We start from the raw sequence: 288358 nt of genomic DNA, 5'->3' as shown, positions 1-288358 counted from the left end.
ACAACCAGCCCAAACATATGCTTCCATTTGGAAACAATTGGAGGTAAAACAGAGTTCCTTAAAAAAAAAAAAAAAAAAAAAAAAGGAGGAAGGTGGAAACAACACAGGACTTTGAGTCCAAAGACAGACCTCCATTCCAACCACTGATCTGCCACTTGCTCAAGACAGCTGTGCAACTTTATTTAGCTCCCTTAATCTCTCTGCAATTTTAGTTTCTCAACTGTCAGACCATGACTGAATTCCTCTCTCGTGGAGTTACTGAGGAGTAAATAACACAGTGCATCCTGAGGGCCTGCTGCAGTGCCTGGCATAGGGTCCTTACTTTCCCCAGGCAAACGCTGACCCGTGGTTTACTCATTGGGTATATAAACGACCGTCTCATCTACCTCACCTGGTGCTGCCATAACTGCCCGGATAACGTATGTCTGAGTGTTTGGCAACTTTAAAGTGCTTTGCAGATACAAGGGATTATAGCTGGGACCATTATGACCCAAACCAAACAACGCTTTAATTCCTAAGACCAACCCAGGGGAAACTGGGGATGCAAAGCTCCTAGACCACCCCTGGCCATTATGTGGCCATGTTGCTGACTCACACAGCCTCAGCATTAGACCATCCAAACCAGGACGTTAGCTGGTTCTCCATCCCTTCCTAGAAACTGCCTTCCACATAATCCCTGTGGCTTCTGCTGTCCTGAATGCAAATGAGAAGCAGCCGTCCTGTTGGAGGCTCATTAGAAATACCTGCTAAAATACAAAGTCTGTGCTTGTCCAAGGCACAGTGAGAACTGCTTCTACCCTGACACCTGTGTTTCCATCCATTCCCTGACTGTTTTCGAGCCTAGCTAAAGAACACCTGAGCCTCCTTTACTTTGGCCAATTGGTGGAGCCCGGCGTGTGATGCCCCAAAGCTTGGCATCACTTCCAGAACATTTCTAAGCCATCAAGCCTCACTCCTCTAATCTCTAAGACTAAAAATCTCTAAACCCTTAAGAACAGGGGCTATTTACATAGTATTTTACAACAGATAAGGCACTTTCACTCTCGTTCTATCCTCACAATCAGCCTACAATTGTGTGTAATAGTGCAAATGAAGAAACAGTCTTACCCTAGTGGCGTCACAGGGCTTGTGGCTCAGAATCCTTGGCTTCACATCACAGCTTTCCACCGAGCCGGCCGGCACTGCATCCCTGTGTGAGAGGTGGGTGTAGGGCATCCCAGGACAGGAAAACCACCAAGAGGAGCCCTAGGAAACAAAGTATTCAGTGAAGACCTTCAATCACACAGTCCCAAGGATTTGGACCAGGTAACATTATTCCCCACTCCAACCCCTACTGAACCTTGTGCCTGAAACAAAATATCAGCCCTTAAAATTGTGGAGGAAGAAGCAAACCTGCAGTGGAAATATCTGGCCTCCAGACCTGACTGCAACACCTTCCATCCTCCCCAGACCTCTCCACATTTCTGGCTCTGCCTCAGGGTTTGAGCCCCTGGGACCTCAGCTTGACCAGGACATTGAGCAGACCTGCTGTCTGACCACCTGCCTCCGAGCCCAGCTCATGCCCCAGCGAGACATTTCCTAGGTCTCCCACCAGCTAGCCAACCAAGGCTAGCGGGTAGGACTTTTAGTGTTACTAAAGTGATACTACAAGGACTTTTAGTATGACTAAAATGTCAGAGTCCTTCCTCTGACCTTCAGCTCAGAGGAAAAAGCAAAATAAGGAAGTACTTCTTTACCTTCATCTAATTTAGATGCTGGCCCCTCTGGGAAGCCTTCTTTGAAGGCTCTTTCTCCCCTCTAATCTATCGCCGCCCAGCTAAGTGACTCCTATGTACCTCCAAGGCGCCTTCCACTCTCCTGTAAGAGCACTTGGTCCACTGTTACCAGAGCGCCAAAAGGCTGAGACACCGAGGTCTGCAGCAGAGGGTTTATTTGCCACACAGCCAAACCAGGAAAGAGGAGAACAAATCTCAAATTCACCTCCTGAGGGCAAGGGGCTCAGGTATTTACGAGATAAGAAAGCAGCAGGGCGGTCTGAGCGGTCAGAAGAGTAGTGGCACGAGGAAAGGTACTGGAGAAAGGTGCGGAGCCGAGGTGCTGGGGGAAAGGTGCGGTGATTGTTGTTCTGCGCAGATGTAACTAAGCTACAGGCCTCCGCACGTTCTGGGGGTGTAGTTTTCGGGCCTCTGATGCAAAAGTACGCTCGCTGCGCATGCCCAGTTGGAGGGGCCATGGTCCTATCTGGTCTGAACTGGTTCAGCTCCAACTGGATGCAGCTGACGTCAATCTCCTAAAAAACAACTCAAGGAAACATCTTATTGTTGAGGCTGCGTGCTGCTGCTTTTACCTGCAAGTCTTAGAACAACGCCATTTAGTGAAGGCAGGTGAGATGGATCTGACTAATCCTTGAGGTTTCTCCACTGTATTGTAAATGCGTGCATGTTTTTCTGTCATTGCCTCTGCCTTGTGGGGTACGGAATCTATCTGGACCGCTAAGTCCATGGCCCCTATTATAGTGTCTTTGATATGGTAAGCATTCGGTAAATGGTTGACGAATGAATGAATGAATTATGTAAAAAAAAAAAAAGCCTCCGTGAAGACAAGTCTATAATAGGATGTAAAAAAATGAAAATTGCCTTGTATAATGATATTAAGTGATATTTGTTCTTTTTTAATTAAAAAAATTGTTTATACCGCTGCAGCCCGAAGAAAAAATAAGACGCTTCCAAAAATTTTTATAAGGTAAGAATAGCAGTGACACCTGGCGACAGACATAAAACAAAGCTCAAGAGGCTTTAATTTCAGACTCCCTCCCTGACCAGCAACGGCTCCTTCCAAAGCCCTGGCCCAAAATTTACTTTCATCATTTTCTGTTCTTTTTCTTAGAGTGCCTCCCAAACTGTATACGTTCCAGGTCTTTTAAAACTTAGGTCCACTCCTACAGAAACCAAAACCTAATAAAAATAGCACAAAAATAAGACCACGGTATGATTTCACTTATGAGTACCAATACAAATAACCCTAAATAAAATTTTATCAAACAGAACTCAGCTGCATACAAAACTATGACCAAGTGGGTTGTATTTCAGGAATGCAAGGACAGGTTAGTATTAGGAATCTACTGATATAGTTTATCATTATATCTCTAAGGAGAAAAATCATACATTTTTCATAGTTGCTAGAAAGCCATTAGTTAACATAGAATCTTTATTTTTGCTTTTAAAAACTCATTAGAAACAGATGCATTCTTCCTTAATATAATAATGGTATAGGTAACTTTACTGAAAAGCCAGTGTCCAGTTATCTATTGCTGTGTAATAAACCATTCAAAATCAGTGGCTTTAAAACAACAAAGTTATTTATTTTGCTCACAAACCTGGGGGTTTGTGAGGGCAGCCCTTAGACATGTCTGGGGCTGGGCCTTCCCCAGGGAGTCTCCACTCCAGTGTCTGGAGTGCAAAGAATCAAACAGCGAGGGTCCCCCAGGCATCTCTCTGTGTGTGAGACCTCCAGGTAGAGACCTTAGGGGAGCTGGATTTCTTAAATGGCAGCTGAAAGTGCCCCAAGTAAGTGTCCCAGGAGAGAAACAGGCATGGCTTTTTGTAACCTCGTTGGGAAAACCAACACAGTCGATTTTGCTGAATTATATTCTCTGTGGCAGCCATAAAGGCCTATCCAAGTTCAAAGAGGGGAGACAAGACTCCACCTCTGTGGGAGACTGTCAGAAAGTGTGCAGGGGCTTCCTAGGTGGCGCAGTGGTTGAGAATTCGCCTGCCAATGCAGGGGACACGGGTTCGATCCCTGCTCCAGGAAGATCCCACATGCCACAGAGTAACTAAGCCCATGCGCCACAACTACTGAGCCCATGTACTGCAACTACTGAAGCCCACATGCCTAGAGCCTGTTCTCTGCAACAAGAGAAGCCATGGCAATGAGGAGCCCGCACACCACAACAAAGAGTAGCTCCTGCTCACCACAACTAAAAAGAAAGCCTGTGCACAGCAAAAAAGACCCAACACAGCCAATAAAATTAATTAATTAATTAAAAAAAAGAAAATGTGCAAATATGTTTTGAAAACCACCATGGCATCATACTTCAATGAGAAGACACCAGAAGCATTCCCATTGAAGTCAGAAACAAAACAAGGATGCCCACTATTAACTATAATTTAGTATTTGACATTGTTCTAGCGTAAAGATGGGTCGATTTTTTCTGTAAAGGGCTGGATAGTAGATAGGTAAGCCTTCTCAGGCCATCTTGTCATTGTCAAAAGTACTCAGCTGTAGTGAAAAAGCCTGAGATAATATGTAAATGAACGCATGTGGTTGTGATCTTACAGAACTTTACTTGCAAAAACAGGTGGCAGGCTGGATTCAGCCAGTAGGCTGTCATTTGCTGACCCGTTTCTGGCAACACTAATTTAGAGAGAAAGTAAGAAGTATAAATATTGGAAAGGAGGAGATAAAATTAGTAAATTTCTTTGCAGATAGTATGATATATGTCTGCAAAGCCCAAAAGAATCAGCTGAAAACCTGTAACAAACAGCAAGAAAATTCAGAAAGATGGATGTATACATCACTGGAATACAGAAATCAATAGCTGTAATATTGTAATATAATAAGAAATACTTATTTGGTCTTCACCTGGGTTCCTAACACAAGAGCTTCTAAAACCCTTGGCGTTTCCTGAGTAATAGTGATGGGGGGAGCATCTTTTGTTATTCATAATAAGCCCCTTTTAATCGTACCCTAGTGTATGCTAATGAGGTGACTCTTGTTGGCCCCCTAGATATGTTTTCAAAGGAATCAGCCGTGTGATTAGAGGGTTGGAACTTTCATCTCCACCCCACCCCCAACCTCAGGCAATGGGACAGAGAATAAAGATTGTTAATGACCAAGGGCCAGTGACTTAATTACTCATGCCTGTGTAATGGGACCTCCAGAAAAATCCCTGAATGTTGGGGTTTGGAGATCTTCCAGATGGGTGAATGCATAAATGCTGGGAAGGTGTCCCTGCCATGGAAATTCAGCACCCCCCACCCCATACCTTGCCCTGTGTACCTCTTCACCTTTGTCTTGCCCTGTGTTTCTATCCTGTATCACACCCTCTGTGATAAACTGGTAATAGTAAACTCTTTTCCCCGAGTTCTGTGAGCCATTCCAGCAAATTATTGAACCCAAGGAGGGAGTCATGGGGAGCCTCCAGTTTATAGCCAGTGGATCAGAACACTGAGAGACCTGGGACTTGCTACTGGCCTCTAAAGTGGGAGCAGTCTTGTGGAACTGAGCCCTTAACTTGTGGGGTCTGCATTAACTCTGTGCAGTTAGTATCAGAATTGATTTGAATCACTGGACATTCAGTTGTCTGAGAGTTAGAGAACTGGTTGCTGGTGTGGGGGGAAAACACATATTTTGTGCAGGTGAGTAGAAATACATCAGAATAGCACTTAAAAATACAAACATTAGAAGTTATACTGAAAGAGTACCGATAGAAAACTAAAATACTTAAGAGCATACTCTGATACCCAAGAAGCAAGAATTGTGTGTAATTGATGATGGAAACTTAAAAACACTCCTGGAGAACACAGCTTACTCTTTTATATACTTACTTCTGAACATGCAAAGTGATGAAAATGCAAGATTATATGTTACTTTAGGGTTTGAAATAGCAATATATTTCAAACAACCAATCCAACAGTAGAGAACTGGTTTAAGTATTGTATTCAGGTCCAAAGAATACAAAGTGTCCATCAGAGAAGAATGAGAAAGTCCTTTGTGTATTTTTTTTTTTTTTTAGTCCTTTGTGTATTGATCTGGAGAGTGGGAGATTAGGTTTGACATAAATGTACTACCATGTGTAAAATAGATAGCTGGTGTGAACCTGTGGTGCAGCACAGGGAGCTCCGTTCGGTGCTCTGTGATGACCTAGATGGGTGGAATGGCGAGGAGAAAGGTCCAAGAGAGAGGGGATACATGTCTACATATAGCTGACTCACTTCGTTGTATAGCAGAAACAAGCACAACATGGTAAAGCAATTATACTCCAATTGAAGGAAAAAGGGAAAAAAAGGATATATTTTTAAACAGACATTCACCGTGCAAAATGTATTTATGGTCTCTACCATTTGTCCAAAACAGATAGGAAGAGGAAATATATATAAGCACAGGCATGTAGGCATTTACTAAAATGTTTGTGGAGTGATACATGAGAGACTAATAACATTGCTTCCAGAAAGGGGAATTGGATGGCTGGGAGGAGGTAGAGAAAGACTTTGCATCAAATTGCTCCTTTCTGTGTTTTGATCCTTGAACTATGTGAGTGTATTAACTAGTCAAAAATTAAATACCATTTTAAAAATATTGTTTATACACTAAATAAAAATCAAGTGCCTTTAAATCTTTTACATTTTTTGTTATTATTTACTTTTCTTCACTACTTACCACATGCCCCAAGTTTCGAAGTCAGATCTGAATGGGCACATAGAATAGTGGTTAAGACCATAGACTCTGCAGTTCCAGACTGCCTACATTTGAATCCCAGCCCTGCCAGTTAAGATCTGTGGGATCTTGGGACTTCCCTGGTTGCATAGTGGTTAAGAATTTGCTTGCCAATGCAGGGGACACAGGTTTGAGCCCTGGTCTGGGAAGATCCCACGTGCCACGGAGCAACTAAGTCCGTGAGCCAGAACTATTGAGCCCATGTGCCACAACTACTGAAGCCCACATGCCTAGAGCCTGTGTTCCACAGCAAGAGAAGCCACCACAATGAGAAGCCCACATACCGCAACAAAGAGTAGCCCTACTTGTCGCAACTAGAGAAAGCCCACACACAGCAATGAAGACCCAGCACAGTAAATTAATTAATTAATTTATTTATTTATTTATTTATTAAAAACAAAAAGATCTGTGGGATCTTGAGTCAGTTAACATCTCTGTGCCTCAGTTTACGTACCTGTAAAACAGAAGTATTGATTACTCCTTTGTAAGCTAAATGGGATCCTCTCTGTTCATTGTTTTATCCAATGCCTTATGTAATAAATTATGCTGTAGTGTCTCTCAGGACAAATAAAAAATGAAGGAGGAATTAGAAAGGTGGCCATGTTTCTGAGGGTTTTTATCCTGTAAGTCAAAGAACCACAGTCTTAGACCTGAAGTGACCTTAAATTTGAGCAACACTACTCCTACCACTCCTTCCTATCAGAGCTTTGCATTGCAGGATAGGATACCTGTTTGACCTTGTTTAAAGCTACATGTTAAATGCAGTGTTCTCAAGCTTGTTTGACAATGGTACCCTCGACCTACAGGAAACTGCTCTTTTTGTGTGTGTCTTCTTTTTGGCCTTGCCACTCAGCAATGAGGGATCTTAATTCCCTGACAAGGGGTCAAACCCGCGCCCCCTGCAGGGGAAGCTCAGAATCTTAACCACTGGACTGCCAGGGATGTACCAAAGGAAAGTACTCTTTAGAGCAGAGCTTGTCAAACTTTAATATACCTATGACTCACCTGGATTTATTCTTAAAATGTAGATTCTGATTGAGTAGGTCTGGGGGTGGGGCCTGAGATTTTTCATTTCTAACTTTTTCCCAGTTGATTCCAATGCAGGTGGTCCACAGACCACACTTTCAGTAGCAAAGCTTCATAGAAATGGCTTGGGAAATGCTATTATGTGCAGTACGTCTGTAGATATATTCAAGTACAAGCTTCCATTCATCTCTCCATTATTCAAGTGCATTGACTTGTCAATTTGTTTAATTGTATTTGCACCTTTCACAGGACAGGTTTTGTTAATTAAATGTGCCAGCCAGTTTATTATGCAGTCAAGGGAAAAAACCCTCAACCAACCCCGATAATAGTGACAGACTTCAAAATGTGTAACAGTGCATACATTTTGCCTAAAATGAAAACAGCAACAACAAACATGCTATTTTTAAATGACATTAGCATGACATTTGTTAGATGAACATATTTTGTATTTTATAAATCTTAGGATAGTGGACAGAGCTCTGGATTTGGAATTGCTCACTTTTCTGAATTTCATCTTATGAAATGAAGACAGTACTTCACATGTCGAAAAACTAAATTGAAAGTGTCTAATAGAAAGTGCTTGGCATTTAGTAGTTAATCAATACATTAATTTTTAATTGAAATCATTGAAGATTGTATTTGTTTAGAGTCCATTTTATTGCATTAATATAGGATTTCTCTAGAACAGTTATTCTCAAACTTCAGTGTACAGTAGAATTACCAAGAGGATTTATTAAAACATAGAAATTCCCAAATTCTCTAAAATGGTTAGGCTGGGTCCTCACTTTAAGAACTACCATTCTAGAAGAAAACAAAAACATGTGAGAAACTGTATATATTTATAAAAAAAGGCTGTTATGATATACAGCGCTTTCCTCCTCCCCTTTGCACTATATGTGTGTATGTGTTTATATATATATATATATATATATATATATATATATATGGTAAAAATGCTTCTGTTTTAGAAAGTGGGAGAATTACCAGAACTTAGAGACAGGGGATTCTGAAAATGGTCAGGCTGTCTTGATGTTACACCTGAGCAAGATTGCAGAGTGGATGTTTACAGGGCTGTTTGGAAATACTGATGGGGGAAATGACCCTGAAGAAATAGAACTGGTTCACCAAGAGCGCATCGCATCCGATTAACCTTGTTCCTTTCACTGACAGTGTTACTGCATGAGGGACAATGACTTTCAATGATATCCTATACAGAGGATAAAAAACTAGGAAATTGTATCTATGAAAATATAACTAAGAGGATTAGCAAATAGTGGGACAAATAAAGAATTAGTTTAATGAAAACGTGTCCATTAAGGGGTTCCTGCTGGTGGATCCTGAGCCAGGAAGTGAAGACCGGTCTTCATGTCGCAGGAACTCAGCATTTAAGTTGCCTTAAATGTTAGGTGGAATCTTATAAAGACGCTATTTTTGTAGGTCAGAGTGTTCAAATATTTAACCCAATAGGTGGAGTTATCCTATAATGGCATCCCTCTCTTCTGAATCTCTTGATGATGCTCAGTTCTCACCAATATATCTACAAAGTTCTCACTCCAATAATTCAAAGCTCTCTAAAATTGAGCCCAGTTTTCTGGACGCATGTTCCATTATTGCCCCATATGTACTCAATATTTCAGCCCAATTGGATTGCACACTGCTATCCAAACATACCCCAAACTTTCTTGTCTCTGTCGTTATTTGTGCTACAGCTGTTAAAATTCCAGCCCTGTATCCCATATCCTTCCTCCACAAGAGGGTGGAAATCTACTCACAGTACGCTCAGATGTGAAAGTCAGCTTCTTTATTTTGTGTCTTACCAATCCAGTGTTCCTCATAAGCCCCCAGCCAGTGGTTAAGTGGGAAGGAGACTCTGCCTGAATTGGGTTGAATCCAGTACAGTAATAAAAATTGTCCCTTTAGGGAATACTTAGTCTCTGTGTGGAAAAGTGAATACCCGTGCCCTCAGATTGCTCCATCTCCTGCCTGTCTCCCAAGCTCTTTTCTGCTGTGGCATAAGTGTGTGGCAGGGAGGCAGAGAGTGATTTGCTGGACCACATGGTGGAAGCAAAGGCTCTAGGATTATTGAGTGTATCAGCCTCACAAGCAGGGAAAAAAAGAAAATGTAGAGTCTGCCTTTCTCCTCTTCCTCTCCCACTCCCTTCTGCTCCACATTCCTTTTCTTAATCCTAATCTACCTCTAAGTAGATGGAGGCATAAGACCCATAAGAAGAAGATCATATACTCAGGGAGCCTTAAAAAAAGAGAACATATGCTTACCCACCTTCCTAACTCCTTCATAACACTCTTTACTATTGGAAAATGTATTGTTTACATGGTGTAGGTATTTATTGTATCTCTGTAGGAAAGACTTCAGCAAGATGCAGTGTAAGAAAAAGGCAGTGGGCCAGACCACTCTAGAGGGACCAAAGCTTGTGTGACAGGATGGGGAGGAGAAAAGTAAAAAAATATTTAACTAGAAAGTTCAAGAGAAGAAGGGAGAAGGGGCTTCCTAGGTGGCGCAGTGGTTGAGAATCCTCCTGCCAGTGCAGGGGACACGGGTTCGATCCCTGCTCCAGGAATATCCCACATGCCGCGGAGTAACTAAGCCCCTGCACCACAACTATTGAGCCCATGTGCTGCAACTACTGAAGCCCATGCCACCTAGAGCCTGTGCTCCACAACAAGAGAAGCCACGGCAATGAAGAGCCCGCACACCACAACGAAGAGTAGCCCCCACTCACTGCAACTAAAAAAAAAAGAAAGCCTGCACACAGCAAAAAAGACCCAACACAGCCAATAAAATAAATAAATAAATAAATTTATTTTTTAAAAAGAGAAAAAAGAAGGGAGAATAACAAATGAAGCAGAATGCTTTGGCAGAAAGAGCACTTCTTCCAAGAAGCCTTTGAGTCTCCAGCACTGTATCAGATGCTTCTTGTAACATGCTTCCACTATGGTATACCTAAGCAAGCAGTGAGGTCTAAAGTTTTGGAAATTTTTCCTGTGTTCTGCATGTAGCATGGAGACAGCTGGGCAATGGTCCTAAAGGGACAAACTCAGCGACTTGGGCTACTCAGCAAACAGTAACTGGCAACCCTTGAGTGTCCCCAGTGCTTTAGCACCGGGTGACCTTTGGACCTTTGTATGTTCTTGGGGAGGGGAACTCCAATAATGACTGAGGCCTAATTTCCTGCCAGCAAGTTGATTAGAGATTTTAAGTCAGAAGCAATTTGATTTAAAGGAAATTAAGAAATTTGATACACTTTGCACCCCTGGGTTTGTAGACTGAGGTTCATTCCCACTATAATAGCTTAGCTTATCCTGAGGGAATTTGAACCTGGGGGTGAATCTGTGTTTGCAGAATTTTCTTTTTTTTTTAATTTTTATTTTATATTGGAGCATAGTTGACTAACAATGTTAGTTGCAGATATAGAGCAAAGTGATTGTTATACATATACATGTATCTATTCTTTTCCAAATTCTTTTCCCATTTAGGTTATTACAGAATATTCAGCAGTGTTCCTGGTACTATATAGTGGGTCCTTGTTGGTTATCTATTTTAAATATAGCAGTCAGTATATGTCAATCCCAAACTCCCAATCTATCCCTTCCCCCACCCTTTCCCCCCTGGAAACTGTAAGTTTGTTCTCTAAGTCTGAGTCTGTTTCTATTTTGCAGTATTTAATATAAGTCCTTACACTCTCTTCCCAGTGGCCAGCCAGCTTGAGTGTGTGCCCAGGCCACTCTCCTTATCTCCTTATCTGATGATCTCATTATAGAGAATATGAACACAGCAGAGTGATAAATAACAGAAGACTTTCTTGACTCTTCCCTTTTAAGGCTTACAACCCACACTAGGCACCCCATAGGAATCAGAGTACCATACAATATCTTGCCTGTTTCCAACAGCGCTTGGGAATTAATTGACCTTACCTTTGAGTCTTAAGCATCTTCACCAAGTGATTCCTCTCTCTTCTCCATCAGCCCAGTCAGCAGGTTCCACACACATATAAATGAGATTAAACAAATATGTTCAAAATCAAAACCCCCAGAAGTTCCTAAGACCTTTGGCATCCTAAAGCCCTTCACATTCTTACTTCAAACTACTTTTCCAGTTTTATCTCCTACCACATGTGCATGCATGCACACACACTCATTCAGCCACACCCAGTTGCTTCCTTTCCTTAGTGTGCCATACCATTTACTCCTGTGTGCCTCTCACACACTGCTCCCTCTGCTGCCTGTTGCCTTCCCCTTTCACTTAATAACACCAACTAAAACATCAAGATCCAGGGCAGGGGGTTGGGGGAGGGATGGAATGGAAGGTTTGGAGTTAGCATATGTAAGCTATTATATATAGAATGGATAAACAACAAGGTCCTGCTGTATAGCACAGGGAACTATATTCCATATCCTATGATAAACCATAATGGAAAAGAATATTTTTTAGAAAGTATATATTTGTATAGCTGAATCAATTTGCTGTACAGCAGAAATTAACACAACATTGTAAACCAACTCTACTTCAATTAAAAAATAATAAAAATAAAACATCAAGATCCATCTCAAGTGTCACCACTTCCCCTGATTCAGGACATAGAACTTCCTACTCTGCAGGTTCAGAGCACTTAGTGAACACTGGTCTAGAACACATATATTTTAGAGCAATTGGTTTATCTGCCCCAGTCATTAACACATCAACTCTCAAACAAGGAAGGACTGTATCCTGTTTATATTCCCAGCGCACTGCAGTGTCAAGCACATTGTAAGATGCAAAGATGAATTGCTGAAGAAAGCAATTACCTAGTCAGGGAGCATAAGTGATTACAATACCAGATATGGAAATCCAATGAATGTGGGCAAGATGCTCAGATACAAGCCTATCTCAATATATAGCCAAATCCATTTTTTTTTTTTTTGTCCATGCAGCACAGCTTGTGGGATCCTAGTTCCCCAACCAGGGATCGAACCTATGCCCTTGGCAGTGAAAGTACAAAGTCCCAACCACTGGACCACCAGGGAATTCCCAGCCAAATCCATTTTTAAATCCATATTTTCCATCTGGAAATGCCATTCCTGGGTTTTGTCCTACAGAAAAAAAAATTCAGATGCATTTACACATAGCACAGATTAATTTCATAGATCCCTCTTGAGCACAGGAAAAAAAAACAAGAAAATAACTGCAAAATACATCAAGATGTTTCGTAAACTTATTCAGGCTGCAACTCTTCAAAATGCCTTAGAGATGTTGGTATCATTATTTTTCCACATACTTCTGCATCATGTACCATCAAGAGCACATAAAATGTTTCTTAAAGAGGGAAATCTCTGGCAGTTCAATGGTTGACTCTACCCTCTCACTGCCAAGGGTGTGGGTTCAATCCCTGGTTGGGGAAATAAGATCCCACAAGCCGTGGAGTGCGGCCAAAAAAATAATTATAATAAATGAAGAAATAACTTTAAAATGTATGTGTACAAACACTCTATTTCCAATAATGATGGTATGAGGGAATTGGGGGAGTCCCTTCAGGAAAAAAGTATAAAACTAGACAAAATCAGTCACTTCAGAATACTGGAAAACACCACAAAGCAGGCAACAACTTGAGAAGAATTTACTTATGAAAAATTGCTAATGCATTTAGTGAGAATGGCACATTCATGGCTTATTGCCAAGGAACACTGCCATTGTCCCCAGATCAGGTGGTATAAAGCCTCAGCTTTACTAACTAGAAGAGGAAGACTTAGTGATGTGTATCAGAGCTGATAAATACACAGCAGAGAGATTTTGGAAGCCAGAGAGTCATTGGAGTGCTGAAATAACAAACTCTTCATATAGCCCTGGCTGACTGCTAAACTACATGTGTGCTGGGAACATCAGAGAATTTAACCAAAAAGGAAAGCAAGACTTATAAATATACTGTGCTCTTGAATACTCTCCTCAGACCACAAACAGCTTGGGCAGCAAAGAACAGAAGCCTTACTGTCTGCCCATGTATCACTGACCAACCCCTAAACTATGTAAAAGTACAGTAGAAGCACCTAGAAGTCACACAGGAGAAAAAAAAAAAAAAAAGGCAGAGACATTAGCAGCTGCACACCACAGAGGAGAAAGATTTAGCAGTTTGAGCCTAAGCAAATTAGATGATTGCTAATTATTTAACAAAAATTTTTTAAAAAAGCCTCAGAGGAACAGAACAGAATTCAAAGTCACTGCAGCCTATTATGTACAATGTTCAGTTTTCAACAACAACAATAGGCCTTTGCAGGTTGGGCAAGTATAACCCATACTCAGGAGATAATATATGATCAATAGAAACTGACTCCATGGAGGACCATGTGGCAGATTTAGAGAACAGAGACTTTAAATAGCTACTGTAAATATGTTTAAAGAATACTAAAAAAAAGTGCAAAGAATTAAAGAAAATTATACTAAGACCTGAATGAACAAATAGGAATATGAAAAGGAAAATTTAAACTATTTTTTTTTAAAAAATGCAATTTCTAGAGCTGAAAAGTGAAAAGAATGGAATAAAAAATTCCAAGGGTAGATCTAAGGCTCAAGGGTAGATCTACGATGGTAGAAGAAAGAGTTGGTAACTTGATAGAAAATATCTGATCCAAAGAATAGAAAATGATTGAAGAAAATGAACAGTCTTGAGATCTGTGAAACAATAGAAGAATTCCTATATATGTATAATTGGATTCCCAGAAGGAACAGAGCAAGAAAGGGAAATATAGTTAAAGCAGAAAATGTATTTAAAGAAATAATGGTCTAAAAATTCCCAAATTTAATAAAAAAAAAATAACTAAGAATTCCAAGAAACTTGACAAAACCCAAATAGGATAAATACAAAACCATACCTGAACAAAGCATATTAGAGCTGTGAAAACTAAACACAAAGACAAAACCTTGAAAGCAGAAAAAGAAAAGATACAACTTGTGCAAGGAGACAATAGTGTGATTAATACCCGATTTCTCATCAGATGAAAAATGGAGGTTTGAAGACATTGGATGAATACATTCAGAATGCTAGAGATAAAAACAAGCAGACTATCAACCAAGAATCGGCATCCAGTGAAAATGTCCTTTAAAAATAAATGTAAAGAGAACTTCCAGGTCGGCAAACACGTGGAGATTTGGGCAGAGTTTTGGGACTAGAGAGGGCACGGATTCTCTGTGCCCCTCCCCCATACCTTGCCCTGTGCATCTCTTCCACAAGATGTTCATCTGTATCCTTTATCATAACCTTTAACAAACTGCTCAATCTTCTTGCATGTTACCCTTGATATACTAGGTCTTGAAAAAGGGATGATGGGGATGAGGAAGATGATGATGGTTTCTATCTAGTAAAAAATCAAGGCAACTATTGAGGAGGAGAAAAAGGTGGTGGCAAAGTAGAAGGATGTGGAAGGCATCTCTCTTCACAGATGCATCAGGAATACATCAAAAGATGCAATAATTCCCATAGAAAACTGGCTGAACACTAGCAGAAGACCTTGGACACCAGAAAGGACTGCAAAGATCCCAATATAACTGGGATGAGCAACCTCTGGAGTCTGGAGTCCTCGATCAGAAGTCAAGTCACAGGCTCTGCAGAGGGAGCACCAAGCACAGGATGCTAGGCCACTAGAGAGTCCTCAGCCACAGGGAAGATTAACCACAGAAAATTCTCACAGAGGCCTCCATCAGAGTCTAAGACCCGGCTTTGCCTGACTGCCTGCAACTGCCAGTGCTGGATACCTCACACCAAACTACAAACAAGACAGGAACACAAACCCACCCATCAGCACACAGACCACCTAAAGCCATATTAAGCTCACAGATACCCTAAAACACACCACCTGACACGGCCCTGGCACAGCCCTGCTCATCAGAGGGAAAAGACTCAGATCCACACACCAGAAAGCAGGCACCAGACCCTCCCACCAGGAAGCCTATTCAAGATACTGGACCAACCCAACCACAGGGGGCAGAGAGCAAAAACAAGAGGAATTACTACTAGGCAGCATAGGGAAAGGAGACAGCAAATACTATACATTAGACAAAATGAGAAAACAAAGAAACACCTTGCAGGCAAAGGAGCAAGATAAAACCCACAAGTTCAAGTAAATGAAGAGGAAATAGGCAAATTGCCTGAAGAAGAATTCAGAGTAATGATAGTAAAGATGATCCAAAATCTTGAAAACAAAATAGTGAAAATACAAGAAACATTTAATAAGGACCTAGAAGAATTAAAGAGCAAGCAAACAGTAATGAACAACACAATAATTGTAATTAAAAATACTCTAGCTGGTATAAACAGCAGAATAACTGAGGCAGAAGAACAAGTAAGTGAGTTGGAAGATAGAATGGGGGAAATAACTGCCACAGAGCAGGAAAAAGAAAAAAGAATTAAAAGAATGGAAGACAATCTGAGAGAGCACAACAATGTTCAAATCATAGGCATCCCAGAAGAAGAAGAAAAAAAGAAAGGGTCAGAAAATATTTGAAGAGGTTATAGTGGAAAACTTCCCCAACATGGGAAAGGAAATAGTTAATCAAGTCCAGGAAGCACAGAGAGTCCCATACAGAATAAACCCAAGGAGAAACGCACCAAGGCACATATTAATCAAACTAAAGAAAATTAAACACAAAGAAAAAATATTAAAAGCAGCAAAAGAAAAGCAACCAATAACATATAAGGGAAAAAACATAAAGATAACAGCTGATCTCTCTGCAGAAACTCTGCAGGCCAGAAGGGAGTGGCAGGATATACTTAAAGTCTTGAAAGAGAAAAACCTACAGCCAAGAATACTCTAGCCAGTAAGAATCTCATTCAGATTCGATGGAGAAATCAAAAGCTTTACAGACAAGCAAAAGTTAAGAGAGTTCAGCACCACCAAACCAGCCTTACAACAAGTGCTAAAGGAACTTTTCTAAGTAGCAAACACAAGAGAAGGAAAAGACCTACAGAAAAACCCCAAAACAATTAAGAAAATGGTAATAGGAGCACACATGTCAACAATCACCTTAAATGTAAATGGATTAAATGCTCCAACCAAAAGACACAGACTGGCTGAATGGGTACAAAAACAAGACCCTTCTATATGCTGCCTACAAGAAACCCACTTCAGACCAAGTGATACATATAGACTGAAAGTGAGGGGATGGAAAAAGATATTCCATGCAAATGGAAGTCAAAAGAAAGCTGGAGTAGCAATACACATATCAGACAAATTAGACTTTAAAGTAAAGACTATTACAAGGGACAATGAAGGACAATACATAAGGATCAAGGGATCAATCCAAGAAGAACATATAACAATTGTAAATATCTATGCACCCAACATAGGAGCACTTCAATACATAAGGCAAATGCTAACAGCCATAAAATGGGAACTTGACAGTAACACAATAATAGTAGGAGACTTTAACAACCCACTTACATCAATGGACAGGTCATCCAAACAGAAAATAAATCAGGACACACAAGCTTTAAATGACACATTAGACCATCTCGACTTAATTGATATTTATAGGACATTCCATCCAAAAACTACAGAATACACTTTCTTCTCAAGTGCACATGGAACATTCTCCAAGATAGATACATCTTGGGTCACAAATCAAGCCTCAGTAAATTCAAGAAAATTGAAATCATATCAAGCATCTTCTCTGACCATAATACCATGAGACTAGATATCAATTACAGGGAAAAAAACTATAAAAAATACAAACACATGGAGGCTAAACAATATGTTATTAAACAACCAAGAAATCACTGAAGAAATCAAAGAGATTTCTAGAAACAAATGACAATGAAAACACAACAACCCCAAACCTATGGGATGCAGCAAAAGCAGTTCTAAGAGGGAAGTTTATAGCAATACAATCCTACCTCAAGAAACAAGAAAAATCTTGAAAAAGCAACCTAAACTTGCACCTAAAACAATTAGAGAAAGAAGACCCAAAAAACCCCAAAGTGAGCAGAAGGAAAGAAATCATAAAGCTCAGATCAGAAATAAACAAAAAAGAAATGGAAACAATAGCAAAGATCGATAAAACTAAAAGCTGTTTATTTGAGAAGATAAACAAAATTGATAAACCATTATCCAGACTCATCAGGAAAAAAAGGGAGAAGACGCAAGTCAACAGAATTAGAAGTGAAAAGGGAGCAACAACCAACACTGCAGAAATACAAAAGATCATGAGAGACTACTACAAGCAACTATATGCCAATAAATTTGATAACCTGGAAGAAATGGATGAATTCTTAGGAAAGTACAGTTTTCTAAGACTGAACCAGGAAAAAATAGAAAATGTGAACAGACCAATCACAGGTACTGAAATTGAGACCGTGATTAAAAATCTCCCAACAAACAAAAGCCCAGGGCCAGATGGATTCACAGGCGAATTCTATCAAACATTTAGAGAAGAGCTAACACCCATCTTCTCAAACTCTTACAAAATATGGCAGAAGGAGGAACACTCCCAAACTCATTCTGTGAGGCCACCATCACTCTGAGACCAAACCCAGGCAAAGATGTCACAAAAAAAGAAAATTACAGGCCAACATCACTGATGAATAGAGATGCAAAAAATCTTCAACAAAATACTAGCAAAGAGAATCCAACAGCACATTAAAAAGATCATACCACATGATCAAGTGGAGTTTATCCCTGGAATGCAAGGATTCTTCAATATACGCAGATCAATCAATGTGATACATCATATTAACGAACTGAAGGATAAAAACCATATGATCATCTCAATAGATGCAGAAAAAGCTTTTGACAACATTCAACATCCATTCATGATAAAACCACTCCAGAAAATGGGCATAGAAGGAAATTACCTCAACATAATAAAAGCCATATATGACAAACCTACAGCCAACATCATTCCAAATGGTGAAAAACTGAAAGTATTCCCTCTAAGAACAGGAACAAGACAAGGGTGCCCACTCTCACCACTGTTATTCAACATAGTTCTGAAAGTGTTAGCTACAGCAATCAAAGGAGAAAATGAAATAAAAGGAATCCAAATTGGAAAAGAAGAAGTAAAATTGTCACTCTTTGCAGATGACATGATATTATACATAGAAAACCCGAAAGATTCTACCAGAAAACTGCTAGAACTAATGGATGAATTTAGTAAAGTAGCAAGATACAAAATTAATGCACAGAAATCTCTTGCATTCCTATACACTATCAACGAAAGAAGAGAAATAAAAATTAAGGAAACACTCCCATTTACCACTGCAACAAGAAGAATAAAATACCTAGGAATAAACCTGCCTAAAGAGGAAAAAGACCTGTACGCAGAAAACCATGAGACACTGACAAAAGAAATCAAAGACAATACAAACAGATGGAAAGACATACCATGTTCCTGGATTGGAAGAATCAACATTGTGAAAATGATTATATTACCCAAAGAAATTTACTGATTCAAAGCAATCCCTATCAAACTACCAATGGCATTTTTCACAGAACTAGAACAAGAAATTTTATGATTTGTATGGAAACTCAAAAGACCCCGAATAGCCAAAGCAATCTTGAGAAGGAAAGACAGAGTTGGTGAAATCAGGCTTCCTGACTTCAAACTATACTACAAGGCTACAGTGATCAAGACAGTATGGTACTGGCACAAAAACAGAAATATAGATGAATGGAACAGAATAGAGAGCCCAGAGATAAACCCACGCACATATGGGCACCTTATCTTTGACAAAGGAGGCGAGAATATACAATGGAAAAAAGACAGCGTTCAATAAGTGGTGCTAGGAAAACTGGACAGCTACATGGAAAAGAATGAAATTAGAACACTTCCTAACACCATACACAAAAACAAACTCCAAATGGATTAAAAACCTAAATGTAAGGCCAGACGCTATAAAACTCCTAGAGGAAAGCATAGGCAGAACACTCTATGACATCCATCAAAGCAAGATCCTTTTTGACCCACCTCCTAGAATAACGGAAATAAAATCAAGAATAAACAAATGGGACCTCATGAAACTTAAACGCTTTTGCACAGCGAAAGAAACCATAAACAAGACAAGACGGCCCCCAGAATGGGAGAAAATATTTGCCAACGAAGCAACTGACAAAGGATTAATCTCCAAAATATACAAGCAGCTCATGCAGCTTAGTACCAAAAAAGCAGATAACCCAATCCACAAATGGGCAGAAGACCTAAATAGACATTTCTCCAAAGAAGACATGCAGATGGCTAACAAACACATGAAAAGATGCTCAACACCACTAATCATTAGGGAAATGCAAGTCAAAGCCACAATGAGGTATCACCTCACGCCAGTCAGATTGGCCATCATCAAAAAATCTAGAAACAATAAATGCTGGAGAGGGTGTGGAGAAAAGGGAACCCTCCTGCACTGCTAGTGGGCATGTAAATTGGTACAGCCACTATGGAAAACAGTAAGGAGGTGCCTCAAAAAACTAAAAATGGAACTACCATATGACATAGCAATCCCACTACTGGGCACATACCCAGAGAACACCATAATCCAAAAAGAAAGATGTACCACAATGTCCATTGCAGCACTATTTACAATAGCCAGGACATGGAAGCCACCTATATGCCCATCAACAAATGAATGGATAAAGGAAATGTGGCACATATATATGATGGAATATTCCTCAGCCATAAGAAGGAATGAAATTGAGTTATTTGTAGTGAGGTGGATGGACCTAGAGTCTGTCATACAGAGTGAAGTGAGCCAGAAAGAGAAAAACAAATACCGTGTGCTAACTCATATATATGGAATCTAAAAAAATGGTACAGATGAACCCACTGACAGGCAAGAACGGAGATGCAGATGTAGAGAAAGGACTTGAGGACAAGGGGCGGGGCGGGGGGGGTACACAGGGGATGCTGGGATGAAGTGAGAGAGTAGCATTGACATATATACACTACCAAATGTAAAATAGATGGCTTAGTGGGGGGCTGCTGCATAACACAGGGAGATCAACTCGGTGATGGGTGATGACTTAGAGGGGTGGGATAGGGAAGGTGGAGGGATTCACGGGAGGGAGGGGATATGGGGATATATGTATAAATACAGCGGATTCAAAAGGAAATCCTTGGAGCTGAAGGAAATGTTACTGGAGGCTATCTCAGATTCTAGAAAAAGAATAAAGAACACTGGGAATAGTACATAAATTGGGAAACAAAATTTTGTGTAATTTTTCTTTCTTTTCCTCTTTATTTAAAAGATATGTTAATTTTAAAGTAAAAATTATAAAACTGGACTGTAGGGTTTATTACATATAAATATGGATATAAGATAACAATAGCTCTAAAGAGGAGAATAATTGAAGCTTTACTAGTGCAAAGTTTCTAGGTTTTATAGGAAGTTGGTATAAATATATGTATATTGTGAAGCTTAAAGATACATACTGCAACCCCTAAAGCAACTCCTCCCCAAAATGCAAAGAAGTATAGCTAAAAAGTCAATAGATGAATTATGATTGCATAACTAAAAATATTTAACAAAAAGGAATTCAGTTTAATAAGAAAAGATTTAGTAAACACAAACAGAAACAAACAGTAAAGGAAGGAGACAAAAAGGAAACAAATAGCAAAAGAGCAGAATTAAATCTAATCATAATAATTACATTAACTGTGAATAGACTAAAGCTTTTCCTCACAGTGCAGAGATTTTTCCTCAGGATAAAAAATATCCAGCTGTTTTCTGTCTACAAGAGATGCACGTTAAATTCCATAACACAAGTAGTTTGAGTAAAAAATACAGAAAAAGATACATCGTGTAAGTTTAAAAAAGATGGAGTGGCTATATTAGTATCAGGCAAAATAGACTTCAAGATAAGGAATATTACTAGGAACAAAGAGGGTCATTTCATAGTGACTGCTAGACCAAGACGTTTTACAAGGTACAACTGCCTAACAAAAGAATCTGAAATGCGTGATGCAAAACTTGTAAGAATTGAAATGAGAAATAGAAAATAATAAACAATTATAGTTGGAAAATTTAATACTCTTCTCACAGTCATTCATAGAACAAGTACAGAGAAATATCTGTAAGGAAACAGAAGACTTTACTATCCAGCAAAACCCAAGTCCCCACAACAAAAGGGTATGAGAGTGTGAATTGCGAGCCTCTGACTCTGGGTCTCAGAACACTAGGTGGTGTGGGATATCTTGAAAAGGCTGTTGTGAGAATGATTGTAGGGTCCTAGGGCTCCTGTCAGGCTGCTTAACAACCCAAGTGGGTCTGTGGCACCAGCACTAGTGCTTCAGGATGGGAGACAGGTGGGTAGGGTGCTGGCCAGGACAGAGGGGAGTCCTTCAGCGGGCCTGGCTCTACTTAAGTTAGTGTGTCTGGGAGCACTGTGTCAATCAAGGCTTTTTCTGTATCCAACATGTGGAAGGAAACCAAACCATCATGCCGTCTCTCCTGGACCCCAAAGTAACATTTTAGAGCAAGAAAAACTCTTTTAATTAACAGATTGAAAAACCACCAAAATGTTAGTTTCTGCTGGGTAACATAATAGTTACCAAACATCACCCACCCACCCCCACCTCCCATCAAACTGTGGGCAGCACAGCTGGGCGCCACAGCCCACGGGAGCTGGACAGTCCCTTGTCCCAACACAGCCTTCTCCAGGCTCTCCTTTTATTCGACTCTTTGGTAACCATATTAGTAGCCAGCACCTCTGAGTACAGGGCAGTGTGAAAAAACAAAACAAAACTTTATCAAATGATCTCTTATGAGTCTCATAGTATTCCTGTGAGATTTAATCCCTGTAAAGTTCCTGAAGTCTGTGATGACTCGAGTCAGGACCGACACTGTGACCTCCATCAGCAGTCGTTCCTCTTCCTTTTCTTGCTTCCAGTATTGGGCATGGTAAAAGCTCTCCACTCTTCCTGACATCCCTGAGATGTCTCCCAAATCCATCCTCCAGGTTTGCTCCGGCTCTCTCTTCGATTCTATCCACCTGAGTATTTTTTTGGTACCTCAGATTATGGCTAAAATGAGTTCTTCATCTGTTCTCAGCACTGCCCCCATCTCTCTTGTTTCTGTTCGTGGGGCAGGCACCTTTCCCGTTACACAAGTTGGGATCTCTCTGTCCATCCTCATTCTGAACCTTCTTTAACAGCCCATTCCATCTTCACACCATCTCTGGCATCCATCCCCCCTCTCCTGCGCTGGAGCATCACAACATGATCCTAACAGACCCCACTCCTTCCATCCTGCCTGGTGATATGAGACCCACAAAACATTGAGGGCTCCACATTCTCCACCGAATATCCCTCTGCTCTTTGACCCCACGTCCCAACAGATTTATTTTCTGACAAGCCCTAGTCATGTGCCTAATGAAACATCCCCAAGAACATGAAAGTTCCCTGAAGCTCCTTTCACCACCTGTGTCTTCACCAGAGGTCAGCAAGCTATGGCCTGTGGGTCAGATCTGGCCTTAGCCACCAGAGCTAAGAAGAGTTTTCACATTTTTTAATAGTTGAAAAAATCAAAAAAGAAAAACATTTTGTGACACATGAAAATTTTATGAAATTCAAATTTCAGTGTGCATAAAAAAAGTGTTATCACGACATAGCCATGCCCATCTGTATACCAGCGTTTCATCCCCACGAGGACTAACACTGACTATCCGGCCCTTTACAGAAAAAGGTTGCCAATCCCTGCCTACATTATAACCTTGCCAATCTCGATTATTATAACTGATTTAAATTTTTTTCTGATACATGTTGTAAATGTTTCTTAGTTTGTCACTTCTGATTTTAACTGTTTAACATCTGTAGGTTTTTAATCTTGTGAGATTAACTCTATCGGTGTACCTTTATGGTTCCTTTGCTTTTATGCTTGAAAAGGTCTTACCTTTTGTTAGTATCAGAAAAATATTCACTTGCATTTTCTTCTACCACTTTAAGGATTTATTTTCAATCTTTTAACTTTCTAACGAATGTGGAATTTATGTCAACAATGGTTGCAAGTTAAAGAAAATTAACTATTGCCCAAACCATTATTCATTAATATGATAATTAAGCATTCTAGTCTAACTTTAAAGTTAAAGCAATGCTCAGAGCCCTTTTTACGAATGTATTGAATATTTTACACATGAGGAATATGGTTCATTTATTTATTTATTTGTCTGTGTCAGGTCTTAGTTGTGGCACGTGGGATCTTCGTTGAAGCATGCAGGATCTTTCTTTGCCGCGTGCAGGCTTCTCTTTAGTAGTAGTGTGCGGGTTTTCTCTCTCTAGCTGTGGTGCACAGGCTCCAGGGTGCATGGGCTCTGTAGTTGCAGCAAGCAGCCTCTCTAGTTGAGGTGAACGAGCTCAGTAGTTGTGGTGCTCAGGCTTAGTTGCCCCCTCAGTTGCCATGTGGGATCTTAGTTCCCCGACCAGGGATCGAACCCCTGTCTCCTGCATTGGAAGGTGGATTCTTTACCACTGGACCACCAGGGAAGTCCCAGGAATATGTTTTTAAATGTGTAAATATGATGTTAAAATTGAGAATGTAAAACTCTATATTTACAGCTTTTTTATATATTTTATCAACTTGGTTATGAAACCATAAAACTTTGGGGATGCACAATGAACTTTGCTGTGCTCATCTCACTACAAAACCCAGTCGTAGGGTCTTTCCTGCCTCCAGATTCTCTCCACTGTGTTATTACTCTGTTTTGATAGTAGCACCTCACTGTTTTCAGTAAAATAGCATCAGGTGCTTTACTACCTGAGAGGGAATTTTCTTTATCGCTCCACTTTTCAAATTGCCCTTCATATTTTCTCCTGCTTCTTCTCCTAGGTAAAATTCAGAAGTGCAAAGTGATTGCTGTGTGATTTTGACTTTATGTTGATTTTTGAAGAATTACCCTCCAAACAGTAGTTTCCCTAATGTGAGGCATGTACTAATACACGTGTTATCCTGTGCTGGTAAGTGTATTAGCTAAATACTATTATTATGATACTATTATTATGTCCCATTTTACAAATGAGGACATGAAGGTACTGCAGTCCCACAATTTGATTCTAACACTGACTACCCTAACTTATCACAGACACCACAGGGTAAGGGTCACAGTCCCCAACAAGACGGCCCTCACTTTACATGCCAACCACAGGTATGCTTTATAACACACAATACATGATAGTACATTATGAACTTCATAAAATAAGTACACATAAAACAAGGGGTGAACACTCAAACATGATTTTTACAATCGAAATTTAGAAACAACTGAACCAGAGAAACATAACATGCTATCACCAGTAAAATTACCTTGATAATACTAGGATGAGGCAATTTGTTCTTTTTTCTTTCTTTCTTTCTTTCTTTCTTTCTTTCTTTCTTTCTTTTTTTTTTTTTTTGCCCTCACCGCAGCTGTGGGATCTTAATTCCCCGACCACGGATCAGACCTGAGCCCTCAGCAGTGAAAGCATGGAGTCCTAACCACTGGACCACCAGGGAATTCCCGAGGCAATTTATTCTTAAACCAGGAAAAGATGGAACTAATGTGAAAAACCCACAGGAATCTTTACAACTCAGAAACTGTGAGATAGTGACAACTTTTTTAAATGTTTGGTTACAAATAACCACTAAAGACAGTTTTGAATATGGTGCTTTAACCCCAAGTCCCTATGCTAAAATATTTCAGAGGCTCCAGATATTTATACATGATTTTAAATAATTGTATGAAGTGTTTTTTACCAGTGGCTCTCAAATGCCAATCCTTAGACCAGTGCCAAATCTTGATAAATTTTACACCCTTTTGTGACAAAACCATAAAAATAAGAAAAATATGATTATACTTTCATTAACCTAGATATTCAATTGAAAGGGTTGCCCTTTTATTCTGAGAAAACACTTTGTGAATTATTGTCCTTGAAGAGTAAGATGATGGTAACGACAGATGCTGAATTTTTTTAAAAAATACCTGGCAAACTAAAAAGATGCAACCATGAGCTGGCTTTATTTATTTACTCGGGCTTTTTGTGGGGCTTTTTGTTTGCGTGCTTGTTTTTCTTATTTTGTAATCCATAAACATCTAAGTTAAGGAACCGTGTAGATTTTACAACATGCAGATGCCACTTTGTCCACCAGATGGCAGAGCAATCCTATTGATACACTTGATGCCGGGAAGCTCCACCTTCTACTACCTCTGCCCATTTGCCCTTGGCAAACAGCACCAGTTCCTTTTTCGAAAAATATCTTATTTCCTCTTTTTAGGATTTTCCCCTAAGGAATATTTTGAACAGAAGTATGTTTACATTTCAGCCTAGAAATGAATTTCCCCCACGGTGTTGTGTTTAGATTTGCCATCTATTTTTTTTGTTCATTATAAATCTCTATTAATAAAACAAAGACCTAACCGAGCAGCTTCAGAGGTACAGAAGGAGGGAAGGAGGGGACAGAATCGATCCTAAACGTTTATCCTTCTCCCTCCTAACCTCAACTCCCACCTGCCTCCCCCCCCCCTCCCCCGCCCCACACACACACACACTGAAGCTCAGAATATGTAGGAAAGGGACGCTCCGGGAGGGAGGAAGGAAAGGGTAGCTGCTTTGATCCAAAGGAATATGATTCCTTAGGTGGGGAAAACAGAGCCACTTATTAGAAACAAAGAGCAGCACCACACTGCCACCCAGTGGTGTGTGTGATCTGTTTCTTTCTAGGCTCCTGCAAACAAGACCTTTCTGTTAATGCTTCACGTGGTGGCTGAGGCCATGGTCTCGAGGACTTTATATGACACCTATCATACCACTCTTCTGTCCCCACCAGTACCTGAGGGTGTCAGGTCCGAACCAGTATATTCATAGCCCTTTGAGTCACTGGCTTCTCCGAGTGCCAGGCCTGTGACGATTTGGTCTCTGCCACCTTGCAGTTCCAGTGAATATCACAGCAGACCATTCGTGCACCCCAAGAACCAAAGCATTACCCTAGCACCCCACCATTATTTGAGCAAGAGACTCATAATCATTGCACGTGGTCAACTTTCTCTAAAAGCCCCCATTTCAGAAAACTGAATAAATCGTCCATTCTCCCCCAAATGCTTTGTCTTAGCAGGAACTGACTGGGTGCATAAAAATCCCAGGTCTGCCTGAGAGCATCTTGCTGAAGCCATCACTTCCTTGTTCTAGGCCAGGAGCACAGAGCCTAGGAAAGGACCCAGGGGCATCTCTGGGTGCAGAAGAAGGAAAAAACAAGGCACCATGTTTTTTCCTACTTCCGTTTGGCCTGAGGAAATGTTCAGAGTATGTGAGCTTAGCCCTGAATCCTTCTTCCTTCCTTCCTCCTGCATTTTTCTCCCACTTCCCAGACCACCCCTCTTGTACACTTTGGAATGTGACATACCTGGGTTCAAATTCAGATTACCTCCGTTGCTGGCTCAGTGACATTGTAACGTTTCTTGACCTTGTTTCTCATCTGTAAAATGACGATACCTGAACCTCACCAGCGCCCTCTTGTGGGGCTTCATCCTCTCAGTCTAACCTTTCCTTAAAAACACCCCCCATGCGTCCAAATTACATGCTTTGTTCCTGCATTCTCATCAAAACTCATTTTTCTTCGGTGTCAGGCTATGTCAGTTTCTGAGAAAGCAAGCTCATTGAATTAACGTACAATCATGTGAAAATGACTAATAACAGCCTCTCCCTCTTGGATCCTAGACTTACATAATCCTCTGTCAGAATTGTAGAACTGCCAATTGTTAGAAGTGAGAGAGAGCTCAGAGGTCATCTGATTCAAATCCTGTATTCTCCAAGTGATGCAGCTGAATCCTGAAGACATTAAGTGGATGTTCTGAGTCCCAGAGTATTTCCTAGAAGAGCCCAGAATGGGACACAGGAGATACAGGTTACTTCCAATATTCCACGCTGCCTCTGGGGTTCTAGTCCTGCCTGTCTTCCTTGGCTTCCTCCCATTGCCTGCTGCTGAATCCGTTGGTACGATTCTCCTCCCCTCCCCCATCTTCCTCATTATCACCATCTCACGCATGTCTTGCAAAGACCTCACATTACCTGGACCTCAATAGTTGGAATTCCTCAGAGAATGGCCCTTGGCTCCACATTCAAGATAATTTAGAATGGAGTTATTTTGTAGGAACAAGAAGAAGAAATTTCTGGAAGAGAGAAAACTACATGCGCACAGGCATGCAGGTGTGGAGCGTTTACACCAATGACTATAAGACAGTGCAAATGACATAAATACAAACTGAAAGGAAAGAGATCAGACCTAAGTTTCAAGTGCGAGAATGAAAACGGCTGAAAACGGAGATGACCAGGAGAAAATAATGTGGTTAAGGATTCAGCTGCCATATCTAGGAAGTCTATTATGGGAGAAAAATCCGAAAGGTGGGTTACAGGAGGGAAGAAAGAATCCACGCAGAGGAGTAAGTGGTTGCACAACATAGCTTTATAAGGCTTTGTCCTCACCACTGGTCCTACCTTTCCTATCCCCATTGCCCCAGGGAACTTTATAAAACATGAATTCTCAGGCCTTCTTGCCAAATTAAATCAGAATTTCTGAGAGTGAGGCTACTATAATGTTTATGTTCCTCCCCCTCCTCCAAGAGTCATATGTTGAAATCCTGATCCTGAATGTGATATTAGGAGGTGGAGCCTTTGGGAGGTGATTAGGTCACAATGGTGGAGCACTTATGAATGGAATTAGTGCCCTTATAAGAGAGCTCCCTCACCCTTTCCACCATGTGAGGACACAGAGGGAAGACGGCTGCCTATGAACCAGGAAGTGGGTTTGCACCAAATCGCAAATCTGCCAGCATCTTGATCTTGGACTTACCAGCCTCCAGAACTATTAGAAATTAATTTCTATTGTGTGAGCCACTCAGTCTATGGTATTCTGTTATAGCAGTCTGAACAGACAGGGGTCTAGGCATTGGTAATTTTTCCCCTAACATATTATGAAAAATGTCAAACCTGCAGTGTAGTTGAAAGAATTCTATAGTGGATATGAGTAGATCCACCATCTAGATTCTACCACTAATATTGTTAATTTTATATGAACTTATTTTGGTATATAGGTCTTTGAATTTGAACACATACATATATTCATGTAACCGCCCCCTAGGATACAGAGCAATTCCATCACCCAAAAGCTCCTCATGTTCTCCTTTTGTAGTCACACCCTCTCTGCCCTTCTAACCCCTGGCAACCTCTGATCTGTTCTCTATAACTACAGTTTTGTTTTTTTGAGAATGACATGTAAATGGAAACACACATCATGTAAGCTTTTTGAGATAGTTCTTTCACTCAGTGTCATATCTTTGAGACTCATCCAAGCTGTTACAAATATCACGTTTCTTCTTCTTTATTGCTGAGTAATCTTCTAATTTATGCATGTAATATAGCTTCTCTCTTAACCTGCTGAAGATATTTGGGTTGTATATATAAAGCTGCTATAAATATGTGTACAGGGTTTTGTGTATACTTAATTTTTCATTTCTCTAAGGTACATATCCAGGAGCAAGATGTTGAGTCATTGAAAGCACGTGTTCAACTTCACAAGAAACGTCCAAGCTTCTTTCCAGAATGGTTGCTCCATTTTTCGTTACTACCAGCTATGTTCGGATGTTCCTGTAGTTCTGCATCCTTGTCAGCACTTAACGTGGTCAGTGTTTTAATTTTAGCAATTCCAACATGTGTACAGAGGTATCTCGTGGTTTTAATCTGCATTTTCTTAATGCATCATGATGTTGAATATCTTTTCATTATCATATTTGTTGCCCATGTATTCTCCATGGTGAAGTGTCTGTTCAAGTTTTGCTCATTTTAAAATTTGGTCATTTGTGGGACTTTCCTGGTGGCACAGTGGTTAAGAATCCACCTGCCAATGCAGGGGACGTGGGTTCAATCCCTGGTCTGGGAAGATCCCGCACACCATAGAGCAACTAAGCCTATGTGCCACAACTACTGAGCTTGTGCACCACAACTACTGAAGCCTAAGCACCTAGAGCCAGTGCTCTACAACAAGAGAAGCCACCCCACTGAGAAGCCCAAGCACCACAATGAAGAGTAGCCCCCACTCACCACGACTAGAGAAAGCCCGCGTGCACTCACAGCAACACAGCCAAAAGAAAGAAAGAAAAAAAAAAATGAAGTCATTTGTTGTCTTACTGATGAGTTTTGAAGGTTCTTTATATATTCTGGATACAGGTGTGTTTTTTGTCAGATATATGATTTAAAAATATTTTACTTTAGAACTTTTGTTATTCTCTTAACAGGGTCCTTCCAACTTTAAGCAGGATATAGCATACTTACCTGGATATTTACCATTTCTAGTCCTCTTCCTTCATTTCTGATGTTCCAAGTATCCTTCTGGTATTATTTTCCTTTTGTCTAAAGACCTTTCTTGAACAACTGCTTTAGAGTGAGTCTGCTGACAATTAACTTTCTTGTTATTCTTTTGTCTGAGAATGCCTTTATTTCATCTTCATCCGTAAAAGACATTTTTGCTGGATTTGGAGCTCTGGGTTCACAGTTCTCCCAGCAGTTAAGCTATGTTGTGCTATCTCCATCTGACCTCCACAGTGTCTGATGAGAAATCTACAGCCCTTTCAATCCTTGTTTCTCTGTGTCACTTTTCTCTGGCTGCTTTCCAGATTTTTATTTTGTCATTTTTAGTTTTCAAGCGTTTGATTATGATACATTTGGATGTGGACCTCCATGTGAGTATCCACTTTTGGGTGTTCACTGAATTTCTTGGATCTATAGATCTATATTTCTTACCAAATTTGGAAAGTTTTCAGCCATTTCTTTAAACATTTTTTCAATGCTACACTCTTTTTTTCTCTCTGAGACACCACTGACAGACACACATATTAGACTGCTTGTTTTTATTGAGTGTGGATTTGATGTATTGATCGACACCTAATGAATGAAATACGGCAAATGGGCTGTCATTTCCAAGATTGGGTTATACAAACACTGTCTTAAAAAAAGAACAATGTCAGGGACTCACACTTCTTGATTTCAAAAGTTGCTGTAAAGCCACAGCAATCAAAATAATGTGGTACTGCCATACAGACAGACAGACATACCCATGGACTGGAATAGAGAGCCAAGAAATAAACCTACATGTTATCACATACACATATCATCAACATGATGTTTGACAAAGGTGCCAAGACAGTTCAATGAGGAAAGTATAGTCTCTTCAACAAGTGGTGCTGGAAAAACTGGATAGCCATATGCAAAAAAATGAAGTTGAACCCTTACCTTACACCACATAAAAACTGAACTCAAAATGGATCAAAGATCTAAATGTGAAAGATAAAACGATAAGACTCTTAGAAGAAAACATAAAGAAAAACTTCATGACATTGGATTTGACAGTGATTTCTTGGATATAACACTAAAAGTAGAGGGAACAAAAGAAAAATAGATAAACTAGACTTTATCAAAATTAAAAATTTGTGCATTAAAGGACACTATGAAGAGAATGAAAAAGCAATCCACAGAGTGGGGAACTATATGTACAAATCACGTATCTGTTAAGAGATTAATACCTAGAATATAAAGAACTTTTATAACTCAACAACAGAAAGCGATCAAAAATAGGCAAAGGGCTTAAATAGACATTTCTCCAAAGAAGATAAACAAATGTCTAATAAGCATGTGGAAAGATGCTCAGTACCGCTAATCATTAGGGAAATGCAAATCAAAACCACAATGAGATACCACTTCACAGCCATCAGGATGGCTATTATGAAACAAAGAAACAAACAAAACCCCCAGAAAATAACCTTGTAGTGAGGGTGTGGAGAAACTGGAACCTTTCCCGCTGTTGGTGGGAACGTAAAATGGTTCGGCCAGTATAGCAGACAGTGTGATGGTCCTCAAAAAATTAAAGAGATTTATCACACAATCCAACAGTTCCACTTCTGGGTATATACCCGAAAGAATTGAAAGCAGGGACTCAAACAGATATTTGTACACCCATGTTCACACATAGCAGAATAATCCACAGTAGCTAAAAGGTGGAAGTGAGCCAAGTGTCCACTGGCAGATGAATGAACCAATGAAATATGTACACACACAATGGAGTATTATTCATCCTTAAAAAGGAAGGAAATCGTGACACATGCTAGAAAACAGATGAAACTTAAAGACATGCTAAGCAAAATAAGCCAGGCACAAAAAGAAAAATACTGTATGATTCCACTTACATGAGGCACCTAGAGTAGTTCAATAGAGAGACAGAAAGTAGAACGATGGTTGTCAAGGGCTGGGGGGAGGGAGGGTTGGGGGGTTATTGTTTAATAGGGACAGAGTTTCAGTTTTGAAGAATGAAAAAATATCCTGGAGTTGGTTCCACAACAACGTGAATGTACTTAAAGCCAGTAAACTGTACACTTAAAGTGGTTAAAATGTTAAATTTTATGTTATGCATATTTTACTGTAATAAAAATAATTGAAGAACAAACTTTTCTTCCATCTTACTTTTCTCTCTCTCTTGTTCTCATCACTCACACAGAGGGAAGCCAGCTGCCCTGTGGAGGGACAGCTCTGTGGAGAGGCCCGCGTGGTGGAAACCAGGGCCTGCGGACAACCACTTGGGTGGGGAGTGAGAGGGAGGTGGATGGTGGAAGGCCTGTGCACAGGAAGCCTGGCGTGGACCCTCCCACGCAGAGCCTGGAGAGGACTGCAGCCCGTGAGAGACCCTGGGGACCACCTGATGGAGCCACCTCAGACTCCTGGCCCTCGGATGGTGTGAGAGCGTGAATGTCTGTGGTTTCCAGCTAAGTTTTTGGGTGTTTGCTACACAGCAGTAGATAAGCAGTGCAGACCCCACAGTCAAATACATCTGGGGAATGTTCCAAACCACATACCTCCTTTGTGGATTCAAAAAGAACATCAACAGGACTTCCCAGCTGGCAAAGTGGTTGGAAAGTTGCCTGCCAATGCAGGGGACACAGGTTGGAGCTCTGGTACGGGAAGATCCCACATGCCGCGGAGCAACTAAGCCCATGTGCCACAACTACTGAGCCTGTGCTCTAGAGCCCATGAGCCACAGCTACTGAGCCTGAGTGCTGCGATGACTGAAGCCCTCGCCTACAGCCCACGTTCCACAACAAGAGAAGCCACCACAATGAGAGGCCCATGCACCACAACGAAGAGTAGCTCCTGCTCACAACAGCTAGAGAAAGCCCATGGGCATCAACGAAGACCCAATCTAGCCAAAAAATTAACTAACTTAAAAAAAAACGAAAGAAAAAAATTAATTAAATTTTTTTTAAAAAGGAACATCAACATGTGGGAAGGAAGGGAGGGAGGGAGGTAGAAGGGAGAGAGGGAGGAAGGATGAATGGATGGAAGTTCTGTAAAGAAAACAAAATCCATTAACCTTTTGTCTCAGTGACAGACAAATTTATTTGACTATCAAACCCTTTCATTATGGAATAGCTATTAACATTTCACAATATAATGCTATTCTAAGAAACATAAGTGAGCAAATATATATATTTTTTAATTTGCATACAACTTACAAATTCTTTATAACTAGTAAATCGTTTTGAGGACCGGAAGCATTCACCTCCCAACAGAAAACTCAACTTTCAATAGTTAAATAAATATAGATTGATCTTTGTGACAAGAAATTTGGAAGTAGGTAGCTGGTAGCCCTGGTTCAGGAGCTCAGTGGTGTCAGGGTCAAAGTCTTGGTGATCCTTCTCTTTCTCTCACAGTGCTGCCTCTGGGTGGCAAGATGCACACACCAGCTTCAAGCCTAATAGCAATTTTCAAGAAGATGAACAAGAGTGATGCCAGTCTTGTCTGTGCTTTTTTATCATAAGAAGCACACTCCTCCTAAGGACGATTTCTGCTTGTGTTTTATTGCCCAGAACTGTGTTTCTCGGCCACTAATATCTGCAGGAGAGGTTGAGTATGTCATCTGGGCTGCACACATTTCTGCCTCTCACAGAACTGGGATGTATTGGATTGGCCAAAAAGTTCGTTCAGGTTTTTCATAGGATGGTACAGAAAAATCCGAACGAACTTTTTGGCCAACCCAATATTAGCAGAGAAGAAGAGGTAAGTGGATATTGAGTAGGCAAATCCTAGGGTCTGCAGCAGAAGGTAAAAAAGGAGCAGGAGGAATCCACCCTCCCTCCTGGAAAGACAATTCAAAGTTCATGTGAACTCTAGCTGTATGTATTCAAGAAATAGTTAAACTACAAACAGCAATGAGGCAGAAAATGCATTTTTTTAAGCCCAGCTGCTTCAGAGGGACAGATATTTGAGAGGGGGACAGAGGAAACAATTGTGGGTTAAGGAGTTTATATTCGTATGATGAAAGTCTCTCGGGAATAACTCAGCTGGGAAGTTATTCTCTCCCTGCCAAAATGCATTCTAAAATCCCCTCACTTAACAGCCTCAGAAGGTATTATCGCAAAACTGGAGCAAGTCTGTGAGCATCTAAGCAGAGCTCAGATGCAATCAGAACAGAAACTGCCAGACAAGTGCAAATCCAGGTGGTGAACTTGAAGCAGTTCCAGGATGAGTGACCAAGGACCTTTGGCAACTGGTGTATCCAGAGGTGATGATAAAAGTGAGATGAAGAAAGAACTTGAAAAAGAATAGATACATGTATATGTATAACTGAATCACTTTGCTGTACACCTGAAACCAATACAACATTGTTAACCGACTATACTCCAATATAAAATAAAAAGGTTTTATTTTTTTAAAGTAAGATGAGTACTATTGGGGCTCACAGAAAATAATCAGAAAATGACCACAAAGAGGGATGGGAGAACATTAACCAAAATCAAAACAGACATTTACCAGACGTTCCTGGCCAAGAGTTTCTCAAATATCCTGGCAAGGGGGTATTGGCCAGAATCAATTCAGAATTGCTATCACTGAAATTGCTATGTCCAATGTTGAGCATGTTTCATGGCCAGAAAGAGAATTACATGTTATATCTATTGTGGATGAAGAATGTCACCTGCTATATCAGTAAACAAAGGATGTTGCAGCCGTCAAGCCAGCAGCCGCTGCAGCCACCCCAGCTGTGCACCCGGAGGGGACTGAGGATGGAGAAAAACAGGATACTGGCCCTAGATAGTTAAGATGGATATCGAAGAAATTATTTCACTAAGCCCAGAGAATGACATCTTCCCATGCATAGAAAACCACTAAATTCATTAACTTGAGGTGTCTAGGTTTTCTTTAATTAACAGTAATCTTTTGATGTTCCAACTACCTGAGTTTTTTTTCCCCCAAACTCCTATAAATCCTGGCTCTTCCCTGACCTCTTTGGAACAGTCCCTCAGAGCTATCCCAGAGGCGGTCCCCTGGGCTTCCGTTCTCAGAGTGCCTGCCAAATTAAACATAATTCTCAACTTTTAGGTTGGGCATTTTTTTCAGTCCACACTATATTATCTTTATCCTCACAGGGCCTTTGCACATAAATCCTGATTTCCCCCAATACACAAATGAAAAGAATAACATTCAGAAAGGTTTATAAACTTGCCTGCAAACTACATTGGCATTAAGTGGAAGATGCAGGGTTCTAATGAACAGCTCCACGTCACTAAGCCCAGGGATTTTCACTCTATCCCAGGGTCCCCTCTGGTCATTACAACACAGGCAAACTCTATCAATAGCATTTTCTTTTCTATAGTTTGCTGAATCGGTTCTAACGGCCCAGTAAATTCAGTTCGGTCTAGTCTTTAACACTTTACTATATGATCATTTTACTTTTTCTTTTTTAAGAGGTGCTGTTTTTATTTTTATTTTTTAGTTTATTTATTGGCCACACCATGCAGCACGTGGGATCTTAGTTCCCCAACCAGGGATTGAACCCATGCCTCCTGCAGTGGAAGTGTGAAATCTTAACCACTGGACAGCCAGGGAAGTCCCCTTTTACTTTTATAATTTAAAAAATTTAATGGTATAAGGGTGTGTTAAAGACTATATTCATTTGCTGTGGATGCCATAACAAAATAACAGCTATGGTTGTTATTTATGGGTGGCTTAAATAACAGAAATTAATTTTCTTGGAGTTCTCTTCTGGAGGCCATAAGTTCAAGATCAAGGTGTCAGCAGGGTTGATTTCTTTGGAAGCCTCTCCCTTGGCTTGCAACTGGCCACCCTCTTGCTGTGTCCTCACATGGTCTTTTCTCTGTGCTCACACATGTCTGTGTCCAAGTTTTCTCTTCCTTAAAGACATCAGACATATTAGATTATGGCCCACCCTAATGGCCTCCTTTTAACTTAATTATCTATTTAAAGAACTTATCTCCAAAAACAGTTATATTCATAGGGCTTCAACCTATGAATTCGGTGGGGACACAATTCACCCATAACAGAGACTCTAAGTCAGATCCTAAAAAACCTTATGGATAGTGTTTTGATTGAATGATTGACAAATATACCCAGCATCTTGGCTACCAGGGGCCCATCCCCAAATTTCCCATCACTGTGACTCTAAAGGGATCCTGGAATGAATTAAAAGACCAAGACTATTTGGTCAGAGGATTCATGAGATTGTGCTGATGCAACACATCATGAAAATTAGGTAATGTTTCAGTTTCAGTCTGAATCACATAGAGCGGTTTTCAAAAGATTTTTCATTAACTCCCCAGTGCTCTCCCGAATCATGCCCCCAATCACATGGAAGGCCAGTTGCAGGAAGCCTTGAGGATGTACTGATAACATCATCATGACTGTTCTTCATTCTCTTGGGAATCAGGCAAGGTTTATAGACTCTGGCGATCGTCTATTATTCCTAAGTACTGAGAGTATCTGTGTTTGCCTTCCCAAAAGAGAAGCTATAGATTTACAGCCAAGAAAAGAACATATTTTGTTTGTGAATTTCCTGTGAAAAGTCTATCTTTGCCCAGAAATTATATGTATTTGTTTTATGAAGGTTTTGTTAAGGAATTGGGAAGGAGGACTTCCCTGGTGGCACAGTGGTTAAGAATCCGCCTGCCAATGCAGGGGACATGAGTTCGATCCCTGGCCCAGGAAGGTTCCACATGCCACGGAGCAACTAAGCCCATGTGCCACAACTAGTGAGCCCATGTGCCACAACTACTGAAGCCCACACACCTAGAGCCTATGCTCCACAACAAGAGGAGCCACCACAATGAGAAGCCCACGCACTGCAAAAAAGAGTAGCCCCCACTCACTGCAACTAGAGAAAGCCTGGTGCAGCAACAAAGACCCAACGCAGCCAATAAATTAATACATTTTTCAAAAATTTTTTAAAATAAATAAATTTTTAAAAAAGAATAGGGAAGGAAAGTCTCTGTCCAAATAAGATTTTTAAAAACCAAGGTGGGATGAGATGCCCCTATAACACTTGCTTCAAATTGTGTAAGAGACTTACAATTAGCCTACAATTTCTGCACTGAGAACAGTAAAAAGGGTCAGAACACTTCCCTCCTTCAAGGTGGACCCCTGGATATAATGGCAAGAACATGGCTGCAGACATGGCAGCCATCTCCTCTGTCATCTGCCTTTAAAGACCAAGTAAACTGAACTTATTCTAAGGCTCTGGACCATTTGTATGATCAAAGACATCCACCTTCAGAAAGAGGGCAGGAACTGGGCTTAGAATATAGAGGCATTGCTTGACGTTACATTTCAATGTCCTGACATTTTCCTCTCATTGTTATTAATCAAATTATGAGTTAGACTCACAGAGCAGGAGTCCCAGGTCTTGGCAGACCTTTTCTTTTTTTTTTTTGGCACACGGGCTTAGTTGCTCCGCGGCATGTGGGATCTTCCTGGAGCTGGGATCGAACCCGTGACCTCTGCATTGGCAGGCGGACTCTCAACCACTGCGCCACCTAGGAAGCCCTTGGCAGACCTAACACAAGCCCACGTAAGGAAGAGGCAGAAACAGAGATTCTCATTACCCTTTGGTCTAGGAGTCTTGTCTCGCCCTTTGCTCTTTCAAGACATATGCAGCCACTAATAAGTTCAATCTTTTGGAAAAAAGCAAGTCTCCCTATGTTATTATAGATGAAGTTGTTTATTTTCAAGAAGATGACATTGGAGGGAAAAAAAGTAATATACAAGGACAAGAAAACATACAAAAAGGACAAGCAAAAAATTTATAATGTGAATGTCCAGCCATCTATATCCTTCTTCTTGGTGGAGCTCAGCTAGCAAACAGCGTCTGAAGGAAGGTGTGAAAGTTTTCTGCTTTGATGAATCATCAGAACTCTATGAACTGTCAAATCTCTTATGCTTTTTATTACTGCTCAACACTAAGATAAAGGATAGTGAGAACTACACAAAGTCAGAATTACAATGGTTCTCCTAACCCAGATTTATCAAATTTTATTTAGCTATAAAAGTCATAATTTAAAAAAAAGGAAAGAAGGAACAGAGGAACAAATGAATGAATTGGAGAGCAAGAGAGAGAGAAGGAAGGAAAATTAATCCCTTCTTAATAATACGTAAAGCAGAGGGAAGTGGCAGCGGGGGGGCTCTGTGCTTGAAGCAATGAGGGGTGGGAGGACTCATGAAACCCCCACCTTCATTATAGAAGCCCAGAAAGTTCTACAGAACACCTCAGTCGTCTGGACCAAAATTTGTAAACCAATCATTCTAGTCCAGTCTTTTCCTTTTACAGAGGAAAAAACTGAGGTCCCATGATGGAGAACCCCTAGTGCAAAACCAGAACTAGAACCCAGATCTCCTGGTCCCAAATCCAAGGCTTGGGGAAAGAAATTTTCCTCCCTCCAACAGCTGTTAATGGAAAGATGAACCCTAAAGATGTCTGCTCCGAATGGTGTACATCCTGATAGAAAACATGAGATTAATGCAAACCCTAGCGACAATCAGGAAATTGCAAGTAACGAGCGTGAGAAAGTGTGGTTAGAAGATTTTAGCTGATGACCCATGTGCTGCAGCCACTAGAGCTCCAAAACCACAGCGGCAGTAGACCTAACGGCCAGCCTCAAGTATCTATACGCAGTGTGGTGTCTGCAAACCGGCCTGACACAGCCCGGCATTGCCACAGAAAACAGTTCTGTTTGTCCTTTCAGAGCAACAGGATTAGCACATAAAAATGTAAACATAAATTAGCACCTAAAGGAGAAAAAGCACTTACATGGTATTAGCACATAAGAACATCACAAAGAACACGGCCAGCTCCTGGCCTCTGGGCCATAATGATACACCAAGCTTAGTTGAAATGTGTCCACTGTGATGTGTTTTAAAAGGAAAATGTTCGGAAGCTCAGCCGAAGTAGGGCTCGTGGAAACTTGAGGAGGGGAACCACTGCAGGTTTGCAGGGAATGGGGATGGAGGTGAATTCTACACCTGCCTGTGGGGCAAGAACTGCTACAGTGATCACACATAGAGCCTCGCTCTGGGACTGGGGCAGACCCTCAAGAGGCACTTTACACGAATGTTCCCAATTGTCCCTACACTCCCATTGTCCTCATTTTTCAGAGAAAGAGAACTGGATCTCAGGCAAGGTGAGTAACCAGCCAAGTTCACACAGCTGTAATCGAGAAAACCAGTATTCATTCATTCAATAGATACACATTCAGAATCCACGGGATGTCAGGCAGGTGTAGGTGCTGAAGAGTCCGTGGCCAACGAGAGAAGCAATCTCCACCCTCCCAGAACAAGTGGTCCAAGGAAGATGCAGGTGAGTGAACAGTTACCAAGGAGCCCTGGGAGCCATCGGGGGACCAACTAACAGACACGGGGTGTCTGCCTGGTTTAAGAGCCTCCCATTCGCTCTGATGGAGAAACATTTGTGAAGAAAGCCTGTGCAACCTCAGAGACTCTCCCCAGAGCACCTAGTGACCTTCTCACTAAGCTTCCTAACAGAAGGGCTTCTGTTGTCGAAGCCTCCAAGTAGAAAGGAGTCATTTTCTCTCTAGGCTTGGACAACACGGGTACCTAGGGGAGGGCATCGTCCAGCAGACTGAAAGTTAACGTTTTCCTTGTCTAATAGTAAATGGATCAATTGCACCTCGTGTGTAAATTCCACCTGGGGAACTTGAGAAGCGTTTCAGAAAGGATTCCCTTCTCTTAATTAGTTACAAAGAATGAGTCCCCGACACAGACATAGCCCCAGGAGTTCCCTACAGGGCAGCAGCTGATGTATTTACCTCTGTACACCCAAGTCCCACCATATTTCTCAGTGACACTTCTCCTCCCAAGCCCTCCTGCCACCTTCTGTGAAATCCCAAGTCCTTTAGCTCTGAAGGTATTGAATAAAAGCACCTTCTTACAACAGAAGCCACAGGGATTCTCCCCTGCCTTTGCCCTCCCTCTGTTTCCTCCCCAGCCTCCCTCCTCCTTTATACCTTCTCTAATCCTGGCATCTTCCTCACTCTGATTTCTCCAACTTGTACCTTTTGCAGCTTCTTTCTGTTCACCATCCTCCCTAAAATTCAACGTAAAGGGAAGCAAGAAGGAAGTCGGAAGAGGCCATTCGGCTGCTTCATGGACACGGGGCGTGTCTCCCATCTCAGTGAGTCACAAACTTGCTCCACACTGAAATCACACAGGTTCTTTTCTAAGAAAAAACTGATGCCTGGTCCCCACCCAAACATCCTGATGTAATTGGGATGGAGTGCAGCCAGGCACCAGGGTTTCTAAAAATCTCCCAGGCTGAGTTTAATGGGACTTTGGGGGTTACTGTCCTCTCAGGCATGAGACATGGGTGTCCACGTGAAATGTGGCCATCTGTCCAAATGGCAGAACCTGAGGGATTTGGAGTAAATGGGGGCTCACTGTGAAGATTCACAGCCAGGCTAACGCCTTCACAACAGAGCCCTGGCCCCTTTCACCAGTGTCAAATTCAGAGTGTCATTCTGGAGTGAGTATCAAAGCAGGATTATGAAGCAGCAGTGACTCAAAGCTAAAAAGTACCATGAGTTGCTCAGCAAAAGAAAAACAAGGGGGCAGGGAGGGAGAGATGGCAGGATTATACTAGTCTGTCAAGTACAAGGTGAAAACCAATTTATATTTCATATAGGAGATGTCGACTCTGGTCAAAGTGCTATCATCAGGACTCCCCTGGTGGTCCAGTGGTTAAGAATCCACCTTCCAATGCAGGGGACACAGGTTCGATCCCTGGTCAGGGAACCAAGAACCCACATGCCACAGGGCAACTAAGCCCGCGCACCCCAACTACAGAGCCCACATGCTGTGGAGCCCGCACAGTGCCACAGCTAGAGAGAGACCCATTAGCTGCGTCGCAACTAAGACCCAACGCAGCCAAAAAGAAATAAATAAATGAACTTTTTTTTTTTTTTAAACAAATGCTATCATCTCCTTTAACGGCTTCTCTTCAGGAAGGCAGCAGCAGAATCTAGATTCTAAACATGGTAAGCCTGAAGCTTAGGAGAGTGAAATTATTGTCCTAGTGTCAAGACAGTCATTTACAGTAAATCCAGAGCTGGAAAAACTCAGGTGTCTTTTGAGAACGCTCAGACAGGTTAAAATTGCCATCAATATTCTAACATTGTTATTATTATTCTCCTACTACTAACTCATTACTACCACTAATATTTAGAGTAATAAGTACATTTGGCTGCAGCGCACTACCGGTAAACAAGAACACCATGATGACTTTCAATGGCCCCGCCCCACAGAGGAATTCTTATATTAATCCTCCCCATCTCCACCTCACTCCCCAGAGTCTCTGATTGGATTTCCTGGTGATGAGATCATGAGGTTTTCACTGGAAAGTGAGGCGTTAGCCTGAGTGACTGGGTGGTCCTGACAACAGGCAGCCGAGCACCTTGGTTTTTAAGCACCGCCTGTTCCCCAGAGGGAAGAAGCCTTCTGCTGAGTTCACCTAAGTCCCCAAAGGGTGACTGACAACCTGGTGTAGGTGGTGGCGCCCTGGTGGGGACCCGAGCCCCTGCATCCCAGCCCTGGCTCTCTACTAACGAGCAGTGTGGTCTTGGCCGTGTGGTCTTGGCCGGCTGTGCCAGCTCCACATCTGGACAGTGAGGGGCTTGCACAGGACCGTCTTGAAGGGCCCTTCCAGCTCTCAGATTCACGGATTCCATGATCTGACTCACAGAAGAGCTGTGCAGAGCCAGGAAGACTCAGAAATTTGCAGCTCCCTGGAGTTCCATAATCTTAACTGAATAAGCTTCTTGGAGTAGACTCACAAGTTGCGGGAACTGAACGCCTCATTTGATGACAGGAAACCTATATGTGAACAGAGAGGTAGCGTCATTGTAGAGAAACCAAAAGTTCAGATTTTCCAAGATGTTTCGTGTTTTAATTGTTCTGCCCTATCATCCCCATACACATAGTGTTGACAGGTTATCGTGCAGATAGTTGGATAAGAAAGCACAATTTCCTGGCAGTCCAGTGGTTAGGACTCCACACTTTCACTGTTCAGGGCCCAGGTTCAATCCCTGGTTGGGGAACTAAGATCTCACAAGCTACATGGCATGGCCAAAAGAAAAAGAAAAGAAAGCACAGCTTCTATTGGCATAAACCTTTCACACCTGCTACACATCCTTGACTTAGAGCAAGTGTATCATTGTACAGCTTTGTTCTTTGGATTTGTTCTGCAGAAATGACATATTTATATATTTTGTTTCAAAATAATGCTACTTATTAGAGCACTTTCATATATATTACCTCCATTTAAAGTTTTAGGAATCGTTTTCTTTGTCCATCAACCTTTCAAGATAGGTGGCATTACAGTATGTTATCTTGCTTTACAGATGGCATAGTGGAGGCCCAGGAAGGTTAAATTTTGTTAGTAAACATCAGAGTCTCTACTGACTCAACTCTGGTCTTCCAACTTCATTTCCTGGTCATTTTTAATTCAGAACAATAGAAGTTTCTACCCTTAGAAAACTTTACTACCACTTGATTTGGGGTCTTGAATTTGGCAGCTATAAAACGGGTTTACTAGGATGAGACAGGGATCAAATACTGGTTCAGGGTCAGAGTCGATGACTATAAACGATTCTGAATGCTCAGTCAGACTCAGGACGCAGTGAGCAGGCTCGGAGCTCTCGTGTGCCCTGGGCCCACGATACTGATCTTTATGGTCGCCTGAAGCTGTGCTGTGCAACTAAGCATGGCTATTTGTAATAGAAGCCAGGCTGGGTGCTGGAAGCAGAGGTCCTTCAGACCAACTCAGAATGGAATGGGTCTATACTCTTGCTACTCAAGTAGCCCAGTGGGTTTCACCCGGGGCTTGTTAAACTGCAAACTCTGCCCTCCATCCCAGATGCACTGAATCAGAATCAACGTTTTAATAAAGGCCCACATGGGTCATACGCTCACTCTGCTTGAGGAATGCTTCTCTGGGCTCCCCTTCACCCTCGAGGTTCTACCAGCAATAATTTTACAAATGAAACTTCTTGTCCAGCACTCTCTGGCCAGCACACTAGCAAGTGGGGGAGTTCGTGCAAGTCCACTGCCGGCACCTTGGACACAGACACACATGGGGCTCAGCAAAGACAGCGATAATAACCACAGAGCATCTAACACTATGCAAGGCTCACGGGAGGCCTTAGGCAGCAGCCTGTTAGTCCATCCTGTGGGAGGAGGAGTGAGATTACCAGACCTCTTCACTGTCCTTAACTTACACTTGAAATGGTGAGAGGTGAGATTTCAAAAGCCAACATCGTTGAGCTTTCCTCTCACTGCCTGGCACGTATTAGGAAGCTGGTTTTTCTCCCTCTGTCCTCCTGTTTTCATCACTCTGTTTCTCATTGTCCCTTCTCCTTGTCTTTTTGTGCCCCACCCACCCTCAACACACACACACACACACACACAGACACACACACACACACACACACACACACACAGATTTTCAAAGTTAAAGAGATGTGAGGATCATCTCTTCTGATTAGGACCCAGGAGAGAAGCTTGTGCAAATCCTCTTTCATTAATTACCACATTAATTTCTTGTCCTAGGGATAGCTTAGCAAACCCTAAAGCCTTCCTGCAGGCAAACACCTGCAAGACCTGGCAGCGGACTCAGGGGGCTCTGGGTGAGTGAGGTGGTAACCGGAGTGCTACTGGAAAGGAGACTGTGACTGGCTTCCATGCAGGTGTTCAGCATAATAGGGTGTTAATTGGGTAACAGGTGCAGGCACAGAGGGTGGGGTGAGCCGCAGAGTGAAAAGGGCAGAAGCTGACTGCCCGTAACCTAATTTTAACCAGAGTGGAATTTTCCTTCTTTTTACTTCAATTTGGGCTCAGAAAGCTCAGTCACAATAGAACAGCACAGCACAACATCATTTATAACCACTAATATTTAGAGCTGCTTTCTAAGTGCCGGCACTGCGCTATGTACATTACGTGCTCTATCCCAGATCATCAAAGCGGTGCTTCAGGACAGGTATGAAGAGCTTATTTTAAGAATGCAGAAGCCAAGGTTCAAAACAACATGAATAACTGCTCAAGGGTACACAGCTATTACGTGGCAGAGCTAGGACCCTACCCACTGCACGGTACTGTCTTCCTGTATCAGTGTTCTTCTTAGGAGAAGCAGGCAAGAAGCCTGTTAGGCTGTGTATTGGTTACCCTCATCTGGAGGTTGTCCTCAAATCTGGAGGCTAAGTTTTAAGAAGGATGGAGGGACAAAGAGCCAATCAAACAGATGAAATTTGAGACCTAGCTAAATCAGGGCTCAGGAAATTACCGCCCTGTTTTTGTAAATAAAGTTTTACTGGAACACAGCCATGTTGTCTGTGGCTCCTTTCATGCTACAGCTTCAGGCTTGAGTCATTGCAACAGAGATTGTACGGCCCCAAAAGTGTAAAGATCTAAGATCTAGCCTTTTACAGGAAAAGATTGCCAAACTCTGGGCTAAATAAATTATTGCCTGTAAGCCTAATCACAGAGACCCTACTTTGAATCACTACTCAGTGCTATCAAAGACACTGGGAATCTTTTACCCAAAACAAAGAAAACTCAAGGGCACATACTTAACATCACGTAGAAATGGATTCATTTGCAAGCCAAGGGAGGGAAATTTCCAAGCCATGTTTTTTTTGGCCCAATGCAAAGAATTTTCTGTTCCTGATGTTTATGAGTTAACCTGTAGGGTAAGAAGGTCTCCATCACTATTAGTGTTCAAATAGATGAGGATTCACTGGAAATGTCATAGTTTGTTCCAGACGAGCTCTATGTTCCTTACAACTCCCATGATCTTAGGACTTTGTAAATTTCAGTATGACCAGTGAGTCATGGGGACTTTTCGTTTCCTGAATCCCTGTGCCTTCGTCCACTATGTTAAGCTCATCATCCCCTCCCCCTACCCATGAGTATAGTAACAGTTAACGTATCAAGTGTCATCAGAGAATAAGCTATTGTACTTAAGTGGCATTTCAGGTAACTGGAGTACAATATGTGGTCAAGATGCACTCACCTTTAAATGTCCTTTTGTTTTTTTCATTTGGTTTTGTTTTTCACTTTTTTCACATTTATTAACAACACTTTTAGAGTAACTTCCATCTTTTTTGTTTGTTTTTTTGTTGGTTTTGTTTTTTTAAAATCAACAATGGAAAAGTATTCTTAAAGCCAAAAAGGACATAGCTGCTATCAAAAACAATGTGAATTCACTCATTCATTCATTTAACAAATACTTATTGAGAGTGACTACATGGGACAGAAGTGGGACGGTAAGTAGGGCTGAAGCCACAGGCATCTGAACCCTTGTTCTGGAAACAGGCAGAGGGAATCCAAGCCCTGCAGGATGCCAAGGAGGGGAGGGGCCAGCGGCAGGCTCACTGGCAGGAAACAGGAGCTGGGAAAGCTGTGACCACTGCCTGGGGCAATGGCTTGTATAAAAGTACCCGAGGTCAGAGAAAAAAGAGACAGGCTGGGAGAGACACACACAGAACCTGGGCCAAAGCATCTGCTGGACCTGGGATAATTCTCCATTATCACCAACAGGGAGGAGCCCCGAGCTATCAGGGTAAAACCTAATCTCTACACTGGAGGTTCCAGGAAAACACAGCCAATCACAAAACTACAATACAGGAAAGAGTGACCACAGAAAGGAAGAGAAATTCTTGTTTAGATACCTGCATTTTCAAATCATTCCAAGATTGTTCCATTATTTACACTTTACTGAAAGTGTATTCAGCTTCCAAATGTTGATTTTGTGGCTATTTTGCAAAGCACATGAGGAAAAAGAGCCAAGAAAATCATTCCTAATAAAACGGAAATAATAGGACAATCTCAACATGATTTTTAAATACGTACACATAAAGCCTCAAAAAGATAATAGAAAGAATAACATTTCTTAAAAAAAAAAAAGAAATTGTGTAATAAAAACACAAATGAAGCTTATCCTTTCGTGGTGGAGGGAAAAAAGATGAACTCCTGTGTTTCCTGGGACATCCCCCTCCTTACTTGCTAAAGATTTGGGCTCAGCTCAGCTGTAGTCCCCTCTTTCTCAGAGAATCACACCTGGAGAATCACACCTGGCAGGGCCCATGAGACATAGTGATGCCAAATCAGATTAAAGTATGGAGTTGGCCAAGAAAGTTCATTCGGGGTTTTCTGTAACATCTTACGGAAAATAAAATAGCTGAGCAGAAAAGAACGAGAATCTGGTAGGAACCAGAGCTGGGGGGCAGGAGAAGAGAGGAAGGATAGAGTAAGAAAAGGCTGAGAACCCTTGTTTTGGAGAAAGTTATAAGGGGTTAAAAGAAGTTTTGCTGCAATTTACATATTTACCCTCTTGTACGTGAGACATACAAATGAAATGTTATGATTTTAGAACTATTTTAGTTGCTGTGGTGTATCTTTTTAATCACAGAGCTTCCCTGAGATTGAACAGCAAAGATTATGACATTATATGCATATAACCTTAATTTATTTATTTTTAAATTAATTTGGAAATACTTCTAAAATACATCACATATATTCCTACATTCTTGAGCAGAACAAGCAATAATTTAACTTCTCTTCACGACTTGAGGTTTTATTATTATATTAAGAGGGTTTCCCCCTAAAGAAGAAACTTTTGCTATTGGGGATGTCACCCTCTTCTTTCTGTCTCTGGCTTTCTGTTTGTTTTTGTTTGTTTGGTTTTTGTGGATTTTTTGCCAAGCTGCGTGGCTTCCAGGATCTTAGTTCCCCGACCAGGGATCAAACCCACGCCCCTGCGATGGAAGCACCGAGTCCTAACCACTGGACCGCCAGGGAAGTCCCTCTGGCCATTTTTGAGGATGCCACCGTAGTCAATTCCTCACTTCCATCTCTTCTGTCAGTCCCATCGCAAGATATCAGACAACCAAATCAACTTGCTTAGGCTACAAAAATTGTTGGAATCAGCAGACCTGAAGGTGGTTCCATTCTCTGCTGAAGCAGAAAGTAAAGGATACAAGCTCTGTGAAATCTATTTTCTGGCTATTTTACGTTGCTTCCTTCTGGGTTCACAGCTACCCTACAAACACTTGAGAATGCTAGAAGTCAAAATGGGATGAGTGAAACATTACTGCAATGTGAGGACCCAAGTGTGAATTTATGGCCAAAACTGAAAATGCTTCATCCTCTCCTAGGGTTAGCAAAGGAGATAGTCAACACTGTAGAAGATGATGTCTTGAACAATCTGCCTTGAGTCCCCTTCAGATCACAGTCAAAGCTCCACTGTGGACCACCCAGCACAGGTGGGCAGATTGGTGTCTAGGAGAGAGGTAGGGGCCATTATGCTGACCCCAGAGAATTCCTAGGTGTAAACAGATGGTACCAAGCAGATGCTAAGTAGCCAGACAGAGTCATTTCATCTAGCCATGGAGTCAAGGAGAACTGAAAACTTAAACCCACTCTGTCTCCCCTTTTCTCCTATCTGGTCCTCCCCCCTGCAAATTCAATTTACTGACAACTTACTTTGTGCCAGCAACTTTACTAGGCACTGGAGGAATACCACGATGGATAAGGCGGTGGGGGGGGGGATCTTCTTTCAAGGAGCCCCCAGTTGAGTAGGGGAATACTGAGAAATAAACAGATAACTACAGAACAAGGCAGAGTGAGAGCAATGAGAGAGATGAAGCAACCTGCTCTGGAAGCACGAAAGGAACAATTAATTTTTTAACAGCTTTGTTGAGATGTAATTGATAAAGAACTGCACAACTTTAATGTGTACAATTTGATGAGTTTGGACATATGCAAACACTTGTGTTACCATTACCACCATCAAGATAATAGACATGCCCTACACCTCCCAGAGTTCCCTTGGTCCCCTTGTTTTTGTTTTCTGTAGTAAGAACACTTAACATGTAATCTACCTTCTTAAATTTTGATGTCACAACAGCATATTTGTTTGCTGTGGGCAGTGTATTGTACAGCAGGTCTCTGGAACTCACTCATCTAACATAACTAAAGCTTTATACCCATTAAACAATGACTGTCCATTTCTGCCACCACTCCAGCCCCTGGCAACCTCTGTTGTAGTCTCTGCTCCTATGAGTTTGACTATGACGTATTCTTCACATAAGTGGAATCATGTAGGATTTGTCCTTCTGTGTCTGGCTTGTTTCATTTCGCATAATGTCCTTCAGGTTCATCCACGTTGTCACAAATGGCAGGCTTTCAATTTTTGAGGCTGTATAATATTCCATTGTGTAAATATACTGCATTTCCTTTATCTACTTATCCTTTTATGGTCACTTTTGTTGTCTCCACATTTTGGCTATCTGAACAATGCTGCAATTGGGAATTCCCTGGCTGTCCATTGGTTAGGAATCCATGCTTTCACTGCCGAGGGCCCGGATTCAATCCCTGGTCAGGGAACTAAGATCCCACAAGCTGCGGGGCACAGCCGGGAAAAAAAAAAAATTAATAATACTGCAATAAATGCAGGAGTGCAGATATCCTTTCAAGATCCTGATTTCTTTTGGATAAATGCACAGAAGTGTGATTGATGAACATTTAATTTTTAACAGGGCATCAAAAAAATACCACCAAGCAGGTAGCAATGGAGCTTGATCCTGAGGGACGAGAAGGATCTTGATTTACAGGAAGTGGACGGAAAAGGCACGGTGGACTGAGCACGGATGGGGCCCTGAGGATGTGTCCACAGCACTAATCCTACAGGGCTGCAACATCAGATGAATGGGAGAGACAGAGGGGGCTAAAGAAAGTGAGGAATGAGAAGCTCACAGGAGATCTTGAATGTGGTCTTAAAACATTTAGAGTTATTCTCCAGATGCAGAATGCTTTGTCAGGCCTTTACGGAGGGGGGACACGCCATCTGTTCTGCCAGCCCCACCATGTGGACTGTAAATGGGGGAGAGGCTTGAGTGGTGCAGACCCACAAAGAGCCCATTTCAGGAGCCCTCACAAGAAAAAATGCTGTAGAATGCTGAAAATTTCCCTCAGCCTTTTCTGTTAGATGAAAGCTCTTGAAAGAACCACCTGCCTTCTTATGAAGGGATAAGCTAGTGCAGGACGTGGAGCCAAGATCTCGGCAAAGACTGACTCAGGCCTGCTCACCCACGTTGGACCTTGTTGCATTGATTCCAGGCCCTTCCCTGCCTGGAAGGGAGTTTCTCTCACTCTGTCCTGACTGCTCTGGACTGAATGCTTGTGTTTTCTCCAGAATTCCTATGTTGAAAATGAATCCCTAGTGTGATGGTATTAGGAGGTTAGGCCTTGGGGAGGTGATTAGGTTGTGAGGGTGGAGTCCTCATGAATGAGATTAGCGCCCTTATATAAGAGACCCCAGAGAACTCTCTTGCCCCTGCTGCCATGTGAGGACACAGTGAGAAGACAGCCTGGCTATGAATGAGGAAGGAGGCCCTTACTAGACACCTAACCTGCTGGCGCCTTGATCTTAGATTTCCCAGCCTCCAGAACTGTGAGAAATAGTGCTTTTTGTTGAAGCCACCAGGTATGTAGTATTTTTGTTACAGCAGCTCAGAATGACTAAGACACTGACCAACTCTACTGACCTCTGCTGGTCATATCCATGTACGTACAGCATTCAGAACGATGTCTGGTACAAAGCCAGTGATGCACAATGGATTGCTGTGGTCTGGCTGTGCTCTGGGCCCCCTATTCTGCCTATATGACTGTGTGTGAGAGCCTCAGTCCTCAGCTACAGGCTGCATTGTCCCAGCAAGTGACCAGCCTGAGCCAAATAGACCCCAATATGGACCAAGCATCTCAGCTTGCCTGGATTTGGACCCAGGAGCCCCCACTGGCTGATTTCTCTTGGGTTAAAATAGGTTTTTCTGTAACCCCATAGAGTGCTAATCAGACAGCTCCTGCAGTACCTGGGGAGCTCCCAAATCAGGAAGAGCCAACAGATTGCTCAGGTAGTTTCTGGAGTCTTTTGGCTTCAGAGCTCAGTGCTTCTCTCCCGCATGGCTATATTCTCTCTGTTTGCAATCTTCAGCCAGCAACCAGAGTGCATTTCTAAACTGCAAGTCCCAGCATGTCAACTGCATTAGTTATCTATTCCCATGGGATAAACAACCTAAAATAGTCGCTGAAAACAATAGCAATGGTCTGTGGTTATTATTTCTCTGGTCCTGGAGTTTGACTGGGCTCAGCTGCAATGGTTCTCACTCAGGGCATCTCCATGGTGGCTGTCAGACAGTACCTGGGTCAGTACCAAGGCTACAGCAACCTGAAGCCTTGCTCACTCCCATGACTGGAACTTGGCCTAGGAGGACTCAAAAGTCTGGGGCCAGGACTTCCCTGGTGGCACAGTGGTTAAGAATCTGCCTGTCAATGCAGGGGGCATGGGTTCTATCCCTGGTCCGGGAAGATCCCACATGCTGCGGAGCAACTAAGCCCATGTGCCACAACTACTGAAGCCCGCACACCTAGAGCCCATGCTCTGCAACAAGAGAAGACCCGAGCACCGCAACAAAGAGTAGCCCCCGCTAGTGGTAACTAGAGGAAGCCCGCGAACAGCAACAAAGACCCAACACATCCCAAAATTAATTAATTAATTAGTTAATTTTTTTAAAAAAGAAAGAAAAAAAAAGTCTGGTGCCTCCTTGGGCAGCCCTCTCTATTTTTTATGTGGTCTCTACTTGTGGTCTCTCTAGTGTGACAGCTGCAAGGTAGCCAGACTTATTATGTGGTGGCCCAGTGCTCCAAGCTCAAGAGCCCTGAGGAACAGCCAGTTGGAACCTCTATTGCCTGTTCTCCCCTGGCCTCGGAAATCATTCAGTGTCATTTCCACCACTTTCTGTTCAATAGAAGTGAGTCACTAAGTGTGACTCACAGGAGTTGAATTAGACTTTCTCTTTTGAAAGGAAGAGCGTCTGTCAAGAGTTTAGAGAACTAGATGCCTCGGCTTCTATTTTATTTGGTCAAGTGCCCTATGGGGCCTTAAACGGACATTAGCCCCTGGTGCAAGCCCATGCCCTAGAGAACAGCCCTAGAGAACAGCCCGCAGTGTTACAAGCAAATGTAAGTTCCTGATACGACTTCCCAAGCAGCCTTTGTGAGCCACAGTCTCCCCCACCTCCCAGGGCCTTCCCCTGTGTGCCCCCCAGAGCTTACCAAAACCCCACGTTTTTCATTTGGATTGACCCATCTAGCCTTACCTTGGGAACCCTAAAGCTCTCCTTCTGCACACCTTAGTTAAGGCGTGTGCCCCAGGCCCTGCTGCTCTCTCTGCCTGCACCCCGCCTTGTCCAGGACCTGTAAGCAATAAACTTCTCTACTTCAATTTCCCTTGTGGTCTTTTTTTGAACCTCAGCTCACCAACCGGCATCCCAGTGCCCTGCTGAACAAAGTGTTAATTTTCCAAAGGTGCAACAGTGTCACAGACTTTACAGACATATTTTAAGACCATGACACCATCCCTCCGCTTAACATCCATCTGTCGCCCCCCATTGCCTTCAGGATGAAATGTCAGCCCCCTTAGCAGGCTCTCAGGGACCTTCTTGATCTGGACATTGTTGGGCTGTCTGGATTTCAGCCTCACCAGTTCACCTGCCTTCTCCCCACCACCTCGTACCTAAGCTCCAGTCACACCAAACAACTCTGGGGTCCCTGACTGAACGTGTCAGGAGCTGGCCCACTTCCATGCTTTGGTACGTGGGTGCCCCCTCTGCCTGAAATGCTCCCATCCCCCATTGCAACCCTACCCCCACACAGCTGACTTGAAATCATTCACAATGCAGCTCTGCAGAGGCTTCCTCTGACCATGGTCCCATCCTGCGGGTTTGGTGCCAGCCTCAGTTGCCCCATCATATCTGTGTGCACTTCTACCCTCTCACTTCACTGCAGTCTTTCCGCCTCGTGCCTGCCTGTGTCCTCCCCTCCATGGTAGTCTCCTCGGGCACACGCATCAGTGGTTGCTCATCACCGTCTCCCAGCTCCTATCAAACCCAGTATATTGTAGGCCCTGAAAACATGATCAGTGAGTGAGTGAGTCATGGGTCTTCAAAAATTCTGGTATGGTGCCTGGAATTTAGACTTATATATTCTAAAGATGATAGATAGATGATAGATAGATAGATAGATGATAGATTAGATAGATAGATACTAGATAGATAGATAGATAGATAGATAGATAGATGATAGATAATAGATATAGATAGATAGATAGATAGATAGATAGATAGATGATAGATAGATAGATAGATGATAGATAGATAATAGATGGATAGATAGATGACAGATAGATACATAATAGATTGATAGATGCTGGATAGATAGATGCTAGATAGATGCTAGATGCTAGATAGATATAGATAGATATAGATAGATTAGATAGATAGATAGATGATAGATGATAGATAGATAATAGAAATAGATATATATTCTTATATCTGTATGGTTATCCTTACATATGGAAAAATTATTGTGAAAGCTGCTTAGACACTGTATTATCACTATAGCAGTGTTTAGCGAGAGTTCTCTTGAAAGCTAGAGTTTGCTAGGAAAAAAAACCAAAGAGCTTGATACTTTGTGAGATATAAATCTAGGGCAGGAAAAATGAGACAAGGAAAGATCTGAGGCAATGTGAGCACTCTGGCTACCATTCATGACAAGCTATGAAGAGACATAGCGGATCTTTGCAGATGTGTCCATTTGGCACGTGGGAGGTCTCCAGAAAGGCTGTATAGAGAAAATGGGGGAGGGGAGACAACCTGACCTGCTCCTACCAACCTCAGGTCAGTCTCCCGTATGTCACAAGTTCACTCCATGGACAGTTAACTCTCACACAGTTTTAATTTGCAATAAAAGAATTTACGTTGCAGTAAAGGACTCAGAAGAGATGCCAAAGATGTTTACTGTACACGAGTAGCATATCAGGAAGTGTACTATAGAACAGTATTCCTTAAACAGTGGTGAATGACAGTTTCTTTTCAATCTCCAACTTATGATATACTGATGCTTTTGTAACGTACAATAAAAGTGAATTGCTGGAAAAATGAAATTTCTAAAAAAGAACTTACAAAATACGCTTTGAGTAGTACTGCTACAGAACATATGAGTCACTCTTGGCAGAGGCCAGAGGGAAGTCGTATGGCCAAATAAATGTGAAAAACACTGTGTGCAGACCACAGCCTCTTCTCCGAGACTCTCTGTGTGTCCTAGGTTCCGAGATATTCTGCAGTGAAGAAACCTGGTCCCTTGTTTAAGCCCGAGTTTATAAAATATAGTTGATCGTCAAACCCAGTCCTCACAAAACACTCATTAAACTTTATGGGTTTCAGGCTCACCACATTGATAACCACATTGATATATTGAAGGTACTGGTTTGTTAGGTATATTCCAGGAGTGAGTTCAACCAGCTTATAAGACAGTACAGGGTGTGCCCAATACCGGGAGGCACCAGGGTCATTACAGTCTAACTAGAGAAACAGAGTGCTATGTATGAAACAGACTAGCACAGGATAATACAACCAAGCACCAATGAAAACGGCACAGGTTATAAGTGCCTTCAACGATAATAGAGAAAATCGAAAATGTTATCAAAGAGCTTCCCATTTAAAAAACACTAGAACTGGGACTTCCCTGGTAGTCCAGTGGTTAAGCCTCTGTGCTTCCAGTGCAGGGCATGCAGCTTCCATCCCTGGGCAGGGAATTAAGATCCCAATGCAGCACAGCAAAAAAGTTAAAAAAAAAAAAAAAAGCACCAGAACTGAACAACTTAATTCTACAGAGATTTAAGAAATTTTATACTCCTTAAAGTAATCCAGAACTTAAAAAAAAAGGAAGTTTCCCAATTCTTTTGGTGGTGTAATCATATACTGATGCCCCAGTTAATGAATCACAATAATATCAAAACTTAAAGCCTAACTAATGAATATGAAAGTGAAAAAACAGATAAAAAGTAGAAGAGGGAATTCCCTGGAGGTCCAGTGGTTAGGACTCCACATTCTCCCTGCTGAGGGCCTGGGTTCCATCCCTGGTTGAAGAACTAGGATAAGCCATGTGGCAAAAAATAAAAATAAATAAATAAAATAAAAGGTAGAAGAAACATATTCAGTAACTTGTTAGAAAATAATATACCAGGACTGGACTTCCTAGGTGGCGCAGTGGTTAAGAATCTGCCTGCCAATGCAGGGGACATGGGTTCAAGCTCTGCTCTGGGAAGATCTCACATGCCACGGAGCAACTAAGCCCTTGTGCCACAACTATTGAGCCTGGGCTCTAGAGCCCGTGAGCCACAACTATTGAGCCCGTGTGCCACAACTATTGAAGCCCGTGTACCCGTGAGCCACAACTATTGAAGCCCATGGACCTAGAGCCTGTGCTTCACAAGAGAAGCCACTACAATGAGGAACCCGTGCACCACAGTGAAGAGTAGCCCCCGCTCTCAGCAACTAGAGAAAGCTCGTGTGCAGCAACAAAGATCCAACGCAGCCAATAAATTAAATAAATAAATTTATAAAGAAAAAATATATATATACACTGGGACTAAATAGAGTTTAAACATGGAAAGAATGGGTAAATATTAAGAATTCTATTTACATAATTCACTAACAGCTTATTAATATAGCAAAGTAAAAGAAATGTATATCAGAGATGCTATAAAATCATTTGATAAAATTAAACATCTAGATTTTTACATAATGCTTCCTTAATACAATTGCATATATCCATGTCTATCTGTATCTATATCTACTTTTATATAATTACATGAACTCAAGAACTCTCAAGGCTAGTGTCAAGCTTAATAGTGAAATGATGTAAGCAATTCTATAAAGTCAGAAATTAGACAAGTTTGTCTATCATTATTACTCATTTATTATTTATTATTATTGTATGTATACCTGTATACATATAATATATATTGTATATATATTAGAAAGCAGGAAGCAAAATTATTTTTTGTAGGTGGCATAATTATATACAGAAAAGTAACTATAAAACTATTACAAGCAATAAGAGAGTTCAATAAGGTGACAATGTAACAAAAATAATAGACTTTTGGTAATAACAGAAGTCTGAAAATAGACTTTTATTAGTAATGATAGCTTTCTTACACATGAACAACATGTTTTTCCCTGTTAAACAACAATCATATTATATCTTACTTGCAAACTAAGAATTTAGTCTGCCACAGTTTCATGGATGCTGGCAGAAGACATGAGACTCCTGGGTCAGAGACAAAGGATTTTATTAGTCACGGTAATTACAGTAGTCGGATTATTAGCATTTCCTTGGGCCAGTTCCCTGAGCTCTAGGTCACACAGGGCAACACAAAAGAGGGCTAGGTGACACCTGCATATTCAGTGGGTTACATTACCAGAAGAATCCTGGGCTTAGAGAACCTGAACCTTTTATATTAGACATTAATCATGCCTGCCCTTTGCTGAAGAGGAAGACTTTCTCTCTATCTTTTAAGGCTGTTTGCTATACAAATATCCTTGAAAAGACAGTTTGGAACAAAGGCAGAAACATAAGACGTAGAGAAACATGAGAGACCCATGGAGAATTGTCTCCCAACATATGCAAAGAAAACTTTAAAATGCTATTTGAGGATATAAATGAAGGCTACATACATTGAAAGATCTATTTTATTCTTTTTTTTTCTTTTTTTTTTTTTTTGCACACTGGCTTAGTTGCTCCGCGGCATGTGGGATCTTCCTGGAGCTGGGATCAAATCCATGACCTCTGCATTGGCAGGCGGATTCTTAACCACTGCGCCACCTAGGAAGCCAAAAGATCTATTTTATTCTTGAATAATCACTAAATGTAATGAAAAGGTCAAGCACGCCTAAATTAATCTATAAATTTAATGCTATTCCAATTAAAATACTAACAGGTGAGAGCAATGGGACTCTCACTGATTGCTGGTGGGAATGCAAAATGGCACATCCCCTTAGAAGAGAGTGTCATCTTAGTAAACTAAATATAGTCTTACCATGTGACTCAACAATCTCACTCCTAAACAGTTACCCCAGTGAGTTGAAAATTAAACTTCACACAAAAACCTACACACAACTGTTTATAGCAACCTTGTTCATAATTGCCAAAAATGGGAAGCAATCAAGATGTCCTTCAACAGGTGAATGGATAATGAAATGAAATATTATTCAGTGCTAGAAATGAGCTATCAAGCTATGAAAAGGCAGGGAGAAAACTTAAATGCAAATAGCTAGTGAAAGAGCCAGTCTGAAAGGCTGCATACCATATGATTCCAACTACGCGACATTCTGGAAAAGGCAAAACTACAGAGCCCTCAGTTTTGTCCTCCAAATGAAACATAATTCTCAACTTTCAGGTTGTGCCTTTTTTTTTTTTTTTTTTTTCAGTCGACATCTTGTCACTTTTCTTGATAGTTGGACATATGTACTGGGTAAAAGGCCTTTGTGGTGGTAAGGAATGGGTTGAGGTGAAACATTCTATAGTCCTGTGATAAGATCTCAGTCTTTTAGTGAGCCCATACCTCTGAACTGTGAACTTCATAAGACTTTCTCAGGATTTTCTTCCCACCCTACCCCACCCCCCTACCCCCCCCCCCCCCACCCCAGAGAGTGGGAGAGGAGGGCTGGAGTGAGCTAAGTCTTGGGTATTTTCCTCCCCCGGGGCATTTGGGCTCTGAGAATTCCCTAGCAGGTTAAGCTCTTGTTAACCAGTTTTCCCTGAGGGCAAGCCTTAGAATAGAATGCTCTGGTTTATTTAAAAAAGGGTTCCTTTTCCTCTTCCCCTGTTGTGGAAGCACTAGGGGGTTTTTCTCCAAAATTGATTGTGGAAATATGGTCAGGCTCCTGGAGGTAAATCTCACAATATGGTGGGGGTTCCCCTGTTACTAGGTTTCCCTAGAGTTTTTAATTCGCAGACTGGTACATACTGAGTCTCCAGCAATTGGTCAATTACAGTGCTGGTTTTCCTCCTGCAGTGCTGGCCTCCCTGTGATTTCCACTCTTAAGTCTCCGTTCTTGGAAGCCTGGACTTCCTGTATTCATTTGACTGTCTCTCCAAGCTTGGGGGCTGCAGTTTGCCCTGTGTCCTCATCTCGCTTTCAGATCCTAGAAACGTTGTTGATTTTTCAGTCTGTTCAGCTTTTTACTTGTTGCTAGGATGAAGTGGCAATTTACAAGCTCCCTACATGTGGAAACTGAAAGCAGAAGTCCTTAACTTTTTTTTAAGTAATAAATTTTACCACATTTTTTTTAATTTGCATTTTAAAAGGGTCATAAATTTGAAAAACAGATTATAGTTTAGGGAAAAATATTTTCAATTCACATTATACACAAAGTCTAATCTCTTTAACAGAAAATGGACAAAGGACAAGAATGAAATTACAGAGTAATTACAAATGTATTTTAAAAGTATTTAAAAACATGTTTAAATATATACAAAGTATTTAGAAGATGCTTATTTAACTACTGTTTGTTACCTTTATTGTTTATTACCTTCCCAAACAAAATAAATGCAACTTAAAACTATTAGACATCATTTTCAATTTAGATTGGCAAAGATTAAAAAAAGGATAATGCAATGCATGAGCATTTCTTTACTTTGTTGTTGAGAGGATAATTTGATACAACTTCCTTTGGAAAGAAATTTAGCAAGACCTATCAAGACTGAAAAGATATATATTCCTTTTATGCAGCAATTTCAGTTCCAGGGTTGATCCCTTAGATATATATGTTCCCAAATATATGTGTACAAGAATATTCATTGTAGCATCTTTAGCAGCGTAAGAGACAGGAAACAGTTACATACCCCATGATACAGCCATATAATAAAATACTATATAGCTCTTTCACAGAGTAAGATGGTGCTATGTATGTCCATGGAAAGATTTTGAAAATGTAATATTAAGAAATCAAATACAGAAAAAGACTGTGCTACCATTTATGTAAAAAACAAACAAACAAACAAAAAGTGGGGATACATCTGGAAGGGAAAACAAATCTTAGTGGTTGAGTCTAAGAAGTTGTGCGTCAGGAGTCAGTGAGAGAAGACTCACCTATGTCTTTCATTATGTGCTGTTATTGCTTCAGAAAAGGAGGGAGGGAGAGAGAGAGAGGGAGAGAGAGAGAATGCAATGAAGCACACTTCTCTGTAGAAGGTTGCTTTTAGTCACAAGGACAGATATCAGGTAATGGTTTTGAAACAGGAGGGAAGGGGGCAGGCCACAACCTTTCAAAGAATGGGGACGCTGTTGAGGATACGACAAAAACTGGCGAGAACTGATGAAGCCCAAGATGGCGAAGGACTCATCTCCCAGTAGACCTTGAGCCTCATGTTACGCTCATTGTAATATATTAGCATATGCTAAGTGACATGCCCACAGGCGCCATGACAGTTCCCAGGCCCACCATAAAAGGCCAAAAAGTGGGTGGTGGCCCAATTCTTGGAAATCCCTGCCTCCTCTCTAAAATAGTTGTAATAATTCTCCCACTTATTAGCCTGAGAACCCAGCCCATAAAAACTAACCATGCCATATTTCAGGGCTGCTCTCGCCTTTTGAGATGGGCCGCGTTCTATCTACAGGATGTGTATCTCTCTAAATAAATCCACGTCCTGCCTTTGTCTTATCACTTTGTCTCTCACTAAATTCTTTCTGTGCTAAGACACAAAGAACCTGAGCTTCATTAAGTCCTGGCACCAGGTGAGTGATTCTAATTAAAAGACAGTGGGTTCAAGTCCCAATCTGAGTTCTACAGTTTCAGTTTCAGTGCTTTTCTAAGTGTGGAAAGATGCAAGAATCCAAGTTCCTAAAGAATCTCTCCTGAAAATAACTGAAGCCCTGTTCTGCCAGTTTTCGCAGTGCACAGAATGCCTCATTCCACCTGGAGTTCCTTTCAGAGTGTGTGGAAGGTCAGTAACTTCAGTAGCTAAAAACTTAATTGTAAAATTGGGTGGCAAGTGACATTCTTTAGTTGGCAAGTGGGTATAAAGCTTCAATTATACAAGATAAATAAGTTCTAGAGATCTTCTGTGCAACACTGTACCTATAGATAACCATACTGTATTGCACACTTACACATTTGTTAAGAGGGTAGATTGCATGTTAAATATTCTTTCTTTAAAAATTAATTTATTTATTTTTGGTTGCGTTGGGTCTTCATTGATACACACGGGCTTTCTCTAGTTGTGGCGAGCAGGGGCTTCTCATTGCAATGGCTTCTCTTGTTGAGGAGCAGAGCCGCCACGGTTATTCCAATCTTGGCGCCCAGGCTTTAGTAGTTGTGGCACTCAGGCTCAGTAGTTGTGGCTGGCGGGCTCTAGAGCTCAGGCTCGGTGGTTGTGGTGTTCGGGCTTAGTTGTTCCGCGGCATGTGGGATGTTTCCAGACCAGGGACCGAACCATGCGTTGGCAGGCAGATTCTTAACCACTGTGCCACCAAAGAAGTCCCTACCATTGAACATTAATTTATCTGCATTTGTACATGTAGCAGATTTCCTCAAAGTCCTGGATAAAAACTCTTTGAAAATGTAAACATCATTAAAATGTCATCCCTCGGCTTTCAACTCCCTGAGGCCAATTGTGCCAGTAATTTTCATCTTTTGCTCAAGTATAAATTGGCTCTTAGATCAGATGGCTGTTGCAGGCCTGTGCTCTTCTTTTCCAAAATAATTGTTCAACTGTGATTGGAATAACCATGGTGGCTGTAATCAGGAGGGGAGGTGGTGCGGGGAAGAGCTGTGAGCAGACTTCGTGGGCTGGCAGATGCTGTGATTTCCCTCTCAGTGCAGCAGTTGCGCTGAGCTATATGCTTCTGCACAGAAACACTCTCTTGGCAAACAGACTGTTCTTTTCTATGTACGCCTCCAACAGCCTGGTGGCATCCTGTGCAGGCTCCTCTGGGGATGGGAGCCAGCCCCTAGGGACGCAGGGCCCAGGGCAAACCACAAGGGGTCACTTTTGCGCACAGGTGAAACCCACTTTATAGCAGAGGAAAGGAAAAGGTAGCTGGAGATTGTGGCCCAAAGGTGAGAAAAGGAGAGATTCAGTTGTAAACTGGCTGAGGCAGTTCAGCCACAGGCAACTCCGAGTTTCTTTTGAAATAAATCACAGCCACCCAGGAATTTTAAAAGGTGGCAAAAACTAGCTGCTCCCCTACAACCCAGATACCTGATTAAAATGAACACAAACCTCAAACCAAAAATATTCTAGAAATTATTAAGCGAGCATTAGGAGCAAACTGAAAGCACAGTTCATACAACTTGTTTGGTAAACACAGTGAATCTCTGCTCTCTGTTCTTTGAGTGCTCCAAATATTCCACAAGGAAGGCACGACATTCCAAGGGAAGGACTCTGTTACCCTAAGAGGCAATATCAGGTAACCAGAAATCTTCCTAAACCAATAGCTGGACACAGAACTTCGTAGGGATCAAGTCTTGCATGTTGTTTCTCAAGGGAGCTGACACAGAGCCCAGGGATTTTTCACACTCTGTTCAAAGCGTGTGTCCATCTTATTCCACAGGCAGGTGAGGCCATGAATTCCTTTAGGAAAGAAACTAGGTCTTATTCACATTTGCTTCCCCTGTTGTAGAGTGGCCACCAGCATTTTCTACCAGCCCATCAAGAGGTGGAGCCAAATTCCCATTCTGTTCATTCTGGGCTGGGCTCGATTGCTGCGACTGGTAGAAGGTAACAGAAGTGACACTGTGCCAATCCTAGTTCTAGACCTTCTGAAGACTGGTGGCTTCTCCTTTCATCCTCTTGGAAGCCAGCCACCATGTAAAGAAGTCTGATTACCCTGCTGGAGAAAGTGGAGCCCTGGGGGATGAAAGTGAGAGAGACGCAGCCAGCCCTCAGCCATTTCAGCCTCGCCAGCTAAGGCATCAGACATGTGAGTGAGGCCATCCTGGACCTTCCAGCTGGTACCACAGGAGCAAAATCCCTGCCAAGTGCTGCTCAACTTGCAGAATCAGGAGAGAATAAACAGTTGTTGTATCTACCTACTGAGTTTTTGGAGCGATTTATTACATAGCAATAGATAATGGGATTTCCCCCTTTCCACCTGCCCCAGCACCATGGCAGTCACGTTCACAGTTGTGGACAAAGAATGCTGCCTGCCACATCAGCAAACAAAGGAGGTTGCGGCCATCAAGCCAGCAGCCACTGTAGCCACCAGGTCTGTGAGCCCTGAGGGAACTCAGGGTGGAGACAAACAAGCCGTCCACCATCAAGCCATCAGCAACTGCAGCCACCTCCAGTGGTGCACCCTGAGGGGATTCAGGATGGAAAAGAACTGGCTACGGGCCCTAGATAATCGAGGTATGTTTCAAAGAAATGATTTCACTAAGCCCAGAGTCTTGCATCTTCCCATACATAGAAATGTGACAAATTCATTAACTTAAGATGTTTGCTTTTCCTTAACAAACAGTAATCTTTTGATGTTCCAACTACCTGGTTTTTGTTGCAGAAACTCCTATGTATCCTGCCTCCTCCCTCACCTCTTCGGAGGAGTCCCTCAGAGCTATCTGAGAGGCTGTCTTCTGGGCTTAAATCCTCAGAATGTCCACTGATAAAACATAATTCTCAGCTTTTAGGTCATCCATTTTTTTTCAGTTGACAGAGTAATAGCACAAAAGGGGACTGAACTCAGATATTACCCCATCTAAGAAGCCTCCAGACTCCAGGGACTTCCCTGGTTGCACCATGGTTAAGACTCCATGCTTCCAATGCAGGGGGCCCAGGTTTGATCCCTGGTTAGGGAACTAGATCCCACATGCATGCCGCAACTAAGATCCAGTGCAACCACACACACAAAGAAAACCTCTCCAGACTCCAGTGCTTCTTCTTTATAAAGTACTAATATCAGGTGCGTTACCGTCATGACTCTGAGCACTTCTGTAAGTAGAATGACTGCAGTTCATGTCCTGTATGCCTGTGTCTCCCCCCACTTGACTCAAGGACAGGAAGCACGTTACATTCTTATTTGTACCCTCCCACAATGCTTTAATATTTAGTGACGTAATAACTCGGTGAATAAATAAATGGAAATTGGAAACTAGGTCAGAGTGTGGACACCCCCTTGACAGAACAGTCTTACAAAACTCTAACTTTGTAAATCAACAACACAATAAGAAAATGTCAAAATCCATGGCCACTACAAGTTGACAGTGTTGTTCTCCACGCCTCAGGAATCTGCCCAGAGCTCCTAATCAAGAAAGACTGGAGTTTCTGTCTCCTCTCTCAGCTTCCCTCCAGGGAGGCTGCTAACAAGCTGGGAAACGGTCAAGATGCAGCTGCCAAGGTGCGGGGAGCCACGCAGACACCCGGCACCGAGCCCCTGGAGCTTGCAGGCCAGGCTGGCCCCGGGCAGGCAGAGGTAATAACTGGTTGCAGCCAAGAACTGCAAGAATCATCACTGATGGTGGCACAGTTGGTATCACTAGAACATACCTCCCCAGGGGCACTGGTAAGTGGAAAGGTCTTCAGCTCACTTCCTGGTGTGTGAGCCAGCCCCCAGGGGAATGACTCCTCCTCTGAATCCTTTCCTCACTTCCCCCCCACCCCCAACACACACACACACACACACACACATCGCTCTCTCTTAGTCTGAACACCTTCACCTGCACTGACAGCCTCACTGTCTGAACCAGAACAGTGAAGAGCAGTGATCTCAATGGTGATGTTTCCCACTCATTGGACATGGTAGCAGAGACAAAAGTTCAAATGAAACACCAGGCATCCAGGGTTTTGGAACTTACCAGATGATGCTGAATCTTTTCCGTTTCATTCTTTTTTTTCATTTTTAATTTGTTTTACTTTTTAAAAAAATGTTCTTTATTTTATTTATTTATTTACGTATTTATTTTCGGCTGTGTTGGGTCTTCATTGCCGCACACAGGTTTTCTCTAGTTGTGGAGAGCTGGTACTCCTCGTTGCACTGTGCAGGCTTCTCATTGCAGTGGCTTCTCTTGTTGCAGAACACGGGCCCTACAGCACACAGGCTTCAGTAGTTGTGGCTCGCAGTCTCAGTAGTTGTGACACCTGGGCTTAGTTGCTCTGCTGCATGTGGGATCTTCCCAGACCTGGGCTTGAACCCATGTCCCCTGCATTGACAGGAGGATTCTTAACCACTGCACCACCATGGAAGTCCCATCCCCATTTTTTAATATATATATTTATTTATTTATTTATTTTTAATTGGCTGTGTTGGGTCTTCATTGCTGCACGTAGGTTTTCTCTAGTTGCAGAGAGTGGGGGCTACTCTTTGTTGTGGTGCACAGGCTCCTTACTGTGGTGGCTTCTCTTGCTGCAGAGCACAGCCTCTAGGCACATGGGCTTCAGTAGTTGCAGCACATGGGCTCAATAGTTGTGGCTCACAGCCTCTAAAGCACAGGCTCAATAGTTGTGGCACATGGGCTTAGTTGTTCCGTGGCATGTGGGATCTTCCTGGACCAGGGATCAAACCTGTGTCCCCTGCATTGGCAGGCAGATTCTCAACCACTGCACCACCTAGGAAGCCCATCCCATCCCCATTTTAAAGATGAGGAAATGGATTCTCTTTTGTGTGATATAATTGCTGATTAAGGGGGTTTTTTTAATTACGACTTAGTCATAATAACTGAGAATCTGATGCTGTCACTTAGATGTCTCGATACCCAACTGACCCACGACAAAAGGGGACAATGGATCTACTCCAGACTTTTTGAAACAATGAATTATTGAGAGCATCAGAAGCACTTGGAATTGGATATATGGAAATAATCATCTCTAAGTAGTTCTTAAGATACTGTGGTGGCTTTGTATTGTGTCAACCTCAGTAAGGTGGAACCATGTATCTCAGAATCCCCTTCCCTGTATGCTTCTGGGTTAGGCTCAGAGAAATTTGCATGAAATTTGGAAGGTGGGAGGGAAGTGGTAGTGATTATACTAAGAAGGTTGGGTGTAAGACCTCAGGTGACGCATCCATTTGCTCGTATTGCTACTCATCTGCTGGCCCGTCATCGCCGTGGGGGAGTAATGGGGCCACAGAGCCTCCATGTGCCACTGGCTCGCCCCCTCCAGCTCCTTTGAGTCCCCCGCCAGGCATGTCTGCAGTGCCAGGGAAAAGGCACCAGCTTCTTCCCACGCTGTTGGAGTCAGATGTGGAGGAGATGAACATGGGTTCTACTTTGGCCTTATGGGTGGACTACAATTTGTCCTCATGGGTTCCATTTTATTCCTATGGATCCCCATTCGTCCTCACCTAACCCCATTTCCCACCCAGCTTTTTTTGTCAACTGCCAGCCCTGCTGACCTTCAGCAGCTTGGAGCCCACCCACCAAAGGCAGAACCTTCCACAGACATCCTTATCTACTGTGTAAGTTCCAACTTCTGTAGTAGATCCCTGATTCCCCATCACTCATAGTGGTTTTGCTTTCTTAAGGCAACCCCAAATGCTAACACTTAGGTCAGTATTTTTCTGCCTTAAAAAATGTGGTTCTGTGGATGAAGGTGCAAAGCAAAACTGGTACCTACATACAATGGAATACTCATCAACCTTCAAAAGAAAGGAAATCCTAACACATGGATAAACCTTGGGGAACGTAACGCCAAGTGAGATAAGCCAGACACAAAAAGACAAATACTGTGTGACTTCACGTATGTGAGGTACTGGGAATGTCAAACTCACAGAAAGGAGGATGGTGGCTGCCAGGGGCTGGGGTAGGGGGAGTGTGGAGTTATTGTTAAGTGTTAGTGGGTACAGAGGTTCAGTCAGAAGATGAAAACACTCTGGAGGTGAAGGTGGTGGTGACGTTTGCCCAACAAAGTGACTATTTTTAATGTCATTGAAATGTACACTTTAAAATGGTCCAAAATGTCGAGTTTTTAGGCTATGTATATTTCAGGTTATGTACATTTCAGGTTATATTTACCACAATAAAAATTATACTACTGGGAATTCCCTAGCAGTCCAGTGGTTAGGACTCTGTGCTTTCACTGCCGAGGGCCTGGGGTTCAATCCCTTGTCGGGAAGCCAAGATCCTACAAGCCTTGTGGTGTGGCAAAGGAAGGAAGGAAGAGGGGAAGGGAGAGGGGGGCAGGGAGAGAGAGAAAGAAGGAAAAAAAAGTTTAAAAAAAATATAGTACCTAATTGATAATTTCATGAATTACAAAACTTTTCTCCCTGCCTCCCTCCCTCCTCCTGCCTTTCTCTCTGCTGTTTTCCCATAAACCTCATCTCAAATTCTCCACTCAGTCTGAACGTTTGGCACATGTTTGTCACCTAGGATGCTAAATGTAGGTCAGAGATGTCACTGTCTTAAAAAGCAAGAAAAAGAAAAGCTCACTACCTCCCAGTGTTTGTGAGGCGGCAAGAGTGATAAACTTTTCAACAGCTGCACTTCCCACTAGAGAGGTCACAGAGTTCAGTCTACACATTGGCACTTGGGTGCTCTGTTTCTGCCAAATCAATCAGCTGGTTGGAAATGTTAATTATTTGAGTAGGCATTTCAGAAAGCTCTGGAGGAAAAAAAAATCTATGACTAAAACCAGCTCAAAAAAAAAAAAAAAAAAATCACTGCTTTCCCTATTTCTATTATGATTTGCCACCCAAATCCTTAGATTATCAGGTCTGACTCTGAGCCCCAACCTCTGCCCTAGAAATCAGAGATTCTGTTACCCTTTCTTTGTTTACATTCTCTCTCCTGTACCTTTCACCCTGGCCCACTGTACGTGCCATTCCCAATCTTTCTGACCTTCAGTTCTTTTTCTCACCTCACCTTTGGATAATAACGCTTGGCATCACATACGGCTTTGGCATTGCTTTGGTTTGGTTTGAGTTGGTTTTTGGCTCTTTAACCGCAGTGTAGTCCCTCCCCCTCACCCCCTGCCCCCCAGCATTTGGCCACCATGACCTGGAATCTGAACTTGTGCCAAGGAACTCGGGAGTTGTGTCCCAGCTGATTCCCCCTAACTCACAGGCACCTTCTCACTTCCTTTATTTCTTTGGCCATGTTGCCAGGGTAACTGGAACATCTAGAGGGAAAAAAAAATGTATCAACATTAGGAGGCAAGTAGATTTCTTTAACTACAAAAACAAGAGGGGAAATGGAATTTAGGGGAAAATAGGCAGAAAGAGTCCAATCCAGATGAAAAATAAACTCCAGTCTGAGCAAACTGATTCAATTTCACCAGGGAGGCAGTGAAGTATAGAAGATATGGACTGGGTCTGGGGATCACACAATTCTCGATCTCAGTCCCAGCTCTGCTCTTTACTGTTTAGGTAAGTTACTTATCCTCACTAAGCCTCAGTGTCCTCAATTATGATAAAAATACTTACCTCATGAGTTTAGGAAAATTCAAAGAGACAACATTTGTAAGTAGTTCATCACAATGCCTGGCAGAGAGTCAATTCTTAATTAAAAATAATAATAATTACAACTAGTTCCAAGTGAAGAACCAAGTGAAGAATCAGAGAGACCTGGATGACAAAAAAATTAACATTGTGTCATGTAATGAACTGAAGTTTTAATCATGGAAAAAATAGATTCAAGAGCTATCTTTGAGTACAGAATGGGCTGTCATGTGGACAGTTTAAAATTTTTTTTACATTCCTAATGAACTTATCTACAAAACAGAAACAGGCTCACGGACATGCGGAACAGACTTGTGGTTGCCAAGGGGGAGGGGAGGTGGGGGAGGGATGGAGTGGGAGTGTGGAATTAGCAGATGCAAACTATTATATATAGAATGGATAAACAACAAGGTCCTGCTGTAAAGCACAGAGAACTATATTTAATATCGTGTGATAAACCATAATGGAAAAGAACATGAAAAAGAATATCTATATATGTATATGTATAACTGAATCACTTTGCTGTATAGCAGAAATTAACACAACATTGTAATTCAACTATACTTCAATAAATTTTTTTAAAAAGTGTTTTGTATTCTCCAATGGGTAGATTTTTAGATTGTATGTGAAAGCTAAAGGGAAACAAACTGTAGCTCAATGTAAAGAAGACTTTCTTTCTGAAATATCTACCTTGATAACAGTACAGTCCTAGGATGAGACGTGCACCGTCGAAGGGGGAATGGTCTTTGACTGGACCATTGTCACAGAATTCAGCCCTGGACTGGATGCCGGTGAATATTCTTTGCAGTGCTGGACACCTAGGTCTGCTCTGTTCTATTGCTTACTATAAATATTATCAGGTATTTATTGGTCATTTCTTGAGCACCATCATGGGGTAAGAGGAGAGCAAAGTAGGTACAAAGACATAGAGAATACAGTTTCTGTTTTTGAAACATTTCGAGTCTCCTTAGGCAAACAAATCCAATAAATATTTATTAAAGCTGACTTTGCGGTGAAGCCTGTGTTTGTCCGCAGAAATTCAAAGAGGAACTAAGACAGCCCTGCGGATCCTGGAGATGCCTTTGTTAGAGCAAGTTGTCGTACGCTAAGGGCTGAGTTTTTTGCATAAGTTCTACATGAATTCAGAAGAAGGAGAGATCCTTTATTTTGAGCTGGAGCATAATTACGTACAAGCAGTAAGGCCTTGGTGAATACTTTGTACACACAACTCTCCTGACTAATCTCAAGAAAACAGTGTTTGTATTTTGATCTGAGCACTTGCTGCAAACAGGATTCTAGGACAGAAGAAATAGACACCTGGCAGATGTTAACAACCAGAAGAAAAGAGAGGTTCTTCCGCCTTCCGAAGTGACAGTAAAGGCAGGGAGTTGGGAAAACAGGAAGTGAGCAAAGGGTGCCCTACTGGGCATAATGATGACCAAAAACAGTACCACTGACTAATTTTTCATTTTTTTAATTTGGTGGCTTTGTTACTTATGTAGGTAGCTTGAAGATTACTCAACCCTTTGATAAGTTCCCAGCATATCCAATTTGCTTCCATTATATCTTAACTCTTTCTTTGCTAGAATTTCTGTCTTCCTTAGAGAAAGAAGAAATGAACGGGAAAGGGAGTAATTTTTTTTTATAAATGTATTTTTATTTATTGGCTGCGTTGGGTCTTCATTGCTGCGCGCGGGCTTTCTGCAGTTGCAGAGAGTGGGGGCTACTCTTCATTGCGGCGAGCGGGCTTCTCATTGCAGTGGCTTCACAGGCTCTAGGCATGCAGGTTTCAGTAGTTTCGGAGCGTGGGCTCATTAGTTGTGGCTCATGGGCTCTAGAGCGCAGGCCCAGTAGTTGTGGTGCACGGGCTTAGTTACTCTGCGGCATGTGGGATCTTCCCGGTCCAGGGATCAAACCCGTGTCCCGTGCATTGGCAGGCGGATTCTAAACCACTGTGCTACCAGGGAAGCCCAAGTAATATTTTTTGAGCCTCAATATCAGATACTTTACGTACTTGCATGGTCAGGCCATTCAAAATGGCTGTTCTCTTGCTCTCTGTACATCCTGTTTGACCAGTCGCTGCTTCAATCATCTTAATTATGGGACTTAATTAGTAACTGCCTATGTGCTTGCCCCCTGCCCCAGCCTCTGGTTTCCATGGTAATTGACGAGCCAACCTGACATCAATTCCCCCTATAAATGGTAGCTTCCTTCTCCCTGGAGTGGTGAAGCTTTCTGTTACGTCCTGCATGCGGTCTGCTACACACGATGGGGTATCGCTCCTGGAACTTTTGCTTCACGTGTGTAAGATCTGCTGTCCAATAAGCCATTGATGTCTCTGTCGCTGTCTCCGAGCTCTTTCTTCAGCTCGAGGCTGGGCAACTACAAGGCTTGCAGGCCTGTAGGGTGCAGCCCAACAATACTTTATCCTAGTGTCTCCTGAAAACCGTTATGTGAGTATCACAGTCACTTTCACTTAATCAATGCAGAAACTGACACGCAAAGGTCCGAGGAACTCAACCAAGGTAACACAGTGGAGAGGAAAGAATTCAAATTCAGATCCGTCTGGTTCCGAAGCACGTGGTTTTGAACTACCCTACACTTTTTCCATCGTGGTGATGCTGATGGTGATGATGGGGATGGCAGTGATGATGGAGATAATGATGGTGGTGATGATGTGGATACTGGATGCAATAAACTGATGAACTCAGATGCAGAAGCATCGGGCTCTAGGGACAGAAGCAGGACAATGCTAGCAACCAACACAAGAGGGACCTGTAACACCAGACTGCAGGGAAATAGAGCCTTGTTCTAGAGCAAGCCTGCCCACTTCTGAATCCCAGGAGAGAAGCAGTCCTGGCAACACAGGCGCTGCCTCCAATGGAACCAGTTCAATATTTTATTTTTATCTCTGATTTAAAAGTCAGCTATTATCCTTTGGTTAAATTTTAATGAGCCTGTTAAGACATTAAGATGGAGTTTGTGCGTTGCCTTCATCAAAACTGCATATGGCTTAATCGCACATGATTTTATGTATTATTTTATTTCATTTAGATTTATTTATGTTAGATTAAAGAGAACAATTTCATGTTCATAAAAAAATGTTTGTGATTAAACAGTCCAAGGCACCTTAGTTTGAGTAAGAACAAGGAATTCCCTAGTTTAATCCCAGTAACAAACACGGCATTCTCATTAAAGCTAAGGTAGTCAAATGAGGTCACTATGCTCCCAGCTGAGCTGTGTGTTCTTAGGGTGGGAGAGAGGGAGGGAAGAAAATAAAAGGAATCAGAGAAGAAAGAGGAAATAGAATGAGAAACAGATGGTCTCTGATTTCTAAACCGGAAACGTTTTTTGGTTGTTTACAGTTTGTAATCTGAACCAAAAACAGGAGGCAGATACAAGTGCCTTCAAGCAACAGCTCACAAAACTAGTGGCAAGAAGTCAAGCCAGCAACTCCCTCTGGCTTGGAGCAGGGGGAGGGGGAGCCCTGGAGACCTTTGTGCCACGCCACACGTGGTCCTGGCCACAGGGTTCTGCTGGCCGTGGCATCTTCCAATTTAGGGCTTGGTTCAGCTGACTGGGAATCTCTGGTCCTGGGGAACTGATCTTGCTTTGGGCTCTGTGTGCGATTTCCATACTCAGCCTGATCCACATTGTGATGAGTGAAGAAGCCGTGGGTCCCAAATGTAGTGGGATGGGTGGTGTGTCTTCCGGTTCTTCCAAATTTCAGTTTCATCTTTCCAGTGTGCTACCACGCTGGCTTTTCAAATGCAATGTGTGCAAAATTAATTTTGCAAACCCTTCTCCAATTTTTGAGAATGGAATTTCTTTAGTCCTCTAGATTCAAATATTTTTTGTTCACCTCCCATATCTAAATCATGTTCAGTCCTCTAGAAGGGGTAGAATTACTTCCAAAACATCTCTTGAATCTAATTTTTTCCTTTTCAACTGCACTGCTGACATTCTATTTAAGCAGTTTTCTCAGCTGGGTTTTTGTACCATCATAATCAGTCTCTCTGTATCCCTGAAAACAATATTGACTTTATACCAGAGAGAAGAAAATCCTATGGTCCTTCAGTGTTGGTGTAACACATTTAATTTAAATATAGGCAAGCATAAAATTAAGTATGAGCTTTTTACGTATAGCTTTATATTATAGACAGTCAGTCCTCCATGTTTGCAGGTTCCATATCCATGAGTTTTGCATCTGCAAATTACACATCCACATTCAACCAAACTCGGATTAAAAATATTCCAAAAAATTCTAGAAAATTCCGAAAAGCAAACCTTGAATTTGTTGCACACAGGCAACTATCCACAAAGCCTTTACATTGTATTTACAACCATTTACATGGTATTTGCATCGTATTAGGTATAACTAGTAATCTAGAGATGGTTTAGGATATACAGGTGGATGTGGGTAGGTTATATGCAAGCACTCTCCCATTTTATATAAGGGAATTGAGCATCCACAGATTTTGGTATTGGTGAGGGTTCTGGAGTCAATTCCCTGCAGGTCCAGGGATGACTGTGACTAAAACATTTTACGTTAAAAAATAGACATGTAAAACTAATGAGACTAAAATACATTCATTTAAAGTGACAATATTCTGCTGAAACTAGTGTTAGAAAGGTGAGTTTGTTCATTTTGTGTTTCACTTGCTACTAGCTGAATTCTTTTCATTGTGAGTGTGGTAGGCCACTTTTTGGGTCCTGGCATATTGTTTATTTAACAATAAACACTCTTGAAACTGTCACCGAATGATTTTTAATAGTATAACCCATAATTCTAACACACAAAATTTTAATGGTTTCTTATTTACTTGCTAACGAACAGTTTCAAATCAAAAGGTACAGAGACAGGATACTCAGGAAACATGCACACCCAAGAGGTTTCATGTATCAAACTGGTTCTCTGGAATCCAGGATGCCTACGCTTCCACATGCCAGGTAAGACCTCAATTTCCTCACTCGTCTTTGTATAACCTGCTTTGCAACTTCTGTTCCTCTCTGGTGCCACGACATCGTACTGCCTTCACTTGGTGGCAATGCCTCATAAGCACAAATTCAAACCCTAGAAAGTCAACTCCATAAGGGAAGTGTTTTTTTGTTTGTTTGTTTTGGTTTTGGTTTTTGCAAAAGACATTAAGCAAACACAAAAGCAAGTAAGGAGAATAGCACCATGAATCTTTTCGTACCTTGTGCCCAGCTACAACCACCAACTCCTGGACAATCTCATTTCACCTAAATTCTCACCCACTTTCCTCCACCCCCAGTCGCCCACTGGGCAATTGTGAAGCAAATCCTGGACACATGTAAATCTATGCATAAACATTTCATTATATATCCCTGAAAAGATAACTCCTTTTAAAACATAACCACATACTGTGATTATGCCTAAAAAAGAAATTCTTCACATTGATGATTATCTAGTTAGTGTTCAAATTTGCAGAGGGAGACTTTTATCTGTTTTGTCTACTGCTGTACGCCCAGTGCTTACAACAATATCTGGCATATAGTAAATACTCAGTTAATATTTTGAGTGAAGGAATGGACGGTGAACTTGAGGGGCAGAATTCTGTTATATAATGTGGTCATTCAAATACTCTAAGATTCTCATTGGAATGAAAACACATAATTTGAAAATTACTGCAGAATTTTCAGAGCACTGAGAACCCACAAATCCCAGTTGAGTAACACTGGTATATAGACACCCCTGCCAATTAATCTTCAAGTTCTTATCGTGGCTCTTCTGACCTTAAAAACCTTTGATGCTTCCTGTTACTTGCAGAGTTATATCCAAATTCCTTGGCTGGGCATTTGGGGCCCTTGGGACTCTGACTTCAACCTGCGCAGCTCATCTCTTACTATCCTCCTCCCCTATCCTGTTGGGAAGTAGCCTAAGGAGGCTCTTCCCTGCTCTTCTGCTTTCTCCTCCCCACTCCTGACCTTCCTGGTCCCTCCGCTCCTTGCTTCCCCATCATTACTGATTGAAGCCCTTCCTGTTCTTCAGCATAGCCTCAAAGAGCATCTTCCTTATGAGATCTTTGGTGATGCTCCAATTGAATTGAATTGTCCTCTGTCTTGAATTCAGCTAACATTTGATTGTACCTCTATTATCACAGTTTTAATATTCTGCTGGGTTTTGGGTTTGGGGTTGTGTTTGTTTTATTGAAGTATAGTTGATTAACAATGTTATATTAATTTCAGGTATACAGCAAAGTGATTCAATTACATATATTCTTTTTCAGATTATTTTCCATTATAGTTTATTACAAGATATTGAATATAGTTCCCTGTGCTGTACAGTAGAACCTTGTTGTTTATTTTATACACAAAAGTCTGTATTTGCTAATCCCAAACTCCTAATTTACCCCTCCCCCCACCTTTCCTCTTTGGTAACCTGAGTTTCTTTTCTATGTCTGTGCCTCTGTTTCTGTTTCATAAGTAAGTTCATTTGTATCATTTTTTTAGATTTCACATGTAAGTGATATCATAAGATATTTGTCTTTGTCTGACTTACTGCACTTAGTACGATACTCTCCAGGTCCATCCATGTTGCTGCAAATGGCATTATTTCATCCTTTTTTAAGGCTGAGTAATATTCTATTGTATATATTTTGAGTAATATTCTATTGTATATATTTTTGTTTTTGTTTTGTTTGTCTTAACCCTCTTCCTAGACCATGAGATTTTTTTTTAAGTCTTTTTTGAGTTTGTTACAATATTGCTTCTGGTTTATGTTTTTGGGTTTTTTGGCCACAAGGCATGTGGGATCTAGTTCCCTGACCAGGGATTGAACCCGCACCCCCTGCATTGGAAGGTGAAGTCTTAACCACTAGACCACCAGGGATGGGAAGTCCCAATTGTGAGATTTTTAAGGGAAAGCTCTGGGTGTTCTTTTCTGTGTGTTCCCTGCCAGGTTTGGCTTAGAGCATGGTGTGGTTGCTTTCTACAAATGATTATTGATTAAGCAAAGCCAGCAGAAGCTAGTGATCTCTTTTCACTCAAAGCATCCCCTTCTTACTCCTCAATTCCTTTTTCACCTTAGTTTAAGCTTAAAACCTTTCACTGGTCTTCCATAGCCTTCGAGGCATGGTCTAGACTCCTTGGCAGGTCTTAGAGGCCTCGGCATGACCAGCCCTGCCTACCCCAGCCTCATCTCTTCCCATCCCACCAACCACCTCTTGTTCCTTTGGTTCCTGAACCCCTTGTCCTTGTTTGCTTCCCACACTCACTCCATTCCATTTGCTTGAAACATTCTCTCCTAGTCCTCTGCATCTATTACCATAATCTAGCTTTTAGCTTAGGTATCACTCCCTTTAGGAAGTGTTCCCTGATCTCCTAAATCCGGCCCAAGTGTCCTTCCTGTGAGTTCCCATGAAACCCAGAACTTCACAATCACAGCACTGATCTGTGCACTGTAATTGCCAGTGTCCCTGTCTGCCATCAAAAGCACCAGCGCACGTCTGGAAGGCAGGGTCGTAGTGTCACTCACCACTGTACTGAATTGGAGTGTAGATTACATGTGTTACTGGTGTTGATGGTGGGGAGTACAGAAGAAGTGGCAGTGGTTACATGACATGAAGTTGTACAGGAAAACAGAGGCCACAGTGAAGAGGGCCTTGAAGACCACGTCGGGGAATTTGTCTTTATCCTGAAGGCAGTGGAGGACCCTAAAAGGGTCTTTAGCTTGAGAAAAGCATGAGTACATTTCCTGATCAGACTTTAGAAAGGGCACTTTACCTCCAGTGTAAAGGACGAATGCCAGCCAAGACTAGTCCCTCCCTGACCCCAGCTTTGAGCACGCTCACCAGCCTGTCCTGCTCTCAGGGCATCCGCCTTCCAGGTCTCTCCTGACTCCCCACCCCTTGCCAAAGCCGACTGGTCCTGGGTCCTAGGGTCCTGTTTTGTGACAGCAGTTACAGAACTAATCTGCTAATGTGCTCACAGGGGTCATAGATTAGTCCTTCCAGTTAAGAATGTGTGATGCAAAAGACATAGCCTGGAGTCAGGACCCTGAAGTTAATTTTCATTTCAGTTACAGCCAGCCTGAGACCTTAGGTGAGACACTTCTGGCTCCAACCTTTACACAAGGTTGCTGTGAGCTTCAAAATCAAGGTGACTTTCAGTTTCAAAGAGATTTTTGTTTTTTCTAGCAAGGGGAGAAAGGGGATTGGGAAGGTTTCATGGCGTTAGTAACATTAGAGCTGAGCAAAGGCCTAGAGAGGAAAAGAAAAAAGAAAAAACAAAAAACAGCCTAGAGAAGAGAAAATGGGGCATTTCTCAGGGAACAAAGAATTATTTATTTTTTTGGCCATGCTGCACAGCACTCAGGATGTTAGTTCGACCCGGGATCGAACCTGCACCTCCTGCAGTGGAAACGGGGAGTCTTAACCACTGTACCACCAGGGAATTCCCCAGAAAACAATTTAAATGTTATCTCAAGGATAGGTTTGGAGGTTGCTAAAGGTTGAATGTTTGTGTCCCCCTCAGATTCATATGTTGGAACCTAATCCCCAGTGTGGGGCCTCTGGGGTGATTTGGTCATGATAGTGAAAGCCTCATGGGTGAGATTAGTGCCCTTATAAAAGGGATGCCAGCGAGCTCCCTCACCCCTTCTGCCATGTGAGGACACAGAGAGAAAACAGCCATCTATGAACAAAGAAGTGGGCTCTCATCAGACACTGAATCTGCCAGGGCCTTGATCTTGAACTTTCCAGCCTCCAGAACTGTAAGAAATTTCTGTTGTTTAGAAGCCACCCAGTCTATGGTATTCTGTTATAGCAGCCTGAACAGACTAAGACAGCAATCTAGGAAGCTGAGATTTGATCTCAAAGTATTTGTCCTAAAGATCTGGAAGTCCTATCTTCTAGGCAGGGCTCAGATAATGCTAATTTTTACTGTTTTGGCTCCTTTTTTTTTATACTCTCAGAAGACCACCTTGCATTAATATACTACTGTCTGCAAGTCTACTCTTTGTTCAGTTGGTTACATAACAACCCTTTTAACATTAACAGTGCTCTAGGCACTTGCTTGGATTTGGGTGATGTTCTGATCGTCTTAGCACAGGTGTGAAAAACCTATTTTAGGTGGACTAATTTGTGGATAGTAGAGCTCTTGTTTGTTCAATCAGAGTCTAAGTTACACGGTGACATTTTCCAATTCTGTCCTTCTATCTGGGGGAAGAGAAGACACTGCAACAGTTGGGACCCGTGAGCCTCCGCACACCTCATGCTCTGGATGGGTTCAAGTCAGAAAGCCAGATACCTCCATTCACTTCCCAAATCATTGTTAAGCACCTCCTTAAGTGCCCAAAGCACTGAAGAATGCTTAGGACTTTTTCCAAAAATGTGATTCTGAACCCTCTCGAAAGTACGGACAATGTTTGGGTTGGGCAGGATTAGCAGCTAGGAATTCTCCCCAAATTTTGTAGATCATTCTTATTCCAGTTCTATTACGGTGCAAAATGTCGTCTCCCCACTCCTCCCCACTCCCAACTGAGCACTTTTATGCTGAGACAGACATGGAAGAGAGGGAAGAAGTCCAAGGTCTCAGGGTCTGGAATCCGAATCCCTAGGGTGGAGCCCCATTTCTCGAGCTAACAAGCCCTGTGACTGGAGGGCCATCCTCACTCAACTTTAGTTTCCCATCTGCAAAATCTGTAAAATGGGCACCACGGTAGTAGCAGCCCCTCTGGGGTTTCACGTGGTGTCACTGACGTGGAACAACTGTGCATGGCAACTTGCGATGTTCAAATGCTCCTGAAGTTACCATTATTTCTTCCTTTTCCTCTTCTCTGTTTGCACAGCTCAGGTGCAACTGAGTTGGGAGGAGAGGAGTGGAAAGTGGAGGACCAGGAGCCCTGGGACAGTTCATCATCAAAGAGTGTGTCAGGGAAAGACACTGGGTGAGCAGAGCAGAGGCTGCTGCCAGAGTAAGTCAGAAGAAATCCAGCCTGCCTTCCTGCATCCTTCCTTGCTCCTTCCCGCCTCCCTCCTTCTGTCCCATTTGGCTGCACTTGAAGAAAATGGTCAAAGAGTAGACACCTCGCATCTTCCTCCCAGGGCCTTTGCAGTCAGGTGAGTGGAGACTGGGAGGAACAGGCTCTTGGGGACCAGCAGGGGCATGAGTGGCACTGTGGACAGCCCAGTGGAGACCTGATCCCCATAAGGCAGGAAAGGGCTAGAAAGGCAGATGAGCTGCAGAGGGCATGGGCAATGTGGACTTACTGGGTTTGTTGCACCAGAGTGCTGCCCTTACTGGAGCCCTCTCCCGCCATCATGCCTTCTAACTACTTCTACAAAACCCTAAGAATAGCTTCAGTGTGTGTTTCAGTTTGGAAGGCATTTCATTTCTTCTCAACAACTTTATGCCCCAGGTAGTAGTATTCATTTGACTGCTAAATAATCCGAGGCCCAGTGGTCAGGTGACTTGCCCAAGGTCACACTGCATGAGAGTCATAGAATCCAAACCAACCGTAAAATCCAGCAACCAGACCCAGTGATCATAGCAGGATGCCACCCCACACACTGAGCTGAAACCCTTGGACTTGCAAGTGGGAAAGCAGGCCTGATGGGAGGGGAAAATGGTCTTATGCATTCACCACCCCCTTAGCTCTTTCCCTCCCTCCTCCTGCCTTCTGCTCTCTCTCCCTAGAGTGTCCATCGCCCACGCCATCCCCCACCAGCTGCAGCTCTTCTGACCACAGAGCACTTCCCACTTCACATCCTGCCCTAGACCTAGAAGTACAAAAGCCACCACAACAAAAGGAAGCAGTTAAAGGGCCGATTCCTCTCTCTCTCTCTCTCTCTCTCTCCTCCCCTCTCTCACCTTCTCTCTCCAGACCCCTCCTCCACCCCTGCCTGCTGAACTCAGCAAGTCTTTGAACCCCCTTCAGACTAACAGCGAGGAAGAACCATTGGGGGGCCCTCTGGAACCGGCTTCTGTCCCTTCTGATGGGCCCAGGAGATTTGAAATTGCCACGCATTTCAAGAAATTTACTTACTTTCATTTCTTACAGTTCATTCCTGTAAAACCAGCACCAGCTTTCATTTTGTGGTTGTTCCCCTGGGGAGATTAATAACACAAAGCGCCTTCCTCTCCAGGCTTTCATGAGTAAAAGCAGAAACACTCAGGAATGGGAGGTGGATGGGCTGGACTCTGTTTCTACCTGTACCTGTTTTGTTTTCTCTTTTCCTGTCCTCCTTCCCTGTCTAATCCCAGTATCACGGGTAGTCAGCAAGTCGGCTAGACTCAAGCCCACTGTGATGAATGACTCCTTTCTACAGCGGCCACAGGCTGACCACGTGCCTGTTAGGGGCCGTCTGACTTTGAATGTTGTCTTCTTGTCAGGTCCTGTGAGCTGATGTGGGGTTCATTAAACACGGTCACCTTGTTTACGCCTTCGCCTGGGGCCTGGCAAGGCTCGCTTCCCACCCTGTGTTTCTTGGGGAAGAAAGCCAGCCTGGCTCTGTCCATCTTGTCTTCGTTTTTGTCGTGTGTGCTGACCACCCCCCTGAGAGTCTGGAGGGACCCGAGCCAAGGAGATGCCAGAGGCCTGATGGTCATCCACAGTCCAAGCCCTTATCCATGACAGCCTGGCCCTCATGGATCCTCCTCGCGGTGGAGACAGGCAGCTGCCTCGGATGTCAGCCCTGTCACTGCAGGATGTCATTAAAGGTGATGCCCAATTTCCTCATCTGTCAAATGGCAACAGTACTGCAAACTCCCCAAGACTATCGTGAGACCATTCATGTGATAACTGGGAAGCACCAGGTAGAGGAGGGCTATTCCCAGGCCCACCCAGTTGCAGGCTCTTATCAGGACTTGATTAACCCCGGCCCAATGAATGAGGAAATAATGTAGGAAAGAGTGAATGCATAAAGGTTTGTTGTCAGTGTAAGAGGAGTGATGTGCTAGCTCACCTTTTGTGGAATTTGAGAGCCTCAATGCACACGTTTGCACGAACTTCTTTTATCGTCACATGTCTTTCAGTAGCTTTTTATTTCTTGTTTCTTTTTGCAGACCAGGAATGTGAGACTGGGTGAGAAGGAGCAGAATGGGAACTTGAACTCAGATCTTCTCCCTCTAAGCCGGACACCAGTGACATCTCCCTCTGGAATGCAGGTCTCAGCTTCAACCTTGCCTCCTCAGCGCTGACCTTCCCTGTCTGGGTCCAGTCAAGGTGGCTTCCTCCCCTTCTCTCCCTTTCCCATTTACCTGTTTTATTTCCTTTACCTCATATGTCACTCCTGCTGTTGGACACGATCTTATTGCTTTTGCTTTTAAGTCTGTAAGCTGTTCTATGTGCCCGGCTCGGTGCTGAATTTGACCTTCATTCTTTAATAAAATAATCACAACAGCCTTATGAATTTAGTATCACTTTTATCTCTATGTATGCAAAAACTGAAATTTAGAGAGTTTAGGTTACTTTCTAAGTTTAAACAGTAGTAGCAGAGTTACTCTAAGTAGAAGAGTTCAGATATTTGGTATCTGACTGCAATGGTCACACTTTTCAGTTCTGTGCTAAGGTCTCCTAAAAGTGCTAGATGACTATTTTTTAGGAGAAGTGTGTTTTGTCATTGTCGTTATTTTCAGAATTAATGCATAATTTCTACAACATCTCTTAAGAAGACTGGTGACACCCTAGTATCTACTGGCTTCGGGAGGATTGAGAGTTACTGAAATAAATGAGATAATAGATGTGTACAGTAATGGAATGACTCCAGTGTTTTTTTCAGACTCTTGGAGACAAGCGGTACTGTGGACCTCGTTAACATCTGGCTTGAAAATGCATGTTCTTATCCTTCTCTGCAGATTTTACCGAAGATCATTTCACCAAGAGCACACACTGGCTGGTCATGACGGGGGAGATGGCCCAGATGTGTATTTGGGGGTGAAAGGAAATTAACAGTTTAAAACCTACTGGCTATCACCTACCAAGAAAATACTAGAGTTGACTATAAATGACTGGAGGTGCTAAACAGAGCATGGATTTCAGTTTCTGGAACTTCTAACAGTGTGTTTTGGCTAAGTCTCTTAGCTCCCCGAGTCTTGCTTTCCTCATCTGTAAAATGAGGAAAATAAAACCTTATTTTCAGGAATGTTGTGAGGATTAAGTGAAACAATTCACATAAACTAGCTGGTGTGCTGCTGGTGATAAGTAAACTTTAGTTTCCTTCCACTATCTCTGGTTCATAATGATTTACTAGTCTTTGTAGGAGAGGTGATTATAAAATAAAGAATAAGATAGATATTGCAAATAAAGAGACTGGAATGCAAACATCTGAATGAATGCTGCTTCCAGCATAGAGGTACCTCTTGGGAAGCTACCCGCTTGGCCTAACTATGCTGTGTTGGCTCAAAACATTTTTGGAATGCTTCTCTCTACCAGTCAGCCCTCTATGCAGAAGCCTTTCACAGGAAATGAAATCAACAACTCGTTAGTCATCCATCTCGGATGGTTACTCATCCTGAACAAGTGAATGAATGATTATTTTCAAAACAGACCAACAGATAAGGAGAAAGCCACAACACGACACCACTTTCTAGAGTGGCCATTCAGCTCTCCCGTCAAGTATCACTCAGCTTCCCAGAACTTTTTCCAGATATGCTCAGAGAAACACTTCTTAGCAATTTTACCAGTAGCCACTTTCTAAATGGGGCAGTGGATTGGCTCTGAGGGAGAGTGTGCAATAGTCACAGGAGGTAAGGGGTGGTGACATTCTTGAAAACAGAGGGGACCAAAAATAGTATTACAAATATCTAGAGCATTCCTTTCTCTAGAGAAAGGGTCAAAAACGCTAGCTTCAATGAGGGTGGTATGTAGCAAAGCTGATGTGGAAGTGAGGCGACCCCATTTCAGGCAAGAGCAGTCACCAGAAAAGGTCTCAAGAACCCTTATTTACAAAAAAATATTTTCTTTGATTGTGAGCATCTTGAACTACTTTACTTAGATTTCAAAGGCCAACGACACTGATGCTCTTCACTAGTCATTACTAGCTAGATGTGTGGATTTATGGGACTTGCGGATCTTGCTGCCTGCGCTAGAGATTCTTTGTCAGAAGAAGACCTGCATCTCCCATTTCATCTCTAGCTGTGCTGGTTCTGCTCTAAGGCCATGAGCCATCCCCTGCTCAAGTTTGCCATCTTTCTTGCAAATGCATCACTACTACTGGACAGAAATCCGAAGTCCTTTGTAATGTGAAAGGCTTAACTGCAATCCCTTAAGTCCAGCTCTAGATATTTATACACACCCTTCCCTTTAGCCCTATCATCCAAAAGCACACTTCGCATATTATGACATTTCACCCTTAAAATCTTCAGCTTGTATCGCCCAAGGGCAAGAACAGTCTCCCTTGTAATCACAAGACCATTATCACACTTATGAAAATCAACATTAATACAATAACAGCAGCCAACATTGAGTCCATATTCATATTTTCTGAATTGTCTCAAAAATGTCCTTTTATAACAGGTTTTTTGGATCCAGGATCCAATCAAGTTCTAAGCATTGCACGTGGCTGTTCTGTCTCTCTACTTTTCCGCCGTTCAGAGTACTCCACCATCTCATTCCAATCTTCATGGTGCGAGGGCCTTTGATGAGCCTAGGCTACTTGTCCTGTAGAATGTCCCACACTCTGAATGAATGACTGTTTCCTCGGGATTAGATTCAGGTGACATTTCTGACAAAAGCATCGCATAGGCTGTGATGTGTACCATCCACTGCATCTCATCTCAGGAGTCACAAGTTGGAGTCACCCCACGATTGGCAATGCCAAGTTAAGCTCTTGGTTAAGGTAGAGTCCACCAGGTCTCTCCCTTCTCCTTCTGTAATAAATAAGCTATGGGGTGACGCTTTGAAACGCTGTGAACATCCTACTCCCCGGCAACCCTTTTACCCAATGGCTTTAACATCTATTAGTGACTCTTAACAGAATCTGCCAGGATTACAGTGAGGGTTGCAAAACTGTGATTTTTCTAATTCTATCATTTCTATGCTCATTTGTCAGCACTGTTTTGTGAAAAACAGTTTTCCCTTTTCTCTCCCTCTTTTCCCCCTTCTTTTTATCTTTTAAAGTATTACTATGGATTTATGGGTTTTTATTTGTTTGTTTATCCTGCTATAATCCCAAATCATCATTTTAGGGCAGAGAAGGGGGGTGTTCAAATTGGATTTGGCTGTGGGACTCCTTCAAGCTGGCTCCTATATCCTTTTCATATAATCCCATTAATCCTGGGCATTTCAACACTTTGTGACATAAAATGTTCCAGGCCAACCAGGCCTCTGACCTGGAATCAGCATCTCTCCATGGAGCCCTGACTCTTTTTAATAGGGGAAATTGTACTTTCAAAATCTATGTGCTAGGTGTTCTTCCAACTGCAATTTTAAAATGCAACTTTAAATCAATAAATTTCTAGACCTCTGCTACCCAGGCCTGGGGTTACTTAGACACTATAACAGCCAATAGCAGTACAGCATGACTCCAGAGGATGGTTAAGCCTTCCTCCTGGGAGAATATCTGTCTCAGATGCCCTTCTGAGGCTGAGGAGTGATCTGAGCCTTCACTTGAGAGATTTATCTGTACTGTTTTAAAGAATTTGTGATACACTTAAGAGTACCAAGTCAAAAGACATTTTTGGACCAGCCCAAGAAAGACAGAAGACCATTACTAGAATGGCTCTCATTTCTGAAAAACCTGGGTTTAAGCACTGATTTACTCTCCTGCATCACTATATTATCTTGGTTACATTGTATAGTTTTTCTGAGCCTCAGTCTTTTTTTTTTTTTGTCCCTAAGAAAAAATGTACTTAATGTAACTTCTTTATATTGTTTTGTTTTCCTGGGGCAGGGGGGGACCGGGAGGGGAGGGGTGGATAATAATTAAACAAGGTATTATGCCTGAAAGTACCTGATAATTGTAAAGAATTATGTGAACACTATTACTAAATAGGAATAAGAGGGTAACATTTTAGGTGGGTAGAAGCAATGCAGGTAATTGAAATTCAAAAGCAACATCAGTCCCTAGTTCTTGAATTAAAATTTCTAACTAAGCAGTGGTTTGCGCTTGCATTTCTTCTCTTGGCTTCTCCTTATAGGAGCTTCTAACTAATGAGCAGAGAACAGGCCATGAGAAAACTACTGGGAGTGGTCTGGAGGCTCCATCCACACTCACACTGGACACTCAGCCCCAGGAGCACCCACATGTAGCCTGATGGCGGGGGAGGGGGTGGGGAATGACTGATGCAAAAGTCAGGGCCTGAAAAAGCAGAGTCACTTGTCGTTTAAAGACACATATTTCCCAAACTGCCCTTCCACTGAATGTTGGAGGTTCACATAAATATCACCTCTCTTCCTTGTTCAGGCCACTCATTCAAAGAGGATCATTTTCGCTCTACAGCTCCTACAACTCTGTGGTCACAGGTGCTCCACTTCCTTAGACAGACCTTTCCAAAAAGATGGCTTTAAGGAGACCTGCTTTAGGGTTATTTATCGCACCAGGAACCAGAGACGTGAACTAGGCATGAAGAGCTGTCTCATCACCCAGGAAACTGAAGGAGGGAGAGGAGAGGTTCTGGCCAGGGCCCTGAGCCAGTCCAGCCAATGGGGCGGGAGAGAGAGTTTCTTAGCCTCGGGAAGCGAGGAGATAAAATTGCACATGCGCTATCAGTGTGTCTCTCATCTCCGCTGAAATGCAATTCAAGTGCCAGTCAAGAGCATTTATTAAGCGCCTACGGAGGGCACAGCTCTGGGTAAGGCACATGGAGGCTTATGGCGCTCACGTTCTCCTCTGGAGGTAAGCATTAGGTATATGACATGCCCTTCTCTGTGCTCAGTGGCTATGTTAAAGGGGGCATAGAGGACAAGGTGGGTTATAGATTTCATCAACGCAGTACGGGCAAGGAAGGCAGGGGAGCCCAGGCAAGTCCCCCGAGAAGAGGTCAGGGGAAGGAAGAGCTCCAGGCAGAGGGAACACCATACATTGAGGACAGTGACCTTTTCCAAAAGGACTGGGAAAGTATGATTTACTTACTCATTTCCTGCCCCTCCCCATAATCTGTCTCCTCCCATTAACCCAGATCATGCGGCTGAAAAAGTTTCTCTTGAATCTTGAAGTTCATCCAACCTCAAAATTAATTGCTCTAAGGCCTACTAGTGTAGGAGGCTAAATAATGGCCACCTAAAAGTATCAGGTTCTAACCTCTAGAACCTGTAAATGTTTACTTGTCAGGAAAATAGGGGTTTTGCAGAGGTAATGAAATTAAGGATTTTGAGATGGAACATCCTGGATTTTCTGGGTGGGCCCTAAATCACCAGGGTCCTTGTAAGGCAGAGGCAAAGGGAGATTTTGGACAGACACATAGAGAGGAGAAGGTAAGGTGAAGACAAAGCAGAGAGAGGGGACTTCCCTGGTGGTGCAATTGTTAAGAATCTGCCTGCCAATGCAGGGGACAAGGGTTCGATTCCTGGTCCGGGAAGATCCCACATGCTGTGGAGCAACTAAGCCTGTGCGTAGCAACTACTGAAGCCCACGCGCCTAGAGCCCGTGCTCCGCGACAAGAGAAGCCACTGCAATGAGAAGCCCGAGCACCACAATGAAGAGTAGCCCCCGCTCGCCGCAACTAGAGAAAGCCCACACACAGCAATAAAGACTTAACGCAGCCAAAACAAATTTTTAAAGTAAAATTTAAAAAAAAGCATATATATATACAATGAAATATTACTCAGTTATAAAAAGGGATGAGATGGAGCTATATGTAATGAGGTGGATAGAGCTACAGTCTGTCATACAGAGTGAAGTAAGTCAGAAAGAGAAAGACAAATATTGTATGCTAACTCACATATACGGAATCTAAAAATGGTACTGATGAACTCAGTGACAAGAACAAGGACTCAGGTGCAGAGAATGGACTGGAGAACTCGAGGTTTGGGAGGGGGCGGGGGGTGAAGGGGAAGCTGAGACGAAGCGAGAGAGTAGCACAGACATATATATACTACCAAGTGTAAAATAGATAGCCAGTGGGAAGTTGCTGTATAACAAAGGGAGTTCAACTCGAGGATGGAAGATACCTTAGAGGACTAGGATGGGGAGGGTGGGGGGGGAGTCAAGGGAGGGAGGGAATACGGGGATATGTGTATAAAAACAGATGATTGAACTTGGTGTACCCCCCCCCAAAAAAAAAAAAAAAAGCAGAGAGAGGTTTGAAGATGCTGCCTTAAAGACTGTAGGGATGCAGCCACAAGCCCCAAAATGCTAGCAGCTGCCAGAAGCTGGAAGAGGCAAGGGATACATTCTCCCCAGAACCTCCGGGAGGGGGCACAGCCCTGCTGACACCTCGATTTCAGCCCAGTGACTCTGCTTTAGGACTTCTGGCCTCTAGAACTGTGAGAGAATAAATTTCTGTTGTTTCAAGACACCCAGACTGTGATAATTTGTTGTAGCAGCCACAGAAATTAAAAACATTCAGATTCCTCCAGAGATCAAGCATCTATTTTGCCTGGGAGACTATTGGAAAGAAGGAGAGGGAAAGAGAGGTGGTCTGTTCTTTGCTTTATTAATTTTGCTTTTATTTTTCAGATGTCTGGCCACCCACCCCCAGAGATGGATCCAGCATCCCCACAGGATAACAGCCAGCACTGGTAGTTTCCACTCTAAAGAACCACATTTGTGGAAATACTTGTCCCAGATTTTTGAAGATGACAAGGCTGAGTATATCATCTCTTCTGGGCTTTCTTTTTTTTTTTTTTTTTTACACAACACTTCTCACTCAGGGCGCAGATTTTTAAGCAAATCTACATCCACACAGTTTATGACATGGTCCCAACTAGCTGGGCACTCATAATCCATTGAGTATTGTCTCCATCAGTGACAGATATTTAAGAGGTTCACATGGGAGGTAAAAATGATCCAGTGATAGTGCAGAGTTCCCACTCTCAAGTAATTTAGAGTTAATTTGACTAGGCCTGAGCATTGATAATCAATTTTACTAAACAGTGGAAGAAAATGTACCAAAATGTTACTGTTGATCACTTCTGTCTGAAATGATTGTTTTTCCTTATCTTTTTGATAGTAATTTTGTGCTAAAAATACGTTACTGTATTGCTTCTATATTTCATAAAGCACTTACATTTAAAAGAGACAGAATGAAAGAGTGAAAAAAAATTAAAAGGCAACATATTGTAAAGTATCCATGAGGTTTTAGGATTTGAAAAGTGCTCTGAGTTTCAGTAGCTGGGAGCCTGGGAAAACTTCTTGGAAATTTCTGGACTTTAGTTGAACTTGAAGAATGAGCAATGTTTTGAGATGTCACTCTATGTCTTAGCCTGTTTAGGCTGCTGCAACAAAATACCATAGACTGGGTGGCTTATAAACAACAGAAATTTATTTCTCACAGTTCTGGGAGCTGGAAGTCCAAGGTCAGGGTGTCATCATGGTCAAGTGAGAGTCCTCTTTTGAGTTGCAGACTTCTCACTGTGTCCTCACATGGTGGAAGGGACAAGGGACCTCTCTGGGGCCTTTTTATAAAGGCACTAATCCCATTCATAAGGGCCCCACCCTCATGACCTAATCACCTCCCCAGAGCCCGACCTCCTAATCCCATCACCTTGGGGGTTAGGATAGCAATATATTAATTTGGGGGGAACACAAAAGTTCAGACCATAGCACCCGTGGACTCTAAGTGGTTTTGGAATATGAATCCAATCAGTGGGTGGTGATGGATTTCCTAATAGGGTATCCAAGCTGGGCAGACATCAGCTGTCTGGTTCTGCAGTAACTCAAATTCTCCAACCCTGCTCTAATATCTGAATCTCCTAATTTCCCCCAAACCCTGTGCTTCTGCCACACAGGTCTTCCAAGATGACCTGATCTCTCCCATCTCTGGCCTTTTCACTTGGCATTTTCTCAGCCTGAAACACCCTTTCTTTCCTCCTCTTTCTACCTAGCCTCATCCCACCCCTATTCTCCCATTCCACATCTAATTAACCTCCATTCATCTTCCAGTGTCCAGCTCAGACATCATGTTCTCTGGGAAGTTTTCCCAACCACACTCCCACAATTTGGCCCCTGTAGCAACTTAGGCAAAACCTCTGTCTCTCAATCATCCTGTGTTGCCATGGTCTGATCATGCCTGTAACCCACTAGACTTTGCAAACCTTGAATCCACCCCATCCTTGAGCCCATTGCCCAGATATAGTAGATATCCAATTACTGTAGAAGGGGAAAACTACAGGAGGGAAGAATTTTGTCTTTTACGTGTTAGTCACCGGATGATGAGCTTAGTAAAGATTACTCCGATGCCAGGTTTACTGCAACCCCTTCTACTCACACATCTTCAGTCTCAAGCAAGCCTGTGGCTCATTTAATAGCACACCCAGGGATTCCCCTGGTGGCGCAGTGGTTAAGAATCTGCCTGCCAATGCAGGGGACAGGGGTTCGAGCCCTGGTCCGGGAGGATCCCACGTGCCACGGAGCAACTAAGCCTGTGCGCCACAACTACTGAGTCTGCGCTCTAGACCCCAAGAGCCACAACTACTGAAGCCTAGAGCCCGTGCTCTGCAACAAGAGATGCCACTGCAATGAGAAGCCTGCGCCCCACAACGAAGAGTAGCCCTTGCTTGCCGCAACTAGACAAAGCCAATGACTAGCAACGAAGACCCAACAGAGCCAATAAATAAACTAATTATTTAACTAATAATAATAATAGCACATCCAAATAAATTATGCCCTGAAATGAGTTGCCTATTCACTTTGGTGTACCTCAAAAGCTGGTACAAGAGTGTAAAGCAATTATATTCCAATAAAGAGCTTAAAAAAATATTTTAACTGATATTAATGAATTAAGGTTTGTTGTGCCCTGAAGCTAGATTCTGATATCTTAGTCTTCAACACCAGCCCACCACTTAGCAGCTGTGTGACCACCTCTCTGAACCTCAATAGGTTTATCAGTAAGTTTCCCATATAGACACTGCCTGATAGTGTTGCTTATGGTGTGAAATAGCAACATGTGAAAGTCCTAGGCTATAGTGACCACTCAACATGTGTTCTTTTTCCTCCAATGAACAGATTGTTGGAGGGTAGGGAAGCTGGAGAAGGAGAAGGAAAATTGGCAGGAGCAGGCAAGCACTGAGCTCTCTTCATCTATCCTGTGCTTTATGTGAACCAACTCTAATTCTCAAGGTAACACTTTGAGATTAAGTTCTGAGAGGTGAAGCAACTCAATTCACTTTTTAAAGAAATTAATTTATTTATTTTTTGGCTGTGTTGGGTCTCATTGCTGTGCACGGACTTTCTCTAGTTGTGGTGAGCAGGGGCTGTTCTTTGCTGCTGTGCACAGGCTTCTCTTTGCAGTGGCTTCTTTTGTTGCAGAGCACTAGCTCTAGGCGTGCAGGCTTCAGTAGTTGTGGCACATAGGCTCAGTTGTTGTGGCGCTCAGCCTCAGCTGCTCTGAGGCATGTGGCATCTTCTCAGACCAGGGATCTAACTCATGTCCCCTTTATTGGCAGGTGGATTCTTAACCACTGCACCACCAGGGATGTCCCCTCAACTCACTTTTTTTTTTTTTAGATTTATTAATTCTTTTTTTTAATTAATTTTATTTATTTATTATTTTTTGGGGGGTACACCAAGTTCAATCATCTGTTTTTATACACATATCCCCGTATTCCCTCCCTCCCTTGTCTCCCCCCCCACCCTCCCTCGAGTCCACCCCCACCCTCCCCGTCCCAGTCCTCTAAGGCATCTTCCATCCTGGAGTTGAACTCCCTTTGTTATACAGCAACTTCCCACTGGCTATCTACTTTACAGTTGGTAGTATATATATGTCTGTGCTACTCTCTCGCTTCGTCTCAGCTTCCCCTTCACCCCCCGCCCCCTCCCAAACCTCGAGTTCTCCAGTCCATTCTCTGCACCTGAGTCCTTGTTCTTGTCACTGAGTTCATCAGTACCATTTTTAGATTCCGTATATGTGAGTTAGCATACAATATTTGTCTTTCTCTTTCTGACTTACTTCACTCTGTATGACAGACTCTAGGTCTATCCACCTCATTACATATAGCTCCATCTCATCCCTTTTTATAGCTGAGTAATATTCCATTGTATATATATGCCACATCTTCTTTATCCATTCATTTGCTGATGCGCATTTCGGTTGCTTCCATGTCCTGGCTATTGTAAATAGTGCTGCAATAAACATTATGGTACATGTTTCTTTTGGGATTATGGTTTTCTTTGGATATATGCCCAGCAGTGGGATTACTGGATCATATGGTAGTTCTATCTGTAGTTTTTTAAGGAACCTCCAAATTGTTTTCCATAGTGGCTGTACCAACTTACATTCCCACCAACAGTGCAGGAGAGTTCCCTTTTCTCCACACCCTCTCCAACATTTGTTGTTTCCAGATTTTGTGATGATGGCCATTCTGATCGGTGTGAGGTGATACCTCGTTGTGGCTTTGACTTGCATTTCTCTGATGATTAGTGATGTTGAGCATCTTTTCATGTGTTTGTTAGCCATCTGTATGTCTTCTTTGGAGAAGTGTCTATTTAGGTCTTCTGCCCATTTGTGGATTGGGTTATTTGCTTTTTTGGTATTAAGCTTCATGAGCTGCTTGTATATTTTGGAGGTTAATCCTTTGTCTGTTGTTTCATAGGCAATTATTTTTTCCCATTCTGAGGGTTGCCTTTTAGTCTTGTTTATGGTTTCTTTCACTGTGCAAAAGCTTTTAAGTTTCATGAGGTCCCATTTGTTGATTCTTGATTTTATTTCCATGATTCTAGGAGGTGGGTCAAAAAGGATGTTGCTTTGATGTATGTCGTAGAGTGTTCTGCCTATGTTTTCCTCTAGGAATTTTATAGTGTCTGGCCTTACATGTAGGTCCTTAATCCATTTGGAGTTTCTTTTTGTGTATGGTGTTAGAAAGTGTTCTAATTTCATTCTTTTACATGTTGCTGTCCAATTTTCCCAGCACCACTTATTGAAGAGGCTGTCTTTTTTCCATTGTATACTCGTGCCTCCTTTGTCAAAGATAAGGTGCCCATATGTGTTTGGGCTTACTTCTGAGTTCTCTATTCTATTCCATTGATCTTCCTTTCTATTTTTGTGCCAGTACCATACTGTCTTGATCACTATGGCCTTGTAGTATTCAACTCACTTTTTAACTGCATCTGTTCAGTAGTATTTTCCCCTCTCCCAACCCCACTACCCACTCTCAGGGCCAGGGGGAAGAAGCCCTGGAGAAGCATTGCCAGTTTCCATGGTGTAAATACCCCCACCATGGCTGATTTCCAGCTGCTAATGGTTTAACATCTGGCCCCAGTATTCCTGAAAATTTAACAATGGGCTCTGAAGCTACACCCACTGCCAGTCTCCATTCTCCGCTCCCACACTTTGCTTCAGCTTCGCTGGCCTCCTTTATGTGCCTTTGAGTATTTTCACCTTTGAGGGCTAGCATTTGCTGTGCCCTCTGCCTAAAACGCTTCCCCTTCACCTCTTAATGGTTGTCTCCTTCTGATCATACAGATCTTAGCTCTGAGGTCACCTCCTCACAGGTGATCTTCCCAGCCACTTCTGCTAAAGGAGCTTCCCACTCTCCATTACATTTAAGCACATCACTCTGTTTTCCTTTATAGCACTTATCATTATATGGAATTTACATTTGCTCATTTACTGTCTGTCTCTTCCTACTAGAATGTAGGATCCTCGGAAAGAGGGACTTTATCCGCATCACATAGTAGGTGCTCAGTGAATAATTGTGGAATGAAAGAATTTGTTCGAGATCACATGGCTCATAAGGAAGAAAGTGGAAGTCAAACACAGGGCACATACTCTTGAGCTCTCTGACTACATCACGTCAAGTTAACCTCAAGTGGCTTGTAGAATAGTCTGGGATGCAGAATAATTATGTAGCCACAGGCACTCACAGTGCAGAGAAATATCTTATGTGTTGGTGGTGGGAGTATAAATTGGTGTAACTACTTTGGAAAACAGTTTTGTATTAGATGACCCAGCAATTCTACTCCTAGAATTATACAAGGGTAATTTCTGCACACATCCAGCTGGAGACATATAAAGAGTGGTCATAACAGCAAAACCATAAAAGCAAAAACTTGGAAATAATCCAGACATGAATTAACAGGAGATGGGCAATTTTTCTTTTTTTTTCCTTTTTTTTCTTTCTTTTTTTCTTCTTTTCTTTCTCCCTTCCATCCTTCCTTCCTTCCTTTTTCTTTCTTTCTTCTTTTTTTTCTTTCTTTCTTTTTCTTGGCTTCTTTCTTTCTATTTTTTGGCCCCTCTGTATGGCTTGCGGGATCTTAGTTCCCTGACCAGTGATCGAACCCAGGCCACGGCAGTGAAAGCGCTTAGTCCTAACTACTAGACCGCTGGGGAATTCCTAGAGGTGGACTATTATACAGCAACTAAACCAATGAACAACCGAATATTCAACAGTATGGATATACCTTAGCTATATACTACTGAGGAAAAAAAGTAAATATCAAAAGATTACCCTACTATATTAAAACAGCTAAAATTTTTTAAAGAATACTTTTTTAGGACAAGTTATAGGTTCAATAAAATTATATGAAAAGGAAAACAGGAGAAATATGAACATAGGATACAGGATGAAGCTACCTGGGGTATGGGGAGGCAAGGGATGGGCTTGTTGGAGTAGGGAGTAGTCATTTGGTAAGATATTGGTTGCTGTCAAGATCCTAACTTTTGTTTCAGGTGAAGAGTTTGTGGGTGCTTATTGTATTATTAAAAATGAACTGACTAAGTAAGTAGTGAGATGGCTAAAATTGAACCACATACGGACCGAGGATTATGATTAATTTTATAGTCCTAAAGTTTAATTAAACAAAGAAACTGCACAAATGTCATAAGAATGGGAAGGTGAGTAGTGCACAGGGAAAAACTGGTTAATTAAGTCCTTAGCAAGCATGCACCATCTTGCTTGGTACTTCCATATTCGTGATGCACTTAATATCACAAAAACCCTATAAAGTACATATTGTTCCCATTTTAAAGATAAGAGACCTGAGGTTAAAATATCTTGCTTACTTTCCCAAACCTATAACCCAATCCTAGAATGGGACTTATAAAACGTGGCTAAACACTTTCTAGGCTGGCTTGGGGAGATTATGGGGCAGGCAACTGGGTAGGGGAGGCAACAACTGGCACTTGTAATATTTTAATTTCCAGAATGAAGATGGAAGAAATAGTGACCTGGCCAGAGCATTACTCTACCAATGGCTTGGCATTACAAAATTTTCCCTATTTGTAGAGGTCATAAGTTATTTATGTTGACATTATGTATTATGCATGGTTTGGAAAATATATCTAACAACAATGTACACAGCCTTACAAAGATTTATTAAAATGCATTTTATAGAATTTTAAGGGACTTACCTGGTGGTGCAGTGGTTTAAAATCCGCCTGCCAATGCAGGGGACATGGGTTCAATCCCTAGTCAGGGTTGATCCCACATGCCGTGGAGCAACTAAGCCCGTGTGCCACAACTACTGAGCCTGCAGGCTAGAGCCCATGAAACACAACTACTGAGCCCACATGCTGCAACTACTGAAGCCCACTCACCTAGAGCCTGTGTTCCGAAACAAGAGATGCCACCACCCTGAGAAGCGCATGCAATGAAGAGTAGCCCCCACTCACCACAACTAGAGAAAAAGCCCGCACGCAGCAATGAAGACCCAATGCAGCCAATAAATAAATAAATAAATAAATAAATAAATCTTAAAAAAAGATAAAGACATTCTCAGTGGATTCCTCAAACAAAAACAAAAACAAAGAATCTTTAAGTAAACTTACATTTTTAAAAAGAAATACTCAAAAATTTTATCTTGCAACCCCTGAAGCCACTCTGAATTTTTAAATGGTAAAAATTATTTTTCCAAGTATTTTGGTCCATAACTTTTGTTTCCACTCTTTTAAATCAAGGTTGAGGGTGTTCTGGGGGGAGGTTTTTAATTTGTTTTTTTGCTTTTCCTTTCCCCTCAGGTTTTTAAAATTTTTTATTTTATTAAAGTACTGTTGATTTACAATGTTGTGTTGATTTCAGGAGTACAGCAAAAAGTTATAGCACAGTTATACATATACACATTCTTTTTCATATTCTCTTCCATTATGGTTTATCACAGGATATTAATGTAGTTCCCTGTGCTGTACAGTAAGACTTTGTTGTTTATGCATTCTATGTATAATGGTTTGCACGTGCTAACCCCAAACTCCCAATCTACCCCTCCCCCAACCCCCTCCCCCTTGGCAACTACAAGTCTTTTCTATATGTCTGAGTCTGTTTCTATTTTGTAGATAAGTTCATTTGCGTCATATTTCAGATACCACATATAAGTAATATCATATGGCATTTGTCCTCTTTTTTAAAAAAATAAATACATTTATTTATTTATTTATTTATTGGCTGCTTTGGGTCTTCGTTGCTGTGAGGGCTTTCTCTAGTTGCGGCAAGCGGGTGTGGGGGTCTACTTTTCGTTGCGGTGCGCAGGCTTCTCAGAATGGTGGCTTCTCTTGTTGTGGAGCTCGGGCTTTACGCATGCAGGCTTCAGTAGTTGTGGTGCTGGGGCTTAGCTGCTCCGCAGCATGTGGGATCTTCCCGGACCAGGGATGGAACCCACGTCCCCTGCATTAACAAGCAGATTCTTAACCTCCGTGCCTCCAGGGAAGTCCCTGTCCTTCTCTTTCTGACTTAGTTCACTTAGTATGATAATCTCTAGGCCCATCCATGTTGTTGCAAACGGCATAATTTCATTCTTTTTTATGGCTGAATTATATTCCATTGTATACATATACCACATCTTTATCCATTCCTTTGTCGATGGACATTTAGTTTGCTTCCATGTCTTGGCTATTGTAAACAGAGCTGCTATGAACATTGGGATGCATGTATCTTTTTGAATTACAGTTTTGTCCAGATCCCTCTGGTTTTGTAGCCACTTAATTTTATTTTGTTTCTTAGAAATAAAGTTTCCCCTTATGTTGCCTGTACATTTCCTTTTGTATACAAAAAGCAAGTTGTGTGAGAAGAGGAATAAACCTTTTTTTAAGCTTGTACTGTTTATTCCCCCACACTTCTATTGTCATGTGGCAAGTCAGGGACACAGACCCTTCGGCAGTGACATTCAGGAATGAGGTTTTTCCAAGGAGGAAGCATGCACAATGGAGTGTCTCCTACAAGGATTCCAGAATAGACATGCTGGGATTTTTGTTCAGAGATGGACAAAAAAGAAGTGAAAATAGACTCCCCTTCTCTCTCTTCCTTTTGCAATTGAGGGAGAGATCTTGAGTTTTTTCAACGTATGAGAAAAACATAAGCTTTTTGTTGGTTTAGAATGATGCTCCAAACTTTGTTTCAGCCTTACCTTTTCCTACCATGTGACATGGCTTCACAGATTCAACAACCCATCAGTAATTGTACGCGTACGAATAAAGATTTCCTACCTGCCCAGCACTGGGTGAAGTCCTACAGAGAAATAGTTACCAATCTCCAGGTCCTTAGAGCTATTATAACTGTGCCTTGGGACAGGGTAGAAATGATATGACTGTTTTTAAATGTAAACTTTATTTTTTTAATTGAAGTATAATTAACATATAATATTGTGTAAATTTAGGGTGTACAACATATTGATTTGATACATTTATATTGCAATATTATTTCCACTGTAGCATTCTGTCAAGTCACATAACTATCATTTCCTCTAGTAGTGGAAACAACGTGACTTTTTTTTTTTCTTTTTTATTGAAATATAGTTGACTTACAATATCGTGTTAGTTTCAGGTGTACAGCACAGTGATTCAGTTTTATATATATAAATATATATATATATTCTTTTTCAGATTCTTCAAATTCTTTTCCCTTATAGGTTATTACAAAATGTTAAGTATCGTTCCTAGTGCTATGTAGTAGGTCTTTGTTGGTTATCTACTTTATACATAGTAGTGTGTATATGTTAATCCCTGTTTCCTAATTTATCCCTCCTTCTACACCCCTTTCCCCTCTGGTAACCATAAACTTGTTTTCTATGTCTGTGAGTCTCTTTCTGTTTTTAAATAAGTTCATTTGTATCATTTTTTTAGATTCCACATATAAGCGATATCATATGATATAACAACATGACTTTTTAAAGTCCGTTTCACCCTAACATTCGACCTATGCGGACCCTTCTTCTCTCCCCCCACCCCACTCCTCACCTGTTCATCCATTCCCAGCAACCTTGGCCCCCATTCACCCGTCCCACTCCATTTCCCTTTTTACTTTCCCTCTTGCTAAATTATGGTCTCTCAGAACTAAACTAAGCACTAAAGATCAACAGTGTTTTTCAAAATGTTTTTTGATCCTCTAAACCATCTTCCCACAGAAAACCTTACATAAACCCCCAAGACATACAACTGATTAAATGTACCCACCCTGTAAAGAGGAAGAGGGGACGCTTTGCCCACCCCAACTTTTAACTGACAACCCCAACCCCTGCCCACAAGAGTCCCCGAGGACCCCTGGGCAAAGTCCTAGGAATACCCAGTTTAAGCCAACCCCTTATTTGGCAGATGAGGAAGCTGAGGCCCAGAAAGGGGCAGAGAACATATCTAAGTCACAGCCAACACCTAGGTGTCCCGATTCCCAGTTCTGGAACCTTCCTGTGCTGGTACATTTCTTTCCTTTCCACATAGTTTCAAAATCTTCTGGCCATGAGGAATCTCTAGGGGCTAATGGCATCCCAGTGGTTCGAAAAGTGCCTTGGGACTGGAGACATTCTGTGGCCTTTAGTGCCTGTGCTTAATGGGATCTCTTGACCTTTTCTCGAGGACAGAGAGAAGCAGAAGGGAAAGACACAGGATACATTTTCAGAAATTATGAGTGCAGTTAACTGGGCCCATCCTGGGCATCCCTATGGCCGTATGAGAAGGGCTGCCACACCAAGAAAGTGGCTGGGACCAGCAGGCCTGCAGTTAAACAGCACTCACATAAACAGAGAGAGGTTTGTGGGAAATTTCTTGGTGGTCCAGTGGTTAGGACTCCAAGCTTTCACTGCAGAGGGTCCGGATTTGTTCCAAAGCCAAGGAACTAAGATCCCACAAGCCGAGTGGTGTGGCCAAAGTTAAAAAAAAAAAAAAAAAGAGGTTTTTGACCCAGGGTGGGTTCTGACATGACCCGTGGGTGCAGGGGGACTTGACAACTTGCTTCCCTTCTGAAGGAGCAGCTTTGTTGATGTGTCAGCTTCCTCCCTATATAAGGCCCCCTCTCTCCTCCCTGCTGCTGTCAGATATCCTGTCCAATGAATAGTCATTCCTCTTTTCTCTTTGTGGTATAACAATACAGACTTGTATAAAGCTTTCCCTAGCTTTTCAAAGTCACTACAGTTAAAGCACAGTGCATCTTAATTGCCAGCCCCTTACCTGGTGCAGAACCAACGGCAGCAGTATTAAATAAAATGAATGCTGTCAGTGGGCTCAACTCCGGTGAGGAAGCCGGCCTGGGATTTCTGTGAGAGTGCCCCAGACAAAACAGTTCGTGTCTAAGGTGTCTGGTTTTTCCATACTGCTTTTTCCAGGCTACCAAAAACTATTTTTATACCCAACATTTCCTCTCACAGTTTGCCTAGATGAGGGAGAAAGACAATTCAATTTTTCTAGAAACACAGAGATCCAGCGTTTCTGCGTAAACTGAGTCCTCGTAAAACCAAGTTCCCTTACCGAGATTATGACTAATCTCTCTATCCAAAACTTTATTCCCTTTCTTGTCCCCTCTGACTTCAGTCCTGTGCTAACTGAACACTAATCAACCAGAGTCAGATGACTAAAATAGCTATTGTTGATAACATCACTGTTGATAACATTGCTGTTGTATCATTAGATATCATCATTTACGAAGAAACTCAGGTTTCTCCAGGGCAAGATGAGCTAACAGGCTCCCCGAGCCACGGACCATCTGGCCAGAGAATTGTAAACCAGAGACATCCTGACTCTGAGGAACATCACAGAAATGTCACAAGATGAGGATTAACCCCAGCCTCTTTGTTCTTCTTTAAAACAAAACCAAAAACAAAACCCAGCGGATTCCCTGGCTATCCAGTGGTTAGGACTCCGTGCCTTCACTGCCATGGCCCTATTTCAATCCTTCATCAAGGAATGGAGATCCTGCAAGCCGTACCAGCATGACCAAAAAACAAAAAAAAAACATGGGACTTCCGTGGTGGTGCAGTGGTTAAGACTTGGCACTGCTAATGCAGGGGGCCCCAGTTCAGTCTCTGGTCAGGGAACTAGATCCCACATGCATGCCACAACTAAGAGTTTGCATGCTGCAACTGAGGAGCACAACTGCTGCAACTAACTAACCAAGGAAATAAATAAACAAAAAAAAAAAAAAGAGAGAGAGAGAGAGACAGAAAGCAAAACAACCCTAACTCAAATATTAAATTGGAGTGGCCCTGAGGCTTGTCTTCCACCCACTTGCTTGGTGTCCTGATACCACAACCTGGTATCAGTAGATTGGCTTTGCTACACATTGAGTGAGTGGACCCAAATTCAGTTCTGTAATAGAAGGAATCAAAAAGATTATTATTTGACCATGTTGTGTTAATGGCATCTCTTCATCATCATAATAATAGCAGTAAGTGGTTATTTGGACAAATCTTAAGGGTTCAAACCACTTACTGGCTATGTGATCTTGGACAAGATGCTTGATCTCGGATTCAAGATCTTCATTTGTAAAGTAGCCTATGATAATACGGTGGTACCTACTTCATTGTCTTGTCAAGGGATTAATGAGATATATGTGTAAGATGCTAAGAACAGCATCACTGTTTAGGAAGTTCTCAGTAAATTTCAGTTGTTATTTGTGTAGTACTTATGGTTTACAAAGTGCTTCCACAGACATCGCTTGACTAGGTTCCAGATCATTTGACTGTCAGCCCAGGCATTTGGAAAAAATTCAGAATGTCGGGTAAGGGCCAGCATCCTCTACTGAACATGTCCCAAGAAGGCTAGTCTACTAGATATGGTTTTCCCAGCCCAGTTTTGTCTCTTTGCCTCATACCCTGGAGAAGCCCTCTACATGGCTTAGGACACTTCCTCTGCTCGGGCAGAAGCCCCCACCAGGAAGTATGAACTTTTCCTCATCCCTCACACAGCAGGAGACAGAATTATGTACACTGTTGCTTAAGACCCAGTAGTTCTTATCTCCCCACTTCCGAACACCAGTGGGTATTTTTTAGAAAACCAGTTCTGGGCTAAGAGAATTAAGCTGTGTCATTTCCCCTGGTAAAACCCTTAGATGTTTTATAAAGCAACATCAAAAAGCTGCTCTTTGAGAGCTGGCCATCATCCCTCCCCCACGCTCCAGGCAGAGGAAGGAGCTGACATTTCTGGAGAACCCAGCGGCGATGTGTGTAAGGCTAGTTACTATGATGCATACAGATAAGGACATGGGGCCATGGAGAACAGAAGCAACTCATCCAAGACACCAGAAAGCTCTGGCTCTAACTTACCTGCCCTATGATCTTCCTCAACCTCTGAGCTGAGTTGTCCCTTCTGTAAACTGGATAATCAACTTACACACCCCACAGGGTCATAAAAATTCAATGAGTTAATTCATTTCTTATCCTGAACACAATGACTGTCACATACAGGAGGCCAGAAGATGTTAGGTGGTATTATAATTATTACCTGACAAAGAGCGGCTCGGGTTTACTCTGTGACTTTTCCTTTACAACAAGCAGGGTCCCTGTCCCTGACTGAGGACCGTAAGTCTGTCTCCGAATGGGAGAGCTTTAACATCCCCAAGCCAAGTTCATAGTGGGGGACAGTGGGGAGTGGGGATGGCTAGGACTTCCACTTTCTTTGAGGTGGGAGTAATTTAGGCTAAACTATGATGCAGTTTACTTGTTCGTCACTGCTCAGCAGTGACGATCCAGTCATTCTTGGAACGCTTTTATTGAGGGGGATACTCATTCACTATTGAAAATCACCCCATTCTGTGTGGAACACTTCTTGCAATTAGGGAGTGTTCTTCCTCTGTTCCTGCTCCCTCCACCCTCCACCACTTCCCACTTCCCACTTCCTTCCTCTCCGCCTCCTTCCTCCTCCTTCCTCCTTTCAACTTCCCCTCCGTCTTCTTTCTGCCCTGTACTCTCCCTCCTCTCCTCTCCCCTCCTAGGCCGGAGAGCCCCCCTGAAGTCACCATCTAGGTCACAGAGAACACAGGAGGTCTTCAGTGTGGCCCCTTAGCTGGCCGATGGGAACTTGGTCTCCAGTGGCCGTAACAATCCTCTGGGTTTTGCAGGGTCTTTGGGAAGCAAAACCTTTTATCTGGGCCTTATGGCTTGGCCTTCTGGTCCATTAATGTCATCCGTCAGTTCACCCAATTTCTATTAATAACCCAGGAAACTTGAAATGGGTTGATCTGGTGTCTTGAGGTCCAGCCGGCCCTTGATGGGAGCCACGGAGAAGCGGGAGCTCTGGGAGTGACTCTCCGGAGCGAACGTACACAGGCAGCCCTCGCTGGTTGGAATCCTCCGCCCAGAAGCACCTGGACTCTACAGCGTGTGCCCAGCCCGGAGCAGCCACCGGCCGCGCTGCCGCTTTAAGAGAGGGGCGGGGCCCGGCTACAGGCGAGGCAGGGCCGGCCCACAAGGCTCCTTTTCCTTTTTGATCCATTCAAAAATTACTCATTGCAAATTCCCGAACTGCTGCGAGCGGAGAAGGAAGGGGGCGGAGGAGAGAGGGCTGCTGCGGGCGCCGTGCAGGGGCGCCCGGGGCTCCAGTGGCTGACGGCCGGCCGGGCAGAAGCTGCGCGCGGGCCGTTCTGGCTCCGGTGGCCTCACCAGGAAGCGCCAGTCTCGACACCGGGGAAGCTCCGAGCGCCGCCTCCGCCTCCGTCGCCGCCGCCGCCGCCGCCGCCGCCCGCCCGGCACCGGGTCCCCGAGCTCGCTCCCCTGCTCCGGGCCGGCCCTCCGCCCTCCCGGACCCTCCGGCTCGGGCGCCTTCCCGGGCGATGGCTGGCCGCTGACCATGGCTCAGTACGGCCACCCCAGCCCGCTCGGCATGGCTGCGAGAGAGGAGCTGTACAGCAAAGTCACCCCGCGGAGGAACCGCCAGCAGCGCCCCGGCACCATCAAACATGGATCGGCGCTGGACGTGCTCCTGTCCATGGGCTTCCCCAGAGCCCGCGCGTAAGTGGCCGGGCTCGCCGCCCCTGCGACCCCTCCCGCCCCACGCCGCCGGCCCTCGGCTTCGCTCCGGCTCGCCTCCCCGCCCCTGCCCGGCGGGCGGCGCGCTCCCCGCTGCCCACGACCTGTTGGGGGCAGGCTGGGCGCGCGGGCCGCCCGGGACTCGGCGCCTCCGGGCGGGGGTGCAGGGGAGAGCGCCGCGCCCGAGCGCGGGGCTGGGGGTTCGCTGGGGATGCCGACGGTGAGGCGTGCCTGAGGGCGTGGGATGCCTAAGGGCGTGGGATACCTAAGGGCGAGGGATGCCTAAGGGCGAGGGCACCGGGTTCGAGTCCCGGGTACCGTGGCCGGCTGCCGGCCTCCGCGGGTGGGGCTTAGCCGGTCTCGCCCGGGCTCCCCGAGGTCTCCAGCGCCTAGCCCCCGGGGAGGCGGGGCCCCACAGAGCACTCGGGCACCCTCTCGATCCGGAACGCCGGGCAAGCTTGGGATCCTTTGATGGCTGGGAAAGGGCAAGGCACGGCGGGGCAGGGAAGCCGGCGCTCCCGCTGCAGCGGCTTCCAGCTCCGGATGTCGCTCTCGGGTTCTGCCTCCCTCCGGAGTAGGAGGAGCGGGAGCGTGGGGGTTGCTGCGTGTTCATTGATGGGGAGGATGGAATGAGAAGGGGAAGCAATTCCCCCAGGGGACCTGGGTTCTCGTCAGTGGTGACGGCAGAGCAGGAATCTGTGGGTGCCTGAGAGTACGGAGGGGGAGCCCTCCTCTTTCATCCCTCTTCCTCCTGGAGGGTGCGGTAGGCAAGGGCAGAGAGCGCGCAGGTGGCTGCCCCAGCAGCCTGCAGGGAGGAGGCCTGGTCGCCCGCACAAGGCAGCAGCGGCAGCCGGAGTCTGGCCACCCAAGACCGTGGGGCTGGAACCCTGCCTGGAAGGAAGCCACGGCCCCGCGGCCAAGCCCCTCTCCCTCGGCTAATTCCTCGCATGCGGATTTCTTAGGCGGGGACACAAGGCCTGGGATCTTGTGGGGCTCTACTTATTTGAATGACATCACCTGAACAGGGAGTTGGGCAAACTTTATCAGACAGGGCCAACTTGATGAAAGTCTTTTTTTCTTCTCCCTTTTTTCAGTGGTAACTCTAGGTCTCCCTTACTTGGCCTCTGGGCAAACCCTTATTCTTTACTAACCTGGCTGTAATCTCTTAATCGCAGTTGATTTTATCATTACACCCAGCCTGCTGGGGCAGGTCAGAGTGGCCTCGGAAGGCCATAAAATGGACTGACATTTCTGCCTTCCACTAACTTCCAGTCGCTGGGGCTCCAGTTCCTGGGGCTCCAGTTCCTGATGTCAGAGTTACAAGGGAGAAGATGTGATAGGCTCTGCAGGGGTGTGCAAGGTGTGGAAGCTGCAAGTCAGGTCCTTTGTGGGATGGATGTGCATAGCTGTCCTTAAGGGGAGGTAGGGGCCGGAAGTCTGTGGGGCAAGGCTGCAGAATTAGCACAGCCCCAGGCATCTGCCTTTTCTGAAAGGAGGCCAGCGTTAAGGACTTAAATTACTTAATCAAGGAAAGAAATACTTAACTCTTCAGACTGTCTTGTTTGCTCTTTGAAGTGGCTTTAACAGGACATCTTCTTTCTCATACTGGGTCCAAGAGGCCTTGTCCATGTCCTGATAGATTAGGATGATGGTTTAATTTTGACTCGTTCAATCCCTGAGATCTCATAATAGCTAGCATTTATTGAGTACTTACTATGTACTAAGCATTTCACATTTATTATCTGTTTTATCCTCCCAGCAACCCAACAAGAAGGTAATTATATGCCCATTTTATGAATTGGGAAACAGAGGTTTAGAGAGGTTACAGAACTTGTTCAGGATCACAGCAGTGAGCAGTGAACCTGGCATTCAAACTCAGGCATGTGTCTACTCAGCTCAAGCCTCACATCCAGGACCAGAGTGTAATGAGTTAATGTAGGTAAAATACCTACAGCAATGCCTGGCACATAGTGGGCGATCTTTAAATTTTAGCTACTGTATTGGTTCCTGTGGCTGTTGTAACAAATGACCACACTCTGGGTGGTTTTAAAAACAAGAAATTTATTCCCTCACAGTTCTGAAGGCCAGAAGCCCTAAATCAGCATCACTGGGCTGAAATCAGGGTATTGGCAGGGCAGCACCCCCTCCAGAGGTTCTAAGGGAGAATCTGTTCCTTGCCTTTTCCAGCTCCTGATGGCTGCTGGCATTCTTTGGCTTGTGGCAGCATCCCTCCAATCTCTGCCTCTGTAGTCGCATTGCCTTCTTTTCTTTCTGTCAAATCTCCCTCTGCCTCTTTCCTATAATGACACTGTGATTACATTTAGGGCCTCCCCAGATAATTCAGGATAATCTCCCCATCTCAAGATCCTTAACTTAATCTCATTTGCAAAACCCTTTTTTAGCCATAAGGTAAAGTTCACAGGTTCCAGGAATTAGGGCATGAATATTTTGGGAGGAGCCCCTATTCAGCCTATCACAGCTACAATTTTTACTAGCGCTGCCCCTCTTTACTAAAAAGGTGACAGAGTGTGTCCTGATAAAACACCCTGGGGAGGGGCGTAGGCTTGCTGTTCTGTCTCCTCAAATTCTCTGTCTCAGATCAGAGTATCGGAGACCTTGGCGATCACCTGCTCTAGTCCACTCCCTACCTGGGCTGGCATCTCTTCTGCTTCAGCCCAGAGAGGCTGATGTGGTCAGCCTTCATCTTAATAACTGAATCAGGTCACTAAGAGGAGGGACTTCTCCCTGGGGCCATCTGAGATTCCAGAGAGCAGACTTTTAACTTCGTTTTGGAGAGTTGCAAAGAAAGAGAGCAAGGGCATTGGGCTTCACTTCTGAGAAACCTCTTTCCTAGCCTTAAGCCTGGAGGAAGGCGCTCAGGCTGAAATGGAAACCGGGAGAGAACTGTGATGGTTTCCTGGGTTCAGGAAGACTGGGTTGTAATGCTTCAAGATGGGATGAGACCTAGGTCTGGAACATGGCCCTTTGGAGGGAATGGTGGTAGCCAGGGCTGGCAGCTGTGGTTTCCCCTCTGGGTGTAACTGCGTCTGGTCTTGTGCAGCAGCAAGAAGGGCCCTTCCACTGGGCTCTCGGTGGGCCGCAGAGAGCTTGGATGCCAGCACGGCCCAGGTCCCATGCCAGCCTGTGCTGTGCTCTGGAAACAGGATTAATTAGTGCACACTTGTTAAGTGCTTGACAGCTAGGAGAGCGGTGCTGAGCAAGCAGGGTGAGCTTGGGATATGTTCCTCTAGCTCATCACACCCCTGGAGCTGTGTTAGGTTTTTTCCATCTGACCCTGTGACCATCAGTCGAACTTAGATGCTACTGTAGAAGAACCCACCACGTGGAGAAGAATTGAGAAGTGGCCGTTTTTATGGCGTGTGTGCGCGTGCGTACACTTGCAAGCACAAGGCAAGGAGGTATTGGGGAGGCCTCCGGAAGGAAGCTTTCAAGGGACCAAAGTGGCCTATCCCTTCCTTTTTCTTTCTATGCCCTTAGTGCTTCCTTTTCCCCTTTATTTCTAAAAATAAAGGCCCAGCTTTGTCAAGACTGGAGTGAGGTTGGTCAGAAGGAAAAGGAAGAGTGTGTGTGCTGGGAAAGGCCTGGGGCCAGGAGGGGGCTGAACGGATTCCCCGAGAAGGCAGGAAGAACTCTGATGGAGTGCTGCTTTTTTTTTTTTTTTTTTTTTTTGTCTTTTGTATCTTTTTAAAAAAATTTTTTATTGGAGTATAATTGATTTACAATGTTGTGCCAGCCTCAGGTGTACAGCAAAGTGAATCAGCGATGCATACACATATATACACCCTCTTCCAGATTCCCCTCCCACACAGGCCATCACAGAGCACCGAGGAGAGTTCCCTGTGCTATACAGAAGGTCCCTATTAGTTGTCCATTTTATATATAGTAGTGTGTATGTGTTAATCCCAACCTTCCAATTTATTCCCTTCCCCCACTTACCCCCTTGGAGTGTTGCTTTGCATTCCATTGCTTTGCTTTCTTACTTGCCTCTGTGGTTTTGGGGAGCAGTGAGGCTCTTTCTCTTCTCTCCTCTGCAGCTGGAGGCCAGCTCTGGAAACAGTCACCCAGCAACTGAATTTGAGGAGGCCCCACTGATGCAATTCTGGCCTGTTGTTTTGGTTCTGTCTGCTTGAGGCTGTCCGTGGCTAATACTTTATCTACAGCACATGGCTCTTGAATGTTCTCTAATGACTGAGAAATAAAATCCGACAAAAGGGCACTGTGGCCAGGGTCTGATGCCCTGAGTCCTAGCCCAGCTTCTGACCGACACTTGAAGCATTTAGGTCTTCTGTCGAACCCCTTTCCCACAACATCCTGGTCAGCTTCCGTGCATGGCAGTCCCTGTCTTGTGGAACTCAGAAGGTTTTGTGAAGACAGAATGAGCTGATGGGCAGGAAGGGACTTATAAAAGTTAAAAATATAATCTGAACCCAAGGTAAATAGGATTATGGTATTATTGTGTTGGATTAAAAGCAAAGGAAGGAGGTGAGATGGTGGTTGGGGTCTCCAGCAAGGATTTACACGTACTATTAGGTTGTCTATATTTGAACAATGCCCAGCTAAAGAGCAGGACAGTGGCGGAAGGAAAGAGCTGGACTAAGCGCCTTTGACTTTGCTTTGGACAGTCAGCTGCGTTAGCTATGCCTCACTGCCCAAAGATAAAAGCAGCTCCGAGCTGGCAACACAAGGAATTGAGAGGCATCTTGCAGAGCCCATGAATTAAAGTATCCAGTTTCTCTGGCCGTCTCCAGCTTACCTGCTGGTGGACATTGGATCCCCTGAAAGTACCTGGTCAGCTTAGCATCTCCCAATCGTGGCTGATTCTGGGTGGGGGTACGGCTGTTTTCCCAGGGTCCTTGGGCAGAAAGAGGAGACCAACTGAGGGCCCACGTGGAGTGAGGGGATCTTAGAGGTGGACAGGGCAAGGGAGTCTCTACCCCACCCATCGTGACCGTGGCCCAGACAACACTCCCTTACATGTGTGTATTATTTTGTGGGTGAAAAATTGCTGTCACATGTACTAAATATCCCTCTTAATCTTGAGAAAGCCTCATTTTAAAGATGAGGGGACTTGAGCCTCGGGGGAACTCAGGGACTTGCCCTGTGTCTGGCCATGTCTCCATGACAGTCTTGGGCTAGAACTGCAAGTCCAGTGAACTTTCCAGGCTACCCAGACGACCTGGCTCCAAAGGAAAGACTTGGCATATATTCATTTTTAACTTTATTGAGGTATAATTTCTGTACAATAAGCTAAACCTATTTAAAGATTGATCAGTTTCAACAAATGAATATACCCGTGGCATCACCTCTGCAAGAAAGCACGTGTCCTTCGCTCCTCTAAGTTCCCTTGTGCCCCTTGCAGTCAGTTCCTTCTCCACCTCTATCCCTGGGCAACCACCGACCTGCTTTGTGTCACTAGAGATGCGTTTGCATTTTCTAGACTTGCATACGAGTGGAATCATACAGTGCATACTTCTGTGCCTGCCGGGCTTCTTTCCTGATATTTTTGAGAGTCATCCATATTGCATGTAACGCTAGTTTGCCTCCTGTTACTGCTGAGTATATCTTGATGTATTTGGATGGACTAGTAATGTAATTATACCCCCTTGCACACAGCGTCTGTGAAAATTCCCTGTCATGCCCTAATACTACCTTAGAGTTTTAGACCACTTTAGAGATTACAAAGCAGATTCATATACCTAATCACTATTAAGTTTCAGACATTGATAATTTCATGAGAAACCAGGCTCAGAAGGTTAAGTGCCCCAGAGAGTGAAGAGCATCCTGCCTCGTGACTCTATCTTGTGGTTTTTGTCACTACCTCGCCCTCAGCGGCCTCAAACTCTAACTGCTTTTTACTGAGTGGACAAGAATGCTCAGAGCTAAGGGCTTGGCTCTTCAGAGGGGCAACTGCCCCAGGGAACGCCAGCTCTGCTCCTGCTGACGACAGTGGTGGGGGAGCTCAGTCCCACCCCCATCCCAGCAGGCCTCTGGTGTGCCTGTGTGTGAGGGGGTGTCCCTGCTTTAGGGCAGCCAGGAACTGAAGAGACCCAGTCACCCTCTGCCTGGCACACAGACGCCTCACCTGTGGCAGCTGTTGGCACAGCCTGGGTTTGAACTCCAGCTCTGCCTCTTCCCCGCTGGTGACCTTGGTTGCTGAACGCCCTGAGCCTCAGTTCTCCTGTCTCTCTACACTGTTGACAATGTCGACTGAAAAAAATGCACAGCCTAGAAGTTGAGAGTTTTATTTGCGGGGGGGACTTGCTGAGGACTCCAGCCCGGGAGGCAGCCTCTCAGATTGCTCTGGGGGACCGCTCTGAAGAGCTGAGGAAAGAGCCAGAATACATAGGAGTTTTGCAGCAAAAACCAGGTGGTCTGAACATCAAAAGATCACTATTAAAAAAAAAAAAGATTACTATTAATTCACGAAAAACAAGACGTCTCGAGTTAATGAATTGAGCACTTTTCTACGTAAGGGAAGATGCAAGAGCCTGGGCTCACTGAAATCATTCCTTTGAAATGCCCCTCAGCTCTCTGCGGCCGGGATTCTGCTTTTCTCCATCCTGAGTCCCCTCAGGGTGCACAGCTGGGGCGGTTGCAGCATCTTTGTTTACTGATATGGCAGGTGACATTCTTCTTCCACAACAATAATCGTATGCACCTCAGTGGATCGTTGTGAGGGTTAAGGGTGCAGAAAAAGCTTGGGGGTGGGGGGGTGCCTGTAATCCCTCAGTGAGGAGGGAGGTGTGACTGCTACTCTGGTGGTGATTTCATTCGCCACAACTCCCTTTGTCCCAGTCGCCCTCCCCGCCCGCACTTTTACATCTCCTGCTCCTCACTGGGCTGTGGCAGTGAAGTAGTGAGCGTGGAGTAGAGGCCTAAGCCGCCTTCGTCAGCACCTCGCCCCTGCAGAGCGCACCAGGGCTGCCAGCTGAGTGGAAGCAGGCCCGGAGCGGAGCCAGGGCCACCCAAACTGCTGACTCTAATAAATGGCCGGGCTGGGGATGTGAAGGAGTGCCATATGGTTGTCCTCTGATTCGTCTCAAATGGAGTCAGACGCCAGCCCTGGAGAGGAAGAAAAAAAAAAAAAAAAAAAAAAGCACAGAAGAATGGCTCCTGCACTGTGATGGGCAGGGTCCCAGGCAGGACGGAGTTGCCTTTGGGAGAATGAGATGCCTGCGGGCCCCTCAGGGCTGAAAGCCCTTGTCTTCTTCATTGCAAGTTTCTCCAGGTGCTGCTGGGGGTTTTCTCGGAGGCTTATGGGAGAATCTCTGGGTTTTCTCTTCCCTAAAGGATGGAGGGCTAGATGTAGCAGCAGCCTGTGTCCTCTGGACCTTCTGTCAAGAGCTCAGGCTATGTAGGTGTTGTCCTTCCTGGTTGGTCCATCTCGCTAACATCCTGTTTCCCTGGTGACTTTGCTGTCATGTTCTTTTTGCCACCTGCTGCTCAAGAGGATGAAGCTCATGGTGAAGTGCCTCAGATGAACATCCAGAAATTGTCTGAGCTCCTACTGTGTGCACAGCATCTTATTAAATTCTGTGCAGGAATAGATGAATGTCCGGTTCTGCCACCTGACACTCTGAAGTCAGCCACTGGATCTAGCTGGCTGCAAATCCTCCACAGTGACTCTCTGAGGAGCAGGTGTGCCTTCTCTCAGCCTGGGTGGATAACTCTCTAAGGATAGTTGACAGGCTCTCCCTCAGCCCTCAGGTGGCCCAGGCATAGTGCACAATGAAGGCAAACTCCGTGTACCTCTCTTTTAGACCCTGGCTTTGGGCTCTCACTCTGCTCTCGCTTGTTGGCTGTTTTGACTCATATGCATCCTTTTCCTTCCCTGGGCCTCAGTGTTCCCACCTGTAAAAGGGGTTGAAGTCAACCACCTCTCGGATCCCAGTTCTGGTGACTCGTGGGTGACATGGACAGTGTTTGTGTTCAGCGCGAGGATGTTTTCACTGCTTCATGTGTGCTTTTCTGTTCCAGAGTGTTTGGCTCCTTTGTTTTGTTTTGTTTCATTTTATTTTCTCCATTGCTATATGGTCAAATTCTCCTCCCTTTAAAGAAAACTCTTCAGGACTATTGATATTCTAAAGAGCAAATAAACAGAAAGAAAGATAGATATGGGGCAATTACAACGGTGGGGAGTCCTCTAACTAGTATGTATTAGTATAATTTTCAAATTGGTAGAATGTGCTTTCTTGCAAAATACAACCAAAATGCTGGTTAAATGAGAGAGGAGGTTAGTGCCTTGAGCCCAGCCCCTGGGGGAAAGAAATTGCTCCTTGGCACCTTCTTAATTAAAGGGACATTCTCCCCTTCTGCGGAATCACCAGCTGTTTGTGTAACAATTCCCATTGTGTTCCCCGTGGCCCCAGTGGAAGCATAAACATTCTTGTACGTAAAGCAACAGTGGCAATGACCTCCACCAGGACCAGCTATTGCCACACACGGTGGGAAGCTGAGAGAAACACCACCACCTGGCGCACAGCAGTCCGGAGCACGCCAAGGGGAAGCTGACAGCACAGATGGCCAGAGGCAGCCGAATGTTGCAGATTTCTTTTCAAGTTTTGCTGGATAAACCTTCTCTATGAATCAGGTAGCAGGATTGTTTAGAATCCTACTTCTGTGTTGACGGTGCCCCATTCAGAAATATTTACTGTGAGCATTTGCTCTCTAAATGTTTATTCTCTTATCTTGGGCAGGAAGCAGGGAGAGAGAAGGAAAGAAACCTGCCTCGAATGGCTGCTTTTGTGTACAGTCTCTTTAAACACAGACACACACATGCAGAAGCGCCCAGGGTTGCTGGATTTCTGAACCCGCGGCATCTGCTGTCTCCTTTCTTAATCAACTTGTCCTTGAATTGCCTGCATGCTCTTCCTTTCTCTCCTCTTTTTGCCTAATCGGATTTTATCCGCCCTGGAGAACTAGTTCAACCGCAGTATAACTGGCTTCCCTTCCCTTTGCTTTCTTCTCCTCCCCCTCCCCACCTCCCTTTCTCCTATCCTCTCTTCCATCTCTTCTCCCTCAAGCCTTAGCAGGCTTCACCTTGTGAAGTAAGCAAGGTAGGGAGGATCTTCCCTTGATCACCTATGAAGTGCTTTGTCCAAGGTCTTCAGCCATTTCTGCCCAGTTATCTTTCTCTCTGGAGCCTCTTATTACATTTTTATTCTTTTTTTTTTATTCTTATTCTTATTACATTTAAAAAAATAAATTTATTCATTTTGGCTGCATTGGGTCTTCGTTGCTGCGTACGGGCTTTCTCTAGTTGTGGCGAGCAGGGGTTACTCTTCGTTGCGGTACGCAGGTTTCTCATTGTGGTGGCTTCTCTTGTTGTGGAGCAGAGGCTCTAGGCGTGCGGTAGTTGTGGTGTGCAGGCTCAGTAGTTGTGGCTCATGGGCTCTAGAGTGCAGGCTCAGTAGTTGTGGCACACGGGCTTAGTTGCCTCACGGCATGTGGGATCTTCCCAGCCCAGGGCTCGAACCCGTGTCCCCTGTATTGGTAGGCAGATTCTTAATCACTGAGCCACCAGGGAAGTCCTTATAACATATCTTGACAATTGAAATCTTTGAAAAACAAGACAAGAAAAAAAATTGTACATGTTTTATCTCCATGAAAAGTTCCCTGGGTAATGGCATTTTTTAAAAAAAATGTAGACATTTCACGGTGTATTTATGGGCAACTATTATAGCCTATTATACTAGGAGTTGGGGGTACAAAGATAATTAGATATAATCGTCACCCTCAGGGGACTGACAATGTAGTGTGAAAGTTAGAAAGTTAGGATTAAATGTCGTAAATGTGATGCAAAAGGTAGATGCAGTATCTAAGTGAGGAAAGGAAGAGGCATATACCAGATGGGGAGGTGGGGGGGGCGCTGAAAGAAATTTAAAGGGCAAATAAGAAGGGAGCAATGGGGCTTCCCTGGTGGCGCAGTGGTTAAGAATCTGCCTGCCAATGCAGGGGACACAGGTTTGATCCCTGGTCAGGGAAGATCCCACGTGCTGTGGAACAACTAACCCCATGCACCACAACTACTGAGCCTGCGCTCTAGAGCCTGTGAGCCACAACTACTGAGCCCACTTGCCACAACTACTGAAGTCTGTGCACCTAGAGCCTGTGTTCCGCAACAAGAGAAGCCACCACAAGGAGAAGCCAGTGCACCACTACGAAGAGTAGCCCCTGCCCTCCACAACTAGAGAAAGTCCGTGTGCAGCAATGAAGACCCAACACAGCCAGTAAATAAATAAATTTATTAAAAAAAAGAAAAAAAGAAGGGAGCAATGCTCTTCTTCAGGTTGAGAGGTAGGAGTTGGGGAGATCAGTAGACAGTTCAAAAGATTTCCTATTATACTGCAAATGAAGATGGGGCAGATTTCAATTTAAATATGGGTTTCTTAAATCATCTCGCCACCACCCCATCCCCCAACTAGTGAGTAACTTGTTACTACCTAGCTTAGAAAGAAAAGGAAAGATTTTGGCTGCCAAAGGAAACAGTTGGCCCATAGTTGGGCCTAACTTTAGATCTGATGTTATTTTATTCATTCTGCCATCCAGCATTTACTGAGCACCTACTATATGCCAGGAACTTGTTAGGGATGCGAAGAAGATTGTCTTTCTTCTCCAGGATCTCAGCCTTTCTCAAGAGAGAAAGACATAGAAACCATAAACGTGATTTAATAATGCGATTAGCGCCATAGTAGAGGTTTGAAAAAAAGCTCTGTGGGACCACCCAAAAAACAATTAGTGTAACTTGAGAAGGTTGAGGAAAGCAGAGGAGGTGACAATTAAGGCAGAATGTAAAGAATGAACAGAGATTCTCTAGGTGTAGAAGAGGGAAGAGCATTCCAAGTCTGAGAGAACAGCATGAAATTCAGATCATAAGGCACATGGGGGCTGGAGACTGGCGGAAAGGAGACAGAAAAGGAGTAGTGAGAGATGAGAGTGGAGAAATTAGTTAGGGCCAGATTGTTTTCTAGAGGTTATGGAAAATGATATTTTAAGACAGAGAAGTCAGTATGAAGGGGAATGGAACAGAGAAAAACTAGGCATGGAAGCCAGTTAGAAGGTGGTTGTAATAGTCCAGGTGAAAGAGTAATAGGACTTGGATTAAAATACACAAGAGCCAGATGCTAGAGAGGTTTCTGAAATTGAATTGACAGGATTTACAATCTGTGGGGTGTGAAGAATTGGGGAACATAAAGGTAGCTCAGGATCTCCAGCTTGGGAAACTAGAAAGGTGGAGATATTATGAATTGAGATAGAACACACAGAAGATAGGGTGATTTAGAGGATGAGGCAAGGAATTGGTTTGAGACATGTTTTAGGTACTGTAGACACACAGGTACAGATGCAGTTGGAAATGGGGATCTGGAGCTCAAAGGAGTGGTTAGGGCTAGAAATATCAATTTGGGTATTTATGGTCATAGAAGGCATGGGAGTCAGTATAACACACCAGGCAGAGTGTAAAGAGAGGAAAGAAGCCAACTCGCAAGGGTAGGATTCTGGGGTACCAGCTGGTGGGTAGAGGAAAAAGAACAGGTGAAGAAGGCTAAGAGAAATGGTTCGAGAGACAGGAAAAAACAAAACAAGAGATGTCCTAGAAGAAGACAGGGAAGAAGAGAATTTCACATCAAAGATTCAGGTCAACAAAATGCTTGTTTCCCTTTGTGTTTGTTTCCAAAGTGACTAAAATCTGTGGGTGTGAATGCAGTTGGTTGTGAATGAGATGTTCTCAGAGGTAGATTCCAAACCCTCTCTGTAGGGTTTCTGGTAGTTCCCTTCAGCTTCCCCAGACTCCAGAGCACCAGGACCCTGAGATCCTGCCTAGCTCTTTGCCAGCTCTTTCCACAGAGAGCTGGAATCCGCTCTCTAAAACTGAGACTGCTGACAGATCTGACTGAATAGACAGATGATCTGGAATCTCTGATGTAAGAATCATCTGCCCTTTAGAATTCCCCCAGTGCTAAGTTCCACTTATAGATTTTACCCACCCCCCTCCCATCCCTACCTCACTACCAACCCCCAGTCCCATCCATATCACCTCTGAACTTACTTGTCCTCTTTGGAAACCAGGCTGGGGTCACCTGATTATCCTCACTGGTGTGACCCTTCATTCATTTTTTTGTATTCAACAAATCTTTCCCCATCCTCACTGTGCGCCAGTCAATGCTCTGTGGAGAGAGCATTGAAAAACCATCTCAGTTCCTTCTCTTTTACATCTCAAGAAGCTGAGAGCTCAGCCTGCCATGTGCTAAGCTCATTTTCTATCATTTCCTCTCTCTGGGAAGCCCCTGCCGTCACCACCACTTCCATCAGAAACAGTTCATCTTAAGGAATGTTGGGGATCTATGCTCTGTCTATAAGACATCGAGATTCAGGAGGTGGCTGGTGGTCAGGGGCTGGACCAACCTCTGTGTCCATGAGGGAAGGCTTTCTCCAGTCTTCTAAGTCCTTGCAATTTTTTCTGCACACTTGGTCTGTCTGTACTCACCAACAACCTGGAGACGAGTGGGGAGGTGTGGAATCTGAACAGAGGATGGGTGATTTGGAAGGAAATGATAGAGGAAAGAAATTGGAGGAGGAAACAAACAGAAGACCTTGAAGGGGGAGGGGGCGGTACCTGAATCGAGGTTGGAGAAAGTACATTTACCCCCAAAAAAGGGAAGTTGTATTTTACATGGTAGGTTGTATGTTTGTGGGAATCGAATTTCTAAGAGTTGGTAGACACTGAAATGTAAACACAGAATATGTACTTTTAAATTTAGGTGATTTGGTGAGTGACAGTTCTTCATGAGTTGACAAAGGATGTAAAGACAAACAATGCCCTTTGTGAAAGATGTAGATAGACTCAGGTGCTCAAGAAATTGTAGTTATTATTCATAACCTAGACAGTTCCTAATATTTAGTCGAATAATAGCAATCACTTGCTCCTGACTTGAGAGTCACATATGACAGAAGATATGTTTTGCTTCAGAGTAAAGAAGCTCAAATAAAGTTCCCGCCCTAGGTTGAAAATGACTCAAGTATCTCTTTTGAAATAGAGTATTCCTACTTGGAAAAAACCTGCAGAGGTAGAATCTCAGAAGTGTCTAGTTGGAATTGCTAGTAGAGCTAAACTAGTCCAACTCCCACTTCTTACATAAAGTCAAAAGAGACGGGTAAGTGAAGTGACTTACCAATAGCTGGTCTGTGACAGAAGCAGAGCTAAAGTCTCTCAGTCCGACCACGGTTTCCTTTTTCTATATCAGGTTCCTCCCCTGAGCCCAGGCTCTGCCTCCAAGAAATAGATTTTTTTAAAATTAATTAATTAGTTTATTTATTTATTGGCTGTGTTGGGTCTTCATTGCTGCGCACAGGCTTTCTCTAGTTGTGGTGAGCAAGGGGCTACTCTTCTTTGTGGTGCGCGGGCTTCTCTTTGCGGTGGCTTCTCTTGCTGTGGAGCACAGGCTCTAGGCACGCGGGCTTCAGTAGTCATGGCACACAGGCTTAGTTGCTCCTTGGTATGTGGGATCTTCCTGGACCAGAGCTCAAACCCATGTCCCCTGCATTGGCAGTTGGATTCTTAACCACTGCACTACCAGGGAAGTCCAAGAAATAGATTTCTAACAAGGCTTTGGCTCTGTTTTCTGGAAGAATGGACTGGTCTGTTGTTTGGATTAGCCCTTTCATATATTGTCTTAGTTTTTTCCTTTCTGTTTCAATCCCCTTCTTCTGCCTGCCATTTGTTTGCATCTCAACCCATAGAAGATGAAGCTGATTGGTGGATAGGCCAGTTGGAATGTTTACCTCTGAGAAGCAGGTTGGGGTGTTTGGGTGAGGGAGTGTCACACCAGTAGAGTAGGTATTGGAGAGGAAATCTATAGTGGTCTCAGTCACCCACCCATGAGGGCTGTTCTCTGGGGGAAAGAAAATTGGCTTTAGAGACAAAAGACCTGGTTCAAATTTTGGATCTGTCACTTTCTGAGGATGTGGGTTTTGAACAGGTTATTTTTATAGGTTGGATGAATCAAAATAAAGCAATGTATATAAATGTAATAAAAACCACAAAAAGTCAGGCACTTGTACGGTTTCCCTGGTGGTGCAGTGGTTGAGAATCTGCCTGCCAATTTAGGGGATACGGATTCGATCCCTGGTCCAGGAAGATCCCACATGCCGTGGAGCAACTAAACACGTGTGCCACAACTACTGAGTCTTCGCTTTAGAGCCTATGAGCCACAACTACTGAGCCCACAATCTGCAGCTACTGAAGCCTGCATACCTAGAGCCTAGTGCTCTGCAGCAAGAGAAGCCACCAAAACGAGAAACCCGTGCACCGCAGTGAAGAGTAGCCCCTGCTCACCACAACCAGAGAAAGCCCAAGCGCAGCAACCAAGACCCAATGCAGCCAATAAATAAATAAATAGATAAATAAGAAAATAAATCTTAAAAAATAAAGTCAGGAACTTGTGAAGTGATACTACTATTTTTTATCAATGGTCAGGTCCTGGTACTTTGAGGCTTTTGCAGAAAGTCTGTGACCTGTTGGTTTTGTTGACTTTTGTCAGGTTGTTCTAATCTTCCCTGACCAAGCTCCGTTCTTCCAGAGTTGCTAATTCTGTCACCATGGGAAAATGAGGAGCCCTTTGAGAGGCCAGTTCTGTCAAAGTGAACACTTCCTTCTGGAAGCTTAAGTTTCCACTTTTTCACCCTTTTGGGGAAGTAGGGACATGAGTCATAATGAGTTAGAAAGTAGCTTTTATGAAAATGAGAGGTTTTGTGAAATATATAGCACATGTGACCAAAGGCATGCATAGTAGTTTTCTGTTGCTGCTTTAACAAGTTCAGTGGCTTAAAACAACACAAATTTATTCTCTGAAAGTTTGAAGATCAGAAGTCCAAAATGGGCAGTATGGGCTAAAATCAAGATGTCAATAGAGATGGGTTCATTTAGGAGGCTCTAGGAGACAACCTGTTCCTATGACATCTCCAGCTTCCAGAGTCTACCTGCACTCCTTGGCTGGTGGCCCCTTCCTCCAGCTTCAAAATGCATCACTCCAACTCCTGCTTCTGTTATTGCATCTCCCATCCCTCTGCTTCTCCTCCCTTCCTCTTTCTCTTAACAAGACCCTGATGACTGCATCTCTCCCACTCAAGATCCTTGGCTTCATCACACCTGTGAAGTCCTTTTTGCCATGTTAGGTCACAGATTCATGGTTCTGAGGATTAGTGTGTGAGCATCTTGGGGGCCATTCTTTTGTCTATCATGACATGTGCATGTGTAAGCACTTTGCCTTTCTCCTTCGTTCACGATATTTCTCACGGAATAGAGGTCTACTAGGCTCTCCTCATCTGCGTTTCCTGTTGTTCGCTCCCCGTTTGTTTTCTCATCACCTTCGCCATTCCCAACCCAAGCACCAAATATCCATATCTAACTTTTGCTGAGTGCCTACTGTGTACAGACAACATTTTAAGCACGTTACATGTGGATTATTTTGTTTATTCCTCTGAACAGCCCTATGAGATGGGCACTATTATGATCCCCATTTTACAGATGAGAAAACTGAGGCACAGAGATTTTTTTTTTTTAAGTTGCCCAAGATCACATAACTAGCAAGTGGTAGAACCAGGATGCAAACTCCAGGCAGTCTGACTCAGTGTGAGTTCTTAACCAGCACCCACAGTATTGAAGTGTAGCTGGTATTTAGTAAAGGTCGATGAATTACGGAAGGAAACTTGAGGTCCGAAGAAACAATGTGATGCCTCTAGATTACACAGAACTGGGGTCAAGAAGGCAGCCTGCCCTGCCCGTTGGTTTGGTCTGTTATTGGGCCCCAAGTAACAGCCATGTGGTTGGTTCTGTAGACTTGTGATCTGGAGTTGCAATGATGTTATCGTCCTTTCTTTTTTTTACCCTTAAGATATTTATTGGAGTATAATTGCTTTACAATATTGTGTTAGTTTCTGCTGTACAGCAAAGTGAATCAGCTATATGTATACATATATCCCCATATCCTCTCCCTCTTGAGCTTCCCTCCCACCCTCCCTATCCCACTCCTTATCATCCTTTCTGAAAGCGTGTGTGTGTGTGTACTACACATCTTGGCTCCAAACTATGAGAAGACAGTATTGTTCTCAGGAGTTAGTAGACTCCCTGCCAACCACCGCTCCCAGCCTCCACTAGCTGCTGCAAATTGAGCCTCCACAGTAGAAACAGGAAGCGTGCTCCTATTCCTGTGGCCTCGATGAGGGTCCTCAGATAGAGTGCATAGTGGTCAAAGCAACATACGTTCAAATTCCTACTGCCCTTTGAGCAAGTTACTAAATCCCTCTAAGCCTCAGTTTTCTCTTCTGTTAGATGAGCATAATAAGATCTGCCTCGAGGGATTGTTAGAATGATTAAATGAGATAATTCATAGAAAAGAGTGAACGGTAAATGGTAGCTATGGTGGTTAAGATCAGCAGCTCTGGGAGTCACAGTGCTGTGTGAGGCGCACAGGGGACCATGTGTGTAAGGTAATAAGCCGATCTAAATCTTTGGTGAGAATGTGTTTCCAAGTTCACTCTGAACATCTTTACAACCTGGGCCTAGTGATAATTTAAATAGCATTCATTCCATTGGGTAAGGTTCTGGGGAAGAACGGGGAGGTGAGGGAGCTGGCTGAGGACTGTGGAATGGCTCTGCTCCTCAATGCCCATCCTAACCACACCTCTCCTGCCTCCTGCCCGGCCTCACAAGTCCACAGAGCTGCTCTCCTTATTGAGAAGAATCCCTGACACATCAGCAGCTGTGGGGGTCAGCTTGCAGGTAGGACTGGAAAACCAGCCGATCCACCACGAGGAGCCTGTTAGGAACCTCAGACCTCACACAGACCTGCCGCAACTCTGCATGTCAGGATCAAGGAGAGTGTTTGAAGTTCTTATCTCCCTCCAAATGTGAGATCACAGGCTCACAACCCGATGGCTGAACAGACAGCTGTACCCCTTTGCAGTCTGGGTGCTTCGGGAGCCCATAGATCTGTGGGTATCACTTCATCCATCAAGCCTTGGCAGGCAAGTGGCAGGTGGGGTCATCTCCATTAGGGCTGTGACTGCCCACCCTGCCAGCCACCCGCAGGGGGGACGTGGGACAGAGGAAGAGCGGCTGGACACCAGCAAAGCCACTTCAGCAAGATGGCCTGTACCGTGCGTGATCGGTGAAGGCTTTTGAACGGAATGACTCTCAGGGGACCTTGAGTAAACAAAGAAGGTTGCTGTTTGCTAGGCAGCGGGCTCAGAAGGATATGGAGGATAAAGGGGGACATCTCAGTTAATTTCTTATTTATTTATTTCTCCTTTCCCTCTACTGCAGGCTCAGAACTAGCCACTGCTTTTCTGTTTTCTTTTTTTTTTTTAATTTTTTTTTATGGAAGTATAGTTGATTTACCAGGTTGTGTTAATTTCTGCTGTACAGTAAAGTGACTTCAGTTATACACATTTATACATTCCTTTTTATATTCTTTTCCATTATGGTTTATCCCAGGATATCAAATATAGTTCCCTGTGCTATATATACAGTAGGACCTTGTTGTTTATCCATTCTATATGTAATAGTTACCACTGCTTTTCTGAGTTAGCCTGGGAAACAGGTAGTGTGGGGACAAATATGCTTAGTCTGAAGAAGACTTGAAGAGATAAGGAAGATGCTGAGACCGGGCAGAAAGTAGATGCTATTAATTCAACGAAAATTTACTGAGTGATGACTTTGTGCTGGGCACCCGGGATTGGTACTGAATGCTGGAGGTACAAAGATAAGTTAGACCCAGTCCCAGCCACAAAGAGCTCTCAAGTTCTTGGAGAAGACAGACTCAAGCAGATGACTTTGATATAATTTGATAAGATAGCGAAGGAGGGAAGATATCTCTCCTCTAATATCCGGAGGGCTGTCATGTGAAAAGAGGATGCTTGTGTTAGGGACTTCAGTGGGTGCTCAGAGTTGCTGGGGCCGCCAATTTCAGTTCACCAGGAAAACAACTTTGGGAAACCAGGGACCTGACTCTGGTGTGCCCTGTCTCCTGAGGCAGTGTCTTCTCTCTCCGGTGTGACTGATGATAACCGAGAGCTTCCTTATCAGCCTCTCGAGAAGGACTCAAGCATTCTAGGTTGGAGTTAAGAGTGTATCTGAAGTCCCTGGGGGGCTGAGTCTCAGCCTGCCTAGGATCTGAGGTCTGCAGGAAAGGATATGGAATCCAACGGTGTCCTTTATACGCTTTTGGATAAGTGCTTTCACATGCACGATTCTCTCCACAGCTCTGACAGTAAAACAGATCATTTCTCCTATTTAAAATATAAAGAAAAAATGACACTTACAGAAGGGAAATGCACACAAAACTATTAAAGAATGTAACTAGGTGGTCCCAGAACCATGAGCATGAAGATAGAAGGACCTCAGAGTCACCTCACTGACTGCCCGAGGTACTGAACAGCCAAGATGGAGGAAGGCGGTTGGAGGAATCCCACAACAGGGGTGCGTGGACCTCCCCTCCAAGGCTGCTGTCTTTAAAGTGTCTTGGTGCCAAGTCTCTGGGATTCTCTGAGCATCCGATTCCCAGGCATCATCTTTTGGAGCGGTCCCACCAGGGTTGGTCAGACATGGATTACCCACATATAAGAACCGAAGGGATGTGCAGTGGTAAGCTAAGGGAGTGGAGCGCTGGCCTCAGAGGGGGTGAGCCTTGGCATTCACCTGCTGGGCAAGTAGTACCCACTGATGTGCAGCACAGCCAGCAGAAGAAGGAAGAGAACAAGCTGTTAAGCTGGAGAGAAAGGGAATGAGGGTGGCTTTGAGCTCGTTAATAGGCTAGGAGGCTGGAGTTTTCAGCAGTAAGAGAAAGAGCCTTAGGTCAGCCTTTCACTCCTTGCAAGAGAAAATTCCAGAAGGGCTAATGCTCTTCCTGTTGTCACTGCAGTTTCTGATGATGGAGAGAATGTATATTGCAACACTTTTTGCTGAAGAATCCAAGGCTATTTCCTTGTTTGGTCCCCTTTGCTCTGGAACTGCTTTTGCTGCAGAGCGAGTTTGCTTCTTTAAAAGAAAAAGAAGAAGATTATGATAAAGGGGGAAGTACTGTCATGTGCCTTCAGCCTTTCTCAGCTTACTGCTGGACTCCTGCCACTATATCGAAGCATCGTTTTAGAGCTGTATGTCAAGGGTTCAGGAAGCCTCTCCTCCTTCCACTGACTTTCTGTTAGTACAGTTGTTTGTGGTTTTTTTTTCAACACACATTTATCGGGCCTGCAATGTGCCAGTGTCAAAAGAGACAAACAAATATGAATAAGAAGTGGCCTCTGCTACCTTGGTGCTCCCAGTCTGATAAGGAAAACAAAGAAGCGATCAAATAAGTGTGTTGCATTCTGCTACATGCCCAGAAACAGAGAGATGTAAACAGTGCCTTGGAATCACACAGGAGAGAGGGAATAGCTCTACTTGGGGGTCGTTAGATCTTCCGAAGATCTGGACATTGTCGAGTGAATTTATATTAGGTCCTCAACGGTGTTGGAGGTAAATACCATTTTCTTAAAAGACTTTGTTTAAAGCAGTTTTAGACTCATAGTAAAATTGAGAGGAAGGTGCAGAGATTTCCCATACGTCCCTTGCCCCCCATAATGTACAGTCTCCCCCATGATCAACATCACTCACCAGCATGGGACATTTGTTACAGTTGATGAACCTACATTGACACAAATCCCCCAAAGCCTGTAGTTTACCTTAGGGTTCCCTCTTGGTGTTGAAGATTTTGTGGGTTTGGAGAAATGTATAATGACAGGTTTCCATCACTGCAGTATCCTACCGAGTGTTTTCACTGCCCAAAAAATCCTCTGTGCTCCACCTTCTGCCTCTCCATCTCTTCCTCCCCTGCCACCCCTGGAAACCGTTGATCTTTTACTGTCTCCATAGTTTTGCCTTTTCCCAAATGTCGTCTGGTTGGAATTATACAGTGTGTAGCCTTTTCAGATTGGCTTGTTTTTCTTAGTGTATTGGTTAATATTAGTGTTCCTCTGTGTTGTCATGGCTTGATAGCTCAATTCTGTTTAGCACTGAATAATATTCCATTGTCTGGATGTACCACAGTTTATTTTTCCATTCACGTAAGAAAGGACATCTTGGTTGCTTCCAGTTTTTGTCAATTATGACTAAAGCTGCTGTGAACATCTGTGTGCAGGTTTCTGTGTGGACGTAAGTTTTTAACTGCTTTGAATAAAATACCAAGGAGTGTGATGGTAAATACCATTTTTAATCCTCTTTTATGTGCCCGTTGCTAGCCTCAGCTCCTTACATACACGAAGTCACTCTTCACTGAAAACCTATGCAGTATTGTTAATAGATCCATTGACAGATGAGAAAAAGGGAGCTCAGAAGATTACTTAACACGCATTTAAGTGGCAGAGTTAGGTTTCAAATCCTAGTTTTTCCATTAGAACTACAGTCAGGGCACCTCAGTTTCTGCTTTACTGATTTATTTTCGTTCCTGGATCACAGCTTTAAACTCACACACAGAGCTCTAGCACCCTGACTGGCAAATAAATGTTACCGGCAACCCAGCCAGCTGCTGTTTCCTGTGTTTATAGACCACATAGCAGGAAAGTGTTTTAAGAGCTGTTTCGAGTGTGTGTCTGCTTCTCCGTGCGAAAGTGTGGATGCTGCTGCCGAGAGGGAGGATGGTAACGTGGGATGCTCCGAGCTGGGTGGCAGTTCCCATTTGGTGGGGGTTTGGAAAGGAATGCGTGCGCCACTGGATGAGATCAGAGCCTTTGTTCTGTTTGGTCTGACACCATGTGGTCTCAAGAAATCAATGGACTGTGAGGTCAGAGTTCTAGAACTAACTCCACTGTCCATTTGTCTTGTGACTTTGGTTAAGACGGTCTGCATCCGCTTTGCCCATCTGTGCAATTTCTTTCTTTCTCTGATGTTTCAAGGACCTCTGATAAGCCAAGCACCGTGTAGATCCATGGGCCCTGGAGGCAAACAGGATGCATTCCTGACCTTCTGAATCCTTGAGATTAGGAAGGAGGGCGATACGGAAGCAGCGGCCAATCAGCAAAGAGGGACATCATGCTGCAGCCATGCTTCCTCCAAGCTTTCGAAGGACCATCTTGGAACTGCAGGGTGTTTGGATCTTCTTAATTAGATACAGACAGACAGCTGGTGAGATCTTACATTTGTTGTGAGCCTACTATGTGGCTTTTTTACTCTCTTCTTAATCCTGAAGGGACTTGTAGGTAGTATTTTCATTTTACAAATGAGAAAAGTGAGACAGATCAATTAAAAAATTTATCCAACTCGTAGTGACTGCAGCAGCATCCCAGAATTCATCTGGCTTCAGAGCCTTATGCCTTTCTACCTCACCTAACAGCCCTTTGAAGATTTCACTTCTTGAGTTTCCAGATAGCAACAGTCCAGCATTCCTCCACTACTGAAATGACTTCTGTTTCTTTCCCTTCAGTGTATTTCCGGGTGTCACTGTCAATCAGGAGGAGATCAAGGCCTGGCTACTGCCTGTCTTGCTAGTCCCTTCTCCCCCCTCCTTTCTCCTCTCTTGGACCACTCAAGTCCCTGCATTTTCAACACTGCTGGGTCTTGCTCAGATTTGTTAATGAATCAACACATCAATAAGTGTCTTCTTCCTGGGTGCACTTTTCTCTTAGGTGCAATTACACACATTCTTTTCAGATATACTCTCCATTGAGAAAATTTCTCAGGTTATATTACCTGTTTCTCATTCCTCCACCCACCTCCCTATTCTCATCTTGAAGCAGAGAGTGTGTGTGTGTGTGTGTGTGTGTGTGTGTATGCTGCCCCAGCACATTGGATGTGCCCCAATCCACACCTCTGTTGGGGCACTTTCCCTAGCACATCATTGTGGTTGGTTTACATCAGTCTTCCAGACTAGACGGTATCTCCTTGGGGTGATGGTAGCCTGGTTTTTCTACTTCCCTAGCACTTTGCATGGTGCCTAGTACACAGCAGGCACTCAGTTCATTCGTTCATTTCCTTATTAACACTTATTATTCATGTGCCCTGTGCTGGGTGCTAGGGAGAAAATGGCAAGTGAAACTGAACTTGTCCCTGCCTTCCTGAGCTTAATAAAGGTTCCTTGGAAGAAACTGAAATTGATCAACTTACCCATGAAAGAAGGCTGCCATCTTAGTCTGCTCGGGCTGCCTTAAGAAAATACCACAGTGGTAGGGATGAATTGAGAGATTGAGATTGACATGTACACACTACCATATATGTATAATAAATAACTAATAAGAACCTGCTGTATAGCACGGGGAACTCTACTCAGTTCTCTGTAATGACCTATCTGGGGAAAGACTCTAAAAAGGAGCGGCCTATATGTGTATGTATAGCTGATTCACTTTGCTGTACAGCAGAAACTAACACAACATTGTAAATCAACTATATGACAATAAAAATTAATTATAAACATATATATATATAAAGAAAAGAAAGTACCACAGACTGGGGGGGCTTAACCTACACAGATTTCTTTTCTTTTTTTTTTTAAGAACTTTTATTGAGATATAATTGCCATACTATAAACTGCATATATTTAAAGTATACAATTTGATAGTTTTTTCTTATTAGTAATATAAATATGGCAATCCCAGTCTCCCAATTCATCCCCCTCCCCCCTCCCCTTTCCCCACTTGGTGTCCGTACGTTTGTTCTCTACATCTGTGTCTCTGTTTCTGCCTTGCAAACCGGTTGATTTGTACCATTTTTCTATATTCCGCATATATGTGTTAATATACAATATTTATTTTCCTCTTTCTGACTCACTTCACTCTGTATGACAGTCTCTAGGTCCATCCATGTCTCTACAAATGTCCCAATTTTTTCCTTTTTACGGCTGAGTAATATTCCATTGTATATATGTGCACTTTCACATTTATTTTCTCATAGTTTGGAGGCTGGAAGTCCAAGATCAAGGTCTAGCAGGTTTAGGGTTCTGATGAGGCCCCTCTTCCTGGCTTGCAGAGAGCCACCTTCTCCCTCTGTCATCACGTGGCCTTTCCTGGGTGGATGCTTGTGGGGAGAGTGAGCTCTCTGGTTATCTCTTCTTATGAGGACACTAATCCTATCATATCTGTGCTCCACCTCATGACCGTATCTGATCCTAATTCCCTCCCAAAGGCCCCATCTCCAAACACCATCACCCTGGAGGCTAGGAATTCAGCACATGAATTTGCAGGGTTGGGGTGGGGACACGATTCCATCCAGTCCATTGCAACTATCAGTGACCTTGTGGAGGAATACCTCTGTGAGTTTAATGATGGGGATTTTAGGAGGAGGGCTGGGGAAGATGCCCTATGGAGCAGGTGGGGGCACATCTCGGGGTGGCTTATGGCTCTCTCTACACTATCCCCTCCATCCTGCCCCAGCCTGGGCTGATAGAGGGGCTTATGCTCGCTACCCCTCTTGCTCTTGTGGCTGCACTCAGCCCACGCCAGTCTGTCTGACCCACATTCCTCTAAGTCCGGGGGACCCATAAGGAGATAGAAGCCATACGAAATGAGAAGGGAAGTGCCCGCAGCCTTAGAGACAGAAGGTGGTGACGGCTGCATCTCTTTCCCGCCACTTATCAGCACTTGGCACGGGGCGGTCCCAGAATAACTGACTCACTGCTGAGGATGCCAATTCCACCAGCATTGCTGCTGGGACCTGCCACACAGATACCAAAAGCTGTGTCTTCAGGAGCTGCTCCCTGGGCTCACAGGTTCTCTGTCCTCCACAAAGTGCCAGCCATGGGAAGGGGCTGCTATTCCCAAACCCTGGAAGAGTCTCAGAGCACAGGCTGAATTTCCCTCTGTGTGAAATGCCGTGGAACTGATTACTCCATCCATTTCTGAGGCACGGCTCAGGGAATGGAAAACACACAGCAGGGTTCTGAAGGGGTGGGCTCTTTTCTCAGCTTTTTGCTTGATTTCCTGAGTGATCCTGCACAATTCATTCATCCCATTTCAAATAACGTGTGTGATACCCCTGCCAGGTACCGGGCACTGTGCTTGGTCGGTGGGCATGTGGGAATAAACAAAACGACTCCTGCTGTAAGGATGTCAGTGTCATAGGCCATGTGATTCAGGCTGCCAAGAGGACCGTGAGGTACTCAGGGACTGCACCAAAAGGTCGCTTGGCTCAGCCTCAGCAAATCTGTGAAGGCACCTTTCGAAGGATGTGCCACTTGAGCTGAAGCACAAGAAGTTGGACAATTGGACGTGTTGAGGGTGGAGGGATGGGGAGAGAAGAGGATGTGTCATAGCCAGAAATCAGTGTGTGCACAGGCATGTGGGTGAGAAAGGCGGGCATCAGGGAGCAGAGGGCACAGGTGTGCACACATGAAGTGTGTTTCCAGATATGTGTGTGAGATGCACTATGGCCAATGAAGCTGGACAGATGGGCAAGAATCACATTGTAGTGAGGGTCTGAGTTAATGTGAAGGCTCTGGAAAGGTACCAAAGGATACTGAGCAAGTACATGGCTTAACCAGATTTGTCTAATAGAGCCCAGCCTCCATGCACAAAATGTAGTCCCCAGACCGGTGGCTTTGGCACCATCCAGGAGCTTGTTAGAAACACAGAATCCATCCCAAACCCACTAAATCAGAATCTACATTTTAAAAAGATCCCTAGGTAGTGGGTATGTACCTCAAAGTTGGAGCCATGCTGATCTATAGCAAGGGTCTGCAAACTTTGTAAAGAGCCAGAGAGTAAATATTTTAGGTTTTGGCGGCCACATGGTCTCTGTGGCAACGTCTCAACTTTGCCTTTGTACTGCAAAAGCAGACAGACAATATGTAAACAAATGAGGTGGCTGTGTTCTGATAAAAGTTTATGTACGGGCACTGAAATCTGAATTTCTTGTCATTTTCACCTGTCGGAAAATATTCTTCTTCTTTTGATTTTTGTTCAACCATTTAAAAATGTAAATAACACTCTTAGCTGGTGGGTTGTGTAAAAGCAGGCAAGCAGGCTGGATTTGACCATAGCCTGTGGTTTGCTGACCCTGATCTATAGGATTCTGATCCTCTGCTTTCAAATGATACCTCCTGACCATTATGCTTTACTGTGAAAATCCGATGAGCTGGAAATGACACCCAAGCCAAACCTTTATTTTTCAGATGAAGAAATGGAGACCCAGAGAGGGAAACCGACCTGCTCAAAGAAACACAGCTACTTACTGGTTACGACTCAAACACAGCCTTGCTTATTTCCACAGAAACACACTCATCCCCGGCTCCATGAATAACCAGTTTGAAAGAACTAGAGCCCTGTTTTTTCCCCACAACTGCAGCAGCATAAGGAATGCTTAAAAGACACATTAACTTTTTCTTTCTGATAAGTTACAATTAAGGGCTTTTTAATGTATGTCAAACTTGCTTTGACAATGCCAAATACTGTGAGCGGCTTGTGCTGGGAAAACGTATTATGCAGAGCAAAACCCTAGACTTTTCAACACCTGAAAGAAGCTATCAAAGCTCTCTTTTTTATTTAGCAAAATTAAACTTAGATTAGGTGCTTGCTGCTCTACAACAAATGCAGTTTGGCTAGACACTATTTTATGTACACCTATTTGTTTTTATTTAAATCTTGCTTGTTCATAGTAATTAATGTCATTCATTATAATAGCTATGAAAAGCATAATAGAATGAATCCAGTGTTCCACTTGTTTCCTTATCCAAAACTGGAGGAAGCCTAAGGGATTCTTAGAGCAAAATCCAAACACTGTAAATTAGAAGAAAAAAAAAATCTACCAGTAAATTCCACATTCTCCATAGATAACATATCCCCAGCTGTGCGGTCCTTCTTCTCATTTCCTTAGTCAAACAGAAATAGTCACTTACAAAGGAAATGGAGTTTTTGCCTCCTTGTATCTCTTGTGCTTTGTCTTTCGACACAGGAAAATGATGATGAGATTCAGAATGTAGGCCTCAGATCAGCCAAACTGAATGCCCCACTCGGAAGTCACACTGCAGGGAGGTTCTCCGGGAACGTGGCTGAGCACACCTCTAAATAAAGCAGGGCCCAAGCACGTGGTTGTTTGGGTGTCCTGTTCCCTGTTCTTCCACTGTGGTGCTGGGACAGCACACTGCCCCACGGAGGTAAGGCGTGGGTTGATATGCATCCTCTTACACACGCATATACGTGCGGGCGCACACACCTGCACACACACACGTCCCTCTTGTTAGCTTGATCCCAGCAGGGTTGGGAAAAATGTGTTTCTACTCGGAGGCAGGGAGACGCCTGTGAGGTTACTGGGTGCTGCAGGGGAGAAGGCACCAAGGACGGTCACCTGTCGCCATCACACAATAAGGCTTGGTCCGAGCATCCTGGGTACCTGGCCTCGGCTCTGGAAGCCTTGAGTGCTGAGGCATGGCAGCAGCAAGGCCGATTCCTCACTGCCCCCTGAGGTGGCCCATCTGTCAGAGCGTGATTCCTCAGCTCCTCCTCTCTGTCCTCCCTGCTCTGTCCAAAAACGGACTGGTGATGAATCCGCTGCCCAGATAGAGCCACGAGAGAAGCTCAGATGGTGAGTGGGGAGGATGGCCGAGTGCAGATTCTCCTGCTGAGTAGTGCCCTGTTGACTCACTTTGAGGCCTTGAACAAATGGCTTTTTCGTAAATAATTAATTATAATAGTTTTCATTATTTACAACTTGACCGTGTGGGTGGTACGATGGAGGCACCGTTCAGATCCAAGTCTCTGAGCCGCTGCACCATACCGCCTCTCATCTTTCCAGATGAGATTTTCTCTCATCCTCAGCACAGTTCTTTGACAAGGAGGGTGGTCATACTTCCATTTTAGAGATGAGCACATTGAGGCACTGAGACGTTCATTGGTCCCAGCTGGGGAGCAAGGAGGAAATCTAAAACTTTTGACTCCAGATCCCAAATTTCTTCCAGTCTGCCTTTCCTGGGCTTTTGTTTTCTCATAGGAGAAGTGGAGAAATACTTCTTTCCTTTCCTTGGGTTAGATACACATTTCTGAGGAAGGCATGAATCAGGACCCAGGGGTCTGCTCTCTCCGCAGAGCTAGAGGAATCACCCAGCCCTGGGTTGTCTGCTGCCTGTCCTGCCCCTCCAAGAGCGGCCAGTGCCCAGTACAGCACAGTCACGGAGAAGCCTGCTGTATAGAATGCACCAGATCGAAAACTTAATGAAGTACTGATTTTTTAAAAATTTAATAGTAATTTTCAAACTTACCTAAAGGTAGCAAGAATAGTATAATGAAACACTGTGTATACCCATTCCTGCCTGATTTTATTTCATCTCTACCGCTCACTTCCCTACCTATTTCTCCACCCTCCTCCAGATAATTTTGAATTAAATCCTAGACATATCATTTTATCCGTAAATATTTCCATATGTGCCACTAAGAGATTACAGCTCTCCTTAAAATATAACTGCAGATTATGATCACACCTGAAAAACAAATAATTATGTAATCCAGTCAATGATCACATATCCTCAATTGCCTTATAGTGTTTTTTAAAAATATTTTTGTGTGTGAACCAGGATTCAGATAAGGTTCCTATGTGAATTGACAGATACGCCTCAGTGTGGCTACCCTCCCTTGCTGCCCTTCTCTTATTTTTTTATTTGTAATTTTTTGGTTAATGAAAGTAGGTTGTGTGTCTGTGGTTTCTCATAGTCCAGGTTATGCTGGTGGTAGCCCCAGATGTCATGGGACATCTTTTTCTGGTAGTTCTTATAAATTGATAGTTAGGTCAAGAGGAAACTATCAATTTTTTAAAATGAATTTTTTTTTTTTTTAGGCTATTTTGGGTCTTCCTTGCTGCGCGCGGACTTTCTCTAGTTGTGGAGAGTGGGGGCTATTCTTCATTGCAGTGCGTAGGCTTCTCAGTGTGGTGGCTTCTCTTGTTGTGGAGCAGAGGCTCTAGGCACGCAGGCTTCAGTAGTTGTGGCACGCAGGCTCAGTAGTTGCGGCTTTCGGGCTCTAGAGCACAGGCTCAGTAGCTGTGGCACACGGGCTTAGTTGCTCCGCAGTGCTTCGGATCTTCCTGGACCCGAGATTGAACCTGTGTCCCCCTGTGTGCATTGGCACACAGATTCTTAACCACTGAGCCACCAGGGAAGTCCTGGAAACTACCCACTTTTAATGTAGATTTTATTTGGAACAAAACTTCACCTGACCAGGAACTCTTGGCAAGACACCAGATAAGCACAAGTCCTTGTGGGATACTCACTGAAGACTAAGTGAAGATGCGGCATTTGTCTTGTTTAACTTGCACAGTGTGTCCTGGAGTCTGTATTCATGTTCATATACATTGGCTGTAGATACACAATGGGCCAGTGAGAAATGATCTCGTGAATAACCATGTATTGAGTCCCTACCATGTGTCTCCATGATGCTTAGCTGTTAGGGATTCAAAATCAAATAAAGCCTAGCCCTGGCCTGGGGATGCTTATCCTCTAGTGAGGGACAGGGATGGTAGTATTTCGTGAAAGTGCTGTGTGGAGTTACTGACAGATGATAGAGCTGCAGAGAAGGGGGTATTAATCTTTCTGGGTGATGGGAGGCTTCCTGGAGGAAGTGGTATATTATGAACAGTGAGGTATGAACAATTTGAAAACAAATGATCTGGTTCAATGTTCTGCATTTGGAAAAATGGAGAGGAACTCAAAGGGATGCAGGCTTCTATTGCTCTTTTGAGATTTCAGCAAGGATTCCTAGCCAAGGCTAGAAACTCTCCTGTAACTGGAAAATCTCTCATTTTTTAATGTCTCTGGCTCATCAGCATTTCATTGTGCTGTCATTTTGCCAAAAGTATAAAGAACCAACACATCCTCATGTGTCCCAGGTCTGAAACTGTATCTCATCCTGTTGGGAAAGGCAACTTTTTTCTTTCACCAATTCTGGGTCTCCTTCTTGGATTAACACTGCGTTTGCAGCCAACCTTCCTGCAGCCTCAGAACAGGAAAGTGGGGAAGGTGAAAGCCCACTTGTACCCGCAGTGGGAGGACAACTGACCCTGTTTTTTGTTTGTTTGCTTGCTTGCTTGCTTGCTTCTTCTCTGCCGACTGAGACTGAGAGCGAGGACCTTGCCTGTCATCCTGATCCTCTTGTCTAGAAGAGTGTGCCAGAGCCTGTGCTCCAGGAATACTCTAGAATTACTTTGTGTATTCATCTTTGTGCACTCCCCACTCTTCCTATTTGGGGTAGTGTTTCCATCTGAACATTTCCTCCTGTGACTGGTCCAGGTTATACGCAGGAATGGGCTTATGAACATGTAACGTCTTAGGACCAGATGCATCCCTGTGATAACAATGACACCTGTCACCCTTACCGCACACTACAGTTTGCAAAGCATTTCTGTTTGCATTGTCTTCCTGGAGCTTCACTGCAACCCTGTTAAGGTGAAGGTGGAACAGATACTGTTATCACCTTTTCTCCACGAGGAAACCCGGGCTCTGAGAGCTGAGTGAGTTGCACAAGGTCCTGGAATGGAGCAAGCAGGCATTGACCCCGGGACTTCCTGAGCCTTAAACCGGCGCCCCCTGGTGCAACATGCTGCAGACCACCAGGCCCTGCTCCTGTTTCTGCTCAAGGAAAACAAAACCAACAAGCAGCAGGGTTCATTCCAGGCCACTTGGCAAGCCTCCTGGGGAAGTCTCACCCCAGCTTCAGCCTGATGTGGCTGGGGGTCCTTGAGGGATACACAATATTCGGGGCTGTTTATGTGCCCAGTGAAAAGCCAGCCAGACAAAGCCTACGGGGACCCGGAGAGGCAGGCTTTTTCTCGAACGAGCTGAGTCATGTCAAATTAGAGACAATAAATGCCCATGAAGGGAGAGTCAGTAAGAAAACCAGCCAACACACGACCTAGGGTAGAAGCAGCAAGACTTGCATCCACTCTGTGAGGATGCACAGGGCCCTGCCTGACTTTGGGGCTTGGAGCCAGGAGCACTGGTTCCCTCACTAGAACCCAAGGGCACCGTGACTACAGTGGGAGATGTGTAACAGAGGTTGAAATGGTGCTGAGATGGTCTTAAAGTTTCAGAAAACAATGACAAAACACTTGGGAGCTAGATGTATGCAGGGTAAGTAAGGCTCAGCCCTGACATACAGGGAAAGAACGTGGCCATGGAAGAAAGGCCATCTGGGTGCAAGTATAGAGCTGGGGGTGGAGGATGTTGAGGGAAGAGTAGAGACTAGAATATTCTGTGTCCTCTCCCCTTCCTGCCACAAATGCCTCAGTGGAATAACTAGTCCAGGCATCAGCTTCCTCCTTTCCCTTAAGACCCTTCTTCTCCCACCTTCTCTTCTGCATGCTGACCGATCTCAGACAAGTCAACCAAGCTCTCTGAGTCAGCCTTACTTTTCCTTAAGTAAAATAAAGCTCTTTCCTATTTGTTATACCGCCATTGAGGTGAGGTGCAATAAATATGAAAAGGTGCAGGTTTATCCCAAGCCACACAAACGGTAGGTGGTTTTGTTACCATCACCTTCAACACCTGAGGAGCGTCTAACAAGTACAGTGAGGTCATGGCATCTCCAGGTGTGCATAGCCTGGTGGTTTGTCATCTATTTGGGATCCTGCCTGAATCTCAGGGGGCCGTGATGACTGATTAAATAGTGTGGCACTTTGATTCAAACCTTCCATTTGAGATGGTCCCTCACAACACTGGATTTCCAAGGGAGGTTTTTGCTTCTCTCCCGCAGGGAGCAGATTTTGGAACTTGAGGATGATGGAGAACAGTTGTGTTGTGTGGGAGAGAGGATGGGTAAGGAAGGGCTGGGAGGAAGATATGAAGCACCAACTGCATGTTTCCTACTATGCTTTCAAGAGCCCCTTCGAACCCATTTTACAGATGAGAAAGTTGAGGATTTGCCCAGTGTCACTCAGTTAGTGAATGGGATCAGGATTCTTTGTTTTTGGTTGTACCGTGTGGCTTGTGGGATCTTAATTCCCCAACCAGGGATCAAACCCAGGCCCTCTGCAGTGAAAGTACGGAGACCTAACCCCTGGACTGCCAGGGAATTCCCTGAAGTCAGAATTCTAACCCGTGTCTCCCTGAAGCCAGAGCCCATGTTTTCTCCCACCCCTCAGAGTCTTGCCTCTTCTCCACCACCATCTTCCAGGTGCTCCCAGGTCTCCAAGCTGAGAGAATTTTCCAAGTCATGAACCCAACTCTGTGTTATCTCTTTTCCCTATCCTGACACAAATGCCTCGTTTAAATAACTACTCCTGCTAGAAATAATAACAATAATAATAATAATTGAGTGGAGTGTTCATGGATTTTGTTTCGTTTGGTTTGGTTGCTTCATTTTGGGTTCACTAACTTCTTTAGGGCATAATGATCTGGGCCAAAGGGCATCCCAGGAGCCACAACCTTAAATAAAGAACTGTTCATGTGCCTTAAAATTCTACTCAATCCCACACTCATGCACAGCATGCCTGAGGAATAAGGGGAGCAGCTGAGGGGAGCTCTTGCTTCTGACTGGGGAGATGTCTATTGTATAGAAACTGAATCTGTTAGGGTGCTTCTCTAGAATCCAGACACCAAGAGGGGTGGAGATGGGCCTTTGGTTACTTGTGATGGGCCTTTAAATAGCCCCACAATGTAAAAAGAGATATATGTGTACTGTGTAAATTTTGGAAAATGTAGAAGAATACAAAAAGGAACAAATACCATAGTATATATAATTACATATAAATTAAACAAAGTTGGGATTACTTAGTCATTTTTTGTAAACATTTTTCTGTTATTAGTTATTCTCACATAACATCTCATGCATTTCTAGAATGCAATTAGGTGAATATGCCATTTAATCAATTCCCTATTTTTGGAAATCCGGGTCATTTTGTTGCAATGAACATTTTTCTTTGTAAAACAAGCATTCTGTTGAATTTCTTTTATTTATTTATTTATTATTTATTTATTTATTTATTGGCTTCATTGGATCTTCGTTGATTCACTCGGGCTTTCTCTAGTTGCTGTGAGTGGGGGCTACTCTTCGTTGTGGGCACGGGCTTCTCATTGTGGTGGCTTCTCTTGTTGCAGAGCACGGGCTCTAGGCATGTGGGCTTCAGTAGTTGTGGCACTCAGGCTCAATAGTTGTGGCTCTTGGGCTCTAGAGCATAGGCTCAGTAGTTGTGGTACACGGCCTTAGTTACTACACAGCTTGTGGGATCTTCCTGGACCAGGGATCGAACCCGTGTCCCCTGAACTGGCAGGCAGATTCTTAACCACTGCACCACCAGGGAAGCCCACAATGAACGTTCCTACTCAAAAATGTCTTTGTCCTGAATAGCAGAGCAAGATTAAAAGCCTTGGTTTCACAGTGTAAAACAATTATACTCCAATAAAGAGCTGGAAAGAAAAAAATTAATATATAAAAATATGAAATAGGAAAAAAAAATAAAAGCCTTGGTTTTATCTTTTGTAAAATGGGGATAATAGTACCCGTTTCAAAGCCCCACCATGAGGATTTTTTAGAATAATACGTGTAAAGTACTTACCACGGTGCCCTGCACACGGCGAGCTCTCCATAAACAGTGCCTTATTATTAGCTTACTTTACGTCTGATTATTTTCTTAAGTTAACTGCCAAAAAGTAGAACTACATTCTCAGGGTTTTTGAGGCCTGTGTGGTTTAACTGTGTTATCCTATCTGAAGGTCAGTGGAAAGAAGGTTATACAGGAAGCCACTGTGGCATGTCAGCTCAGCTAGTGTATCAGCCAATCAGGTAAGGCAGCCAGCACCCCATAGATGGGGTCCTGCTGTCCCCAGACTGCTTCTGTCCCGAGCACCCCTGGCCAAGACCTGGGCTTCTAATGTGCCGACATATTGAGTGGCCCAAAAGCCACTCAAGTTTAAATACGTGCCCAGGAGAGCCAAAGAGAGCCAAGCAAAGTTGTCCCCCACACGCGCCCCATCCCCCCCACCCCCACAACTCATCCTTGTCCCCTATTTCTCATTTTTGTGCCTTGGTTTGTAAGGATGGTGGCCGAGGGTGGTCTCCTAGGCTCCGTGTAATCATCGCTGCTACTGGAAGAGGATTTGCCGTAAGACGTGACGCCCTAACATGTGTGAGATGTGTCATCTTGCTCTGTATGATACTCACCAAATATCATAGCATTTCAGAGCCGAAAGGAAACAGTGACAGTTGGGCCTCATCCCCTGACTTCTGTGAAAGGCTGAAGCCCAGAGCATTTAAATGATTTGTTCAAGGTCATAACATAAATAAGTAGCAAAGCCAGAACTAAATCCCAGTTCTTCCGGATCCCTCCTCCTTCCAGGATTCTTCTCCCTGGACCATGCTTATTTCCAGCAAATGAAAAGAAACCCAGGATTCGAGGCCACGGTTAACTTGTTGTCCAGATACGTCTGCCTCTCTTTCCAAAACGGAGTATTTCTCCTGAGGGGTTCATCACCGGAAAAACGAAACCACATGGCTGTGTGTTCTGCCCTAGGCCTGTGCTGGACCTTTCCTGCAGAGAATTCTGTTAACATCATCAAGAAGCAGGAAGGAACTTTAAAAGGTGGCTCTTATTTCTTTTCTCCCCTCCTAAATTTCATACAAATATTTGAGGCTGGTTTCTGTAGGAGAAGGTCGCTGTTCTCTGGACCAAAACTACTGCAGCCAAGCAGCAATTTCTCTCACCTCTTTAGGTGCAAACTAGAGGAAACTGGCCTTTGTTACCTCAGATGCTTTCAACACAGGACTCTGAGTGAAGAAAGAGCAGCCATGCCCCCGTCCCTGGTGCAGAGGATACAGTTAGAAAAACTGCACCAAGCCTCCTTCCCTCCCTGGGGTGCAGCTGGATTCTCACTTCACTCCTCAGTCAAGTTTAAAATCTTTATGTTAAAAGTGTTTTTATTGAGCTTTCAAAGACACCAGTTCATCATCTGTTATTGCAGTAGCCACCCACCACTGGCAAGAAAATCCCCAAATATCAAACTGCAGATTATTTTACAAATGAAAGAGACACCTCTGGAATCAATGAAAGGCTGCCTTGATTTGCCTTCTGCTGGGTAAGTGAGGAACTGGTGATTTTGCCCAGTCCCACGGCTCAAGCAAGAGGCCGGGTGGCCTTTCTGTGGCAGGGCCTTGTGCTTTGAGCAGGGCTTTATTGTGCTCTCAAAGGCCACAGTCAAAGCTACCCACAGCAGGCCCAGGTTCATCTGCTCAGAACTGGGCTTCTGATCATGAAGGAGGGCAGTAGGTCAGAGAGAGGAAGGTCACATCAGCCTAGACTGGTAGTTAAGAACATCAGAGTTTATCAGGCCTGAGTGCATTTCTTGGCTCTGCCAAGGTTACTTGGGCAAGTGGCTTAATCTCCCTAAGCCCAAATTTCCTCACCTGCAAACTGCATCGATACAAGTCCCTACATCATAAGGTTGTGGGATAATTAAATGAGAGGATGCTTATAAAGTACCTGGCAGATAGTAAGCATTCTATACATATTAGCAATCAATTTAATATTTTCTTGCTTTTACTAACTGTGACTCCAGGCCCTTTGGAGCTGATCAGAGGAGACAGGTGAATAGAACACTATTTTCTTGCTAGCCGTTAATTCCTTTCTTCGGAAAATATTTAATGATTGTGCACCAGATACTCTCTAGACCTTGGAGACACAAAAATGAGAAGCTCATAGTCTATGGAATCATGGAGGCATAGAAACAAAAAATTGCACTGAGGTGAGATAAACCCTACAGTGAAAGTGATACACAGTGGGTATTGTGGGAACAGGGAGGAAGGATGATCACAGCTGGCTTGAGGAATGGGCCCTGAAAGGCTTCTCAGAGCAGGACTGTGGAAGGGAGTTTGCAGTTTGTCAAAGGCATTCCAGGCAAAGGCACAGTCTACACAAAGACTCAGAGGAGCGAAAGGCAGGGTTTGTCTGGTACAACAAGAGCATATGGGGAAATAGCCAGAGATACTTTCATTCACCACCAGAGAGAGAAGGCACACTTTCAACCCTCAGGAGTTTAGAGACAGGTGGGGAGAGAAAGACAAGCAAATTAGTGATTATCATGTGATAACCTCGATGATCAGGGTACTCATGTAGAGGGCACATGGAAAAGGATGGCTAGTCTCAGCCCAAAGTGGTGAGGAAAAACCAGGAAGAGAAGATGACACAACCTAAGACTTGAAGATCTGAGAGTGGACAAGTTGGAAGAAAGTAGAGGGAGGAGGAAAAACAGTCCACAAAGGGTACAGGTGGATAAGGGCATGCGTGAGTCCTTTGAGGAGAGGTAAGCCTGTAGGCGTGGCTGGAATAAAGAAGGATGAGGCTAAGATATGCGTGCTTGAGCTCATTGAACATATGTGTGTTGAGTTTCCCCCGTACTCCTGTGTAATGTTCTAGGCTCTGGGTAGAGGACCGATCACAAAGTGGGCTGGGAAGCACAGATGCTGTTTAGTGGACCATGGTATCTGATTTGGTGATATGCAGATGTGACTCAAAGAAACAGTGGTGATCAATGACTCCTTTTCTGATTCTGATTACGGGGGAGGGTCTCCACTCAGAGTTAATCGATCTTTAATACCTCTCTAGTACTTATTAATCTCACTTTTTAACAGAGAGCTATAGGCCTTAGGCTCAGAACACTCACAGGCAAGAGTGTGTAACTAGAACTTAGTAAGATTGTTTTGTATTTTTTTAAATTATTGGATATTTTCTGTTTATGAGAAGTAGGACTAGTTTTCCATTTATAGACATATCAAATTTTCTCTAAAATGTGTTTGCGTTAAAGTAAATGAGTTGTTTTAAAGAACAATCCATAAATCCAGCAGAGGAAAGATGCAGATACAGCAAAACTAACGCGTTGATCTAGAAAGGGCTGAGACCTAGGAAGTACTGCCGTAAGTACTGCCATTGCTGATGGGAAGCTGCTGTAACCACCGGGAAGAGAGAGCAGCTAAGAGATGTGTTTGGACGGGGGGTTCCTTGGGTGTCAAAGTTAAGTGTGCCATATTGGTTTCTCTTTCTCTTTATTTATTTATGTTTTTGGATGTGCCGCACGGCTTGTGGGATCTTAGTTCCCCAACCAGAGGGTCGAAGATCGCATCTACGTCCTTGGCAGTGAACGTCCAGAGTCCTAACCATTGGACCTCCAGGGAATTCCCAAGTGTGCCACATTGGTTTGGAGGTCCAGCTCCTATCATAAAGCTTGGCACTTAGTTTGTGCTTAATTCACAACTAATCTGCTTTAAAGTCCAAAACGTACATTTATTCCTTCTATTCCATCCACACCTGTCCTCCCTCAGTTGCATGGATGCTTGGAAGGCCCTGGAAACTTTGGCATTATCTGACAGGAGCCTATGGATGGACAGGAGGAAAGGCATGGCTGGAATGAAGGCACGGCCCGTACTTGGGCCAGCGGGCTGGAGAGTGTGTGCACCTGGCTCTCCCCCTGCAAACATGTTGAGTCCTCTCAACTCAGTGCTGTGCTGACACTTCCACCCCTCCCGGCACTCTCCTGGGGTCATATGGTAGTCACTCCGTTATCCTCAGAGATAGGACAACCAGACAGGGGCCGCTGATAAGCATCTATGCCATCACTGCTGCAGTAGTTCTAAGAGACTTTGTGGTTTCTTTCTTACTCCTTTACAAAAAAAAATCTTTTTTCACTACTCATAAGCACTTACGCGTGTCATGGTTTGTATATTAGGATCCTCTTAGCACCTTGGATATGTTGTTTGAACCCTTATTTACACTGTGCCGCTCTTTCTGGAGGTCTGATGATGTTCAGGAAAGACAGAGAAAAGAACTGCCTTGCAGCACCTTTGCGTCAGTTCATCTGTTCCTGCATCCCAGCAGTATCACAGGGGGTTTAAAATGAAGATTTCAAATACGTCATTTAAAGCTACCCTTAGTATCGAGCTGTTGGGAAGTTACTGAACAGACACATTGAGCTTACGGCCCCCGGCCTGAGGACCAAAAGATTTTTAATTCCTCAGTTCTAAGCAGATAGGATTTTTTTTTTCATTTATTTTATTGGGGGGCTTCCCTGGTGGCTCAGTGGTTAAGAATCTGCCTGCCAATGCAAGGGACACGGGTTCGAGCCCTGGTCCAGGAAGATCCCACATGCCACGGAGCTACTAAGCCCGTGTGCCACAACTATTGAGCTTGTGCTCCAGAGCCCCCAAGCCACAACAGTCTGAGTGCCACAACTACTGAAGCCTGCGTGCCTAGAGCCCGTGCTCCACAAGAGAAGGCACTGCAATGAGAAGCCCGAGCACCACGACGAAGAGTCACTCCCGCTCTCCGCAACTAGAGAAAGTCCATGTGTAGCAACCAAGACACAATGCAGCAAATAAATAAATTAAAAAAAATTTATTTTATTGGAATATAGTTGATTTACAGTGTTGTGTTAATTTCTACTGTACAGCAAAGTTGTGTATATATATATATACACACACATTCTTTTTCATATTCTTTTCCATGATCATTTATCACAGGATGTTGAATATTGTTCCCTGAGCTATATAGCAGGACCTTGTTTATCCATCCTAAGTATAACAGTGTTAAGCAGGAAGGATGTGAACCTTAATGATGATTCCTACAAGGCATTGTGTCACTAAATATATATTTTAAAAGACAGCTAAAGGCTCGAGTGAGTGAGGCGCACGTGTCTCAGAGCTGCTGCCCAGTCTTCCTTAGGTGCCCAGCACCGCAGCCGCATCAGAGCAGCATTGCAGGTGACTGACTGCATGGCCTCTGGCTTCCCGTCTGTGCAGAATACACAGAAAGCAGCCCAACTCTGGGGGAGGCCTGAGTCTGTTGACAGACGTTTCTCCTTATCTTGTTTTCACATCGGTTGCAATCATGTCTGTTCAGAATAAGCGTGGGTGGGGGTTCCTCCTGCCCTGCCCTATGCTAGCTGTTAAAATAAGAGGGTGGTTTATCACATTGTTTTTCAAGTTAATATCAGGCCACTGGTAGTTGGGGACTCCGGTGAGTCACTGGAGGGATTTGTTGATTGCAACGGAAAACCAGCCCAGCTTTTTGGGGTGATACCTCCACAATGCACATGATAGTCATTCGAATTTGGAAATGAGGATTTGGGGGAAGTTTGAAGTTTTGTTTGACTGCTAAGGTCAACAGGTAGTTCTCAAAACGTTTAAACTACATTTTCAAACTCGTATATTTGGGCAAATTTTCAAGTCAATTGCCAGAAGTCGTGGCAGGCAACTGACTACTAAAATTCCGATTACACTTTCTAATCCACAAAGCACTTTCACATATATGATTATTCCCATATTACAGATGAGAAAACTGAAGCTCAGAAATGTTAAGAGAATTTTGACCAAAGACATGTGTTTTATGGCTAGTGACTGAGGGAGTTAGATAGACATCAACCCCAGGTCCACTGCCCCCCAGCTTTGGGTTCTTGGGCCTTCACCATCCTGTCTCTTGTTTGTTTCCACCTTCTTGTCCAAGTTGAATCGTCCATTCAACTTGGTGCTTCAGGGAACAGCACTTCAGTCTTTGGGAGCTGAGATTTAGGGAGGGCAGGGTGGCCATGTTAGATTGGTGGGGATCCGCTGCTTGCATTGCACCACGGATTCATACGTTCACAGCAGTTCAGGGCTAGAATTAAGGAGAGAGACCAGTATTAACTAAGAAGGCAGCTGCAGCGCCAGGAGCTTCATGGACCTGTCATTGTGCAAGAGGGCAGATATTTACATACCTCCTCCCTGAATCCAACAGCTTCTTGAGATGAGAGGCACTGGAGCTTGGAGATATAAAGAAACATGCCCAAAGTTGCATAACAAGTAAGTGGCGGAGCCTGAATTTGAACCTAAATGTGTCTGATTCCAGAGCTAGCCCGGGCCCACCCCCACATTCCATGGATGAGGAAACCAGGGCAGTGGAATGTCTGCTATGATCTCATGGCAGTGGCAGAGCTGGGTCTCATCCGCCTAATCCCAGTCCTCTTCCCAGCACACCTGGCCAACCTCATTTCTTAGGGTTGGGACTTCTCCTCTGTCCCATCAGATGAAATGTTGTCGGCATCACGGGTGACTCCCTTCCCCTCACCCATGCCCCTTAGTCATGAGAACATTTGGTTGCAATTCACACCAGCCATTGCTTTCTACCTCCTGGTCCTCTTCCAGAATCCACCATGCCCCTCATCTAGGCTCTGACAAAAGTTGTTCACAAGTTAACCCCATTTGACTATTTGATTTGTACATTTTCTCCCCACCTCGCAACAAGATAGGCTTGATGAGACTACAGAAAAATAGGTTTGTGTAAAGCTAATGTAGAGAAAGAAGCTGGATGTATCACCCTGTGGAAATAACACCCACAGCGTGTGAGAGCCTAGAGTGAGTAGTAAGTAGGCATCAGCTTCGAGGATACTAGAAACAGAGCCCTGGGGCATCCTGAGTGCCATGTGTGGAGGCTCCCTGTGTCTCTAGAAGGGCCAGAGCCTACAGTTGCCCCCCATCCCCAGTGTCCCCACAACCTTCATCCTCTGCTCCTTGCACCCTGCCCTCCGGTCCCTTTGGAAATCCATTTGCACCCGTGCCGTCACTGATGTTCATTTTAACCTGAAGTTGTGCATGTAAATGTATCATGGATGCAAACCCTACACAGGGATTAGTTCTAAATCTCTTTAGAAGGCAGGGCCTTAGGGGCGTGGAAGGGAGGAGTAACTATTAGGTGCTGACTGTAGGCAGTTATTGCACGGAACCCTCACAACACTAGAAGGTGGGCATTCATCCCATTTCCCAGAGAAGACCAAGAGGCTCGCAGTGGGGAGGGAATTTGCTCATGGTTTCGCAGATACCAAGCCACAGAGCCCGGGTCAGAATCCAGCTTTCTCTCCAGAACCCACTCTCTCTTCTTTATCGTGTATCAGCTGTAGCACAGAACCTACCTTCAGCATCTTGCGGGGAGGGGACAATATGAACCCTGATCTCAAAGAACTCACGTGCCTGGTACGCGGAGTCACAGGATTGGGTTTGAATCCTGTCCCAGCAGCGTCCTAGCTGTGTGTTCTCTCTGTGCTGTCTCCTCTTCTCTGAAATCTCTAAATAATAATCTCCCTTCTAGAATTACTCTGAGAAACACATCAGATGACACATTTTTCTGATCTCTATTAAGCTCTACGTAAATGATATCATTTAATTTTTTAGCTGTTTTTTCTTTAAGAACTTTTACTGAGATACAATTAACATACACTAAACTGCATATATTTTTTTCTTTTTTTCATTTTATTTATTATTATTTTTGATGTATACCAAGTTCAAGCATCTGTATTTATACGCATATCCCCATATTCCCTCCCTCCCTTGACGCCCCCCCACCCTCCCTGTCCCAGTCCTCTAAGGCATCATCCATCCTCAAGTTGAACTCCCTTTGTTATACAGCAACTTCCCACTGGCTATCTATTTTACAGTTGGTAGTGTATATATGTCTATGCTACTCTCTCACTTCACCTCAGCTTCCCCTTCACCCCCCGCCCCCCCCCAAACTGCGTATATTTAAAGTGTACAATTTGATATTTTTTTGATATCATTTAATTTTGAAAATCAATCAAGGAACTGACAGTGGTGCACACAGGATAGCAATGGAGCCAGAGGGAGACTGGGAGTCAGTGGTTCCCCAATTGGAGCTCTACTCACCTGACCTGGCCCGGCGGGCAGGTGTGCCTTGTGAGGAATCAGGTGTGGCTATTCGTGGAGGCCAGCCCGAGTGGGCATAGAAGCCGTGATGCCTCTTGGAGCAGCCCTGCTGTCTGAGGAGAAGTCAGTCCCCAGTGATTAGCTGGAGACCCAGAACTGATTCTCTGCAGATTTGGTTTGCGATCGGATTCCTCAAGGCCTGGAAGTAAGTGCAGGGACCCCAGTGCTGAGCACTGAGTGGACGGTTTAACTTTGAGAACTTTGTCTCCTTCTAGGTTTGGGCTTTGACCAGAGTTGCTGGTGGTGAGTGCTTGTTTTGTTTGAAATCATTCTCTAAGTTTAGGATTACTTGTTAAACTTTATAGCTTAGTGGATACCTTTAACATTTCTTTGTGTTTATTTTTTTCAATTTACATTTTCATGTGTTTATCTTATTTGCTCTCATAATTGACTTCTAATTTTGAGGGTAGCAGTTTGAGAAGTGGTTTAGAAGCATATTGCTGACAGGTGAGGGAAAGCTTCACCTTGAAGGAAACGGTAAACTGCCCCAGACAAGGAACTTTGTGCCATGGGGGCAAGCCCTGGGAGATTTGGGACTCAGAGTCCGTGTGCTCTGAGAGTTCCAGAAACAGACACTGCTCCACATTTTTTTAAAAAAATTTATTTATTTATTGGCTGCATTGGGTCTTTGTTGCTGCTCATGGGCTTTCTCTAGTTGTGGGGAGTGGGGGCTACTCTTCGTTGCGGTGCATGGGCTTCTCAAGTTGCAGTGGCTTCTCTTGTTGAGGAGCCCGGGCTCTAGGCGCCGTGCAGGCTTCAGTATTTGTGGCACATGGGCTCAATAGTTGTGGTGCAGGGGCTTAGTTGCTCCACAGCATGTGGGATCTTCCTAGCTCAGGGATCGAACCCGTGTCCCCTGCATTAGCAGGCGGATTCTTAACCACTGCACCACCAGGGAAGCTCTCTGCTCCACATTTAACCAGAATCATCGTTTGTCACAAAAGGAACATTAGTGCCATGGGTGATATTTTCTGTTTTATACTAAAAATTCCCAGCTCCCAGCATATTAATCCCGTCCAGCCCAAGGGCCAGTACTAATCTGCGTGGTTGTGTGATTCCGCTCCATCTGCACTGAATTTTTTTTTTAATTACAATAGATATTTATTTAAAGTAATAAATTTACAGCCCAGATAGTTCTACATTGTATGTTTCAGGTTTAACCAACTTCATAAAAATACTTTAGGACAGGTGCATCCACAGGTTTAGACTAAATGATTATTTCTTTGATCATTCTTCTCTCTCTTTTCTTTCCCGAATAACCTCTTTCAGATATGGTTCAAGGTAGAATTTATCCTCCTCATATTTTGTCCACTGCTCTTTAGGCAAGATCTGCTGCCTCATGGACAGGTCCAGTGCTCTCTTAATGCGAAACACCCTCTCGTTATAAAGGTTCTCAGGAAGCCTTCTTATATGGCTTCTTTTGCATCGTCATTTTCATGTATTGTATCATCTCGCATTAAGCCCAGTTTATTGAACCCCGCAGCATTGTAATACCATTTTCGAATACCCTCCAGCCACTTGCTTGATGCTGCAACAGCAGGCCTGCCAGCCATTTTGACCCGAGACAGAAGCGTTGCCTGCTCTGCACTGAATTTCTTAACAAATCTACTGTTTCTTGGGAGGGTCTAAGGACACGATTGATTGGTTTTGGAGTATAAAGAAACGAAAAGGCAGTGGGAAACTAGCTATTCTTTCTGTTATGCAAGGTAGCCTGGAGGCCCCAAGGGTAATTAACACAAGTGCAGAAAGTTAACTGTTCCCGTCTAAAAGGCGATGGGAGAAATTACAGCGCATGGAAATAATAAAATGAAGTCTTATTAACGAGAGGGAGGCCCTTGCACTGGCAAGTTCTGCTGTTCCCCTGATGGGATGGGAGGCTCTTCAAGCTGCTTTTCGGGTCATACTCACAGTTTCCGATGTCGCGGGGCTTTTCAAGGGGAGGTGTCCTTCCTTGCGACACGCACCTCAAGGCCCTGAGCCGCCAAAGGGAGCAGAGGTTTCCCCAAAGTCACAAGGTTGCATCTGCACTCACCACCGTGGCACGCACTTACCAGCCCACTGCTTCTCATGAGGAACGAAGGGCATTCAGGGTGGGAGGGGTGGAGGGCTGCGTATTGGACCAGTTCTCTCGTTTTGCCTTTCCACTGGAGAGGTCCCTCCTCCATCTCAAAACCTGCCCTGACAACTGCTGCCCACAGCAGGCCATGTCCCTCCCCAGAATTCCTAGGGCGTGTGTCAACCTCCTCTTTCACGTTGCCTGTACCACCTTTAATTGTTTCCCGTGTTTTAATATTGACGCCCTGTGGAGACCGCAGTATCCACGAGGGCAGCAGTGGCCTTGCTCTTAATCGTCACACGTGGCTCGCAAATACCATTGTGTATGCTCCACGAGGAGATTAGCAAACACCCCAGGAGAAGTGACCTTTGTTGCTTAAAAAAAGGAAATGATACAGATGAACTTATTTGCAAAGCAGAAGTAGAGACACAGACTTAGAGAGTAGATGTATGGATACCAAGGGGGGAAGGAGGGAGTGGGATGAATTGGGAGATTGGGATTGACTTATATGCACTAATATACATAAAATAGATAACTAATGAGAACCTGCTGTATAGCATAGGGAACTCAGTGCTCTGTAGTGACCTAAATGGGAAGGAAATCCAAAAAAGAGGGGATATATGTATATGTATAGCTGATTCACTTTGCTGTACAGGAGAAACTAACACAACATTGTAAAGCAACTATACTCCAATAACATTTTTTAAAAAGTAAACAACAACAAAAACCCCAAAACAAAAAACAAAATGATTTGCTTTAGAAATGAATCCAAGTCCATGGAAACATTTCATCCAAAACACTAATGACATCCGCATGGAGAGAGATGTAAGAGTCTAAAGATCTGGTGAGAGTGCTGAAAGGAGGGAAGAGAATATTCCATAAAATGAAATATCTAAGACTGTATCCCCAGAGGTCTGAGGACTCCTTGCCTTCATCATTCGAGATCAGATTGGAGACTTCAGAGAACCCCAAATTGCAAAAGATTCTAGAAACCAAAAATGTGTTTGGGATTTGGGGAAACAGGTAAAACATTAAGCAGCAAGAAGAACCATCAGATTTTAACTCAGGAAAAGTGTATATTCTCCCAACTCTTTGGACCATATTAATGCAATTAAATGAAGGAGTGGAATTGCTCTCAAACTTACTGCTAATCCTGATTTTGCATCCATTCACCACTCATGTGTTCATTTATTTTATTTTATTTTTTTTAAGTTTTTAAAATTATTTTTGGCTGCATTGAGTCTTCATTGCCGCATGCAGGCTTTTTTTTAGTGGTGAGCTGGGGCTACTCTTCATTGTAGTGCTTGGGCTTCTCAGTGCAGTGGCTTCTCTTGTTGCAGAGCACGGGCTTGAGGCACGCGGGCTTCAGTAGTTGCGGTGCATGGGCTCAATAGTTGTAGCTCGTGGGCTCTAGAGTGCAGGCTCAGTAGTTGTGGGCTTAGTTGCTGCCGCAGCATGTGGGATCTTCCCGGACCAGGGCTCGAACCCGTGTCCCCTGCATTGGCGGGGCATTCTTCACCACTGCACCACCAGGAATAAATATGTTCACTTATTCACTCATTCCTTGGACACCTCACACATTCCCTGAGGATGGCTGCCGTGTCTTGTTCGTGTTGGGAATGTCCTCTCTCTCCCCATTTCCAAGCGTATGGCCCACGGCAGGTTTTTAGCACGTGGTTGTTAAATTGGGTTGGTTGTAGACATGCCACATACTTCTTTGAAATATCGTTTTTTTTTTTACTTTTCAAAACAAATATCAAGCAAATGATTCTTAACCTCTTGAGGAACATGGGAAAATCTTCCTGATTGACAGTCATGAACTAAGTTTTAAAACGTGGGCAGTTTATTGATTTCAAAAAGAAGTTTAAATCATATCTAAGTAGAAACACTTTAATACATTTTTTAAAGGTTACACTCCATTTACAGTTACTACAAAATATTGGCTGTATTCCCTGTGTTGTACAGTACATCCTTGAGCCTGTCTTACACCCAACAGTGTGTACCTCCCACTGGTAACCACTAGTTTGTTCTCTATATCTGTGAATCTGTGAGTCTGCTTCTTTTTTTGTTATTGAATAGAAACTTTTAGACGTTGAGAATAAGTGGGACCATCTGAGACTTCCAGGACTCTTGGCGTGAGTATAAAGTATTGTTAATTGTTCACTTGAACCCCTCATTTTGTGAGGGCAAGCATCCTGCCTCTCAGGACACGGGAAAGGACAGACTGAGGTGCTCAGAGAAAGAGGACTTGGAGGCCTGTTAACTGGTTTCAGGTTGACGGGAAAGCACGTGTTTCTAGGGTAGAAGAGAGATAAACAACAACATGGACCCTGGGAGGTGTACTCTAGGGACCTGGCATCTCTGGAACGTGTCTTACTGGCTTCAGGGTGCTTGTTCTGCCCTATCTTGGTGGACAAGAGGATCTCTTGGCTCGGGGGCCAGTGTGCCCTACAGGCTAACAGTCACGGCCTCAAGAATGACTCACTTAGACTCGCAAACTATCCTGACTTGCTCAAGGAGCCTGGGGCTTACACGTCGCATAGAGACCAAAGCAAAGTTGTGCCAACAGCAGCAAGTGCTTCGCAGGCTGTGTGTGAACTTGGAGGAACCAGAGCTGGTTGATGTCTTACGTAGGGGCTGAGTCTGTGACTTGAGGAGCCTGAAGCCTGCCAGTTGAACGGTCTAATTTGGCCAAATGTGGAGCAGCTGAATCACTGCCTCCCAGGGTCTTCTTCTGAGAAGGTGGCTGTAAGAAGTTTCCACTTTAAAACACCTGCTGCTCTTTACCTTGGTTGACAAGCATCTTGTGAAAGGTCAGCCAGGCCAGCGGGGATGAGAACAGTTTCTATGGGGACCTGAACACACAAGTCTTAAGAGACTTCAGTTGTAGCAGATGTGAGAGCATTGCCTGATTCTAAGGCTAGCGGGGTATTAGAGAAGGCACTTTCCCCAGAGGGATTATGGACAGATGTCTCTGTTTAAATTAATAGTTTATTAATTTAAACAATTAAATTAATAGTTTAATTTAATTAAACTGTTACTTTTAAATTTAACAGTTTAAAGTATTTTTTTTTAATAGAGAACTTTGAATCCCAGAGTTTCTTTAAAGGCTACACTTTCTAGAGGTGGCAGTGGGTGGAAACAGGCCATCCTCTTATGTTTTCTTTATTTCCGGGGATAGATAAAAGGAAAATAAAGTCACCCAAATGAAAAGACCTATGGTTAAAGAAGGATTTGTGTTAGGGCCCCAAATCTAATTACTTCAGTGGAGGGAAGAGGCAGGTGCTAACCTGGCCAAGATGACATGTTTGGCCACATCCCAGACCCCCACCCGGCCCTGCACAGAGAGAAACCTCCCTGGACCCAGGCTTTCCTCCCAGCTGCCAGCCAAACTCATGAGTCCCAAAGGGAAGTGGCTTTGAGGTTGCAGCTGGCTCAGCCTAAAATCCTTTCCACTACTGACAAGCAACCCAAGAGCCCACAGTCCACTGTCTGAAGGCCAGCGACCTCCCTCCCCTTTACACACCATGATAATTTCTTATAGAAACTGGAAGCAAGGGCTGCTTTCTGAGTCCTAGTGAAGAGAGACTGTTTCCCAAGAAGCTACCATCCCAGATGTGCTTGTGTGGCCCAGAGGCTTCTCTGCCAATGACCTTGAATCTCACCAACCCAGTAGGGCATCCCCACCACCAACTACCGTATGCGGTCAGTTAATAGGGAGGCTGAGAGACCTTGTAAGGAGGTGAGTGGGGAAAAAGGGGGGAAAAAAACCCAAAACGTCAAATGGATTCTTTCCGACCTTCCCATCCTCACCCACCACCTTTATCACAGGACTTTGGGCTACCCTAGCTCTGCCTAATTCAGTCCTCAGAGGCTGTGAGGGAGGCACTTGACCAGCTGGAATCCTGTGATCCCAGGTATGGGGTCAGTCTTCACAAGTCACCCTGAGGTACTGGAACATACTCTGGCTGACTGGGTCTGGACCTCAGGCCACCTGATGCCCTAACAGCTATTCCTCAGGAGTCAAAAAAAAAAAAAAAAAAAATGCCCATGGTGAAGAAAGAATATAAAAACATTCTCTTACCTGCCAAAGCTCTAGTTTTTAATGCCACCCCCAGATTCAGATCTAAGGCATGGGACTTGAGAATGTGTCGGTTATTTAGAGGAACCCATCCATCCCCTGCTGAACAAAGTTGAAAAAGTAGATTTGAGACCCCTCTTCTCAGCTGCCCCTTTTGGTGGTTTCTATAATCTGAGCACTCAACGGCGTTCAGAGGCTGTGTTCGCACATCTGGCCAGTCTGGAGAAGGGGCTTTGTCGCCAACAAGCTGGGGCAGCAGTGCACATTTTGCATTTTACTCCAGTACCCTGGATACAAGATTCCCTTGGGGAGTTATGGATCCTCATCAGAGTGTGTTGCGGGTGGGGTGGCAGGGGCGGGGGGCTGGTTTGGGGATAACCTTCAGAATGAGGTTTAGGCTTGCTTTTCTTCTGATGTTGGAACCAAAAAAGGAGAGGACGTCTTCTAGAAGACCTGTGTAGGTGGATGGGTCTCAAAATCTTGGCTAGGACTACCAAGAAGCCACATATGTACAGAAGGATAATGACTTACAGTTTGGTGCATATTCTGAACAGAGACTGTAAGATGGGGAATTTCTGCTGCACACCTGTAGATTATCTTACGTATACCAAGCAGAAGATTTTACCATCCCAGGTAGAAGAGAATGGTTTGCTTTTATCTAAGTCTATCTAAATCTAGCAGGGCTGATGGGCTGTATTCTTCAACTGTGCCTTTGGTCCCAAATCCTGTCAATGTTGTCATTAGTCCAAAGCAAAATAAGTAAAATACTGGTGGAAAGTTTCCAGATGGTCTTCCTCAGGAAGAAGTGCCCTTCATTCTGGGATTGTACCCTTCCTCCTTTTTTGGAATTAAAATATTCCTCCTGTTACGAATTAATGGTGATGATTGGAGGTGGGGACTTTAGAATAAGATTCTTTTTTAAAAATATTTTTATTTTATTTTTTATTTTTTAAAAATTTCTTTGTTTTTGGCTGCATTGGGTCTTCATTGCTGCACACAAGCTTTCTCTAGTTGTGGCAAGCGGGGGCTACTCTTCATTGCAGTGCACGGGCTTCTCAGTGCAGTGGCTTCTCTTGTTGCGGAGCATGGGCTCTAGGCACGCGGGTTTCGATAGTTGTGGCTGGTGGGCTCTAGAGCTTAGGCTCAGTAGTTGCGGCGCACTGGCTTAGTTTCTCTGTGGCATGTGGGATCTTCCAGGACCAGGAAAGGGGACTGAGAGCCATTATCTCAAAGGTCCTCATTATCCTCAACATTCTACAGAAGAGCGGGTAGAAGGGAGGAGGCCTCAGATGTGAGACGGATGACTATTCTCCAGAAAGATTCACTCAATCATTTAAACGTTAGCTTGATTTTTCAGTAACCTATTTGTTCATTCATTCATCCAACAAAATCTATTGCCAGATAGGCAGTACCATTCATCTGAATGTCTCAAAAGCCCCGACAGGTTTTGGAATCAGAGCATCTCTAAGTTGGATGTTATCTTTAAGTTGGATGTTATCTGAGTTCTGGCTTCATGTTCTAAGAGACATGTAACATGGTACGAGTCCCCATCTGGGTTTCAGGTTTTCTCTTGAGCAGAGTGTGTATAATAATCCCTCTGCCGTAGTTGTTGAGAGAATGAAATAGGAAAACGTATGCAACGTACCCAGCATGGTGCCTGGAGTACGCATGTTAGCACTCGGTCATTTCCCAGCCCCTCTCCTGAAGGCAGGGAGCCTTCTCATGACTACCCAAGACCCAGCCAACTTAAACAGGAGAAACTCACTCATACTTGAATCTCTTCACCTTCTTTCCCCATCTCTAGCTTTATGTCTGCTTTGTAAAAAGTAGGCTGCTTGTAAGAGAGGCTTCAGGCACAGGGCAATACCAACATCTGTCCCACAAGAAGAATTTGGGAATGATGGACTTTCAGGAGTGAAGGTTTCAGGGAAGAGTAGGGATTTCATCACTTGCAGGTCAGCCCCAATAGGAGCCAGCCCAATGCGCCGCTTGATAAGTGATAGTTAACTTCAGTAAATCCGAATGAGAAGGGGAACAGGTGTGCTTGTGGGCAGGATTAGTGATTCAGGGTGTGTCCTGATGCTTCAATCCCTTGTTAAATATGGTGAAGATAACTTCAGCAGCTGATGGTTAACTCTGTCCAGGTGTGTGCCCGTGACCTGCAATCAGCAAGGCTGCTGGCATTCTTGGCACAATTCTCTAGCCCACGGCTTTTGTTAAAGGGGCATTTGAGTCCCTACCCAGCTCTTTCTCCTAGAGACCTGGAAGAGATTACCACAAGGTCTTGGAAGCTAGAGCTCTAAGCCATTTTTGGTTTGTGTTCATTCATTCATTGAGTTGCCTGGGATTGAAAGAGCATTCTCACTCATGGATTTAAGACGATGGATAATAAATGACGTGCCCTGGCCTTCCAGGTCCCCACAGCGAGGGGAAGATGAGACCGACAGAAGTAAAGTTAAAAGGTGTAGGTAAATGCAGTTTGAGAGGGGCATCCGGGAGCAGGAGGAAGAACAAGTCAGGGAGTATGCTGGGAGCTGGGGAGACGGTGGGCCCCCCGTCATCTGCAGGCTGATTACATGCCAGGCATGGTGCTGTCCTTTGCGTATGTTTTCTCCCTCTGCGTCCCCACCACTCTGCCGGGCAGGTCCAGCCTCCTCCTGTTTTGCGAGGAGAAGGCTCAGACGTTTAGTCCCATACCTGACGTTCCCCATCTGAAAAGTGGTGTAGCCAGAAGTGAAATCCTCGTCCAGCTGGTTGTAGTGTCCCTAACCTTCACCTCCAGAAGCATGTGACTCGAGCTGCAGTTAAATGGTAGCCCTGGCACAGCCAAGCCTGGGACAATGTAGGTGTCAAAGCAGAAGTGGTAGTGGGGGTTGAGGTGGCCCCAGAAGGGAATCTTGGGGAGAGCTGGGGGTTAGAACTGGTGAGCTCTGGGAACACAGAAAGCTCGTGCTGCACACCATTTCCCCAGAGCTCTCATGCTTTCATTGCACAAGGAAGGGAAGCCCAGGTGGAGGCTTTGGGGAGGCCGGGAGTCAGGGGAGGTGGCGGAGAGGTCTCAGGAACAGCGAAGCATACCTCTTGGGTTTTCTGGGACAATCTTCACTTGTAAATCATGCCTTTCATTGGCAGGCCATAGATAAAACATTGATCTTGACAATTGTTTCAGAAAATAAGGTCCCTGGTAAAGTCCCAGGGTTAGGAAGTTGGGGGTGGGGGGGAGGGGTGGGATGGTAGTCACTTGAGGACTGTTGGAAGCAAGAGTCACGGAAAGAGAATTCTGAGCACTCCTGACTCAGGGCCTCTCTGTCCAGGCAGGATCCCCTCAGCCAGTTTTCCCAAAGGAAGCCCCTGTCCTTCCTCTTTAAAATTGCTGGCAAGGAGGCTTCTCATCGTTGCAGTTCCAGGCTCCAGAAATCTCTGCAGCAGATATATTTTTTTGAGGGGGGAGGGACCCCATCCTTAGTCCAAACCCTGGAATTCTTCATATTTTTAGTGCTCTAGTGCTTAGGAAAAAGAGAGGAGAGCAATTGGATTCCATTCAAAAATCCATCTCCTTCCTCCCTTTTTCCTTGCCTCACGTTCCAGCGAGGCGGGTCCACTCCCAAGTTATCAATAACAAGGTGATTGCCCTTGAGTCCTAGGCAGGCGCACAGGACACAGGCAGGGAGCAGCTGGGCTCAGGCTGGGACAGAGAAGTGGGGAGCAGGTCCCAGTGGTAGGCAAGGAAGGCTGGGCGCTGGCCACCCTCTAATGCCTTGTGAGGCTACCTCCTAGGGACACATCCACCTGGGACTCTCTTGACCGTGTTCCCTGGGAATGTCAGCCTGGCCTTGGCCTCTTTACTACCTCACTCTGCGCACTGGGCACAGACATATGGGCGAAGAGCTGAGGTTTCCTGACAGAACTGATGTCCCGTGTTTAGGCAAATCCCTTGCTTGCCCTCAGCATTTCTTCTTCCACCTCTAAAATGGGGATACTGACCTTGTCCCTGAGGTCCACAGGGATGCTGTGAGGACAAGTGAGTCAAAGCAAAGAATCTCAAGGTTAAAAATCACCCCAGGGTTCATTTTGTCCATCTTCTACCTCCAGCCCAGTCCTCTCCACAGTACCCGCAGCAGACAAAGGAATGTGCCCGGGCATAGAGACCACCTAGGAGGAAGAACCCACAGCGTCCCCTTGGGTGGGAGCCAAGTTAGAAGTTGTCATGCCAGCCTTTTCTTTTTTTTTTTTTTTGCTGCATGGCTGTTCATCATCAAGTAATTCAGGCCACTCAGGGAAAAAAGAAAAAAACTTCTCTCAAAATGAGGGAGTGATTTGCAGCATCTGTTACTTCCTTTTTAATTGAATCTGTTCTTCTCAGATACCAGGAGTAAGTGCCAAAGTCAGCAGTAGAATTCAGCTGTGCACATTTTGAAGGCGCTGGGAGATACATTTCTGTGTCCTGTACGGATGCAGATTGTACAGAAACCAGATGGCCAAGCTGTCCTCGAGGTCCTCTCACGGGCAGTGGCCGATTTGAAGCTCTAGGGTGAGGAGGTCAGTTAACTGTTCTAAGGAGCTGCCTTAGTGGATATGTGCCCAGGGTGGACTTGAAAACTTCCTCCGGGGGTGGGGGGTGGGGGGCCGTGTTTGGGTTCACATGAGACAGCCTTTCTCAGCAGCCCAAATAGACCCAGAGATGCTTGTGCCTCCCTGCGTCCTCCCGAGTGATGGTTTGGCATAGCCAGGATCCAGTAGGTTCTAGTATCTTGCATTCTCTAGCCTTGCTGAGAACCAGGAGGGCTACCAAAGGAGGCTCTGGAATTCCCTGCGCCACAAAGTGCCCCGACTGGAAGAGTTTAAGTGCTGGGAGGCAAGGGGAGGAGTCAGTGGGCTTTGCAAGGTCCCCTCCAACCCGTGATGTTAAAGACAGGCACACACGTACACTCACACACAAGTCCCAGAACCACGCAAAGCTCCAACAGCCTCAAGCGCAGCTTCTTAAAAACAGTTGTTTCCAGGAGAACTGGGGTTTCGCTCTCGGAAGGGTGAGCAACGATGGTACAGGGAGGTACCCTTCAGATCTGAGCCCCAGAAGGTTGACGGGGTGGTCATCCTTCTTCTCTAAATGTCTACTTCCTGAGCCTTCCTAACCAGAACTGGTTGGACTTGGGAAATCGTGATGCTCCAATGTCTCAACCTGCTTATTTTGTGAGACCGGACAAAGGAGCTTGGTATCAGTGTTCCTCATTTCAGGAGCGAAGTTGGGGCTCAGGGTGGGGGTGAGGCTTTCCCTCGGGCGCACAGAAGTTACACAGTAAATCCTCAGCACAGCACCGCTTGGTGAAGGGAGACCTTGGTTTGGGGAGTAAAAAGCCGCATGTTCGGCCAATGTGGTAGAATCGAAGGAGTGTGCATAAAAACATAGATCTTGGCCACTTGAGGAAGGCATGGAGTTGTATCGGTGAAGGTCAAGATCTGCAGAGGGGAAAGCCCTTGGGGAGGGTTATCCCTTGGAAATAGAAGGAGAATCATAGCTTTAGCCTCTGGGGGGGGTGTATGTTCCTTGTCTGAGGAGCTAAGCTTCTTGTTAGCAAGTGTAAATAAACTATAGATAGCTTGCATTTTTCTGAGAGCCATGCCCAAGTTCCTGGTAAGAGGTTTTCAGAGAATCAGAGTATTTTATTTTGGGGACTTAGAGTTTATTTATTCTAGTCACTGAAAAATCTGGCTACATGTCACAATCATTTGGGCAGTTTAAAAAAAAAAATAGCAATGTTCAGAGTGCTCTTGTGAAGATTCTGATGCATTGGGACGTGGAAGGTTTATTTTGACTGAGCTGCACCGGTAACCCAGGTGTGTGGCCAGCTTGGTGACCTGATCTAATGCAGCCTTCCATATCACAAACCACTTCTGGCTAACGAAACAGATTGTATGTAGCTCACAGAACTGGCCTGGAACCTGGATGACCAAGTTCCGAAAACAGGAACCAAGGACACTGCCCCTGGATACACGCCACCACCTCTACATTTTGGGTCACTCCTTTAAGATTTCAAGTCCTTAATGGGAGCGCTTGATTGGCTAAGTCCAGGTCATATGTCTGGATGTCATCTGGCAGGAAGCTGAAAGAGAACATCTGCCCCATTACTTCCTTAGGGGGCTCCCCTCTTACCCCTGTTGGGATGCCCCCTAAATAAGAATGGTGCTCAGATACTGGATGGCCAAGGCCATAGTGCTCCCTGCAAATTCCCTCTACCAGAGGAATGCCATCCAGTGTTCATCAAGACTATGCTGGACACCCCACCCCCACCCCCCTGCCCCCGCAGTGGCCGGGGAGCTCTCCACTTTACAAGGCGATCTATCTCTGGACATATTCTGTGATTAGGAAGTTCTCTGCAAATCTGCCTCCCTAAAATGGCTACCCTTTGGCCCTCAGGTTCAAGTCTTTCCCCAAGTCTCAGCTAAACATACTTATGGGACATTTAAGAAAAACTTCTGAGCTTCCTCTTCTACTTTTACTTTAAAATCTGAAGCAATTAAGAGGCAGAGCCCTTCCTTCTGGAATTTGGTCCAGAGACAGCATGATAAAAAGGAGAAAGCACAGGACTGAACTCAGTCCTGGCTCTGAATACTGGCTGTGCTGCTTCTTAGCAGTGAGACTTTGGACAAAGTGGTTTCCTCAACAGAAAACTGGAGATACTAAAGGTAATGGGAATTAATCTCCAACACTTCACCAATGTGCTTCTTCCTTCTAGACTTGCTCACAGGGAAGCAATGCCAACTGATGACAGGAAGGCAGAGTAGGAGGGTGGTTAAGAGCAGAGGTGCCAGGCACACCTGAGTCCGAGCCCAGGTCCCACTCACTATCTGTATAACCTTGTACAAATGACTTACCTTCTCCTTTGCTATCTGTAAAATGGGCATAATAATAGTAGCTACACCTTAGTGTTGTTCTGGAGATTAAATGAGATAAATGTCAAAGGCTTACATGGTGCTTGGTACATAGATAGCACTCAAGAAGTGTTATTTCTTGTTCTTATTAGTTGGCAGTTGGGGGGGAGGGGTGTGACTCCTTGACCCAGAAGGTCTTTCCTTCGCGGCCATCGGGGGAGGTGGCTGCCTCTTTCAGGAGAGTCGTAGCCCTGCTGTCAGTGTCTGTGAGGAAGGAGACAGGGCATGTGCTGGCTTACTGTTGCTTCGGCATAGACCATCCAGGAAGCTTCTGAGTCAGTAGACGCCTGTGACTGGTGGTGCTTCAGCCAGGCTACTGTCGTGGAGGACCATTGACCCCACCTATGGCCAGAGGAGACACAGCAGATCTTGCTGGAGGCATGTGGATCAGAAAGTCCAGAATGAAAACTGCTCCTCGCCTCTTTCTACTCCCCCCGCCCCCTTCAAAGCACACACAGAGACTCACACCCCTTTTTTCCTCTCTCTCTTTCAAAACAGGGAATAATTAAAAAACCCAAATCCAAACATCCAGCAGAAGTTTATGCTTGAGTCTCAGAACACAACATATGGCTTCCCAGCCATTGCCAGATTCTGCAAACCTCAAAGAGAGAGAAATTGTCAGCCTCCACCACGGCCCCCCAGCTTTGGGACCTTTTGCTGCAGAGTCAGCACCCCTCCCTCAAAGATGAGGGGTCCTGGAGTTCACCCCCTTGAATTGTAGTCATAACTACATTGTCCTGTCATTTGAAACTGTTCCAAAAACGGTGGAGGTTCAAATGCTTTTCTTCCTTCTTTTTGCTGCACTATTACCTCTGCGTTGGGTTTAGAGGCAGTGGGGACCACGGAGAGAGGATTTGGAGGCAGAACCTTCTGGTCATGTCACACTGCCCCTCTGTATGGGCAGGAAAGCTATGTGGTGGAGGTGGCAAGCTGGGGTTGGCGAGGACCCCAAGCGGAAGTCCATTCTTGAGACATGAGTAGGAGCCGTGCTGAACCACGTAAGGAACCCTTGTCCGCTCTGAGGCTTCAGCCATTAAAGGCCCTTTTATCTTCCATGGCCTTTGCCTAGGAACCCTTACCGTCCAGTCTCGGCTGCTGCATAGAGAGGTCTGGGGTTATAGACACGTAATCTCTCCACTGGGCGGAAAACACAACTGGAATATGGCCCGATGAGATGAAATTCTTGTCTGTGAAGTCCCAATTTCCAAATCTTGGGTGTCAGACCAGGCCGAAGAGGGGCATCCTAGAATGGTTTGGGGGAGGGGGAGGATAAAAGGAAAATCTTCTCCCTTCCTCACAGTGGAAGACTTTGGGCAAGGCTGCTCCAACCTCCTGACTTGTGGATCACAGAAGGCATCATGTCAATTACAACCTCATCCCTACTTCTCCCCCTCCTGCCTAAGCAGTGACACAGATTCAGCCTGGGTTTCCCATAGTACAGCTGAGGCCACAGTGTGACAAGCTGGGTAAGACCTGACCAGCCCAATCTCATGGGCGTCCCTCGAGGCTACCTCTCTGCCTGGGCCTGGCTGCCTCCATGTGGCAGAGACTTCTGTCCACCAGGACCCAGGATAATCTTCCAATATAGCCAGACCAGCTGGAGTCTCAGCAGAAGCGAGCAAGGCCCAGAGACAGGAAGATTCTCTCTTCCTCTCCCTTCCAAGGCCTGCCTTCCAAGTCCTCGCTGCCTGCCTGGGAACGGCTACGCCCTGGATTGACAGTGGGAGAGTTGGGTCCCCCCCATCCCCCCTAAGGAAGTGATCCTACACTGCAGCATCGCATCGGAAGCTAAAGCACCTGCAGTCGTGGGAGAGATGTCTTGGCAGGAGCTGAGATGGGATGGGGATGGGGGGGGGGTCAGCCCCTGCCCCCCACCAGGCCCCCTGGGTCCTGTGGGCACCACCACATGCGTTAGGTGTGACTGGCCACAGATCAATAGAGGGAGAAGCATGACAGACAGCAAAGGCACTTGTGAGTGTCCATTGCCCTCTTTGGGGGCTGGGGTTGTGGTGGTTATAATCAGCTTCTGCAGCACTCTGTGCTCACGGAGGAGGACACAAGCCCTCGGAGACTGTGTATTTTCCACTGCTGTACCCCATGATGTCACCACAGGTGCCTTCTGGCTGACCCCAAGCTTCTTGTTCTCCAGGAACTGCTGGGACTGTTGGTGGCAGTTTTGTAACTCTCAGAAGTCACAGGGGGCCTGGTCAACCACCAGCAAATGATTTCCTGTTCCCTTCCCCTGCTACCCCCACCGGCCCAGCCCCCGTGACACCAGGCCAGCACTTGCTTGGTGAGAATGAATTCAACTGTACGTGGATTTCTCACCCAAGTTTTAAACACCTCCAGGAAAGTAGATGCATAGGTATCTAGTCAGATGTGTTAAATACAAGTCGGATACAACTGCTTTTCTGCTTTTCCTGTTCTAAAATGACCTAACAGAAAGCCCTAGAGCCTTGGGTTCCTGGCAGATCCCTGAGACATTAGTACGTGACATCAACGTTTAGAGCTGGGTGGGCTTGGGGAAGGAGCTAGCGTATGAAGTCTGTGGCCTTGGGTTTGAATCTCAGCTCTGCTACCTTCAGCCATATGACCTTGGGCAAGTTATTTAACCTTTGAGTACCAGGCTCCTGGCCTGTAAAATAGAGTAGTAACTTGCCTCATAGGATTGTGTGAGGATATGATATACGTAAAAGCAAATAACAGAGCCTTCCTCAGACACTGAATAATAGTAGTGTTTGTATTAATAATAGCATGGAATAAAGAATCTTTGTGATTGGAGCTGATAAAGGGGTAGTAGAGGGACAGAGATTAAAAGGTAACTCATGGAGTGTGTGTCTTTTGCGGAGAAAAGGATAAGGTTCTGTGTTAGGATTTGTGTCAATTTGGAGCAGAAAGAGGATGGTTCTACCTTATCTTGCTCCTCCAGTACGATACAACTCCTCTGATGGACTTGCACAATTGCAATTAAAAATAATGATTTTGAGCATTTACCATGTGCTATGGTCTAGGAATCTCCTATGTAATGATTATCTTAATCCTCTTTACAACCCAAGGCGGTGGGTATTATAACTGTCCGTTTTACGGAGGGATTAACTGAAGCACTGAGGTTAAAAGTAACTACCTAAGACCATATAACTAAGAATTGGAAGAGCCAGAGCGTCAATTCCCTCTCTGAGCTTCATTTTTCTCTTCTGAACAGGGGTTTAGAGATTCGTAATGTCCAAAATTCTATGTCTGTCCTACATTTACCTGGGGAACTTTCTGGAGTATGTCAAAATTTGAGAGTTACCTTAGTGAAGTTAGTGATGGAAAAAGAAACCATTTAGGAAGCTTTCAATGACCTGAAACTCTTTAAACTATTACCTATTCACTTGCCTCCTTTTTCACTTCTCTTTTCTAGTCTCTCCTGTTCCTTACAATGAGTCTCTGAGAGGGAAAGACCTGGTATATATACATCATTAGCTCATCGGAACCAAGCTTCTGTCCCATCACACAAGTCAAGGAGTATACCCGAAATTACGAAAGTCAGTCCTGTGAGTTCTCATCACAAGGGGAAAATACATGTCTATATTTTCTATTTCTTTAATTTTGTATCTATGGGAGGTGATGGATGTTCAGTAAACCTACTGCGGTCTTCATGTCATGATGTATGGAAGTCAAATCATGCTGCACACCTTAAACTTGTGCAGTGCTGGGTGCCAATTATATCTCCATAAAACTGAAAGGAAAAAAAGAGCTGCTGATCAGAGGTTGTCACAGTCCAGCTTAGCATCTTGAGGGATCATTGCAGCTGTTTCTCTTCTTACAACGCCTGAAGCATGCAAAACAGATTCTTTAAGAATAAAACTTCTCGAAGAGTCATCTGCACTGGCTGTTTCTACTTTCTTTCCCCCTCTTCTCTCATAAACTAGTTTCAGCCAGGCTTTTTGGTCCCACCTCCTGCCCAAACTGTTCTTGTCAGGGTCATCAAGGGGCCTCGGCATCACCACATTCAGTCAATTCTCCATCCTCCTTTTGTCCATCGGTGGCATTTGATCCAGGTGACCCTTTCTTCCTTCCTTGACACTTGGTTGAAGGTATCTGGCAGCCAGGAGTCTCTTCGCTTGGTTCTCCTACCTTATTAGCTGCTTATTCTCTGACTCCTCATCTCCTCACCTCTAAAAAATGTGAAAGGACCCCAGGCTGAAACACTGACCGCTTCACTTCTCTGTCTTACCAGACTCCTGACTTGAAATTCCATCCATATGCTGACAACCTGTATACTTACATTCCCAGCCCAGTCTCCCCTCCTCTTTTCCATATATTCACCATCTGCTTAGGATGTCAAATGGGCATCTCAACCATGCCTCCTCCTACAGAGTTTTCTCCTCTCCAGGTATGGTAACTTCATTCTTCTAGACGTTCTAGCTCAGCACCTTGGAGTCATCCTCACTGCCTCACTTTTCTCACATTCAATCGAACAGGAAATGTGTCAGCTTCACTGCTCCATACTCACCAGATCACTTTCATCTCTCGTTGCCTCCCAACTGATCTCTCTGTTTTCACGTTTGCTTTCCTGCAGTCTCTCCTCATCAGCCTAACCAGAGATCCTTTTACAACGTAGGATGGATTCTATCACTCTGCTGCTCAAAACACCCCAGTGTTTCCCCATCACAGTCAAAGTAAAATCTAAAGCCTTCAAGTCCCTATCTGGTGTGTTCCCTTGCCACCTCTCTGAGTTTTATCTCTTTTTGCCCTCCTCCTTGCTCTTTGAACTGAAGCTGCTGATCTAGTTACTGTTCCTTGAATTCACGAACCATTCTCCTGCCTCAGGCCTTTTATACCTGCTGGGCCCTCTGCCAGGAATGCTCTTCACGTTGAGGTCCTCATGGTTCCCTCCCTCCCTGGTTCATTTATGATCTTATCGGACCACCCTATTTTATAAATAGGAACACCTTCCCAACCTTCCTTGCTTTATTCTTTTCCAAAATACTTGTAAGATGCATGATATGTTATTCGCTGTAATATCTGTCCTCTCCCTGAGAATATAAACTGCACAAGGGTGAAGATTTTTGTATGTTTCATTCACTGCTGTATCCCCAGGGCCGGAACAGTGGCTGGCACGTGGCAGATGTTAGATGTTCCGTGAATATTTACTAAGAGAATAAATGGCTCTAGGTCTGTTTCTACAACAGATTCCGAATGACCAGCCAGCTCTGTATGGAACTCTGTTCACTTAGAGTGAGTGAATCTTTCACACTATTGAAGGTAGGAGTGGGGGCATGGTGGTTGGGAGGGCCACTGGACCTTTCCTGCCATAAATCCTTTTTCCATCTGATGGTGTTTACCATCCCAAGACTTCAGCTCTAGCTCCAGATTTGCCTGAGGATATTTGTCAAGATGAACTAGACTAAGAATTCAATGATTCTCAAGATGGTTTCCCAGAAAAGATCCTTGTTGGAATACCATCCCTTTAAAAGTCCCAAATCCAGACTGCCTGTTCTGCAGACATTCTCAGATGCATTATTTAAAGTTATTTCCAGTGGTGCGTGGGCGGGAGGTGGGAGCTAATTTGTTACTTAGTGGTTTGGAAAAGCCTTCCAGGATCTCTTTCCTTTTTACCCCAAAGAATTTGCTCACTCTTAACCCTTCTGTACTGTCACCTAACATAACCTCTTCGACTTCATAGCTCATCAGCAAATCCCTTCGTGCAGTTCACCTGCACCTCCAGCTCCTAGTGGGTGAAACTGAGAAACACGCCACTCCCTTCTTTTGGGACGTCTCTTAGGAGCGCGAGACTTCTTTTCCTTGGGGAGGCAGAGAATGATGTTTATAGGGGATACTTTTTATTGAATGAACCAGTTGCATAGACTTAATTCCTTGGAGAATGTTCCATATTCATGGTATAGCGCGTTAGTCATAATGCTTTTAAAAGAATGAAAACGTTGCATTGTATTTGCATGGTTTTCCATCATGCACTGCAACCCTTCACATCTGTTATTTCATTTGACTCTCATGAAGCTTCCTGTAATAGACAAGTTGGATCCACATTTTACAGATGAAAACAGAGGCACCATCGGGGTAGTGACTCTCTTAAGACCGCTCTCAGTTGACAGCCCAGTCCATCCCAGGTCTTTGGCGCTCCCACTTCTTGGCCTTCAGCATGTGGTCTCCCCTCAATATTGATAGGTGTCCTTCTGGTCCTCCCCTGCAGTCCTGGAGCTCAAGTCCCCGTCTTAAACACTTGATGATTGCCTTTTCCTGCAGGAGTCCATTTCTAGCTTGCAGCATCCTACTATTGGTTCTGCTGGCGGGGGCGGGGCGGGGCGGGGAGGGGATGTCTGGAGGGGGCGAGGCGGAATGTCTGTATGTCCGGGGACCATTCTTTCCCTAGAAGGATGCTCAGTGGTGGAAGAAATAATCATGAATGAACTGTAGATCTATGGAGGGCTGCGCTTCCCATGTTCATGGGTACCCAAACTCCAACTTGGTCGAGAGTTGGGCTCCCTCTCTGGATGTCCATCAGGAAGTCACATCCCTTAGAAATCTTCCACTTGTAAGTCAAGCAGCTCTAGGGGGTACACTTGAAGTGTAATACTCAGACTGGTATTTCTTTGACCACAGAATTGTAGCAATGGCAACCTCTGTACAGCACTTTAGAATTATGACCATGTTTCAGAAGCACCCAGGGAGTTTTTTAAAATGAGATTCCTGTACCCATCCTCTGGAGACTCTTAATTCAGTAGGTTTAAGAAGGATCCAGAAATCTGTAATTAAAAAAAAGAAAAAAAGAATTCCTTGGTGATTCTGACAATTAACCAGGATCTGAAATCACTGTTTAGATTACAAAGCCCTTTTGTTTATATTATTTCATTTGTTCCTCAAAACACATGAGGAAGCTATTAACCTCTTTTGCAGATGGGGCTCAAATATGGTAAATGACTTATTCCAAATTCCTAAGTTAGGGAATGGCAGAGCCAAGCCTCTAGCCTAAGATCTTTGTCTCCAAACCTGGTTCTCTTTCCACTCCATTCTCCCTTAGAGATGCCTCCTGTCTCTCAGTTGCCCTGGGGTATTGGTTTTTCCTCATACCCTGATTGCAAGCCAACAATCTCACTCACGAGGTCCAACCATTCTCCCTTGAGAGCATCTCTGAGCAGGTTAGGGGAAGACAGTAGAAATCTAGGCCTGGGGGAAAGCTCTTCAGACCATCCTTCCATGTCAGTTATCTGGGAATATCAGGCAACAATGGCAGCCAGGCCCAGCCCCATCCTAGAGAAGGTGCAGCCACCACCAGGTGAGTGTTGCAGGGGCCCCAGACTGGCCTTCATGACCAAATAGAACTTTCAGCCCAATTCCAAGAAAGAATTTTGGAGAGCATAGGCTGAAACCACTGACCGCTGGCATGGAGAGTTGGTGGTAAATCTTTCCTCTTTCCATGTGCATTGTGTTTGGAGCTAGCTCATCATGGAGAAACCTCAAAATCTCAGGTTTCATTGTAATGGGAAGAATGCAGGGTGGCCCTGGGGGTGGACATGGGAAACTTTGTGTGGATTTTCTGGTGCCTGTAGATGAGGAGATGCCAATGTGTAAGGGTCACAGGAGGGCAGGGCTCCATTGTTCCAGCCGCCCCATACCATCGGGCGCATCGTCCTGTGGTTGAAAGGCTTGCGTTGACTTTGGAGGGTGCCCTCCTTGGCCCCGACCCCCAGCGTGCCGGGTGTTCTTGGCATTTCAGAAGTTCGAATCTGAAGGACCTTTGCTTTAGGAATGCGGGCTTGATTTCTAGTTATTTCATTTATTCATTTAACGTAGGCCTCATTACATCATGGTTAAAAGCATGGGCCCAATCTGGCTGTGCCACATACTAGCCTTATAATTATGTTGCAGGGCCTGTTTCCTCATCTGTAAGACGGTGACACTAGTACCCACTTCCTTGAGTTGTGGTGAGGATTAGACGAATGTGTGGCAGGCACACAGGAGGTGCGCCTACTGCTCGCCAAACATCCAGCTCCATGTCCCCCCCGTGGCATAAAAGAGAACAGCCACGGACCCTGCCTTGTAGGAGTTCACAGCTTACTAAGAGACACAGAAGCAGAACACGGCAACATCAGATCGGAAATCCTGTAATAGAGGAACATTCAGAGTGTCGTGGGGGCACAGACAAGGGGCCGACTGGGTACCGGGAGGGGCTGGGGCTGGGCCTGGGCCTGAGCTGGAGGCAGCATTTGGTCTTAAAAGATCAGTAGGAATCTGCCTGATGGAGGAAAAAGGGACCAGCCTCCCAGGTGGAGGCAGCAGCGTGAGCAGGGCCACAGAGGCACAAAAACTCGGACACATGCAGGAAATTATGTCAAGTGGAGGATGTGATGCATCCGAAGGAGGTGGGAGAGGAGGCAGAGGTCAGTGAGCACAGGAAGCATAAATGCCAAGGGATTTGGACTTCACGCGAAGGAAGGGCACTAGGGTCACGGGGCCATTTGAGCAATGTACTCAAGTTCGTATTTCCCTAAAATCATTCTGGTTGTTGGGAGAAGTGTAGAACAATAAAAAGGATACAAACCAACTGGCTGACTTGAGTCTCTCACCCTTGTTAAAGATGAGTGTAGGTCACTCACCCTTTCAGAGAGCCCCCAGCTCCAACTGTGGCCAACAGACAAGGGCGTGGAGAATTTGATGCCTGTTCTGCCTGTGAATTTCAAGGTGAACTTGAGAAGGGCACGTCAAGCGTCTGGGCTCCCAGTTACTCTGTAGTTCCATGGGGATTGCATACTGTCTCCCTACCTCATAGGAACAGGGTGCTATACTCTATTCCCGCAAAATGTAGCCCCCTCAGAAGGAAAACTGTGGGTCTGGCACTTCTTTATCTTTCTATACAGTGTATTTGCATTTAATTTTGTTATTGAACAGGTAGCATTCTCATGACGCAAAAATCACTGCGATAGAAAAAGTGATCCATCGCAAGTCTTGCTCCTACACCTGTGCCCACCCACCCTCTCTCCCCCATCCCTCCACAAGAAGCCGCCCTTCCTAGTGCCTCGGGTGTCCGTCTAGCATTTACTTATGCAAATGAAAGCAAATACAAATTTCAATTCTTACTGTATCCCCTTTCCTATATAAGTGCGGGCACTTTTAGAATATGTGTCATTTCCTTCTTCAGGCCTGTCAAGGACTTTCTGAATAGTCCAGTTATTTCTGCCAGAGTGGAATAAAGGAGAGCTTTGCTGTGACGTTGTCTCCGTGCTCTATAAAATAGTGACAATCTCCCCTGACCCCCACGGGGAAAGTCATAAGTCATTTCACACTCATAAGTCACTTTGAGCTTTCTGGTGGGAGGGAGTCTCTCAGTGGGACTGTTCTGAATATTTCTCAGTGACATATTCCCCTGTTGTTCACTGGTTCCAGGACTTTTTTTTTTTTTTTTTTTAATGTAGACTACTAATTGTTGGGGATTTTTTCCTCCCCTCCAGCTTTTCCTCTTAAAACCTCTGAGCCTTAATGGGCAGCCCGTGTCTCCGCCAGGGCCATATGGGTCTGATTTTAAGCCGCATCCTGCCAGAGACGCCTGCCTGCACACATGTGGCTTCCAGTGCTTCTCCTGGTGTCTGGTGCAAAGTCCTTTCTTTTTTCCACCACATGTGCTGAGCCACACAGAAGCTTCAAGACATCACATCATAGCACAGCAGTCAGCCAGTGCTGGCTGTAATTAGCTAGACCTGCAGATTCCTCCTGGTCAGAAAGGCAGCATATCTTTGCCTTTTCACTTACTGTGGAGAATTTCCTGCATTCTCTAGGGTCGCTGGAGAGGCTCAGAGGAAGGAAGTTGTCTATGAAAGGGGGGGAGGGGCTCACTCTCTACGATCTCTGCAGTTCTCAAATTACACTTTTATGACATCTTCCGGGGCTGCTGGTCCCAATGTCAGAAGGTAACCATGCCACACAGTAGGTTTAACGGACGGTGGGAGTGGAGGCCTCTGGGAAGCGCAGAGGAGAACACGGACAGAGATGCTGTTGTTTGGAAACCACAGGACCTGGTGAATGTTTTGAAAGGGATTTGGTTTTGTCTTCTGGCAAGCTCCCTGGAAGGCTTTTCTTGAGGCAGAGAGCTTATGTCAGTTCTTAGGTAGAGCATAAGGCCTTTGTCTCTCAGATGTGGACTTGGTCATGAGGTGCTTAATTCTGGGTCATGGTTCGAAACCTTGCCAGTGACAGCTTTGAGAATTTGAGAAATTCAGGTCCCACCCAAGGACCTGGAGGGATTTTGAACAGTCCTCTCACCCTCCCTGCCCAGCTAAGCAGGACAGCAGCCAGTGGCATATTCTCTATCCTGAGGGCTAACGTCCCTCCCCTATAGGAGAGTCACGTATTAGGGACCATCTTCTGCTCGGCCCTTACTTATAGGAAATCCACGCATGAGGGACCGTCTTCTGCCCTGTACTCTTAGCCTACATTGAAGAGGAGCTATGCATTTGTCCCAGGTGGATTGGTACAATCTTTAGGAGGATTCGAGAATCATTGAGTTCCCTTATGGAAGCTTTAGCCATCTGCATTGTTCCTGTGGGCCTCCCATCAGGAAGATGGAAGGACTTGGTGCTGCTTGGGAGATTGTTCCCCTTTGTAAATGGGCACAGACAGCTTTCTGCCCTTTCTTTTTGCCAGGAGCACTCTCTATGGTATTTCTGTTGGAGCAGGTGGGGTTCCACTTGAGAAGCAGGAAACCCTATGCATCGGGGCCACCAGCCCAGGGTCTACGTTGTAGGTCTGAGCTGATAAGATCCACAAACACTTCTGTTACAATTAGAGAACTTTCCTTCTCCATTGATTAGCTCCTATTTCAGCATTAGCCCCTCCAGGGAGACACTGGTGACCCCTAGCCCAGCACAGTATCTGGCTAACTGTGAATACCCAGTCATTGGTTGTCGGATTGGGTGCTTATTCAGCAACATTGCTTGAGCGTCTACTATGTGCTTGGCACTGTGCTAGAATCTGGCAGTGCCAAAATGAGGTAGAACCCCTGCCCGTAAAGAGTTTATAATCTGGAAGGAGAGGTACCAGTGTCCTCCCAACATCTGAAACAGTGCCAGCCACATGGGGGTCACTTGATGGCTTTTGAGCTTGGAATTCTAGAGTGACAGAGCTGGAGGGTCTTAGGGATCACAGCGCCCCTCCCTCTCACTTCAGAAATGAAGACATTGATTGGTGAGGGACTTGCATTCAAGGCCACCTGACAGAGGCAGAGAGAGAACTCGGTCCACAGTCCCTGCTTTCGGCTCTCTGTAGCACCCCACGCAGCTTGCTTCTGGCCTTTAACTAGAAAGATCACATTCTGAAAAGTAGAGGCAGTACCAAAAAGCGTAGGAGTGCACTTGCACGGCACGCCTGCCACTGCTCGGTGACCTGAATCCTGTAAGGACTCGGCAGCTCCAGACGCTGGTTCCCAGACACGGGCTGCAGAGTGAGCTCGTCAAAGGCAGCAGTGGCCCAGCTGCCTGCGGTTCCCACTGAGATGTCATTCTTGGGAGGGCAGAGCTCCCAAGCTGGAGAGTCATCAGTTTGACTTTGTGGCTCTTTGAGCTGGGGTGCTGGATGGTGTTCAGGATAAGGTGTGTGAGAGGTTCTGTTTCTTAAACCACATAGAAGGCTTTTCCATCCTGCTAAAATAAGTCTGGGACCTTGTTTGACCTTGATTCAAACAAAGTGACTGTAAAAAGATGTAAGAGGATATTGTTGAGATAATCAGGGAGAAAAGACTGTGGATTTGATATCTGACGATATTATGGGATGATCATAAATGGTAGACATGATTGTGGCACAGTGTTTGTATGAGAGGAAAAACAGTCATCGCTGACAGATGCATAGTAGGTTGTTTTGGAATACTCTAGGCAAAAAGTCAGTCTTCATAGGTGTCTTCAGGTAGGGTGATATGATGCATGAGATTTGCTTTAAAATATTCCAGGAAAAGGGCTTCCTAGGTGGTGCAGTGGTTAAGAATCCACCTGCCAATGCAGGGGACACGGGTTCGATCCCTGCTCCAGGAAGATCCCACATGCCGTGGAGCAACTGAGCCTGTGCGCCCCAACTATTGAGCCTGTGCTTTAGAGCCCGTGAGCCACAACTTTTGAGCCCATGTGCTGCAACTACTGAAGCCCACGTGCCTAGAGCCCGTGCTCCGCAATAAGAGAAGCCACGGCAATGAGGAGCCCGTGCACCACAGGGAAGAGCGGCCCCCACTCATCGCAACTAAAAGGAAAGCCCGCGCACAGCAAAAAAAAAGAAAAGACCCAACACAGCCAATAAAATAAATAAATAAATTTATAAAAAAAAAATTCCAGGAAAAAAAAAGTTGGGGAATAGATGGACAACTTGGCCAAACATTGCTCATTGTAATTACTGAAGCTGGGTGATACATGCAAGGCAGTTTGTTATACTATTCTCTCTACTTCTGTATGTGTTTGGAAAATTCCAGAATAAAAACTAAAGAAATAGGGCCTAGATCGCTCTCCTCGCCCTCCATGCCCACGCAGTTGGGGTGGAGGCTGGCACTTCAGTGACAGACCACACGAGGAGGATGCTGCAGGGGCCCGTAGTAGTTGGCTGAGTCCCTGGTTAACTCAGTGAAACACGGAAGGGCTGGACACTCCTTTTAAGCTCCTTGTACGACATCACCCAACACCCCCATCTCATCCCTGTTGTGTCTTTGGAAGCCGCCTCCTCCTCAGCCAGGGGAACTCAGCGCCGTCCTCGGTGTTTTCCATTCCCTGCCTAGTCCGTCTCCCCATTAGGTCAGCCTCCTCAGACTCTCCCAGAGAGGCCCACCAAAGGCAAACTCTGCTGAGCAGGTAACACAGCGTGTCGCCAGCACTGCACATCAGGGCATGGCAGAGCTTGCCACTCACGATGCAGCCGTCTGAGTCCTTGTTCACCCTCGGTCCAAATCTTTCCGTTTCCTCTTCCTCCCTGACAGTGGGACCATCATTATATCTCCCTGCTGACGGTCTGCAGAAGGATCTACAGTCCCCACAACCTTTACAATGTAGAGATTTCACTATTACTAGTTCGTTTCACTTTTTTCTCTCATCTTACTCATGCACGAACTTTTTGTACCCAATCTTAATCTTAGACCAGAGGGTTCCATTGTGGTCTTCTATGGCTGTGCCCTTTAAGACTGAATGAAGAGTCCCTAGGTCCACGGGGACACACTTACCTGGAGCCTGTATCCTCTCCACACACACAAATACACATCCCATACTCTGGGTGTTAAGGACCCAAAGGACGAGGAGGCTGCTTTCTGGGTGTCTCCCCTGTGTCCAGCCTCTTGAGGACAGACACCCCTAGCCCTGTGGGTGACCAAGGAGCAGCTGTTTGTGGTGGACGAGCTTTGATATGCTCCTGGGATGTCCATACACATGCATGTGAGGCCGCTCCTGGTACCCAAAGGAGCGGGGGGGGGGCAGTGGGTTTGTGGGGGCGGGCGACGACATAAAGTGGGTGGGGGCAGAGCACACATAAAGGGATCAGGGACAGCTGTGTTTTGGCACAAAATACCAAGAAGCCTGGGAAATCTAGTCAGGACTTTATGAAGACATATGTATCAAGTAGGAAGATAGGACCTATTTCATTTACCAGTTTGTTTGCTTGATTTATTATTTCTAAGCATTAGACATTGGGAATGTAGGTCTCCCTCTACATCCGTGCTGAGGCCCTGTACATTTTAGGTATCTGTATCCTAACTGAGATGCAGGAATTTTGCTCGTGGCTGGACTTCATCTCATCTTAAGATAGGCTTATGTTCTCCCAAGGTATTTCCTGCAGCTTGTAAAATACAACTTGTGAAGTCCTGGTGTAGCACCACTCACTTCCTGTGTTTATAACGGAGGTGAAATCATGGTTTGTCTTTCCACCACCCTGTTTCCCATTCCCCACAAGGAAGCCTCGGTTACATAAGCTAACAAGCTAATCTAAAATAACCTTAAAGTGAGGGTCACTTGTGTGTGCCAACAACTTTATCAAAAAGTCTTCTCCTGCAATTTCCTACGCGTGTTCAAAGGGACTGGCAGTATTCTGGCCTCCATTCAACGGGTACTAGCTGTAAGACCTAAAAAGCTGAGCTTTTTTTAAAACTATAGTTTCCTAAAGAGGCTCCTCCTCTCAAATAGCTGCTGGAATTCTACCTTCCCTCCCTCTCTCCCTCCAGTGAAACGTTTTCATCTCTTTCAATGGGTTTTATTGAAATTCCTGACTTACTATGGTACACTCATCACTGTGTTCCTGACCAGGGTTCTTGGCCTCCATAATCAATAGAAATTGATAGGAGGCCAGACAAGAAATTTGGGCAAGGCTTTACTGGGTCCCCTGCTGCAGCAGGAGGGAGTGAGAACAAGTAATGGGTTCCCTTGCCTGCTTGCTCCCTGAGAGGGGGCGAGCTGGCTTCTTATATGGGGTGAGGGTAGGGGTGTATCCAGGGGGCGGGCCAGAGGGGTGGCTTAGGTGGTCTGCCCACCCCTTTGGTGATGTTGTGTACAGGGGGCATGCACAGCACCCTGCTTTTGCTCCCAGCTCTTCACAAGTGGTAGTTGGGTTCTTTTGGTCTTTTTGTGTCTTGTTGTCCGTAATTTGCCCCAATTGCGCCTGCACACAGTTATTTTTAGTCCCTTACAATTTCTTTGTATTCTGTTGCTCGAGGAGACTTTATCCAGGTGCAAACATTGCAGCCAAAGGGTCCCAGGTCCCCGGTTCCAGCCTGTCTCAACTATACTTACATAACATCAAACAGAAAGGTTTTGAAGGCCTTTGGGAATATCAGAGCAAATGTCTCCCACCCCTACTGGTTGTGTAATTGGCCTGTCTCTCTTTAGAGACATTAAGCCCTCATGTTAAATAGAAAATAAGAATAGGAAAAAAGAATGTCTGTATGTGCAGAACTGTGTCAGTTTCCTGTACAGCAGAGATTGGCGCAACATCATAAATCAACTAAACTTCAATTAAAAAATTAAAAAAATAAATAGGGAATAAGAAAGGACTGTGGGTTTGGGGAGGGGGGTGTCGGGGTCAAGGGAGCAAATAGGAGGCTTCACGTAGACAGAAGATGTGCTGCCCTCTACAGCAGAAGACCAGGCTTGGTTGCCTCCCCCTCACTCCATCTCACACCCCAATTAAATTTTAATCCAAATCATCACGAATGCAAAGTGCTTTCTTCAAGCGCCATTATTTTGTGGAGCTCCCAGGTACCCAGTTTAATACATGCTTCAGGGACAGGCGGCTGGCAGGGGCCGGATGCAGGTATTGACTTTGGAAAGGGGGAGTCTTAACATCCTCAAGTATATCTTAACGTGCTCGAGTATGTCCGTGATCAGTCCCTGGAAACAGCTCCCAGCCATCCAGTTTGCTTGTTTATGTGGCTCGGGGGCCTTGCACTCAAGCTTGGCCCAACTCCAAGCTTCACATTGTCAACCCCTGCCATTTGACATGTTTGGCTCTTTTCTCTAAATGGGTGTCAACAGACAAAATCTACATCCTTCATTCAGAAGTGCATTCATTCATACCTTTACTTGACAAACGTGTATTGAGGAGCCTTGCGTGAGGCTTGCAGGAAGGGAGACCATTCACAATGCAGGCCTTGCGTTAAGGACAGCCAAGGTATATGAGCAGGTTATCATAGTGATGGGAAGAGCGTGTGATAATAAAGGTGTGCACAGAAATGGATGCACCCAGGAGAAGTAGTGTCTTGTCTGGAGGAACTGGATGAGGAATCAGAGGAGGGGACACCTGATGAGGACCTTGAATGATGCACAAGAACAGGGACGGCTGGATGGGGTCGTTGAAATTTACATTCTCCTCTCTTAAGATTTACACTTCAAAAGCTTTTGGTTTTCATGGGCACAGAGAGAGGGCTGGAGGCCTGATGATCCACTGGGGGCCTTGTCTACAGTTGCCATGAAGAGAGAGAGAATGGGAAAGAGCTTCGGATGCTGAGCCAGAGGGAAGGACTCTGCCTGGGCACAGGGGTTTACCAAGGAGAAAGGAAGGGGCTCAGGGGTGGCCCCACCCTTTTGCTTGGGCAGCATTCATAGATTTACTAGTTGTTGATGGCTTCCAGCACGCCACTGGGATGGGAACCAGCTGTCCCAAAAGGCCAGTGTGGGTACTTGTCAGTTCTGCTCATCTGAAGATGTGGCGTGCTTCACATACAAACCTCACTGCAACCATCGCCTTGATTCACATCTTGAAATAACTCTTCATCACTGGATGAGTATTTTAAGGCGCAGCTTTCATCAAGGAGCTTCCATTAAAGCAATTCAAGTAGAGTGAATAATCATTTCCCCTTCTTCATCAGACATGCTTGTCTTACAGAATTATGATGAGTTCAATTCTCACTTTTTTTAGTCTGATCTTTTAAAAAAGGAAAAAAGAAAACCAAAACACAAAACCCCTCAGAGACATGTTCCTGCATCTGTGTGAAAAAGTTTCCTTCTGCGTTTTCAGATCCGTCTTTTCTGGGTCAGCGTTTCTCTTTACTGCTTTCCTTATCACAGTTTTTTTTTTTTTTTTTTAACTTCCTGTTTCCTATCGAGCTTTGTATAAACTCATTTTGTCTTAAGTCATTCAGGAGTGAACTTTTCCCCTTTCGGCAGGCCAGTACTTTTTCGGCAAGTTCTTATTCACTATACACTCAAAGGTCACGCTTATTTCAAATGTTTTGACAATCTTCAATTATTTGCACTTAAGGATTTGAATAGAAAAGGAGAGCTGCGTAAAGTACCGGCAGAATGACATTAGAGCATGACATAGATGATACCCAGTGACATGTTCTCCCCATGTGTTTATTTGCCCTTGGAATGTACTTAAGATCTTGTGTTTAACACACTAAACTGCCTCATTTGCAATTCTTATGCATAGAGTAGATGGGCAACAAAATTTACGGTGGAGAACCAACCCATGGGCATGTGGGTAACAGAAAGTTGGAGTAGTATGACTCTTCTCTAACAGGAGCATCTCATCTTAAAGAGAGGCCACATAATCTTCTAGTTAAAGAGAAAAACAAAAGCCTAGACCGACACCAACCTGACTCACAAAGACCTAGGCTCCATTCCATTATTTATTCAGTATTTACTGAGCACCTAGTATATGGTAGATGCTGGAGATTTAAAGAAGCAAAAGGCATTTCCCTATCTTCTTTGGGTCAGTAAAGGCAAATACAGCTTGACAGAAGCCAAACAGATCTGTGAGTCCCTGGTAGGAGCAGCTAACTCCACCGTACTGCGCAGAGGGGATATAGAAAAGTATGCCGAGGGCATGTACGTGTGGATACGGGGGAACAGTGTCCCAGGCAGAGGGCCCAGCATGTGCAAAGACAAGGAAGGAAACAGTGTATTAAAGGAGAGCCAGTTCAGGGTTGTTGAGATGCACGGGAGGGAAATGGCAGGGTTGAGCCTAGAAACGTGGACTTGGGTGCCATCACAGAGCATCTCGGTTGCCAAATGGAAAAGATTTTATCCTGTAGGTTACAGCGAGTCTCTAAAGGCTTAAGCAGAGGTAATATGGTCCAATCTCAATTCTAGAATAATAACTGACACCGTGATGCAGACAGTATATGAAAGAGGAGACAGGACTAGGGGACACCAGAGCAGACTTGCCAGGTGAGAGTTGAAGCTATCCTGGCCCAAGACAGAGGAGCCACAGGTGGAGCAAAGGAGGTGCAGCTGCCACAGTTAGGATGCTTTGGTACCTGATAGAGAAAGGGGCATGAGGAAGACGGGCAAGTTGAGAATGGTTCATAATTTCTCCTTATTTCAATGGTATGGCCCATTTTTGAAGTGTACAGATTAAAAACATTTACTGCTAAAGTACAGCTCCTGCTGCTTCTTGGGGTTTCTCCAGCTCCTTTCAGAAATGGATAACTCATCCCTAGAGTTCTGGGGGGCTACAACCTCATTCTGCATTCCTGACTCTTAGGTGCAAGGACTTGTAATGTACAAGGCTCAGGCTTGCAGCTTTTTTCCTCTTTAATTTAATAAACACCATTGGCATCATGCTAGAAGGTAAGGCATGTAGAGTGAAGACCTGGTCCTTTCTCCTCATAAGCTCATGGGGGAGAAAGACAGGTACAACATTAAATATTAACCAAGGCAGAATGAAAACCCAAGGTCTGTGGGAGCACAGAGAGAAGCCTGGGAGGATGCCGGAGGATTTCCTGTACCAGGTGGTATTGGAGCCAGGCTGTTCGTTTTTGCTGAGTGTCTGCCACATGCCCTGTACTTCTCTCAGCACTAAGAATAACAGTCAAATATAGATATATATGCACTGTAAGGAGGAGGACAAACACTAAATAAGTCATTACAGGCACAGTGAATGCTGGGAAAGAGAAACGGAGGATATCATGAGAGTGAGTAAGTGAGAGCTTAGTCTAAGGGATCAGGGAAAGCATCCCAGAAGATATAACCTGGGACGTGAAAAATGAACCGAGATACTAGCATAGGAGAGGGAAGAATGTTTCTGAAGAGAGAAGTACGTGTTCACTTGCTCTGTTGTGAGAAAATGTGTTCAAAGAACAGGAAAAAATTTAATGTGACTGAAGCCCAGAGAAGGGTAAGTGGCCTTAAGTTAAGGCTGAGAGGGACCAGAAAACTCAGTCAGACAGGCTTATTTGCCACAGTGAAGTCCTGGAACTTTATTCTAAAGGAAATAGGGAGCTATGGAGGTTTTAAGCAGAGGAGTGTTGTGATGGCTGTGTATTTGGAGAATAAATTAGAAAAGGCAAAACTGGAAGCTGCTGCAGTTGTCAAAGTGCACAGCGAGGTGGCTTAGCAGAGAGAGGAGATGACAGCTTGAAGAGACCAGGGGTGGAATCAATTCAGGAGCAGACTTGGGCAGGAGAGGAAAGAGAGGAAGAAGTCAGGGTTTGATCTTAAGCTTCTCACCTGGGAAGTTGGATGGATGGTGTGTCATTAACTGAGATAATCTGGAGAGAAACAGGTTTGCAGGGGGAAAAGGTGAGTTTGGTGTTTGAACATGTGAGGTTTAGTACAAGCAACATATTCAAGCAGAGATTAACGGTAAGGAATGTGTTACAGAAGCACAAAGGTTAAGAGGGAGAAATGGATGGCACACGGAGAATTGGTGTGTTCAGGTGGGAGTTCAGCCATGGGAGTGGCTGGGATCTTCTAGAGAGAGCAGGATAGGGAAAGAAAGACTGGAAACGGACTTCCCTGGTGGTGCAGTGGTTAAGAATCCGCCTGCCAATGCAGGGGACACGGGTTCGAGCCCTGGTCTGGGAAGATCCCATGTGCTGCAGAGCAACTAAGCCCACGTGCCACAACTGCTGAGGCTGCGCTCTAGAGCCTGCAAGCCGCAACTATTGAGCCCACATGCCACTACTGAAACCTGCACGCCTAGAGCCCGTGCACCACAACAAGAGAAGCCACCACAATGAGAAGCCTGTGCACCACACTGAAGTAGCTTCCACTCTCCACAACTAGAGAAAGCCTGCGCACAGCAACAAAGACCCACACAGCCAATAAATAAATAAATTTATTTTTTTCTAAAAAAAAAGAACGTGACATTCGTGAGTTTGAGTATTTGAATTTTTCTTTTGTGAATGTAAGGGAACCATTGACAGTTTTAAAGGAGTGGAAACTTTAACTCAACTAGCTTTAGGAAAATTACTCTAACAGTAGCGAGAAGGATAGGTTATACTAGAGAAAGATTTAGATGAGAGCGTTCCACACTGCGGTTGCTGGTGGCGGAATTTTAATACAAAGCAAAACGCCGCCTGTGAGAATTTGATCTTGACTTGGCCACATAACCTCATCGAGACTCCACTTCCCCATCAATAAAAGGGGATGACAGTGTTTATCTCTGAGGTTCTCTAGAGCATTACATTTCACGTCAAGGACCTAGTGAACAATCGAGATCCTTGCCAATCCCCATCCCCTGCCGCCCCCACCACTTCTGGTAGCTACCTGACCTACTGTCACCTGATTCTCAAGAGTTGTATCTTTGCTTCCTACCTTTCTGGGCTGTACTAAAATATAACAACAATCTTACCTCCCAAAAAGTTTCCTTTTAAGAGTGGGACTACTTTGTCATCTCTGCTCACTCCCTGATTTGGCAAATTGACACAAGTTGTTTGCTTTGCACTGAATTGTCTTGATGCAAGAGTTTTTGTGTTTGGGGATGGGCAGTGGCTCAAGAGTATTGCTTTTCCATTAAGCTTTTCAGGCACTTACCTACAAGATGGATAACACATCCTTCCTGGACAGATGGCAAAACCCTGAAGTCGTTTCCTTAATTTCTCCTCTAATTTTCCTTTTATCCCATCTTTTGTGACATCCGATTTGGTTAAATTCATTTCCACACAGAAATAACTGGTTTCTGGAAAAGATATAACATGGATTCTATTTCTCTAAAGCCATATGCGCCATACGTCCTAGCATCCGCGCAGATGCCATTTGATTCCATTTTGTTTTATTCATTCAATAAATATTTATTGAGTGTCTGCTTGGCGCCTTGGCATCTGCAGGGCAAAGAGGAAGAATATTCAGTCCTGCACTCTGAATGCTCCCATATTTTGTGGAAAAGCAAGACCTAAAGATGTAATTTCAGTAGACCGTGGCTAGGTTAATTAGGAAATACCAACCAGCTTTCAAGTAGGGGGAGGGGAAACTAAAGGGTTACAAGAAAAAGCTTAAGCAAAGTAACATTTGAACCGAGTCTCGGAAGTGTGAGCTCGATTTTCCCAAGTGAAGAAAACGGGATGGGCTTTCCTGGCATGTTTCCTGATGAAACGGCATGTGATTTGAAAGATCATGGCTGGCCTGAGAAGGGTGACCCATTCGTTGTCCCCGGACAAGGATGCCAGCCGATGTTCACTGAGAGCTCAGTATATGCCACGTAAGGTGCTAAATGCATTGTGTTTTATTTCACTGGATTCACAGAGCAACCATATGAGGCAGGTCCTATGAGTATTCCCACTTTACACAGTAGGCAACTGATACTCAGAGACGTTGAGTAACTTGCCTATGGTCACACAGTGACACAACTACGATTGAACATAAGCTGTCCCACTCCAGAGTATGCGGATGCTGTGAACCACCACTGCACGAGCTGGGTGCTGGCTGAGGTGCAGAGGATGAGGGGCGAGGGGGCGAGCAGAAGGCAGAAGGGTGGATAGAGACCAGCTTTGAGGGACTGAACAGTAAGATGGGGCTGGTAGATATATCCTTGCATTTTTATTTTATGTTTTTAAATTTATTTTTGGCTGCGTTGGGTCTTCATTGCTGTGCGTGGGCTTTCTCCAGTTGTGGTGAATGGGGGTCCTCTTCGTTGCGGTGCACAGGCTTCTCATTGCAGTGGCTTCTCTTGTTGTGGAGCACGGACTCTAGACGCTCAGGCTTCAGTAGTTGCAGCACATGGACTCAGTAGTTGTGGTGCACAGGCTTAATTGCTCCACAGCATGTGGGATCTTCCTGGACCAGAGATCGAATTCATGTCCCCTGAATTGGCAGGCAGGTTCTTAACCACTGAGCCACCAGGGAAGTCCCTTTTTTAAAATAAAAAGTTAATGTATTACTTTTAAAGTGAAATAGGACCCATTATTTAGACACTTTTTGTTTTTTAAGCAGAAGTCCTGCTTTAGTGGGAGATAATAATTGTGTAAATGAGACATGAGGATTAGTATAGGAAATCTAACTTAAAACCAAATGTTCTTAGGGATTTTGATTACTACTTACTTGAAAAATGCATACTGATACACAGATTGACTTTCAGTCATCAAAGTAAACCGCAATAACGTAAAAATACTTTGAAGTTATTCACTCTTTTCACTTGAAAAATGATGAAATTTTTGTCCCATGAAAAATTAGGGAATGCAGATTGGCTTCACCCTCCAGCTCTTTTAAGCACTAACATTGTGACGTGATTCAGATTTCTATAGGAACTTGCCCAGAAAAAAATATCTGTTCAATTTACTTTCAGTTCATAGAACACTTTCATGTCCTGGATTCTTCCCACCTCCCCCCCCCCCCCAACAGTGAATTTTAAGAATTATCAATTTGAACCTAGTACCAATATATTCATGAAGTGTTTCAGAAAGCAAAAATAAACCCAAACAAGCAAAAATAGGAATCGACCACAGAAATAGCGCACTTATGTTGGTTGCAAATAAATGAGCAAATAAACGAACATTTGGGCTCATGACAGAACTCAGCTAAAGTAGCACAACTCCAGATCCTCTGCGCCTCATTTCAAGCTCCTCAGTTTAAGGTCTATGTCAGTTCATGTAGTGGTTACTCAACTTCCCGCTTGGCAGCGGCTGCTTTAAAAATCCAATATTCCAGATTTACAGTCTTTGCTGGTCTCCCAGGAGGAGTGCTGACTATTTGGATTCTGAGGCCCGCGGGTCTCTGCTTGGAGGAGCACAGACCCCTAGCAAGGAGCCCAGCTGCTCCCCTTCCCTCCTGAGTGGCCCTCACGACTTCGGGGCCCCACGAACATGAAATTGCTGGACGTGGGTGGTCAGGCTGCTTCGGAGCCTCTCCCGGAGTGAGCGGCCCCATTCCCCTCCCATGGGTTCTGCTTCCTGGACCCCTTTGCTGACCAACAAAACCAGCCTTGAGCAATTCTTTGGTGTGTCACCCAACTCAGGCAGTCCGGCTCCCAGGACGACTCTCCTCTCCTCCTGACAGGTCTCTCCTGGAACCTGGGCCGCATCCACCACCCACACAAGCTGGAGTTTAGCCTCTGGGGTCTGATGGTGAAGGACAACCCCAACAACCCCCTTCCCACTCTCCACAAAACAGCACAGGGACAGCAGACGCCGGAGTTGGGTACCATCCAAGGTCATCTCAGGCATCCATCTGCTTTCTCACTTGTCAATCAGCGAGACTCTGTTGATCAGAGTCTCTGACCTCAGGGAGCATGAAAGCCTGGAACGGTCAGGAGAGGCTTTTAAGAAGAGGGTGGGACTTGGAGAAAGAGAGAGAGGTTTGAACAGTGGTCCAGACAGGAGGGGCAGCGCGAGCCAAGGGGAAGAGCGAGACATTCTCCCAGCGTGGGCGTCTCTCATATCGGTCCTGGAGATCTCCAGGAAAGGAAATTCCAGGGCTTCCCCTGAGCCTGACCCATCCTTTTCCTATGACCTCTGATGTTTTATAGGTCCCGGCTGTTAAATATATGAAACCTATAAGGCAGGGGACTGTGAAACTGAGGGCACGGTCTGACAGAAGTGCTACCCTGGCAGAAAAATCCAGCCCAGCCTTGTTTCTCGTCCCCTCTTGTCTCCTTCCAGCCACACACATGCTATCATCACTTGATCTGAGTCTCTTAGGCTGGTTTGGGAGGACAGCCTGCTGCTGGCACCTGCCTCTACCCTCCAGAGCATCCTTTGGCAGGAATACAGCACAAAGGGCTATGTGTACGCACTCCCTCTCAGCTTCAGAGCAGTGAAGCCAATTTCCTTTGCAAAGTCACTGCTGAAGGAAAAAAGGTTTTTAATCACTTCTTTCAGAGAGAGAGAGAGAGAGAGAAAGCAAAGTTCTAGAAATGTCATTCATCCCCAGAAATGTCATCTCGCTACAGCTTCCTCTACATCTTGCTCTGTAAATTGTGGAAATCAGTCCCAACTGCCTTGAGCAATTGAAGTCTATACATGGACCTACCCCAGCTCCTGGAGCCAGGCCAGCTAGAATCTATTTCTGTGCATATGGTTTGGTATGTGTGTGAGAAAGAGGGGGTAAAGGGTGTGCCTCCAGGGCCAAAGGTGGGGTGTGATGTTCACCAGCCTGTGACACAGCCTCACTCCTTCTTTCCTTGCACTTCTCTCCCTGCTCACCATCAGGTGTTGCTCCGACTGTTCTGACACACTGTCCATCTCAAACACACCTGTGTTCAGAGCCAGGGTAGCAGATGGAGTGGTGACATTCCTGAAAATGGAGCATTGAGATCAGAAGGGCTATTTCTGTGCCCCCTGGGACAAGTGACTTAATCTCTTTGCTCTCAGCTTCCTCATCTGTAAAATGGGTATAGTATTCACCACCTCATGAAGCTGTCTTGAAGATTGAGGGAGATGCTGGTTATGAAAAACTGTAGAGATTTCCATGGCAGTTCAGTGGTTAAGACTCCATGCTTCCACTGCAGGGGGTACAAGTTCGATCCCTGGTCAACAAGGAACTAAGATCCCACATGTGCTCACAGCATGACCCTCCCCCCACCCCCACCCCCCACCCCCCCCAAAAAAAGAAAAACTGTAAAATACAAAGTGCTGCAAGGATTTCATCTTAGAAAACAGGTCCCTGGTCTCTTTTATGTTGGAGTGGGGGTGAGGACAGGCACAAAACCGAATATTTCCCTTGTAAAGGGGCATGGCTGAGTAGGTAGCAGAGGACCTAAGCAGCGAGGTAGAACTAATTCTCATAGGAATTAGTCCCAGAGGACTCCTGGAAGAGGTGGTTTCCAAAAGAGAGGGGGCTCCATGTCTGCAGACAGGAAGGCAGAGGGTGTTCCCATCTTCCGCACGGAAAACCCCTGGCCCCGGGAGAGATGCGGTGTGATCTGGGTGGCTGCATCCTCGCTGCCTCGGCCAGCTGGACAGCAGGGCCCAGCCGGGACTGGCACTGCTTACGGTCTCGGCCAAGCCCAGGCTTCACGCAGCTCAACGCCTCTGCCTGTGAAGGGCATGGGTACCCACAAGGCATCCCTTTTGAATCCAGCCCGCGCACCTGGTGCCTCACACAGCACTCGCCTCACCCACATCTCCCCTCCCTGCTCAGGCTTCCTGTTTTGAAACCACCAATAGATGGAAAATGTGAGTGCTGTCACTTTAACGGCTTAGGCTGTGTGTGTGTCTGTGTGTGGGCAAGTGCGTGAGTGTGAGCATGTGCTGTATGTGATCCTGTGTGTGTGTGAGCCCATGTGTGAGCGTGTGATCGTAGGTGACTGTGTGATTGTGTGGCTGTGTAGGCATGAGCTGTGAGTGCGAGCATGTGTGTGTATGTGACGGTGTGTGTGTTTCTGAGCACGAGTGTACCTCGAGGCCTGGGAGAGGCCGCTGAGGCCCAGGGCTTGCCGAGCTGGGACACCTGTGGGGAGGGGCCTGCCAGGAGCTGTCACCTCCCAGCGCACCTGTCTGCCCCAGCAACCGGGGGGAGCAGCACTGTTAAGTTAGCGCCGCACGTGCGCAGGGGAAGTGAGGCCGTGCCTGTTAACTCTCAAAAGCTCTTCTCTCAGCTTGGAGGAAGGTCTTTTTTCTTCAGGTTTTAAAACAGAAATAATTTCTTACTAATCCAAAAATGCCTTCCTCAGGAACGAGCTCATGTCACTAGCTACTGACGTCACTGAAAGGGCAGGCAATGTGTCTAGCCTGTACCTTTATCCCCAGGACCTACTTCAGTTCCTGGCAGGTAGCAGGAGTCCAGTGGCGTCATTAAGCAAGTATTCATGGGGTGTTTACTATGTACCAAAGGTTGCTCGAGGCTCTTGGGATTCAACACAGACCATAACAAAATCTCTGATCTCGGGTGGCTTAGAGTCATTGGGGGAGACAACTGCGGTCCCATGAATAGAAATAGAAATATGGCAGGCGCTGTTAGTGTTGGGTGAAAGCTCTTTCCTTGGATTTTTAGAGGAGGCTCTGGCTTTTGCTGGCTGTGTGCACAGTGAAGACATAATCAACATGCTTTTCTTCATTTACTAAGATAATATAATTGACCCACGGTCTTTTAGAAACAAAAATTTTCCCCCGGTGAGAAAAGATAAATGGGCAAGATTTCTCTTTCCTGCCATGCGCCTCCTCCACCCCATTGTTGGCCTCCTTGGAGCTTCTAGTACCTTCCCTCCTTCCCACATCACACCCGCTCTTCCTTCTCTCTTCTTGTCTGGATGGCAAATTTCCACTCATCTGTCCAGACTCTGCTCAAATCCGGCCCAGTCTGTCAGCAGAGGAACTTGGTGACCCACGTGCATACCTTAGATGAGCTCGGGAGCCTGTGGGTCACAGGGCATGCTGATGATCTATTTCCTGTTTGTCTTCTGCCCCAACTGACCCCCTTGAGGCCAGGAACTTTGCTTGCCTGTCGGCAAATTTCCCAGAGCCTGGCAACAGTGGGATGGATGCATGGATGGGTGGGCGGGCAGACGGGTGGTTAGATGAATGTTTTCTCGCCCACCTTTATGTAATGAAAGACACTAAAGAGATGTCAGCCCAGGATGAGTGCAAACCAAGACTCAAGGAGCACGCAAGAGATGGAGTTTTAACCATGCCCGATGCTGAGTCTGGGCTCCTTTCACATTATTATTTATTTATTTATTTACTTTTGTTGTTGTTTAGTGTTTTAATTAACTCTCCCTATACCAATCCCACCTAGTAGCATCAGCTGACAGGAATTTTCACAGTCATATAGAAAAAAACACACTATATTATAGAGCACACTATATAAAAAACAACTTTATGAGTTCACAGATATATTTGGGAAATACATATTTGGGAAAAATCAGTAAATGGCCTTTTCCTTTGCATTTTCACTCTGTTTTCTATTCTTTCACATTTTTATTAATGATCCGGAAAAGGAGATTCAGAGCGAAACTCACACATCTGTGGATGACACAGAGCTGTTTGGGTAGTGAGGTGCCACGCCATGGGAGGGTGCCCCAAGATGTGAGTTGGCGGACAAGTAGAACTGGTCTGGACGTGAGCAAATCAAGCCCCTGCATTTAGGCAGATGTTATCGGAGGTAGAAGATGGTGCTTCTGGCTGATTAGCGTGGGTGGGAAAGAGCGAGGGCCTGGGAGTCACTCCATTCAATTAATTAAGCTCCTACTGTGTGCTGGGTTTTGTGCTCAGGACTGCACCTCCTACCCTTGAAAGATCTCAGTCTAAGGAAGAAGAAGATTTCCAGTGTAGTGGGGGAAAATAGACCTGGAAGGAAATAAACACACAAGGAAATAGAAAGAGAAACTAGAAGTGCTCATAGGAAGATATTATAAAGTGCTGTGAGACCACGGAAGACAGCTGCTCTGCTGGGGTGGGGGCGGTAAGGGAGGATTCATTCATTCTTCCCTTATTTAATGCACATCCCGAGGATTCGCTGTATGCCATGTCCTGAAGGCACAAAGTTAAACAGATTGGGAGCCTTGTTTCCGAGGAGCTCACAGTCCAAGCGAGGGACAAGGAGGAGTCAAGTGTGGGAGGGGCTGTGAGGAGTGATGTGTGATTCAGGAAGGAAGTTCTAGTAGGATTCCGCTAAAGGGATCAAATCTTGGTTTAAAGCTGTCCTCTGAATTGGTTAGGAAAGAGGAGGTGTAGGTAATCCCCTTGGAAAAAGCAGAAGGGGCAAAGCTTCCGCAGAGAGAGCTTCGGGGTATTTTGGGGCAACGGCAGGGCTCCTGCAGCTGAAGCCAAGGCTGGCGGCATGAGGCAGGGGCGTGGGGGAGCGGTTCGGGGAGGGATAACATGGTGGGGGGAAGGTAATCCCAGGAGAGGCAGCCAGGATGGAGGGGGCCACCACAGGCTGTGGCCAGGCATATGCGGAGGGCTCTGAAGGATCTTAAGTAAGACAGCGGTGTGATCCAGGTTAGTATTTTAGGAAGATTATTCTGGCCTCAGTGGAGGATGGACTGAGAATTGGGGAGTAGAAGGGAAGGTGAAGCCAGTAGCCAAGAGAACCTCTGAAATCCTCCAACAAGAGCTTATGCGTGGAGAATAGAATGAATGAATGGACCCAGAATGACCTAGGGAGTGGGGCTGGCCTGGTGACATCAAACTTGAGAAATGTCATTCTCTCGCCAAACACGCAGGGTGCCCTGTGGGAACAAGGCTGAGACCAACACCCAGACGCAACGCTAGACGGGAGGGGGGAGAGAGCACCGGAGGCATGGGTCCTGGGCTGAGCTGTGGCTCCGAGACCTCGGAGAATGGTCTGACCTGCCCGTGCCCCCACTGGGACTGCTGCGAGAATAAGATGACATAACATTTTTAAGTTCTTTATAAAATATAGCATCAGCATCTGGAGTGGTTGGGTAGTTTGGCCTCTTGCACATTAAGAGATTAAAAACCAAGGCTGGAAAAGCTCCAGAGAAGGGCACTGGCCTGATTGAGGGGTTGGAAAGTGTTCTTTATAGAGACACAATGAAAATATTAGAGCTATTCAATCTGGAAAGAACGAAGGGAGTCTGCCAAAGCTTGGGCTTTACCTCCCAGGAGTGGAGGGGGAGGCGGGCAGACTGCCTGCCTTCAAATCCTGACTCTAGGGATTTCCCTGACTGTCCAGCGGTTGAGACCCCGTGCTTCCACTGCAGGGAGCACAGGGAACTAGAGTCTTGCATGCTGTGTGGTGTGCCTAGGAAAAAAAAAAAATCCTAACTCTACAATTCGAGATCCTCCTAGGGCCTTGGACAAGCTCCTTAGCATCTTTAAGCCTCGATTTATCTAACTTTGGGGATGGTGATCCTACACTGATTTTTGTGAGGATTAGACGGCATAATAATGATGTAACTGTTGTGAGGATTGAATGACAGGATGCAGGTAAAGAGGTTACTACAGGGAGTGGCACATGAGGCACTGACAGGAACTGGGAAGAGGGTACCTGTGCAGTTAGTCCCCGGATCCTGCAAGACAAAAAAATACCTTCCTCGCGCTTGAAGAAATAAGTTGTGGCAAATGAGAAAAGGTAGAGGCTCTCCCACAGTGCATGAAAAGTGATGAAATTCATCGGGCTGAAAAACAGCAAGGGCAGCTCTGGGCTCCCACCCTGCAGGTCAGCAGTTGGCTGGAGGCGGGGAAGAGCAGCCCCGCACCATGCCCCGTAGCCTGGGTCACTTGCACACACCAGTGCTTAATACTGATTTGCCGCCTAACAAGCCTCTTGGCGGTCAGTGAGGGATGGAGCACGTGGAAGGAAGGGGGTGGGGAGAGCCCCCAGCGTTGGCTGCTCTTACACGGAGAAGGTCTCTGCTGCTGAGATAGCCCAGGCCAGCTGTGCAGTCTCCTGGTCCCAGAGTGTTCTCTGCACGGTGCATGCCCCAAACTATACACTAGGCACTTGGTTTATCCTCCCTGGGAGAGGAAGAGGCTTCTGCTGACACATAGAAATTACTCAGGTCGAATCTCTTGTGGCTTTCGCTGTCACCAGAAACTCTCCCCCGAGAGGCAGCTGAATCATGGACAGCCTATCTTTAGTCAGTCTGCTTTGTAGGGCTGGCAGCCTGGAATGTCGTTATTGCAAATGATACTAATCTCTGAGCTGAATTCCGGAGTGAAGCTGCTGCTTATACGGATGCCGTAATTACATGCAGCAGACACTTACCATGCATTTACTATATGCAAAGCAGTGCACATGTTGACAACACTTGCCCAAAGCCTAGAAAATAACCACCATTGATTGAAATTGCATTGTGCATTTTATCTTTTATCTGTAATACTAACAGGGAATGTTTATTAAGTACTCACTGTGCACCAGGCACTGTCAATGGGAACCTCCAAACAACACTAAGTGTGATTGCCATTCCCTGGTATCAGATGAGAAAAGTTAGGGGTTTGCTATATTCAGTAAATTACCTGAGAGTAATTTACTAGTGGGTGGTGGAACAGGATTCAAATCCAGGTCTTTCTGTTGAGGCCATGGGTTTAACCACTAAGCCACACTGTCTTTTACTTCTAACAATAGCTTTGTGGCGTTAATGGTTATCATTCCACTTTTACAGATGAGATATCAATGTCCAGAGAGGTCTTCCCTAAATCGCAGTTAATAAATAGCAGAACCAAGCTCAAAGCCAGATCCTCTGACCCCGTATTCAGTGTGTTTATTAGTGCAACTCCCATCCCTCCATCAAAGACCACCTTGGCTGCTAAAGGAACAGGTTTGCCAGTACCAATGCCCATTGCTGAGATGGGGTTCTGTGGCAGGGCCTCCCGTTTGGCATGTTATTGCTCAGGCTGGTTGGGACAAGGTGTTTTCTCCCCTCATGGGCACAATATACCCTTAGTTACACCCACATATTGTGTAGTTGTGCTTTTGACCTAAACCCCCAAAGCTACAGAGACCTCCACTCAGCCAGTGCTATGTGAACTACGGACACTCAACTAACAGCATCACCCTTCATGAGGTACAGGGACACGTCCCATCCTTTTATTGTGTAAAAGAGACAGAAGAAGCCTTTTCCCCAAAGGAGGTGAGAGAAGTGATTCCAGAAAAGCTGAAATCTAGACTCTGCCTCAGTTCCACCTAGTAGTGTTCACTTCTAACAATGTTTTGAAGGCTAACCTAGCGGGCTTCAAGATGATGAACTTGACGCTTGCATTTTGACGTGTTAGTCCAAGCTCTACCTCTGCCATCCTAGGGGACTGGGGGCAAGTCACTGGAACACAGAGCCCTCGTTCTCCACCAGTAAGATTCAAATATTCACCCCTCTTATCTCGGGAAGGCTGCAGTGAGTAATAGACACCTGTGAACAACGCTTTGAAATTCTAGGAGGAAAGACATCATAGAAACTAATTTTATTATCCGTGTCACTGAAAAAGGTATATTAAGCACTGACAGTGTGATGATTGGGGTAGAGTTGAATGGATATCAGTATTTTGGTGCCTGGCAAGAGGGATAAACACCTGCAGGTCGGCAGGAAGAGCTCTGTTTTGTGCCCAGGTTTTGGGCCACTGATGTTTTTCTATTTGTTTGTTTGTTTTATATTTATTTATTGGCTGTTTTGGGTCTTCGTTGCTGCACCCAGGCTTCCTCTAGTTGCAATGAGCTGGGGCTACTCTTTGTTGCAGTGCATGGCTTCTCATTGTGGTGGCTTCTCTTCTTGTGGAGCACGGACTCTAGGTGCGTGGGCTTCAGTAGTTGTGGCACTCAGGCTCAGCAGTTGTAGCTCGAGGGCTCTAGAGCACAGGCTCAGTAGTTGTGGTGCACGGGCTTAGCTGCTCTGCAGCATGCAGGTTCTTCCCAGACCAGGGATGGAACCCATGTCCCCTTGGACATCGGCAGGTGGATTCTTAACCACTGCGCCACCAGGGAAGTCCGGGCCACTGCTGTTCAGAGCACTCCTCTGCCTCTGGCTTTTTGGGAAAGCATATAGTCTATTATTGCAATGCTCAGCCAAGAGGAAAGAACTTTTTAGTTACACCTTGCTACAATTTGTTTCATAATTATCCTACGAATTAGGTGTCCCTTTCCTTAGATGAGGCAGCTAGCATCCCCAGAAAGTGAAATGCCAATTCTCCTGTGCTAGGAGCATCTCCCCCTGTAGTTTTTCAGAAGGATGCCTGGATGCTCCTTCGGAGATTGTCCTCCACAGCCCCAGGAGCTTAGAAGCGATGAGGCATGCCTTCTCCCCTCTTGGAGGGCTCCCCTCTGCCCTCCCAACCCTCTAGTGCATATGTCCACTTGGAGGTTCACTCCAGTCTGAGATCAGTTGTGGCTGATGTGGGAGAAGCTGGCAGCCTGGCTGGCAGCTGGCTTCAGGGACACCAACAAAGCCCCCCTCCTGGTCTAGCCTTCCCTACGATTAGGTGTTTTAATCAGGTGCTCTGTTCATACTCAGCCAGAACTGTTGCGCTGGCTTAGGCCTCACACAAGCAGTGGCTGCCTGGCTGCAACCCTGTTCTCCCCAGGGAGGAAGGTGTTTACTATAAAGAGGGTGAGGTCTGGGGCCACACACCCCTGCCTTCTGCAGTGGGTTGGGAGGCTGGGCTCACCTTCCGGGGTGATCTTGGCTAATCACAGTGCTCCACTTTTCCCTAGAATGCCATTTTTTAAAAAGACTTCTTTTTTTTTTTTTTAATTATTTTTATCTCTATTTTTAATATTTGGCTGTGTTTGGTCTTCCTTGCTGTGTGCAGGCTTTCTCTAGTTGCGGAGAGCAGGGGCTGCTCTTCATTGCGGTGCGCTTCTCTGGTTGTGGAGCACGGGCTCTAGGCGAGCGGCTTCAGTAGTTGCAGCACGTGGGCTCAGTAGTTGTGACTTGTAGGCTCTAGAGCGCCGGCTCAATCGTGGCACATGGGCTTAGTTGCTCTGCAGCATGTGAGATCTTCCCGGACCAGGGATAGAACCCGTGTCCCCTGCATTGGCAGGCAGATTCTTAACCACTGTGCCACCAGGGAAGTCCCCTAGAATGCCATTTTAAGTCACTGGGCTCCACGTCACATCCCTCACTGCTATACCTTCTCCTAGATCAGTGTGAGAAGCCTCTAGATGAATACTGGGGGTCATAGAGGTTTGATCCAGGGTGAGACCATTCACTGAAACCAAAAGGAGTCAGCTTTCTGGAGGAAAGCCTCATTTAACTAAAATTCTGTTCCTTTGGGCTGAAATGATACCAACCTAAAGTATAACAATATGGGGAATGAAATTTTTATTATTATTACTTAATAAACATAAGGTATTTGAAATGCGTACACTAACACATGGAGTCCGTGGAAGGAAAAGCATAGTCAACCTGTACAAAGCTGGTCAGACTATCCTTTCAAGCCTAATCTTCTCCTTGGGCTTACCCTGTCCCCAGTCTATCTGGCCCTATTTGCACCCAGGCCTACAGGGCCAACCACCCCATCCCCATCCTTAGGTTCCCCTAAGCAACCTAGTGCTGCGTAAGAACCGCCCCCTCCTTTGAGTGTGGTCCAGTGCCGTGGAGGAGCTCAGACACAGGAAGCCATCAGAACAAGCCGGTGCAGGAGAACTTATCGTGTATAAGATAGGAGAGGCACTAAGAACACCTGGGTGACTGGGGCCTAGAGTTACAGACATGGTGAACTAAGGGAGCAGGTGCAGTTTGAAGAGGTGGGAGAAGCAAAGGCACAGGTGGGGCAGGGGCACATGTGTTCTCATCTCAGGAACATCCTATCTGATAATCATGAAATAGGAACTTCCTAAGCAAATGGGGCACACGATGCTATCAAGTATTAGAAGATGGAGACTGGTCTTGATCTTACAGGCAGTAAGGAGCCATTTTAGTCTTTGGGGCACTGGGGCATGATAATAGTGGTATTTCAGCTGAAAGAGTTCCTTGGATGTGTGCACGATGGATTGATGTAGTGATCCCAAGGTAGGGACAGCAGTTGAATAAGGTAAAATATTCTTAAGGGTCATGGCAGTGGGACTCAAACGCACCTTAAGGGCAAGGTCAATGACACAAACTCCTTATAGTTTCCAAAGTACTTTCTGTTATGTTATCCCAGTTAGGTCATATAAATAGCTCCTTGGGGAGAGTATTATTATCCTCATCTTATAGCTTACAAGAGAGAGTCAAAGGGGCTGATTGACTCACCCCCACTTGCTCCTGTGACTGGAATCTGGACTAGAGCTTGGGTCTTCTCCTTCCCAGTTCTCTGCTCCTTCCGGTGCATTTACTGACTTTCTCTTGGTGCTGGTGGTGTGTTGTTTTTATTTTTCTGGCCACACTGCGTGGCTTGCAGGATCTGAGTTCCCTGACCAGGGATCCGACCTGGGCCCCTGGCAGTGAAAGCCCGGAATCTTGATCACTGGACTGCCAGGGAATTCCCTTGTTGTTTTTCATATCCCTCTTAGCACCCAGGCTAGGGAAGCACCAGTGGGGGCTCAGAAGCCTCTTAGAGAATGAACACTAGAGGAAATCAGAGGTTCTTGGAATGAGTGAGTATGCCGTGTAATTTTGAATTACTGGCACTACTGTACTCTCTTCTGTATCAAACTTGCCTAACCATGAATTCAATACATGCTTTCAATAAATTAAGTGCCAAGTATATGTCAGGCACTTCACTGGAACCTGAGATCTAGAAATGAATAAGGCCAAGTCCCTGCTCTTGGGGAGCTTACACCCTAGGTCATCACTGTTCACTCGGACGCTCTGTGGTGATGAGAAAGTTCAGAACTGCACAGCCCACGTGGTAGCCACCAGCACCTTAAATGTGGCTAGTGTGATGAGGAAACTGAATTTTTAGTTTTATTTTGCATGTGGCTAGTGGCTAGAATATTGGCCAGCACAGTTCCCATGAAATGGTTTTACGGATGCTAGTGAGGGGAATTCCAAATTTACGCTCGATCGCTAAGAAAGGCAAACTGCAGGGCGAAAGAAGTCTTTTCCGCGGAATGATGGAGGCTGCTTTTCTAGCATGTGGCTGCCACTCCAGAAACAGAGATGGGCCTTTTAGCCTTCTCTCTTCTCCTCTAGGATATTGTCTTCCTGATAAGCTAAAAGTGGCATCTCATTTGCCTATAGCATCATTCTCTTTGGGTCTCAACTACTGAACACAGAACAACAGTCGGAGGAACCCAACCTGTGTTGCATCTGGGAGGGCAGCTGAAGGGGGCAGACAGAGCATGAATGGCTTAGAGAGCGAATAGGTCCTTTCCCGCTGGGATGAAGCACAGTGAGGCTTGAGGCTGCCACCTGTAGAGAGGGCTGCAGTGTGAAGTGGCAGCTTTCTGTTGCTTTGGGTATTTGTAGGCATGACTCCTGCTTTGGTATCTGGTGTCAGTTCCCACTGAGGATTCTCCACGACCCCTCCTGCCCTCCCCTGCAGGCCACTCTTCATGAGCAGCCCACACCTGGCTTGTGTTTTCCCCTCATTGTCATCTAAGGGTAAAGAAACAGCCCAGCTTCCTCCCCTCGGTGTATGGAAGGGAAGAGAATTCACAGGACACATAACTCACAGGCTATCAGAACTGGAAGGGGACTTTGAGACCGATCTAAGCCCTTTCCATTTTCCAACGGTCCCAGGAAGGTTAGGGACTTGCCCAGGGTCACACAGTGACAGTGAGCTGTCCCACCAGTGCAGTCCTTCTCCCAGGGACGCAGGACAGACAGTGAAAGGGGTGGAAAGGAGACATGGGCTGGAGCGGTGGAATGGGTCCATGGCGAGCACGTGTGAGTCCTGGGTTCCAAGCTGGCTCTGCACCAACTCACTGTGACCTTAGGGAAGTCGCTTTTCTTTGCTAAGCCTCAGTTCCCTGCCCTATGAAATAGAGAAGTTAGACTCTGCCTTCACATTCCAGTGGCGAATAGGACTTTCAGTGAAGCCCCAGAGCTCTGAAGCACATTGAATGAAGTTAATACCCCTGTCACCTCGCGCCGCACAGCACCACGAATGCAGTTTAATACACAAGTCCGAGGAACGTGCAGCCCCTTGCTCCGCTCAGCTTTTCAATTTCCCACAGGGGAGGCAGCTTGAGCTAGAGAGTGCGACCACTCAGAGTGATGGTCTGGCACCGTTTGAAGGGGCTTTGCCCCTCCAGCTTCCAAAAAGCTTCTGATGTCAGCAAAAATGGGTCTGCAGAGACCGGTGTGCTCTCTGCTCTGAGTAAAGCCCTCAGCTCTTCTCTCTCCCTCCCACCCCTAGAGGGAGGCTTATCATCCCAGGGCCAAGCAGGCAGGGGGAAGTGACTCATCTAGGATCCTCTTCTGAGCTGGGGACGGTGTCAACTTAGCCTTTGTCAACTGGGGCTCAAGGTGCGACGATTGTAAGACGGGATTTATATTTAGAAAATAGGGAGCAGAGCAGAAAGCACTTCTTTAATTTAAAAAATATATATTTTATTTGGTTGTACTGGGTCTTAGTTGCAGCAGGCAGGATCCTTAGTTGCAGCTCTCTGGCTCCTTAGTTGTGGCATGCAAAGTCTTAGTTGCAGCATACATGTGAGATCTAGTTCCCTGACCAGGGATCGAACCCTGGCCCCCTGCATTGGGAACACAGAGACTTAACCACTGTGTCACCAGGGAAGTCCCTAGAAGGCACTTTTGTAAACCTTGTGGCTAAAGACAAACCTGGGCCAAACATAGGTAGTTAATTATAATGTGCTTTGGTTTTCTTACTCACTGGTTAATTTGATTGTCTTGTTTCCTGGGGTTCAGAGCTAACTTCGGAGGTCATTTGTATCCAAACACTGCAGCACCCCCTGTCCCTGTTACCTCGGCGGTGCTGGGCACAGGACACAGGTGTTGCAGGGCACCTTGGGAGCTGGTTAAGGAAGAAGGTCAGTTAATTTGTATGGAAGGAATCAGACCCCGCATTTCAGCATAAGATTACCGTGTGGTCCTGAGATGAATCAAGGCCCACTGCAGTCACTGGGGGGGGCGGGGGGGGGGCGGAGATTTGAATGTGGCAGTGAAAAAAAACTGCATGAAAGACTCTTAAGAGCTTTTGGCCTTGAAAGTCACACAGAACTACCTAGAGCTGAGCCAGGTCCTCTTGGTGCCTCGGAAGTGTAGGATCATGTCTCACTCACTGGAGCCAGTGACTGGACTGGATTCTTAAGCTCTTTCATGTTCGTAAGCTTAAGCCTAGTAACTGTGCCTCCCTCTCTAAGCCTCAGCTTCCTCATCTTGTAAGACACCTCAAAGACCTGCCCTGAGAGTTAAATAAGCTTGTTCTGTGACACTTCCTCCTTTCCCTGCCCCCTCCCCGAGGCAGCCCATTCATTTCCAGTGTCCAGTTCCCGCATCCCTAGGAAAGGGGCACACGGTGGGCTCTTTGCAGACTCTGCTACCTTCACACCAAGGATGGTTCTAGCTGTTCCCAAAGGCTGTAGCGCCCCAGTGTGGAGGGCTGGGGTAAGGCCGGGGGCAGCTGGGGGAGGAGGTCAAAGAAGAAAGCAGGCCCCGGGGCGGGAGGGCTGCCCAGCCAAGACCACAATGAGGGGCCCGAGGCAAACGGAGGGGTCCCCACTCGGTGCTGCTCCCTATGAAGGGGGTCCCAGAGCCTCTCAGCAAATTAGCACCGGCCCAGGGGCTCAAGAAGTGGCGCTAGATCAAAAGGAAATACAGCAGCACACTCTCAGCAAAAAAGGCAGAGCCACAGCCTAGCTATATGCCAAGAGCACAGTTTGGGGACTCAGGAAGCCTGGCTTCCTGTGCTTGTCATTTGCCTCGGCGGGTCTTAGTTCTTCATCTGTAACATCAGAGGATTGATCTCGAAGGCCTGAAATTCTGTGAGCATCCTAAACATCATATCTTTTTTTTTTTTCTTGTATGTCTTCTGTTGATCTTTTTTTTTTTAAGAACTTTTATTGAGATGCATTTAACATACAATAAACTGCATATATTTAGAGTGTACAATTTGGTATCCCAATCTCCCAATTCATTCCCCCCCCAACCCTTCCTGCTTTCCCCACTTGGTGTCCATGTGTTTGTTCTCTACAGCTGTGTCTCTATTTCTGCCTTGCAAACGGGTTGATTTGTACCATTTTTCTATATTCTGCATATATGTGTTAATATACGATATTTGTTTCTCTCTGACTCACTTCACTCTGTATGACAGTCTCTAGGTCCACCCATGTCTCTACAAATGTCCCAGTTTCATTGCTTTTTACAGCTGAGTAATATTCCATTGTATATATGTACCACATCTTTTTTATCCATTCATCTGTTGATGGACATTTAGGTTGCTTCCATGTCCTGGCTATTGTAAATTGTGCTCCAATGAACATTGGGGTGCATGTGTCTTTTTGAATTATGGTGTTCTCTGGCTATATGCCCCGCAGTGGGATTGCTGGGTCATATGGTAACTCTATTTTTAGTTTTGCAAGGAACCTCCGTACTGTTCTCCATAGTGGCTGTATCAATTTACATTCCCACCAGCAGCGCAAGAGCGTTCCCTTTTCTCCACACCCTCTCCAGCATTTACTGTTTGTAGATTTTCTGATGATGCCCATTCTAACCTGTGTGAGGTGATACCTCAGTGTAGTTGTTTTTTTTTTTTAAGCTCTTTATTGGAATATAATTGCTTTACACTCTTGAACCAGTTTTTGAGGTACACCAAAGTCAATCAGCTGTATTTATACACATATCCCCATATTCCCTCCACTCCCATGGCTCCCCCGACCCTCCCCGTACCGGCCCTCTAAGGCATCACCCATCATCGAGTTGATCTCCCTTTGTTATACAGCAACTTCCCACTGGCTATCTATTTTACAGTTGGTAGTATATATATGTCTATGCTACTCTCTCACTTCGTCCCAGCTTCCCCCTTGCCCCCAGCTCCCCCAACCTCGTGTTCTCCAGTCCATTTTCTGCATCTGCATCCTTATTCTTGTCACTGGGTTCATCAGTACCATTTTTTTTTTCTTACTGTAGTTTTGATTTGCATTTCTCTAATCATTAGTGATGTTGAGCAGCTTTTCATGTGCCTCTTGGCCATCCGTATGTCTTCTTTGGAGAAATGCCTATTTAGGTCTTCTGCCCATTTTTTGATTGGGTTGTTTGTTTTTTTGATATTGAGCTGGATGAACTGTTTATATATTTTGGAGATTAATCCTTTGTCTGTTGATTCGTTTGCAAATATTTTCTCCCATTCTGAGGGCTGTCTTTTCGTCTTGCTGATAGTTTCCTTTGCTGTGCAGAAGCTTTGAAGTTTCATTAGGTCCCACTTACTTATTTTTGCTAAACATCGTATCTTAATACGTACTGTTAGCAGAATCTGAAATCATGGACAAAGACACGCACGCACGCGCGCGCGCGCGCACACACACACACACACACACACACACACACACACACAGAGTATCACACTTAGGGGTGCCTGACGCAGTCCCAGGTATTAGTAGACATCTGATAAATCCAGATAGTACAGGCAGTGGGATACTGGATGCATGGGCTGTATTTCTCTATCTATAAGGTAAAATTAATAATTGCCTTCTGGTCTCTGTTTCCTTCCCTCCTAAGGCATTGAGGGAGGAGGGCTTGTGAGCTGGAAGGGCTCAAAGCTCTCAGAAGCCTAATGGGAAAACAAGACCTTATTTATTTATAAAAAACAAAGCAAAACCCAGCCCCTCCTTTGAGTGAAGTTTCCTCAGGGTCCCCAGGCTACCCAGGGTGGCAGTGTGCTTTCTGTCCCTCCCAGACATTCCCTGATTCCCTGAGCTCTGGGGGCCAAGGCCCAGGGGACTGCATGACATGGCAAAGGGACGATGGTCTGGGGGACGGGAATTGGGACCACTCTCACTTCCCGGCGTGTTTGGTAAAGTCCCATTTATGATGTAGAAAGTGCTCCATGAAAGGGGAAGCAGTAAGTCATTTCAGGAAATTGGCCTGATCTCTCAGCAGCCTTGCGATGTTGGAACAGGCGAGGTAGAATTTCCTGGGATTTCAGCTGCAGCATAAACCTCCCAGACATCAGCCAAGAACTGTTGTGTCCAGGAGAATCCCAAAGCGGCCTTAACCTTAGAGCTGGGGAAAGTGGGGGAGGGCAGTGGGGGTAGGAAGGCAACATAGACCTTGAACTTGCCACTTCTTCCTGCTATTTCACATAACAGTAACAGAGCCCTGGAATTGGCCTTGGTTACCTGGGTGACTGAGCTCAGGGAGGTTAGGTCATTTACCTGGGGTTTCGCATCTTAAGAAGAGCAGCCGCAGATTCCAGCTCCACTCTGACTCCGAGTCTGTGTTCTGGCCGCTCCGTTTACCTCCTCCCTTAAGTACCAATCTATGACTCTTGGCCATGGAACAGCCTAAGTCAGATTTGAATGGTGGCAGGAATGAGATGGGATGCATTCATGACGAAGAACTCAGATCAGCCAGGTTCAACTGGTTCTGGGACGGAGGCCTCCCATCTCCTGTGTTAAATACCAAGGTGCCTCCTTAATGCTGAGGTTGGTTTCACCAGGTTATACTGGCCAATGCTCAATCGATGCTACTTTCCTGCCTATTTTCCCTTTCCTGAAAAGCTGGACATCTCTTCATTTTTATTACGCAACACTAGAAACTTAGTGACTTAAAACACACACATTTATTACCTCCCAGTTTCTGTAGGCCAGGATCAGGCTTAGCTGTGCTCTTTGCTCAGAGTCTGGTTGCTTTTAAGCTGTTGACTGAGCTGCATTGTCATCTGGCCGCTGAACTAGGATCCACCTCCAACCTCATTCAGGTTGCTGGCAGAATCCATTTCCTTTGAGTCGTAGGACTGAGGGCCCAGCTTTTTGCTGGATGTTGGCTAAGGAGCTATTCTCTGGTCTTAGAGGCCCCCCACATTTCCCTGCCACGTGGCTCTCCCCATAGGCAGGTCACAAATGCTGCTGCTTCAAGGCCGGCAGGGCAGTGTGTCATTTAGAGCAGGGGTCCCAAGCCTCCAGGCTGTGGACTGGTACCGGTCCGCGGCCTGTTAGGAACTGGGCTGCATAGCAGGAGGTGAGCGGTGGGCAAGCGAGCAAGTGAAGCTTCATCTGCTGCCCCTCCGTCACCCTCATTACTGCCTGAACCATCCGCCCCCCTGCCCCCCATCCATGGAAAAATCATCTTCCGTGAAACTGGTCCCTGGTGCCAAAAAGATTGGAGATCCCTGATTTAGAGTCTTGCATGTGTATCACAATGGAACCACAGAAGTGACATCCATCACCTTTGCCACATTCTACGGCACAGAAGCAAGTCATGGGTCTCACCTACGCTTTGTAGGAGAGGATTATACACCGGAGTGAATACCAGAAGGCAGAGATTACTAGGGTGTCACCATACAGTCCATCTGCCGCACTGGATAGTGAGACCTTTAACATCTTCATGAGGTTCACTTTTTAAAGAAATTTATTTAACACTTACTCAGGGCCAATTACTATACCATCTATTAGGACTACAAAGAACACAAGAAATGGTCTCGGGCTTCATGTAGCTCACAGTCTAGTGCACAAGACAGATCATTTAAATGTAATGCAGAAGGCACTGGGGTACAGCCACATACAGGGTGTTCCGGGTGCCCAGACCAGTCAGGGACAGCTTGCAAAGGAGACAGAACCATGTGGAGGGTTAAAGCACAGGTAGGAAGCAGCCAGGTAACTGAGGGTAGGGTTGGCCTCGCAGAAACAGGAACACACAGGAGGAAGGTTTGGAGTGTGAGATAAGAGCCAGGGAACAGCATGCTAGAGGGTGAAGCTGAAGACTGAGGCCATGGAAGATGTAGGGTATATGATAAGGAGTTTGTACGTGTTCTTGGAGGTGACAGTCTGGAATAATAGGATGGGAAAGCTTTATATTGAGCCCTGAGTGGCAGCAGATGTCTAAACTAGCAAACCTCTTTGCTCTGAACCCCTGCAGCCCTTATGGACACCTCTTTTTGCCCCTTCCTATCACGGGTACAACTACACTGGTTGTCACTCACACAGTGAACTCCAAGACTGTCCAGTTCTGTTGCCAGCTTGGATTTGTCTCCACAAATACCTCTTTTTAAATTTTTCTTAAATTTTTTTTTAGTGTAAATTACTTTTTTTTTTTAGGAAATAAAATTGATTTTATTTGCTTTTCTCATATTCTCTATTTTAACTTTTTAAATTAAACCAACAATGTAACAATATAGTAAAGAAAAATTACTACAAAAGAAAAAATTACTCATAATCCATCACCCTAATACAACTTCAATGTCTTTTCTTTTTTAATTTCCTATTCTTATTTTTTTATTGAAGTACAGTTGATTTACAATGTTGTATTAACTACTGCTGTAGAGAAAAGTGATTCAGTTATACGTATATACACAATTTTTAAATTCTTTTCTGTTATGGTTTATCATAGGATATTGAATATAGTTTTCTGTGCTATACAATAGGACCTTGTTGTTTACCCATTCCATATATAAGTTTGCATCTGCTAGTCCCAACCTCCCACTCCATCCCTCCCCCAAACCCCTACCTCTTGGCAACCACAACTCTGTTCTCTCTGTCCGTGATTCTGTTTCTGTTTTATAGATAGGTTTATTTGTGTCATGTGTTAGATTCTACATATGTGATATCATGTGGTATTCCTTTCTCTTTCTGATTTACTTCAGTTAGTATGTTAACCTCTAGGTCCATCCATGTTGCTGCAAATGGCATTATTTCATTATTTTATGGCCGAGTCGTGTTCCATTGCATATATGTACCGCATCTTCTTTATCCATTCATTTGTCAGTGGACATTTAGGTTGTTTCCATGTCTTGGCTGTTGTGAATAGTGCTGCTATGAACATAGGGGTGCATGTATCTTTTTGAATTCTAGTTTTGTCCAGATATATGCCCAGGAGTGGGATTGCTGGATATTTTTAGTTTTCTAAGGAGCCTCCATACTGTTTTCCACAGTGGCTGCACAAACTTACATTCCCATCTACAGTGTAGGAGGGTTCCCTTTTCTCCACACCCTCTCCAGCCACAAATACAGCTTGAAATATGTGGCCAGCAAAATGGGATTGGCTGTGGTACTTTGGTCCACACATAAGACTCAGTGGTGTCCTTTGCCTTACATCCTCCTTCAAAAGTCCACCTAAGAATCCTATGATAATAACCCATCCTCCCGGTCGAAGACCCTCAGCTTAAATTCTTCAACTCCAGGGCTTATTTTTACTTATCCATGTATTCCTTTGGAAACTGACCTCCATCATTCAGTGGAGGGAGAGGCATGGGGGTGGGGCGGGGAAGAGGGGTACTGACCAGAACATGAGTTTGAAAATAAGACCCATTTTGATCCCAGAACGGTCACTAACTTATGCATGCCTTGGACAATGTTCTTAATCTTTCTACACCACAGTTTCATCGCGTGTAAGATGGAGGCAGTAATACCCACGCCACCAAACTGGCTTACGGATCATATAAGCTGATACCTGCAAACACACAGCACATACCAGGTGCTCCGTTCATGTTGGCTTCCTCCTCTTTCTGATATCTGCTTGTTGAAGTGGTCATAGGGCGGCCATAGGGTCCTTGTTAAGGGCAGGGGCCATGGTTTCCTATCTTTATATTCACGGCCCTTAGCACAGTGTCTGGCCACAGAGCTGGACACAAAACATGCTGGTGAAGGAATGTTTAATCAAGTGAATGAAGAAACAGATGAACGGTCATGAGTTGGACTGAGAAAGCAGTGCCGCCGTGTTTTGTAGCAAGTTCCCATGGAAGATCATCACTGCACTTCACCTTCCTGTGACCCAGAAACAGGGTGGCCATGTTGGTCCTGATGTCCATCTGTTCCAAGGATGTGTGGCCCAGCAGCTGAGCACACACATGAATACCACACCTTCCTCTTCCCGGCCACATGCTACAATCTCTCTAAGCCTCACCTTTCCCACCTGTTCGGTGAGAGAAACAAAGGCACCTACCTCAAAAGAGCTAGGGATTGAATGAGATCATTTCTATTTAAAATGTTTAGTACATTGCCCGGCTCCTAGTAAACACTCACTACATCTTAGCTAAGAAAATCACATGTGTGAAGAGATACGTGGCGACGGTGTATGGCGACAGTGGCTCTGTTTGGTCTGTACTTTTCTCTGACCCACAAATGCTGTGAGTCAGAGCCTCTTATGAAGCTTTGGGCTGAAACCATTTCAGAAGGACAAAAAATTATCCGTGTTTAAGTATTTTTAGCAGATTCTAGTGGCTTGGAGAGGGAGGAGGTGGAAATGGGAGGAGAAAAAAAATTAGTCTCTGCAACCTGGAATGACTCCTCCTTTTCATCTGTTTCTCCTAGATCCTTTTGGGTGGGGGTGGTTGGGGGTGGTGGTGTTCCCTCTGTATGTATTAAATCCCACTTGCCAATCGTTGTGGCTGAGATTAACCTCATGGACCCAGTTGTACCTAAGAGCTCCGGACAAGAAAAAGCGGTCCAAGAGTTCGAGTCACCTCTCTGCCGTACGCTGCTGTGTAAGCTGAACAAGTGTTTTAACCTTTCTGTTGCCTCCTTCTCACCTGTGAAATGAAAAGAACAAGGATGCTCTGCCTTTCAGGGCTGTTAAGAGGACCCAGGAGTGATTACATGAAAGTCTTGAGAAAAGTTTCAGCACCACCGTCGTGTTTATCAGTGAGCTCCATCTTCTTCTCCCCGGGCAAGTCCTGCCTCCCTGAGGGCAGTCACTTCTTGGCTTCCTGTGTCTTTGCTGCAGGAGCTTTCCTGCCTTCCGGATACCTCAGAGCCTGAAAGGTGTCTGGGGGCTCCCTGTGGCTTTGTAGTAACACCCCACCCCACCCCCACCCTCCACAGCACTCCTCTTTTATGCAGTGGACACCTGAGCCCCGAAACCAGCTGGTCTTTCCTCTGCAGGGACTCAGAGACTCTGCACAACAGACACTGCCCCTCCAGGGGTGCCTGATTTCCACAGTTTTCTATAGAACCCGTGACCTAGAAACAGAATCTTCTTGACTGACGGAGTCAGAGACGGATGCCTGTGAAACTGAACCAAGCGGCTAGTTAAGAGCACAGATATGCATTCCAACCTCAGGTCTCTATCAGAAGAGGAAAAGTATATGAAAGCATGTAGGAACAATAAAGTTCCAGAGAGGAGGGAGGAGGTACTCATCAAAATGTAAATCTTGGCCATTGTCGTTGAGCACCTATTACAGGCAGGGGACTGGGCCAAGTGTTACTACTACATTCGTGACTGTCATCTGATTCCAGGATCCCTGGGTCCCCAGCTTGCTGTGTGTCCTTGGGCAAAACAGAGGCAGCTTCCGATCCTCTGTTTCTCTGGGAATAATAACAGTTCAGCATGTACAGTGGATGGAACTTCGGACACGTGTATCCCATTCCCTTGAGAAGTGGTTCAGCTGGTATTACTCTGTGGTGTGGGGAAGAAAGGTCCCACATGGAGCACCAGTAGTAGGGTCTCAGAGGAGGAAGGGAACCCTGGCCAGTCTCTCCCCAGTGCCTGATGACCATGGGCACTCAGATCGGGGCTGGCTGTCCCTCTTCCCCGTGGATTCCTTCGGTGAGCGGAAACTCTGTCCCTCCCCTGCTCAGGGCCTCTCAGTGACTCCCAGCTTCCTTCCTGATGGAACCTGAACTCCCCTGCCTGCCTCTTGGTCTGGGCTGTGTTCCCCCCTCGGTGAAAGCTCTCCAGTAGACTTTCTCTACAACAGCCACACATCACTGGGCTGGTTTTCCCTCTGCGCCTTTTCTTGTGTTGCTGCCTTATCTGGAAAGCTCTTCTGTCTTCCCCCAAATCTCACACACACCTCAAGACCGTCTCAGGTGGTTGTAGATGGTTTTAGCAGAGAAAGGACCTGGGTCTTCTGATGCCCAGTCTTGAAATATCCCTATTAGCGTGAGACTTACAGATATTTATTCTGGAAAAACTGCAAAGATTGTTAGATAACATGCATAGGTGTCTGTGTAGATGTTATTTTTAAGTACTTAGTATATGCCAGGCGTTGTGCCGAGCTCTTTAAATACATGATCTGATATTGACATTAATCATTATTGTATCCTGCAGGGCAGATATTGTTAGCCCCATCGAAGAGACTGGGATAATTAACTCGTCCGCAGTCCCACAATGAGTAAGAGACGGGCTCCCAAGAATGCGCTCCTTTTATGAGGCACACACTCCTGTGTGCCTCCCTGCAAAAACTCACTGATCTTAGGGGGAGGAAAGGACTTGTCTAGATCCCAGGGAGACTTATAACAGAGGCAAAGAGAAGTGTATTTTCTTACGTCGCCACCCATGGTCTAATGGCTGGTGTCCCCATTATGAACGGCTGCTTCCCTACGGCAGAGGCCAGAGCCCCAGCCCCTCCTTAGCAAGAACAAAACAAGGCCTCTCCACACAGGCCGCTGGGCCCCCCCCCACATAAAAACATCGGGGGACCAAAGCAGCATTTTTCCTCTAACCGCCCCCTGAGGAGAGCGGCCTAATAGGCTCTTTACGGGCTGGGAAGTAGCGCCTTGTTGATAGGAGAGAAAGAAGGGCTTCGCCGCGGGTTGAAGTGCTTCCACGGGAAGGCCTTCTGCAGCTCCCCAGACAGCTCAGCAATTTTTTTTTTCCTTCTCTGATTAGCTTTATAGAAAAGCCCACAGATTTTCCTTCCCGTTGGTGGGCCCTTTGGTGGTAGCGTCCCCGGCCTCCCGGCAGGCCTTCTATCCCATTGATTGGTAGATGCATGGCTCTCAGACAGGCCATTAGCCCCAGCCAACGGAAAGGGTTCACCGCTAGGAGACTGATTGTGAAAGTGGGTCTTTATGATCAATACATCTTTCTCCATTAGATTCATTTCCTTTGAAGGAAATGGGTCGGGCCATTAGGGTTTATGGGTATTGACAGGCCTCTCGCTGTGCTCCTTCAGCTTCACAGGGAGGAGGCCAGAGCCGCCAGAGACTTCAGAGAAGTGCTTGTTGGACTGAACTGCCCCGAGCTCCTTGCAAGCCTGTCTAACTGGCCTTGGTGACCAAAAGTAGCCAGAATCCCTTGTTGCATGTGATGGAATAAATGATTTTGTTATACAGAAAAGAGTGACCAACTCTACCCGGTGCAGAAAACATGGCATGAGTTTGGGCCGGTTGGAAGGACTTTCCAAGCAGAGGGGCTATTAGGCGAAAAAGAAACATTGTTGAATACCCCTTCCTTAAGTTCTATAAGAACAAGAAAGATTCCTTCAAAGGTACAACCTTGTCTGGTCCTAAGGAGGAGTGGACAGGATGGTCTCAAGATCCTCTGTTGCCACGGACACTATTTCTCACTTTTAGTTGCTTCCGAGGAACACTTTATAAATGGCCCATCTCTCTTTCTCAGCCTCCTTGTGTGTGCGTTCATCACCTCCTCTTTGGAGGTGAAAAAAACTAAAGCTCCAAATGGGGAAATGACTTCCAGTGGGGGAAACTTCCAGCTGAAATGACTTCCAGCTGAAAACCAGCGCCCATGTTCTAGCTCCTGCAAGGACCCACTGGGGCAACAGTATTTGGCCAGCACTTGGTTTTTATTTAACTTTTACTAAAATACCACCACTGCCCCCTCCTTGGCTTGTGTGGCTCTTAGCTGCTCCTCAAATGCTCCCCCACATTTGTTTGGCCTCTGATCATCAATAAAAAGTGGGATTAAATCTGTAAGGATCTTATTGGCCACTGGTAGCAGAGAAGGTCACCATATCAGAAATCAAAGTCTCGATTAACAGGTAATAATGGGGGAGGGGCTGCAGGATGTGAACTCAGGGGATTCTGGTTGCTCTAGAAGCATCTCCCATCGTTGGCCACAGGGGGGCCCAGACTCTTGTCTGTTCTGTATTTTGTATTTATCCACCCCATCCTCATACCCTCCTGCTCCTGATGAGGGGCTCTGCTCATGGGGGATGCTCTCTCTTGCCAAGAAGTCCCATTCCAACCTGGAAGGCACCTCGGGTCTCCAGGACCACACCCAGTGATTTAGGGGCCACTTCTCCCTGGGTTTCTAGAGAGGATGGAGTTTGGAGGCCATTGGCTGAGATGCTGCCCATGGTTCTAGGCTTATGCTTTGACTACTCAATATGCTCCTTTGACTGATGCAGACTTTGGTCACAGCCTCCACAACCAGCCCCTGTATTGGGACAACCACAGAAGTTGTCCCAATCCAGGACAGCCGACCTGTCAGGGTAGAGTCCACCCAGGTCCAGGAAGGCTCCTCACAATACCAACTTCACCATTTGTCATGAGGCTTAACGTCTAAGTGCCTGGTACATAGAAGGTACAGTCATTGACTTCCTTATCCTTATTTTTCTCCTACTAGAGAACAAAGACGCAGAGTTACCGGTTTTCCCTTTGTTCTCAGGATAGCTGTCAGCTTCAGGCAGGCTCAAGCTGCCCCAAATCATCCACGAAGAAGTTGGCACTGAGCAGGTGCCTCTTCAGGGAGCACAGTAAAAGTTTCTGTATTTCTGCCTACAACCACATTACAAAACACCGTCTGTTTTGCAAATACACCCTAAAAGAATTCCTCCATTTTGTTTAGTGGCACCAGTGGCCTCTTCATACGACTAGACTCTCCAACCAAGAAAAATAGAAGTTGGATTCTATCTAAGTTTGCCCCAGTCTAGTGCAGATCCAGAAAAAAGAATGAGATATCTGATTAATTAGGTCACCTTTTAATTGAATTCACGGTATTAGATGTGGCAAATTTAACAGCTGGTATCCTGGAAGTTGAGAACATTTAAAAAAATCCTTTATTAGCTGTAAGTGTTTCTAAAAGTTGAGATTGTCTTAGCTACATGAAAGATATAATTTAACTTTGGTTGCACCGGGAGCTTCACCCACTTGGAGGATTACATACTTGACCTCTCGTCTCTTTCCCTGCACAAATAAGTCCTTGGTCACAGAAAATCATTGCACAGAGCAGATGGGATGCCGAGGCCACGAGCATGCATCTGCCAGCAAACTTCAAGGAATTGGAAAGCTCAACAAATTTGTTTTGTACTTAATTGAATCAAGGTCTTACTATTTTTTTTATTTTTTTATTTTTGGCTGCATGGGGTCTTCACTGCTATGCACGGGCTTTCTCTCGTTACGGCATGCAGCTACTCTGCGTTGCAGTGCGTGGGCTTCTCATTGCGGTGGCTTCTCTTGTTGCAGAGCATGGGCTCTAGGCGCATGGGCTTCAGTAGTTGCAGCATGAGGGCTCAGTAGTTGTGGCACACGGGCCCTAGAGCATGCAGGATCAGTAGTTGTGGTGCATGGGCTCTAGGGCGTGCGGGCTTCAGTAGCTGTGGTGCGTGGGCTTAGCTGATCCACGGCATGTGGGCTCTTCCTGGACCAGGGATAGAACCTGTGTCTCCTGCGTTGGCAGGTGGATACTTAACCACTGTGCCACCAGGGAAGTCCAAGGCCTTACTATTTTGAGGGAATATATTACTATTTCCATGAGTATGTATGCTGCCTATTGTTTTTCACTGCAGGTGACAGTTTGGTCAAGTGCAATAATTAAGGGATCATCTCCCCTCTATGAGTGAGAAGTGAGTCAGCCTGGAGAACCTGGGGGTCTGGGTAAGCTGTCTGCTTGAGCCAGGGATGGCTTGAGTACTTACTGACCTCGGTATTGAACTGGTTGGGTACTGATGTACTCTTTAGACAGGAAATAGGAATTAGGTGGGTGGCCTAAAAGAAACATCTGGCTTCCAGAGACAAGGAATCTTAGTCAAGCTAACAGAGAAAGCTTTCGGGACATGGTTCCCTACACCTAGACCCGATGTCTGTTAACGATACTTGGTCTAGCTGCAGTTAACCCAGACCCCCAGATTCCCCAGGGGACAACAACTGAACTCATCTCCCCCTACCAGCCAAGCCCAAACTTGTTTCTACCCTGCAATCTCACTCAGGGGTGTCTCCACCATCCACACAGGCTTTCAAGATACAATTCCTAACCAGTTTGCAAACTTCATTCCATCAATAGCCCAAACACCTTCCCCAACAACCCCATCCTCACTATAGTTCAACCGCTCAATGTCCCTCTTCTGATCTGTTGTCAAGGCCTTTTAAATAGTCTCCAGCATACAGTTTACCTCCCTTAAATCTGACTTTCACATACAAATCTGATCATGCCTTTATTGTTGCCCGTTGCACAAAGCGATCAGGTCCAAGCTCTAAAATAGCACAAAGACATTTGTGAACTGTCCCCTGACTACCTTTCCAGCTTCATCTTTACCTTCCTCAAGCTTTACCATTTTTGCTGTAGTATTGCCAGACCCTAACTTCCCTGCCTGTACAATGCTGCCTGTTGCCTGTACATTAGCTCTTGACATGGTCTTCTCTTCGAATGCCCTTGCCTCCTTGTGGATTTCTCTAGCCAGCTCTGACTCTGCTTTTAAGACCCAGATCAAGCACTGTTTCTTCTTGGACAGATCCCAACTTTCTCAGTTCATAGCACCCTTAATGTCTGCGTAATTTTTACATAGAGCCTACAGACCAACATAAATACCTAATGGTTCTGTGTATTTAGTAGCTAGATCCAAACAACTCAATAAGTCACTCCTAACAATTTATGGGCCATGTGAAAACATAATTCACAAAATTGAAAGAAAAATGTTTTTATTTCATTCTTAAAGAACCACAACTACTTGCTAATGGGGTGTGTGTATCTGTTGGGAGCTGCACAGCTGCTCAAACCTTAGGATCAGGTTGGACATCGGCACTCTCATTTCCTGTTCCCCACTGGTCTATACTGGGTACTTGCTTTTTACTATAGCAGTTGCCAAAAACTCAGCTTCACAAAGATAAGACATCAAGGGGAATATAAGACAATCTTATACTGAAACTGTAACTTTGGGATTGACCTGTGTACACTGCTATATTTAAAATGGATTACCAATAAGGACCCACCGTATAGCACAAGAAATTCTCCTCAATTTTATGTAGCAAACTAAATGGAGAAGAATTTGAAAAAGAATAGATACATGTATATGTATGACTGAATCACTTTGCTATATACCCGAAACTAACACAACATTGTTAGTCAACTGTACTCCTATATAAAATTAAAAGAATTTTTTTAAAAAGCTGTAACTACCTCAAGTTAGTAGCTTACGGGATGCCCAACAGATGAGGAAGACGGCTTTGTTTCTTTCAAAAATTAGCAATTTCCCGTGGCACCTCTGAGTTTGACGTGGTGTCCCAACCTAGAGTAGCTTTGTGGGCAACTTGAGAACCTCAGCCCCAGAAACTGCCCCCTGCTAAGTGAGCATCCCTATTCTGAGCAGCCCCAGCACACTCAGCATATTCTTCATCACGGGCATTAACATATCGCCTTGTAAGAAGCTGCTTGTGTGTCTGACACGATGAACTCTTTGGGCGCGAGGACCTTCCTTCCCTCTTCTTTGCTTGCCAGTGATAACAGTGCCTGGCACACAGCTGGTGTTCCGCTGAGAGAAGCTGAACTACCAGGAGCGTCAGAGACCCCAGCGGAACCCAGAGCACCAGGGAGGTTGCAGAGCAAGTCAGCCTGGGTGACAATTATGCAGGAAATTCCAGTCGGGCTCAGAACCTGTGTTTCCGAGAGGGACTGAGGATCCTGCTGGACCCGGATGTGGGACCAGCCTGAATCCACTCATCAGGCCTGAGTTCAGCCAAGGGCGCCAGAGACCATGGTCTTGGAATGGGCTCCAACCAGTCAAACTTTAGCCCAGAAAGCGACACTCAGTAAACTCTTGGTTTTATTTTTGGTTTACGTGTGGTTTCCTGGTAAGAGTTCCTTGGGAGGAGAAGGAAATCAAGAGAACGGAAGGAAGAAAGTAGGAGGGAAGGTGGAAGTAGCAGGGAGGAAGGAAGGATGCTGCTTTGCCTCCCACAGACTGGGACCCTGGTGGTTGGGCAGAGCCATGGCCCTGGAGCCCGAGCAGCCGCGGACCCAAAATTCAACAGAGCCGCGGGCAGACAGTGGGAGGAACCCCAGCTCCCCAGCCACAGGGAAGCAAGGCTGTCTGTGGGTGCTGCTCCCCATCTGGCTAATTTCCTCACAGCTGCTCACCTGATTTTTTTGATGAGCTGTTGCTTTTATCTGATTTGTGCTGTTCTTCTCCATCATAAGCAGGTATTAGAATGTGCATCAATTTTTTTTTTTACACACTCTGCTAAGAATGAACCCTAGACATAATCGGACCAGGGTCCAAAGTCAAATTTGTGTTCTCATGTAATAGCTGAAGCTCAGTAGTTCACATGTCCCTCTGATTCTAACCATGAAGGTCCCATCTAAGTACTGGGTTTCTATAATCCAATGACTGGTGTGCTCTCCTTGAAGTTTAAAGGGATATTCCCCCTTTATCTGCCCAGGGGGTTCTGCCAACTTCTGAGTCACTCTGAGGGTAGCAGCTGTTCAAGCTCAGCCTGGTGTTTGGGGTCCACCCCACACACCCCACTGTTCTCGGCATTGGCCCCATCGGTGGACCATGGAGGTGGGAACTCTATGGCAACAGGCTTCCTTCAGCGGGCTGGAGCGGGGAGATGTTCTGCCACTGCCCGTGTTCGGTCTGTTCTGTGGGCAGAGTTCTGGGAACAAACTCAGCCCAAGCCACCGTCAGCCTGGCAGTGGGGGAAGGAGCAGCAGAGCTCAGCCTCTGGCTCGGGACCCTAGGGAAGCAGTGCGGTTACTCCTACGGCCTCCTGTCTAGAGAACCACACACCTGTTTAGATCAGTAAGGACTTTCTAGAAACTTCCCAAAACCAAACAAGCCACTTTAAAGCACATGACTGCCAGGAAGTCCTTCCTGGTATCTAACGTGAGCCCCTTGTGCTATTGCCAAAGCTTCTTTTACTTTGGCTGACCCTCACTAGGGAACGTACATCAGCTGTGATAAGCGTCCCTAACACTGAAGACCTCTCAGACTTGTCTTCTTCCGAAAGAAGAATTTGGGTTTCCTTAGCCTTTCACTGCAGCTTTATCATCCAAACCTTTTGTTATCTTTCTCAATTGTATCTTTGAATCCTCTCCAAAACTTGGCTTTTGAGTGACAGGGACCATAACTTAATGAGATCTTTCATTTCCAGAGGACATTCCTAGCACTTAAGGAAAAATAAATTAAACTTAAGATAAAATATATTTCATTGGGGGCAGAACCTAGAAAAAAAATTGGATCTTTTATATAAATAGCACATCGTATCACAAGTGAGCTTTCCTTTTCCCAATTGTTTTTGAAACAATGGGTCTTTTTTTGGTGAGCTTAATCCCTCAGAGATTCTAACTTCTAAAAGACCATGTTTTGTGTTCTTTTGTGGGTACACGGCGTAAGGAATTGAAAAAAAAAACAAGATGGGTGGCCTCTGATTGTCTAGTCAGTGGTAACGGAAACAGGGCTGGCATCTTGGCAGCAATTAAGCACTTTATCCAGGAGTGAGAAAGAGGGGGTTTCCTGTGTTTCGAGCTTTTTCTGCTCCCGCTTCTGTTCCAAGGGGTTCCGAGGAGCCTGTCTTGCTTCGCCATAACCTCATCTTACTGTAAGTAGCCTTGTCTTCTAGAATGCTGTTCTCCTGAACTGTGCAGGTTTTTTTATTCGGATCATTTGGTACTTATGCTCAGAGTTTCATGGGGGAAAAGAAGGTATTTCTCTTTGGATGGTGAAACAGAGCAACTGCAGCTGGCCTTGCATCAGACTGGCATCTGCCCTTCACTCAGCACTCACCATAGCCAGGGCGCCCTGAGCGTGTGACTTGACTTCCTTCACCTAAATTTCCCCTTGTGTCAAGTGAAGAAGCTGGGCCCCCATGTGATGTCTGAGGTCCCTTCTAATCTGACCCTCTGTGATTGTCCCAATGTCATCGGTTCTCACTGCACCATAGAGAGACCAGGAAAGGGCGGGAGTTGGATTCAGCAGCCAATCAGGAAAAGGATGCTTAGAAAGAGCGTCGGTTTCAAATAGAAATTCCTCCCCTCTTTTCTCTCCCAAGGACCCTGAATTGGGGTAGTATAAAGGAACAGGAATAATCAATCATTGATTACTTCCAGTGCGTCAGGCACTGTTCAAGGTTCCTCCTGTAGAAGAGAGGTACTCACTGAATTCCATCACCTCAGCCCCACACCCAGCCCACCCACCCTCCCCATCGGCTTAGCCTAGATCAGATGTCTCCATCCTATGTACTTAGGGTTCTCTGTGCTCTCCCCTCATTGCATTGACCATGAATGTCATTAAATCATTATCTGTGCAATTGACATTTTCACACCTGCTGAACTGAAAACTGCATGAGAGCAGGGACCATATAAGTCCTGTTTTTCACAAGCCTAGCACAGTGCAGACAAAGTCATAGCGATTCAATAAGTAAACACAAACTTGAGTGCATGAATGGATGGGCGAATAGCAAAGCTGGATACAAACCCAGAACCGTCTGGCTTTTGGAGACGTTTGGCATCTGATGTTTCAGAAGCGCTCTCCTCGTATGCTTGTGCTCACGGCTGTGCCTCCCCGTCAGGACCACCCTGTGATATTTGCCCCACCATGTACAGAACTTTGAGTGCATCTCCAGCAGTGGCAGTGATACCTGCCCTTCTCCGGCCAGACCCTTTTACTCAGTGCTGCTTGTCCTCAAAGACGTCTGTTAAACTGTGGGAGACGATGCATCTGGTCTGAGGCTGGTGGTGGTTGGAGGAAAGTGAGAGGAGGCACTGCATTGAACCAGACCAATTGTCCTTGTGGGCAGTTAGCCTCAAGTCTTAATAGCCTCAGCACCATCTGTCACACTTTGCCAAAGGCTGCAAAGGAGAGAATGCTCTGTAGGGGATCTGGGTCAGGAAGGAAGAGTGATTGGGTGGAAGGGAAGAAGGGAAAAGCAAGACATGACAACCTTTAGGGAAGCAAAAATAAAAGTCTAATGTGGAAATGGATAAAATTAGAAGGCACGGGGCTGTCAGGCTGCATGCAAATCCGATGCTAATTACATGGAAATTAACCACAAGTCCTAATGTCCATGTGCCTTGCTGTGACCCCTGGGGGGACATCCTGCTGCGGGTATCTCCCCCACGCCCCTAAGGAGGCTTCACGGTGCCTGCTTCAACACCCAGCTCTTGCCACTGCAGTGGGAAAAGCTGACAGGAGGCTAAAAATACTAACAATAGAAATCTGATTTCTTCTTCCAGACAAAAAGCCTTGGCATCCACAGGAGGAAGAAGCGTTCAGGCAGCATGTGACTGGTTGGTATGAAATAAATAAATTGAGAAAATAGCATGTAATTAACTCTAAGTGTATGTGGATGAGCAGGGGTGCGCAGGCTGTCTCTAATGGACCCTTCCAGGGGGAGAGAGGAGCCAAAAGACCATGTGACAAGCCTGTGTATTAAGCCATTTGCCTCCTCTGTCCTGGCCCCAGAGCTGTCGAAAGTAATTCAGAGCATTTCTAAGATAGAGCCTCTGCCGTGATATCCATGCCACCCCTCTCCAGTCACTTAAAGATACACTTTAGATACGGGGCAAATGGATTTAGAAATATCCTACCTACCTTCCAGGATATCACTGCCCAGGGCTGAGCCCACAAGGCGACCCTCGAAGCGTCCTTCATCTCTGAAGGCACGTGGGTTTACTCATGGACTGAGCCGGAGGGACAGGCTGGGCTGGATCGGTACTGGTGGCCTGGGAAAGGATTTGCAATTGATCTGAAATGCTTCCTGGAGAGCGGACTTGGGATTTTTTTAGGTAGTCGTGGGATGCCAGTGTGATAGGACAGGCAGGAGAAGAGACATTGGTGCATCTGAGAGTTGGTTACGTCGTGTGAGTTTCGAGCAGTGGATTTTTAAAGTACAAAACTGAAACCCTCCCGCTCGCAGTGCTTGCGGGGTGGGGGTGGGGTGGCGGAGGCTGCACAGGATGGATCTCGATTTCGGCTCTCCCTTTGCATCCGCGGTTCTCAAGTGAGGCTTGCTCGGCCACCCTCTCTCTCGGGCAGGCTGTTCTCCCACGTCGGCGACCCCTTCCTGGATGACCCCCTGCCTCGGGAGTACGTGCTCTACCTCCGCCCCACCGGCCCCTTGGCGCAGAAGCTTTCCGATTTCTGGCAGCAGTCGAAGCAGATATGCGGCAAGAACAAGGCACACAACATCTTCCCCCACATCACCCTCTGCCAGTTCTTCATGGTGAGCTGCAGCCCCCTGCCCCGAGGTGCCCACATCCCTCCAGCGCTGGGAGACTGGAGTCAAAGCTGGGAGCCTCTTAGGATGTCAGTAGAAACAGTCACGGGCTCCAGAGTTGGATGAGCCTTCGAGGAATCAGTGAGGTCCGTGGCTGCTTACCCCACGCCTCTTTCTAATATTTGCCGAGGCCCCGGAGCACCCAGGGTCTGGTGTAGCATCGTGATGACCGTGTGCTCCTCAGGACCCAGGGGACAAGCCTGACCCACTGGGTGACGCACTGGTCTGGTAGCCACGAGGGGAATGGATTCTCTAGCTTCCCTGCTGTCTGTGGTCTCCCTCCCCCTTGACAAGGAAAGAGCAGGCATTAGAGAGCTGGGGATGAAAAACATAGTCTACAGTTGGGGGGAGCGACCTTTGCCTCCTGTACACCGTCCACAGGTTTTGCTGTGCTAGATCTTTCTAGAGATGCTTAAGATACCTTTCACCTGCCATAGTTACCTAGCCCATAATTCTAGCTGCCATGAAGCTCACGTAGCGACTAAATCAAATCCCTCTCACTCCAATAAATGTAAACACAGTTCATCTACTTTGGTTCTCTGCAGAGACGGAGAAGAATTGATGTGTCCAACTATAGTCACGATGAAGCAGAATGCTAGCATTTCAAGACAACATGTTTTTCTAATATTTTGGGTTGTTTTTCCAGAATCTCATTCATATTCTCCCCCACCACCACCGCCTTTTACAGGTGAAAATATGTTCCTAACACCTTCTCTTTTACCATTCACGCTGGAAATTAAAATGATGATCATTTTCTCTTAGTCATCCCAGGATCTCTCTCAAAAGCATTCAGAGTTTTAGACCCTCTCATTCTTTCTTCCAGTGCTCTGGAGAGGGTAGGAGGAGGATGTTATATCTCTTGGAGCCTCATCTTCCCAAGTATCGCGGGGGTGGAGATAGAGTCAACTTTGGATCATTTAAGCGGAATAGACAAGGCACAAATGATGCAAAACAGTAGAAAACACACAACAACTTACTGTGGGGTGGGGTGCTGTATGCTCCCCTGGCGTGTCTCTCATGCTTGCTTTCTGCTGCACCAGCCCTACTGCATTCTGGTGGGGCTCAGAGGAGCACATCAGGCAGGGATGGAGGGAGGGGAGAGGTCGGTCATTGCCCCAGTTTAATTTACTGGTTGGATGACCCATTTCCATAAAGTTGGGAGACTGCAGGTCTTCTCCCTGCTCACAGACAGGAGTGATGGTTCAGTGGTTGCCTTATTAGCCTCCAGCTCTGGGCAGAGGATGCCAAAGTTAAACAGAGGCAGGTATCCATCTCTCCTTGTCTCTGAACAAAGGCTCTTGTTTCCCTGCCAGTGTGAAGACAGCAAGGTGGATGCCCTGGGGGAGGCCCTGCAGGCCACCGTCAGTCGCTGGAAATGTAAGTTCTCAGCCCCGCTGCCCCTGGAGCTCTATACCTCCTCCAACTTCATTGGCCTCTTCGTGAAGGAAGACAGCGCAGAGGTCCTAAAGAAGTTTGCCGCTGACTTTGCTGCGGAGGCTGCCTCCAAAACCGGTGAGTGGCCCAAAACCGGTGAGTGGCCAGCTGCCAGGCCAGCCCTGGGCCCTGGGCATCAGAACATCCAGAAGGAAAGGGATAGGAAATGATTGTGGAGGAGCGGGGTGGAGTTGACAGGTGGAGGGTCCTGCAGGAATGGGCAGAACATAACCAAGAACGCAGCCGGTTCCTGCAGGACTCCACACCTCTTGCCCCTTTAAAAAATATTCAACTGCAGTGCTGCTAACCTCCTTGAGAGCAGGCCCGTTCCATGACACCCGCGTCAAAAGTACGCAGTTGACTGTTTCCATTGATCTATAAATGCGTTCCTTTGTAGCCCCACCATTTTCTCTCAGTTCAGGTTTAAGAAATCTTCTTTTTTTTTTTTTTTATTTGACCACATTGAGTGGCTTGTGGGATCTTAGTTCCCTGACCAGGGATTGAACCCAGGCCCTCAGCAGTGAAAGCACTGAGTCCTAACTGCTAGACCACCAGGGAACTCCCAAGGAATCTTCTTTTTCTCCTCCCAACACCCCTCCCAGGCAGGCATTAATCTGGGTCTCCCTGTCCCCTCCACGAGGATCGAAGTCTTTGCTCAGGGGGTCACATAGCACAGAGAGTAGAGTGCAACCCCTTACATCCAATAATAATCAGATCCACTGAGCCAACACCTTTCAACTTGCTGTAGCCCAGTAGACAGGCCCCTAAGCCTCAAAAGCCTGTCCATCCCTTCACGATGTTACCTGTTCTTTTCATGGGAGGCTTCAGCTGAAGCCAACGACTGAGGGTTACTGTGAAAGGAATCAACTTGGAGGGATGCTCAGGGTGTATGTCGACTTAAAAGCGGGCAGCACAGAGAGGGGACAAGAGGCAGAGGTTTGCAAAGCCCTCCCATGTGACTACAGGTGCAGACAGCTCACTAAACTCCGCAAGGGCCTCACCTGCCATGGGACAGACAGACAATGGTTGGGGGAGTCTTTTTGGTCCCTTTAGAATGAAATCACAATCAGCAGGTATTCACTGGGCACCTGCTGCGTGTTTATCCATGAGGAATGCAACAGGGAAGAAGAGGTGGTCTCTCGTGGCAGAGGCATGCTGGGGAAACCCGACTCAGGCACCGCGTGATAGCAGGTGTGAGAAGAGAGGCCATCCATCCCGCCGTGGGATGACAGAGTGGGGCCCCCTTCACAGCAGAAAGGACAGTCACCCTGGGAAGATGCTGACCCGTCAGATGGGAGCAGGGCTCTCAGGGGGGTGGGCGGCATGAGCACAGGCAGCGGAAGGGAGCAGGGTGTTGGGGGGACAGTGGGGCGGTGCCCTGACCAGAGGGGTGGGTGTGAGCTGCACCCTGGCTCCTCGGTGCTGAGCACGGTGCTGGTGGAGGCCTGAGCTGGGCAGACCCGCCCTTTGCCCCCCGGGCTCCTGACTTGTGGCCTCCACCTCACCTGCCTGGGTCCCTCGCTGCTTTTTTCATGCCCAGCTCGGGCCCTTTTGCTCAGTGTCCTTTTCTACCAGAAAATCCACAGATAGGGCTCAGGACTCTAGGCAGAGTGTGGTGAGGGCCCAGCATCACTGAACAGGATCACAGAGGTCTCCACTCTCAGAGGAACCCGGGCTCTTAGGTCACCTCTGCGCATTGGGGTCTCCTTAGACCCCCACCCCTTCATCCCCAGGGACTCATCTCTACTCTCTGACTTAGGTGGAGCCCGCCCACTTCGCAGGAGCGTAATATTTCAGAGAAACGGCATCATAGGCAGATCACTTCCTGTTCCCATCCCTCCACCTCAGGGAAAGGGCTCTTTTTCATCCCACAGTAGCTATTGTCAAAACCACTAAAACTCCCGCAAGAACCAAAATCTAATGTTGTGGCCACAAAACCCAAAGCCCTCACAAGTGAACAGAGCACACCTCGGCCAGGAGGCAGCCGTTCATAAGGCGCGTATGGAGGGAAAGGCTTTCCTGCCAGAAAGGGGGCGAGCCAGCTCCTCCCCGCCCTCTGAGCCCTCTCTCCGAGAACTGGCCGGCTCGGCTAGCTTCTCGGCCCCGGCGCGGCCCCCTGGTGGTGACTCCGAGAACTGGGTGGCCCTGGCCCAAGCCACTGGCCCAGCGTGGAAAGCAGGCCATCAGGTCTTTGCCCAAGAACGTGCGTCATGGTATTCAAAGGTGTGGCAGACCCAGATTCCGTCAGCAAGTAGACAAAATGTCACCCTCCATCCTTGATGGTTCAAGGAGATTCATTCGCGTGTACTCATTCTTTGAACAAATACTGGAAGCCAATGGGGTGCTGAGCACGGGTAGGGGGTGGGGGGTGTTATAATCCATGAACAGGACGCAGAGCCCTCACCTTGGGGGGCTTACGCCAAAGGAACGCAGCACAGTATAACAGAAAAAGCACTCAAAACCACAGACCCAGCTTCTACGATACTTCTACCTCTGTGTGACTCAAGTAAGCCCCTTCATTTCTGGAGTTCCCTAAATTCCCTCTAGCTGCATCTTCGTTGGTGTTTAGCTTGGACAGTAGATGACTCTCCCCCAGTGAAAGACGTACAGGAGACGAACGAAAGCCATTGCCTTGTGTCGGTAGGCTGGTTTGTTTTGTTTTGTTTTTTTAGGGTGTCTTAGAATAATATTCTGCACACTTTAAACCTGTGGTTTTCAATCAAGGGTGATTTTGCGCCCCAGAGGTCATCTGGCAAGGTCTGGAGTCATTGCTGGTTGTCACAGCTTGGGGGGAGCTACTGGCATCTGGTGGGTAGAGGCCAGGACAGCCCCCACAACAAAGAGTTATCTGGTCCAAAATGATGTTGAGAAACCCTGTTTTAACCTTTGAAAATAATCCATATTTTCCCCCTCTTTTCTCCATCAGAGCCACCCAGAAGCTAAGAGGCTTGATTTCAAAACAAAGGCGATATAGCTTTGGGAGTCACACGATGACAAAATTTGCTCCTTATTTCCCAAGTAAAGTAGCTTATCGCTTTAGATCTCGGTTTCCTCATCTGAATGGGGGGGGCCAGTGATACTCACCTGGATTTGTGTGAGCAGCGGCCACCCAAAATGATTGCCTCTCAGCTGACTCAGAAAAGCCAGACGTGTGGCTCTCTCTCTCTCTGTAGGTTATTACCCCTCGACCCGCTCTTATTCTGTTGCTATGAAGGAGAGAGACAGCTTTTGTCTGACCGAGGGACTCCCTCCTCTGCTACGTGGGAAGCAGATTTATCAGGGCACCATTCTGTGTTCTTCCTTACGTCTCCACCATCGCTATGCAACAACTGCCCGTTTCCTTCCTTCCTCCAGAAGTGCACGTGGAACCTCACAAGAAGCAGCTGCACGTGACCCTGGCTTACCACTTCCAAGCCAGCCACCTGCCCACCCTAGAGAAACTCGCCCAGAACATTGATGTTAAACTCGGATGCGACTGGGTGGCTACCATATTCTCCCGGGATATCCGATTTGCTAACCACGAGGTAATGTCTCACTGGGGCTCCTGACCCTGCCAGGGCTGTCGCGGTGCTGTCAGTACCAGTAGTACTTGCTGCTGTGGGGAGATGGACACCAAAGGGAAGCAATGCAGAGAGCACTGGCTCAGGAGTCAGCTGGCCTGGGATTTCATCCAAGTGCTGGCCGGCTCACTGGGAAGCTTTGAGCTTGCATCCCTGTCTCTGAGTCCCAAGTGGCTGAGCTGTGTAATATCGCCATTGTTCTGTCTGCCCTGTCAGCCTTACTGGAATGATATAGAACTGAAATGGGAGAATAGATAGAGAAGTTATGTTGGGAACATTTTAAAATATTCTATAAGCTCATGGTATTAACAGATGGAAAATATCATCCTGATCTTAGATGAGATCACCTACATATTAAAAACAAAAAAATCTGTAAACACATAGTCAACAGATATTTGCTGAGTATCTATGGCATGCAAGTTACCATGCAACATACTAGAAGTTTTAAACGTGGTCCTATCCTCAAGGAGTTTGAGTCCAGCAGGGAAGAGAGAACAGACACACGTGAAGTGGAAGCACAGACCACACATTGTGAGAGTTTGTGTGCATCACATGGGAGGCAGGAGTGGGACAACGGAATCCACAGGTGGAAAGATTGGCACAGTCCTGGCATCCTTCTTTCACAGGGATCGACACTGCTTTCCAGGACAAGCGTGTGCCTTCTCTAAAGAGCCTTACTGTCCTTTTTTTCCTGAAAGAGAAGCTGAGACACAGGGATTCAGTGGCTGGTCCAAAGCTAAAAAGCAATTTGGGACCAGAACTGAAACCCAAAGCCAGGGGATCTGACCCATAAAGATGGGCAACCCATGTGAAAAAAGACCACAGAGTTTGCAAAAATTGTCATCTGGTTTAACTATATTTATGAAACATACTTAAAATTGTTTTTTAGTTTTTCAACAGCAAAAGAACTGGCATTTTTGTTTACGTGGCCTTTTAACATCTTTTAGACATTTTTTTTTTAAATATGAAAAAGAGTTAGAAATTCAGGGTCTAGGCCAGGCAACCTCATCATTGGTTTGGAAGCACTGGGAAGAGCCAACCCATGAGAAAGGTCCAGGCCTGCGCACGTGGCCCGAGAGTGTCAGGGATGTGCAGCTTTGCCTGGCTCTGCTGATGGGAATGTCATGCCCTCTTCCAAGTCATTTGATGCAAGTTTCTGTAAAGACACAGCAAGGAGACTGGGCTTAATCTTACTTCAGAATTCTGACATCTCCTGGACTTGCTTAGCATGAACCCTAAATAGAATAAGAGAGGTGTGGCTGATTGGACTCCTTCCGAGGGCAGAGCAAAACAAAGTCAAGGGTGGCATGCCGATGGATGGTGAGAAGTCACCTTTCTAAGAGAAGGAAAGTGGAAATGGAATTTTACAAGGAATATCTTCTAATCAACACTGCCCTCCAGTTAACTCAGAGGGTAATTGCTTTTCTGTCTGACCCACATTCTGCTCAATTGGCACCAAGGGAAAGAGGCAGCTAGTGCCCATAGGAATTATTTTCTAAAAATAACATGCCCTCTTTTTATCTCTCATTTGTAAAAGCTCATTTATTACTGTTCCTCCCAATAAAGCTCTCCCTCCCTCTGAGGTCATTTGGCTTTACCTGAGCCCTCCTGCATGTGTAAATCTCCTCTTCCTGTGCCCAGGAGGCAGGATTGATTGATTGGTCCAGTGAGGTAATAGATGTCCAGAGAAGGCTAGTGGTTTAGGCAAGGACCCTCAGCAAGTGATGCTTAGGAACCCTCAGGGCCTCAGCCCTCTGCTCTTCAGATGCTCACTTGTCGTGGGCTTGCAAATGCCTCCTTGTACTTCACACTGTCTCTTCCACACTAGCGAACCCAGGGTGCCATTGCCAGTTTTATGTGCCCAGGGCTAGAAATCTCGAGGAAGGACAGTTATAGAAAAAGCATAAATTTTGGAGTCTAGCACACATGGCTTCAAATCCTGGCTCCCTCACTTTAGCGGTGGTTTGATTCACTTTTACAACTTCTAGAACTCTCCAGCCCTTAGTTCTTTCATGTGCAAAACGCCGATGCTATTTTGCTGAACTGCTTGCATGGACTAGAAGACTGTGGAGAGGTCCCCCTACAAGAGCAGCACAGAATGGGTGTAGCCACCATGGCAACAGCATTGCCACAGCTGTTATCATTACTGAGGGTGAAAAGGGCTTCAAAGGCAAAGAGGGTCCGTGCCTATCATCACATAGGGCTGTACCTGCCCTTCCCAAGATGTCAGCAGACTTTGAGCTTAGCCCCCAAGTAGGAAGGGGGGAAAAACATACTTGAGAGAGGCTCAAGAATTCTTACACGTAGATGCTAAACATAAAAGAGTATCAGGAAGGACAGACTAGGCATGTGTCCTGAAACCTCCCAAACTTGGGCTTTTGCACATGCTTTTGGTAAATGGGAAAGGGCTGTGGGTCCTGGGCACTGGTTATCATTTCAGATTTGCTGCAATACCTTGATATTTTTTATTGCTTATTCAGTAAATCAAAGCTCCTGATTGTCCAACTACTCTCTGCCTAGAACACAGTGTCCCCTCTGCTCCTTTCTGTGCCTTGATCTCCCTGGAGATCGCCTAGAGCTAGAATACTCACCCACACGCTGCACCCCGCCGCCCCCCGCCCACCGCACCCAAGTGAAAGGAGGAACGAGCTCTTCTCTGAAGTCATTTTTGAGTTTCTCAAAAGACACTTCTGCTGAGTCAAAGGCATCATTAGCCAAAACTATGCTGCACTTGAGCATCTAAGGAAACCGAGCTGGGTTTAGACTTGTTTCCCGTGACTCCGGTGCCTCTCTCCACCCTGTTCCAGGAAAAGGAATGTTCCTTCTGGTGGATTATCACATACCCGGCCTAGAGATTTAGGAGATTGCTTGTGAATATTGTTTTTCTTTAAGATGTTTTAACAACCCAGCAAAAAAAAACCTTCCCGGTTTGTTTGGAAATGTAATTTGAGTGTGTATGTGGCAGAGGAGTGCGGAGGCGACGGGATGGAAAAAGACCTAGAGCTGAAAGGTGCTGGAATGAGAATTAGGGGAAGAAGCTGGTGCCCTAAATAAAAGGGACATCAGAAATCCAGCAGGGCTGTCGAGTTCTGTGCATTATCACGTTCATTCTCCGGGGGAAAAAGAATCACATTTTCACTGGCTCCTCTCATTAGAGACTTCCAGAAGAAAATTCCTTTTTTAAAAAAATTTTTTAATTTATTTTATTTTATTTTTTGGCTGCATCGGGCTTAACTGTGGCACATGGGATCATTTGTTGCAGCACATGGGCTCTTCTTTGTGGTGCGTGGGCTTCTCTTTAGTTCTGGTACGCGGGCTCCAGAGCGCATGGGCTCTGTAGTTGTGGCACACAGGCTTAGTTGCCCTGCAGCATGTGGGATCTTAGTTCCCCAACCAGGGATCAAACCTGCGTCCCCTGCATTGGAAGGCAAATTCTTAACCACTGGACTGCCAGGGGAGTCCCAGAGGAAAATTATTTATGATATGTTCTGATGTATCACCTTGACCCCAATGAGCTGATTAGCTCACAAGCCTACCCAGCATAGGGTTCAGGGGTCAGTGTCAGCTAGACAGAAAGATGATCCCTTGAAAGCCAGGCATCATGGGTCAATAGAAATAATTACACCCCTTCTGTGTACCAGAGTCCTCAGGAGTTTTCATAGATTGTCTCATTTAACTTTTATAGTCCAGGTATTATTTGACAGATGAGAAAACAGGCCAAAGTTAAAACCTGTACATGGGAATCAGAATAGTTAGCCTGCCACTAGTGGCTTCAGGATTAAAGGAAAAAGCTGATAAAACAGCCTCGTCTTAGTGTCCCGTTGTGAAACACATAGGCTAGAAAAAATTTTCCTTACTCTTGAGATCTCCTGCTGTTAACAAAAAAGTAGTAAAATAAATGTTTTCCAGAGTATCTTCATGCCTATGCCTATGATGTTTCTATATACCAGAAAAGGAAGCAAAGAGTAGAATAAATCAGCCAAGTGGCATGGCCTGAGGTTGGCCCTGGGGGCTTTTTCTGAGCCCAAAGAAGGAACATGTGGTCTCCATCTGTTCACTGACAAAAGCTGGTTACACAGACATGACACACTGATGGCTGTGAAAGATATTTTTCTTTCAAGGCCTTTGTTAAAAATGGAGGCTTAAAGAAAGCTCCTCGAAGGTAGGGACCATGTCTTGTTTAAGCCTCTGAGTTACATGGAAAGGAGAGCACTTCATTCCCAAAGCCTTTCCAGGGAAGCCTCTCCATCTGGGCGTCGGTGACACCTGCATGGAGGTGTGTCTTCCATGAGCTGTGTCTTCAGGGTCTACATTGGTATCTACCCCAGCAGACGGAGCAGGGAAAAGCAGGTCCAACCCTGTGTGTATAGACGTTTACTGGAGAGCCTACAGGTTTTCAGATGAATTTCTAAAAACCACATCTTTTGAAGCAAAGACGTGCCTAAAGCCAAGTCTGGAAACAGCTAGGAGCACCAGCAAACTCATATCACCTGAAAACAGAGGAAACACCTTCTGATCGGAACCCAGGTCTCCTCAGAGCCTGCAGACCCCTGGGGGCGCCTGTCAACATCCGCTCTGGACATGTGCCCTGTTAGAACAGAGCCCTGACCGGCCCTGGAGGTTCTCAGAAGAACGGGTCAGATGCGGGCCTCACACACCCCTCTCCTCCTTTTTTCAGACGTTACAGGTGATCTACCCCTACACCCCGCAGAACGATGATGAGCTGGAGCTGGTCCCTGGGGACTTCATCTTCATGTCGCCCGTGGAGCAGACCAGCACCAGCGAGGGCTGGATCTACGGCACGTCCCTAACCACGGGCTGCTCCGGGCTCCTGCCCGAGAACTACATCACCAAGGCTGACGAGTGCAGCACCTGGATATTTCATGGGTAAGCGGGTGTCACGTTCTTTGCCTGCTGCTTTTCGAAGAACGTTGCGGACTCTGAGGCAGTGGCGGGACACAGGGCAGCAGCACCAGTAAACGGAGTCCGTGGGGAAAGAAAGCCTTATTGATTCCAGACTTTTAGCGAAGGGCTGAGCTGGGGCATGAGAAAAAATGGGCGATGGACTGCCCTGCTTCAGTCAGCCTGCCCCATTGGATATAACATCTATCTGAGTTCCTGACCCGAGACTAAACTGAGGCTGCTTGGGGGTCCATCTCTTGCGGCCTAAGTGTGGATCATCCCAGCGCTGAGTCTTTATGGCTTTTGGGCTTCCGTCCACTTTGTCTTGGCTCATTGCGCAGAGGGGTCTGACTCCCCAGAGAAGCAGGACAGATTCCCACCACGCCAGCCAGACCAGTAGTGAAAGGATTTGCCAGGGTCAGGAGACCTAACTGCCCCCCACCGTGAGGTGACCCTGAGCAAGTCCTCAGACTTGGCACGGGAATGCCTAGATGACAGAGACCGTTTCTACGGAAACAGGCAACTGCCAGAGCCTGAGGAAGCAAGTGGTCCCTTCCCCGTCCAAGGTTACGGTAGCGTGACAGCCTTCCTCCCATCCCTCACTCCCGTTTTGCCCCCAAACCAACCTGGTCCCATGTTGAGAGTGGCCTGCATTGTATGGCCAGCTTTGTCCTGATAAAGAGTTGTTTTCTGTTCCTGTTTTATGTTTCTTAATCTGACAAGTTCAAAGCCAGCCCTTCCCTGGCGCACTTGGGCGTCTGGCCAGGGTGTGCGTGCTGGTTTGTTTTTCCTCCCTCTTGTTCTTGCCGGGTGCCAATGTGGCTGAGAGCCGGAAGCTCTGAGCACCAGCTGCATGGTGTGTAACATTGTTATTACTGTCATGAAAGAGAAGCAGAGACTGGCAATTTCAGTGAGTGTTTTGCCTGGAGGAAGAAAAGAAAAGACGGTCCCCTGCCCTGGTTAGCAGCAAGCAGATAAACCGCAAACCCAGAGATGAGAAAGGATATCATCTTCCTTAATAGCCTCTCCCCAGCAACCTTTCCTCTTCCTTCCCACCCCCCACCCTCAGCCCCACCCCCACCCAAAGAACATCTAGCATTTTCTGGCACATATAGAAAGGTCAACGCTGCCTTGTGTTCCCTAGACCTTTGCTTTAAAAATATATATATATTTATTTATTTATTTGGCTGTGCCAGGTCTTAGTTGTGGCATGCAGGATCTTTAGTTGTGGTATGTGGGATCTTTAGTTGCAGCATGCAGGATCTTTAGTTGCGGCATGCGGGATCTTTAGTTGTGGTATGCACAATCTAGTTCCCTGACCAGGGATTGAACCCAGGCCCCCTGCATTGGGAACACAGAGTCTTAACCTCTGGGCCACCAGGCGAGTCCCCCCAGACCTTTGCTTTCTCAGAAATGTTTCTAAGTTGGGTTTTCAAAGTCACTGTTTTACCCATGTAAAAAAAACAAGCAAAGCATAATATACGTAAGGAAACGGAGAATCAAAAGATTATTTGATGATATACAGCTCCCAGATCGTGTTCTTAAAAGTAGGGCTCCCCATGGAAGAAGAGTAAGTGGGAGAAGTTCTGCTGACCCGGTTCAGATCTCTGCATCCAAACCCACTACAGCCCCAGTTAGAGCTCAGGTGAAGCGGGTAGGGGGTGGGGGGAACCTCGGAGAACTCAGTCCATGGATCCCAGGGAGGTCTGTGTGTCCTCCTCCTTTCTTCTGAGATCACTAGTGATGTTATTTCCCTGGGAACCATGTCCGAAATTTCACTGTCAGCTTCCGCAGCCAACCCGGCTGAGAGTGGGGAAATACTAATATATTAGATGTTAGGACACTGTAATTAAGAATTTAAGTTTTTATTCCAGTAGTCTCAGGTTCAAATCCTGACTCTCCCACTCACCAGCTGTGTGACCTTGGTGAGCTTACATGACCACTCTGAGCCTCCGTTTGCTAATCTATGAAATGGAGCTAATTGCATTTCCCTCATAGGCGTGTGTGAACACTGCAGTAAAGGACTTAGCTTTGTATGGATCAGTTCCGTGTATAAAACGGCACTGAATCTACACTAGCTTTATGGTTATTCTTGTTGTCTGACTTGTCTTTTCTAGTCCTCTCACATGCTCGTCAAATCAAATGTCTCTTTCACAAAAGTGATCCTACAGAAGAACTGTGCTTTCCTATTTAACCCCAGAAGTAGAACTAGCAGAGCCCAGCTGCTGTAAGACAGCCTTGTTTCACCCCTAATGACAGCTAGTCTGGGGGAGGGAGAACCACAGGGGTCCTCAAGCAAGACCTAGCTGACTTGATGGGAAGTTGTGGAGGGGATTTAAGCAACAAGTAGGGACTTGGGGTCAGTGACCCTTCACAACTCTCCCTCCCCTGTCCTTCTCAGTCTTCTGAGTCCCTCCTAAGGAGATATTTTCCTTCCACCCTTATTAGAGCTCCTCGCCTGGTTCTGAGTATCTCCAGACATGTGTGAATTGGTGAAAGCCCTGCTGTGTCCTCTGAATTGGGGTGGGCCGGCCAGTTCTTCTGGCCTGACCCACAGGCCTGATGTGTCCTAGGGAGGTGCCAGCATCTCCCTGAAGCTTGAGAAGATGTTCCAGGCAACAGGTGCAGCTTCCTCCCTCCTCTGCACTCAACATGAAGCATCTGACTATTGTCTTACTGGAACTGACAGCCCCAAACTGCCTCAGTGAGTCAGGGCCTTTGATTACAGTGATGGTTGAGAAGAGGAGGAGGCTGGCAGTCTCGTTGCCGGCTGAGGTGAAGGAGAGAGAGAAGGGACTCTATCGGTGTCTTCATAGCCATAGTAGAGTGGAGAAATTAGGGAACATGTACAGGCAAGATGTCAGGATGATTCCATATATCCAGACATCTCAGGCCCTGAAGCTTTGATGAATCAGACAGTGAAACTGGATTTTCTTTAACTGTGTGATGTTTGGGAGGGTCTCAGCTTAAAATAAAGGAAAACAGCCAGTCTATTAGACTGTGTGAATGGCCTAAGATTTCCTTAGAAATAACAACAACAACAAAAGAATGACCATAACCCTAATGGCTATTTTAGATTCGGTGCTGTTTTATACATATGGAACTTTACCCTAGTTGTAAGGAAGCAAGAAATCTAAAATTTAAATGCTCTCCCTTGACACTGCCCGGTGATGCAGGAGGAGCTGTCCATTGGATCTGCCTAACAACCATATTTGAATTGCAGGGTTTATTAGGTAAAGCTTTTTGGAGGCCTTGCTAATCAAAATAATTCAAACACGGCATGATTTGCTGCCTGTCTTTCAGCAAGTTCTCTTTGGGGGCTTCTGTAGTTACAGTGTTACATCCAGAAATGAGCGTTCTTGGCTCAAAGCTCTACACATCTGGTGAGAATGGTCTCCTCTGGAAAAATGCTCTATTTAATCCTCTTGTTGGTGGTGTGATTGAGGTGAGGAGAGAGGTTTGGAGACTAAAGGAGGTAACGGAGGGCGTAATGGCCAAAGGTTTCCTTGACCATTAGGAGCCACAGGCAAAGTGGTGGAGGTGGTCAAAATCCTTCCTCTCATTTGTCAGTTCAGATGGAAATCATCATGGAAAAGATTAAAGGCAACAGGAATTGTTTATTTCTTTTCAGCCAGAAAAAAAGCTGGAAACAATGGTACAAAATTGATACCTCATTATTCCGCAGCATGCTTTCGGTGCCAACCACGCCTGTGGCATCCTAATAAGCACAAAATCACAGGCCCCATCCCTGCCCAGAGGGAGGATCACATCTGTTCCAAGTACAGAAATCCATCTACCCTGAATTTATTAACTGTAAGACTTCAGTATAAAACAGGATGTTCCTTATAAAAATATCAAATCACTATGTTGTATACTTGAAAGTAATATAATATTGTACGTCAATTATACGTCTATAAAAATTTTTTTTAAAAGATGTCCCTCTGCAGGCATGGGATGCCCCCTGCTCAGCTTTCCCAACCATTGCACTGCCCCGGGGAGTGTTTTCTACTCATTCCCACAGTCCCGTTGAGCCCAGGGATGAAGTGCTGATGACTCCTGGCCAAAGCAGTTAACATCTTCCTTGTCTTCCTCTGCAGTTCTTACTCGATCTTAAATACATCACCTTCCAACGCGCTCTCGTTTGGGGATGGCATCCTGGAGAGGCGGCAGTATGAGGACCAGGGCCTGGGGGACACAACGCCCCTGACCATCATCTGCCAGCCCACCCAGGTAAGGCTGACCATCAGGGCCGCATCTTCAACTCCACTCAGGATGCACTTAGCACCTCTTTTTTTTTTTTTTTTTTTTACTAAGGATGAGGCCTTGCCCTTGCTGCCTCCAAAGGGTTACTAATCTCTCAGGACACAGGATCCTAAAAGATGTACAAAAATTTAAGGCTAAGAAGAGTAGGATGGGTGGTGCTGACAATGGCTGCCAGCACCTGGGTCTAGGCTGGTAAGGAAGGCTGCTCCGCAGAGAGGATGCCATGTTATCTGTAAAGTAGTAACACGGTTGACCCTTGAACAACTCGGTGGTTGGAGTGCCAGCACTCCGAGCAGTGGAAAATCCACGTGTAACTTACAGGGCTTCCGGCTACCCAGTTTGGTTCCTCCATATCCACGGTTCTGCACCCTCAGATTCAACACACTGAAGATCATATTGGACTGTAGTATTTACTTCTGGGAAAAAAAAAAAATCTGTGTATTAGTTGGACCTGCACAGTTCAAACCCGAGTTGTTCAAGGGTCAACTGTAGTATCTAATCTCTTTCCTAGGCCATTGTGAAGATTAAAGGAAATAAGAACATGGTTCTTAGCACAGTTCCCAGCACACAGTGAATGTTCAATGTATGTCCGATATATGCCAGAAAGAATGGATGAGTCGGGGGAGGGGTGGTTTTGAACAATATAGACAAAGGCAAATTGCAAGTTCAAGCTTGCTGGGGAACAAGAGAGTAGATCACATTGGCTGGAGCCCAGGACTTCAGTTAGGAAACAGCAGGAGACGCGCTGGGAAGGACCACGCTACTCTCCCACATACTCACCTTGCCAGGGCAACGGGAAGCACAGGTAAAGTGTATGTGCTGTACTGGCAAATGTGAAGCCAATAGGCGCTGGGAGCACTGAGGAAGATGGGAACAGATGAATCCATCAGAAAGAAGGAATATAGAAACATCCATGAGGATCCACCCAGCAGTTACAGAAACCAGAGTCGTTTGGACAAGCTTTTGACTAGACTTGCCAATTTCATCACCCAGAGGTAGCAACCGCCCTCCCCGAGCCATTTCTGGGAACACCATCGTGCATGCAGCTGGCCAACAGAGCCTAACCTGCGATTAGAATAGGCAAAGCAGGACCTCCTGGCCGGAGGAGACTTTGGACCACACGGTCTAACCACCACTCACTGGAGATGAGGCAGACGTATTGGTGTTAATAAAAGTCCTCGCTCCCTGAAGAAGTTGATGAAGCATCTCTTTAGGAGAAGAAGCTGTCCCTCTAGATGATTCTCTCTCCATACTGACTAGTTTTGCCTCTGAGCTGTTACTCGGGTGGCCTTCGTGTTTCAGTATTGGCTAGATACCTCTCCTATGAACAGCAGCAGCAGCTGTAACACTAAAACCATTTTCACAGCCCTCCTTATTTTGCAAAGCACCTGCAATTCATCTCATTTAAGCCTCACAAAAACTTGTGAGGTTAGTAAATGAGGCTTACTACCCCCATTTTATAGATTGGCCAACCAAAATCCAAGGTACTTAAGGGGCATATCCCAATCAAACATTAGTGAAAGTTGTTCTAGAGCCCAGCTCACCCGGCACCTGGCTCTGAGACGTGTCTACTTTCTTGTGTGCTTCCCCACTTACAGCCTTTCTTTCCCTGCAGCCTCTGAGGATCAGCAGCCAGCCTGGCCCTCAGAAGAGATGCCTCTTTGTGTGTCGGCACGGTGAGAGGATGGATGTCGTGTTTGGGAAGTACTGGCTATCCCAGTGCTTTGACGCCAAAGGTGAGTAATTGGTTGGCCTGCTCAGCATTGGCATACCTATCATGGCCTCTAGGGGGCAGAGTCCAGCTACATTTATCTAGATAGAGTCATTTATGGTTACTTGTGCTATAGAAAATGCCTGTCATCTGTTACATTGTAAGTCCTTCCTGATTATCTGGAGTGTTAGGAGGAGAGAGAAGTGTTCTTCTCCCATTCTATAAACTGGGACACCATGGACCAAAAAAGGCAGATGTCTTTCTTGCCCACAGGCATATGGTAAAGTCAGAGGCAGAGACAGGTGTCTTGATTCCATGGCCAGACCTCCCTCTAGTAAGTCACCCGGCTCATTTTGGTTCCATTTTCATTGGGGTGGTATACTTAAGATAGGGAGGCTTGCACATCAGAGCATCCTACCTGCTTTAGAGTGTCTGGTTGTTACTTTCATTTAAAAACCATCTCTTGTCGCTTTTGTCAGCAGAATGGAAGTGTGGATTCAAGACACTACCAAAGGAAGGGGTCAGCCTCAATATTTTCTAGAGAGCTCAGTTCAGTCTTCGTGGCCAAAAGGGAATGGAAGCGGAGGGCTGGCAGGACCAGCAAAGAAAGTCCTAAGAAAACAAGAAACTCACGTCGCCTTGGTGTGACTTCTCTTTCCAGGTCGCTACGTACGCACCAATCTGAACATGCCTCATAGCTTACCTCAGCGGAGTGGTGGTTTCCGAGATTACGAGAAAGACGCTCCTATCACCGTGTTTGGATGCATGCAAGCAAGACTCGTGGGTAGGTGTCCTGGAGTGATCACACAGCCTTTCCTGCCTACTTCTTCCGAAGACTGGCTCTGGCGGACATGCCAGAACGCTGCCCGGGGCTTTCCTACAAGTACCATATTTCCTCAGTTCAAAAGGGATTTATTATGTAACCATTAGGTTCAGGGCACTGGGTTGGTTTACCAGAGTGAACAAGGTATGATCCCTATCGAGGGGCCTGTGGTCCAGTGATTGGGCACAGTTAGGCTTGGTGCGGCAAATGGGTCGGCTTCTAGCACAAGGATGAGGAGGAGGCAATCCAGGAGTGGCTGAAAGTAGAGGCCAATCAGTCTCCAAGATGCTCCGTTCTTTGCAGGTCTAGTCCATACCTGCCACGCAGAGCCAGCAGCCTTGTCCTGTGCAATCATTTAACACACACTGATCGATCAATTACCTCGTGCAAGGCATGAGGATCTAAGCGTGAGTCCCCACCCTCAAGGAAGCCTGTAAGTGGATAAATAATACAGAGTATTATTGTTGCTCAAGAATAGAACTACGTACAAAGTATTATGGGAGCACAAAAGAAGACACAAGAGGAGAACAGAGTAGATTGTGAGCAGGGCAAGAGATGAGATCTGCGGGATGGAGACAGACAAGTTCACAGAAGACCTTGATCACCATGTTAAGGCATTTGGACTTTATCCAGGAGAGAAAGATGGGCATTTTACTGCTTGCTGGGACCAGAAAGACAGAAAGAAAAAGACAAGAAGGGGTGTGTCCCTTGGTCATTCATAGAAACACTGGTCAGGAGAGTTGTTGAAAACGAGACTGAGACTGCTGGCCTTATGTGAGCCCCTACCTGGAAAGAGAGGTTTGCAGGGTCTTCCTGGCACCCTCTCCCACATTGAGAGTCAAGCTGAGGCTGCGTGAATCATCGGATTGATTCTGCTCTGGTTTCCTTTGCAGGTGAAGCCTTATTAGAGAGTAACACCATCATTGACCACGTCTACTGCTCCCCATCCCTGCGCTGCGTCCAGACTGCCTACAACATCTTGAAAGGTGAGACTTGATAAAGGTCAGCTAGTCCATCCCTCTGTCTCCAGGCAACCTGACGCTCAAATTATCCTAGACTCAGGGGACATTAGCCAATTGAACACTTTGAATTTGAAATGTTTAGCAACGATTCTTTCAGAAGATGACTTTGCAAAAGTCCCCAAATCATACTCCAGCAGCAGAAGTGAGATCAAGAGAATATACAAATAATGTTTCTCTTGAAAATGTAACGTTCTCTTCGATGAATTGTAGGATTATAAAATGTTGTCTGGCAGTAATTTAGAGCCTACAGAGCGTGATCCATTTTTTTTTTTTTTTTTTGCACTGAAACAAATTGTTTCCTCCCACTCTGCTCTGTTTGCCTCTTCTTTACAGCAGCCATGGTTCTCCTAGGTGTCTGCAAATCTTAATCCCCCCCATTTCTTTAATTGGAATAACTTCAAAAGCACCACTGTTATAAAGATATTCAGCTTTTACCCTAGAATCTGCGGAAGCTTGTGTTACAGGAATCTCCATTCTCATTTCACTGCAAGGAAAACTAGAAGAAACAGGCTTAACTATTTACTTATACCAAACAAATAAGCCAGAAATAGCTGAGCCAACAAAGAAATTACACTATATTTGAGACGTCTATTCATTAATCTTAAGTAAACCAGAATGCATTTATGTATTCAAATGCATCGTCTATTACATTTGCACAGAAAAACTGAGCTAAATGAAATACGAAGAGTTAAACAGGGCCAGTTCCTACTCTGAGGACAATTACACAGGACTTGTGCACTGGCATTGGTAAATAGTCAACACTGGATTTTCCAATAGAGAAAATGAACAATTTGTATGATATGTAAATATAATGTAAGCTGTTGTACAATAGTGGATGCTAAGAAATTCTGAAGTTTCTTGGCAAGAACATCTTGTAACTTACTTTAGAAAGAGGAATTACAGTAGTCACAGAACTGTATAAATTATATGGATAATGACTTTTTAAAAAGTCAGATGCCACTTAAAGCCAGCATACAACCTGGTGGTGTGGCCAGAATATTAAACTCACGCATTTATAACACACAAAAAATAAAAACCCTTGTCCAAACCTGCATGCTTTTACCTTCTTTAAGCTATATATAGCATCTGATAGGAAAGACAATAGAAGATTCATGAGAATTTTTGTAACAATTTGGCCTCGAAGTTACTTTTCCACTGAGAAGACAGTAGTACTTCCTTCATCTGCATTTTATTTTACCTCTAAGGTTTACAACAAGAAAATCACCTGAAGATCCGCGTAGAGCCTGGCTTATTTGAGTGGACAAAATGGGTTGCTGGGAACACGTTACCTGCGTGGATACCTCCATCAGAGCTAGCCGCGGCCAACCTGAGTGTTGATACAACCTACAGGTAACCCTCTGAAACCTCTGTTTCCTGAGGCCAATGTGGAAATAACTCTTTTCCACCAGGCCAGGCTAATTAAGGAGATGAAGGATCAGACGTAGCCCACAGGCACTTGTCCATGTTGGTGGAAGTCAAGCTATGATTTTTTAAAGAAACTGGAGAAAGCCAGCATTGCCTTGTATTTAGCATGGGTGTGGCGTATGTCTCCGCCCACATGCACTGGGGTTTTCCGACGTCACTGTATCGATTTCAGTGAATAATAAAACCACTTTGCATGCCAGGAGCACACACCAGCTAACAATAAAGCAGTTCAGAAGCCTGTCGGGAAATAAGGAAAATGACGGTGTCTTGCCTGGGATCATCACTTTCGGTTTTTCAAAGCATTTTTAATCATCTTCATGCATTATTGCCATAACCCCAGGATGGAGGCAAGCCACTTTCATATATGACAGGGTTCAGTGGCCTGCAGAAAGTTACACATGTAGTGGGCGCATCTGACAATAATAACAACAATAACTAACCTTTATTGACCATTTTCTGCGTGTCAAGCCCTGTGTAATCTGCTTTATAGTAGGCCTTTGCTTTTTCCATTAGACTATTATTAAAAACAAGTGTTTGTAGATTGTAACATAGTTACATTAACCATCAAAAATCCACTCAGAGCTTCTTAGCGACTTGATAAAAAATGCTTTTTGTGTTATGTATAGCCATATTTATTTTAAATATGTTTAGTAAGTGATGATATTTTCCTCTCTAACCCCTGTATTTGGTTTAACTATTTTTGTTAGTTGTTCTCATTAAGTTTGTAAAGTAATATTTGATTATCTCATCAGTGTGAAATACAGTTTTAGGTTGAGTGTTTAAAAAAAAAAAAAAAATCCACCCAGGCATTTATAAAATGTCTTTGAGGAAGGACAGATATTCACAACCATGACAGTGGGGAATTAAATTCATATTTCTTAGAACAGAGTTTGGAACAAGTGACCAATATAAGCAAAACTTTCTTCCTTGTGATGTCCCTTGGCCTTTCATTTCAAATACCTACCCAAACCTCAAATGAAACAATGTGAGTTTCTGGCTAAGGTAGGAGAGAAGATCTTTTCTACCATACTAATTTTTGGCTCTGCAAATAAGACCTCGGATAACCCCATTCGTTAATTAATGTGTGCTACTTCTTGCCTTCAATGAATGAACATTCCTCAAACATAAAATTAAATCAGTCAATCAGATCCCCTATTGAATAATTCACATTTTGTCCTATCCACTCTATGGCCACTGTTTTTCTGTTCCTCGGGGAAGCAGCAGTAAATTACTGTCCCCATGCCAACAGCCATCATCTCTCTGCCCTGGAAAGAGAACAAGTTACTGCCAACATGGGTGAAGTGATGCTCCTCACGTACCACCCAGCCCCTCCCAGGCCAACTGTGTCTTCAGATCCCCCCTTAAGTGCACGCTGCAATTCTTCCCAAGCTATTTACAGAGGTCCCCAGAATCATTCTGCCTGAGCCCTTCAGTGCACACACAGACACATACCCCACCAGTAGTACGAACAGAATGATGAATGCCAGGAACCTGGGGGTCAGGACACAGTTCATAGTCTGGATTTTCTTTTCCTCAACAAAAAAATCAAAATTCAATTCAACCATTTTGTGTTGGGGGGAGGGCGGCAGATTAAGCCTGTAATTCTATAAATCAGTTGTGAAATTCACCCAAGCCTGTGAAAGGCACAGCCCATAGCTTCCCTCTGAAATTAATTATGTCAAGTGAGCAGGCCTTTTGAAGCAAGTAGTGGTGCCCAAATGACTGAAGAGACATGGTGACATGGGCAGAGGGGCAAGGCCCGAGGGTTATTATAAGTCAAGCAAGCAGTGCTTATAGATCCCTGTCACCTTGAACAGGAGGGAGGAGGGGCTGGAAGGTGGCTTCCGGCAGGTGACTAGTATCCAAGTGTCACCCACAGGCACAAGCCCCAGACTGGGGGCTGGGTGTAGAAAGCAGCCCCAGTGGAGCTGGGCGGGAAGGAGCAAGGCAGAAAAAACAAAATACACACCAGTTGGGTGGGGCTTCAGAACAGGATGGGGGAGGTAGGGAAGAGGAGGTGGGGGGCTGTGGATCTGGAGTATTAGAAGGGCAGCAAGTCAAACTTTGGTGTGGGACTCCGGGCAGAAGCCTGCTTTATAGCCTGGACCAAAGGAGGCTGGGGAGTGGAGAGTGTACCAGGGAGAAGACTATTCCAAGGATACCAGCTGAGTACCCAGAGCTCTGGGTTCCAGGTCTAGGAGGCCCACCCAACTCTGAGAACAGTACATGGGTCCCGTAGGTGTGGCTAGAAGCATGACGCACGCGCCCGACAGTAGTGAGAAAGCTTTGCCTGTCCCATCCCCATCGGGAGGCGTTCAAACATGGAAGCCATTCACAGGTGCAACTTCAAGGCGAGAACTGATCAGGAGGAACTAGATCCCAGCACCTACCGGCTCTTCACTGACACAAATCTTGTACATCTCAGTGTGGTTTCACCCTTGCAGTGACTCCTGGGCCATACAAAGAGGCCTTTTATCACAGTGTGTGGGGACTCCTGGGAGACCAGGTGATATAAATGGTAATGGAACTGGATAAGAAGTAGAGATGGGAAAAAGAATTTGCTCCAGAACAACGAGGCGCATCCCCAAAGAGTGGTGATTCATGTCTCTCCCTATCCCCCAGGGTGTTGTGAGATTCAGAAGGTTGTTTCCTAGGAGAAGTATGCTTGCTGAGAGAATTATTTAGATGAGGGCAAGTTTCCTTCAAATGGAATAGCACCCTTCCTCTCAGGACAACAAACCCAAGTGCACAGAAGGGCAGCCTTGAGAAGGACACTATCAGAAGCCATTCAAAGTGGAAGATAACTTTACAGGCATTAATCTCAGACTCACGTTCACATCCAGGCTCTAAGAGTTGATAATGATATAAGCAAAGGCAAGTCATCTGTAGCCTCTCTGAGCCTCAGTTTCGTCATCCATAAACTCAGGGTTTACAAAAGGGTTGCTAGGAGGGCTATGTTCAAACAACGCAAGTAGGGCATTTTGCACAGAGCCTGACACATGAGAACCTCTCGGTAAATCTTAGTAGTAGCAGCAGCAGCAGCAGCAACAATGTATTCTGATGAAGATGCCATGAGAATTCACTTTGAGAACCCACTAGCACCTCTATGCACTAAATACAAACAATAAAAGACAAAATAAGAAAATAGAAAATATGACACAGTTGTACTCAAAAACAAGATAAACATCTCATAGACCAGAAGACTAAATAGTCAAGGAAGGTGGAAGCAGACAGAAGTGACTGGGATTGAAGATATTCAGGGTCCCCTGGATCAGAGGGCCCTGCTTTGACCATAGTTGTATATGCCCTTGTACATGGTATCATAATTATCGTTTACATCAATAGCCTACTCACCCCAACCCCACACTGAGAGCCCCTCAAACATAGAAATTGGGTTCATCTTTATGTTCCCTGGGCTTCTCCTTGTGCCAGGTGTGTACTCTGTGTTCAAACTAAGAAAGAAAAGGAAAGGCTGTGAAGCATTATTAGCTCACAAATCCAATGGACCCAATATCTGCTTTTAAAACCTGTCCTTACGACTCCCCAATTCATTTTATGAGGCCAGCATTACCCTGATATTAAAGCCAGATAAGCATACCACAAGAAAAGAGAACTACAGGCCAATATTCTCAACAAAATATTAGCAAACCAAATTTAACAGCACATCAAAAGGATCATACACCATGATCAAGTGGGATTTATCCCTGGGATGCAAGGATGGTTCAACATACAAAATCAATAAGTGTGATATACCATATTAGCAAAATAAAAGATAAAAATTATCAGATCATCTCAATAGATGCAGAAAAAGCATTTGACAAAGGACACTATCCTTTCATAATAAAAAATGTTCAGCAGATTGGGTCTAGAAGGAACATAGCTAAACATAACAAAGGCAATATATGGCAAGCCCACAGATAACATCATACTCAATAGTGAAATATTGAAAAGCTTTTCCTCTAATATCAGGAACAAGACAAGGATGGCCACTCTCACCACTGCTATTCAACATAGTTCTGGAAGTTCTAGCCAGAGCAGTTAGGCAAGATAAATAAAAGGCATCCAAATTGGAAAGGAAAAGTGAAACTCTCTTTGTTTGCAGATGGTACGATCTTATATATAGAAAATCCTAAAGACTGTCAGAAAATCCTAGAACTGTCAGAACTAATCAACAAATTCCACAAAGTTGCAGGATACAAAATCAACATACAGAAGCCAATTGTGCACAAAAATAAATTCAAAATGGATCAAAGACCTAAATGTGAGGCTAGACACTATAAAACTCTTAGAGGAAAGCATAGGCAGAAAATTCCTTGATATAAATCTCAGCAATATCTTTTTCGATCCACCACCTAGATGGATCAAAATAAAATAAAAACAAAATAAAACTTTATCAGAGAGATGAAAATCAAAATTACAATGAGGTCTCACCTCACACTGGTCAGAATGGCCATCATCAAAAAGTCTACAAACAATATATGCTGGAGAGGGTGTGGAGAAATGGGAACCTTCCTGCACTGTTGATGGGAATGTAAATTGATATAGCCACTATGGAGAACAGTATGGAGGTTCCTTAAAAAACTGAAAGTAAAACTACCATGTGACCCAGCAATCCTACTAATGGGCATATACCCAGAGAAAACCATAATTCGACACATGCACCCCAATATTCATTGTAGCACTATTTATGATAGCCAAGACATCAAAACACCTAAATGTCTATCAACAGAGGAATTGATAAAGAAGATGTGGTATATATATACAATGCAATATTAGTCATTAAAAAGAACAAAAAATGTCATTTGCAGCAACATAGATGGACCTAGAGATTATCATACTAAGTGAAATAAGTCAGAGAAAGACAAATATCATATGATATCATTCATATGTGGAATATAATTTTTAAAAGTGATATAAGTGAACTTATTTACAAAATAGAAACAGACTCACAGACTTGGAAAACAAACTTATAGTTACCAAAGGGGAAATCTGGGGGTGGAGGGAAATAAATTAGGAGCTTGGGATTAACATATATACACTATTATATATAAAATAGATAACGAACAAGGACCTACTGTATTGTAGCACAAACAGCTCTAGTCAATATTCTGTAATAACCTATTTGGGAAAGGAATCTGAAAAAAGAATGAATATGTGTATATGTATAACTAAATCACTTTGCTGTACACCTAAAACTAATACAATATTGTAAATCAACTATACTCCAATAAAATTTTTTTTAAAATAAAATAATTTTTTAAAAACTTAACTAACAATTTCAGCAACAAAAAAAGAAGTCAATTGTATTTTTATACACTATGACCCATCTGAAAAAGAAATAAAACAATCTCATTCACAACCGCACTAAAAACAATAAAATATTTAGGAATAAATTTAACCTAGGAGGTGAAAGATCTGTACACTGAAAACTACAAAACTTTGGAAGAAACTGAAGAAGACACAAACAAATGGAAAGGTGTCCCATGCTCATGGATGAGAAGAATTAATATTGTTAAAATGTCCATACCACCCAAAGCCATCAAACATAATTCCTATCAAATTTCCAATGGCATTTTTCACAGAAATAGAAAAAACAATCCTAAAATTTATATGGAACCACAGAAGACCTTAGTAGCTAAAGTAAACCTGACAAAGAACACCAAAGTGGAGGCATCACACTTCCTGATTTCAAGTTATACTATAAAGCTATAGTAATCAAAACAGTATGGTACTAGCATAAAAATAGACACACAGACCAATGGAACAGAATCAACAGCCCAGAAATAAACCCTCAAGTATTTGACAAGGGGCCAAAATAGTCAATGGAGAAAGGGTAGACTTGAAAAATGATGTTGAGAAAACTGGATAACCACACGCAGAAGAATGAAATTGGACCCCTATCTTACATCATTCTCAAAAATTAACTCAAAATGGATTAAAGACTTAAGTGAAACTGTCAAACTCCTAGAAGGAAACATAGGGGAAAAGCTCTTTGACATCAGTCTTGGCAATGAGTTTTTTTGGATGTGACACCAAAAGCACAAGTAATAAAAGCCAAAATTAATAAGTAAGACTACCTCAAACTAAAAACCTTCTGCAAAGCAAAAGAAACAATCAACAAAATGAAAAGACAACCTACAGTATAGGAGAAAATATTTGCAAATCATATACCAAAATATATGAAAACCTCAAATGACTCAACAGCTAAAACACAAAAAGTGGACAGAGGAACTGGAAAGGTATTTTTTCCAAAGAAGACATGCAAATAACACAGAAGTATGCAAAAAGATGTTAATTATCACTAATTATCAGGGAAATGTAAATCAAAACCACAATGAGATATCACCTCACATCTGTTAGAACAGAACTGCTATTGTCAAAAAAACAAAAGATAGCAAGTGTTGGCGAGGATGTGGAGAAAAGGGATCCTTGTGCATTCTTGGTGGGAATGTAAATTGGTACAGCCACTATGGAAAACACTATGGAGGGTCCACAAAAAATTAAAAACAGAACTACCATATGATCCAACAATCCCACTTCTGGGGTATATCTAAAAGAAATGAAAACAAGATCTCCCAGAGAAAGCTCCACATAATATCACTTATATGTGGAATCTTAAAAAAATGACAAACTCAGAGAAGCAGACAGAGTAGCATGGACACCCACAAACATACCAGGGACTGTGGGGAGGGGAAAATAGGGAGAGACTGGTCAGAGATGTACAAACTTACAGTTGTAAGATGAATACATTCTGGGTATCTAATGTACAGTATTGTGACTATAGTTAACAATACTGTATTATATACTTGAAAGCTGCTAAGAGAGTAAAGCTTAAATGTACTCACCATAAAAAAGAAAATGGTAATTATGTGACATGATAGAAGTGTTAGCTAAGACTATGGTGGTCCTCATTTTGCAGTGTATACATGAATTAAATAAATACATTGTATACCTTAAAGTTACATCATGTTATACATCAATGAAATCCTAATAAAACTGGAAAAGAATTAAGTAAAATCTATCCTTACTGTTTCCCATGTGTAAGCCTACTAAAGAGAGGCTTGGGAAATTTCTGGTGATTTAAATAGATAAAAAGATCTAACCTCTGCTTTGCTTCTTCTGATTTACGTGACCTGGGACTCATTGTCAGTAAAATCAGTCAAACTGCTATCAGTTTTCTTGCAAGGGAAACTTGCACTGAATGTTTAATTTTTCAGCTGGTCACTTTAACAGCATGCACACATGGCCTTTATTTCTGTACATTCTGCACATTTGAATCCCATTTCTACATAGTTGAAATACTCTTCCCTATGCCTCTATCCTTCCTAGGGAAATGGATAAACAGAAACATAGGAACTTTAGAAAGGTCTTAAAACTTGGAGTAATGTCAATTGCTTTGTCTTGGGATCAAAATGTTTTCAATGCCTTTGTTCGTTTTTCTATTGCAGACCTCACATTCCAGTCAGCAAATTAGTGGTTTCAGAATCCTATGACACCTACATCAGTAGAAGTTTCCAAGTAACAAAAGAAATCATAAGTGAATGTAAAAGTAAAGGTAGGTATTATTTTGGACTCCATACTTAAATCTGTGATCATTTCTCCGTCGTGGTTCATTGGCTATTCAAGATGGTTCAACATGCTTCCGCAAACTCGCTTAATAGGAAAGAAAAATAGTTCCAGACTCTTATTCGTGTTATATTTGTAATATTCTCATGAGTACCTCAGATAGTTAGATATTCCATGGCGATACACCACACTTAGTTACTATGTGAAATAACAGAACTCTGCATTTCACCTATTTATCTTGCATTCTCTGAAGGAGGTTCTCTATTACAATTTCCAGAAGTTTTTACCATAACACTGTTTTGCCTATAATTTGATCCAGGAGCATGGACACCCACACACAAACACACCTACATAAACACACCTACCGTCACTGCTACCACCAACCAAGAGCCGTGTTCTATATGACTCAAGTCTGCCATTGAATTTTATAATCATGGAACTCAAATATTTAAAGATATGTAGGACTATAATATTTTTTAGTAAAAAAGGGCAGATTACAAAAGAGTCTGCACATTCCCATCCCCACCTAAAAGTTAAAATATTTGTCTCCATAGAGCAAAGGCTGGATTTACATACACCAGAATGTTAGAGGCAGGTCACCCTGGTCAACAGTATTGTGGACGGTTCCTACCTTTCACTTATCACTTGTAAGCCACTAACTTCATTACCATCCCCGCGGTACCACCCATCCCCAGTACCACCCATCCCCACTGTAAAGAAACTCGGCATGTTCTATCAACCAGAAAGTCTCAGGTGCTCACAGCTCTACAGGGGCAACATCGAAAACCATATTAGAAGGAGTAGCAAAGAGAGCCCTATAGACATAGACAGTTTTGTATCTTGATTGAGGTGGTGCTTACAAAGAGCTACACATGGGACAGACTTGAGTAAACCTGGTGAAATCTGAATAAGCTATGTGGATTGTACAAAGACAGTGTACCTTATTTAGGCAAGATGTTACCATCAGAGGACGCCGGGTGAAGGGTGCATAGGACCTCCCTGGTGTGTACATGTATATGTATATACATGCTGTATAATATGTATATATAGTATATATAAAATACACACATGTAATATGTAAAATATATATTTGTAACCTCCTGTGAATCGAATTACTTTAAGAGTAAAGGTGTATTTTTTTTTTAATAACATTAGGCCACCTTAACAATACAAAGCATTTTCAAAATATTGCTTGGCCAAATTGTCTCCTTCTGAGAATGTCTGCCCCTCCCTAGAACACTTGGCTTCAGTGCTTACAAGGTTTACATATGTCTTTATAGAAGCAGTCTTTTCACTCCTTGCTTTTTTGCCCCCAGGAAATAACATCCTGATTGTGGCCCACGCATCTTCTCTTGAAGCATGTACCTGCCAACTTCAGGGCCTGTCACCTCAGAACTCCAAGGACTTTGTACAAATGGTCCGAAAGGTAATTCCTACTTGCACTTCGGGGCCTGTGGTGCCTTGCAATTTCAGGACAGTTCAGTGCTGGCTGATGGTGAAGTTCTTTGGAGCTGGGAAGATACATTTATTAGTCCACTTAACCAAGATATATTGAGTGGGACTCTGTTTAAGGCACTTTATCAGGCCTTGGGTAACAGAAAAAGATGTGTTTAAGCTAGCTCTAGCTTCTAAGAGCTAAAATTTAGGAAGTAGCTAAGAATCATAAGCAAATTGTCTGGATTTCCCTGTGGAATCATGGAACGGATAAAGAGGAGGTACGTGAGCCAAAACACAGCATCTGACAGCTCTGCTGGAAGAGAGGTCCTGGTGGGTAGGCCTAAGGAAGCGGTGATTCAAAATGATCAGGCTGAAAGGCAAACCCAGGAACAAGGCAGTGAGACAGAAAACCCACCAGACTGACCAACACATCTGGATTCTTCCTTCTCGTGCCTGTGAAAGAGGTTTTTCCATCAGCCGCCCTCCCACACACTCTTCCCTCCAGGCTGAGTTATATGCTTCCTGTATCTGTCCCCAGAGAACCTCATTCAAACGCGATTGCAATTCTTTTCTCATTTTTTAAAAACTTATTTATGTGTCCTTCCCATTAGTCTGTAAGCTGCTTGAGGACAGAGATTTTTGCCTTGTTTATAAACACAACTATGGACACACACACACACACACAAATAAGTTTTAAAATGCCATGCCTACTGAAGTTAGGAAGGGCACAGCTTTAGCTTTGAATGTAACATACACATGCCAATAATAATAATAATCATAGATAAACCAGGATGAAATAAATTTTTAAAACTTGAATAATCTTTCCCCATTGTCCAAGTATAATTCAGCAATGTTTCAGATGCATTTTCAGCTTGACTCGCAATTAGGAATGTGCTCCTTGCACCTTAGCTTTATATATGAGTTCCTTTTTTCCTCCCACGCTATATAGAAACCATCTATAAACAATTACTTAATTGCACTAGGAGAGCTCACCATTTAATGAATCCTTCTGAAGAATCTTCTTGCATTTTAAATACTCTTCCTTCTGATTTATCAGTTTTTTCCATTTCATTTTCTTTATTGATTTTTTTTGGAGGGGATGCTTGCCCTACAAAGCCCCTATTCATTCCTTTGAATTCTCCTCCGTTTAGGTAAATTTAAAGCACTCAACCTCTGTTTTCTATTTTCCCTTTCTTTACTATTTTACTTCAGATCCCCTACTTGGGGTTTTGTTCCTGTGAAGAATTAGGAGAAACTGGAATCTGGCAACTGACAGACCCACCAATTCTCCCTCTTACCCATGGACCAACCGGGGGCTTCAATTGGAGAGAGACCCTGCTACAAGAATAACCATGCGAGCAAACAAGAAGAAAAGACTTGAGGAAGGCTTTGGGAGAAGTGTCTTTTCGTGTGTTTAGTAACAGTGGGAAAATCTGCACCAGGTCCTAAGTGGACAGCTGAGAATAATTTAGCATATTTCCTTTCAGGCTTTAAAGTTCTTAGGATGAGACCGTGTTGAGGAGAGAAAGACTTAATTCAGGGAAAAAATTCATTCTCTCTGGACTCTTCCCTAGCTAACACAGCTTTCGAGAATTGTCTTCCTACATTGGAGCACCTGCTATAGCAGAGGGTGTTTTCTCCCTTCCATCTGTGCTGGCTGAGGACCCTGGGTCCTCCTAAAGGGAGCTGCCAGCCCACTCTGAGGAAGGAGGAAGGATGCAGGAGTAACCAGCTGGAGGGACACCAAGCTGCCAGTCCGGTCATGGGATTTTCTTTTCTTTTCAACTCCGTGTTCCAGTTAAAGCCAAGCTGCGGAATTCTTTTAAGGTTATTAGAAAACATGCAGCTTCCCATCAATTTCTACCCTCAGTATGACCCACACACCAGTGCTGCTGGCTCGAGGACTCTAACCTTCACCCTGGTACCGCCACATCATATTTTCTCTAGAGCAGCTGACTACAGCTTTCTGCTATGGTCCTAACCTCTTGCTTCTATCTGTGAAATGGGGAGACAAAGCATTTTTGCTCTCCAAAGCACTTTTGGATACTCAGGAGGAAGATAAGGTAAATGTGTGACGTGTTCAACTGTAAGAGCAATGAACTTGCAAAATATCAAGTGAGTTGGAATTACTTGTGTTGTAGCCTAAAGAGCCACAGCACTTCTGAATCAACGTGATTTGCTTGTCTTTGCCCTGAAAGTCTAGACCATATGAACTGGTTAAGGATGTTGACATTTTCAAAAGATGTATGTGAAGTATATCCTTTGAGTCAGCAAGAAGTTCATTCTTGTGCAATATGGACATCTTTACAAAGCATACCAAGGGTCAGGTCATTGTACGCTTCCAGTACATGTCAACCGAAACAGAACACCCACAAATGCATCAGTTACAGCCAGGGATGTATTATGAAGTCAGGGAACTAACTTTAATGATGACAGTCACGACTGCACTGCTGCTTGTGCTGTCGTTTTTTGTTTGTTTGTTTGTTTTGCTATGATAATTTAAAAGAGGTAGGTAGGGCTACTTAAGGAAAGCTGGGAGAGCCACATCCTGTGGTATCTCATCACACTTGCTTCCTGAATTTAGAGGGAGTTTATTTAAAAGAAAAATAAATGACAATCAAACCAAAACATCAGTTATCAATGTCTATTTAATTGCGTTAGTAGCTGACTGGTGACGGTAGCAGACAGTGGTCTGGCATGGTATAGTTCACTCTGTAGAATATATGTGCAGAATGAAATCCCAGCCATTTAAAGAAAACATTCATGTAAAACAAATCAATATATATTGTAGCATTAAATAAGCTTCAAAACCCACATGCAGAAAATATATGGGATATAAAAATAGAACTATGCTCCTATTTGAAACTAAAATTTGATGATCCTTGAAAAGAAGAGGAAGTGAAAGGATGCTGACTATATATGCTAATCAGCTAGAGGATTATTGTTGGTTGGTTGGTTTTTTTTTTTAAGTCACTTAGAGAAATACGTCATGAATTTTGTATTTTAAGAAACAAATCTTGATTTCTTCCAGCATTGCATAAACACTGATCCCGCTCCTGGGTCTAGAAATAACTCTGTGCTGACATGGCTGATTAATAGAAAAGTCTTCATCTTAAGATGAGGGAAATACATGAAAGGTTTTAAGAGAAAAGTCACATTATGGCCAATGTAATGTCGCTGCCCATCATTCTTTTATGTAATGAGGTGACTCCACTGTAATCACATCTATAATGTTTATTAGACAAATTTTCATGGACTTTCAGTGCTCAGAATAATGCTTGAACATCTCCTATCTGATTTCCTTGAAAACTGTAGCAGTGTGTTCTGGGCAGGGTCTGTACTTGTATAGAACAAAGTTCAGAACGGGTCATCCTCTGTCTCCCTCTCCATGGCCTTAGGCCTTTGATGACCTGATAGGCTGGTTTAGCTGGGCTATGGTCCAGTGTCCTTAGTCCAATACGGACAAAGCCTTAGGCCATCATCTGTGTGAGCAAAGGAAGGCAGAGATCTGAAATAATTTTCTGAGTAATTTAGGTGGAAAACCTTGACTAAAAGAGTTTATTCCTCTGCTTTAATTATCCAGATTGTTGATCAAAATGGCCTGAATGATCTGAATTCTCATGAAATTCTTTTCACATTTACCTAATTAAAAAAACTAAACTTGGACTCCAGTTGAGAAATTATTTGGGAATTACATTGAATCTGTAATAAAAAGAAGAGACAACTGTATGACAAGATTTCATATCCATTTAAAAATTCTTGATTGCTCTTACAACTTGAAGTTCAGGCTGGGTCTTTTTGATCTGAGGCTGATGCTTATTAACACACGTTTTTCGGGGCCAGGGGAAAGAGGTGGAAGGGAGGGAGTGGGGAGGGAGGCAAGAAAGAAAGGAAGGAAATGCCAGATAAGAAGAAGCAAATGATTTCTTGCAGAGAGGAATTTTTTTTTTAATGTAGAAAGTTATCTGAAATAAACTGAGATGAAATTAACTAAAGGATTTAATCTGGGATTGAAAGTCTGAAACTGTCGGCTGCTTGCACAAGTGTGCCTCATGACCTGCTAATGGCCCAGTATTATTCATAGATAGACTTTGGTTTCAGTGATTTTAAAATGCCACGTCTATTCCTCTGCGGACTAGAATAATTGGCACATTTTAATGCACAAGCTGGGGGTTTCATTTTCCCAGGCTCCTTCTCCATCACTGCAGTGGCAGCTAGGAGCTTACTGCCTCACCCTAGCAAGGAGTTCAGAATGCAGTGTTTTCCATTACATTTAGATTCATAGAATCTGAATGGCTGATTAAATGGCCATCTGATGGCTGAAAGAGGGGGGTATTTTTCACCCTGTGTTGAAAGGCTTGGAGGAGTTTCTAGTTTTTATTTTCATTATACTTTAACCAAAGAATTATTTTAAAGTAACCTTATATTTGAAAGACGATTTTGCAAAAAAATGAAAATAAAAAATAAAAAATATCTTCTGGAGTGATGTCAGTTTGGTAAATCACTGTCGATAATTTTCTTGCATTTTAGGCTGATGTGGTCATTTTCCTGTCAGTGGCATTTGGAATGCATATAGATCGTCATCCAGTTGTGCTTAGCATTACCATATGTGTATCTTTTCCACTCAACTAGCCGTGTTCATATTAAACCAAATCTCTTATTTCAGTTACCTAGTGTCACTGGGGACTAATTGGAGAACTACAGTCAGAGAAGTTCCAATCTCTGTTGCCTTTGCAGGAAGGCGTCCCTGTGTGGTAAAAGGGAGGCATTCCTTGTAACCTAGGCACTCTGCAACCCCGGTGTTTAATTTGAAAGCAGTGATGAATTGCTCTTTTGAATTGACTCTAAGTCACGCATGTGTTGGAATACAGATGAACCTCCTTTAATTTTTGCAGGCACAGTCACAACTGTACTGTCTGCACCAACTTCTCAGATAATGAGGCGCAGAGTTATTTGCATTTAAATTGTAGTTCTGCACACGTGTGAGAACTCAGAGACACCAGAGCAGTCAGGCTGCCTCGCCAGGAGGGATAAGATCAGGCAGAGGAGGGTGGTGAAAAGAGCGATTTAATATCTATTTAGGCTAATATTCATTTTACAGAGGTGATGGGGGGATGTTTTGTTAGGTGATGGCAGATGCTTTTCATGTTTAAACATAGGATTAAATTTGGATTTGCTTCTCTTTAATACTTCAGCATATTGAATTGTCCTAGGGACGTGACTAGCTATAACAAATTCAAGGGAAGGGGAAAAAAATTGCCTCTAAATGCGGAGGAAATAACTTGATTTTTAAACACATATACTATTTTGTTAAGTGTATGTAGGCCTAGAGTTATGAGGATGAACAGTCAAACTTAATATACAATCAGTTCTTACAAACATTTTACACCATACCATTTAGCTGCCATTACTCACACACAAATTGGAATTTTGCAGCTGCTCAACTATTCTTGGACTCTGTACAGGATATATATATATGTATAATGGGAAACATGTACTGCTTCTTTCTTTGATTGCCCCTCAAGATGGGAACATCATCCTGAAGCATTTTGGTTATGCATAGACCATTTTAAACCTGCTGTTTGGGGAAGTGTGTTGGTTTCTTTCTCATTTATGAAGCTATTGTATCGTTATTTTTCTATGTGATTCAGGTGTATTTATTTGCTGAAAAGCGTTTGTAATTATAAAAAGGGAAACCACACCTAACTGTATTGCCAAATTCTTTGTAAACTACCTGTGGCGTCTGTGCTTTCCTGGCTGTGTCCTCTTCCTCTCGATATAGCTCCGGCATCTTTGTAATTAGTTCATTCCATTCCACGAGCCTCTCCGTTTAAGTGATTCCTAGATGATTTAATAAAGAGAAACTGTGTCCTCAGTTGATCTAGAGCGATCTCATATTACATTCTGAGTGGTCTCTACTCCTATCACGTCCTCAGATATTACTGTGGTCATTATTATTTCATAAGTGTCCATTAAGAGTGGGATCCTTCCCTCAGAGGGCCAGAGGGGCACTTACTGCTGAGAGGATGCTCCGGCAGCACCGTGGGCCTCTGGTCCCTTCTGGTTGGGCATCTCTCTGAGCCATCCTGGCTGGAGAGGTGAAAACCCATCCAGGAGTAAAAGTGCTCCACGTGTGAGCCTTCATCCCTCACCACTACTCACCCGGAGGAGGTGTATCAGGAATGATGCACAGAGAAGGAGTTTGGGTTAAGAGAGAGGGCAATTCCAGCTCAAACTGGGTTCCACACTACTAAAAGCTACAGATCACATTTCTGAAGTAATGATATGTTAAGCTAATAGGTTTTAAAATAAGCCATGTCTGCAAATGTATACCCAGAACACAAACACAGATTTTCATTGGCACAACTGGCTACTACCCTGGCAGGGTTTACTTCCTGAGGAAACGTCACAGCTAATGCTAAGATCTGATGAGAGACCTAGCTGGTGGCTGGTTCTCAGCTCTTTTCTGTTTGACAGATTCCCAAGCTCATTTTGCCCTTTTGTGATAGATATACAGGTTGCCTGCACATCCAACTAAAATGAATCATTGTGTTTTGGATTTGTTTAAGCTTAAATCAGCAAAAAAAAAATTTTTTTTTGAAAGTTGAGGGCCAAAAAGCAGTTTTCCTTCAGAAGAAACAGAATACGTCAGTTTGCCTGAAATAAACATGTAAAGGACAGATGGCTTGCTCCTGACCATGAAAGGATGCCAAGGTTTATGTAGCTTGCTGGTTGTCATTGTGTTGATAGGACAATTGGGAAAGTCTTTGTATCACTGGAGAGGAACTTGATATTGTACCAGAGAAGAAGCCCTAATTTCAGTCAGATAGAGCTGAGTTCTGATCCTGGCTCAGCTACTTCCTAGATCCCTTAGACTCATTTCACCTGTAAAAATGGGCACATAATGATTTTTTTATAGCATGCTTATGAATACCAAATGGGATAATATAAAATACCTGATACTACATGATAATAATAAAAAGATACTACATGCTAATAACTAAATATCTTCCTAAGGCCAAGATAAAATCACACATCTAGCCATTCCTCTTGTCTACGGAGAATATCAGGGACAAGGAATTAAAACGGCCTCATTCATACTGGTGTCACTTTACTATTCGCCCCCTAATTTAGCTTCTGTAGTAAGAGCAGAATGGTAAAAGTGGATGTGTTTATTGAATACTATGATTTGTCTAAGAGGCTGCCTTAATGATTTCCCTTTGTATAACTGTTTACAGTTTCAAAAACATTCTCACTTGATCCACAAAACAATTTTTCAAGGTATTATTAACTCACAGGAGAGAAATCAAGATACTAAGATCCTGAGGTGATGGACTTATCCTTCATTCTACAGCACTGATTGAATGCTATGTTCCTAGCAGGTGACAGGCTGGAGCTACAGCGGCAAATCAAAAAGCAAGGTCCCTGCTTTCATGAAGTTGGGAGATAGACAATGAATCCACAAATAAGCAAGATAATTACAGGTGTTGATCAATGTTGTTTAGGAGAAAAATGGGTTACATGATAGACAGTACATTTGGAAGGGATGTGGGGCAGGCGGTGCTACTTGAGATGGGATGGCCAGCTTTGGTGTCCCTGAGCAGTGGCAATGAAACCAGCAGTGGAGGCTGAGTAGAAGCTGGTCATGGTGAAGAGGTAAATTAGGAGGACTCTGAGGAGACAGAATGAGTGCAAAAGCCCCTAGGGTGGGAAGGAGCTAAGGGTTAGAACAGAGGGGGTCAAGTGGCTGAAACTTCATAAGCATGGCAGGAAGTGGGGGGGTGGAAACGAGCCTGGAGAGGAAGGCAGACCCAGAAACATAGGGTCCTATACCCCAGAGCTCTGCAGACTCTGACCCACAACCTGTGTTTGTCCAGCTCACAAGCTAGGAATGTTTTTACAATTTTAAATGGTTGAAAAACATCAAAATAAGAATATTATGCAGAAAGATACGTGCACTCCTATGTTCACAGCAGCACTATTCACAATAGCAAAATGTGAAAACAACCTAAATGTCCATCGACAGATGAATGGATAAAGCTGTCGTACATACATACAAAGGAATATTACTCAGCCATAAAAAGAACAAAGCATGCCATTTGCAGTAACATGGATGCAACTAGAGATTATCATACTAAGTGAAGCAGGTCAGAAAGAGAAAGATAAACACCATATATCACTTACGGGTGGAATCTAAAATATGGCACAAATGAACCTATCTACAAAACAGAAATACAAAACTGACATACAGATCAGACTGTGGTGATCAAGTGGGAGGCAGGGAGGGAAAGGGATGGACTCAGAGTTTGGGATTGGTAGATGCAAACTATTACATTTAGAATGGATAAACAACAAGGTCCTACTGTATGGCACAGGGAACTATATCTGATCTCCTGGTATAAACCATAATGGAAAAGAATATTAAAAAAGAATGTATATATGTGTGAAACTGAGTCACTCTGCTGTACAGCAGAGATTGGCACAATATTGTAAACAACTAATAATTTATAAAAGAAGAAGAATATCATGTCAGGACACAACTCAATAATTGTAGGAAATCCAAGTTCCAATGTCTATAATAGAGTTTTATTGGCACACAGCCATGCTCACTCATTAACACATTGCCTTTGGCTGCTTCTCGGATACAAGGGCTGAGGTGAGAACAAGAGGACACAACATCCACAAAGCCCAAGATACTTACTACATGGTGCTTTACAGAAAAGGTTTGCTGGCCTCTGTTGTGGACCACGGTGAAGCATTTGGGTTTTGTTCTAAGTCCAGAGTCCAGCACAGAAACCATTCCCACTGCATAGCAAATGTAAAGATTGGTGACGTCCAGTAGCTGGCAGAGTGACAGCCAGCCTTTAGCGAGGGCCGATCTCTATCAGGCACTTTTCTAAGTACTTTACCTGTGTAAACCTCTAATCTCTCAACAACCCTATTCAGGATACTATTATTTTTCCCAATTTAGAAAAGAGGAAGCTGAGTCTTAGGTTCTACAACCTGCCCAGAGTCACATGGTTGGATTTTGTATTGGAGCTGAGATCCCAGCCACATCAGCCTGATTCTAGAGCCTGGACAAATAGTTTGAAATATTTTTGAAAGAAATTTTAAGGAAACTATTATAGAACCCTAAGGCACCTGGAGAATACTTGGGTTCTTCAGAACACAGTTGGAAAACAACTGCTGTCATCCAACCCCCTTGTTTGCACATGAAGACACCGAGGGAAGTCACTTGTCCTGGGAAATTGGCTTGCCATTCTGCGGTACATTCCCCCAAACCACAATTTCCTTCTGAAATCAGCTCTTACTTGGGTTCTGTTTTCAGAATGACCCATTTGATTATATTAAGTGGTAGGCAGAAGCCTTAGGAACAAAAGCTGAGCTGCCCCTTTCCTCTTCCAGGCATACCCCACCTGCTGTGGTTCCTGTGGGGACAAGATGCAGCCCCAGCCCCGTCCGCTCTACGGACTTATAGAAGATCTTGGATGTGCTGCCGTGCTGGCCACACTGGATAATGTGTTCAATTTATACCTCCTGGTCACCTTATGCTGTCATTCTCCCCATTTTACAGATGAGGACACTGATACCAAGAGACAGTAGTCTTCTCAGGGCCACAGAGCTGCTAGTGACAGGGCCCAGGGGATAAGTCCGGGACTGTCTGCCCCCCGCTCCCTTACTCATTCAGTTAAGCTTTGCTGCTCCTAGGAAGCCCTTTTCTCAATCAATAACTAGTTACAAAGTCTGCTACTCTGATTTGGAAACTCCCTACCCCTTTGTGTAAGTTGATGACAGTGCTCAGAGAATCCCAACAAGGTGTGAACTGGGCATCCTGCATCTGCTGGGAAATGCAGGCCAGAGGTGTCTGGCTCTGGCTTTGAGAAAGGCCACAGATTCTTCACAGGAGCCATGAAAGGTCAAGAAGAAAGTTGAGGCCCCCTCTCGTAGCTGCAACAAAAACCCCAGGGGTTTCTACGCATGGGGAAATCCCCTATCTTTTCTGACCCTCAAAACAGTCCATCTTTCACCTATGTAATAAATCTCCTTTTCAGAATTTTTTTTCTTCCTGACAACCTAGGTGGACCAGCGTCATGGTGTTTCTCTCTCAAATCTGTCCCAACACCAGCACTCCATCAAATGCCACTTCCTATGGGTACGAAAACATACTATGGGGATTTCATGAAAAGCAGATCAAAGTTTCAAGTGGGTTATCAGCTATGAGACCTCCCATGTACAGGTGGTCAGTAGACAGTTTTCCATGAGAAAATAGGTAGACGGTCACTCCTCAACCACTATGCTCCGACCTCACCTTTTCCCTCCACTTGCTAAGCAGCCACAATCTGCTACCTTCCCCTGCTGAGGCCTCTGTGGGCTGCAGGCTGAAGTTGGGGTGTTGAGAGTGGGAAGGACCATGCAAACCACAAGGGCATGTCACTCAGAGCCTGCCTTGCAGCACTTCCCCCACAGACCATTTGTCATCTCTGAGTCCAGTGGACCATTGTGACATTTCTCAAGGTTGGTGACCAGTTGATAGCACATCCGTGGGTGACTAAGATACACTCATCATCTCCCAAAGGACAATTTAAAGTAAGATCTTCTTTAATGCTCTGAAAAAAGTATAAGACAAGCATCCTTTTAGGCTCAGAGAAAAAGAGCAGTGTTTCTATCGCAGATGGAGAGTTCATTCATTCTTTCATTCACTCACTCATTTGACAGCCTATTTCAGGCGCTGCTGTGGGTCAGGTTTCCTGGGAAACAGATGCTGAGATGGAGATTTGTGTGCGGGAGTTTATAACCACGCTCTCAGGACAACACTTGTGAAGGAAGCAAGGTGGGGCAGAGAGAGAAGCTGAACTGGGAAGCTATGGCAACAAATGTCTCAGCTAATCCTGATCCCAAGGGGGGCACTGAAGCTGGACCATTTCCCTTTAGAGTTGCTCCACCTGAAGGCAAGGGCACAGGACCTTTCAGCCCCTCTCGGGGGCCCCATGGAGGAGGTGTGACTTGGGTAAAATGGTTCTCCCCACTGAAGGCAATTTTCAGAGAAAGACCCAGCTGACATGTCCCATCCTCTGGGGAGATGGAGGGAGGATCTGAGTAGCACACCTGAGTGTACACTCCAGGTGCCAACTAAGGACCAGCATTTACTTTAACATCTCTTGCTATGCTTGAACTTTTTCTCTGAATTAGGAGATTATCATTAAAAAGCAGATATGGGAACATACAAGGTTCCCCTTGAAGTTTCACTACAGCTGATTCAATTTCATAAACAATTATTTAACCCTATCCTATGGTAAATAACCCAGAAGTCCACTTACAGGTGAATGGGCAAACAAGCTGTGGTAAATTCATATCATGAACTACTACCCAGTCACAGAAAGGAATGAACTCTTGACAAATTATTTTGAGATGAACCTCAAAATAATTATGCTGAATGGAAGAACAGTGACAGAAAGAAGATCAGTGGTTGCTTGAAGAAGGGAGGTAGAGAGGGATGGGAGAGAGGATTACAAAGTGCAGGAAGAAACTTTAGGGGGTGATGGATATGTTCACTGTTTTGATTGTAATGATGATTTCATGGGTGTATATATATGTCAACATTTTATCAAATTGTACATTTTAAATATGTACAATTCATTATGTCGATTATATCTAAATAAAGCTATTTTGAAAATAACTATGATCTTCAGACTAAACAACAAAGCTATAGTAATCAAAACAGTATGGTACTGGCCTTCCCTGGTGGTGCAGTGGTTAAGAATCCACTTGCCAACACAGGGCACACAGGTTCGAGCCCTGGGCCGGGAAGATTCCACATGCTGCAGAGCAAATAACCCATGTGCCACGACTACTGAGCCTGAGCTGTAGAGCCCGTGAACCACAAATATTGAGCCCACGTGCCACAGCTATTGAAGCCCATGTGCCTATAGCCTGAGCTCCACAACAAGAGAAGCCACTGCACTGAGAAGCCTGCACATTGCAACTGAAGAGTAGCCCCCACTCTCTGCAACTAGAGAAAGCCTGCATGCAGCAATGAAGACCCATCACAGCCAATAAATAAATGAACAAATAAATTAAAAACAAATAAATAAAAATAAAAAACAAAAACAAATAAAAAACAAAACAAAAAAATCCAGTATGGTACTGGCACAAAAAGAGACACATGGATCAATGAAACAGGATAGAAAGCCCAGAAATAAACCCACACACTTATGGTTAATTAATCTGTGACAAAAAAAAAAAAAATTAATCTGTGACAAAGAAGGCAAGAATATAAGAATATACAATGGAGAAAAGACAGTCTCTTCAATAAGTGGTGCTGGGAAAACTGGACAGCCACATGTAAAAGAATGAAACTAGAACATTCTCTAACATCATACAAAAAAAAACTCAAAATGGGTTAAATACCTAAATGCAAGACCAGATACTATAAAACTCTTAGAGGAAAACATAGGCAAAACACCCTTTGACATACCTTGTAGCCATATTTTTTGGATCCATCTCCTAGCATAATGGAAGTAAAAGCAAAAATAAACAAGTGGGACCTAATTAAACTTAAAAACTTTTGCACCGCACAGGAAACCATAAAAAAAAAACAAAAGACAACCTATGGAATGGGAGAAAATATTTGCAAACAATGCGGCTGACAAGGGATTATTTTCCAAAATATACAAATAGCTCATGTAGCTCAATATCAAAAAAATAAACAACCCAATCAAAAATGTGCAGAAGACCTAAATAGACATTTCTTTAAAGATGACATACAGATGACCAAGAGCCACATAAAAAAGATGCTCAAGATTGCTAATTATTAGAGAAACTCAAATCAAAACCACAATGAGGTATATAACCTCACACTAGTCAGAATGGCCATCATCAAAAGTCTGCAAATAATAAATGCTGGAGAGGCTGTGGAGGAAAAGGAACCCTCCTACACTGTTGGTGGAAATGTAAATTGGTACAACCACTATGGATAACAGTATGGAGTTTCCTTAAAAAACTAAAAATAGAACTACCACATTATCCTGCAATCCCACTCCTGGGCACATACCTGGAAAAAACCATAATTTGAAAATATACATGCACCCCAATGTTCACTGCAGCACTATTTACAATAGCCAAGACATGGAAGCAACCTAAACATTCACAGCCAGATGAATGGATAAAGAAGATGTGATATATTTACACAACGGAATATTACTCAGCAACAAAAAAGAATGAAATAATGCCATTTGCAGCAACATGGATGACCTAGAGATTATCATACGAAGTGAAGTAAGTCAGACAGAGAAAGAAAAATATCATACAATATTACTTATATATGGAATCAAAACAAATGATACCAACGAACTTATCTGCAAAACAGAAATAGAGTCATAGACATAGAAAATAAACTTATGGCTACCAAAGGGAAAAGGGAGGGGAGGAGTAAATTAGGAGTTTGGGATTATATACACACTACTATATATAAAATAGATAACCAACAAGGACCTACCGTATAGCACAGGGAACTATACTCAATATCTTGTAATAACCTATAATGAAAAAGAATCTGAAAAAGATGTGTGTGTGTGTATATATATATGTATATACACATATTTTATTATACACATATGTAATATATGTATATATGTGTGTGTTTATATATATACATGCATATATATATATATCTTTGCTGTACACCAGAAACTAACACAGTATTGTAAATCAACTATACTTCAATTCTTTTTTTGGTTTTGTTTTTTTGGGTTTTTTTTAGATGTTTAAATAAATATTTATTGGAGGGAATAATACAATAAGTGACAAAGGAGGCTAAAAATTCTACATATTATATATATATATATATATTTTTTTCCCTTTATCCCCTCCCTCCCGCAACTCCCTCCCACCCTTCATATTCTGGTCCTCTAAGTCATCACCCATCATCGAGTTGATCTCCCTATGTTATGCAGCAACTGCCCACTATCTATCTATTTTACATTTGGTAGTGTGTATATGTCAATGCTACTCTCTCACTTCATCCCAGCTTCCCCTATACTTCAATTTTTAAAAGAAGAATAAAAAATAAACTATATTATGAAAGGGTCTGTGCCAGGCTTCAGGAACACTAAAGTAAATAAGAAACAAACTTTTTTGGGGGGCTCAGAGGCTAGCAAGGGAGACACACGAATACTCCACTAAATACAACAGAAATCAGAATCAACCTAGTACGATTAAAAAAAGAAAGAGAGAGAAATTATGAGAGCAAAGAAAAGTAGAGAATTGATTTTTTTTCTGGGAGACTAGAGGATAGTAACAGCTAACTCATGTAGTATTTACTGTGTGTCCTTTAATTCTCACATCAACCATGTGAGTGGGTGCAGTCATTCTACCCCTTTCACAGGTGAGAAAACAGAGGCTTTGATTCCAGAGAGACTGGTTCCAGAGTCCACATTTTTAATCACTAGTTACTATTTCTCTCTGAGAAGTGCTGAATCGATCTGGGCCTCAGAAGACAAATAGAATCTCCCCAGAAACAGAAGGCCACTTTAGGCAGAGAGGGCAGTGCAAACTACAACCCAATGTGAAGCATGACTATAAAAATGTCCTGGATACTTGAAATAGGACAAGAATTTTCTGAGTGTGGGGAATGGAGGGAAAGGAGGCTGAAATGGGGTCCGGGGTGTGATTGGCCTTGAACGATCTGCCAAAGAGTTTGCACTGTAACCTTCAGGCAAAAGAGAACCACTGAAGGTTTTTCTGCAGAAGAATAATGTCAGATCTGTGTTTTAGAAAGAGAATGAGAAAGAGAAAGTCTACCTGCTACAGTGAAACAAACACTTGGCAAATGTCATGGGAATCCATTCTCAAACAAAAAGACCGTTTGATTCCCAGATACTGCACTAAAACCACACTCCATCAATAGATTTGGGACAAACTACACTGTAAATTTAGGTTTCAACTTCAGAACATTTTATTCTCTGTTTACCTGAGTCTTGTCTTCGTTCTGTTACTTCCACCTGTTTCTCCACATTTTTACCAAGTAGAAAATTACAGACAACCACAACCGGAAGAGAGAGAAGCAAAGCGACCCTTCTCCAGGCCCTACCTGAATTTAGTTCAGACCAAGTCCAAGATTTGTTTCCCACTGGCTTAAAATGAGAACTCCCCATGAGGACACTTTCGTTTCTTGTCAAAGTGATTTTTTTACCTCCTCATACATTCGAGTCAGAGGACAAACTTAAGATCTGGGAAATCAACCAATAACTAAGCCCAGACATGTTTCTGGCTTTATGAGGGCACGTCTGACACCATTGTGTCAAGAGGAAAAGTACAGCCCTTTCCTCATGTGCTTTGACAGGATGTGTTAGAAAATTCTATAAGGAAAGCAGAAAAAGAAAACAAAATGTGAGAAACTATTAACTAGCCACGGGCAATTCACACCTTCCAAGGGAGGCCCGAGGACACCCTATTTGCACTTTCCTTGGCCTTTCTTAAGGGAGGGGGTACAGATAGATCAAGTGTCACTCTGGAGCAAGGACAAGACATTAGCAGGAAAACCAAATGCTTAGACAGCCATGGAGGCTTAAATATAAAAACTCGAAGTCCCTGGAGGGAATCTTATGGGGGAACAAAAAGAAATCAGAGCAAATACTCATAAGTCTTGGTTTGTATTCTCAGTTCTGCCACTGACTCACTGTGTCACCTCAACCAAGGTCCTCAATTCTCTATTTTGAAAAATGGTATAATGCAACCTACGGATTCCCTGCTTCCATAAGCAAGTCCATACATATCAATATATTCAACAAGCCTTTATGGAGAACCTTCTATGGTCGTAGCCACACCAGCTGGTAGCAGAGACAGGGCTACCTCCCACATCCCATGGTTTCAATTCCAGAAAACTCTCACCATCGGCGCACCTCACACTTGCCTTCTGATACCTGGAGACCTTGTTAAACATACCAGTAGCTCCTTACTCCAGTGAAATTATCATTTAATCAGTCTGGAGTGGACCCTACCAATCTGCATTTGTTTGTTTGTTTGTTTTTGTTGGAGAACTCAGGTTTATTGAGCCGGCGGACCCAGACGAGCTAACGCTCCAAAATTCTGGGCCCCGTTTCAGATGAATTCTCTCTTTATACAGGTTAAGGCACATAGCTACAGTTGGCATTAATTGATTGGCTACAGCAATCTGCATTCTTTAGCTGAGAGCCCAAGGCATTTATATCCTCAAACAATTGGAGAAAGAGGACATTATATCCTGCTAAACTCTACAAGGAAACAATTTTTCTCTCCTTGTTTTATTCTCTTTCTACCTGTTAAAATACATAAAATATTTGAAAGACATTTCTGATGGATATAATGTTCCCTATCCAAACTACCAACACATTTAAGAATATTGACACTAATTTCAGTTAGAACCAGTAAATATTATTTCCTTTCCAATTTTCTAAACATTACAGACTAACCTCTATTTTCTAAACATAAGTCTATTTGTATTTTGCTGTGTCCCCAGAAAAATGAAAGAAAGTCTACCTCAATTTGTCCAGTTAATGAGAATTAAATACCAAAATTGTTCATTTGCATAGTCACCCCCACTAGATCATATTCTCCTTAAACACAGGGATTTATCTTTCATATCTGATCATATCTTAGAGTACTGTATACTAGATGACTAGATACGTAAAGAGATGGATGCTGGATGAGTGACAAATGGGTGGATGGATACACAAATTTTTTAAATGAGTAAATCTGTGAATTAGTGAATTCTGCTCTCCCTGATAACCATTAGAGATTCTTTTCAGAGTTAGAAATATATTCACAAGAGTTCAGCAAAAATGGCCTAATTTTAATTGTTTAATAAACTAGAAAAGTGAAAATAAGATGGCATCACTACGCAGGAACGTTTTAACATCTCTCCTACTCCCTCCTCTCCTCCAAAGCCCTGCAACTAGTTCACTTACCAGGACTACCCACATGTGGTAGAAAGATTTATGCCACCAACACATCACTCACCCCCTCCACAATCGAGGTGACACATGTGGTCCCCTAAATGTTCCACCAGGAGGTATCTTGGGGGTAGCTATCTAAGAGGGGGCTTCCAGAGCTGCTGGAGGAGGTGAGACACATGAGGTCACAGAGCCACTGCCTCCCCCTTTCAAAAGCAACCACTCTGCTCTATTTATCTCCGAATCCAGAGGAAGTTGACAAAGTGTGACAGCAGCACAGCACAATATGTGGTGGAGAGTTTGCAGCTTGCTGGCTTGGTTACCCTTACAAGGTAAGGACTTAGAGCTTGTGTTTTCTGATGCTCAGTTGGCCTAATGTTTGGGCACATCTATCTACAGTCAGTCAACTACTTTCACAGAGGTCCAACGGTAGAAGCAACTCAGGTAAATCTGCCACTTTCCCCGGCATGCCAGAATTGCACATCTGAGGGATGTTACTGGATTTATTGAATCTCTTGTTCAACTGCTGAAGGGTCTAGAAATGGTTATTGTAGTGTGTCTCTCTGTGGGATCTGTGTTATGGCAAAGTGTAACAAGCTTATTGGCTCTGTCTTTTAAGGGTATACCAGGTGAAAAGGCATCTGTTTGGGATTTTTAAAACTTCCTTGTTGTATAAGTCTTAGCTAAATAATTTAATTTCTCTGAAACTGTTTCCACATCTTGAAATGAAGATGATAATAATGTTTGATCTACCAAACTGGATTGCTATAAGGATCAAATTTCAAATGTGAAAGTACTTTAAAGATGGCAAGCGCTGTCACTCTTAATTAGTTCAGAGATCATAATGGTCCCAGTGAAAATTTTGTGTTTATTTTTTGAGTCAGTTATACTTTACATTTCATTACAATTTTCAAATGTGATTTCTGATGCTTAATTCTAATGTAACATTATGAACATTAAAGAAAGACACACAGTTCTTTTTAGCACAGGTCAAATTAGTCCTAGCCAAAAGTGGGGGCAGGATGTACTGTCCCTGAATCTCTGATTGCAACTTGTATCATGTTCTTGCAAACGAAATCACATATATATAGTGTTGCTCACTTGTTGGATGCTTGTTTCCAAATACTGAATCTATAGTTACGTTCCAGGTAAAGCACTTGTCCTTCTAAATATTCATTCAGCACAGAACTGCATCTGGAGAACAGTATTTTTAAAAACTAGAGTTCCAATTTTACATCGTACTTTAATTTCCTATGTTATGCACTTCAATTAGTACCCTCTTTTGTGGTCCCTGTACCCTGAGGTGCTTAACAAGAATTCAATTTTGGTAATAAATAATCGTTTCTTCAATAAGTCGCTTGAAGAATAGCTAATACATTCAGAACAAGTACATTTAGATGGCTAAAATTAGAATGCTTTCAATTATTCCAAAGCTTAAAGCCTTTAACTGACCTTTACTTTTCAGGATTTGAGTTATTCCCTTATAAAAATATCTCACAAAAATAATGTTTTAAATAAAAACTGCAATAATCATGTCCTAAGGTAAACCTAAGTTAAGTCTTTTAGGATATAAATTATTCAAATACTATTTATAAAGAAAGGGAGAAATATATTTATTGCCTCATGCACAGCGCTGGGTACTTTATGTTAATTTCATTTATCCTAGCAAAGAAACTGAGGGAGGTATTCATATGCCTAATTTACATATGATGAAATTGAGGTTGCAAGAAGTTAGATAACCTGCCCAAGTTTTCACAGCTAGTAAATGACAATGTAAATATCAGCAAAGCACACAGTAAAAGTATTATCTCATGAAAGTTCTCATTGAGTGTGTATATATTGGGCTGTGATAGAAAATGTACTTCTTAATGTGGCTCAAAGTTTGAAAGCCACTGATATACACAATTTGAAAGATTCATTATTGAAAAATCCCAAACTGAAAACTCATCCAAAGGGCCACCCAGAGGGCATCTAGGCTCAACGGTATTTGAGAACCAACTGCCCACTCTAACCTAAACTTACTCATGCCCATCAAGTCCCAAACAGGAAACAAGCTGACCATGTTGCTTTCTTATCAGCAAAAAGCCACCAAATGATCAGTCTGGATAACATAAGCTGCCAGCTGATTTTAGCTAATTGAGTTATGGGAAGATCACGACACTTCCTCTACTGTACAACTTCTATGGGTGCCAAAAACTTAGAGACAAAAAAAGAACATCCCATAATCTTGGAGCCTGCCCTCTTTCCAAGGTTCCTACTGGCAGCCCCCAGGGTAGCTAAAACACAGTAAGAAGGGAGAATTTTTCAAAACTCTTCCCATTTACCTATATTACAGATGATGAAAGCCCACCAATGTGCACTCTCTATTCTGGTTTTTAGTGGAGAGTAGCCTACAGGAAACATAAAGAACAGTTGCAAACTGAGTAGGGTCCTCTCGATACTTCCTTTGACCAGGAAAGAGTCATCCATTTTATTGACATGTTGAGGCAGATTCTTTAAAGCTATACTGGAAGTAATTTGATTTTGACAGTCTGATTCATTTTTGCACTTGTAATCTTCTCTATTGAATCTATCTAAAGAATAATAATAATGATACCTTTTTGTAATGATCTGAATAGAAGCACATTTTGCCTGCCAACCTCATAACAGTCATGCGAATAAGGTTCTGGTATGAGACTTAACTCATTGAGTGTCTCTGGTTTTAACTTAGCACCAGTCTTCATTATTTAGCATAACAAAGTGAACATCCTATTAAAATATTTATTGCTGAATATATACACTTACTCATGTTTAGCCATTGACTGAACAAATACTTAAAATCTGACTTTGTGCTAGGCTTTGGGAATATAAAATGAATGACTAGCAAACAACTATTTAATGAGGATTTTGTAATCTAGCCACAGAGACATACCTGTAACCAGAAAGGTAATGTGTGAAGTGCTGTAAGAGAAGTCTGTTCGAAACCCTTGGGGATCTGGAGGAGAAAGGAGGTTACTGAGGGCAGGAATTAGGCTAAAGGCCAGTTGGGCAGCTTTGACAAAAGTGGTGTAATTTGACTTGAGTCCTAAAGGAGCTAAGAAAGGCCTTCTAGGCTGAAAACAGCGTGGACAAAGGCAAAGTATCTTCTTGAGCCTGGAACTTTCTGGAAATAGCAAGTGGCCATTTGCATTGGGGCATGTGGAAGGGAGTATCAGCAGATGAGACGGGAGAAGATAGGGATCAAGTTATCTGGAATTTTGGCCTGATTCTTACAGGCACTGGGAGCCACAGCAGATATTCTAAGGAAGGTGTCAGATGATCAAATTTATGTATTTTCAGTGTAATTCAGAAGCAGATGAGGATGATAAATTAGAGGGAGTGGAGGCTGGAAGTAGGTTACTGCACTGGTCCAAGAAAGAAACAACACAGGCAGTGATCGTAGCGAAAAACAGAGGAATGAATTGACTGAAGAGATGTTTTGGAGAGAGAAGAGGCTGGGGTGCCTCCCAGATACCTGGCACGCAGTGGCCTAGCATGACACTGAGGACTACAAGGGAACACCGGAAAGGAGCAGGTGGTGCGTCTGTGTTAGGTGTGTGTGAACAGTACAGGTGATGAATTCCAATTGGACAGGTTGAATTTGGGGTCCCTGCAGGACAGAGTGGCTCTGTTCTAGAGGTTTATAATTTACTGCATGCAATAATTGAGCTACTTAGAAAAAGAAAGAATATCTTACTTTTTCTTCAGTCTGCCATGATGCCCTACAGGAGGGTGGACACATTGCAACTCCCCAAACCTTGGGAAAAAACAAGGACTCTTAGGAACTGTGCAGATCTTATCTACAGGTGCTTTGGTAGGTGGCTATGACTGCTGCTTGCCCTTCGCTTGAGGGTCGGTCACGTGTGCTTTGGCATGAAGCCATTCCACTCGTAGGACAACTGGCTCATGGGGTGGGGGCTGGAGATGATGGTGAAGGTCACAGTTTCCCTTTCCATATATAAACCAGTCACACAGTCACGATCTATAGCTCCAGACTTCACTAGCGGCCTCATAACACATGACTCTGCATAGAAGGGTAAAAGCAGTCATGGAGATAACGACCAAGCCCAGAAGTCAAAAACCCACTCAGTAAACATGACCTACCAGCAGTAAGTGGTGACCTTCCAGGAGAGACATCACAGTGATTCACTGCCAAGCTCTGTATGTCCAGCATTTGGGAGTCACATTGGGCTCGTTTGTGGGTGAGACATCTGAAGCCCAGAAAGAGAGAACTAGCAAGTAGGCACAGGGCACTCGGGGCACACTAGAAAGCCTAAGGGCGAATAAGGATGTACATTGTCTTTAGAGCCTGCAGCGGAGGAAGTGGTGAGCAGAGATGATACCCCACACCCCGTCCCTCTGACAAAGAAGGTGAAAGTTTGACTCTAAGCTTAGGTGAAAAAAGATTTGAAAGACAAGTTCCCCTGTAGTTTTCAACGGCAACAAGAGGATCACGGGGAACTCTTTTCTTAGAAGATGTGCCATCAAAACTTAGGTACGGCTGTGTTCCTCTTCTACCCTTGGACTTGACTTTGACACATTACACAATATTTTTAAGCACTACCGCTGAAGCAGCGTGGCTCAGCGGCTTCTCATCGGGCTAGTCTTCCTTTCTACAATGATTTCCTGTCTCTGAATCAAACGCGGGGTCTACATGACAACACTGCAAGATATATAGGCTTATAAAGCCAAAAGCAAGGCTAGGAGCCAAGAGTAGAGGAAACGACTAGTATTCCATGCCTCAAACACAGCCCTTTCCATCTGGAACTCAGGCACCCATTCTTGTGGTCAGCAGCCTGATCCAAAATTCTCAACAGCAAGAGCAAACACTCATCTTGAGAGAGAAAATTCTTTAGCATATGCTAAAAAGCCATACTACCTTTTAGCAGAATTTTTAAGACACTGTAAGAATTAAATGACATTATTTAATTCATAAGCATGCATCCCAAGAGAAAGGCAATGATATAGACACCATTTTTATTTTTTATCTTTTTAATTTATTTTTGGCCGCATTGGGTCTTTGTTGCTGCACACGGGCTTTCTCTATTGTAGCAAGTGGGGGCTCCTCTTCATTGTAGCGTGATGGCTACGCACTGCCGTAGCTTCTCCTGTTGCAGAGCATGGGCTCTAGGCACACAGGCTTCAGTAGTTGTGGCACACAGGCTTAGTTGCTCTGTGGCATGTGGAATCTTCCCGGACCAGAGCTTGAACCCATGTCCCCTGCACTGGCAGGTGGATTCTTAACCACTGACCCACCAGGGAGGTCCTATACACCTTTAAAATAGGAAATATTTATTCATGAACAGGCTGCAGGCAAATCTCACCACTCCTCTCTCCCCGAATGTGGGCTTCCTGTCTAGACAATCATTTTACCAAAGGTAAGAACATTGGCAAAACCTCTACATGTCAACCTCTGGCCCGAAGGATAAAATCAGGGGATGTTGCGGAACACTAGTTTTTATTCTGTTATTTATTTATGTAGTAACTTCCCTCCTGCCTCTCAATATTCTGACAACAGGAGAGCAAAGATAACTATCCATTGCCTGCATTATAGTGTCATCGTGAAAGCTGGCATTAAACCATTACTTTACAAGCTCACACTGTGATAGTCTCTGTAAGGAATGAATTTTAGAGAAATATAAAACATAGTTACTGCCCTCTTTAAATTTCAGTCTGTTTGTGGGGAACAAGGTAAGGCACAAGAACTAGAGAATAATGGAATCACAGTGGAACGAAGCAGTGCAAGTTAGACAGGTCTAGATTCAAATTCTTGGCTCAAAAGTTGCTTAACCTTGGAAGAAATTCCACCGTCATTTCAAAGCATCTCTATGAATATTATCCTTATTACCCAATTATGGTTTAATTTTATAGACGAGAATATTTGCAAATGACCTGCCTAAGCAGAATTCTGGCCTATGCCTCAATGCTTTTTTGAAAATAATCTCTTTTTATTGACTCCTTGTTGTTCATTATAGTATTGGCTGATGATATGAGTATTTTTCCATCAAGACTCAAGCAAACTGTTTTCCCATGAAAGTCAATATGAATACAATACAGTAATTCTAGGTTATTATCGCCAGAGGCTAGGTTGAAATTAATGACCTAGGAATGGAACAAACTAAAAAGTCTGCATCAATTAATTCCCAGAGCTCTCCAAAATGCTTTTCCTAATACTTGAAATTTATCACAAGGAAATAAACTCTCTTGTTTCTCTTTTTTTCTTTCTTTTTTTTTTCAGATCTTTATAGGAGTATAATTGCTTTACAATGTTGTATTAGTTTCTGCTGTACAGCAAAGTGAACCAGCTATATGTATATACATATCCCCATATCCCCTCCCTCCTGAGCCTCCCTCCCACGCTCCCTATCCCACCCCTCTAGGTCATGACAAAGCACCGAGCTGATCTCCCTGTGCTATGCAGCAGCTTCCCACTAGCCATCTATTTCACATTTGGTAGTGTATATATGTCAATGCTGCTCTCTCACTACGTCCCAGCTTCCCCTCCCCGCCCCCATTTCTTTCTCTTTTTTTAAGGTTTAAGATGATGCAGTAAAACTCATTGCATTTGCTATTCATATTTTATAACCCCATGGTATTCTTCAGTTTATGGTACTTTCATTGATAAGAACTGTCTCATCCTCAGGAAAAAAAATTTTTTTAATTTAAACTTGAACAAATAACAAACAGCAATAAATGTGCCAAATCGGCAGTAAAGCCAATTTATTTTTCTATCAATTTCTTTTGGGGGAGGATAACTTTGCAGCTGCCTAGAACCAATTGTTCCTCATTCTCTAGGGGTGGTGATTGGGGGAAATTAGAGTCTCACGTTTGCCTGGGGAAAGCGCTGCTGTGGAATATTAAATCGGAAGAGATACGAGAACATCCTCCCTTTGGTGGAGAAGCTCTTCTGCGGGTGGGGTTTACCTACTCCCCATGAGGGGCAGCTTCGTCATTCACAAGAGCCCCATGGGATGTAACATTCCTTCTTAGAATCCAAGACCTCCAACTTGTACTTGAAGACACAAGTTGCCCGTTTTATAAACAGATGGCAGAGAGACTGAGTTTCCTGGGATCTCATCACTTAGGTAGTCCGACCTAGTGACACGAGTTTGAGCTTGCAAGCCCGCAGACCTGGGCACAGATGCCAGCTCCAGGACCTCTGTGACCTTGAGCCTCTACTCCCTCATCGTCAAGTGAGCAAAATAATTCTTCCTTCAGAGAGTTAGTTTGAAAGTTAAGTATTGGTAGCATGGAAGACACGGTCCCCAGCATATGGCGAGGCAAGTGCCTAATAGATGTTGCTCAACTTTCTCCCCATCAAAACCCACCCCTTCATTCTGACCTCCTTCAAGAGATGTCTTTACTGCCCCTGCACACCACATTCCCGCCCTTCCTTGCATTTTTTGGTGCTGACTTAGGTTTTGTGTACTAAATGACCATGTCTCTAAGACGTGTACTAACTGACCAAACTGGTGAATGAAGATGCCTTGATTCTAAGCTCCTGCCTCAGCTCGGGACTTGTGGCCCATGCCAGCCTGACTGTCCCCAATTCTCTCCCTCTTCAGAGGCCTTTCAGACCAACCACATGGAAACCGTCACCGTGGAGGAAGGCCAGATGCTCACTCTAAAGTGTGTCGTTTCTCAGGCAGAGACCACCTCCCTGCAGTGGCTGGCCCCGTCAGGCTTCACCATTTTCTTCAATGAGCATCCCGGTGAGTGAAGGAAAAAGAAATCATCGCCAGACCTCAACCTGAGGGATTTTCCAGACAGACAGGTTGCTGGGACAGAAAGCCGGCATGAGTCACCCAAATGGTGGGCTTGGCCCCACCTACTGTGACATGTAAATCGCACCCAGAAGCCTGTTATTTTACACACGGCTGCTTTTTTTTGACAGGAAGTCTGAAATGGAAACCCTACCAGAATGGTTGGTAAAGGGGGCTCAAATGACAAAGTACGTTTCCACCATCCCACCTCACCCCATGTCACTTTTTGACTCTCAGCGACCATGAAACCACCAACAGTGCAATGATAGACAGGCAGCAGACTGACAGACTGGGGGCCCTTCGTCCTCAGGCAGCCAACACATTCCCCCACATCTGGAGCCAGCTGCTCTGTTTTCCATCTGAGCAATCCAAAGTCACATCTCAGAGCCACCTTCCAGATGGCTCCTCTTCTCCTGTTGGTCTTAACAAAACCTCTAGACCACTAAGTGATACTAATTGACAGGACATATTACTTTGAAACGGAGGGCAATCTTCCTCTCTCACAAACACACATTGAGTCCTAGGTGCCTGAGATGGAAGGGGACTCTTTTTTTCCTTCAATTTTATTAGATGTGATTGACATATAACATTGTATTAGTTGAACGTGTACACCATAATGATTTGATATAGGTATACACTAGAAAATGATACTATAATAAGTTTAGCTAACACCTGTCACCTCACGTAGTTACATTTGTTTTTTTTCTTGCGGGAAAGGATTTTTAAAAGTCTAGTTCATCTCTTTGGGCAGGATTCTACAAAACCCTCCCCTTCATGACCGCATTTTATATCTCCATTTAATACTCCTAATTGCCAAATGCTTGGAAAAGTCTCCAACAGAGCAAATTTCAATCTGCTTTATAAAAGCAGAGCTTCTAAAAAATGTTGATGTGTTTTGAAAATGTTATTAAATATCGATAGGTGCAATGTAAAATAACCAAATATATTATTTTAAGCTAAATCAACTAGCTTCCAAAAGAATAAGTAGATATTAATCGGTAAAAGTTCTGAGAGGAAAACTTTAAGTAGAGAGAATTCTGTTAAATAAATGCTTTCTGTTGCTTTGTTTTGGGTAAACTGGGAGAAGATGGACATTCTCACATTTCTACTACAGGACACCTTGATCGAGCTTGATGGTTTTTGACCAAGGGTATTTCTTGCCCTTTGGAGGACATCTGGCAATGTCTGGAGATAGTTTTGGTTGTTAAAACTGGAGAAAGGCAAGGGGATCTGGCCTCTAGTGAGTAAAGAGGCCAAGGATGCCTCTAAACAGCGCATAACGCACAGGGTGGCCTCTCCGCCCAACAAGGAATTACAGACGCAAATGTCCATAGTACTGAGATTGAGAACACTTGATTTCCAGCTCAGGTAACATCAGTGTCCCAGCGCACAGAACCGTTATTCCAGATGAGAAACAACCTTCCTTGGTCAGCCATGCAAGATTTAACTATTTTAGCCTTATTCATATCACAAATCTTAACTTCAGAAAAAAACAAACAAAATCACTCATTTAAGGAGCCTCTGATTTGCTAAGTGACCTTTGATCTGAGATGGAAATCCCAGGTCAAGATAGAATCAAAAGGAACACTTGCTATTGGCTAGAACTTTCTGGAGCTGTGGGGGATTTTACGTTGTTGTTTTTTGGTTTGGGTTTTTGTTTTTTTCTTTTGCCAATCCCTAAACATTCGGGAGGACTAAGTCATAATCTTTGCGAAACTTCAAATAATAATGAAGTTTTAAAAATTAAAAATAAAGAGCATCCAGCTGGAGCAATGAATATCAGTGCATTTATCTTCCATTCTTCACATTCACTGTTATAAGACAATCACAAATGAAGCAGATTTCAAAGACGTAAACCATAGTGGTGCATTTTCCATAATGTAAAAAATGAAAATTATTTAACACCCTCCTGCACCCTGAACCCGTTGCCAGCGTAGGGTTCTAAATTCCCTACAAGCATAAGTAAAACAAATTGCTTATTTCGTAGATCCTAGTATCAAAATATTTCGTTTCCTAAACTAACTTCGAACTATTGAGAGGCCCCCAGCTGGTAACACTAGAATCTGGAAAGCAGCTCAGTCAAAGATGGGACATTTGTTCCTTTAAAGTGGGAAAATCAAAAGCTATTCCTGCGAATAATCAGTCCACTGCGAGACTGCATTCATCTGATCTCTCTCCTCATAATGGCTCTTTTTCCCTCTTGTACAGCTTTAAAAAATTCCAAATACCAGCTTCTTCATTACTCCTCCAGTCAGCTCTCCATCAGCGTGCCGAATGTAACACAGCAAGATGAAGGCGTGTACAAGTGTCTGCATTACGGCAGCTCCGTGAGAACAAAGGAAGTGAAAGTGATTGTGTTAGGTAGGTGCCTGAATGCCAGGAAACCCAGCCTGAGAACCGTACACTTAGGAACATGATATATCATGTTTAAAACTTAACGTTTTAGTTAAAAAATGCCTAGAGCAAGGCATTTCCTAGGCTCCTTTGCCATCTTTTGTTGAAAGGAACAGAAAGGAGCATTTTGAGTGACAAGCCCCAGACTATAATGTGAATTTGTGAAATTTGTCTTTGGCATCAACTAAATTTTCTCTGCAGGGAACTAAAGGGAAAGGGAAGTCATACTGGCTGAGCTGCAACTCTGTTGCCAGGCGCTGTGCTAGGCTGCAGGGAATCAAAGATGGATTAGGCACAACCTCTGCCCACAAGGAGTTTGTACACTAGTCTAGTAAGGCGCAAAACACGTAGAGACATCCAGTAGAACCTTCTGATATCATATCCTATTCAGATGTAACTGCACTGGACAGTTGGCTCACATCTTCTACAAAACAAGTTCCTCTCCTCTGTTGGGGGGTGGGGTTGAGAGGCGTGGATAGGAAGGGACAGCTCCCTATCTGCTAGGACGCACTCAGTTCTGCAGATGGTAAGCTGGGTTCAGTGCAAGTCCTCCTGTCTTTACATTTTTGTGGCAAAACAGATAAAAACATTGCCTTTTATCTACATAACGTAATTCCACATATCACACAAAGGATTTCTTAGACTTCTCTTCTTGAATTAGTAGAGTATGGCACCTGCCATAAAGTAAAGGCATAGTGAGAAAGTCTCTGAGAAGGAGTGGCTCCCTGGGGATTTTGAGAACCACTGTGACTCAGCTTGAGGGTCACCTTCTCCCCACCTTACCGGTCACCCCCAAAACCAGCCTCCTGGGCTCTCATAACCCCTCATGCCTACCGCTGTCATTGCACTTAACACATGGTCTTTCAACGAACATCTTAGGGGCTGAGTCTATCACCAGACTATAGCGCGATGGAGGGCCTTATCTTTTCCATATTGGCACTGCTAGCATCTAACACATCTAGTGCATACCTGGAGTTGACTTCATAATGTCTCGATGGCAGATGGCTGAGTAAATAAATGTGAAAGAGTGCAGTTCTGGACCACAGTGTGAGGTAAAATAGGGAAGAGGAAGAAGTACGCCTAACTGAAAAGAATTTGCAAGACAGGAGTAGAAAGAAAAACGGCCAGTGGGCCCTTTAGAGAAATGCATCTTTGATGCTGGTGGGGACAGAAGTAATGTATGTTGAGGTTGAGTCCTAGACTCATGAACGTTTAGAGCAGAAACAGCCAACTCGTACACCAACTGCTTCATGTCACAGACAAGGAAACTGATATACCAAGAAGTTGTGGGACCTACCCAAGTTCTTACAATAGTTGGTGACAGAGATGGGACTAGAATTCAAGCCTCTATTCCTCATCTAGTCTTCTACCACTCAAATACACTCATATAAAATTTAAGAATTACTGTTGTAACGAAGTCTGTTTGGGAATTTCCAGAGACCAGTCACACACTGGGTAACAACCATTCTGATTACAGCCAGAATCTCTTTACAAGCACATGAAAGCCCTTTAACTATATTCCGAGAAGGTCAAGTAAAAAAAAATGCCCATTATTTAGACCACCGCCTACCATGATCCCTGCAAATTATTAGGCTCTGTGCTTTGCTGAGATACGTAGACCCGCTAATTAAACACAGAAAAATCCATTTTCTTCTAGCAACTCCTGTCACGCCAACCCTGGAAGTTTCAGTTATCAGAATGCAAAATGGAGAAGAACACGTCATACTGAAATGCTCCACCGTGAGAAGTAAGCCTCCTCCACGGATAACCTGGCTCTTAGGGAAGGACGTGGAGCTCTATGGTAAGTGGAGGAATCGTTCTTTTTGCTCCTTTGTTTTCCTTCCTATTTATATTTCGAAGGAATTGTTAAATGTTCTGGCACCCTCTGGTGGCAGAAGGGGTTAGAAAACACCATTCAATACTCCATCAGTTCTTTTCCAGACAAATCATCCTTATACCCAATCAATATCATGTCTTACTCTTAAAAGCCTCAATACAAATAACATGGTTACATGTTTTTGTTTAAAACAAGGTAGAAAACTAAAATTGAATATTTATTATGGCTTCATAAAATGTCATAAAATAAAAAGTACAATATAACTATTACCTCTTAGCATAAACTTTGCAGCAGGAATAAAATTAAAAATAGGTTTAACATAATACATGTAATCAAAACATATATGAACTTGCTTATTCAGTGGAGTACTTATGTCATACTCCCCATGATGGATTAAAATATTTTGGTAACAAAGAATCTAAGCTTTGAGCCTTTTAACAGAAGCAGGAAAACCAATTGTCATGCTTGGGAACTATTTCTAGTTTGTTTACATTTCAACAGACATTCCATTCGATTTTATGTAGCCTAGGTTAAGTCCAGTGCCAATTCTGGACCTCTCCTTTAATTTGCCATATTTATTCAACCTGAGTAAGGTCTTGGGGTCTTTGTGTTTCACAACATCAGGCTGTCTTTCTTCTGTAAACATGATAAACTTTGGATTTTTTTTTTCCAGTAGTGCAGGGTTTATAGAAACTTTAACCACTCTTGTTCACCTGCTTCTCTTTGGGACTAGGGCCAAGTGTGTCCCAGGCGGCTGGGGGAAGTTAGAGTGAGGTTAGAAGTCTGACAGGTTTGCCAAGATGTTGGGGCCATTGGTCTCTCAAAGAACCAAACATGTCCCACAGCATTAAACAGCCACGACCTCACACACCTCTTTAAATTGCTCCATAGGTGAAACCCACCATGAATATGAAACTGATGGGAAGAAATGTAATAGCACCAGCACACTCAGAGTCCACACATACAGCAAAAACTCAACAGCAAACTGCATAATCCGACACAAAGGGCTGCAAGGAAGAAAACTGGTGGCACCTTTCCAGTTTGAAGATTTGGGTAAGAAGCACCAAAGACTGTCTTTGATTATTTTAAATTTACCTTTATATTACACTATCAAACAAAATGAAATGGATTAGGAAAAGTCCTTCAGAGTAAGCTCACTGTCAACAGAGCTTTCTTTAATAGCAAATTCCTTTAATGACTGAAATTTCTCCAGCTGGGTGACAGGGTTGCAACTGTTCCAACACTGAGAGGGACCGCAGTTGTGCAGAAAGTGCAGAGTGCCACATGCAAACAGTATTGTGCTTGCTTTTTGATTATAACAGCTGGCATAACTTGACCTTACATAGTTTTATTGCTGTCATGTTTTTGGAGAGGTCATGTGAAGCATACTACATCTCTTGACTTCACCCAAAAGGAGATTATATTAACTGAAATAAATCTAAACCTGTCAATATCATTTTATGTTAATACAACACTCACGTAGTCACATTAAGTCATGATTATGCTTTAGATTTATTTTGTTACAACCATTTTGGAGATTTTAGTTTACCCATGTTAATATTCTGAGCAGAATACCAAAAAATAAGAATAATAAAAACTAAAAGAAATAAAACATTAAACATTAAATGAGAATAGAATCTGCCTCCATTTTCAGAATCTATTCTCTCTGATTCCTTCACCAAAAGTTTAAGAAGTAATTTAAAAACTATATAAAACTTTTTGAGCCAAGAAATATCCTATAAGAAGCAGCATGGAGACTTCCCTGCAGGTCCAGTGGTTAAGGCTTCACCTTCCAATGCAGGGGATGTGGGTTTGATCCCTGGTCAGGGAGCTAAGATCCCACATGCCTTGTGACCAAAAAACCAAAACATAAAATGGAAGTAAATTCAGTAAAGACTTTAAAAATGGTCCACAACAAAAAAATCTTAAAAAAAAAAAAAAAGACGCATGGCTCATACAGCTATCATTAGTAAGACTCCAACCTTCATTACTTTATAAAGTACTTCTCAGTGTGAAAAGAGATTCCTGAAGGATAAGAATTCACTCACACTAGCGAAGGAGGAAGCTGTTGGGTGACAGTGCATTTGCTGAAAAAGCTCTTTAGCAAATGAAATAACAGGTGAGGAAAGGCACTTGTTAACTGAGAACCTTGCTGTGGGAAAGCTGTCGCACTGCCCTGTGGGGGCTGGCGCTGTGGTTAACAGCTCCCTCTCACTACCCAGTGCTCTCCACAGGTCACTTTCTCATCAAACCAAATCAGGTCTTGAGGAAGCTGGGTTTAGAAGATTCAAGGGCCCACAGACTGGGCTGTACTGTAACTTGACGCAAATATTCTTTCCTCTTTGTCATTCATTTCCTGCCCCAGCCTCCACCCCATCGGTGGAAGCGAGTACGTGGGAATGTGGGAGGGTCACCAAAGAGAAAATGAGGCTTTATTTACCTAAATGCTTCTGAAAGATGTTTGGATTTTAAATAAAAGAACCAACAATACTGAAAAAACACAGTTTTACTTTTCAGCAATTGTTCAAGCTATCTACAAAAATTACTGCCAAAGGGGAAATCACAGTTTCTCTTCCCTGATGGCCACAGCGCTATAGGACTCAAAACCATAGCCATAAAATGTTTCTAATAATAATGATAGGCTGACTTGACTTTTATTTATGATCTGATTGTCACGTATTTAGCACCGCTGCCAGATTCCCAGTAAGTGTTCAAGGAACAGCTGCAGGATAGGCTGTTGGTGCTTCCATTTGTCTATGACTTTTTCTCTTTGATGAGCTCCTATATTGACCAACGGATGCTAGAAACATTTTGTTCATCTGATTAGTAAAAGTTTGCTAGCTGAGGATGCTCTAGAACATATTTACAATAAGGACTCTGACCCTCTCATCTCCATATTCTTCATGGTGGGAACAAGAGTTTACTTATTTATTTTTAAAATAATTATATTTTGCAATGCCAAAAATAATAGTGAGAAAAATGGCATTGTTTTACATTTAAAAAAATCTCTTTAATACCTGGTTTAATAGAAAACAATCATGCTCTCATAACTTCTGCATTCAATCTCTTACAATATGCTATTTTGCTTGAACTATATGTAAACTATATGCAAACTACATTCAGCCTCACACAAATATAAGTTGGAAAAGGGAAGAGTATTTGAATAGGCTTTTCAGATAATTGTGGACATTCTTCGACGCTACACTAAAACTTGACAAGAGGTAGTTTCTTAAAGGTTAGCTGCTCTGTGGACTCTAGAACCTATCAATGAACTTTTCATATTCTTGTTACACTAAAATCTATTGGGCAAATTTGCACTTTAAATGATCTTTTATCCAGGCACTATTTTGTAACATCCCGCCTTGGTCATTTGGAGAATACTGATTCACTGATTTATACAAGTCTTACAAATGTTGGTAGATTTCAATAACAAGATCACATTCATTAATATCATCACTAATCTCATCAGAAGCCTAAATATTTGGAACATGTCAAGTTCACAGTGGTGGATACAAGTTTCCCAAAATTCTAACTTGAAACATGGCTAGAGCAACTGAGGAACTAAATTTTTAATATTATTTAAGTGTTATTAACTTATGCTTAAATAGTCAGTATAGCTAGTGGATACCATATTGGATAGCAGGGGTCTGTAACATTCTAACCAACTAGGGAGATAAATCATCATGCACAAGCATCTACTTAATCAAACCAACATTCAGTCTAAATGGATCTGTTTAGTAGTTTTGCTAGATAGAGGATAAATCAAAGTAAATACAAACTCCAGTGGTGTGTGTATGTATGTATACGTATACACAGACTATTGTATATATATGCACAATTGTATATATACACTATGACATATATACACAATATATACAATGTGTATAGTATATATAGTGTATATAATACATATAACCTGTTTTGTACATAAATATATAATTATCTGAATTCACATAGTATACATTATTCTAGATCTTAATCATTATAGATAAATTTTACTCTCTGTGTTCCTAATAGTTGCCATAATATGCTTGTCTTGTAATTTGCTTCCAGCACTTCTAATTGACTTGCCTTCAAGCTTTTCCTTGCTTTCTTTGCCAGCACCTCTACTCTTTCTTCAATTTTCTCTGGCATCTTTCTGGCCACAGAGTTCACTTTAGCCTTATCGTCTATGTTACTATTTCTCTAGTGTTTCCTAAGTGGTTCTTCTTTCCTCAGAGCACTTGAGTCAAGCATTTTTATAGTTTTCAAAATTTTTTAATGTTTGATTAAGAAAATTCAGTCTAAACGCATCTATTTCAAAACCACAGAAAACTCTTTGGTTAAATAAAAGGCTGAGAAGCACTCACAGATTCCATAAAGATATTACATACCAGTATCAACATTTGTAAATTAACAGGCACCATTTTTATAAGCTCCCTGGTTGCACGTCTGTCCATTGACTGGGCAAATCCATGCTAGGCTGAACCTCTGGAAACATTTCTAAACATTGCTTTATGTTACACAGTAGCATTTAGTAAGCACCGTGCTTAATAAAAAGCCAAGTGTTGTGCTAAACATTTTATACAAATGAAATAATTTATTCTCACCAAAAACCTCCAAGAGGTGAATGGGTTAGTACCTCCATTTTATAGGTAAAAGAAAACTGAGCATCTGAGAGATTAGGGATCTTGTCCAAATTTACTTAGTAGCAGGTAAGGAGCAGCACTGGAATTCAACCCAGTCTGAGACTGACTCCAAAGCCATCTAATAAATAAGCCAGTAGGTATGGGATTGGTAGACAGAGGGATTGATAGGTGGATGGATACAGATAGAGACGGCGAATAGTCTTTGCCCACCCCTGCCAGATGCACCACTCCACAGAGGTCCAGCCTGCTGCACTTCTTAGCCAGGCAGCTTAGCAGATGGATAATCAGCGGGGCACAGATTCAGCACCAGAGCAAGAGCTGCAGAACACACAATTCTGAGGTTTCTGCAGAACTTCCACAAGCAGGTAGCAGCCAAATACATTCTTCAGCCTATTGTACTGAGCACAATGTGGGTAAAATTGCTCTCTGTAGTTGCAGAATTTTGTTTTTCCCCTTTTCTAGTTACTGATCAAGAGACAACTTCTGCTGCCCTGGAGACAAGCTCTCTATCCTCTCAAGACCCTCAGCAGCCCACTAGTACCGGTAAGTATCAAAAACATTAAAACTTTAAAAAAATCATGCCTCTTTGGCAAGGTCACTTTTCCAATTCTAAGTTTTAAGAACCATTTTTTCTTTTAATCTGTAATAAGATCATATAGGACCCCTTCCAACTGGCTCCAGATTTACGGTGACCTGGAGAAGCACCGTATCAGTTAGTGGGATGGGCTTCAGGGTAACTAACACCTTGTAAGTTCGTTCTCTCTCTCTCTCTTTCTCTCTCTCTCTCTCTCTCTCTCTCACACACACACACACACACACACACACACACACACACACACACGAGCATGACATTCCAATTCCTCTGTGGTAAAAGGCAAGGTTGAATTCATTTACAGGAGGCTCGTTTCTTTGTTTTTCCATCTAGAACAGACCAAACACAAAATAAAGACTTGGTAACAACAAAGAGCAAAAACCAGTATCTGAAGATTTGGTGTTGTCACTGAATAACAAAATCACCCTTGAAGGCTCATCAGTTACCTGGCTGTCAAGACATCAGATAGTTTTTGTTGACAGGATTGAACTATAAATGAAGAAGAACTTAGAAAACCTGGATTATAATCCCAGTTTTGTTAGACAGTGAAGCACTAGATAGTCAACTCTGGGCGATGATCATATAGTTAACTTATCCTTGTATTCTACCTAGCATAGTATCTGCCAATAGCTGGTACTCACAACATGAAGTATGAATGAATGAATGGATGGATGGATGAATGAATGAATGAATATGGCTGTCGTGATGCTTTGAGCAAGATAATAAGCCTCACCCAGAAGGGCATACATTCCTACATGTCCTCTTTCAGTTTCAAACAGCACCTATAAAAAATGCCATGTGGTGGGAGAGGTGCTTTCATATCATTATTATGTTCATAGTTCTGAGTATCAGATCATAGTTTTAAAATGTTTATCTTGAATAATACTTAAAAGTAAATGTTTAGGTCCTTTAAACACTGATAAACACACATGTACCATACATACATACTTTTTCTGAAGGGCAATGGAAATTGAAAATATTATGAAGCAGAACAGCCACATCACTTGCTTTAATAATCCAATATTTTTAAACGTGTTTAGAATCTAGTTGTCTTTAAATTGGCTTACACCACTACTGAATAACTCAATTTTCTCCTCTGTTTTTTCATATATAACATAAGATGTAAGAAATATGGTTTCTAAAATTCCTTTCAGCTTCCAATTTCTACAATTTTATTACTGTTAATAATACCCATTTTCAATAGAAGAAGGGGTGGTTTCATTCCCCTTGGGGTCCACATCGTGGCGCTGTGCAATGGGCTAAAAACCAACAGACAGCAGGGGAAAAAAAACAGGGAAAATAAACAACAAAATCAGAAAAAAGATCTCTTATTTTTATAATTTCTCTTACCTAGTAAAATCATCATAGTACCTCCCACATCTAAGGGGGAAGCAAGCATAGGTTTGAATGACAACTGAACTGACTTTCAACATAAAAATCATTGCTTTGTGCATTTCAGACTATAGGTTTTCTATCCTTCAGGCTTTGGATGCCATCCTTCAGCGTTCAGTTGCTATCCTGAAGCATCCTACAATTGTCTAGCTGATAGGCCTGATTCAGAAAGGAAGTATAAAATAATGGTTTAAATTTAGGGTTCTGAGTTTCAATATTGGCTTGGCCACTTATTTGCTATAGGACTTTAGACAGTTTACTTAACGTCTCAAAACCTCTGTTTGCTCAGAGCTGTGGTGAGAAGTAATATATATCAAATGATCAGTTTAAGTCCTGGCACAGAGAAAGTGTTCGATAAACATTTACCTTTAAAAAAAGGCAAACTAAGCCTGACCATTTGCAACTAGTTTTGGAAGAAGTCAGTAGTTCAGAAATGACCTCGTTGTTGTTTTTTAATGAGGATCACTTAATTTGGTTTCCAAAGCTGCTTTGGGTGACTGTGTGCATATGTACACACTACGCAGCACATGCATAGTCACATGTATATATCATGTCTTACTTTCACCTCAGTTGCAGTAATGGAAGATTCTGGTACATCAGAAATTGACAAGGAAGAGGAAGAACAAACCACTCAAGTCTCTCACTTGGCCACTGGTAAGTGTTCCCAGCACTTATTTATTTAGAGTAAACACTTGACATTTTAACCTCTTAATCAATACTTCCCATAGCCTTTTTCAGCCCTCACTATTTGTGACCTTTCTATCGGTTAGTCCCTCCCTGGCCCCTGACTTAGCTGTCTCCCTGGCTTCCTTGACATACTCTGCCTGGTCCTTTTACTTTTGCTAACCACCCCTTCTCGTGTCCATTAGCTCATGGCCCTTCCTCCACTGACTTCTTCTATGTAGATTTGATTCTACTTCTCCATCCTTTGTTGTTGCCTTAATGCTTAGAGTTTTCCCATCCCCAAGACTGCTTTTGTTGCCACCAGGCAGAAGATTTCCATACCTGCATTTCCAGAACATTCTCCAGAACATTAATCCCTGTTTCATTCCATTTCCCACATTTCTCTGGCTGAATTTTCTGCCATCTCCCCAAACTCAACATGGCTAAAAACTGAACAGCACCTTTTCCCACAAAATCAGCTTGTCCAAAGCATCACACAGGCCCAAAACCTCAGCATCATCCTTCCCTCCTCAGCACCATCCTTCCCTCACACATAAAATCAACAGCATCCCAAGGACTTTTGAGTCTTCTCTTTTAGGTATTTTGTCCACTATCTCTGCCACCTCCCTGAGGCAGACCCTCATCATGTCCTGCGTGAAGTCTTGTAATTTTAGTGTCTCCTCTGGCTGTGCATTTTCAGCACCCTACTATCAAAACATCCCCTTGAGTTCTTCACACTACGTTCAGAAAATCACTACGGCTCACAACAAAGAGCGTGAGGCTTCAGCCCTCCGTAAGGTGCTCTCTACCACCTACCTCTGCAGTCCTGTCTCTATAAAGTCCTGACCAGAATACACACTCTTCTCTGAAAATTTCATCCCGTTTGATTGCCCTGCCCTTGTTCACCCTAACTGCCCCAATGAAAGGGAAGTCCGCATCGCTCCTCTCCTTACGCCCTCCTTCAAGGCCAATATCCTCACTGAACACTTTCCTGACCAACTCAGGCACCACTCCTGCCTCAGAATCCCTGAACACATTATTATATTCACATATGTGGGTCTAGAACTTGGCACAGATATCTTAATTCTGTTTGTTTTTATTAACTTGTTTGTCTGCATATGTAGACAATGCTCCCTAAATCGTAGGGATTGTGCCTTATGCAGCTCCAAGCACGATGTTCTACACGTAGCTGACACTCTTTAATGGCTTGTTGGTTGGGGACCGTGAATGACAGTTAGCAAAATTAGAGCCCATAGGATCAGAAATCTAGAAGGACCTATAAGAGCTCATCGGGTTTATCTCCAGATGCCTTCAGGGAGGACCACAGTAACCCAGCCAAGCTTAATGAAATGCCATTTTATTTGCATCGTTTCACAAACGCCTTAACAATCTCTCTTGCTACTTAACTACACTTTGCTAAAAACGCATTCCTCACAGCTCATGTGAATCCCCTGACGATAAGTCAACATTCTCACATGTTTCCTCTAGAACTGAGAAATAACTAGTTTGATATCTATGTAACTTAAAAACCTTTTTCCAATCATTCCATGAAATTGCTTTGCATCCCTGTTTGCCTGTTTGCAGAGAATAAATAATATGAAGGTAAAGCTCTCCTTCACCTCTTTTTCTCAGCTGTCTATTAGCCTCTACGATATTTTGCAAATATTGCATATATTCCTCAGTGACCAACAAAACAAAACAAAAACAAAAACAAAACCTCGAACTGTCTGAAACGCTTTCCTTTCCCTCCTAGAAGTGAACCGTCAGTATGGGGGACTGACGAGGAAGAAGAGTGGCATCCTGCTGCTGACCCTCGTGTCCTTCCTCATCTTCATCCTCTTCATCATCGTTCAGCTCTTCATCATGAAGCTTCGCAAAGCACACGTAGTATGGAAGAAAGGTGAGTGGGCAGAGAGCCTGAGGGAGACTACGAGATGCTCAGGCAATTGGCCAGTCCAAAGGGAAATTCTGTCAATTAAAGCTATTCCATTCAATGCTGTCCCATCTATTTGATGAATGCTGTCATTCAGACAAGCAATCGTTTGTTCTGCAGTAAACACAGGAGGTGACTCTCCAGGAACTATAAAGAGTGCTCTTAAAGGTCTTTCTAGATTTCTCATCCTATGGGCTCTAATTTTGCTAAATGTCATTCACGGTCCCCAACCAACAAGAGAAACTAGAGTAGCTCCAGGAATTGGCATTAAATGGTGGAGGCTTCTACTCACAAAAGGATACCAAATACAGAGCATATTCATTCATTCATTCATTCAATAAGCATTCATTAAGCACCTGCTGTGTACCATGCACTCTTCCAGGCACTGGGGACACATCTGCCAACAAGACAGACCAAGTCCCTGCTCTCAAGGAGCTCCTAAGCTAGGAATGGTCAGTCAAACGTTGACTATAATAGACTGTTTTGGGGCCCATTCTTACTCTGTAAGAATGCACTCAGCCTCTGTCAACCATATGTTGGTAATGTTTCCCAAGCATTTTGATTTAGAAGTTATCATTGTGAAACAAAAACAAAATTACTTAGTATGGAAAATACCTATTACAATACATAGTCTCAACCCAGAAACAGAAGGGACCTTAGAAGTTATCCAGAATAACCAGCTGTTCCATTCATTCCCTAAATGTATGCAGGATTAACCCCTTTTTAATTCTCAGTGGTTATTTAGACCTGGGCTGTTGGATACAGTAGCCACAATACGGTTACTCAGCATATGAACTGGGGCTAGTCGCCCTTGAGAGGTGTTGTAAGGGCAAAATACACAACCAGTTTTGAAGACTCAGTACACACACACAAGAATCCGTCTAATAATACCACATTGAATCTACTAGTTAAGTAACACAGATTCATTTCACCTGCTTCTTTTTACTTTTTTGAGCATGGCCACTAGAAAATTTTAAATTACACATGTGACTTGCATTATGGTGCTCTTGGACATTGCTGATGTAGCCACATATGGCTTGAGCACCTCCAGTGACAGAGAAATCATTCTGTCCCATGGTGAAACACTACATCTTTGAATGGCTCTGACCCTCTTAAAAGTACCGCTTCTCCTAGTCTAATATCAGTCTCTTGAGATATTCAGATGGACCAACATTTTCATCATAAATATACCCAAACCCAGGCTCTGGCTTTCCAGCTGTACCTGCACAATAGGCAAATGCCATACTATTCTTTCAAAATCTCCCACTGATCCTTCGTCCCCATGCTTCTTTAAGGGCTACTGGAATTGTTTCTTCCTAAAAGACAGTACTTAATTCTAATCCACTGTCATTTGACTTCCGCACCTCTTATACTGCCTGGCACAGTGCCTCCAGGAATCACAGTAAAGAATAAAAAATGGGGGGAAAGCAGGGGGTTGGGGTGGGATGAACTGGGAGATTGGGATTGCCATATACACATTACTAATAAGAAAAAAATATATCAAATTGTACACTTTAAATTTACACAGTTTATATGTCAATTATATCTCAATAAAAGTTCTTTTTAAAAAAAGGAATAAAAAACGATTTGCTCAAAGAATGAGGACATGAGGTATGGGGGAGGGAGTAAAAGTCTACTGTGGTATGAAAACAGATAGGATCTTACTCAAACATACATTTCTAAGTATAGATGATGTCTGTGGCACCAGAAATCAATAATAATTTTCTCTTCTTGCAGAAAATGAAATTTCAGAGCACACTTTAGAAAGTTACAGATCAAGGTCAAATAATGAAGAAACATCATCCCAAGAGAAAAACAGCCAAAGTAAGTCAACTATGTGACCTGAAATTTGAAAAATAAGGTTCATTAACTTGTTGCCTTCAACGAAGAGAGTCAAAATCAAAGTTTGATTTTTAGCACAAGAAAAAGAACTTAAGGAAATATATCTTAAAAAATAAAAAGTAGCAGTTAAATTCACGTAGCTGAAGATATGCCCCTTTGGGAAACCGTCCCTGCGTCCTCACCATCACACACAGGTACACCCCTCCTGTGCGCCACGGTATCCTATATACACCTTTACAATGAAGCACTTCCCACGCCAGACTGTCATATTTGGTATGTTAATTTAGCTGCCACAATACACCTCCAGGTGGTGAGCGACTGGATCTACTCTATGTGTACCCCCAGATCCTAGCACAGGGCTTGGCACAGGTGGAGTGTTTAATAAATCTGTACTGAATAAGTGAACATAAGCCTTAACTAATTCAAGCAGAAATGTTTCAGATCTTTTGGATGACTTTATTGCAATTCTTCAAGCAAAATAGGAAGAGTCTAAAAGGAGACTCTGTGTGTGTGTGTGTGTGTGTGTGTGTGTGTGTACTCTTGACAAAGATCCAGTAGACAGAAGCTAGGCATATAGCAAAGCAAGAATCTTGTACCTTCCAACCATTGTTTCCTCCATGCAAATTAACTTATACCATCTGCCAAGAGTTGCAAGAAAATGCAGCGAGCTTTGCCACTAATTTCTGTTGGTTTTATTGAGGCTTTGTAAGAAGCATTTCTTTTACAACACCTCTGGCTTTTCTTTCTTTGGTTTTGACCTAACAGGGTGTGAAATGGAAAGAAAGACTAGCTGTAGTAGCAGGAAGAGGGGCACAAGTGAGAGGTCTGTGTGAGACCTGGAGGTGGGAGGGGAAAATTTGTGTCAGCTGCATACAGGCTGTTGTAGTGCAATGTGTGTTTCTATAACATCCATCTCCTCCCACGACTGGCAGGGGGAGACTGACGTCAGTATAGTGTGTAATTGGGGTTGTTTCCTACGCGGATGCTCCCAGACCAGGGGAACAGAACAGTGGGAGTAGAATTATAACCTTTAGCAGGAAAAGAGAAGCCCTCAGCTCAGCTGCTAAACAAGCAGAAGCCCTTGTAATTCACCTTTAAGAAAGTTTAAGATGAGCATCTATACAGAAGAAATTAACGCAACACTGTAAATCAACTATACTTCAATCAAATTTAAAAAATAAAATGAGCATCTGCACTCAGGGCTCCCTCCCCAGAAAGATCTGTCCCTCCCCCCACCCCCAACTCTCTCCCCAGGGTGGGGGAAGGGGCGTGCCACAGCTGGAGGAGGTTGCACTTTCTCCTGGGCTCTGACCTCCCTTCCATCCTCCCTCCCTCACGCCCTCAAATCCAGCATTTCAACTCTATTGCTTTTGCTCACTTAAAAGCTATCTTCTGGAGCGTTTCCAGACTCTGTGTAAAGAGTAGCATGGGCTTTCAGTGGGTCACCCCAACCCTATTTTTCCCATCAGCCCTGTTACTTTCTGCGTGAAATTATGTTAAAGGCAATGTATTTTTTTTTCTGTCCAGCAACACATGTTATTCTATAGCAGAGATGTCCGTATTATTTTATTTCAGGTTTATGAGCATATTGTTTACATAAGAAGGCTTTTTGAAAATTAGACTATAACAGGGCATCTTGAGGACCATGTGTACATATCAGTAAATTTCAGATTCGTTTTTTTAAAGACATTAACATTCGGCTCTACAAATACCACGTGCAATCCGCATGTTTAAAATAAATGGGTGCAGTGTCGTTCAAACTAAACATTCGTGTTTACCACGTTTTTCTTTCAGCTTCCCGCTCCAAGAGCTGCATCAACTACATTACACAGTTGTACTCAGAGGCAAAAACAAAGACAAAGGAAAAGGCACAACCTTCAAAATTAAAAGGAGAGCTCATTCATATACCAGAGAGCATCGTGTAGCGCTCCTCGCAACAGAAAAGAGGATTTCAGGGCAGCCTCAGCATCACCTCATAGGAGCAGCTGTAAGAAGGAGCATACTTATGGTCACATAGAAAACAAACGTACTTCGTGTGCAATGCAAGGTGTGTCCTCCAAAGGGTAATCTGCCCTGGACTCAGAGCAACAAGTGAGGACTAACCCATGGACATAAAGTTTTGTAGTTAAAAAGAAAAAAGATAAAAAAATGAAAAGGACCTATTATGCCTGACACTACTTCAGAGCAGGAGGATTCTACTAAGCTTTGGGATCAGGGTCAATGTGACCAGCTAACATCTTACTATAAAGCGAAGAGGAGATTTTAGATGCTGGGCTCTACTGGAACTACTTAAAAAAAAAATTTTTTTTTTAAATCTTTCTTTCTGGTTTCCAAATAAAGAATTTTGGGATGAAAAGGGCCCAAAGAAGTCTCTAATCCTAGGAGCTTACTTTCAAGATGACCTTTAAGAAGCTGTAACCAGCCCATTCCTTGTCGGGGAGAAGTCGCACAAAACAATGAATGAGTCAGATAAGCATGAAGGTCCCAGGACTGATGCCCCAAGACACAAGTGCTAGTTGAAGGTAGACCCAAAGATTCCATTTTCTTAGAATTGTCTTGCTGAATCACAAAAGCTGACCTGGTAGACAATGTTTTTACCAGGACACTTCATTACAAAAACATGTACAAAAGAAAATGAGTTGAATTTCCTGATTACTCACCTAATAGATGCTTTTTAAAAATTATTTAATAAACAGCAGAATACGTATTTGTGTTCCTGGTGGTTGTTCCAAGTTGTACTTCCTCCCTTCACTTTCACATGTGAAAGTGACATGTGACGTATCTCCCCACCCCCAACATTTATGACATTTCTCATTCTTTGGATCTGAATAAACTAATTCTAAAATTATATAGAATTTCTTTAATCTGAGAAAAGGGGTGGCTTATAAATAAATATATGAGATCATATTTTTTTTAAAGGAAGGCTAAGCTAAAACTCATAAAAATCATCACCTCTATGAGATGAGAGGGAACTGAGTGGAGGGGATGGGATTAGAAATTAGACTTCTCGAAATGTGCCTGACTTTATAGTTTTGACTTTGGGACAATGTAAATGATTTACATAATCATTTAAAAATGGAATCAAAATTAAAAATTAATTCCTTTTTTTAAAAAATGCCACATAACAGAAGTATTAGTTCAGGTTACCTTAGATATTTGACTGTGCACACCAACAGGATATATCCTAACGACAAAAAGAGCTGCAAACAAATCTTAAATTGGTTTCAGTAGTCCTAGCGTTAGTTACAACACTGGGATAGCCCCTTTAAAAGTATAATATATATTGTGTAGGGTAAAGTGCATAATTAATTATGTTAATATCATTGGAACCATGATTTTCAGCACAAGAGAAAGAGATATCAAGTAAGTAAAAACCTTGCATTCTTAAATTTGCATTGAAAACAAAAGCATGCACTTATAATGTATTTTTCTCTTGGAAAAAGAAACAAAAAGTATTTTCTAGCTTTTTCCAATGACATGGCCTGGAGACAATAACCATTTCAGTAGCAATAACCATTTAGTGCCCAGATTGTGGTCTCTAAATAACATTTAACTAAAACTACCCAAAGCTCCTTAAAGAAATGGTTAATTCCAAGTTGGGGCAAGAAATGTATAAGACGAGCCTGAAACTTTTTACATCAGAAAGCAAGGAAGTCATCAAAGACAAATCACTTTTAGAGATTGCTCTAAAAGACATTAACCAAGTCTTTAATCTGAAATTTAAAATACATTTGCAAGCACTATTTACAATAGCCAGCACACGGAAGCAACTTAAATGTCCATCGACAGATGAATGGATAAAGAAGATGTGGCACATATATACAATGGAATATTAGCCATGAAAAGGAACAAAACTGAGTTATTTGTAGTGAGGTAGATGGACCTAGAGTCTGTCATACAGAGTGAAGTAAGTCAGAAAGAGAAAAACAAATACCGTATGCTAACACACATATATGAAATCTAGAAAAATGGTACTGAGGAACCTAGTGGCAGGGCAAGGAACAGAGATGCAGATGAAGAGAATGGACTGGAGGACATGGCGGGGTAGGGTGCAGGTGGGAGCTGGGACGAAGTGAGAGAGTAACACTGACATATATACACTACCAAATGTAAAATAGATAGCTAGTAGGAAGCTGCTGCAGAGCACAGGGAGATCAGCTTGATGCTTTGTGAAGACCTAAAGGGGTGGGATAGGGAGGGAGGTTCAAGAGGAAGGGGTTAGGGGGATATATGTGTACATATAGGTGATTCACTTTGTTGTACAGCAGAAACTAACACAATACTGTAAAGCAATTACACTCCAATAAAGATGAAAAAATTTTAAAACATAAAATACATTTGCAATACTTCGAAAAGTGACTATGTAATAAAAATAGCCATAAGCGCATGAAAAGATGCTCAACATCATTAGCCATCAGGAAAATGCAAATCAAGCCTACACTGAGATAGAATTTCACATCCACAAAGATGGCTATCATAAAAAAGACGATAACAAATCTCAGAAAGGACATAAAGAAATGGGAACCCCCAAAGATTACTGGCAGGAATGTAAAATTTCAACCACTTCGGAAAACAGTCTGTAAGTTCCTCAAAAGTTCAATAGAGAGTTTCCAGTGCCCCAACAATTCCACTCCTAGGTATATGCCCCAGAGAATTGAAAACAAATGTCCATAATGGTAGCTAGACATCATGGTGATCACTTTGAAATGTATCGAAATATTAAATCACTATATTGTGTAACAGGAACTAACAGTATTGTAGGTCAATTACACTTCAAAAACAGATAAATTCATGGAAAAAGAGTTCAGATTCATGGTTACCAGAGGCAGGGGGTAAAGGGAAGGAGGATTGGATAAAGGTAGTCAAAAGGTACAAACTTTCAATAATAAGATAAATAAGTACTAGGGATGTACTACACAACACGATAAACACAATTAACACCGCTATATGAAAGTTGTTAAGAGATTAAGTCCTAAGAGTTTTCATCACAAGGAAAAAAATTTTTTCTGTTTCCTTAACTTTATCTGAGATGACAGATATTCACTAAACTTATCATGGTCATCATTTCATGATATATGTAAGTCAGATCATTAAGCTGTACACCTTAAACTCATACAGCTGCTGTATGTCAGTTATATCTCAATAAAGCTGGAAGGAAAAAACTGCCTAAGGGAGGAGGAAAAAGAGAAAACATATGTCTAAGAGAAAACTATACATGAATGTTCACGGCAGCATCATTCGTCACAGTGAAAAGGTAGAAACAACCCAAATGGCTATCAACTGCTGAATGAATAAATAAAATGCAGCATGTTCAGACACTGGAATATTATTTGGCAATAAAAAAGGAAAGAGGTACCGATACATGCCACAACACGGATGACCCTTGAAAACATTATGCGAAGTGGAAAAAGCCAGACACACAAACACGTATTGCATGGTTCCATTTATATGAAATGTTCAGAACAGGCAAATCCATAGAGACAGAAGGTAGAGGACTGGTTGCCAAGGGCTGAGTGGAGGACAGGGAATAAAGAGTGACTGCCTTGAGGGAGATGTTCAGGAATTAGTTGTGACGATCCCACCGCTCTATGAATATACTAAACACTACTGAATGGTGCACTTTAAAGGGACAAATTGTGCGGTAGGTGAATTGTATCCCAATAAGGCTGTTGTTTTGAAAAATCACTTTGTAGAATTTGTTTGGATCATGATTCAAACCCACCAATTATAAAAAGACACATAGAAGACAGTCTGGAAAGTCTGAACACTGACTCGGCATTAAACGATGTTAAGAAATCGTTAATTTCATTTCAGATGTGACAATGCTATTGCTGTTATTTAAAAACTGTCTCTTAGGGGACTTCCCTGGTGGTCCAGTGGGTAAGACTCCACGCTCCCAATACAGGGGGCCCAGGTTCCATCCCTGGTCGGGGAACTGGATCCCACATGTATGCCGCAACTAAGAAGCCCATGTGCCACAACTAAAGATCCCACAACGAAGATCCCACATGCCGCAACTAAGACCCGGTGCAGCCAAAATAAATATTTAAAAAAAATTTTTCTCTTGGATACATCCTTACATACCCATCAACGAAACCGCGTAACAGCTGGGATTTACTTTTAAGTAATTTGGTGAGAGCAGAGAACAGTATGTGTAGAAACAAGACTGCTCACAGATTGATCTTTGTTGAAGCTGAACAAGGGCTACCTGTGTGTTCATTACACTTCTCTCTCTACTGTTGTATGTTCTTAAATTGCCATAATAAAAATATTTTTAAATTATTTTTAGAAAAGCAAACAAAACAGAAGAAAGGCAATCACTGATTATTTGTTACTTTGTATTCATAAGAGCTACCCTACGGGATCATCTTGTTTCTAAAGCAGGCAGAATTCCCCTCCCTCCCTCCAGGCTCACTCAGTACTTGACTGGTCCTCCTAGAACAGTGTTAGTGTTTCCTGCACAACTCTCTGTTGAATTGCATTGTCTGTATAAACATACATTTATCACAACGTCAGTCCTCTAGAATTCTCAAGACTGGTTATTCTAAATCAGTACATTTTTCTGGATGATTGAGTTTATCCCTCAAAATTTTAAACATTTTAATATTTTGGATAAAAATCTTTGTAAAATATATTGCCTGATTTTTACTTTTCTAGTACTTATTAAACTGATCTACTCTATACGAGGTTTCTTTTAAATAAATCATTGTGAAAATTGATCATGCTTACTGTAATACTGTGATTCTTACACAAGGTTTTCAGCTACACAGTTGCATATTGCCTACACCAAAGGACCCCAGGTAGTTTTGGGTCTTTTTGAACATCTCATGTTATTTCTGTTCCTTCACTTGCTGGTACTATCCCTTCTTTCTGTCCTCAGAATGCCCTTCTCTCCCTATTCCTAATTTACTGCTCCTAATTTAGCATATAAATGAAGGAACCAGACATTTAAACTTGTTAGAGTTCTAGCGATAGTAACCATACTTTCCAGCTACCCAAGACAATTTCAGGCCATATCTATTGTCTTACTGTATTTATTAACAGCATTGTCTTTTATTCTTGAATACATTCTGGGTTTTAATAAAAAGTTATTTAATCATCCTAGTTATGTGTCATACAAGAGCATATCTCTAGAAAAAGGCCTGATGGGCTATGCTTGTCTACCCTCTATTTAAGTGCTGAAGTATAAGGCATTGTGGCTTTTCCTTAACATCTATTAGGTGCCATGCACACTGCTAATACTTGCTCTCTCAGAGCTTATAGTGTAGTGAGGAGTTGACAGGACCACTAATAGCTAATTATAAGGCAGTGCCATGCATGTGTATGTACAAAGACAGAATCATGTACTTGGGTTCCTTGGGGCCACAGACCAAGGGCCCTTAGTCTAGCACAGGGTTTGTCAACCTCAGCACTACTGACATCTTGAACTGGATAATTTTTTTGTTGTGGAGGCTGTCCTGTGTATTGTAGGATGTTTGGCAGCGTTCCTGGCCTTTACCCACTAGATGCCAGTAGCACTCCCCTAAGTCATGACGAAAGAAAATGTCTCCAGACATTGCCAAATGTCCTCTGGTGCGCAGAACGGCCCTGGGTTGAGAACTACCCTATTACTAACTATTTTGGTCATTTTTTGACTTGTTTTTCTCATTTTTCTTTGTGTTTTGGTTAGTTCAGCATCAGATTACCAGCTTAATTCTGAACAGATGACATATGCAAAAGCACTTTGCAAACTCTGGGAAGTCGTCAATGTTACGTAAATTATCATCATTATTACTATACCAGCAGATAAAAACAATGCACTTAACAGCTTTATTTTGCTCATGTGCACGCACCCTGTAATTCTTAAGAATTGTGAAGGACAGCGCAACTGTGCTGCTTATTAAACCACTGTCTCTCAGCGTCAAACACATCCATGCCCTCTGCTGTGGTACTGAGGCAACCTCCGCAAACCTCATTTCTCCTTAGCCTTAGAGCTCCTTGTCAGGCTCTGCCAGTAGGGGGCAGTGGAGGGACACGACACAGCTTGAAAAGGAAAAGGGGCTGCTCCTTCCCTGCTGCTTCTTCCTCTCGGAATCTTCCTGACATATTTCTTCACACCGCAGCTCAGCTTGTTTCAGAAGCAGCAGTTGGTGCCAGTTTTCCCAGAGCTCCAAGAACCAGCTTCATCACACCTCTTAAAGACATGGGCTCACATCAGCTTGGAAATTCCTCCTCCTCCCAGCTCTGGCCTCTTCCTTTCAGTTTCTAAATGTCGATTGGTACAAATTCTTCCCTGTGTTCTCCCAGAAATAGGGGTGATAGTTGATTCCTGTAGCTACTATTCCTAGGATACCTGGGTTCCCTTTACTACTGTATTCCAGTGAATAAATCTTCATATTGACTTATTTCCATTAAAATAACGGCTGTGGCTTCTGTCTCCTGCTCGGACCCTGACTGCCACCCATGCTTATTATTCCAGCCTTTAGTGACTCCAAGTAAGAATAATCAGGAGAGTCATTCCAGAGGAAGAAAGAGGAAAATCAAGTTCAGGGTATGCCATCCTCTGTGTGACTGACTAGTCTCTGCCAGTAGCTCCTGGATTGGTGGATTCCTGACTCATAGGAACCACTCATTTTCAGACAAGCAGAATAAAATCTTTTCTGGATAATGCAGCAAACGCTTGAAGAGTCTGCAGAACCACAGCATCAATTTCCACAGACCAATAGATGAGACAGTTGACAAGTGTGAATGACTTAGCCCTGATTCCATAACATATCTCATTAGCTGCTGTGAGGAATAAATCCTTCTGCTTGGGGTTTGTTTGCACGTTTGCAGTTGCTCTGATGTTAACTGTATAATATGCTGGACAGAATAACAATGCTTTCAGCAACCTTGCTTTCATTTCTTCAAGTAATATTGAGGTCCTGTTGTATACTCACAACACAAGGTCCCTGCTGTCAAAAAAAAAGCTTTTTAAAAAAATCTAATTCTCATAAAAACCAGAGTAAAAAATAGTAAAATTGAGTATTAAAGAGATTTTCCAATGCTCTATGTTTCCTATCATCAGTGAGACAATAGGTATTGAAGAATTCTTGCCTCTTTGAAGACAGTTATTCAAATCTATTTGTGGTTTTAATGCTGTGTTAATATGAATATAATTCCTAACCCCACCTTTCTTTACTTTTCTTTTAGATTTTTTAATAGTGAAATATTCTACATACACATAAATGTATAGCTTAATGAACTGTTATACAATGAATATCTATGTAACCAGCACTAAAAGTCAGGAAATACAATCTCAAAGGCTATACAATAGCCAAGGACTTCCCTGGTGGTGCAGTGGTTAAGAATCTGCCTGCCAATGCAGGGGACACGGGTTCGAGCCCTACTCTGGGAAGATTCCATATGCTGCAGAGCAACTAAGCCCATGCACCACAGCTACTGAACCTGTACTCTAGAGCCCATGAGCTACAACTAATGAGCCTGTGTGCTGCAACTACTGAAGGCTGCATGCCTAGAGCCCACACTGCAAGAAGAGAAGCCACTGCAATGAGAAGCCTGTGCACTGCAATGAAGAGTAGCCCCCGCTCGCTGCAACTAGAGGAAGACTGCACTCAGCAAACGAAGACCCAACACAGCCAATAAAGAATAAATTACTTAATTAAATAAAAAAACAATAGCCAAGACACGGAAGCAACCTGAATATTCATCTGTCAATGAATGGATAAAGATAATGTGATACATATATACAATGGAATACTACTCAACCATAAAAAAGAATGAAATAATGCCATTTGCAGCTACATGGATGGATGGATCTAGAGATTATCACTCTAAGTGAAGTAAGTCAGACAGAGAAAGACAGATATCATATGATATCACTTATATGTGGAATCTAAAAAATGGTACAAATGAACTTATTTACAAAACAGAAACAGACTCACAGACTTAGAAAATAAACTTATGGGGAATTCCCTGGTGGTCCAAGTGCTTTCACTGCCCGGGCTGAGGTTTGATCCCTGACCAGGGAACTAAGATTCTACAAGCCATGTGGTGTGGCCAAAAAAACCAAAAGAAAAAAGAAAACAAACTTATGGTTACCAAAGGGGAAAGGTGGTGGGAAGGGATAAATTAGGAATTTGGGAGTAACATATACACACGACTATATATAAAATAGATAAACAACAAGGACCTACTGTGTAGCACAGGAAACTATACTCAATATTTTGTAATAACCTATATGGGAAAAGAATCTGAAAGAGAATAAATACATATACACATATATATGTATGCACATACATACACATAACTGTATCCCTTTGCTGTACACCTGAAACTAACACATGATAAATCAACTGTATTTCAAGTAAAAAAATAATTTTTAAAAAGATGCCACTGATACAAAAAATTATTCCCAAATCAGTCAAAGACCTCTTAGTCAAGTCCAGCTATATTTATTTCAATAAAATAAGAGAAGGTGGGAGAAAATTAAGTTTTTGTAATGAAATTTGCCCAGTAAATTAATAAATTGTTGTTGAACTAAAAGTCAAAGATGACAGCAAATATTTTTTAAAATAATAGCATCAACCACAAGCATATGGAACAAAATGAGGATGTAGCTTTATCTAATCAGCCATGCATCCTTAAGTTATAATCAAATCAAATAAATCAAACAATGTTGTAGGGTTTATTATTTTACCATAATAAAGGCTTTACTTCCCTTGTCAAAAGAAAAAATCTATCTCTAATAAAAAGCAATTTTACCATTTAAAAATGGTAAACTTGAGTAGTGAAGATTTTTCCAATTCTCTGTTTCCTGTCATTAATGAGACAACTGGTATTGAAGAATTCTTACCTCTTTGAAGACAGTTATTCAAATCTATTTGTGGTTTTAATACTGTGTTAATATGAATATAATTCCCAACCCTTCCTTTCTTTACTCTTCTTTGAAGATTTTTTAAATAGTGTAATATTCTACACCTACATAAATGTATAGCTTAATGAATTGTTTTACAATGAATATCTTTTCATTGTAACCAGTATTAAAAGTCAGGAAATACAATCTCGAAGGCACTCTCCCCCAAAATCCCCACCCTGCCATACCCATAAGAACTGACCACAATCCTAACTTTATGAGAATCACTACTTTGGTTTTTTTTCATAGTTTTCTTCACTAAGTATGCATCCATAAACATAATACAGTTTAACGTTGCCTTTATAAATATTTATATACAAAATTATTTGTTTTTTTTAATTCAATACTATCAATATATTTTTAAGAAGCCTCTGTCATTGCACACAGCTGTATTTCATTCATTTTCGCTATTGTATAGTTTGTCAGTATATGGAATACTGCAATTTAATTAACTATTCTATTGTTGATGGAGATTTCAGTTATTTCCAGTTTGGAGGTACATAAGCACACACAGTTGTGGGGTAAATACCTAAAAGTGAAATTGCTGAATCACAGGATGTACACATTCTAGCTAATCTCAAGCTATTTTCTAAAGTGTTTGCACCACCTCACACTCCCATCTTCAGTATATGAGGGGGTCTTTGCCCTACATCCTCCCCAACACTGGGCCCTGTCAGATATTTTACTTCATGCCCAGCTGGTAAGTATGGAGCTATATCCACGGTGTTCTTACTTTATCCTCTTCTTCTGATAATTAACGAATTAAGCACCCTTTCAATTAACAACAGATAGTTATTGGATTTCTTTTGTGAAATTCCTGTTCATTCGCCTATTCTTTAATTGGATTCTCTGCCTTCTTAATTTGTAGTGCTACACGTAGCCTAGGCAAGTATCTCCTTCCACCCAGTGGCCTGTCTTTCCTTGCATTTCAACTTTGGAAAAGCCAGTGTGACCTGCGAGAGGCTTCATCAAGGGCTCCCGGGGTCCTGGGAGCTCACCCCTGGACACCGTCGTCACA

At 44.0% G+C, this 288358-nt stretch overlaps 2 protein-coding genes, 2 long non-coding RNA genes and 1 pseudogene across 8 annotated transcripts; 2 read left to right on the top strand and 3 right to left on the bottom strand.

The window, feature by feature from the left end:
- Nucleotides 1-98812: 98812 nt before the first annotated feature.
- On the top strand, nucleotides 98813-242200 carry UBASH3B (ubiquitin associated and SH3 domain containing B). 3 transcript variants are annotated; one of them, XM_057696006.1, is made up of 14 exons: nucleotides 98813-99319; nucleotides 207271-207324; nucleotides 208073-208259; nucleotides 209627-209825; nucleotides 213102-213271; nucleotides 217986-218194; nucleotides 222307-222439; nucleotides 224088-224208; nucleotides 224845-224967; nucleotides 225900-225992; nucleotides 227234-227378; nucleotides 234902-235008; nucleotides 236336-236445; nucleotides 237669-242200. In XM_057696006.1, exons 1-14 carry the CDS (start codon nucleotides 99159-99161, stop codon nucleotides 237804-237806), a joined length of 1950 nt encoding a protein of 649 aa, XP_057551989.1. In that variant the 5' UTR covers nucleotides 98813-99158; the 3' UTR covers nucleotides 237807-242200. The 3 variants fall into 3 exon arrangements, with proteins under 3 accessions (XP_057551989.1, XP_057551987.1, XP_057551990.1); XM_057696004.1 differs by having other exon boundaries at nucleotides 207250-207324; XM_057696007.1 differs by having other exon boundaries at nucleotides 99268-99319; nucleotides 207271-207328.
- Nucleotides 141122-141608, bottom strand: LOC130829458 (cytochrome b-c1 complex subunit 7-like; annotated as a pseudogene).
- LOC130829459 (uncharacterized) lies at nucleotides 156670-192559 on the bottom strand. Its single transcript, XR_009047529.1, has 3 exons — nucleotides 192360-192559; nucleotides 173310-173454; nucleotides 156670-159851 (listed from the first exon to the last, which is right to left on the bottom strand). It is a non-coding gene; the product is annotated as an uncharacterized LOC130829459 (long non-coding RNA).
- Nucleotides 221809-223377, bottom strand: LOC130829460 (uncharacterized). The gene is made up of 3 exons (XR_009047530.1): nucleotides 223253-223377; nucleotides 222792-222888; nucleotides 221809-222364 (listed from the first exon to the last, which is right to left on the bottom strand). It is a non-coding gene; the product is annotated as an uncharacterized LOC130829460 (long non-coding RNA).
- An 18698-nt stretch (nucleotides 242201-260898) lies between the features above and the next one.
- On the top strand, nucleotides 260899-279233 carry CRTAM (cytotoxic and regulatory T cell molecule). 3 transcript variants are annotated; one of them, XM_057750096.1, is made up of 9 exons: nucleotides 260899-261114; nucleotides 263374-263526; nucleotides 265217-265360; nucleotides 266288-266449; nucleotides 270487-270567; nucleotides 272579-272662; nucleotides 274428-274571; nucleotides 276342-276428; nucleotides 278241-279233. In XM_057750096.1, the coding sequence occupies exons 1-9, from the start codon at nucleotides 260988-260990 to the stop codon at nucleotides 278369-278371; spliced, it is 1113 nt and encodes a 370-aa protein (XP_057606079.1). In that variant the 5' UTR covers nucleotides 260899-260987; the 3' UTR covers nucleotides 278372-279233. The 3 variants fall into 3 exon arrangements, with proteins under 3 accessions (XP_057606079.1, XP_057606078.1, XP_057606080.1); XM_057750095.1 differs by having other exon boundaries at nucleotides 274425-274571; XM_057750097.1 differs by lacking the exon at nucleotides 266288-266449 and having other exon boundaries at nucleotides 274425-274571.
- The last annotated feature ends 9125 nt before the right edge of the window (nucleotides 279234-288358 follow it).

The sequence above is a fragment of the Hippopotamus amphibius genome, chromosome 9, assembly GCF_030028045.1.
Source record: "Hippopotamus amphibius kiboko isolate mHipAmp2 chromosome 9, mHipAmp2.hap2, whole genome shotgun sequence".
In the NCBI taxonomy this organism is placed as follows: Eukaryota; Metazoa; Chordata; class Mammalia; order Artiodactyla; family Hippopotamidae; genus Hippopotamus; species Hippopotamus amphibius.
This window is presented reverse-complemented; position numbering and strand designations above follow the sequence as displayed.

What these genes read in the sequence shown, in the direction of transcription:
- UBASH3B (XM_057696004.1), top strand. Translation starts at nt 99,159, where the DNA reads ATGGCTCAGTACGGCCACCCCAGCCCGCTCGGCATGGCTGCGAGAGAG. An exon ending in GTTCAGGCAGCATGTGACTG is followed by an intron (nt 207,325 to 208,072) that starts GTTGGTATGAAA and finishes TCTCTCGGGCAG; the next exon opens with GCTGTTCTCCCACGTCGGCG. An exon ending in TCCGATTTGCTAACCACGAG is followed by an intron (nt 213,272 to 217,985) that starts GTAATGTCTCAC and finishes TCCTTTTTTCAG; the next exon opens with ACGTTACAGGTGATCTACCC.
- CRTAM (XM_057750095.1), top strand. Translation starts at nt 260,988, where the DNA reads ATGGAAACCGTCACCGTGGAGGAAGGCCAGATGCTCACTCTAAAGTGT. An exon ending in GAAGGACGTGGAGCTCTATG is followed by an intron (nt 265,361 to 266,287) that starts GTAAGTGGAGGA and finishes ATTGCTCCATAG; the next exon opens with GTGAAACCCACCATGAATAT. An exon ending in CCAAGAGAAAAACAGCCAAA is followed by an intron (nt 276,429 to 278,240) that starts GTAAGTCAACTA and finishes TTTTTCTTTCAG; the next exon opens with CTTCCCGCTCCAAGAGCTGC.